The sequence below is a fragment of the Mirounga angustirostris genome, unplaced genomic scaffold (genome assembly GCF_029215605.1).
Source record: "Mirounga angustirostris isolate CCGP_5_RB_7025 unplaced genomic scaffold, mMirAng1.0.hap1 SCAF_10, whole genome shotgun sequence".
In the NCBI taxonomy this organism is placed as follows: Eukaryota; Metazoa; Chordata; class Mammalia; order Carnivora; family Phocidae; genus Mirounga; species Mirounga angustirostris.
In genome coordinates, this window is record NW_026991718.1 from 3,112,223 (window position 1) to 3,400,580 (window position 288,358).

The 288,358-nt window shown below is 49.3% G+C and overlaps 3 protein-coding genes across 9 annotated transcripts; 1 reads left to right on the forward strand and 2 right to left on the reverse strand.

The window, feature by feature from the left end:
• Positions 1–24,711: 24,711 nt before the first annotated feature.
• LPIN1 (lipin 1) lies at positions 24,712–156,051 on the reverse strand. 7 transcript variants are annotated; one of them, XM_045884109.3, is made up of 22 exons: positions 155,933–156,049; positions 120,517–120,573; positions 79,056–79,256; positions 77,912–78,007; positions 75,115–75,422; positions 73,190–73,312; positions 70,731–70,838; positions 67,370–67,499; positions 65,743–66,055; positions 64,574–64,667; positions 63,803–63,993; positions 61,612–61,705; positions 60,656–60,725; positions 57,327–57,419; positions 53,955–54,034; positions 47,416–47,542; positions 46,141–46,289; positions 45,567–45,653; positions 36,630–36,782; positions 31,172–31,286; positions 30,303–30,406; positions 24,712–27,458 (listed from the first exon to the last, which is right to left on the reverse strand). In XM_045884109.3, the coding sequence occupies exons 1-22, from the start codon at positions 156,008–156,010 to the stop codon at positions 27,299–27,301; spliced, it is 2,931 nt and encodes a 976-aa protein (XP_045740065.1). In that variant the 5' UTR covers positions 156,011–156,049; the 3' UTR covers positions 24,712–27,298. The 7 variants fall into 7 exon arrangements, with proteins under 7 accessions (XP_045740065.1, XP_064427866.1, XP_045740066.1 ...); XM_064571796.1 differs by lacking the exon at positions 30,303–30,406 and having other exon boundaries at positions 155,933–156,051; XM_045884110.3 differs by lacking the exon at positions 70,731–70,838.
• A 7,872-nt stretch (positions 156,052–163,923) lies between these two features.
• On the forward strand, positions 163,924–172,220 carry NTSR2 (neurotensin receptor 2). The gene is made up of 4 exons (XM_045883705.2): positions 163,924–164,551; positions 168,791–169,040; positions 170,630–170,720; positions 171,716–172,220. Exons 1-4 carry the CDS (start codon positions 163,928–163,930, stop codon positions 171,882–171,884), a joined length of 1,134 nt encoding a protein of 377 aa, XP_045739661.1. The 5' UTR covers positions 163,924–163,927; the 3' UTR covers positions 171,885–172,220.
• Positions 172,221–177,684: 5,464 nt separating this feature from the next.
• On the reverse strand, positions 177,685–249,109 carry GREB1 (growth regulating estrogen receptor binding 1). Its single transcript, XM_045884108.2, has 32 exons — positions 248,913–249,109; positions 244,075–244,194; positions 241,499–241,675; positions 234,803–234,985; positions 233,659–233,802; positions 232,666–232,794; positions 229,161–229,274; positions 228,534–228,677; positions 225,954–226,139; positions 222,124–222,474; positions 221,093–221,221; positions 220,279–220,407; positions 219,479–219,676; positions 218,559–218,739; positions 216,980–217,175; positions 215,466–215,602; positions 206,795–207,134; positions 205,648–205,763; positions 203,928–204,127; positions 202,457–202,546; positions 198,953–199,581; positions 196,308–196,410; positions 194,038–194,196; positions 192,958–193,100; positions 189,644–189,805; positions 187,730–187,934; positions 187,189–187,363; positions 184,720–184,938; positions 183,714–183,849; positions 181,247–181,447; positions 180,649–180,787; positions 177,685–179,492 (listed from the first exon to the last, which is right to left on the reverse strand). The coding sequence occupies exons 1-32, from the start codon at positions 249,067–249,069 to the stop codon at positions 179,329–179,331; spliced, it is 5,856 nt and encodes a 1,951-aa protein (XP_045740064.1). The 5' UTR covers positions 249,070–249,109; the 3' UTR covers positions 177,685–179,328.
• Between the last annotated feature and the right edge of the window lie 39,249 nt (positions 249,110–288,358).

Consider the following 288,358-nt stretch of genomic DNA (forward strand, 5'->3'; position numbering starts at 1 on the left):
AGCAAAGAGAGACCCTAAAAGCAACATAGACCAGAAAGGAACACAGACAATATATGGTAACAGTCACCTTACAGGCAATACAATGGCACTAAATTCCTATCTTTCAATAGTTACCTTGAATGTAAATGGGCTAAATGCCCCAATCAAAAGACACAGGCTAACAGACTGGATTAAAAAACAAGATCCATCGATATGCTGTCTGCAAGAGACTCATTTTAGACCCAAAGACACCCCCAGATTGAAAGTGAGGGGGTGGAAAACCATTTACCATGCTAATGGACACCAAAAGAAAGCTGGGGTGGCAATCCTTATATCAGACAAATTAGATTTTAAACCAAAGACTGTAATAAGAGATGAGGAAGGACACTATATCATACTTAAAGGATCTATCCAACAAGAAGATCTAACAATTGTAAATATCTATGCCCCTAACATGGGAGCAGCCAATTATATAAGGCAATTAATAACAAAAGCAAAGAAACACATCAACAACAATACAATAATAGTGGGGGACTTTAACATCCCCCTCACTGAAATGGACAGATCATCTAAGCAAAAGATCAACAAGGAAATAAAGACTTTAAATGACACACTGGACGAAATGGACTTCACAGACATATTCAGAACATTCCACCCCAAAGCAACGGAATACACATTCTTCTCTACTGCCCATGGAACATTCTCCAGAATCGACCACATCCTAGGTCATAAATCAGGTCTCAACCGGTACCAAAAGATTGGGATCATTCCCTGCCTATTTTCAGACCACAATGCTTTGAAACTAGAACTCAATCCCAAGAGGAAAGTCGGAAAGAACTCAAATACATGGAGGCTAAAGAGCATCCTACTGAAGAATGAATGGGTCAACCAGGAAATTAAAGAAGAATTAAAAAAATACATGGAAACTAATGAAAATGAAAACACAACTGTTCAAAATCTTTGGGATGCAGCAAAGGCAGTCCTAAGAGGAAAGTATATAGCAATACAAGCCTTTCTCAAGAAACAAGAAAGGTCTCAAGTACACAACCTAACCCTACACCTAAAGGAGCTGGAGAAAGAACAGCAAATAAAGCCTAAACCCAGCAGGAGAAGAGAAATCATAAAGATCAGAGCAGAAATCAATGAAATAGAAACTAAAAGAACAGTAGAACAGATCAACGAAACTAGGAGCTGGTTCTTTGAAAGAATTAACAAGATTGATAAACCCCTGGCCAGACTTATCAAAAAGAGAAGAGAAATGACCCAAATCAACAAAATCATGAATGAAAGAGGAGAGATCACAACCAACACCAAAGAAATACAAACAATTATAAGAACATATTATGAGCAACTCTATGCCAGCAAATTAGATAACCTGGAAGAGATGGATGCATTCCTAGAGATGTATCAACTACCAAAACTGAACCAGGATGAAATAGAAAACCTGAACAGACCTATAACCACTAAGGAAATTGAAGCAGTCATCAAAAATCTCCCAAAAAACAAAAGCCCAGGGCCAGATGGCTTCCCAGGGGAATTCTACCAAACATTTCAAGAAGAATTAATACCTATTCTTCTGAAACTGTTCCAAAAAATTGAAACGGAAGGAAAACTTCCAAACTCATTTTATGAGGCCAGCATTACCTTGATCCCCAAACCAGACAAAGACCCCATCAAAAAGGAGAATTACAGACCAATATCCCTGATGAACATGGATGCAAAAATTCTCACCAAAATACTAGCCAATAGGATCCAACAGTACATTAAAAGGATTATTCACCATGACCAAGTGGGATTTATCCCTGGGCTGCAAGGTTGGTTCAACATCCGCAAATCAATCAATGTGATACAGTACATTAACAAAGGAAAGAACAAGAATCATATGATCCTCTCGATAGATGCCGAAAAAGCTTTTGACAAAGTACAGCATCCTTTCTTGATCAAAACTCTTCAGAGTATAGGGATAGAGGGTACATACCTCAATATCATAAAAGCCATCTATGAAAAACCTACAGCAAATATTATTCTCAATGGGGAAAAACTGAGAGCTTTCCCCCTAAGGTCAGGAACGCGGCAGGGATGTCCACTATCACCACTGCTATTCAACATAGTATTGGAAGTCCTAGCCACAGCAATCAGACAACAAAAAGAAATCAAAGGCATCCAAATTGGCAAAGAAGAAGTGAAACTCTCACTCTTTGCAGATGATATGATACTTTATGTGGAAAACCCAAAAGACTCCACCCCAAAACTGCTAGAACTCATACAGGAATTCAGTAAAGTGGCAGGATATAAAATCAATGCACAGAAGTCAGTGGCATTCCTATACACCAACAACAAGACAGAAGAAAGAGAAATTAAGGAGTCGATCCCATTTACAATTGCACCCAAAACCATAAGATACCTAGGAATAAATCTAACCAAAGAGACAAAGGATCTGTACTCAGAAAACTATAAAATACTCATGAAAGAAATTGAGGAAGACACAAAGAAATGGAAAAACGTTCCATGCTCATGGATTGGAAGAACAAATATTGTGAAGATGTCAATGCTACCTAGAGCAATCTACACATTCAATGCAATCCCCATCAAAATACCATCCACTTTTTTCAAAGAAATGGAACAAATAATCCTAAAATTTGTATGGAACCAGAAAAGACCCCGCATAGCCAGAGGAATATTGAAAAAGAAAAGCAAAGCCGGTGGCATCACAATTCCGGACTTCAAGCTCTATTACAAAGCTGTCATCATCAAGACAGCATGGTACTGGCACAAAAACAGACACATCGATCAATGGAACAGAATAGAGAGCCCAGAAATGGACCCTCAACTCTATGGTCAACTAATCTTCGACAAAGCGGGAAAGAATGTCCAATGGAACAAAGACAGTCTCTTCAACAAATGGTGTTGGGAAAATTGGATAGACACATGCAGAAGAATGAAACTGGACCACTTCCTTACACCACACACAAAAATAGACTCCAAATGGTTGAAAGACCTCAATGTGAGACAGGAGTCCATCAAAATCCTAAAGGAGAACACAGGCAACAACCTCTTTGACCTCAGCCGAAGCAACTTCTTCCTAGAAACATCGCCAAAGGCAAGGGAAGCAAGGGCAAAAATGAACTATTGGGACTTCATCAAGATAAGAAGCTTTTGCAAAGCAAAGGAAACAGTTAACAAAACCAAAAGACAACCGACAGAATGGGAGAAGATATTTGCAAATGACATATCAGATAAAGGGCTAGTATCCAAAATCTATAAAGAACTCATCAAACTCAACACCCAAAGAACAAAGAATCCAATTAAGAAATGGGCAGAAGACATGAACAGACATTTTTCCAAAGAAGACATCCAAATGGCCAACAGACACATGAAAAAGTGCTCAATATCGCTCGGCATCAGGGAAATCCAAATCAAAACCTCAATGAGATATCACCTCACACCAGTCAGAATGGCTAAAATGAACAAGTCAGGAAACGACAGATGTTGGCGGGGATGCGGAGAAAGGGGAACCCTCCTACACTGTTGGTGGGAATGCAAGCTGGTGCAGCCACTCTGGAAAACTGTATGGAGGTTCCTCAAAAAGTTGAAAATAGAGCTACCATATGATCCAGCAATTGCACTACTGGGTATTTACCCCAAAGATACAAAAGTAGGGATCCGAAGGGCTACGTGCACCCCGATGTTTATAGCAGCAATGTCCACAATAGCCAAACTGTGGAAAGAGCCAAGATGTCCATCGACAGATGAATGGATAAAGAAGATGTGGTATATATATACAATGGAATATTATGCAGCCATCAAAAGGAATGAGATCTTGCCATTTGCAACGACGTGGATGGAACTGGAGGGTATTATGTTGAGTGAAATAAGTCAAACAGAGAAAGACATGTATCATATGATCTCACTGATATGAGGAATTCTTAATCGCAGGAAACAAACTGAGTGTTGTTGGAGTGGGGGGTGGGGTGGGAGGGATGGGGGGACTGGGTGATAGACACTGGGGAGTGTATGTGCTCTGGTAAGCGCTGTGAATTGTGCAAGACTGTTGAATCTCAGATCTGTACCTCTGAAACAAATAATGCAATATATGTTAAGAAAAAAAAAAAAGAAGAAGAAGAAGAAGGTAGCGGGAGGGGAAGAATGAAGCGGGGGAAATCGGAGGGGTAGACGAACCATGAGAGACGATGGACTCTGAAAAACAAACAGGGTTCTAGAGGGGAGCGGGGTGGGAGGATGGGTTAGCCTGGTGGTGGGTATTTAGGAGGGCACATTCTGCATGGAGCACTGGGTGTTGTGCACAAACAATGAATCATGGAACACTTCATCTAAAACTAATGTTGTAATGTAAGGGGATTAACATAAGAATAAAAAAATTAAAAAAAAAAAAAAAAAAAAAAGAGCCCAAAATGACCAGCAGCGGCTGTAGCTTTAAGTTTAGTGGGCTCTTACTGTACTCCCTGGTGGTAACATTTCCACTGTGGGACCCACGATCTCTAGATCCTCAGAGCCCAAAGTTGCAGAGCTGGCAGGAAGCACAAATTCCTTAAGTGGGTCCCCAGGGGTGACAGTGAGCAGAGCTACTCCTGCTTCCATCTCATAGCTCCTGGACCCGTGCGTCCTATGTATTCCACAGCTCGACTCGCTCCAGAAGCTACACTTCCCACACCTCCTTGCCCACCGGCTCCCTGAGGGCAACGTCTACGTTTATTGATCTCTGTACATATAACAACTCACATTCTACTCACGGTGAGTAGAAGAGAAAAAGTGCTTTCTCATACCCATATACATCATGCGTCTGGATGGTCTGACTCATGTTCCTCCATCAAACCATCAAGAGTATGGTCCTAGCTCCTAATACAGGGACAATGGGTCAGAATATTAAATTGGGACCATCCCAGGATACCCGAAAAACAATTGGCTACCCAATTTGGGGGCAGTTCTGTAAAGAGCTAGCAAAGTTAAAAATACAGTTAGCACTGTATGTGTGGTCTGGAAGAGGGAGGGAGGTGCCAAAGGCCAGGGTTTCCAAGGGCCCTGACCCTGGAGAAAATCTGACTTGGAAGATGAGCTCCGTTTCCCGGCCAGGCAAGGCTCCCTTATGTGGGAATCAGGGCCGAAAGGGGTCACAGCAATGTCAGGTCTCTGTCCCCGGGCCACATCTGTTCTGGCTCTGGGAGTGAGGGCAGGATGGGCGGACCAGTGACTATGGAAATCTCCCTGGCCACAGCCAACCCTGAATATCCTGCCTTGGCCAAAAGGGGCCTGGAGAGGAAGCAGACTCAGAACAATTGGGAAAGGTCTAAAAACCACAGGAGTCTGATGAATAAAGCCAAGAGGCTGCCCAGTGATGCAATTCAAGGGAGACAAAAAAAGAAAGAAAGGGGGGGAAAAAGGAAAATAAGAAAGAAGAACGCCCCAATCCTACCCAGGAGCATTCATCATTCAGCGTGACCTTCCAGGAATCTGCTGACAGACATAAAGTGTTCTGTGTGACTTTCTGCCTGGGACCTGGAATGACTGGGGCTCGCAGAGAAGGGGGGAAGACAGGAAAGGCGGCTGGAGCGCAGGGAAGGTTGGCGGGGGTGGCCTCCGTTACAGGCACGGCGTTTTCGGGCGCCATCTGCTGGTGATATGAGGAACTACACCCACCTCCCGGACCCAACGAAATAAAACCATGTTTCTGAAAGAAGGTATCTGAACCAGAGAGGAACAAAAAACATATATATATCCACCTGTGATGAGCCAGATGCTTCCACATACCTTTCATCTCCTTTGAATGTTATGTTCCTTTTAGGTGAGAATCCCTATGCTCGTTTTGCAGATGGCAAACTGAGATTCAGGGAGAGGATTGATTTCACCGAGGGCTAGAATTGACCAGTCTGTGGTGTTGCGAAATCATTCCTCCTTCTGAGTCTATGAGGGCTGAACAGTTCCTGGAGCGTAAATGCTTGCTGAGTGAATGACCAAGTAAGGCCTGAGTAACTCTTCTTTTTTTTTAATTTGTCTGTTATGAGACCAACAGAATAGGAAAAAGGAAATGCAAAGCTGAGGATGACGGCTGGGTCTGTAGATGGTGCTCGAGAAGGCGCCCAGGATATTTCCTGCCTCCCTCACCATCCCCCAAGATCACAAACTACTTCGAACCCTGGGAGGTGTTGTGTTGCTTCCTGACCTTTTCCTCGAACCGAGCTGTCCTGGAGAGGCCACAGAAGGGGGAGTTGGGGAGATAGGGCTGTCCAGGCAGGTGCCAGATTTCAGGGACCTGAACTGGTCCAAAGTGACAGGTGGCAGGCTACCACGGAGGGTTCTGAAAACCCATTTGCTATTGTGACGGCTTTGCTCCAGCCGGCCCCTTGTTTCCTGTCCAGACCCTCCTTCCTCTCAAATGTCTAGTGATATTCAGGTACATCAAGTCTCTTCATGCTACCTACCCCTACCTACCCCTGCCTTCCTCCATCCCCTTCTAATCACCCTTCCCCACACATACACAATTCCCCCAAATACAAAAACACACCTACGCGTCCATACTCCCACACACAGACAAAAACTACACCAGCCATGGACTCCAGCACAGCAAACTTCGGCATCCCCAAACACACTGGGATCTGTCACCTCTTTGAATCTTTGCAATACTTGTATTCCTCTTATTCTCTCTGGCTGGGATGACTGTCTTCCTCAGGCAAACTCCTATTCAACCTTCAAGGCCCATCTCCAATATTACTGCCTGGTGAAACCTCGCTCCAGCCCCCTTCACGATGTAGTGATTCTCTCCTCTGAATACCCAGAGGTCTTTTTTTCATATTTTACTACAACACACAAAGCACGGTCTTCATCTGTGCATGCCCTGGATATAAGCAGTGTTCGTTGAATGAATAAATGAGTGAATGAGCACAGGCTTCTTATAAACACTCTAAGAAAGAGAAGAGGAGTCGAAGCTGACTTGAAAAGGAAATGCCATCAGTACAATCCCCCAGATTTGGGCACAGGCACCTCTCAACCTTTTGGTCTGGTTCAGAGCCTCTCAACAGGTATGACTGCACTTACGGGGGGAAGGGAAGTGGGAGGCCCCTAGCTTTTGGAGGAACAATGCACAGCTAGTCAAAGAGAAAAATGATCCTCACATGCAGCAGCAGCTCAGGAGGACTGAGACTCGGGAGCCCCAGCCTCCAGCACAGCTACTGTACGCATCTGGTCTAGCACTGGACACTCCTTTCTTGCTCTCGGGCTCTGATCTCTGCTGGCATTTTCCTGGAAAAGGTGCCTTCCAGAGTGCCTAGGCTAGGGAAACAGCATCTTAACTGTTTACTCATGAATGGTTTAAAAATGAGAGGATAAAAATGACCAGAACCAACGGTAAATCCACTGATCCGAGATTTCCGTCCCTGTCCCAAGACCCTAAGTCCTCGATTGCAGTGGTCCCTCCAGGAAAGAAGGACATCAGCATTTAGGAGCATCTGCTGTGCACTGGCCACTCAACCTGCACAAAAGGGGCTTCAAGGTAGATGTTTCCATGATTTTCTGGGGGAAAGAGGCTCAGAGAAGCAAACTTCTCCGAAGGTGCCCCGCTTGTCGGTGGGGCAGCAGGTCTCAGTCCCGGGGGGGTGGGGGGGTGACTCCGGCACCCCTGCCCACCCCACTGCACCAGACAGCCTCCCGCTGCACACTGGGGGCTGGAGACCAGGTCACAGAGACTGCTGCTTTCTTTTGTGGCTTGTCCACTAAACGACCCCTTTGCAAGTCTTCGTCCCACTTGGGAATGATATCGACTCTACAGTGGGTTTAAGAGAAACCTCCATTTACCGGGATAGAAACCGCAGACAGGAAGGCAGCCCTTGAGCCCCTGATTTTCACTGGGCAAGCACGCATACCGCCTAGCCGCCACGGACCAGGGGTGGGCTGGCCGATGGACGCGAGGCTTGCAGAGCAGGGGCTCCGGCCGTTCCTCCCACGGCACACCGTGGGACACCTGAGCTGCCCATGCCTTGTCTGGGAAGGCAGTTCCTCAGGCTTTAGGAATATAACACTAATTCTGGGTTGCCAGTCGGCCTGCCACCACGTTTTACTAAAGCTTGGCAAAGGCAGAGAATCAAAATCATGTTCTGCAGGATGTGAAACGAAGTTTCAGCCAGCAAACTCTCGTTCGGCCTTCCTGCATTGTCACGGAGTGCGACAGAAACACTCATCATAGTGTTTGGGTGATCCGGCACCTGCCTCCTTGTCCCCCCTCCTGTCACATGGCTCCCCGTCACTGCTGTCACACTGGCTGCCCCTCACTCCCCTGGACACAGCTGGCCCATCTAGGCCCAGGTCTCTGCACTTGCCATTCCTTCTGTCTGGAAAGCCCTTTCCCCAGCTCAGCTCCTGGATGAATCGTTCTCATCCTCAGTGCTCACATTAAACAGAGCCCGTCCCTGATCACCTAGCTGAAGCAGCCCCTCTCCCCCCACTGGCCCCGAGATAATCCCGCCTCAGCGCCAGAGAGCTTCCTTCAGAGCCTCCTCATGCCCCTGGGGTGACCATCTCTACTTCCAATTGTGCCCGCAATGCCAAGTGGCAGGGAATTTCCTCCAGCATTGCCGCAGTGTGAAGAGATGAGGGGCCACAGCTGAGCAGAGGCATCGCGAGGAGACGTGAATGGAAGCATCAGGATCTACGTGCTCACATAGCACCATCCTGGACACATAGACCTGCTCAACCCTTGGAATGTTCCAGCCTCACAAGGCTCGGACCGCTCGGAGCAGGTGTCTCAGGGGGACTGCAGTCCTGGCTGAGCTCTCTGAGCTGCTCCAGAAGCACATCTCCAGCCAGCTCCTCTCAGCATTTAGGGGAGACCCACCCAACCGGGTGGCAACCTGTGCAGACTCCTGACCCCCAACAAACGGGACAAGAATGTTCTTCACTGTGCAGTTTCGCTTCTCTCCCTGAATCTCGCAGTTGCTCCTATGACCTACGGGCACATCATGCCCTGGCATCCAGCGCCAACTGCCCATTCGGGCCTCGCATCCTGCCACCAGCTCACAGCTCGCCAGCCTCAGGACGCCCTGCAAGCCCTTTGCTTACCCTTGTCCCCAGCCCAGATTGCTTGCTTCGCTTTTCCCTACCTTTAGAATTCAGCACTTCTCTCAAGCTGGCACTACAGCTTTAAATTTTTATTTCCCTTGTGAGTCTCTTACATCAAGCCTCTTAGATCAATAGATATCAGTTTACCCCACTAGATGGTTGTAAGATCCTAAAGCTAAAGCTAATGTGTGTTAATAGCATATGATTTGCTGGGTGTCAGCACATATAAAGGTCATGGCCGGGACAGGACAGTGGAGACAGATGCCACAGCAAGGAGCCCACAGAATGGGGTGGAAGGTGGCATGGCGGTGAGGGGAGACAGGAAGAGAATGGATTTGGTCAGGCAGACCAGAGTTCAAAACCCACCTCTGACACTTCACAAGGTGGGCTCAAGCCAGACTTCCCTTCACCCCTAAGCAAGATCCTGTTCCTGCGTCACGGGCTCACGTGACAATGAAGTGAGATCACGTATGTAAAATGCTTGGCACCCCATCAGTCATCGTTCACCCCTCTTCGCCTCCCCTTCCTGCCTCCCCAAGACTCCGCGGCGAGCTGACCCAGCTCCCTTCTCTCCCTGAAATAACTCTTCTCTTTGCCCTTCCTCTAAAGACTCCTCGAAAAGCCACACACTTGTTCCAGAAGAGAAGACGTGTGTGGTGTCTCTGCCTCGACCTCCTGCTCTGGGCTCCAGTCTGAAGCTCTCGGGCTCCTGAGGGATGCGTGCTGGAGAGATGCCTCCCTTAGCCCGTCTGCTTCACCTGTCCGTTATCCCGAGGAGATAGGGCGTCTCGCCATTCCAGCTCTGCCCCTCACCCACCCTGAGGCTGCAGCCGCATGAGACTTCAAATCTCACACCCCGGGTCCAGCCCCAGCCCTGCCACGCACAGGTTGTGCAAGCCTGCCCTCGTCGGCACGATGTGCCTTCACGGGGTGGTATCCTTCCACTTACTGGCCATGAACTGAGTGTTTGTGCCTCAGGTGTGAATGCGATTCGTAACCCACACACTCATCCTTGTCATCCTGAAGTCGGGAATGGTATTTCTCCACTATTCTTGCATCTGTGAAAATTGGGGTCCTTGGCCAAAATTACAGTCCTCGCCCTGTTGTATTATACCTTATTATAGCTTATCTATCTGCTGGGGTGTCTCTGCCACTTGACAGAGGGGTTCCTGCAGGTGGACGGAGTCTTATCTCTGTCTTCCACTCTGGAGACACAGTCCTGGGCACAGAGGAGATGCTCGGCATAAGTTTGTTGTTGATCAATGACTCACTGAATGAATGACTTCAGTTGAACTAAATCTCTCCCCCAAAACCTCTGGGCCCATTTCTTCATGCAAGATGGAGACCATATTGCCTCATGAGCCAAATGTAGTGAAGGTTCTCTCCATCAGCTTCTATCACATTTTCTGGAATTCTCCCTAGTGAGATGCCCACCTCCTGCCCAAGTGCCAGTGGATCTCATGCTCCTAGAGGTGCCTCTATCCAAAGGAAAGCCTACGTGATGAACTACAAGCTCATCGTGTGGGCTTGTAATGATATCAACACCTCACTGAGGGTCTCAGCCTGTGATCTACCTGATGGATCCCCTGTTCAGGAATATCCATGCTCTCAGAGAAAACTGATCACTTGAGATTGGAGACTGAGGTAAGTAAAATCCTAAAAATTGCTGATGGTGACAGTTCAGACCCCACAATCTGTAACAGGGAGCAGGGCTCTTCCACACCCCAGAGGAATATGGCTGAGAAGAGGCTGTGATGTTGTCCATCCACCCAAACACCCATGGGGATACCATTCAAGCCTAGCTACTTTCTAGCCCTGTGACTGAGGGTAAATTAATTTGCCCCCTTGGGCCTCAGTTTTTTCATCTACAAAATGGTGACAACAATACCTATTGGAAGCATTACTGTGAGAATGAGAATAATTAAACAGATAGATTAGCGCAGACAGAACAAGTAGGTAGAGGAAGTAGAGAAACAGAATAATCAGAAACAGAAACCCGTCTTATAACGAGCATATTATTGGCTTCACAGAGAGTACTCGCCAAGTGAAACTAAATTTAGTATCTTGAGGAAAAAATAAAATAAAATAATTTAGTATCTTGACTCCAGCACTTACTTCTTGTGTGACTTGGGTCAGGATATTTATTCCGTGGACCCTCGATTTTTCATCTAGAGATTGGAAACAGCTCCTACCCTGCAATCGTGCCGTGGGCGTAACGCAGGGTCACAGATGGGAAACCATCGAGCGGGCCATGTGCAAAATGTCACATTTCCTTCGACTGCTCTTCTATCAGACAGGAGCTCGGGAGGGCAGGCGTCTGATAAAAGGTGCCCCTTCCTACAGCTGCAGGGAGATAAGGAGCTGCCCAAAATGGATTCTGGGATTCCAGTTGAGCCTCGAAGCAATGTTTTAAAATGACCTGACAAACCTCCAGTTGCCCTCAGCTGCACCACATCTCCTGTCTGCTCGGCCCTGAGATACCCGCATCCTGGCTCCATCCCAGGCCAGCTCCAGAAAGCAGACCTTGCCTTGAGTGAACAACAAACCTGTCAGCGGGAGCTGGGAATGCCTCCCGAGGAAACAGATCGCCCCTTCTCGGGCTGCAGGCTCTCTTCCAGGGAGCGCTGGGCACACAGCCGCAGCTGGATGCCTGCCAGCCCAGGGCACACTCGCCCAATTGTGTCAGGACCAGTGCAGAAACAGTATCTGCTCTGAGATGCACAAAGCTGCTGTCAGCCTCTCTCTCCAGGTGCTGCCTGCAGGGAAACTTGTCAGGGGCCTTTCGGGGACAGCCATGCACTGTGCCTCACACATTCCCTGCGGGGCATCGGGACCTTCCCACGGCTCTCCTCTTGGCATCTGCTTCCAGAAAGTCGCAAATGGAATCCAAGTAACTGTGATCGTAGGTGATGTCTTGAAAGGAACGTGTATCACCATATCTTTGAGTTCCATTGTCAGTGTATGCCCCTCACTGTCCCACCCACCGTCGTCCTGGGTGCCACCGGTAACAGGTGCAATCTAGCCTCTCCAGGGAGCAGAGAACCATAGACCAGTAGAGCCAGAGGGCACTCGCCTAGCAGGTGCCGGGCCCTGCTCCAATGTTCGCAAGCATGAACTCACTTGACCTGCACTGCAACCAACAGGTACCATCCCCATTTTAAAGGTGAAGGAGCTGAGGCTTGACAAGGAGGTTCAGTAACTTGCCCAAGGACACAGCTAAAGAGCCAGGCAGTCTGGCTCCTGAGTGATTGCTCTCAACCACTGCTTACGTGCCCTGGGCCACACTCCCAGGATTCCAGTTATCCCCGCCCATGTCACATGAAATCATAATCACCAATTTATCTATTGGTCTGTCTCTTCAAGCACCCCTGCAACCAGTCTACAAGCCCCCTGAAGCCGAGGATCTGTTCATTGTGTGGTCATTAGTTATGTGTGAGCATGGCATGTGCCCAGGGTGGAAGGCCTTCGGCAAATGTTGAACGGACAGATAGGTAAAGAGATTTCTTAGGAATAAATCCACACATCAGTTTGGAAAAAAACGCAATGGAAGAAAATCTAATATGGATCCAATACATAGTCTGTGTCAGAAACACACGTGATCTATGTGATCATGTTTTAATATGCAAGACAGCGCAAGGAAGAAGCGTCAGCCTCATTCTACAGATGGGGAAGCTGGGACTCCGAGAGGTAAAGAACATGCCCAAAGCTATTATCCTAGTATTCCCCAGGGTCACAAGAAAATGTTGAAAGTCTATGAAATGGGAGAAAAAACGGATTACCGTGCGTTCTTTCTAGAGCATCTTGTCAAGATATCTGCACCTCCCGTACAGCTTTATGCTATCTTCCTACTCTGTAATCTGTAGAAAACTGACAGTAATGCAAATAATTCTTGTCCATGGAAATGCAAATGAATTTCGGTCCTTGGAGACACAATTGATTATTGCCCTGTGGACACTGAACTGCTTTGCATCTACTTGAACATTCATTTCAGTTTCCTGGCTGCCTATATGTGTGTGTTCTTCAAATTCCTCACTGAATCTGTTTTTACATTTTACTGGTTTCCTCATTAATTAATGAGCTAAATAAAATCCTTGGCATGTATTCATTATATATTTCCATGAGAGTCGTAATTTTACCTTATTTCAATTTTAGCACCAATTAGGATCCAAATCCAAGGCTGTTGGTTCTTTCCAATTAATTATAACAAGTACACACACACACACACACACTCTCTCTCTCACACTCTCTCTCTCTCTCACACACACTCTCTCTCTCCAGTATCCCTAATATAGACACTGTGGATTATCTCCCGTTTTTAAATTTCAACATGGGAATTAAAGGCCAAAGAAGTTAAAGTCTAAAATAATTCTTTCAAATTTTTCATTTTTATTGTACACCTGATTTTCAAAGTTTAAAAATTTTTTAAAACACGCATTTTTCATTCTGCTCAGTGTTCGAGAGAGAGGTTCCTGATGGGATTGATTTCAGATGGGCTTGTTCTGAAGCTTCCATTACCAACCCCCTTCCAGGGGAAGGCATGTGATTCTTTTAACACCTGCGAAGGGACAGAAATCCAATGCCCATCTCTCATATGTCCCATTTTCCCAAAGATCCATTAAGAGCCACCAGATTATCTTAGTACCACCCCCCCACACCCACAAAAGTTAGAAAACCCTAGCAAATTCCAAGCCCTGGAGAATTACGATGGCGGGAACAGTCCCTCATAGAGGTCAGAGATCAGCCAAACAGTGTAACGGAGACGTTGAAAATTTCTGGGAGAAGGAAAATAAGTGGAAACTATATGAAGAAGTTACATATTCTTGGTTCCAGCCTCATCAGAATACCAGAATGTCTGGCCAGTTGTTTGACATGTTTGTTTGTTTTTTTCTATAAACACAAACCCGGCAGGTCGACTTCACCTTTGAGAAGTTTCATGGTGATGGTTGCAAATTGACTGCTTTCTAGAAAATGACATTAAAAACACCTCTGTCTTCCTGAAAACTTGAGAAGTTTGAAGTTTCCGTATCTTATTAGAGGCTCTCTTCTGCTTCTTAAAGTCTCTTCGTTTCTGTTTCCCCAGATGTTTCTGCCATCCTGATGCTGAACCAGGTATCAGATCCATCTCCCCTCCCTTCTGCCAGCAGAGCACGTCATGTTTATTTTTAGCTTCTTGTTTCCCATTAATTCCATTTTGGTTTTTTTTTTTTTTTTCTCTGCAATACCCAAGAAGATGGAATATCCCTCGTGAAACAAGTCCGTCCCTGGGTTCACAGAGGTCTTTATCTTTTTATCGATAAAACCCACTGTCGTGCCACTGTGGTTGAGCCCACAGTCTGGGGCTTGCAGACCTACAACAATCCGAGTTGATGAGGCAAAGCACTTCCGAGCCAAGCTGACCCCACTGGAGGGCAAGGATTCAGAGGCTCAAACTCAGTGGGGCTGGGAGGGGACTCAGGCATCGGTGATTTTAACAAGTCCCCTCATGTTAATTTTAACGGACAACCATGGTTGAGAATCCCTGCTAGGGAGACCTAGAAGGTTCTCTACTCCTAATCCCCCTCACCGGCATCAGCCACAGCCCTATTCTGATGGAAGCCCACAGGGGCAAGGAGGACTTGGAGTCCCACAGGCCTCCCCTCGGGGCAAGGGAGACTCGAGGCCCGCAGACGGAGTCTGCTAACCTCTGTCTTCCCACCAAGAATCTCCTCTCTTCATGTAAAAGTCACAAGGCTTATTCTCAAAGATTCCCAGCCAAAATGCACCAAAATGTATCGGTTACTGCCCCATCCATCCCACAACTGTAGTATGGACAAACACGGTGAACTAACAGGCGTGTGGGAAGTAGACGCTGAGAACGAAACCACAGAAGAAGCTAGAATAGTAAAGAAGGAGAGCCGGGTTGGAGAACACACCTGGATGGGAGGCCACCTGAGACTCCCTACCTATTTCTCCTCAGGGATGAAGATGCCCATGCCCACCGATCAGACTTGGGCCGAGAAGTTGGGAGGGACGGGAGCAGAAGCCTGAGGGCCCCCCACAGGCCTTCAGAGCTGGGCCCCAGGGGGCTCCAGGAGGGTCCGACACTTGCTCAACCCAGAAGTGAGACGTGTCCTGGCTCAGCGGAGGCCTCACGAAGCAGGTCCACCCTTCCTCTTCCTTCCTGTAAAAGGCAGCCAGGCACCACTGCGGTGCCCGAGGAAGAGTGAGAAGCAGCTGTGAGACAGGAGCCGTTCCGGAACTCTCCAGAAAGGAGCTTCTCTGGCAGGACCTGGGTCTGAATCTCTCCTGTCCACCTCACTGGGGACAACGAAGTATAACCAAGCTGGACGCATCACCTGCTACTTCCTGCCACCGGGGAGGTGGGGGCTGGTCCTGGGGGGTCAACCACGCGCTATGTCTCGAGCTGACCCTGCATCTGCCTGCTCGGTGCCCTTGGGCCAGCTGTCAGCCTGGGTGCCTAGATTCTGTGATGGCTACTTGGGAGGGATGCTGGGTTCCCCCCGGGCTCCCCTCTGCGTCACTGCCATCGTCCATGTGAGCTGTCCCAACAGTCTCCATGAAGTCTCGCTGGAGGCCTGACACTCTGTCCACACTTCCTGAGTGAGCTTTCTAACACACTGCCCAACCAGGCGCCCCTCCTTGCCCTGGCCTGACCCCACCATGCTGCCACCACCTCCAGTCACACCTCGGGGACACTCCAAGCCCCTCCTCTGACCATGGTCTGCTCATGGCTGCTCCCAGCTCACCATACCACACCGCACCTCCCGGCTGGAAAAGGTCCAGTCATCCTTCCAGACTCTGTCCAGGCACCCCCTCCCCAGCCCAAAGGAGGCCTTCCTCCACCCTGATAACACCCACCGCTCCCCCAACCCCAGAAGAACTCGAACCTGCCTCCCCAGTACCCACCCCCCAGGACACATTTCTGTCACCGTACCTGCCCCACGTCAGCACACAATTACTTTAGATGTCCGTCTGCTCCTGGCCATGAGCTCCTCAGATCCTCTAACACCTGGCATTTTATTGGTCACACAGTAGGTCTTCAAGGTGTTTTATCCCTTAAACGTTTTTTCTCACTTTCAAATACTAGTCCTGAGGAACATACGAGACCCCACTTGGCCAACATAAAACAGCTTGTGAGCACAGGGATTGGTACTCTCAGAACTGGCCACTAGATGAAATAAACGGGATTGTCCTTGGAGACTTTGACTAGTGAAGAAGACTTGTCCCTTGGAAAACAAGAGGAGAACAGGAGAAGCAAGATCCTCCTCTCTTCCTCCCACTAGTCTGCTTCTCCTTCTTTTTCTCTCCTCCCTTCCTTTTTGGTTCCTTTTTCAATATGTTTAGTTGGCATCCTTTTATAATTTTCATTCCACCTTTTTTGAGACCAAAATAATATATTCACATAGTTCTAAAAGCCAAAGAGTATTTACCAGAAGACACAGAACAAAATCCAGCCCCGCCCACAGCCCTCTCCTGCTCCTCCAAGACTGGCCCTTTCTGCTCTTTCTTCTGGTATTTGCTTATATATTTCTAAATGATAGGAATGTGCTGTTGTATTTTGATTCATCAAATTTAGATACTACGACAAAGTCGTAGAAGACTTTGTCATCCATGTGTCCTCTTTTCCCATCCCCCAAACTCCTAGTCTGACCACATATTTTTAATTTCTATAACTTTTGACTTCTCCTGGGGTTGATAGTCACTCCATTTTTTTTTAATCGCTCATCATCTTTACCAAATATTGCTAACTCCTCCTTCTCCCCAAAATATGGTCCGGGAGAAGAAAGCTTCCCAGAAGCATCTCGCATGTCATCAAATATATATCTCCTGTTTTCCCTCCTTTTAAAATCAGGAAAAAAAATAGCCTATAAAAGTCAGGTTCGAGGGCCACTTCTCCCAAAGCACACTGACCCTCACCATCACAGGAGGTCTGGGTGGCCGCCTCCCTCCCTGAGGCTGCTCTGGCCCCCGTGTCCCTCTCCCATGTGAATCTCTTCCTTCATCTGTTCTCTCGTCCCGTGTATCAGTTAGATCTGCCAGCGGCTGTCACACAGAAACCTCTGAATCTCAGAGGTGATCACCAAGGAAACATACTTCTCACCCTACAACATCCATTTTAGTATTTGGCAGGCTGGCTGCCACACAGTGATTCAGGGACCCAGGTGCCTTTGATCTTGTGGGTCTGCCCTAGGGACCTTTGCTTCCAGCTGATGGATAGAGAGGGGAATGGGGAAAAAGGAACACCTATTTTTTTTTTAACTGCTTCGGCCCAGGGGCAATCCTAGCCCCATTGCTGATCAGATCCCCACTGCCAAGACACAGTGGCGTGGCCCCACCTAAACGTGGGGCTGAGAAGCTGGGAAACTTAGTCCCTGGGAGGCAGTCGCTTCTCAGCAATGACTCCACAGGAAAGCAGGACTCTGTGGAGGACAGCAGACCACCTCTGCCACACTCCTAGGGCTCAGGGTCTCCAAACTCCCCGGCTCTGCCCCCATTTTCACAGGAAGCCCCAAACCAATTAACATTCCCACCAGGATATTATACACCAAAAATCCAGCAAGCACACAAGTGTCATTCCTTTGTTCTGTTATGCGGTCATCATACATCAGTGGCAAACAAAGAACAGAATACTTGAGTCCTGTGGCCCACCAAACACACTCACCAGCTCACACGCTGGTGTGTCCAGTCAGTAGGTGCCAGGCACCCTGGCAAATCTTGCTGCTCAGCCAGGAGAGGGTGCACTTGGCAAGAGCTCCATTACATATGTCCCATTACATATGTCCCATTACATACACCCAAGCCTAATGGGTCCTTGAAGGTATTTTTGAATTGAAAGGTCAAGCTCTGCTTGGTGAGAGGAACAGGGTCTGGTTTGCATTTGTTTCTGCTCAAAACAGGAAGTGTTTACCCCATTTTATGAAATGTGTTTTCAAAAAGCAAATGCACTGTGGTGCACACAATGATTCAACCCTGAGTAATATGTGGAAGCTGCTTCCAGTCTCTGCACGGCCTGTTCCCTGTTCGTGTCCTCTTGTCACCATCGGCTCAGCCAGAGCGTATGTCGGAGCCTCTCTTTCGTGTAGGGTCCCATGTGACAGGCACACGGTGTGGTGACCGCCCTGATCTTTGCACGTCTCACCTCTTCGCTTCTCAACCTTTTGGCTAAGATCAAGTGCACGTCTCACCTCCATTTTCCCAGCGGCCACTACAGGACGGTCATTCTTGTGGGGGTGGTGGGACCAAGCCTGAGAGCACTTGAAATGATGCTAGATGTGGGGACCAGAGTTCCAGCTCTGCCTTTCACTAGTCAGAGGACGTTCGACAAATCAGTCTCTCTGAACTTCAATTTTCTCCATAAAATGGAGTGAGTCATGGTAAAAAATGATCTGAAATAGCAATGATCACAAAACTCAGAGTTGGGCCATATCTTACACTTTCCAAAGCACAGACACTCCAGTGTCGTGTGCCATGATTCGCTCCGTGGCAACCCCACAGAGCCAGCAGGGAAGGGGGCGATCTCCCACTTCACAGATGAGAGAAGCAACACCCAGGTAGGACCCCGATGGCCACAAGGAGAGATGGCAAACAGAATACGGGACAGTCCAGATTGCTTCAAATCAACCTTTGTGGGAAGGTACAAAGTGCCAGACACTGCACCAGTTGCTTTGAAAAGAAACAGAAGAGCAGGTCCTTACATGGGGCTCAGGGTTGAACCGGGATGACACGGGGCAAATGGGCGAACCCCATCCCCTGGCCCGGCCCAGTCTAGCTCAGCAAGTTTGGATGAATTGAATGATGTGACGTTCGGCCACCCCTGAGAGAGCTTCGTGTGGACCAGCTTTGAAGGAGAGTCTGGGGAGGGTGAGGCCAGGCCTGAGAGGAGCTCGAGACTTGCAGCGGGGACAGGAGGCCGGCCAGCAGCTGAAGAAGGTGCAGCACTCCGCAAGCCGGCATGACGACCTTCGAAGGTGCGTTCCTGCAGGGGTAGTCCACGGGCACGCCAGCTGAGAGACGTTCTTACGGGACTTGCTTCACTGAACATATGAACACGCATATCGACGATTCGTAAGTAGACTGCCTCCCAGAAGCCATGTCTTAGTCACATGCTTGGGCGAGATGCTCCCACGGACATGGACGACGTGCTTAGTTTCGACGCCTGCCCTTATCCTAGCTCGTGTTTTCAGACGCTGGACTGACAGCCCTAATCTATGCCTTGGGTCTGAGTTTCCGTTTTTATACATTCGCTGAGGACGTGACGCTGTTGTAAAAGGATGCCGATGGCCAGGCGCTTCTCCTGTGGGAGAGAAAGCCAGGTCTCCTCTGGAGCCCGAGTCAAAGCCACTGTCCTCGCCTTCTCCTCCATGGGGTCGGCAAGGGTACCTTGGGAGGCCCCCGGTCTGGAGCTTTCTCATCAGCCCGGTTTTGCTGGGCTGGGGCAGTATGAGCTCCGGTGGATCGGAGGCGACCCAAGGTCCCACTCGTCTCCAAGTATCAAGGTAAGGTCCCTCCCCCCACCTTTTCTCCAGGTGCCGAGTGGATCGGGACAGACCTCGGGGCATTGGAGGTGGCTCAGCTATCCTGCCACAGCTCCTGCAGGAGGAGGTACCTCTAGGAGAAGAGGTGCCAGGCCAGTTTCCCCAGCCCCCAGAGAAAGCCACCTCCCATCCCAGGGTCCCCCTAACACCATGCAAAGGCTCTCACCTGACCACCCTAACTCGCTCCCAAAGTAAACAAAACCATAATGCACTGTTTCAAAATAGCTTTGGCTCCCGAGAAGCAGAGCTGCCCACTGGGCTCCCGGAAGCATGCAGATAGAGGTACGTTCGGGCCACGTTATTAGACAGCAACCACACCCGTGCTGGTCTGCAAGCAACCGCCCCAGGATCTCTGCTCAGCGGCCCCTCTCCCCTCCCCACGAAGGGGCAGCTCTGGTTGGTGGGGGCCCGGAGCCTCTGCCCCCGTGACCAGAGTGCAGGCCGGCCAGGCTCGAAAGCAGGAAGCAGGCTCTCTCCCTTCCCAAGCTCAGGCACAGAGGCTGTTCTTACACCAGGGTAAAGACTGCTTGGGGAGCCCCCCACCGCCTCCATGGAGCCAGAGAGGGGAGGCATTCTCCAGCTTTGGACGTGAAAAGAGATATTTAAAAGCCCCAATCTGGCTTCAGGCAACGTCAGTAACTTCTGTCACTTTGGACAGTACAGCTGACCCCTGAGTGCCCATGTGACTCAGTTCATGTTCCATCAGCCAGAACCTTGGAGAGAAGGGTGATGAGCACCCCAAACCCCAATCCCCAAGGGTGCGGATGCTTTAAGCACACAAGATGATGGCAGATAATGTCCACACAGAAGTCTTATGGCACTTCAAAGAGAGAAAATCAGGACAATGGAGTCGGGGTAGTGCCTTCGCCAGCTAAATTCAAGAGTCTTCCTTTCCAAGTCAGTGCCACGTTTATCTTATGAGACGGCTTACTGAAGGCCTTCCACCCTGGGTGCAAGAATCTGCAACAGTTCATTCGCAGCCAGAGTCAATGGAAACATGTGATCAGAACTTTCCAGTTGCTGTATTTTGTGGAAGGCAGTATTAACAATGATTTGGAGGGTGACCGACCATGCTCAAGAGTTGGAAGAACCAAGTTGACAAATGCAATATAAAACACAAATACCTCTGTTATAAACCCCAGTCCAACATCATTTCACCAGCTCCCATTTCCCATCACATAATGTTCGTGTTCATTTGAGTCTTATAAGTGTTATAGGTTTAGCTGCAATTAATTTTAAACGCATTTTGGTTTATTATTGTATAAGGGCTATGGTTTTATGTTGGTACATATTCACACAAAATTATGTAAAAATAATTTAGTTTGCTGCAACGGTCTGAAGACGACTATATTATTTGGAGAAAAAAAAAATACTGCGTGGGGTTTGTCCACTTTGCACCCCCTCTCGTCCTAAGAAACGCATCGGTTCACAAACCATAAACCGAGTTCTGTGCAAAGTCATATGAGAACGATTTTACTGTAGAAGCTGTGATCTCTGTTATCATCATCCTTTGTGCACTGCATGAAAGCGAGAACACAAACTTTTGTCCAGAACCAAGTCTCTCTCAATAAATCAGAGGTTAACCACCTCACTCAATTAGCAAGCGCCGTTTATTTTTTAGCATATCCCTGAAATATGAATCAAGACGACAAGGAACAAAAACAAAACTATCAAGCCACTCTGGAAGGAAAAAGACGAAGTTCCCAAGTGAACGTGTTACTTGAAAACCATATAAACCATTTCTTCTTAGCTTGGCTCCGTCATCCATCTCGGGAAAGGATGTTTTTACAATCAGAGCAGAAATATGACTGGCGCTCGGACATTTATATTTCTTTGTTGCAAAATGAATGTAACTTGTTCAGATTCCAGCAGCGGAGAAAGCAGCAGAAGTAGTGGTTACTTTCCAAAGTGAAACTTAAAACCACAATCTCCAGAGCACAAAAGGCAGAATGAGTCACCGGAAGAGGCCACTTGCTTGCAAAACTCATTAAAGGCAATGCAGGGCTGAATGGACTTCCTGTGCCAGGGAAAAGCTAGCTGGCATCAGGACAGCCCCTCCAGGCTCCCACAATTTGGCGGAGGAAGGGAGCCACCAGGAATCTGGGCACAGCCCAGGTCTGCCATTCACACGCACCCAGCTGCCCGGCCCGGTCGGCGGGCGGAGTCCCCTCCCCGCCGCCAGCCCAAGGAGATGCTGGAAGGGGGCTAAGGCTGGCAGCTGTGCATCAGAGGGTTCCCACGGCACCCCGTGACTCAATCGAGCCCCCGCAGTGGGTTTCCAGGGGCCTCCTCCTGCAGCAGCTCCTTTCTGTCCCTCTGGCCCAGCCAGGTTAGTACAGTGCCCAGGCAGCCCCTGGGAACAGAGTGTGGGCCTCCACTGTGTCATCTGGAACCTGAGCATGCATCAGAATCCTGGGGAGGACATACCAGCTCGGGTCATGGGTCTGGGGTCGGGCCCAAGAACTTGCATTTCTAACAAGTTTCCGGTCGGTGCTGGAGCTGCAGGCTCTGAGACCCACAGATCTAAGTGGTTCTTCAACCTGAACAGCCATCACCCACAAACTGTTCCCTCCTCCGAGCTGGTTAGTGATGTCTGGCCGTGCGCTGTGCCCACTGGAGGCACTTTGGCGCCCAAACAGTCCCCGTAGGGCACTCCTCCCCCTCCCCACCAGCCCTCAACACACCTGGCTGGTCTCCAAGACAAGCACTATGGGGAGGGGCCTTTGTCAAGCCCGGATAATGTTTTTAAAAAAAGGCTATTGCCTCCACACCAAAACTGATTGTGCCCCCAGGTGGCCATTTGGGGCCCGCTGGCTCCCAGGGGCCACTTCGATCAGGTCATATTCAGGTTTCCTTTGGGCACCAAGCCTTCCTGCCACAGCAGGGATGCTCCCCCGCTTCGGGCTGGAACAGGAGTGGGGAAAGGCATCAGAAGCAGGAGGCAGGCACAATGGGCGTTTTGAGCACTTCTGTTTGGTGCAGAGACGGGATGCCCTCCCACCACCCCCAGGCCCGTGGAAGCAGGGCAGTCCCGCTCCACGCAGCTCCCCCACCCCCCATCTGAAGACAAAGTACAGACGCACAAAGGGAGGAAGAGGGATGAGTGATGGGTGATATGACACAGCTCTCCTGAACAGCTGCTTAGAACAACACTCCCGCTACAACCAGGAAATCCAGATTCCAAAGGAGTTCGGTTTTTCATTTTAATGAGGCCTGCTTAACTTTCCTCCACGACCATGACTATGTCCCAGGGCTGCACCAGGGCCGCACGCCATTCCCCTTTGTGGGAAAGGGCGCTCTGAGGCCCAGCGCTGACGGGCACTGGCCCCACCGTCCGTGTGCCCCAGGCTCCAATGAAAGGGCTGGTGAATCCGGCCGGCTGGGTCAATTTCGAAGACCAAGATAGAAAGTATTTTAAATATTCAGGTGATTACAGCTGAGACACTGGGGAAATTCAAGCTGCTGAACTAGCTATCCTGCGTGTGTGAGAGCCGCCTACAGCACCAAATGGAAACAGCATAGCCTAGGGGACCGCTGAGAGGAGAGTGGCCAAGGGCAGGAACCGGTGGCGATCACCGGGCCAGAGACTCCATCCAGCTCATGCTGATTTTTACTTTACAGATAAGAGTCTATAGTCTGCAATCAGAGGTGGGATAAATCTGTGATGTTCAGCTACGTGAAGGGGCTTGTTTTGTTTTCAAGATACAGAAGCATTAACTCTGAGTCGCCCAGATGGCCTGCTCGGTTCTGGCTTCGAGAGAAGCTCGGCCTGGGGCCCCGGATAGCCGTCTTTTATGCATTTAGGGACCGCTACACTTAAACATTTATCCCAAAACACTTAGGCTGATGCAGGTGAATCAACAGGATGTCTCGGCATGCCAAGGTTGCACAAAATCAGTAAGAATTAGGACCGTTTTCAAGTCATCTGTGCAAACTAGCCAAGGGTTTTGACTGATTCAATGAAAAGAGTGGGGCTCCTGGGTGGCTCAGTCGGTTAAGCATCCAATTCTTGATTTCCACTCAGGTCATGGTCTCCGGGTGGTGAGATCGAGCCCCGCATCGGGCTCTGTGCTTAGCGCGGAGTCTGCTTGTCCCTCGCTCCCTGCCCCTCCCCCACACCGCTCCTGCACGCGCACTCTCTCTGCCTCTCAAATAAATAAAATCTTAAAAAAAAAAAAAAAAAAAAAAGGCAAGAGAGCCGGTCAGGTGCCCCCGGATTAAGGAAGGCACTTGCTGACCAGGTGCCGCAGGTAAGTGCTAAATCCCTAAACTGCACCTTTGAAATTAACACTACACTGTATGCTAACCGGAATTTAAATAAAAATTTAAGGGAAATGAGTCAGGTATAGCACAGAGAAGAGTCCAAAAGTTGAGGACAGGGAATGTGAGGCGAGGGAACCTGCACAGTTTATACTTTTATTTTCTGTGTATTATTACAGTGTTTTGACATCTGAGAGCCCTTTTGGCTGGGGAGAGCCTGGCAGGCCACTTCCCAGAGGCAGCCAGGGGCCCAGCTGGGGCTCGCCAGTAACATGCCAACCGACCCATCCAGAGCCAACCCTCCTGTCTGCTCTGCACGCCCAGAAGCCAACATTCCTCTGCCTTAAACATCCCAGGGCTGGGCACCGGCCCACCAGGGACCACCCCTCCAGCTTGGAGGCTGCGGAAATAATTCAAGCTGGACACCCTGTCCTGCCCTGGCTCTCCTTTGGAAAGCCCAGAAAAGGCTCTGGCCTAGGCTCTCACCTCGTTCCAGCCACTTCTGCCTCCTGACCACCCTGGGGCTTCCCCACGGGGCACTGCAAGCATGAAGTGCCTCCCATGTCATTATACTCAGGTATAATGAACTTGGTTTCCTGAGCCTCTCCTGTGTCTCCTCTTGCGGCTGCACCTGACAGAGCAGCTCATTCAAGAACACAGACCAGAGCCTGCTTGTGTGACACATCGATCATGGGCCAAGCCCTGGAGGAACCTGCATGCATCACACTTAACTGAGCCCACTCTGCTCTCAAGCAATTCCCACCGGGAGGACGGGCCCCGGACACAGCCTCCCCCAGCCTCCCCCAACCTCCCCCAGCCTCCCCCCCTCCCCCCTCCCCCGTGCTTACGGAGGGTCAGTACTGCACCAAAGGAAAAGACTGGCTCTTTTATTCCAAATAATAAACAGTTCATAGCCTTAAGGATTTTTTGAGTAGAGAATAAAAATGTTTGATATCACACACCAGAAAGAAACTTAATAACTTACCAAAAAACTTTAAAATTCACACGCCTGATTTCCAGAGAAATGGCTCATCCATCTCCTTTATTACAATGTTTTCTAGCTCTGCAGCCAGCACGACACCGTAGGGCTTACAGTGATTGGGATCATCGTGCCAGCATACACAAATACAGACCAAGTGTCGTAAATTAAATATATTGAAAGCGGTGATCTCAACCTAGAAGTGAAAAGGGAGTTTCCCTGTGAAGGTGTAATCATTTGTCCATGTACCAGGTATGTGTGTTTCCCCTCGTCACACGGGATGATCATCTGATGATGCCATGTGGAGGGACTCATCTCCACAGGGCAACTGTGAAATGTTTGGTCCAGACGCAGCATGACCACAGGGTTACTGGGTAGTAAGTGTGTAAATACAGAAAAACCAGCTGATAGATGCATGAGTGCAGCCACGTACAAATCTCATTTTCGGAAACCACAAGGCAGGTGTGAATGTTACAGCCCCTCCAGGGGTCACACGCTGGAGGGGACACACATCTGAGCGTGTCACCTCCTGGAGGGCATGCTCTGTTTCGGAGTGCAGCGGTGCGGAGGTGTAAGGTATGTCAAAACTAGGAATGCAGGGCTGCAAGCTCTCCGACGTCCACGTGGAGAGTGACTGCCGCTGGTCGTCCTGATGAAGGGTAGGCAGGATGGCACGACGTGGGACACACCACCCCTCCTCAAAGCCGGATCCTCCCCAGTGCAGGGGACAAACTGTGTCAGCCTCTGCAGGCATGTGACCTTATGCTTAGTTCACAACACTTCAAGTTCACCCCGAAATACCCTCATGACAGAATTAATGCAGCCTCTAAAAGTCACTAATGAATAAGCCCAGAGTAGTTAAGGCAGAACTATTTTTAATTATTTTTAATGCCTCCAAAAGGGAATCTGTGCATGCACGTTCCGATTCTAGGCAAGTCTGTGACCGACAACACACGTATGTTTGCCTTTCTCCGTCGCGCCAGGCAGACAGTTCCGTGAAGGCACCCCTCACTAACGGAGCCCAGCAGCTGCAAGGAAGGCAACACCTCTGGATTTTCTTTCACAGAAAGAGTAAAATTTCATTCAACTGTTGCAGGTTCTGACTCTAACAAGGCGATTTAAATAGGAAAGGATTTGCAATCATTGGAGTAAAACACTCTTTAAAAAAATAATACTTCAAAAAGTAAAGCAAAATCTTTTACCAAAATAGTTCTTTCACTTTTCAAATTATTCTCTCCAGAAGCCAATTTTATAAACAAGGAAAGGAATCATCTTCTGCCAACGTAAAGAATGTCACTCGAATTATTACTTATCCACTTGCCCTTAACTCGAGCAGGAAAAGCGAAGGAAAATAAAAAGTATTACCCATAAGCTCCGAAAGAAGGTCAGTGTTATGAGATATACAGAATAAGGCTCTTTGGATAGTCTAACATCTCTATCGTTTTAATGTATTCATGACAGTTATAATAGAAAGACTATGGCTAAAATGCTCATAACAATAACCCAATCAGAGTAAAGTAATAAATAAGAGTATCTACAAAGAACATAACATCTTGAAGCGATTTTCGTAAAACCACCTAGTTTCTTTCGAGAGCTCCCAAGAGAAATCGACATCACCACCACATGGCGTGAGCTCTGTTCGAACCCACGTTTACAGCACCACGCGGCTGGAGAAGGGGGCTGGCAGAGTGTGGAGCTCATTCCAATGCTGCCCTAGGAATGCTTACTATAATCTGAATTTAAGGCATTGCAAAGTTACAGAGAGCTGGACAAAGCACATTCTAAATAAAAGGCCTGCCACAGATGCATTAAGGCATAGATATTCCAGCCTTGGGCCACAAAAATGGGGGGAAATATACCAACTATCTAGGTTATCTTTAATCAAAGGAATTAAAGAATTTATGGCCTCACCATCAGCCCTGTCGGCGAATACTACAGGGAGACACCCCGGGCCGAGCCAGCACAGTGAGGGTGGAGACCCCGCAGAGGCACGTCTCGGGCCCCTCAGCACACGCCGCCACGGATGGAAATGGGCCCCTCCTCTACCAAAGTCCCGTGCATCTGGCGTGCCTCAACCGAACGGTCATCGGCGGGGACCCCCTGGCGGCCACCTCTGCCCAGGAACCGGTAAAGGACCGCAAGAGTGGACGGGGCAGGGCAGCGTGGCAACTGGCTCGAAGCCACCACCAAGGGATGCCTTCCCGCTCTGAGTGCACCCAACGCCTCGTCTATAAAGTACACGCTTCGTATTTCACTAAGAAATGTCCACCCCTGGGGGCCACGGGGAAGTGAGAGAAAGTCCCCTCAGATTTCTCTGCTCTTAAGCAAATGACCGTTAGGGCACCTGGGTGGCTCAGTCGTTAAGCAAATGACCGCACATCAATCAGGCTCCCGAGCTCCTGCTCCGTGGCTCCCAAAACCTGGCCTTTAATCGGGGGTGCTGGTCTTCACATGATGTCAGGAGGTTGCTTGCAACATTTTATGCTGAGGAAGAATGAACATCCTGGTTTTCAAAAGGTGGCAGTGGCTCTCTCCAAAAGGTGAAATTACTGAAGGTATCTGAGCAGGGGAAGTCTGAAGAATGGCTTCTTTTCAGCAATGGGAAAACGTGGTCAACCACTTCGCAGAGTCTCACGTAGCTGGAGGGAGAATGGACAACGTCATTGCCTCCAAGGGACCCCCGGCCAGGTCCCCTGCGCTGTGCCTGGAAGCTAGGAGAGATCCACGGCCCCGGGAACAGACCACCCTGCTTAACACACTGGCAGTTGTTCTAGAATAATTCCTTGCTAATTAACAGGAAATCAACGAGTGTGCCAAGTAGGACTCACAGAAGGCCCCACGGGCAAGCGGGTGGAACCTGACTTTGCTTGAAAGACCGAAGAAGGGGGACAAGCGGGAGTTGGGGGATGGGAGGAAATCAGCGTGGCAGCGGATGTCCAAGCCTGGGGGGAAGAATCACAGATAAAGCCTCAGAGACTGCTCCACTGTGCAAGGAGATGACCCTGGGCCTTGGGCTAAGGAGACACAGACTTGACCTTCAGCTCTGCCATTTACCAGCTGAGTGACCTTGGGCAAATGGCTTCATCCCTTCTAAGCCACAATCTCCTCAACTGTAAAGGAAAGGAAAAGAAAACTGACCCTGTGTCCCCATGAGAGTTAAATAGAATAACATATGCGACAATAAAATAACTCATATTCGGTGCTCAGTGAATTTATTCAACATCCATTATTAACATTAGCCCTCGCTAATTATTAGCCTTAGGGAAGAAGCCTTAGTTAGCACGAGGGACAAGAAACCTGGAATCCAATCCCACCAAGCTTGCTATGTAACCTTGGGCAAGTGTCTTGCCCTCTCTTGGCCTCAGGCCCTTCATCTTTATGGAATATGGAGTTGGACTAGATGGGTGTTTCTCAACGTTCCCCGCAATATTCTCTCCCTCCATTTTCTGTGTATTCCCAAGATGTTGTGTCTTCGTCTCTTTGGCCTATACTACAAAAAGAAAGTTGCTGTACTGAACATGCATTTTCAGACCTTTGGGCGCCTCCAACGAGAAATTTTGACAAGCCCAGGCCTCTCCACATGTCCCCAGAGTCTTCCCTGACAGCCACGGGGTCCCTCTCCAGTTCCAATTTGCTAAAAACCAAAAAGGGCTTTCGAAACAAACTCCAGGAATTAGCATGTTCTGAGGCATCAAATACCTTATTAACTAAGGATGAGAGTGTGTATTTAATAAAAGACCCTCAAAGGGCTTATGAGGAACATCGTGCTTGCACAGAATGGGGAAAATCTCCCCTAACAAGCAAGAATTACGTCTTTCCTGGGGATTAAAACAAATTTTTAAAGTACCTCCTGGCCTGAAGACCTATTTGTTTGAGCTCTGTGGCTGTGGGACGCGGCCCCTCCCCATGGGGAACAGTTCATGGCGCGTCATCAGGGTGTGCGGCAGGCACCAGATCCAAACTGCTGAGTGCTCTGGGTGCTGGCCAGGCCCCATCTGCGCCCCTCTCGCACACAGGCCCTTGGGAGCAAACAGAGCTCCCATGCAGACAGTCACAAACCACGGTAGCAAGCGCTGACACTCCCCGTCCGCCCGGGCCCCCTATCCATCTGATTTCTCAGACACAGTGTCCCAGGATCCGAATTGACCATCCCAAGTTTGGTGCCAGAGAGAGCGTGTGCTCTCCGGGGGACGGAGGGGCACTCCCCCCCCAGGAAGGGCCTCGTGTCCTGGCCCAGCATGAGATGACGAGGCGCCAAGTTCCTCCCACACAGAGATCCACCCCGAGCCGAGGCACCTGAACCCCAGAGTCTCAGGAATGAGATAACCCCACAGGGCTCCGGGGTAAACCCTCACGGGGGCTGGGACCCCTCCTGCCACATCCCTTGTGACAGACCTGCCACCAGGTTGCTGCCATTTCTGGGCAGTGTCTCATCAGTTCAGGTGCTTTCTGACCCTGAAGAGAGTTCTCTTCGACCTTCCCCCGACCAGGAAACCCTTTCACATGGGAGGGTGCTGCGCTGGGGAATGCGGGAGAGCAGGCCCCCGATGCCATTGGGGCCGGGGTAAGGAAGGAATCCGTCCCTGCTGTTGTTCCGCCAGCCCGGAGGGGGCCCAGCACTGCCTCCTGTTCTGAAGGATGGAGGAGGCTCTTGGCTCCATCCTCCTCTCTCTCCCTGCATATCTTGAGAACTGCTTAGGAACAGGCATGACTGGGGGGAGGAGGCGTGTGGGGCGGGCCCCTGGGCCCCCTCCAGCCTACAACCGCCCTCATTTAGGTTAAAGTAAGCTTGAACGGGCATAAGGATCATCTTGGAAGTGAAAATGGGCTCTAGGAGGAACCTAAATCTCTCACCTACCTAAAACGCCCGGTGGGCAACACTCACCGACACAAGGCCTGAGAAAATGCTCTCCACTCTCACAAGTTCGGAACCCAGAGCGAAGCACACCCAAGTCAAGGGAGATTCTACAGCCGGCCAGGCTGCCTCATTTCAGACAGGAGCCCAATTCAGCCCACTGCCCAGGGAGCCTCGGCTCCAACCACAAGTATGAGAGGAATTCTGACGATTTCTGGTGAGAGCGGTGTGGCAGGTCAGTGTGTGAAGGCACAGAGTTTCTCGTCCATAAATACAGCTTCACATGATATTTCAATTCGATTACATTTCCAATTTGCACACTAGGCTTTCAGTCCTCACTTGGCAAATCGAAACCACTAGTTTTGAAATTCATTCAATTCCACTCAGTAGCAGAACCTAACCACTGGTTTAAATTGTTGACTCAGAGGGGGCCTGATTTAATGCAGATTGTCCAAAAATTAAGTTTTGGACAAACTACCAGGAGTTAAACTATATTCTCTTTGTAGGAATTAAAAATGAAAATATAGGCAACAAAAAGGCAGAGTGTAAACTGTAAAACATCTTTCCAAGATCGAGACTCTAACAACGTAAGGACACAGCAATCCCACAGAACGTGCACAGTACTCACGAGGAGATGTTGGTCTTTGCATGTTCCTGTACAAGCTCTCCTTTGGGATTGACAGTAAATATTCTGTTCAAAGACACTCCTACTTGCTTATATGAATACACATCCTATATTTGGGAAAGTATAAATTAGGGGAAAAAAGCGCATTATAAACACAAATACGGGATATTTCAGATTTGATGCAATATTATAAAATTTTCATTAACCAGAACTCTACTTCCAAGTAGTGCAGAGAAAAAAGTATGTCTGGATGTGAAATTATTAAATCAGTTCCCCCCTCAGGGCCTCCGTGCGTTCATCCGTTCAAGAGCTGAGCTAATGAGTAAACAACCTACCACATCCCCCTGCAATTCTTACACCCCTTAAGGCTATTCTCTGACCCACTTTTTCAGGCATGAGTTTCAAAAGGGGAATTTTCTTACTGGGAAGTTAGTACCCAACTATATTATCCAGAATGCTAAACTCTCCCACAAATTTGGGTAGTACACATAAAATCTCAAAGCACTTCTTTTACCATATGCAACAATGCTCTGAAAACTTGCGATGCCAAATTTCACCATGGTGCTAAGGCCTGGCTTTGCGGTTCCCTTCTGGTAGAAAGGGTCTAATCCTTTCGTTCTTGTTCTACTAAACTGGCAAGTGATTTGGAATTTGAAGTTTCTAGTCCCACATTTCAAGCTTTAGACTGAAACCCACCAGCCAATCTTCAAAGAAAACTAGAGGCCATGAGATAATGGAAAATCTCCTTACAGCTATTTCTAGCAAGATGGGAATCAGGCTCCCCATGGAGTCGAGACCCACCTTTCAGATGACTGCTGTCAGAAAAGGCGGTAATTTCAAGAGCTCTTTTATATACCCAATCTACTACTTACAGCCGGTCGGTTTCCAAAAGCAGCATAAAAGGGCTCTGTGTTTGGAAAAAACAGGTTTTTGATGTCTGTCAAACACTGGACTTTAAACTTCTCCGGCTTCTTCTCAATCACTTCTCTGTTAAAACAAATAAATAAATAATGGATCAGCTTGAGAGAAGAAGCTTCATTATCATCAAACTATTTCTAAATTCACAGAGGGTAAATCCATACTTTCAAGTCTTCCCACAAAGAAAATGCTAAAGACAAGTAATTTTACTAAAGACCTCCACCAGTCACCCAAGCAACAAAGAATTCCAGACGTAGGAGAAGAGAGAACATCTCCAAACTCGTTTTATGAGGCTAACGTAGCCTCAAAAACAAAACTGAAAGAAGAAAAGCATGAGCAAAGTGTGGGCCAGTCTCATTCATGAATGGCAGTGCAAACATCCTAAATAAATATACATATGCAAACTGACTGCAGCAGCAAAGCACAGAAGTATTATCCCAGGAATGCAAGAGTAATTCAATACTTTAAACCAATGAATGTAGTCTAACCCATTAACAGATTGAAGGAGGAGGAAACATACCATATTAATAGACACAGACAGGGTGTTTGGTACAATTCAACATCTCATCAAGATGAAAAATCTTAAACCCGGAATAGCAGGGCATACTCTAAACCCACAGCGAACACCCAGTTAACAGTGAAACAACAGGTAGCTGTTACCACCAATTCAACCCAACACTGTGTGGCGGGTCCTCCCTGGCACGGTGACGGAAGGAAGACATAGTTACGAGGATTGGAAAGGAAGGAAAGAGAACTGTCGCTATTCACACACAAAAAAAAAAAAATACATTAAAAAAAGAGAATCTACAGATGAATAATCACCATTAATAAGAGATCAATAAGATTGCTGGCTATAAAATCAGTGTACAAAAAAAAATTAATGAACAAAAATCAACTGCACTTTCATGCATCAGAAGAAACAAACAGGTAAAAATGTAATTCCGTAAATAGAAATTTAAAATTTAAAATGTCTAGGAATAAACCTAATAGAAGATATGCCAGGCTTTTATGGTTAAAATTATAAGCTTTATTGAAATACATTAGGGAAGACCTAAATGAAAAAATACACCATATAGGTGAATTGGAAGACTCAGTATTACAAGGAGATACTGACTGTCCCTAAACTGATGTACAGATTCATTGTAATTTCAATCAACCTCTCGACAGGATTTTGTCTGTATGTCTTTATAAAACTTGATCGTCATAATTACACAAGAAGAGCAAAGGCCAGAAACCAAATCACACATTTATGGACACTTGATTTATGAGCACAATGACAGCTCAAAGCAAGAGGAAATGGGCCATCATTTCAGCAAATGATGGTGGGACAACTGAACATCCCTAGAAGGGAAACCAAAAAAAGAGAGAAAATGGGCCTCTCCTGCACTTAATATGCAACAATCAATTCCTGGTGGATTACACGCTCAAACATGAAAGGCAACACCTTTGGATAAAATAATAGGAGCCTCTCTTCCTGCCCACAGCCAGCGAAGCCGTTTTTAATACACAAATAGCACAAACTACAGGGGAAATGATATGTTCAAGCACATGAAAAGAAGAATTTATGTTCATCACAAGCCATAAACTGGAGAAGGCTCTTTGCAACGCTCTTAAGAAAGGCTACGTATATAGAATCCATCACACACATATCAAAAAGAAAACTGGGAAAACACTTGAGCAGGCACTTCACAGAAGATGAAGCCCAAATGGCCCATAAAGGTACGAAGAGAGACATTTCACACCCACCGGACTAGCAAAAATGTAAATGGCTGACAACGTGTTGGCAAGAAAGCAGAACAAGGGGAGTGCTTACACCCCACTGTCAGTGAATAAATTGGTTCAACTACTTTGGAAAGCAGTTCGGAATGACCTAATGATGCCGAATATGTGCATCCTCTATGGCCAGCAATTCCAATCCTAAGTGTGTACCTTGGAGTACCTAGTGCCCCTGTCCCCCAGTGCAGACACACAAGAAACTGCTTTTAACGGTAAAATCCTGGAAATGACCCAAGCGTCCATCAGCAGTAGGATGGATAAACTGTGGTCGTCCTACAACAGGATACCACACAGAAGTAAAAGCAATGAGTCACAACTCTACTCAACAGTCATGGGAACATAATGTTGAGCGAGAAAAGCAAGCTCCAGAAGAACATATGATATGTTTACGTGAAGGCCACACATGCGCACAATTAAGCATATTGGTCAGGATCACAAATATACGCAAGAGAACTGTTCCAAAAAGCAGGGAGTGATTAACACAAGATTCAGGGAGAGTGGCCACTGTCACTGCTCGGTGGGGAGGGATGGGAGGGTCTAGGACTTCAAAGGGAACGGTCTGACCTTCTGCTTTAGCTGGATGGTGAATACACTGCTGTTCACTATTTGATTATCATTTATACCTTGCATGTATTTTAGAAATATTCTTCTGTACCTACTCAAAATGCAATTTAGATGATGATGATGGTGGTGGTGGTGGTGGAAGACTATCAACCTGAGTATCACAAGACCCCAGGGCTGGTCCTGGCTCTGCAGGGACTTCCGTGGACTCCGGGGCCTTCCCTAAATGTAACCCTGAAAGGGTTTTACACTCTGTATCTCAGGACCCTATGGCTGACTGTGATTGAGTCTCAAACTTCAATCCACTCAGGGGAAACCATCCAAATTCAGCTTCCTGCTCCAATCTCAATTTCTATCTCACACACACACACACACAAGCACACGCCCCAGGCACAAGTGTGAGTGCGTGGCAGGCGGGGAGGAGGATGTCTGCGTGAGTATAGAGCGCAGTGGCCAGTAAGAGACAACCCGTGGCCCCGTGGCCCCGTGCAAGGCTCCTTGTGGGCAGTAAGGTACTCCGGGAGGAAGCAGTGAGGACTGCTGACAAGTACTGAGGTGAGCATCCAGATTGCTCCTTGGCACAGCCTAGGTCTTCGGTGATCTGAATGTGCAAATAATCCCTGGTCCTAACTCACCCTTGAGGTAATTTTACTCCAGCGAACAACAAAATGTCATTTATCCAAGTCTCAGAGCACCTCAGAAAATGCCAAAGGGAAAAACGTGGTTACTTGTGAAACAGCTTCTTCCTTCTCAGAGCTGGAGGCTCTGTTGTTGCCAAACTCCGGAATTTCACATCTGCCCAGTAACCCAGTCTCGGGGCTTAGCAAAGGCGAGTTGCCTGTTGTCAGTGAGCCTCCCCACCCCCCGCCATGAGACTGAGCCACACGTATCAGCAAAGTGTGCCGTGCTCACAGAGGCTTTGTGAAAACGATCTGAATTGCCCTGCCGCTGAAACACAAGAGGGCAGGTAACGAAAACTCAAAGCCAATTTCCACTTTAAAAGGAGAAGCTCCTGGACCAAAAGATGAGGTGTGGGAAACAGATGCCCTCAACTTCTCTGACATGACATGTTTCTTAGAATCATAGCATTTCAGGGCTGAAAGGTGACACCTGAGATCGCATTCAGCAGCTGAGGACACAGACTCAGGACAGGGAGGCACCGGCTGGTCACACCACCAGCCAGTCGCCAAGCAGAGCCTGGGGCTCCCCGTCCCCACCTGCCGACTGGGTTCCGCCCACCATGTGGATCTGCCTTCATTCCAGTTGAGACCCAGGCAGTATCATCAGAAGTGAACCCAATGAAAGCATCTTGCTAGGGAAGGTCATTCTGGCTCATGGCAGACATGCCCATCAATTCTAGAAGCTCTGCAGGACGGCTGACACAGAGAACGGCTCGGGCTAGAATGTGGTGCTGGAAGGACCAGGCTGTTGGCCATATCTGTCAGGAGCCCCTCCAGCTCCGAGAGGGAACACACACTTGGAGGAGTCCTTGTTTGGTTTAGTGATTCCTCACTGTCTAAGATCAATCACTTTTGATCGATCTTGGACAGTGGTATTTAAATAAGAAAAAAGTGAAAAAGATCACCTTAAATGTGTATTTAGTGGTCGGGTATTAAAGTAATAATGTCAACGTTTGCCTCACCTTGCAAATCCGCAGTACTTAACACGTGACAGTGAGTCGCTTGCTACAAACGGTCGATATGTATCAGGGACCCCATTTCATTACCATCCGGATTCTGCGGAGGCCTACGCTGTCAGGACAGCTCTAGGGATTTAAAATACACTATGGCATCCAGAGGTTTGCCTGAATTTCCTCCCCAGAATGCGCAAGTTTCAGTGTGAGATCTTTTACCACAAGAAAAAAATTACAAATTACACAAAACAAAGCTGCAATGGAAAAGGTATCTGCAGAGCTGAGGAAAAACACCTAAGAGGAACCAACATGGTGCTTGGGGTCCATCTGGATTTTTCTGTTGTCTGCATGGTGAGCAGCAGGAAGCAGGTAAGCTGGTCCTCAAATTGAGGCAGAGCCTCTCGCTGGGTCTTGAAGACAGAACTATCTGATACTTAGAACCAGCCTTTGGCAGAACCAACATCCTGTTATGACCACAATAGATGATGCCTTGAGAGGAGCCTGGGAAGCTGCCCTGGGCCTCAGGGTACAGGGAAGCCCTGTCTTCTCCTCTCCCACCCAGGGGGGCCAGACTTAGTTTGGCTCAACTTCTCTGAATGAGGCTGTGATGGTGAAGAGAGGGGGGTAATCAGACATTGGCTAGTGATCATCAGAGGACCAGTAAACCAAACCACGGGGGGGCGCCGGGGGGCTCAGCCAGTTAAGCGTCTGCCTTCAGCTCAGGTCATGATCTCAGGGTCCTGGGATCGAGCCCCACATTGGGCTCCCTGCTCAGCGGGGAGCCTGCTTCTCCCTCTCCCTCTGCCCCTCCCCTCCACTCCTGCTCTCTCACTCTCTCTCAAATAAATAAATAAAATCTTTAAAAACAACAACAACAACAACAACAACAAAATGTGTGAGCACAACTCCCAGAAAGGACAACTCCTCTGGGAGCCAAGGGCCAGGTAGGTGGTGGTGGCAGGTAGAGGGGCCACTTAACCCAGCCCAGGTCCCCGATTAGACGGAATGCAAGTTGATTCTCAGAGTCGCTAGGACTCAGCCCGGCCACGCCGGCGGGGCAGCCGCCCTCTAAGGGAGGACAGCAGGTGCACAGGCTTGTAGTAGAAACACTGTTCTGGAAAAACGGGGGCAGTTCAGCGTGACTGAGTTTTAAGAACTGCAAAGGAGGGCAGGGGGAAGTCAGGAAGAGTCACGTGAGCCGAGCGAATGAATCTGGACTTGATCCCGAGAGCCGTGATGAGCTAATGAAGGGTGAGGCCAGGGGGACAGAGCCAGACCTGCATTTTAGGGTGACCTTCCTGATGCCCACTGTGGGGCAGGGATACGGGTTGCAGCAGAGCAGTTGAGAGGCTCTTCTCGCCAACACTTCCCGGGGAGGAGGCGAGGGGACCTGGACGGGCCCGCAGCTCTGGGGCGGGAGGTGGCTGAGCCGAGCGCCATACCTGTGCAAGGCCGAAAAGAGACTGCTTGGGCTCAGGAGCAGGGGCCCCTGAGGCAGCACCGTGCCCCTCTCGTTGACCCAGTGCAGGTAGCCCCTCGTCATGTCGGCCATCCCGATGGCCCGCGCAGAACAGTAGAGAAATTTATAGCCATTTCTGAAAAAGAGACAAAGCATTCGCGTGTCATAGCATCACACCACAGAACGGTTCTGCGTTCACAAACCCTAACCCGAATGTTTCACACGGAATGACACTGCTGCAAGCTTCCCTCCCCAGCTGAAGGCCACATTCTAGAAATATTCTTTTGCATTGAGAACAGAGCCTGAATGCATTTCACGGTCCCTTACTAAGCACTTTCGCTTCCCTCACTTGCTTTAATCCTTTCGAGAATTTTGTTCCGGTAGGTATTTTCCCTCCTCTTCACTGCTAGGGAAACTGAGGCTCTGTGCCAACTGGCCGACCTGCCTGTACCCACCGAAGGATTTCCCTCTCTCCGGACCAAATCCCATCCCCCCGTTCCCTTGGCAGCAAAACTCCTTCAAAGGGCTGTGTCTCTGCACTGACTGCACATCTCACCCCGTCAACCCACTCCAAGCAGACTCGTTCCCCTGCCTCGCTGGCCCTGTAGGTCCCTGCGATGCCACAGTTCTCATATGGACAGACTGCCTGGCAGCACCCCTTCCTCTGGAACACCTCCGTCCCTCGGCTTCCCACACAGGTCCCCTGGCTCTGTCTCCAACCAGGCTCCACGTGCACAATCCTGGGGTCCCGGGGGCACTGTCCTCCTCAGCACCTAGCTCCCTAGGGGATCACACCCACTCCCTGAAGGCTCTAAATGCCACATCCAAGCCAAAGCAGTATACAATATTGGTGATGTTGTGATATAATACAGATGTATGTGCTCTTCATCTCGGATCCCAGCATAGAGCTTCTAAGCCCTTGTAACAAGCCATATATTATTCGAAAAAAGCCCCTCCCTCCAACCTGAGTTTATGCTACTGAGGTGGGCCTTGGAGGGCAGGGCTGGTTGCCATAGGAACCAACCATGCAATCAGAGTGTTGGTACTTTCTGCCCCAGCACACACACACACACACACACACAAATCCTGGGAAAGGGAGAGGGGCTGGAAGTTGAACTCAATCACCAATGGCCAGTGATTTGATCAATCACGCCTACATAATGAACCTCCACAAAAACCCTAAATAACGGGGTTCAGGGTTCAGAGAGGTAGGGGAATGCATCCATGTGCTAAGACACACCCCAACCCCATGGAGGGGAGACCCTTCCAGACCTCACCTCATGTACCTCTTCATCTGGCTGTTCATTTGTAGCCTTTAGAATAAACCGTGTTTGCCTAAGTTCTGTGAGTCATTATAGCAAATTATTAAACCTGACGAGGGGTTGTGGGGACCCCTGATTTGAAGCCAAGGAGGGCAAAAGTGGGGGTAAGCCAGGGACCTCCTACTTACAGCTGGTGTCTAAAATGGGAGCTGTCTTGTGGGCCTGAGCCCCTAACCTGTAGGGTCTATCCTACCTCCGGGTAGTTGGGGTCAGACCTGGATTGAATTGTTGGGACACCCAGGTGGTCTCTACAGAGAATTTTGGAATTGCTCCGTGTGACAGCCCCATGCGTTGGGTGTCCTCAGTGTTGGGAGTGAAAAACAGATCACAGAATTATTCTTCTGTTAAACACAACTTTACTACTTTATTAGGACTTCACTTTTTTTAACCACTGAAAGCTTAGTGTCCAAAATGAGATGTCCTGTTAATATAAAATACATACCATGTTTCAGAGGCCTCCTATAAAAACAGAATAGAAGATCTATCCCATTAAGAATTTCTATATTGATTACATGTTTAGATGGTAATAGTCTCCCTATATTGGACTAAATAAAACACACTTAACATTTTTAAACACCATCTATACATGGCTGTCTCCTGAATTTATACTTCCAGTCCAGGCCCCTCTCTTAATCTCCAGGCCAACACATGCAGCTGCAAACCCCCCATTACTCACGGGGTACAGGACAGTACCCCCCATGTGACGTGCCCACAGCCAAACATGCGCAGGTGCTCCTGCCGCGACCTCCCCACTCAGCACGCGGCAGGCACTCTCTCGCTGGCCCAGGTGTGAGGCCAAACCTCAGGACCACCTGGGTTTCTACTTCTCCTCACAACCACCCCCCCCAGCCCCCCACACATCAGCAGGTCCCCTCATTCCACCCCAACAAGGACCCCAAACCACCCTCCAAGTCCCCTGTCGCCGCCACAGTCCTCGTCCACACCTCTGGGACAGGGCCTCCTGTCCTACTCTCCTCCCACAGCAGCCTAAATCAGCTCCCGGCCCCCCACAGCACGTGTGCACACAGAAGGAAAACTCAAAACCCACTCCCATCATGCTCAAAACCCTTCAGAATCTGGTTATGTCCCCCAGATATAATCCAAACTTTTTGCCATGACCTACAGGGCTGGCGAGACCTGGTCCCCACCCCTCTCTCCAATCCGATCTGCTCCGTCACTCCCGCTTACCAGAAGGTGCCCCTGCCAGTCCTGTGAGGCACCATGCTCATTCCTGCGCTGGGCACCTGCACGTGTTGTTCCTCCCGCCTGGAACACTGTTCCCCACACCTCAGGCTCGCTCCCTCCTTCCCCTCACATCACCTCCCCAGAGGACCCTTCCCTCGCCCCTCTATTTAATAAAACACACCCTTCGCTTACCCTCACTCCAGACACTGAATCTCTGCTCTGCTTTATTTTTCCTAATGGCACTCGTCACTAATATTAGAGGATAGTTCCTTGTTTGACAGTATCTCTCATGAATCCATAAGCCCCCCGAGGGCAGGGACTTTGTCTCATTCCTTGCGTAACCCCAGTGCCAAAAACAGTGCTCAGCAAGTCACAGACACTTAGTAAATATTTGCTACATGAGCGAATACAAACTACCCACTTCCAACCCGGCTTATTGTTCCACCAAGGTACTCGTCTCTACACTTGCTTAATAAATACATCCTTTAAAACCAGGAAACAGGAAAGTTTTAAGACGAAGAGAATCCAGAAATACCAGCTTGTTTGGAATACAGGGATGCATCTGAAAATCAAGCAACCTTTTTAATTAAACATCTTTGTATTTTAGCTGTCTAATTAATGCAATCTTCAAAAAAAAAAAAAAAAACCCCACTCTGTATATAGCTCTTCACATCAAAGTTCCTAAAAGCTGCCACCTGCAGGGGCTTGAGATGCTAATTTTATTCAAAACTTGATTTTCAAATACATTTCATGGTCTGATCAGGCCACTGCCTTGTTCTCACCATGCAAGTATTCTGCTTCAAAGGCCGTTACTAAACTTGGCTGGAAAATCAGCTTGAAGACGTCCGGTGGGGTGGGGGGTCGGGGGGGTGGATGTTAATGCTTGTAGGTGGCACAGTCTTCACCCCCACGAAAGCCGTCTGTGATGCCATCAAATGCTCAACGGCACCAAGTCACCAAAGCTCACTCTCAGGCGAGCCGCTTGGGGTAAGATGCCACACTCAGAAGGGCAGGATGCGCTCCTCCTGTCAATGCACCCCCAGCAGGCGCTCCCACCCTGGGCCCAGGCTGGCCTTGGGATACGCATGCGGCCCGCCCAGCCCTGCCCTTCGGGAACAGAAGAACACATGGGGAAACCTACCCTCGACAGCAAACGTGGACTACATCATATCTGATGTAGCACCTTCTCAGCACCTTCAACAGGGCTTGGGAAATACCAGAGCCAGAAAGAACATTCCACGTCCAGGCTTCGAACTAACGGTTTCTCCATCTGTCCCAGCCTCTGTCCCTCTCTCTTAAAACACTTGGCCCAGGCCGGTATTAAAGTAGCTTGGAAAGATTATCTTTGGGGCTATTTGCCAAGATAAGCTTCTAGGCTGAAGTCTCCCCACTCCTGACATCTTGGACTGGATAAATAATTGTTGGGGGGCAGGGCAGAAGCCCCGACCATGCCACACTGTGAGACATCTAGCAGCAGTCCTGGCCTCTACCTGCTAGGTGTCCATGACACGCCCCAGGAGGACAACCAGAAACGTCTCCGGACACTGCCATGGGTCTCTGGAGGCCAAAATCGCCCTCAGTCGGGAGCACTGTTGTAGAAGAAAGGACCTCTGTAGCCCCATTTTCAGGCCTGGAGGAAGGAAAATCACCCGCTCCCTTAAGGATGGAAGGCTCTATGCCAAACTCAGACCTGTGCTCAGACCGGCCTCCTAGGCCCCCTGCCCGGAGCCTCCCTTTCATGTTCACCAGGCACAGGCTCAGCTCTCAGCCCCACTTCCCGTGACAAGCGTGCTTCTCTCGAAACTCTGCTGCCCAACAAGGCTCAGCTCGAGCGCGAAACCATCACGGAGTCCTCGTCCCTCCGATCAGAATTAATTTCTCCCTCACATCCATACGAGAAGTCTGCATCTCACTGCGTGACCCCCTCACTGCCTCATTACAGGGGTGCCATCTGCTTCTACGGGACCCAGAGCTCCCTGGGAGAGGGGGGCCTGCAGCCCATACAGCACCCACAACAGCCCCTGGTGCGCAGGTTTGCAGTCAGAGTCTGCTCAGTCCTGGGGTTCCCCCGGAGGCCTGGCTTGGTTTGCAGTCAGAGTCTGCTCAGTCCTGGGGTTCCCCCGGAGGCCTGGCTTGGTTTGCAGTCAGAGTCTGCTCAGTCCTGGGGTTCCCCCGGAGGCCTGGCTTGGTTTGCAGTCAGAGTCTGCTCAGTCCTGGGGTTCCCCCGGAGGCCTGGCTTGGTTTGCAGTCAGAGTCTGCTCAGTCCTGGGGTTCCCCCGGAGGCCTGGCTTGGTTTGCAGTCAGAGTCTGCTCAGTCCTGGGGTTCCCCCGGAGGCCTGGCTTGGTTTGCAGTCAGAGTCTGCTCAGTCCTGGGGTTCCCCCGGAGGCCCAGCTTCGAAAAGTTCACCCTGAGACAGCACACACCCTGGGGACCACAAGCCTGCGACCCGCGGCACCAAGCTTCTGGCCTGGCAGGGACCTCGGGGATCACAAGGCCTAATTTTCCCATCTTAGAGATGAGGAAACCAAAACTGGGAGTGGGGACGAGGTCTGCACATCCAGGGTGAGCTAAGGGCTGTCACCTTGAGAACCCAGGGCCCCCGGCCCCCCAGTCACCTCAGAAGACCTCAAGTGGAGGGGAGCACAAGCGCTATGGGCAGGAGAGAAGAGATCCTACTGAGTCTGCTAATTAGGATTTCCGCTCTCAGCATCCTGGCTTCACACGGTGCCCTCTTCAGGCCACAGCATTCGTTGTCGCTACGTTGTCGCACCCACGTCGATATTTAGTTACACCAATATAAAAATATGCATCAAGTAAGGTGCAAAATCAGAGCAATTATTGTCCAGATTTAGCCCCCAAAAGACCCACTGGCTCAATGATCTAGATATTTTAGGAAATAGTCCTTAACTTTCCTTGTACTTATTGAACATATTTGAACGTGAGGGAGGGTTTCATGTCTTCCACAGGTATTTGTTACAGTTGGTTTTTTTTTTTTTTTTAAGAGAGTGCAGGTGAGGACGTGGGGAGGGGCGGGGGAGAGAGAGAATCTCAAGCAGGCTCCACGCTCAGCACGGAGCCCAACTCGGGGCTTGATCTCACAACCCTGAGATCATGACCTGAGCTGAAACCAAGAGTCTGACGCCTAACTGACTGAGCCACCCAGGTGCCCCTTCTTTTTAATCAATAACCAAGCAAGCTATTTTCTACCCTCTCGATGAACAAGGTGACAATCAGCCCTACAGAAAATTTCTCACAGCTGACTGTATTCAAATAAGTAATTACATTTGGCAAAAAAATAAATAAAATTGCCCTCATTCTCTGTTGTTTTCAGGCAAGAGGCTATCTGCAAGACTGGTTTTTCCATTAAATACTGCAGTGCCTAAAATTTAAGTGCAGCCTAAGTTCAGAAAAAGCAGGGCGAAGACAGAGTGATCAGTCCCCAAATCCTGAAGTTAACAGCATCACGTTAGTACACCAGCATGCTAAAGCTCTGTGGGCAATCACAGGAGGACATGAGAAGAATGACCTGGACTCATGAGAAGAGGGAGTCCGCACCGTGACCAGTCCTGAGTCCCTGCCCCTGTCGCGTGGCGGCCGCCCAGGGCCCTGGAGGAGGAAGCATGTGGGGCGCTGCCAGGATGGGGGTTCACGCGAACCGACAGTCAGCCATGGGAGCGTCACAGCGAGCCCACCGGCACTAGCACTCCCAACAAGCCAGGCCGAGTCCTGGGCGTCCACAAAGAGCTCAGTCAGAAGGTAAGTAAGAGCTGCCCGGGCTTGCCAACTCCGGCCTGGTAAGGCATGGTGAGGACTATGGCATCCATGCTGGGCATCACAAGGTGAAAAATGCTGAGGCAAAAATCAGAGGTACAGGCATGGCGGGCAGAAGCCATCGTTGGAGTGTAGGTAGGAAGATGGGAAAACGAATCGTGGACCTGGATTACAGCAAGAAGGTCTGGGGAGAAAGTTGGGAAATAAGGGCCTACCTAGCAGAAGGCAGAGAAAGGAGCCTGCACCTCGGCCCGGAGGCACTCAACGCAGGCCCCTGAAGGCCACGGCCAAACCGTGTTTGCACCGATTGCTCCGGAAACTCTGACCGTCACTGGCCTGTCTGGCTGCACTGAGGACACACACTAAACTCAGTGAATGAATAAATGTCAAGCTCCTTCCTCTCAACCAAACTGAAAATACAGGAAGTATTCTGCACTCATCACCGACCCTCATCGACAGACCTCACTCCCCGTATGCCCACTGATCAAAGTCAAGAATGCTCAGGTGCTCTCTGGTAAGCTCTCTGGTAAGCTACTTTCCAAAGAGATATCTTTTCTGGGGGAAAAAAAAAAAATGCAACTGTGCCCTTTTTCTTTTTTTAATGTACAGTAAGAAAAGGAGTAGATTTATGTTCCAAAGCCCAAAATGATTCAGGCTGTGAGCTTCTCGGTATCCTGACTCATGAGGGCTTCTTCCAACTAAAAATAGATGCAATTTTCAGTGTCGTGCAAGTCCAGGCAGCTCCTCAGTGGATTAATCCTTCTCAACGAGAGAGAGGTCAGCCACGGTGAGGCTGTGGGGAAAGGGACCGGCACACACACTGTCCACAAGACTGCAGACGGGGTGTACCTTTGCAGAGGGCAATCTGGCTCTATTGATCAGATCTTCAAATGCGCTCATCCTCTGACCGGCAATTCTACTTCTGGGAATCCACTTTACAGCAGTCCCTCCCTACGTGCGTGCGCCTTCTTTATTTATTTATAGGCTCATCATACATAACAAACATTCTATGTGAGTGCTTAGGACATCAGTCTTGGACCTAGTGAAGAAACTGGAAACTCCGTCCTCCGTGCACCAACAGAGGACTAGTTAGATACAGCACGGTTTATCCACATTATACAATGTGTGCCGCACTGGAGAATGAGGTAAATCTTACATGTAATGAAACAGAAAGACGTATTACTAAATCCTGGAGGCGTGCGTGTCGGGGGTGGGCGTGGGGAGAGCGGAAATGGATTTTAAGGACACCGAGACAGAACCAAACTGTTCACGGTGGCTCCACATCGGGGAGTGGGTTAACCTGGCGGTAGGGCCGAGAGGAAGAAGACACAACTTTCCCACTCTCAAATTTCTCTCATTTTTCTTATTTCTCTTCATTTTTTTTTAAAGAAGCATGTATTACTTTTGTAATTTTTTGAAGAGGAAATCTGGAAAAGTGAGGTCAAGCCAATGAGCGGGGCATCTAAGAGATCAGAGCTCTCAATCCCACCAGGGTACGAGGCCCCGTCCCAGCCACCCCGCCCCCACGGCAGCGTGAGGCCCAGGCGGCCAGACGCCGTGTCCACTTCGTGACATCCCAAGCACCTGTCACTGGGCTGATCACACAACAGGCACTCAATAAATGCTGGGTAAGTGAATGAACGAGGGGCAGGAAAGTGCGCTTCGTTCATCGGTGCTCACAGAGCATGGGTGCCCAGCCCCCACCCCCCTGTCACCTACGTGGGCCAGAGGTGAGGCACATCAGCTTGGGAAGCATGGGCCCGGTTTTCCGGCCTGACCTCCACTACGTAATTCCTCACCTTCCTCAGCCAGGGAAAGGAGGGGCTGGCCTGCACTGGCCTGAGGCCCCTTCCCGCCCAAGTGGCTGCAGAACAGAAAGCGTTGGGGGGAGAGTTTTCGCGGATGAGGAGGCTCTAGTCCACAGAAAGATGGAGAAAGTGACGAGCCAGTGTGGGGAGGGAGAGACCCCGATGGCCCCTGACCCCGGAGACAGAGCAGGGCTGAAGGTGCCCTGCCTCCTGTCAGCAGCTATGGGAATGCGGACCCACCACTTCTGAGGGAACTAATGATATTAATTCTTACAGTAATTTTGAAAAGCTAGTAAGCGAAGTAACACGTGCCCGACACAGGAAGCAGTTTAAGATCTACCCTCCCCCCTGGGCATACCGGTGGGAGGGTACAGAGCAGGCACAGTCCTGCACTGGGGCCACACAGCAGAGGACCCCCCAGGCCGGCGGACAAGACGAGCACCGCAGCTAAAACCTGCCTGGAATCTGCACCTCTTTGGCCTAAACTACGTGGCTGGGCAGCTATCAGAGGACCATGACCTCACCTCATCTCAGGAGACGGTCCTCAGTAGGAACTGAATCTCAAGCCCTCCCCCAACGCCGCCACCCTTGTTCGGCCAACAGTTTGGGGGCCTCCTATCACTTCCTTTCTTGTCTCTTGGCACTGAATTCACACTTGCGAGTTGGCGGGATGAGCACTCGCTGTGTCCTCAGAATCCTCCACACCCCCACTGACCCCGCTTGACTAAGGTGCACTCCTCTTGCAAGTCACGTTCAAGGTCAAGGTTCCGCGGGCAGAGTGTCATGCACGCACCAACAGCACACGGGAGAGGGGGCAGGCGCCCGGTACTTACTGGCTCACTTTATGGTACAGCTTAGCGATGCCCTGGTGGGTCCAATCCTTGCCCAGGGTGGGCAGAATGTGGCCAAGAGTATCTGATCTAAATAAAGATAGAAATGAGAAAAATACAATAAAAGGGGCATGACAACGGGGGAGAAAGCCCATTCCAATTCACTGTACCAGAAACACCCCATAAAATATGCCAACAAGACCCATGACTTACTTGCTGGAGAGAAAGCACAAACCTAGAGTAATCAGAGAACACTCACGGAGGGATACACTAACACACAAAAGGGCACCTTCTCACTGATCACGCATCAAGTCCGTGACTTGCTAAATCAAAGCGGAAAGGGCATGTGGAAAGACACTCCTGGGAAGCATCCACATGAGCAACATCTGGGAAACAAGCACCACGACCCAACTACGGCTTAGTTTAGGGCAAGGATCGAAGATTCCACGGCTGCACCAGAAACGGAACTGCACGAGCCCCACGGCACCACAGACAGAGAACGGCGATGCCGGATCCAGGCCCCGGGGCCCTACAGGAAGGTGAACTCGCCCACGGCCCCTGAGGCGGCCGCACCTACCTGGTGATGGTCCCATCGATGTCTGAGATGATGACTTTGTCGTCCCAGTTCCACAGATAGATGGTGCCTTCGCAGCGACATGTGCCTTGGTACTGTGTAGTCACGCTGAACACCACGTCGTTGGGGCCATTCTTCAACTTCAAGCTTTTCTGAAAAACATGAGCCATGTGTCCACTTGAGGGGAAGGCCCAGACTGAGGGCTATGTGGATTCCAATCCATGAGACGCTAGATTAGGACTATTTTGTAAACTCACTGCCCTGGGCTGCTGTATAATTCTGCCTACAGATGAGGATGGTTCTTTCCAGGATTTGGGCCACCTGAACCCAGCTCTCCCCATAGGCCCCCCTGTAAGGCAAGCTCACCCTCTTCCTGCAGGGTTGAATGACAGGCTGGGAGGCTTGCCACAGGAATCCCACCTTCAGAACAGGACGCACTTACTACTCCGTGAATAAATACGAAGGGCCACAACGGGGGAGACAAGGCCAAGTGTGGCAACGTGTTTTCCTGAATAACCGCAGACCCGAGGAATTCACAACAGATCCAGAAAGCAAAATTACCTTTTTGGCGGTTTTGCGTCTCATTGTGGGGACCCTCTCATGCGTGCCAGCTGGCTGCCTAACTCCAGGTCCCCCCAGCATCGCTGGCCTGAGCCACATGCCACACAACTGCACAGAGGCTGCCAGGCTGAGGGGCGTGCTGGTGGTGTTAACTGGGGGTCTGGCCTGACCCTTTCCCACGAACACCGTCACAGCTTAGCCTGGCCCCCCACTCATTCTTCGGATAAAAGCAGAAGAGGGAGGATACTTGCTCGCTGACTGTTCATGGGCAACAAGGTCCAGGAAAAGAAGGGTCCGACTAAAACTGGTGGTACACCCTCACAGAAGAGGACACTGTGACCATGATGGCCCCCCTGCCACCTGAAACTCTCTCAACCCCATCGCAAGTGCTTGATTTCCCCCAATTTAGGAGATGCCCTTGAGTCGACAAACATCTCTCTAAAAATGGAAAGAGCCTGCAAGATTCAGGTTTATCAGTCATTTACAACTAAGGATAAATTAGCTTCCTCAGGCTGCCCTCCTCCAACACTTGAAAGCTCCAAGGCTACATACATCAGGGAAGACAAAGGGGAAGCGAGACTGTGGGGTCAGCCTGGCCAGGGGCTGAGGCTGGGCTGGAGAGCAGGAGGGGCACCCAGACCACCAGGCCGCTGAGTCTGGGTGGCCACGCCTTGGCCAGTGCCTGTGAACACGGCGAGGGAAGAACGAGACACACACCAGTTGCTCTGAAGTGAGCCGGAGGGTCTTCCTGTAGCTGACATTGGACAACAGAGGGAGGTGGCTTGCACTTGATGGCTTGGCAGCTGCGTGCTCTTCATCACTGGAGGATGATTCATGCTTTATTCTGGAACACAGAGTGATGTAATCACCAATTAGGAAATGCATCTGGGTGGCCATTAAAAATGCATTAGGCCGGAATCAATGACAGAGTCAATCGGGTCTCTCCCGAGTACTGTCTCTCGGGTGGTCATTTACCATATGCCATTACATTTATCAATGAATGCTCACTAACTCCCATTCATATGCCTCCTGCATTATTCATCTGGGGCTGCCACTCCTTGTTCATGTCCCTATTTCCTAGCTATCATCACTCTATTTTAAACCAAGACGCTGCTTCTTCCTGATAAACAGAGTTAAGCTCCCTCCTCCCGAGGAGGATGCTCGTAAACATTCTCTTCTGTTCCGGGTCTAAGGCTGCAGGCCAAGAAGTCCAAATTTCTACACATCCTGAGTGATCAGTTCTGTTTATACCTCTCCAAACACCCATCTCCAAAAAACTAGATAACTGTAGGACTCCCCACCAGGTGAAGACACGGAAGGTATCAGTCTTCCTCCGGGAGCCCTGAGCAGGCTGTCCCACCGGCAAGGGTTACGCACATCATCTGCCCGTGCAGAACACACAGGGCCAATGCTCCCGACTCTTCCAGATTTCTCCGTTTGGTGAAGGGCTGGGGGTTGCAGGTGGGAAGCAGGCTCTTTTTCTTTAGCCAGCTCTTAAAAAGCCTATTGGTTGTTCCCTCAATCAAAATCCTGCTATAGCATAATCCCCAACCCAGCAGCATCAGCCCTGCTCCCTGAGGCCATTACTGTCAAAAATGTCTTGCCACTATACAAAGTTACAAAGTGTTTGTTAAGGCTGAATGGAAAGGGCTGAGTCGGCCCCAAGCAGGCACGTCCCATCCTCGGGTGCACACCTCCCTGCAAAGCTTCCTGCTCGGGACATCCCTTTATGCAAGATCGACACGCCTGGGAGCTCCATTTTATCCTTTTATCTCAATGTGCTCTGACCTCTCAATGCTCAAGTCCCCTTGTCCTCCGGCCTCCTCCAGCCTCCCCTTCTCCCCCACCTCCCTTCCCCATCCCGTGCAGCCTGTTGCTTTCTCATCCCATGTGTTCCTTCCAGAGCAGTCCCTACAATCCAGGACCATCCCAAACTAGGGAGACATGAGGGAGGGCACCATGACCCAGCACCCACTTCTCTGCTATTTCTAAGAGGAGACGGGCCTCTTTCCACATCTAGAATGAGGGGCCCTTCCCTAAGCACCTGCTGCCCCAGCCCCACGAGAGGGAGACTGTGGGCTGCAGGCTGGCGGACTGGGGCTCATCTGCCTGATGCTCGTTGTGCTGTGCCGGCCGTTGTCGATACGGCAGACAGACCGGCCCCTGCTCCCCCCGGTTGCTTCGTCTAAACCATCACAGCACAGCAGGATACATGCTCTGATGGGAAAGCAGACTTGGCCATCACCAGGATACAGTGACTGTGGGGAATGAGCCACGGGGACAGGTCGCTGTGTCCATGAAGAAGGACAGAGCGTGACGGCTGGCATCCTGCTTGGTACATGGTAGGGCCGGGCTACGTGCGCATGAGTCTAACCCGTGACACTGTGTCTCTAGGTACGGTGGAAACAGCCCGGGGGTTAGAACCTGAGAAGCCCAGGCTGGAACCCCACAGGAATCAGCTTGTTACCCTCATAGACTGTTCTCCTTTCCGCCCTGGTTTCCTTATCTCAAAATGTAGAGGAGCGAACCACATCACACCCACCAACACACTCAGGGTACAGGCAGGTGACAGAAAGAGCCGGACTGGGAGACAGGAGCCCCACTCACGGAAGGCCTCACGACCGGAGAATTCCTCTCGGGGCCTCTCGCTCGTCCGGACAATGACATGTTCCAAAGCAACAGAACTTTCCGGTCCCGCCCCCCGCCCCCCGACCCTAGCGAACAATGCCGGTTCTTCTGAACCTACGACCCACAGATTTCCCGTCGGGGAAGACACAGTCCTGGAGCCGACCCGCCAGACATGTGCCCAGGCGGGGACCCAAAGAGAGACCAGGCTGCAGGCCCCTCACTGAATCGGGAAACGGTTCTGCTCCAACCAACCAGTTTGGAATGAATGGAGATCCAAATGTGGACCAAAGCTCTCATGACACCACACGGATGTGTGCCTCTGCTCAGAGGGTGAGGAAGCAAGGCAGAAGCACTGTTCCTTTCCATTTGCTGCTTAAAAAAAAAAAGAAACCCACCAACCCCGTGCAGCATGCCGTGTTTCAGGGAAAACAGACCCAAACACTGCAACGGGAGTCGTACAGTTGGCTGCTAGGAAAACCAGCTTAGGGCAAGGATGCGGCATCTGAGGACTCCGCCACCCTGCACGGAACAGGCCCCCCGCCCGAGCCCGAGCCCCGGCCCCCACGCTTGCGAGGGCTCGGGAGCTGGTGCCCGCCTTACGCCGCCGCCAAGAAGCAACCAACAAACAAAAGGGCTCATCTCGCTTGAAAATCTGTGTTCAGAGAGTAGCTGTGAACAACATCTAACTTAGCACTTGTCACCGTGCACATTTTTCAAATAGTACTTTAATGATTTGTGTGGTGACAAGCATTTTGCTCAATTAGGAGACTTCAGGGACCACTCTGTCAATCAAGCCTGTCAATTAGGAGAGCACTCCAATGCCTTCTCTCCGTCGGCTGCACGGATCCAATTGGGAGGCTCAGCGTCTAAGATGCCAGTAAAAATTGAAAGATTTCCATTTCTCCAAAGAACTCTATGTTAATACCTTTCAAAATCTCAATTACTTCTCACAGGAGTCAACGCTTCGCTTTCCAGGTTTAATAAAGAAGTGTGGCGTGACTAACTCACAATGGTGAACAGTCCTGGATGATTTCTAGTTAGCTGGGAACAGCATCTGTGCCAACATTCGAAGAGGATCGTATCGGATGGTAAGAAAATCGGCGACACTTCAAATGAACCTCGCCGGCTGATGCCGCGGCTCAGGAGGAGCCGCCCTGGGGTCTTGCTGCTCGTCACCCCACCCCCTGACCCCCCAGGGTCCTCCCCGGTCCTCCACGTGGCTGCTGGCAAGGAGACAGGCCCGACCAGTAGCAGATGCATGCCCCACTGTCAGCTGTTGTCACCTCCTGTGCCTTTTTTTTTTAAGATTGATTTATTTATTCTAGAAAGAGAGAGAGAGCGTGCACACAGGGGGAGGGGCAGAAGGAGAGGGAGAGAGAATCTCTGAGCTCGGAGTCCTATGCGGGGCTTGATCCCAGGACCCTGAGCTGGTGACCTGAGCCGAAACCTAGAAGCAGCCGCTTAACCGACTGAGCCACCCAGGCACCCCACGTTCTGTGCCTTTTCAACCTTGGGCCAGGTCCCCCGAGAGCCGCCTCCTGACTGCTCCCATGCAGCCGCCAGAAGCACCCCTCCTGTGTGGCCCTGTGGGGTTTTGCATTCCCTTTGTCTCCTTTCTCGTGAAGATGCCGTGAGAATTAAATCAGCGGATATACGTGGGGTTGGTATCATTCTTAGCCCCATTTTACAGATGGAGGAGGAGACACCGTGGGGTGACGAATTCACCAAAGCTCACATGGAAGGCTCGCAAAGCCTCTGCTCTATGTCCTGCTCATGCTGCCTCTCGTGTTTGGAAATCGTAGCTAGGACAAAGAGCGTTCTTGAAAAGAATTCCCGGAGAGCAGAGTGTTTCCAGTGCAGCTAAACCGCTGGTTTAAACGCTCAGGACAGGCGAGCTGAGGCCTCTGCCTGTGTCCCCCCCACAGTGCTGCCTCTCTCCTGGGCTGCCTCCCCCGCTGCTCTGGACATGAACATCACACCTGTTCCTCTGCTCGGATACAGAAACCAGTTTCCCCAAAGCCAGGATTCCAAACCAGGTCCGCCCGACTCCCAAGCCTGCTGCTTACGGCCTGCTGCCCACTCGTGGGCGTGAACGACGACCCCACCGACAGTCCACTGGCTTCCAGCCCGCCTGCTGTGCACGTCCCCGCACAGGACAGCACATCCTCAGCCTGCGCTCCATCTAGAACACACCCACCTTCTCCCTACCGAGCTCCCTCAAAGTCACACTCAACATTCCAGGTTGGGAAGGTATCCAGAAAATCATGTCTGAAAGCCCTTTTCCAGAGAACCAGCCAGAAATGGAGGGCAAAAAACTGAAAGTCAACCCCGCTTCCCTCTCCAGCGTGGAGGAGCAGAGGGTCCCATGGGAACCAGCAGTGCCGGGCCCCCCCCCATGGGAACCAGCAAGGGTGCCCCCAGTAATACTCCAGCCGAGAGCTGGCGAGGCCTCTTTGAGTCATCTTCAAAAGGTCCTGCACGTTCTTCTACACACAGAACAATGAAGAAACCAGATTTCTTCCTACTTCTTCCTCTGTGGGTTTCTATTTCCGCAGGGGATTCTGGAAATAAAACAGCTGATGAGGCAGAGCTATGGCCAGGAGGCCAGGACGTGCGCTCTTAGCCTGCCTCTCCTATGAATCAACAACGTGCTGGGGAAAACTTACCAATTCAGTAATAGCCCAACAATACTTACGAAGTAATCCAAATCAAAACCACACTGAGATACCACCTTACACCAGTTAGAATGGCAAAAATGGACAGGGAAAGAAACAACAAATGTTGGAGAGGTTGTGGAGAAAGGGGAACCCTCTTACACTGTTGGTGGGAATGCAAGTTCATACAGCCACTTTGGAAAACAGTGTAGAGGTGCCTCAAAAAATTAAAAATAGAGCTACCCTATGACCCAGCAATTGTACTACTGAGTATTTACCCCAAAGACACAGATGTAGTGAAAAGAAGGGCCATATGCACCCCAATGTTCATAGCAGCAATGTCCACAATAGCCAAACTGTGGAAAGAGCTGAGATGCCCTTCAATAGGTGAATGGATAAAGAAGATGTGGTCCATATATACAATGGAATATTACTCAGCCATCAGAAAGGATGAATACCCAACTTTCACATCAACATGGATGGGACTGGAGGAGATTATGCTAAGTGAAATAAGTCAGCAGAGAAAGTCAATTATCATATGGTTTCACTTATTTATGGAACATAAGGAATAGCATGGAAGACATTAGGAGAAGGAAGGGAAAAATGAAGGGGGGGAAATTGGAGGGAGAGATGAACCATGAGAGACACGGACTCTGAGAAACAAACAGGGTTTCAGAGGGGAGGGGGGAGGGGGGATTGGTTAGCCCGGTGATGGGTATTAAGGAGGGCACGTACTGCATGGAGCACGGGGTGTTATACGAAAACAATGGATCGTGGATCACTACATCAAAAACTAATGACGTATTGTATGGTGACTAACATAACATAATAAAATTTAAAAAAAAAAAAGGAATATAGAAAAAGATGAGAAAATTAAATCCAAAGTAAGCAGAAGAAAAGAAATAATAAATACTGGAGTAGAAATTAATAAGATTGAAAACAGGAAATCAAAAGAGAAAACCAACAAAAACCAAATTAAAAAAAGAAAAAGGGTGCCTGGGTGGCTCAGTTGGTTAAGCGACTGCCTTCGGCTCAGGTCATGATCCTGGAGTCCCGGGATCGAGTCCCGCATCGGGCTCCCTGCTCGGCGGGGAGTCTGCTTCTCCCCCTGACCCTCCCCACTCTCATGCTCTATCTCATTCTCTCTCTCAAATAAATAAATAAAATCTTTAAAAAAAAAAAAAAAACAATACTTATGAAGCACCCGCTGTGTCAGGCATTGGCTTAGCCTCTACGATACAAAAATGATTAAGATACGCCTCTTGCCTTCCATCAGTTTGTTAGTATTTTCCACCTGCTAAATAAGGAAGGCAATCCTGGCTTGCTTAAGCGCAGGGATACTCTAAAGGTAAGGTGACAGGTAAAAGGTGCTACATCAGCTCATTCGGCATCGATATACATTATTAGCATCATAACTAGTGCGCGAAGGCTTTGCCCTCAGATCAGAGTTACCCTCAAATCCTGTACAAACAGATTAACCTGAAGACAAAACATAATAGTACTGATCAGCTGCCAAGTTCATGTGAGCCCATATCAATACTTAGAAAAGTATCAACATAAGCCCCAGGAAGTATTTAAGCCATAAAGGCAATTTCCTTCGGAAAGAAACTCATTTCCATGCTGCTGCTAATGCTCATTTTGTCATCGTCACGGTCAGCAGCACTGCTGTTGTATTCTGTATGTCCGGGGCCATCACACAACAAGACCCTGAGCAGCGCTCGAGTTCCGCGGCCTCCCTGAAGCCTCGCCTTTACTTTGCCCGGTAGACGTCCAAGGGGGCAACTGCCTCCATTCGATCGATCACGGGAAACCACGCGAGGTAAATGGCTCCAGGTCGTTGGGCAAGCACGGAGCCAGGCCTGCGAGCCAGGTCTGCCTGTATATCTGGTGAACCCCATCAGCAGCCGGCAGGCACGGGCCACGCCCTGGGACGCAGAAAGGGGCCGCAAGAGCCCACGTGGACTGGCGCCATACCTGGTGGCCGTGCTGAGCGCCGACGGCTGCTCCCCGGTGCTGTGGCTCTTTCCAGCCAAGCCCTGCTCCGGCTTACTTTCCTGGAGGAGGAGACAAGAAAGAGTCATGGGGTACCAAAGAGAAGGACCGGCACGACACTGCCGGGGTCCCACGACGGGCTCCCCCAAGCCCGGGGCAGGGCCCCCAGTGCCGTCCCCAGCGTTACACGCCCCAGGCATGGCAGGTCCCAGTCATTCCTCTGCTTGGAAGCGTTCAATGAAGCTGAGAAAATTCTTTTGACAGAAATGAGTCTGTTTTCCGTAAGTGTTCATGGCACCAAACCAAACTTCATAATCACGGGAGCTTATGCAAATGCTTTATCAAGGGCTGCCTGGATGCCCGAATATTTTCAAAATATTTTCTTATAATTGCTGATAGAAATGCTCAAAAATACTTTCACGCCATATTTTGCTTGGGAAAACGTGGACGCCTTCTCTCTTTCTCAACACCACACACTCTTAATAGGAAATGCTCCTTCAATGCACTGGAAAGAGCTCTGGAACTCTACGAGATCTGGGCAAGTCCTGGAACCTTCCAGAGCCTTGTCTCCTCACCTATAAAGGGGGGGCAGGATAACATCCATCTCCTAACGCTGCTGTGAGGACCAGAGAGAAGCTGCGTGCACGCACACACATGCACACACACACACACAGCCTGGCCCACAGCTGGCTAGGGAGGAGAAGACACCCACCGGCCCCACAGACTTCATGGGAAGTCATCAGGCAGAGTTACCCAAGGACAAAGGATGTACAATTAAATCCCATTACTTGGGACCATTTGGTCAGGAGGCAGGTTAATGTTTTCAATGTTAATAAAGAAAACGAGCGAGGGCGCCTGGGTGGCTCAGTTGGTTAAGCGACAGCCTTCGGCTCAGGTCATGATCCTGGAGTCCCGGGATCGAGTCCCGCATCGGGCTCCCTGCTCAGCAGGGAGTCTGCTTCTCCCTCTGACCCTCCCCCCTCTCATGCTCTCTCTATCTCATTCTCTCTCTCAAATAAATAAATAAAATCTTTAAAAAAAAAAAAAGAAAGAAAGAAAGAAAGAAAACGAGCGAAATAAATAATATATCAGGGTGACCATCTTAACACAGGATGAGCACAAACTATTTCCAAATATTCTTCAGCTTTTTATAAGCACACAAATAATTGATGTGACAATGTACTCAGTAATTTTTAATCTATGTATTGAGGTAACTTAGCCACCACTATCCACAATGCTTTATTAGACAAGTTCAAATATATATATCTATCTGAAATAAATGTATTTCCATTTTTTTAAGAAATATTTAATTTCATAACTGTTCCTTCATGCTGGCATTCCTCTTAATTCAAACTGGTGACAATGTGAATACCCTACAATAAATAGGCCTTTGAAATAGGAAATAGCCCTTTGCCTAAATTCTAGAACATTCTACTCTCTAGTAAGGGAACTAGAAAGGCCCTTTAGGTTTTAAGCCACCTCAAGTAAAGCATATGTTTGGTCTAACTTGTTTATACCCCTTGAAGATAATGGGGTAATCGGTAAAACTTGGATATGCTAAGAAAATGTGAAAGAACAATGTTATCTTGATAAAACCCTTCCACAAGACTTTTTCCCTTTGAACTCATGGAATAAATACATTGAGCTCACTGGGGTTTCTGTCAGTATTATAATAACCAACTTGACTGCTGTCCTTGGGGTTTCTTTACACTATATTCCAAAAGTAATCAGCACTCCCTCTAATATTCGCCAAACCCCTCTTATGTGTCCAATATGGGCACCAGGGATATCCAGGGATCAGAGCCAGACATGGTCTCTGCCTTCCTGGAGTTTAGGATGTGGAGGAGAAAGAGATGTTAATCAAATAGTCACACTAATACGTGTACGACTACAAACCTGGCAAAAATGTATGAAAGCATTTCCCCCAGTCCCGTGTGGGACTATAAGAACAGAGAACGGCAGCCCAGACTAATCTGCTGAGAAAGAGTCTTTTAAGACGCTAGTTAATTAAGTGAAGGGGGTGGTAAAGGGGTCCTAGGAACACCAGGCAGAGGAAACGGCATGTGCAAAAGTCCTGGGGGAGAGTGTACGTTCAGCCAGTGAAGCTAAAACAGGGAGGGCAGGGGGTAGAAGGGCAAAAAAGGGCTAAAGAGGGAGGCAGGGGCTATGACACACAAACACAGTGAACCACGTTAAGGATATTGGTCTTAATTATGAGAGCCCTGGGAACCCAAAAGCTTTTAAGGAAGGAATAACATAAATTGGACCAGTATCCTACATCGACTAATGCAACTACATTATAGAGGCTGAGAAAGAGAGGGCAAGAAGAGACCAGTGGACCACAGGAAGTAATCCTGGGACAGAGGGTGCTAGCCTACACTTGGGGGAGTGGAACTGGAGAGAGATGGGTACGTCTGAGAAATATTTAAGATGGTAAATTGATAGGGCGTGGTGATGAACTGAATGTGGGAAATGAGGAAAAAGGAAGGGTCTAGCCCGTGAAGGGACACTGGCACCATTTTCTGACTATGGTCCAACAAAGGAAGAATTCGCACGAAAACCGTGAGTTCAGTCTTGGAAACGACCCAGTTCGAAGTGTCTGGAAGCATTCACATGGAGATGTCCACAGTGCTGGCTACTTGATAAACGGACAGGAAATACAAAAGAATGGTTTGGAAATCAAACATGGGTGAGTGGGGTTGCCTAGGGAAAGGTAGGCGGTCTAAGCAGAAGATAAGACCCTAGGACAACCCCCAACGACCCCCCTGTGGGGGCAGAGCCAGAGTGGGGCCAGCCTTGGGAGGAAGAATGCCAGGCGGACACAGGGGCATGGAGGTCAAGCAAGGAAAGTGCTTTAAGAAATAGGTGAAGAGGCTGACAGAGACCTGGAAAAAAGTACAGGCATTTAGAGAAAGGGACACCAAAGTCATGCATATTTAGACACACCATTTAAGTGAAAGGACTGATGAGAATTAGTCTACCACTCTAAGTATTGCCTCATTACAGTTATACTCACAAACAGCAAGAAGATACTTAACTTAAAAAAGAAAATTAAACTATCGGATTGAATCCCTTCTTTTGACAGATGAAGAAATTCCAGAGGGGCGGTGACTTGGCCTTGGGCTCCCAGCCAGGAAACAGGGTTGGGAGGTGAACCCCCACCTCCCCTTCCTCTGTGCCTTCCCTACATTCTGGGATGCCTTTCCCTGCTTCAACGCAGAGCTAGCTCGTGAAAACTCAGTATTATGGCTTGTGCTTATTTCTCTGACATACAAGCATGAAAACACACTCCACTACACAAACCCCCAAACTGGCTGAGCTAAGTAGAAACACCCTTTTGTTTTCCATGCTTACCTCTTTGATTGTGGTATTTCTTCCCCTCCATGAAAACCACCATCTTCCTCCCTTTCTGGGCATCTTATCCCTCATGATAGATTCCACAGTAGCCTGTTTTAAATGGATGGTAACATAAATAATGGAACCAAAAAAAGATCAACTTAGCACATCAAACCAAAAGACACACACGCGCAAATTAAAGTAAGATTAAAAAAAAAAAAAAAATCAGAGAAAACACAACATACTATTTGTGGACCAAAAATTTTCGAGAAGCAAAACCTAATGGCATCCAAAACCACATGAAGATAACTTAAGCATGAAGACTTAAGAAGATGTTAAAGGAATAAACAAACAACAAATAAAATACAACACAACAACAACAGAAAAAGAAAGCATTGAAAATCATTAGTGATTAGTTAAGATCAGAGGTTTTCAAATTAAAGTGATTTACTGGTTAAACTACTGTTACTCTCAGTATGATGATTATAAAATTAAAAAATGAAATGATTAATATGGAATATAGGGTAAAACGGTTTTAAACAAAGAGTAAAATGCACAGGATCTCTTTAGTAAATGTAAATCGCCAAATTGGGACAAACTGAACCCTAGTAGATGCCTTTGGGTCAAAACCTCAAGTATTAAAAAGAAAACTCATACTCACGCCCTAAATAAATCAAAGTTTAATGGGGGAAGATTAAATATTAATTAATAATTTTCTAAAAGAAAATTTCCAAAGAAGAAAATATCTATCTTGAGGCGAATTCCAGCACCAGGTAAACAGTATTTCCTCTCCCTTCCTTGGTTCACAGAACTATCAGGGAACGGACACCCCCCACCAGTAACGAAAGAACAATTTACATCTTTTGACCAAACAGGCTTCAGGTTAAGTGAGAGATTAAAAAATTTACATATTTCGCCTATTGTGCTTCTTGTTATCATTTAAAAATCCCTACTTGATACAAAAGAAACTGAATACACGGGAAAGCAAACCATGAGTAACCTATTCATAAAGAGGATAATTCATACAGATGTCGATTACCCTATTCCTCCTAAATTCATCCATAAATGTAACAAAACCCCAATTAAAGAAAAAACTAATAGGATTATTTTCACACCTAAACAAAGCAATTCTAAAGTTCATTTATAAAACAAATAAAAATAGCCAAGAAAACTCACAGACAGAAGAGTATTATTAGGTAGGTACAAGCCTTACTAGATACTAAAATATACTGAAAATCTATCATAATTATAAGAATGCATGTTGGTACATGAGTAAACATATACATGGAACAGAAGACAAAGTCCAGAAATGAATCTAAATTCATGAAGAAATATCATACACACTGTAGCTATAACTGCCTATCAGTGGGGGGAAGAGTTATCTAACAAAAGGTACTGAGATAATTAGGTAGCTATGCCAGACCCGGTTACTTGCCTCCCTGGGCACATCATCCCCTTTCTTTCTTGCCAACACATCCAAAACTCTGTTTAGGAATCAGGCGCAATATGTTCTGACCTCGCTTCATCTACGCCATTCACGTTCATTCTACTGTTTTGCCAGCAACTGGTTTGGAGGTGATCATGTGACCAAGCTGTGGCCAATGAAATGTGAGAAGTCTGTCTCATCCTTCCTATTTGGGGTGTGGCTGTTGGAGAGGATGATGTGGGGGACAGCCACCTTGTGATCATAAAGGGAAAGCCAAGACAATCACAGAGACGCTCACCCTGAAACTACCAACCTTGAAGATTCTTGCTATGTCAGATCATAAACCCTTATTATTCAAGCTACTCGTGGTCATTGTTTCCTACAAAGCATCATGATTCAGTAACCAGCTGGGAAAGAACTGATTTGGTTCCTGATACCTCACTCACTCACAAAATAAAACCTAGACAGATCAGAGATTTAAGAAAGTACTAGGGGAGAGCGCCTGGGTGGCTCAGGGGGTTAAGCATCCAACTCTTGATCTCAGCTCAGGTTTTGATCTCAGGGTCGTGAGTTCAAGCCCCACATTGGCCTCCACGCTAGGCAGGGAACCTAAAGAAAAAAGAAAAAAGAAAAAAAAAGAAAGTACCCGGGGGAAAGCTAGCATATTTTCACAAGTTTCAGAAATGGGGAAGCAGGGCCATTCTAAGTGTGATACAAGACCCAACAGCCTTAAAGGATGGACAAATTCTACATACAAAACTAATTCTACATTAAGAAACACCATAAGCAGAGTCAAAGATTTACTGACAGCTTGTAAAGGATATCACAAAGCCTCAGCTTAGGAGCCATGCACACGTCTTTTGTGAGCTAAACCCCTTTAAGTTAAAGGATATTTCTATTGCATTGGTCTTTTTTCTTCCTGATTTGTTAAGAGCTGAGAAATGTAACATAAAAATTTATCCTGGGCCATGAATACCAAGAGGGGACAGGGAAGCCAGCAGGGACAAAACAAAACCAGGGAGGAAAACAAGACCTCAGATAAAGTACCACCACGGAGGAGGTCACAATCTCCAAACCCCAAAGCTACCCACACAGGTATGTGCACATCCAAGCACGCACCCCCCGCACACGCGCACACGCAGGAAGGAGTGAGCACGGGCCCAACGACGTCAGAGCAGACTTTCAAGAACCTCGGATATCACAACTATCTGATGGCTACAATATCCAAACCACACGAAGCTCTTGCTGAGCGGACGAGGGAGACAAGGTAAGACACGGTCTTTGCAGCAGAAAGAACGTATAATCTAGTAGGAAGATAGAAGGTGGAAAAACTGAACAGTTCCAGGCCAAGTGTCCGGGGAGACCTCGGGGGAGCACGACAGCATGGGGGGCTACAGCGGCCCGCCTGCCCTTCTAGCCCTGCCTCTTCCCGCGGCCACCGCCTGCCCTCTCGTGCGGCTAGGGGCTGCCGGCCCTGCACTCTCCCCTCCTCGGCCAGTGAGGCCCGGGGCTTGCTTCCCGGCTCACATCTGATGCTCTGTCTCCCTGCACCCACACTGCCATTGGCTCCAGCCCTTCTCTCTTGTCCCCTCGCCACCCCTGGGCTCTGACATCTGGGCATCTACCCCCTCTGCCCCCACCTCCGTCCCTAGCATGGCAGGTGTCGGGAAAGGAGCCCCGGAAGGGGCAGGACTCGGGACTGGGAGGTTTCGCCCCGATAAGCAGGAAGGGGAAGGACCTTCAGGGTGCAAGAGAGGCAGATTCCAGACCCCTGGAACTTCTATAACCTATAACCATGAACTTCAAAAGAACGCAACGTAATTAACGTTGTGGTTCTGAAGTAAAAGTTAAATTCCAACCACCCGGATTACTCTGCCTGTGGTATTTAGTGCCACCTCTTCCGCCTCGTGTTCAAGCTCACCTTTGGCAAGGGTTTCTGGAAGGCCTGCATTGCCAGGAGCAGAGGCGCGGCCGTCGTCCAGTTATAATACCTGACGTGGAAAAAAGAAATAGATGTCAAAGACCGAGGCTCGGACTGAAAAATCTCCTAATGTCACGAGGAACAGTCAAGGAAAGCTCTGGAACCCCGGCTGCCTCCTTAATGAGCCCAATGCTGTTGCCAACACCCCGGCCCTCCCCCATGTGCCCTTCACCCTGCTGACCCCACAGCAGCTGCTCTTGGGGGCCAAGCAGAGACTTGCCACACCTCATGGAAAAGGCAACTAGGTACCCCAAGTTAATACCTAAACACCCTGGACTTCCTCTCAGGGAGAAAAGTTTGCTAACAGTCTACAAGAACACCTGCACGTCCCCTGACTCCAGACACCGAAGCCTTCACGGGGTAGATAAGCAGTCTATGCTGTGATGCCCGCGGACAATGTGGGCCTGCGGCTCACAGGCCAAGGGCCGAGACTGGATGCATTCCACTATAAAATCTAGTATGGGGCCGCCTGGGTGGCGTAGTCGGCTAAGTGCCCCACTCTTGGTTTCGGCTCAGGTTGTGATCTCAGGGTTGTGAGATCGAGCCCCCACATCGGGCTCTGCGCTCAGCAGGGAGTCTGCTTGAGATCCTCTCTCTCCCCCTCCCTCTGTCCCTCCCGCTCATGCTCTCTTTCTGTCTCTAAAATAAATAAATACATCTTTTTAAGAAATATCTAGTACACATGAATATTAAAACCCACAAGACTGACAGTTATACCAACCTACCAACTATATAACAACACGGTAATTTGCCAAGAGTGAAGAGATAATAATAAATTTTAACAAAGACTTCATCTTACATATTTCTAAGGTTTACTGTCTGGGTCTCTGCTTTTGAAAAACTGAAATGCAAACAGTACCATGAGGCAGTCAAAATGACTTTCAAGAGGAACCTACTTATTCCCGATCTTCACCACAAGATTGGGGTCATCAATGAGAGCCGGGTTGTCCACAAACTGTTGATACGACACGGCTTGTTCCAGAAATGCATCTATGAAAGCAATCATAGGGAACAAGGAGAAAACAGAAGGAATATTTTGTTCAAAAAAACAGGCTTAGGTTTCCCTCACTCATTCACAAGTGTTTTCAGCTGTATAGACAATTCTTCAAACGTATTTGTAAAGAGGCTTGAGTTGGTTTGGGGACAGCGTCTGTGCAGAAATGAAGGGCGGCTGGGGGCAGTCCGAGGACGTGGGGCAAGCGTATGTCCAGGCAGGGCGCAGGTGTGTGGAAAATGCAGTCTCCCTACGCAGCTACAGAAGCAGGTGACTGGTAAGTAGATTTAGAAACCAGGCCATGCAGTTTCAGTCACATTCATTGGTGTGAGCTTGTGTTGAGCAAGTACTTAATCTCCCCAAGCCTCGGTTCCCTCATCTGTAACGTGGGGATTAAGAACCACGCCTGCTTCCTCGGTGGCTATGAGGCTGGGAAGCACAATGTCCTGCCTAAAGCGAGGGCTTGCTCCATGTCAGTGGGTGAGGTGCTGGTCACTGTCACGTGTAGGAAGTGCAGAAGACAGCGTGAGGCCTGGCCTCCTGACCCAGCCCCACCACATTCCGGGAGGCAGGAAGGCCGCAGGGGCCGGAGGCCCTGGACCTTAGCCCTGACTCTAGCTTCTGCAACGAGCTCTGGCCAAAGGCTCTGGCCTCCACTCGACATCCCCCATTCAGCTGGCCCTGGCTGGAGCCTTGATGAGGGTTCTGCCCACCTCTCTGGCTCTAATTTGTCCCCACTCCTTCCCTAAGGGGGTGCAATATACCCTGAATGGAACCGAGACCCAGCAGACCCTGACCACCGGGAGTCACCCACGTCCAGTAGAAAAAGACCCCTTGGTCAGGACGCCAACCCAGACTGTCCATGGCATGTACCTTTGGAATCCTAATTCATACCGCTAGGTACTCTCCTGGGGCTCCTGGTCATGGGAATCTGGCCTCATCTGTATGAACCCCCGTGAAAGGACACTCAGTGTGCAAGTGTACCAGAGAGGGGGAGCCATCGGACACCAGCCTTCTCACACCTCTTCCTGGCCCACAGAGTGTGCTCACCTCTTCAAGGCCCCAGAGTGGTTGGCGATCAAGATTTGGAAACAACATGGCTGGTTATTAGAGGGGTGGGGGGCTTAGAAAGACCTCCTGTGATGGACTAAACCAGCTGGATCACATTAAGGAACTTAATGTTCAGTTCAGCACCAGGTGATGGATTAGCTGGTTCAGGTTCCAGAATAAGGGGCCCCAGCTTTTGTGTGAGAAGAACTTCACAAAGCCCTGCAGGGACTTCGGGATAGACAGGAGTCTAGGGTGGCAGCTCAGGGCTGGAAGGGAAGAGGGTGGCTCCCGAGTGGCAAGGGGATGAAGTGCACAGCCTCACCCCTTCCCGGCTAGAAAAATAGACCATTGTTGGGGGCGGGGGGGCGTGATGAGAAAGAGAGAACAGTGGAGGTGGGAGAGGTGGGAGAGGTGGGAGAGGGACACTCAGGGCCACTAAGACCACTCGAGGAATTCATCAGTTGGTGATGGCTGATGCATCCATTGGGGGTCTTGGGGCTACCTCACCACGTAGCTGTCACGAGACACTGGGAAACCATCGTTCTGGATTTGACGGACACTACAAATTAACTCGCCACTGACGCCAAGCCTATGAGCACCCTTGAGATCCAGCTGGCAAGCGCGCCTGAACGTGCTCAGACTCAGACGTCCCTCCCTCCCCAAGACCCCACAGCCTTTCTGACACTTCCAGTGCCCTGTGTCCCCATAACCCTGACACTCCCACTGGGCTGCAGGCTCCGGAGGGCACCTCTGCAGGACAGGCACAGGGAAGGAGACACACATCATGCTCAGCAAACACGCCCGACGACAAGCGGCACCGAAGCCATGTGTGAACAGAGCCCTCAGGGCAGCCAACTGCAAGCCAGCAGCACTTGGGCCGCGAGCTGCAGTGAGTCGTCTGTGCTCTCGCGAACCCGGCCAAGTGAACAGCGACTTTGGACATGAACTAGAGGAGCCCAGGCTTCCGGACGTTCTGGCCATTGGCCACGCGAGGGCGCTCGTGGCCCGAAGACGGGCTCCAGGGCCAGGCTCCCAGGCGGTACCTTTGGTTATCTCCCGATTGTCGCTGAGGCCCCCGCACAGGGAGATGGCGATGGATGGCAGGTCCCTCAGGCTGTCCGACGTGCTCTCCACGCCGCTGTCGATGCCAGAGCTGCCCACGGACTGCGGGGACTGGTTGGCAGACCGGGCCCCGTTGTCGCTGGCGTGTTTGGAGAGTCCAGAAGGATCTCCGCTGGGAGAAGGAAGAGGGGAGATGTTTTGACATCACAGACAGCAAACGGCTCCCGAGTAGTGAAGGAGCTCATCTCAGGACCGTGACAAAGACAGACAAATGAAATCAACTACCTTGGGAGAGAAGCAATTATTTTAGCCTATTGTCCTCCCCGTGTCGCCTTCCAAGCCTACGTGAAATGAACGGCAGGGAAAGCACGCTGTCCTCAGAGGCCACGGATCTCGCTACCATCCTCGGGGGCCATGGGAGAATCTCTCCTGGGGAGGGAGAGGGCTGTGCAGCTGCCCCCTCTTGGCCACTGAGTGGGGTTGTGGGCCACCACCCCCCGCGACGCGACTGTGGTGTCTCCCCGGCAGCCAGCCTTGGGGCCTGCCTTCCTGTTCGGAAGGTGGGAAGCCAGCCACACAGAGATGGCCACACACGTGTCTCCAGAGAAAGTCCATTATTTACTGGCAGCTTTTCACAGTAAAATCCGAGCCTCCCTTTTCTTACTCACCTTCCCATCAAATATAAGGGGGGAGAAACCAGACTCACACAGATTAACACAGAAAATGATACGAGGAATAAAAAGAAATTTTACTTTTTGGGAAAATACAGGGCAGCCACTTCAGGATCCATATCTGTGAGGTCATCCAAGTAGACGCCATCAGCACCAAGATGCCTGCTTCGTTTGTCTGAAAGAGCAAACGGGTCGAGTCAGAGCCCGGTCTTCCATGGACTTGTGAGGAGCTCCGGAAAGCACTTAAACAGAATGTGCAAATTTGCTCCAAAGTGTCCCCACTGGCCCACGAATACACGAGCTGGAGGCCGGCAGCGTGGCAGGACTCCGGAGGCCGACTCACCAAGCCTGCGCGACCCCACCACTGCCAAGAGCGTGCCCCTGACCGAGTTACACGACCTTGCCAGGCTCCGTCCCCCATCTGTGAAGTGCCTGACGTGTACTGAGCACTCAATCTATTGAAGCGACTGCCACCATCATTATTCAATGATGAAAGCTTTCATTAAGCACATCCTGGGATCCATAGTCCCAGGCCCGGGGGCCTACACGGCGCATGGGCGGTCACTGCGCACCATGACCGCGGACTTCCTGTCTCCTTCTGCCAGAGAACTACGCCACTGGTTCACACAAATCTAGAAAACTGCACCACACCACGCGGTTAACTGAGCAGGCTTGACGTCACCCCTCCTGACGTCATCCCTCCTGACGTCACCCCTCCTGACGTGCCACCGTGTGTATTCTACCAGCCATTACGGAGCAGTGACTATTCTGAGCACAGAGGAAACAAAGGTAAACCAGACCAAAAGGTTCTTGATCTCATAGAGCACATATATTCTAGTAGGGGAGTTCCCGGCAAAAAAAAATATAAACAAGTGATCCCCCGAAATAGTGATACGCAGCATGCAGAAATCAAAACCAGGCAACGTGCTAGACAGAAACTGGGGGCAGGGCATGAGGAGACCAGGATTAGCTCAATAATCAACTTCCTCCAGAGCCCCAAGTGGGTGAAAAAGACTTCATGCCTCTGGATCTTAGCGCCCCAATCTAGAAAGTGAGGGGGCTCATGACACCCCCCCGCCCAAGGGTTCCTTCGGTCTGATTCTATAATTAAATTCTGCTAACATCTTCAGCAGAAAGCTGTCCTGGTCCGGCCTCCCCCTTGACGCACTAGGGACCTCCAAGGGAAGGATGGGGAACGTGCAGAGCACCAAGTCTACACAGAAGGAGCTGGGGCGCACCGGCCTTCCCACCTTTTTTCCTGGAAGGAGAATCTGTCTTGCTTGCCGTCGGGGCTACGCTGGCAGAGAGGGATTTGGGTTCTTCGATCGTAGGTAAAGGCGGGGCTGCCGCCCCCAAGGCCTCGACATCTTCTTCGTTCACCAACTGCATCTCCGTGGGAGGCCTGCCCGACTCTGGAACGGGCAGCACGGGAGGCCTGGCCAGGGTTGGCGACTGGTCACTAAATGCATCTGAAGACTCACTCTGGATGGTCTGAAAGTGCATCTTTTCACAGATTTTTCTACTGTTTAACGGGCTGCAGTCTTTCATCTTGTGTGGAGAGGACTATGTCGAAGGGGCAGAGACAGACAGACAGACAGACAGAATGGTCAGAGCATGGGCAAAGAGAAAAAAGGAGTTAACCGAAGAAAAAGTTAACCCATTAACAATCTGCACAACTGTCTGCCCATTTCGCAGAGAGACAGTTAAGCCTCAGGAGTCACCCGGTGATTTCCCTTCTGCCAAAAGAATCTAAACAGAAGGATACCAGTTCCAAAGCACATGAACTTTCATATAAAACATCGACTGCCAAAGAGAATGAAGTGGGATCGGTAAAGGCCAACAAACAGAAGTAGCTCAAGTACTCAATGTCCATCCATAGAACGGGAAGTTACTCACAGGATGGGTAGTTCGCAGCAATGACAAGCGAATTACAATGACACATAATAGCATGATGACGGCTGCCAAGCTCATCTCTCCTGTGATAGGCAGGAGGACATTTATCCTTCTGTGGGGGAGCAGTTTGAGCGGTACCTGCAAAGGGTGGGGCTTCCAAGTGGCTGATTAAGCCCTGCTTCTCTCTGGGTGCAAGTCCCGTGAACACATTCACAGTGCGAAAATGTACCGATCTGTGCACTTAAGATCCGGGCATTTCTCTGTACACATGCTACGTTTTAATAAAGTTTACCCCCAAAACTAAGTGAATAAGTGGTTGGTTCACATAAGTGGGAAATTAGCATTTCTGATTCTACTTCTCCAAGGAGTGTCCAGTTAGGGAAAAGATTTATCCGAACAAAAACCAGAATGCAATTTCTGGGGTTGGAGGGGAGAGGGAGGGTATTCATTCCTGTATTCGATCTCACGGCTCTAGCACAATGAAAACAACGCTATGGCCCGTCTGTGGTTGGGAGCGTTTTGCCAGAAGAAGTGATGGGTTAGCACTTCACTTTCATGCCACTTCTCCAGCAACAAATGACATGAGCTTGTAAAGACGGCTAGCTGGGTCAGCACTACAGCTTGTGGGCAGAGAAATCAGCATTGTCCACAAAAGCTAAATACAGCCCAGAAAAGGAGAGCATCCACAACTCTACCTCAACAGATCTTCCCTCCATAGAGTTGCCCATCGGGATTCTTAATAGAAATGCTTTCAATGTTCACTCATTCATTCATTCATATTACAAATATTTACTGGGGATACAGGAAGTTGGAGCATCTTCTAGGAGCTTTACAATGTTAGAAAAAATTTTATAGTAATATATTCAAGATTCTTTTAATAGACTGCAATATGAAACAAAATTTCGTCAAAGAAAAGATTGTGCCCGTTTCATGTTTTTAGAAACTATCTTCGATGTATGGCAGGACTGAGGGGGAAAAACGTACCTTTGCTGCCTGTGGCAATTCTCCCCAAAGCCAAAGCATTTCTAGGTTATTCTTCTGCATCGTCCTATCGGTGGCCTTACTGACCAATTCTGAATCGCTTTTAGGTGTTGAAGGTCGAGAACCTGAAGGACTTAAGAAAAACACAAATCCATGATTAAACTGGGAAGAGAAACTTTTTAAGATGTTTTTTGGTCCAGAATTCTATGGTTCAAACAGCCCAGAAAATGCACACAAGCTTCGTGACATTCCCCTCTGTGGCCACCAGGGGTCCACAGAACACACAGCCAGGTGGAAGGAGCTCCCAATTTGGGTAACCTATTCCAACCTGCCCCCCAGTTCCAGGTAAAGTTGAGAAGAGGCATGTAGAAAGGAAAATTAAGGAAAAGAGAGATAAAAGTAGAAAGGGGAAAAAAAGCTTGTTCTCATCTCCAAACCACCCATCCTTCCCCACCTCCCCCCAAGCTCCCCTCTCCTGCATTCTCAACTTCCAAACCGAGTCTGTCAGCTCTCAGTGCAAAGGGGGTCCTGCCTATCTCAGACATGCACCCATTATATTCCATTTTTAAAATATTTATGAATCTGCACTGCCTTCAAAAACAGGGAAACCATCACGTGCCAATTTTGCCGCAAATTCCAGATGCCAAGAATAAACTCAAACTCCCTCACGTGGCAGGAGCCTCTATGCTGAGATTTCATTAAATACTCTATCTTCCAGGAATACTTCAAAGATCCACCTGTTGGCTAAGGCTTGTTCTGTAACAACGTATCACGAGGCTTAATTCTCAGGCCAGCTTTTAAGTGGTTGTAACTTGTGTTCTCGTCTCTCCACCTTCCCTATTTCTATCTACTCTTTAGACCTGAACGAAGTTTTCCCTCTGTCCAGCCAGAGTGACCGGCCAAGAGTAATCAACTTGTCTACAAACTTCTCACAGTCTCCTAAACAACATCTGGATGAGAAAATATATCCATTTAATCTCTCCCTGCCTTTACTCTCTTGCGTCCTTTCCCCCAGAGTAAGACGACGGTGTTACATGACGCGGGGGACAGAGCTGCCATGTTTTCCTTTCGCACCCCCTTCCACAGACCTCACACTCTCCTGGGTCCCCACTCACCGTCGTGCTTGGCCTCACAGACCTGTCTGAGTTAGATTTCAACTCCAGCTGAACATAGCTTCCTGTCAGGACAAGGAGCAGGCAGAGATGAAACCAATAGGGACCCTGAATGGCTAAACTGGGCCCAGATCTCTTCAGTCCAGCCATTTGGACCAAAGAGATTGACTGCTCTCTCTCTGCCCTCCATTTCACACCAAGGTGCTCAGGGGCTGGTTCATCGCCCGTGGTGCCCACGGCCCACCAAACCATCCAGGTGGTACATGGCTACAGTGCGGCCCTCACGCTTTATTTTGCCATGTGTGGACAGGAGGACCCTGAGGCAGCATATCGTGGGGGTGTATACAGTGGGACAGCTCTCCCAACACACAAACACGCACACACACCCTGTTCCGCCCCGTGGGAAGTGGTCCCACAGGAGGAAGACTGAGCGCCCCACTCATCTAGGCGGTAAAGTGCTCATCGCCTCCCAACCTCCCTTGCTCCCTCTAGCCCTGCACAATTACAGGAGGGTCACTGCCTTCCCGGCACCGGTGTGTCCACAACCGTGACCTGAATCCATTTTTTCTCCAGAGTCATCGCAGAAAAAGTCCACTGTAATTGGCTTCCTATCCTCAACAGCATTGCACCCAAACCTCAAATCCCTGGTTTAAAAGGCTCCTGCTGTTACATTTTACCACAAAAAATATAATTTCTATTTTGTGGAACAATGAACTGTCTTACCCTCTGCACTCAAGTCAGTAAAGCCCGTTAGAGCTTTTCTGGAGCAGGGGGTCAGCACACTTCGTCTGTGAAAGGCCAGAGACTGAATACGCCAAGCTCTGTGGGTCATGCGATCTCTGTCAGAAGCGCACAATTCTGCCACAGTAGCACAAAGTGGCCGCAGACAATACGTGAACGAACCGGCTGTAGTCCCAGGAGACCACGGCTGGCCCACCGGCTGTGGCTAGCCAACCCCAGCTCTAGAAGAAGGCGAACGCTGAGCACAGGTCTCCTGCGGCACCAGCTCCAGAACACCAGCTGTCCCGATCCTTGCACAAACACCACAAGCCCCACGTTCCCACAGAGCTATTCAGGTTTGCAAACTCATTCATAGAGAAACGAGCCCCGTGTGGAAGTCACGAGCTCAGAGTCCCACCTCTCACGCCCGATACGCCACCGGGATAAATGGCAGTACGTGGGCAACACCAGCCTTTGTCAAAAGGATTCTGGACGCAAACAGACACGCCACGTTCTGCGGGATTCAGACTGACAGAAGGTGAGTCGGGGAAAGGTCCCCCAGTGCTGAGTGTGATTCAGGAGAAAGACGGTGGTCCCGAAGTTTCCCATTATCAAATATGAGACTTTTAAGGTCAAGGGTTGTTCAAAAAAGTAAGCTCACAAGGTCCATGATGGGTTTTTGTAAATAATGCATTTATTAACCACGTGATAGTTTTCAGGAGTTTGCCAGTCCCACGTAGGCAAGTTAGTTTTAACTGTTCACAGCTTAGTTTACCTCCTTTCAAAATGGCCTTTCCTCTGTACATGTAACCTCCAAATGAAGCACATCCTGAGAGGTGTCTCTTTAATCAAAAAGAAAAACAGTTTCCCATGCAGAAGTCAATCAGAGCTTCATTTGTTAAAGTTTATAAACCATGTACGTCCACCACGTAGCTTGGAGTGTGGACAACATGGAGGGAATGGAGGCAGGAACCTCAGAGGAAAATATAAACCTACGACCCTAAACCTAAAGATCCACCCTAGGCTACGCCCCAAAATTCCATTTTAGAAATGCTGGGGCAACAGGATTCCATTATTCAGACAGTCTAAGAAGCTAATTAAAGAGCTATAATAACTCCCCTTACACGAAAGATCTTATAAACTTATATGTTGAACAACCCTAGACACAAAGCAAAAGTCATATTACCAATTTTTATTTCATTATTCTGTTTTGCAAAGCACTCCACAAAATTAGGAAGAGCTATATGCTTAGCCATAATAATTTCCAGAGAATCAAATTTAGTCATAGGAAAAAAAAATCTAATAATCTACAAATGCTTAAAATCAAAGGCAAAAAATCATCTCTATGTATTTCCTTCATAAGTAATTTGGTTAGTCAAGTAGATTTGTAAGAGTTAGATCAAAGGTTTCACATATACAGGCTCTATGTGTTTTCCACGTAAGTAATTCGGTCAGTGATAAACAGACTTATAAGAGTTAGATCATAGTTTTCATTATCGAAGACATCCCAGTGGGGAAAAGAGCCCCTCTACCTTTCCGAAGCATGGAAGTGGGAAGACTGTGGAGGGCAAGAGCTAGAAAGGCCTCCCTCGGCCGCAACCACCAAGCGGGGGGCAGTCCTTTGGCAATCTATCGGGCTACTGGATACCACGTGATATACATTAAAAGAAAGAAAAATCATAGGTCAATTAAACTGAACTTCATATAAATTCTTTGACTACTCTCCACAATAACATTTGTAAGAAAATGAACATAGTTAGGCATCTGACAACAGCAGAACACGCTCTGTTGAAATCACTCAGAAATCAACATGAATTCTTTTGAACCACAAGAACAGGAAACTGCCAAAAGACTCATTTCACTTTCTATTTCATCCATATGGGCCATAAAAGATTGTTGTTCTCTGGTCAGAATTTAGTGCTTAATCAAACTACATTCTCCAAAGAATTGATCGTTTCTGCTGCCAGTTGTCTCTTTAAAGAAAATACATAATTCCGAGTATGGAAATGTATCTATTTATCCTAATTTGTCATTGCACTTGACAGCAGTCAGACCCACACGATGTGACAGAGTCGCTATTCTGGATTCATATAGCAAATCATGAAAGACAGGGGAACATATCCAGGGTTGTGTTTTAAACATTTATTTGAAGCTCTTAAAATTAATGTAGAGTGTTTGAACAGATTTTTCAACCTGATAGTGGTTTTTAACCATCCCACGTAATTTTCTTCCTAAAGTACTGTCTTTTTCCCTCCTTAGGGTGCAGTTCCACAGACCTAGGGAGACGATGTGGGAGGTTCCAGAAAGGCCTAGTAGCTGCACTGTCCATTATGACAGCCACCAGCGGCCCATGGCTATCGAGCACATGAAGTGTGACACGTCCAAACCGAGGTGGTCCTTACACGTGACATACACAATGATCTCAAAGACTTAGTATGAAAACAAGAACGTGAAATGTCGCATTAAGAACTTCGTGATAACGACTTGATGATATTTTGGATATGCTGGGTCAAAGGAACTCCATCATCAAAGTGAACTTTTTCAGTTTCTTTTTACCCTCTAAGGCTGGCTGCTACAAGACTGTAAATGTCCTAGGTAACCAGCACTCTGTTTCTGTTGCATGGGGCGGGTCTGCAGACAGACCTCCACGGGGACACCTCCCAGGCCCCCAGCCCCACCCTGGCGGACTAACACTCGCTGTCCTGGTCCTGGCTGGAACCAGGCATGGGACCTATCTAGTTCTCTCGGACTCGGGCTCCAGCGCACGCTGCTCACTGTGCTGTCCCACTGGCAAGATCACTCTGGTGAAACTGGAACAAGGAGTAGTGTTGGGAGGACTCTGGCTTTAGGCGGGGAGCCTTTGCAACAGGGTTCCTACACTTCCACTGCAAACCACAAGTACATCTAAAACATGAGGAACAAGAATGATCCAAGGTTGGGGCGCCTGGGGGGCTCAGTCGGTCAAGCGTCTGCCTTCAGCTCAGGTCATGATCTGGGGGTCCTGGGATCGAGCCTTGCATTGGGCTCCATGCTCCGCTGGGAGCCTGCTTCTCCCTCTCCCTCTGCCCCCCACCCACTGCTCATTCATTGTTCTCTCTCTCAAATAAATAAAATAAAATCTTAAACAAAAAAAAAAGAAGAATCCAAGGATGTCCCTGTCACTAAGATCGGTGTTTCTCAACCTCTTTCCTTTTTAGCGCACCTCCGGACAGCTGAGGCATCCCCCCACCCCACCCTGCTGTGGTCCTCCCTCCACCGTGAAACTTGAACACCACAGATGGACTCTGAATCTGCTTATGTGTGAGGCCCCGTGGAGGCCACAAGCCATTATAATATCTAAGAATTCTTTGTTGCCTAAGAACCAATTTTTGTCCCAATGGGGGTGATACGGTCCCTGCTGAGAACACTCGGTTTCAATCTGTCCCCGCCCCAGTCCTTCTGAGAAGGGCTCCGAAGGGGTCACATATTCTCAGAGGTCTCACTGACTACAAGTCTCTGGGATCTTCAGGATGGCAATCCGCAGCCTGAGCAGGTCTGGCTCTCCAAGTTTATACCCGATTCTAGGGCAACATCAGAGTTATACTAAATATTCCTGATTTCAGTAGAAGGGGTTAAGCATGGGGCGAAGGCATCATTCTAACAGCCCAGAACCACCTTGGTGGCTCCTGAATCATACTTGAGGGCTAAGTGTCAAGAAAGGCTCGGCCACCTGTTTTCTCCTGCTGACAATTAGCCCTGAGGAACCACAGTGGTTTTGCTTTCAAGGTCACCTGTGGGGAGTGAAGAGCCAGATATGCAGCTTGATTATGATATCAGAAGTTTATGGTCTGCACATGTCCTTTTTCAATCCTGATCTGTACCTCCTACTAGAAACTGCATTTTTTCGCTTTTTACTTATATTTCACTATTTTATTAGACACGTTTCTTGTCACTGACTTTAAATCCTCTGGACCGGGGTGAGTGAATGCACACACTTCCCGCAGCAACTTACCTGGCGCTGGGTGACCACTCTCTATCAGAATTAGGGTACGATGCTGACTGAGGGTAAGTCATGATGGGGGAAGGGCTTTCTTTAGAAACATCTTGGAATGCAGGTATATCGTTAGGAAGAGTTCTGGAGGGAAAACAAAACAAAACAAAAAGACTAACATCAAAGAACTATTAGTGATAGATTCACAGTAAAGGCAAGTTTCCCTTTTACCTTGATTATCTCTCTAAGTTCATTGTAGATAAACATGATCTCTTTCTGACCCACCCACACACATTGCAGGCAGAGGAAAAACATGAGACACAGATACACAAAAATGTGTTCGTGCTTTGGCTGGATTATAAACGTAAAATGACTGTATTCAAGCCTCTGGGCTGATAGAAGTGCACAGCGGTGATCCTGCGGCCCCGAAACTGGGCCCAGGAGGCTGGAAAGTCTTACTGTGCATGGGTAGGGCTGCCGAGTAACTGAATGACCACACACAGACCATGCTTCATCTGGCAGAATAAATAAATGATATAAACCAAATGAATCTTATAATTACAAAATGACTGCAAAGCTACCTCATTTCAGGTAGAAAGCATCCATTAAAAAAAATACGATTCGCTCTTTCAGTCACACAGAGGCCATCTATCCATACTTTTGATGTTCCCTGAAATATCCGTCACTAAGTTCTGGAATTAAAAGCCATGAAGGGATGGCAACTATAACAAGCCCAACCACCAGTTTCTGAGCCTATAGCTGATTAGAGGCTATAGTTAGAAAAAGTGACATTGCCAATTTGCCTGTATTTTTAGCCAAGTGGGGGAAAAATCCTATTTTGGATAATGAAGCAGAGGGATACTCCTGATGTTCGTTATCCCTTCTTTATGTTAACAAGATACAAAAATAATTATCAAAAATTATACTGAATTTTAGGGGTGCCTGGGTGGCTCGTGTGGTTAAGCGCCCAACTCTTGACTTCGGCTCAGGTCCTGTTCTCAGGGTCGTGAGACTGAGTCCTGCATCGGGCGCTGTGCTCAGCAGGACGTCTGCTTGAGATTCTCTCTCCCTCTGCCCCTCCACCCCCCCTCTAAAAAAAAAAAAGAAAAATTATACTGAATTACATAAAGATCTGAAATATCAAGTATACTTTACAAATGAGTTTTGACTTTTAAAACCGGCCATTTTCACTAAAATAGTAATACACAGAAACCAAATTTCAGCACCCTATTAAAAGCAAAGAAAAGTTGAGCAAGATGACCATGAAACCTCAGGCCTAGTCAACACTGAAAAGGAAAAGTCTGCTTGGAGACAAAACTGGTCACATTCCACATGTACTTGTAACCTGAAGGCTGTCACAGATCAGTCCCCAGCCACACATCAGCCCAACGGCCGGGTCCACAGTCGGGGCCCAAATAAGAGCAAGCAGGCTCTGAAACAACAGTTTAGTGCATGAAATATTAGTTTGCTCACTTCTCTGTCCCTTGGCTCTGTCCTGGATGCTGAAGCGACCAGACGAGGAGGTCGGGTACTACCAACTGCCTTGTAGTTGTAAGCTACCTCAGATCTTTATGCTCCTTGAGGTTGGGTCCACAGAGTTCTAAAACTCAGTCTAAAATGCATTCACATAAGAATAAGGAATAGTGGGGCACCTGGGGGGCTCAGTCGGTTAAGCGTCTGCCTTCAGCTCAGGTCGTGATCCCAGGGTCCTGGGATCAAGTCCCACGTCGGGCTCCCTGCTCAGCAGGGAATCTGCTTCTCCCTCTCCCTCTCCCTCTGCCCCTCCCACCTGCTCCTGCTCATGCTCGCTCTAATAAATAAGATTTAAAAAAAAAAAGAAGAAGGAATACTGGGGGTGGGGGGAGGGCAGTAGGAAAGAGTTTGTAAGAATCATCTCAAAGAATGAATGCACCCCGACACAGATCCCGCCTTTCATGCACATTTACCTACTGCCGTCCAGCGGGTCGGCCTGGTCGTCCGAGCTCATCTCTATGGGAAACATGTCCTCATCCTCAGAGGTGTTCATGTTGTCGTCTCTTTTCAGGGTGTCAAGCTGGGACTTTCTCCTCCTTTTCCTTCTCTTCTTCACTAAAGAGCCGCTCAAAGGGGCCTCACTGGGAGGTAAGGCCTGGGCTGATGCGCTGGGGTCCAGGTTTCTGATCCTGTCTACAGAGCTCCTTTTCAGCTGACACTCCATGCGCGACCCTCCCTCTGACAGGATAGGGGAGGTGGCCAGGTACATGGGGATCACTTCCTAAAGGACAGAAAATAGTTCTCGAAGAGTCTCGCTAGTTTGGGTTTAAGGAGCAGGGGGATGCCAAAGGCCGGCCGGTGGTCCTTTAGGAGCGCGAGCGCCCTTGGGGAGGGCCACGTGGGGCGGGGGGACTAACGGTCACAGCCACCACGGCTGGAGGCACAGGGCCAGATCGGACAGCCGACCACGAAGTCAACAACGCATTCAATGCCATTTTGTACTGAATCCTGCATTTTCATAATTGTAACAAAGCGAGGTAATGCGTGATTTTAGGCCACCCAGAGTCAACTTTGTTTGAACTATCCAAAGTAAAGAGGGAAATGAGCTTTGAGTCATCACATTACCTGGGAACTGGACTCAATTTGCATTTCAGTGTGTGAGGGTGGGTAGGTGCGAGGAGGGTGAGTGTGTGTGGTGGGGTGTGTGGGTGCATGCACGTGACTGCATGTAAAAGAGAGAATGTGTATGCGTTTTTTAATATGCACTGAATTAAGATGACAGTAATTAAAAACAAAAATACAGCTGACAGCTCTCCATCCCAAATGCCTGCCTACACCAGAGGGCATCCAGGTATACGGCCATTGAATAATTAGATCCTGACTCTCTTCTTAAAAAGGAAAAAATATATGGCCTGTCCATTTAAGTTATTTAATAATGATTTACCAGTTTTTTAAAAACTATAACAATCATTTTATTAATGACTTATTTATTATGAGCCACTTGGTAACAAGAAGTAAAGAATATATACAAAGGAGAAGAGAGAAACAGAAACCGGCTCCTGACCCTTTACAGTGGTTTCGAGAACACCCAAAGTGCTGCAGGTATACAATGAACATCTGAAAGACCAAGCCTTAGGCTGAGAGGTGAGAGGTCATCTTGCCCAGCTGCTCAACGGGCCAAACGAAGAAGAAATGCCGCCAGTGCTGACAGGGGGTTAAGAGCAGAGGAGAGTCCAGACTGGATAGGGAGGGGACAGACCTCCACAAACGGAGGGGGACTCCATCCTGGGGCAATCTGGTGATGAGGGACACAGGCTTCCCCAACTTCCAGCAGCCTTCCAGGGGCAGCCAGGGGCATCTGTAAGGGGCAGAACATACTCTGGACTCCGAAGCCCCGTCCCACCCACAGACACCCTGAAAGCGAGCGGAGCAGGCCCAAGACCCTAAAGCTTCCATGGAGGCCTCGCCCAAAACACTTCTTCAACTCCCACAGCGTACAATCTGTCCACAACTAAGGGACAGCAGAAATTTAAAAGGCAAGTATCCATTTGAGATGGAAAGAATTAATAATCGCAAATGAACGATTCTCAGAACCTTCCCTTTAAATAGGGAAGTAATTACAGAAGGGGTAATTACAGAAGATGGGGGCACAGGATGAGGATGCTGGTCCTCCTGTTATGTCACACCTTTGGGGACACCAAAAAGAACAACCTGGGACGGTTTTATTCTGAAACTGAAACTATGGGGTCCGTTTTCGAGCCTGGAGCTATTTAGAGCTGTTCCTTTTGAATCACGCTCTCTTCCCACACAGCAGCTAGTCTAAGTGGATTCTCATGAGGAATACAACACAGGATCCCTTCCACGTGGCTTTCTCAAAGAAGGAAAGAGTGAATGCTCACAGCGGCATTATTCCTAACAGCCAAAAGGCAGACACAACCCAAATGTCCACGAACCCACAAAAGGGTAAAAAATGTGGTGTGTGGATACCACGGGCAATGATTCAGCCCTACAAAGGGATGAAATCCTGAGCCCGGCTACGGTATGGGTGAGCCCTGATGACTTTGTGAGAAGTGGAGGAAGCCAGGCGTAAATGACAACATACTCAGGACTGCATTCGTGTGAAGGTTCAGAACAGGGAAATCTAGAGAAACAGAAAGTAAAAGAGTAGCTGCTGAGGGCGCAGGAAGGTGACGGGGTGGGGGCTTGGGGAGAGGTAAGTGATAAGCTACATACAGGGCACCGGGTTTCTTCCCGGGGGGATGAAAATGTCCTAAAATTGACTGTGGCGACATACCTTCGAAGACTGAAAACCACCGAACTGTATACTTGAAACAGAGACTCTACGGTACACAAGCTCTATCTTTAGAGAGCTGTTAAAAATTTTTAAGTAAAAAAAAATGACAGTGACTTGGTCACTCACTGCACAAAAACCAGAACACTCAGCCCTCTGAGATTCGACACACCAGTGTAACCCGTATGCTTTGGACAACAGCTCGGATGTGATTCGGTTCCTGTCTCCTCGGAAACAGTGAGCACGCGGAAGCAGGCCAGGACTGCGGAGTCTTGCTTGTGTGGACACGGCTCGCACCCACCCTGTCAGGCTCACAGATCCCCGGTCCAGATCAGCAGCCACGCTTCTCTGCTGCGATGGTCTCCACCACCCAGCACCAGTGTTACTTCTCTATACACATTTCCGCTGGGCCCTCTAGACAAGCATTGCTCAAAATTCAAAACTAGGAAGTCACAGTGACCGCCCACAGCCTTCCTTACCTGATCATTATCAGTCTCTTGAACAAAAAATGCTTCTCCATTATCTCCCAATTTCATGTGCAAATCCACGGATTCCCCGTTGATTTCTATGTCAACCTGAAGGAAAAAGACACTTCACTAAAACAGGAAACCTCACAGGGGATGCCATGTCTTTACATAGGCATCCTTTAAACACATATATCCCAAAATGACCTCACAATTCCACATCCCAATCAATCAACCCATTAGAAATGGAGTCTCCTTGCCCCCACCCCCGACCCCGCGCCCGGGGAGGCTGGTGATGGCCCCAGCCAGCAGAGCGCTGCAGGAGAGGCTCTATGAATTTCCGCGGCTCCTTTCCTCTGGAGAGGCTCACCCTGTATCCGGCTGCCATGTTGTGCAGCCACCCAGGCCACATGCTGAGGCCACGTGTAAGCATCCTGGCCAACAGCCTCAGCTGAGAGCCCAGCCAGCAGCCCCCGGCCGCATGAGTGAGCGCCTCTTTAGAGCCGGTCTTCCAGCCGAGGCTCCAGATGGCAGAGGGCAGAGAAAAACTAGCCCTGCTGCACTTGGTCTGAATTTCTGACTCACACAACCCGTGAGCTTAATAACTAGTTGAGTTTTGCCCCTATGTTTTGGAATAATTTAACTCAATCCGAGTTAGTACTTGTCAATTCAGTGACCAGACCCTTCCAGCATGAAGCCTCAGCTCCAGAGGCCGAAAGCTCTGTCTAAAGACAGAAACACGAGGGGTACCTGTGTGGCTCAGTCAGTTAAGCGCCTGCCTTCGGCTCAGGTCATGATCCCAGGATCCTGGGATCGAGCCCCACATCGGGCTCCCTGCTCAGCAGGAAGCCTGCTTCTCCCTCTCCCACTGCCCCTGCTTGTTTTCCCTCTCTTGGGGCACCTGGGTGGCTCAGTCGGTTAAGCGTCTGCCTTCCACTCAGGTCATGATCCCAGGGTCCTGGGATCGAGCCCCGCATCTGGCTCCCTGCTCCGCTGGAAGCCTGCTTCTCCCTCTCCCACTCTCCCTGCTTGTGTTCCCTCTCTCACTGTGTCTCTCTGTCAAATAAATAAATAAAATCTTCAAAGACACAAACATGATGATTTGCTCTAAAGACAGAACCTGCCCCCTGCCCCAGGTCACCAGGTCCTATGCTCTTACCACTTTCTCTCGGGAACGCAGGACCCCCATCTTCCCAAAGCGCACGTGGAAAGGGGAGCACTGCAGGCTCCCGTTGGGCTGGCGGACAACGATGATGTCGATACATCCAGACAGGGTGGCCGGGTTCAGCCCCTTGTAGAGTTCCTTCACGGTGACAAACACCTGGCCTGCCAACTGCCCCACGTAATTCATGGTTTGAGTCTAGAAAACAGAGACAGACCCACGATCAGTTAATTCAGAGACGGCATCTATCTGGAGCCGGTCCAGATGAGCTCGTCATCATAACCCTGGCTCGACTGCATTCTGCTCCACTGCAATGGGCTCCATGACACCCACCCCCACTGCCCATCTACCCCCACCCCAGTCCGCAAGCCTACCAACCTCCACCCTGCCGACCCCGGGAAGCCTCATCCCAGAGAGCGCGGGGCTCCTCCCTGCTGGGGCGCCAGCACCTGCTCACAGCACCCTGATGGCCCTTGACAGCCGTGCCCGGCTCTGTCGTTACCTGCAGGTTCTACGGCTACCTCTTAAGACTCTTGAGAAAAGAGACTGTACTTTATACCTCTTAGGATCTAGCCCCCACCGCGCCAAATCCAGTAGGTATTCAACAATATTAGTTGGGGAAAAAAATGACTCTTTCTACTTGAGAAGGAAAAAAGCTGACTTTTTATTTGGAATAACTTCCATCCTGGTGTCGGTCTGCCTAATCGGATTCTGCCCCACGGCGGCTGCAGGGTAAGCGCAGGCTCTGCTTCGGTGGGTCTGCCCGGCTAATCAACTGAAGGCCGGTCAGCAAACATCCAGCGTCTACTCTACACCCGGCCTGGTGCTGGCGACACGGAGATAAAAAAGACAAAGTCCCTATCCCCTGAAGGGACTCCCAGGCTCATGAAGGAGACAGAAGGAAACACAGGGAGCTAAAATATATGTCAGTGTTGTTCTGTTTTAAGTCGACAGGAGGGGCCAGAGCCGAGGGAGGTGGAGAAGGCCGGGAAGGAGGGCAGACACCAGCAGGGACAGGTAGGTGCTCAGGAGCCGGCCGGAGGGGCTGTGCCTGCCACAGAAAAGATGCAGGGAAGGATGGAGACTTGGAGACCCGCTGGGAGGTCCGGACGTTTCTAAGACGCCAGCCTGAAAGGAGGCAGTAAAGAAGAAATGGAGGTGGAGGGACAGTTGGAGAGAGGCTCAGGGCCGGAGACCCACAGTGAGCTGGCACCATGCTCTGGGCCTCTTCCCACAGCTCTGGCTGCCACAACCGCCTTGGTGCCCATCCTTACCTGCCTGACTGCCCACCTTGGCAGAGCCCACCCTCCGGTTCCATGGTCTGGCCCTGCCACATGCCCCGATGGGACTCGGACTCCTCAGACTGGCCCACAGCCCACAAGGGCCAACCCTGCAGCCTTCCTCCTTGGCACCCCCTGCCCTGGGACGTGCCTGTCCTCAGAGGTGTCTGCCCTCACTCGGGGTACCTGCCTCAGGGTGCAGCTCGCTTGGGGCTCCCTTCTTGCCAGCCCGCAGGTCCCTTCTGCCCCCAGCTTAGCTGCACTCACACGTTGGCCCAGTCACAGCTGCTCCCCTCTCCTCTCTGTGCACTTAACACTTTGGGGGCCTCCTCAGGTTCCACCACCTGAGCACGAAAGGTCCACACATTGTGACTTCCAATCGCTGGATCCCAAGACCTCTCTCCCAACCCTCATGCCCCAATTCTTCAAGGAGACTACCTACCCTACATGGGGGCGCAAGGGACCATGCTGACCCCACCCACTTCAGGTCCCTTACAATGATCCCAGCAACCACCAGCTTACATATATATACACCTGTCCCTGACCTGTCTGCACAGTTTGGTTCTGTGAACTTTCTCGCTCAGATGTGTCTCTATTTTTTCGTGTGGTTTTCCTGTCACTTGGCAAAGCCAGATTAGTCCTTGAGGCCGAGGATCAAGCCTTGTCTTTGCAAGTTGAAAAAACCAAAAACTACCTGTCTTTTTTTTTTTTAAGATTTTATTTATTTATTTGACAGAGAGACACACAGCGAGAGAGGGAACACAAGCAGGGGGAGTGGGGGAGGGAGAAGCGGGCTTCCTGCTGAGCAGGGAGCTCGATGCGGGGCTTGGTCCCAGGACCCTGGGATCATGCCCTGAGCTGAAGGCAGACGCTTAACGACTGAGCCACCCAGGCACCCCAAAAACTACCTTTCATAAGCCTCAGCTCAACCCCTGTGACATAGGCAGGAAATGATATTAGCACTCCCGCTTTAGAAATAAGGAAACTGAGGCTTACAGGTGGTTGGTTAAAAGCCCTGCACGCCATAAGCAAACACGAACCGCTGACTCGAGGCTAAGTTAGAAGAGGCGAGAGCCCTAAAAGCAGTGACAAAACCTACAAAGAACACAAGAAAGCCCTCAGTGGCTCATTTTACAATTGTAAATGACACCCTGTGGATTGATGTGCCCGCCTCCCTCAGACAAGCGACGAGCAGACCCTCCGTGAACACGAGCAGAGATGCACACAGGCCAGCCACCCTTAGATGGAGTCGGGCGACGGGTGGTCGAGCTCCTACCGCTGACGCAAGTCACATGGACGCAAGAACAGAAAATCGTGCAACTTCTAAGTCTGTGTGGCTGTGCAAGCTAACTAACTTCATGCAAAACGGGAGAAGAGACAGTTCCTGAAGAGATGAAAAATGCAAAAAAAGATTCTTTGGAACCCTGATACCTCTTTTTTTGTTTTTAGGGGTTTTTTTAGTGAGCTTTATGCCCAATGTGGGGCTTGAACTCATGACCCCAAGACCGAGCTTGGCAGGCTCTACTGTCTGAGCCAGCCAGGCGCCAGGAACCCTGATACTTCTTACAGGGAATCATTTTGCAAAAAATACAAATAAACCATCACATCAATGTTCGATGTAGATTTTAACATATGGTGCTTACCGAGAAGTAAGCAGCTAACCCTGCAGCTAAGCACAAGCAGTATGAACAACATTTCTGTACGACTGCTTCCGCATGACCTCGTGCCCCAGTGGTATTCACAACAACGCTGTGGGTACGAGGCCTTTCAGACCAACGAACTAAGGACAAGCAAAAGTGCAATGAAGCAAATGCCCAAGGGCACAGGCCTGGGCCTGAAACCACCTCTGTTTTGGTTCCAGAGCCCCCTTCCCGACTTCATGGCCCTCAGCTGTGGGCCACACCGGTCCCTGACGGGTGACCATCTCCTGCAGCGAGGCTGAACCCATGCCCTCGCCTCTGCGGCTGCTCACACGGCCCTGGAGGACCCGCCGGCCAACCTATTGTAGTCACAACCAAGAGAAAGCTGGTAACTGGATGGTGTGACCACATGTCTGCATCCCGGCCCCTCATCTGTAAGACGAGGACATCGGCCTGGATGACCCGCAAGATCCAATTCCAGCTCCGACTGCCCCAAGATGAAGCCTGAAAGGGCATCTTTAATAATTAAGCGAAATGGCACTCTGCTCTCTTGTTCTCACAATAAAGCATCCTTCCCCCCCGGCAGTGAACAAACTCAAGGTTATTGTGCAGAATCTGAAGATTTCGAAGGTGGCAGGACCCTGGGCTGTTATTCCGACAGCGTTGTTTGAAAGAAATAAGGCCAGAAATGGGAAGTGATGGGCAGCGCTCCCCACCTCACAGAGATGGAGCTGGACTCTGACTTCCCAATTCCCGGTCCTGGGATCGTCCCTCCGTGCATGCCACGGGATTGGCCTGGTGTAGTTTTCCCACCACAAATAATCGGAAATTGCTTTGATTATCTTTAGCTACCCGCTCTATTGAACAACTTATCTGCAAATCTGAAAATGCCTCCTCTTGGAAGCAGGGCATCTGTTCCATAATTCTTAATAAATGATGACAAGGTCATGGCCCCACCTGGCAATACGCTCCCGGGAACTCTCCTCAACACCGAAAGGGGCTGCTTTAACTGACCGCTGAATGTTTTTTACAAAGAAGACCACCTGGATGGCTACTCTCTCAAGCACAGGAAGAAGCAAGGGTTGGCAAGGCTGGGAAGAAATTGGAACCCATGTGCACTGTTGGTAGGAATGCAAAATGGTGCCACACTATGAATGGAACAGTACAGAACACAGTTCCTCGGAAAATTAAAAATAGAATTACCATATGACCCAGCCATTCCACTTCAAAATATATACCCAAGAAAACCAAAAGCAGGGTCAAAGAGACATTTGCACACCCATACTCACAGAAGCGTTCTCACAATGGCCAAAAGGTGGAAACCACCCAAGTGTCTATCGATGGATGAGTAGATAAATAAACTGTGGTACATACACACAATGGGCTATGAGTCAGCCTTAAAAAAGAAGAAAATTCAGATATACGTTATATATACAACATGGATAAACCCAGAGGACATCACGCTAAGTAAAATAAGCCAGTCACAAAAGGACAAATACCATACATAGGCTTCTCCTTCTACGTAAACCCCCAGAAACCGGAAGCAGAACCAAGATTACCAGGGGCTGCGGGGAGGAAGGAAGCACAGTTAGTGTTTAATGGGTTAGAGCTTCATTCAGGAGAAGAAACCAAAGCTGGAGCCGGATGGTGATGACGGTGACACGAGAGTGTGAATCTGCTTACACGACGTGTACTGAACTTTAAAAAACATTAAAATGATTAGGACAGTAACCATTTCTGTTATGTATGTTTTACCACCATTTTAAAGGGGTGAGGGGGAATGCTGTACTAACCGGAACTCATTTCAGGAAGGCGACTACTGTTTGCTTGGGCCCAGGAGGCCTGGGACAGGCTTTCCGGGGAGGGCAGTGCCCAGTTCAGCCCCGGCACCCGCTTGGCTGAGGGGCGCAGGCAAGTTGGGGGCAAGCATGGCTCTTCTTCATCTCTGCTCTTCCAGGATGTTTTCTAAAGAAGTGCTGGGCAAATACTGGAAGAATACAAGACTAGACCAGCTGGACGCCAGCTCCCAACTTCACTTGCTCAGTTCCATTGGAAGGAGACGGCTCAAGGAAGAAGCTAATTGGATTTACCTAAAGATAAGAAGCCAGACAAGCCAGCCGGAGAGGCACGCACCTCCCTGCACCTGCCCGTTACTCTCATGACTGCCCTGGCCTCCTGGTGCTCACCAAGACACAGGATCCGGCAGTAAAGGCAGTCTTGTGAAGAAGAAAGCATCTTAATTACCTGCAGAGTAACCAAAGTACGACCTGTAAAGAACAAAACAAAATGCTTCCGTATCCAGTTAAATAGCTCTGAGGTCCCAGCTCTGCATTCACGCCATGCCAAATTACTTTTAAATCTGTTGATTTCAATCTCAACATTGGGCAGAAAATGGCTGCTTCCCCTGACAGGGCTTCATTTATCACATGAAACAGGATTCCACAACCTATTTCAGAAGTTTTTCAAGGAGAGATAAGCCAAACCTATAAACACCCTCTGTCTGGCCAAACGAAGGCTCTTTAAACTATGCTGTGGATTTTCAGAGCAATTCTGAGGTTAAGAAATGTGTTAAAAAATATATATATATATATAGGGGCGCCTGGGTGGCTCAGTCGTTAAGCGTCTGCCTTCGGCTCAGGTCATGGTCCCAGGGTCCTGGGATCGAGCCCCACATTGGGCTCCCTGCTCCGCGGGAAGCCTGTTTCTCCCTCTCCCACTCCCCCTGCTTGTGTTCCCTCTCTCACTGTTTCTCTCTCTGTCAAATAAATAAATAAAATCTTTAAAAACATATATATAATTAATATGTTTTATTATAATCATTTATATATATTATTATAATAATTATAATTATATATTATATAATTAATCATGTTGTTATATATATTATAATTAGTATTAGTATTAATTATATATTGTATTATATATTATTATTATATATTATACATTTAATATTGAATATTATTACTACTTATTAAATATCCTTAAATATTATGTAATTATAATTATTGTATATGGTTACAATTATATATCATATATACATTTATTATATAATGTATTATGTAATATATAATGTAATGTAATATATAGTGTAATATATATTAACTAATATATAATATAAATATAATGTATTTCTATAATTAATAATATTATATTTTTACATTATATATTATATTATATATTATATATATTATATAATATATTAAAATAAATATATATAGTAATATATATAATTAATATATAATTATATGTGGCGTTTTTTAACGTGGTATCTTCTAGCCTTCCAGAAGATTTCTTAGGCTAATTTTCTGAGGCTATTACATCTCATGGGAGTACCATCTTTTCAGATAGTCTTCCCTGAATTGGAAACTACTACAGTGCTTACATTAGAGATAGACAGATAGAACATTGAGGAACATAAAAATCCAAAAGTATACGTCCACCTGGGATTCTGCTTACAACATTAATAATACAGTGTGTTCAACGTGAATTGCATCAACTATTAAATATGAGGACTCGAATTACTTTAGGCTAAGGCTCTTACCTGTCAATTCTGAAATTGCTTGTTCTACTCATTTGATATGCAAGTGGATAAAAGTGATTTTAATTCCCTTTCCAATTCTTTCAACTAGAACGCTATCAAAGGCACGTTATCTTGGAAATAACGGTCTCTCCACCTTAATTTTGTGGGTTTGCTCCTGGGAAATGAAATTGGGTAGGCAACCTCTAAACATGTGCTTCTCTTCTCCCCTTCTCGGAGAAGGCTGAAGGTCAGGACTCCCGCCTTAACCAAGGTCAAAATGAATGCAAAGCTGCCTCAGTGAATACAACCCTCAGAAGCACCATCTTACATCTCACCTGTCCCTCCCTTTCTATGCCCTTCTCTTTAAGAACAGAGTGTCCCGCAGGAGTTCCACAATCCCTCCTTAAACTGCACTTCACACTGCCTCCTCCAGGTCCTCGCCTGGCTGTCCTGGATACCTCGTCCATAAACACACCCAAAACAACTCATGGTTTTGAGAACTGAACCTCCTCCTCAGCCCTCCAGCTCAGTGAACGACCTGATTTCCCATCCAGGGCAGTGGATGAATGTGAGCCGCCATTTTGTCAGGTGGCTGGACAGACCCCACTGGCCAAGCTGGTCTGTTCCACCAAGGACCGGGAGGAGGCTGGCTCATCTCTGGGCACCCAGCCCCCCACGATGTGCCTGGCCCATCCCAGGGGCCCAGGAAATGTCTGAAGTCATACAAGGCCACATTTCTTGACTCCTCAGGCTGTACTGGACTACATTCTTCAATATCTGCCAGGAGCCGAATTTTATTTATTTTGTTTTTCCGTCTATGAAACTAGGTACCTCTGGGATGATTTGTTTGAATTAAATCTATATGGTGATGGTCTTCCAAAGGTGAAAGTGCTTTGTTGGCTTGGAACACCTCTCCACTGGTACCATGGGAACAGAGGATGCAGGGTCAAAGCTGCCTCCGTCATGCGTTCCAAATGTATGCCGCGGAGTCAGGGACTGGAGCTCAGAGACGGGACCTCTGGGGACCACTGCGGGAGCCAGGGTGGAGCAGTGGGCGGTGGGAGGACCGAGTGTGTGTTGTGGAGGCAGCTTCATTGGTCCTCAGGGCTGTCGGGGCCACACAGGTGCGCACAATCCTCTAACGTTTTAACGCGCAATGGCTTGGCAAGCCATCACGTAAAGAGAAATGAGGAACCGAGAGCGAGCTAGGAAAAACCACCTAGCAGAGGCTAACCTCTGATTCCTCTTCGAGAGGACATCCAAAATGAAACAGAATTCCAGGCACTCTGAGGACACAAACCTCCTGCGTATACGAGGTGAACTTTTTGTCCCTCATCACAGTCCCAAGGCCGAACCTTATTTTCATGAGGCTCTCGGTGGAGCTGCAGGTGCGGCTTGGCTTAGCAGGCCTCGTCCCTGACACCATGGCCAGGAACCCCAGGGTAATGGCTGGAGGCGAGGAGGACAAAATGATGGTGATGGGAAAGACTCCAGTGGGCTTGGGGCACCACAGCGGGTGTCCTCCACCAACTCTGGAGAGGAATACTCTGAAGTCATCAGACCAGCGCCCGCATTCATGCTCCAAACCCTTGACGTATCACTAAGTGAATCCCAGGAAAGGGGCCACGCGAACCTCCACGCTACATTTGTACAGCACTTCACAAGGCACAGAAAACCTTCACGTGAGTGAGCTCTGAGCTCATGTGCTAAAAATCTAAGCAACCCTGTGCAGCACTCGAAACCAACATTACTGCCCCTCTCTGATGAGGAGCCCAGGGTGCCAGGTTTGCGTGGTGTTCAGAGTGGCGCGACCAGTGGCAGAGTTGAGGGCAGGAGCCCAGGCTGAACCCCGAGACCCCCCTGTTCTCTGCATAGTGCTGCCTCCCCCCATCTTGGTGCATGAAACTGGTATAAATGGGTGACGCCCAGTCAAAGAAAGTCAGCCATGTGGCTTTAGCAAAACAGATGGCAATCGTTTAGATCCAAATGTCAAATAATCTTCAGCCCATGTGGACAGGATATCCAGTGCTGTAGAGATGATCACAGATTGTAATTAGAGTCAGAATTACAGAGAGGACCTTCCAGAGCCGGCAGGGAAAGCACAGTCTAGGAGACCAAGCTTCTACGGAGAGCTGACTCAGAGGGAGTGAGCTCACCATCAATGGTGGTCTCATCAAAGAGTCTAAACAACCCTCTGGCAAAAAGGTTGTGGAGGGACTTCAAGAACTCAGCGGTGCTGTAAGTTCACGATCCTGTGACCTGGCCTTAGCAACATCATGAAACCAAGCCTTCATCCCAAGCAAGAAACCAAGGGTTGCGAGGGGGAAGGGGTTTGTTTGGGGGTTTTTGTCCCATCACAAAAACAGTCCAGATGTGCAGACCACAAGGTGCAGACCCACCACCCCAGAAGCAGCGCAGCAACTCCGAGAACAAGGGGGCAAGCGCTACAATTTAAAAACTAGAAGAAATTAAGAACGGCAATCATTCTCTCCCAGGAACGTAAAGCTCATGAAGACAATGCCCCAAACGAAATTCGCTGCAGACACGGTTTAAGTAACAGGCTCGTAAGGCTTTTCTTGCCAAAAAAGCAGGCCGTGAAACACAAAGGATGAGAGGCTAAAAAACAGAAATCGTACAAAACCTGGGGTCAGATGGCCAGGATGTGATCGTCCCCCTCCAAAATTTGCAAGCTCTGTGCATGGGAGCAAGGTACGAACACCATGTCTCTGACGGGACCTAACCAGCTGTCATCGTGAGCGTGACACAAAATGATCCCCTAGAAAAGGTCTCTGCCCTTGGAAAGCCGGGGGCAAACGTTACCAGCGTCCCTACCTCCCTGAGTAAGTGACTAGACCCATCGGACTTGGTCGCTGGCTCTCAATGTGGTATTTTCACAAGTACTCACACCCTCTTTAGTACTCCACCTCAGGGTCCTCTGGGAGGTAAACCAGAACCTCAAGGACTGAAAAGTCAAAACGGCCTCCTTTAAGTTGCGAGACTTTTCTGGCGCGTTCATCCTCAGAATGAGTCATCATTTCCTGGGACCAGCCTGCCTCTCACCAGTGCCTGCTCACACATGCATTCTGCCCCCGCTACCCTCACGGCAGGTGCTTAGGGAACACCTGTGGAATCCAGGTTTATGGTACATCCGGGGAGCTCCTCGACTGGAAAACCAACCCCACATCAGCCTGGGGTGAGGCCTCCCACTTCATGTTCCTGTTATCAGCAACAGGGACACACCTGGATACACAACCAGCTGGTCTCAAGGGCCAACAGACACCGACCAATTTCACTGTCGGGTCCCAGCCCGCCACCTGCTTTGGTTAAAGGAGCACATCTGAGAGGCTTCTAAACATCCAGAGTTTTCCAGCAACACCAGGCAAAGATAATGCAGCAGCGAACCAGTGTGACACAAACCACTGCCCATTCTCACCCGCCACGCAAGTTGGGACGCTGCCCGGGGGGTGACAATAATAGAGTTTAAACTACTTGTTTACCATAATGATGCAAAGGATAGAATTTTCCCCATCTTGCAGAGAAGGAAACGGAGCTTTAGAGTTGATGTAACTTGCTCAGGGTCCCAGTGCAAGGAAGGGACAGAACAGCACTGGAATCCAGGTTAAGTCTGTATCCAGCATTGTGACAATCCTACAACCCTCCCGTATGACTTGACAGTCCAATCTATGTATAGGGAAGCACACACAGACTTCATATTCCATATGCAGGGAAGTGTAATGCACAGCAAGCGCAAATATCTTCACTTCTCCAATGATGAGGCCAAGATGATCCAAGAGGTACATGTGAATCGATTTCTTTCTTTTCCCTAAGCGAGTGTCTGGCTTGGAAATGGGTCTGCTTGCTCCGGAGATAGGCCTGTGCGTGCTGGTAGGTCCCAGAGCAGCAGGTCAGCCCCTCCCCCTGCCATCTCCAGGTGGCCCGCAGGTAAAGCCAGGAGCCCTGAAAAGGGCTCATTCCTTCGCAGTTAAAGAAGAAAAAGGGCAGAGATTTTGCTAGTAAAGTCTGAATACTCGGGGATAAAATCTCCTCCTCCTCTTTTTATCCTGATCTACAGTAAATATCTGAAAGTTGTCTCTGAGGACAGGTGAGTGAGAGACCAATACCACCCCCCCACTTCCTGCCCAGATCATTCCTCCTTTCAGGCAGCAAAGATTTCACAGATGCTCACCCTGCACCTGGCTGTGGGTATGGCCCCAGGGAAAGTTCGTTCCTGTCCTTGAGAAGCAGGAAGTCTTCTATCTTAATTGGCTCAGTTATCAACGACTGAATATTGAGGTCCCTTTATAACTTTCCCAAAAACTGAAGAATTTGCCTTGGGGAGTGAGCACCCTGTCACTAGGAGTATTTAAACCATTCGGCTTTTAGTCAGGACTGTTCTTCCTCAGGAATGCAATAAAGATTGCCTCCCTGGGGTTCTCCCCACAGGTCCTTGAAGGCCCAGGAGGTCTCATTCTGCATTCTCCCCGTTGTCCTGAGGCCATCAGAGGACAGCAAAGTGACTGCCCCTTGCACCCTAACATGCTAGGAACGCGCTGTCAGCACCCCAGCCGGGCCTCAGAGAGACGAGGGTGGGGCCTCCACTCACCAGCCCCCTGCGTTCTCCTCTGAGCACATTCTGTGTCTCCATGTCTGGGATGCGCATCTGACCAACTCTGAGCGAGAACACAAACATCACGCTGCTCCTGGGGCTGGCCAAGATCACATTCACCTGGGAGGTTATGAGGTAAGTGCTGGTATTCAGCCAAAGCATTGAAAAACAAAAACAAACAAAAAAAGACAATTTCAAAGAAATCCCCAAAATGGCCTAATGACTAAGAAGACTTGCAAGGAAATGAAATTGGTTTATACGTAGTGTATCTTCCTCTTGTGATTTATATTAACAGCGAAGAAGTCTTCAGAGCATTGCGAGTTGACTTATCAATTGGTAGGAGTGATCAATTACACATAAATGACAAGAAAAGGAAATATGATGGGGTTGCAGCAGGAGGCAGAGGAAAGAATACGGGTCTCGGAGTCAAGATACCTAAGTTTCCTCCCCACCCTGCCACACGGGGGGCACACTTCCTTCCCTCCCTGAGGGTTCTGGACTGAGGAAACCCACCGGCTTCCCTGAGTAGCTCCACAGTCCTCACCATAGTGCTAAGACAAGCTTCTTAAACAAAAGAGTAAAGTTCTGTGCTCCTCAACACCCTTGGGGAATCGGGGACTTCGCTGGCAGGCCAGCATGCTCCAGGAAACACTCCCCTCCAAAATAAGAAAATACACTAGAAAAGCTCGAGATGCTTCTAGAAAGCTTGCAAGTCAGACTAATACTTCCTGCAGAAAAACCAGCTGGCCCGAGCCTTCCCCCACCAAAGCCCTTCCCGAGTTAAGCAGGCAGAAAATACAGAGTTCTTGCTCATCACAGCTCAGCTTCAGGACCAGGGGAAGGAGCGAGCCAGCTCCAGGAGGATCCTGCAGGGAGGAGCGTGTGCAGGAAGTATGGAGAGTGTGTGTCCCGGGGGAGGGGGCTGTTGCCTACTGTGCAGGACAAAGAGAAAGAGCAAAGGCCTGGGGACTCTTCTCCTCCTTCGACACCCCCCCACCCCCCGCCAACCACGGGCAGGAGCGCCCCACGCTGGAGCTAATCTGTACAATTCCCCGCACAGGGAAGATGCACGAGAGCAATCTTGTGTGGTTCCAGAAGCGTAGCACAGTAAACGCATTGTCAAGATGAGGGAATGGAGGTCTCATAACTTCTTGCCTAGTGATTACATCAGAAGAATCGTCTTTTCACCCAAAATCAACAGACTCTTTCTCTGGACTTCACAACTTGCCAAGAACCTCTGCTTTCTTGGAAGTTCTGCCAAAATTCAAAACCCTGGCCAGAGCGTTCATGACCCTGCAGTTTTTGCTACCACCACCCGTCTCTACAAGATTAAAGTCCGTTTAAGATGGCCTCACACTAACCCAATAGGAGAAATGGGCAAAATACAGGGAGAGGTCACAGAGAGAAAAGTCCATTCGGTTAGTGATACATGAGAAGATACTCAACCCCATTCATAGTTGAAGATAGGCAAAGGCGGCCTCTCAGATGGTCTAGACTCAGAGCATCTCGTAAAAACCGCAGAGTTGGTGACAGCTGGGGAAACCAAGTCATCACCCACTGCTGGTGGGTAATAAACAAGGTGAGCACTGGGGCACGTTCATTTCTGGCATGTAATTCCCCAGCAATCCTACTGCTGTAAGATCCATGTACAGAACCATAATTGCGCATTGACTGTAATAGGAAAATTAGAAACAATTTAAATATCTGTAGGACTCTGGTTAAATAAACGATGTAACAGAATATCATAAGCCTGCTTAAAAAAAAGAAACATGGAGAGGTAGTCCCACAAATACTAAATCCACAAAGGTATACTGAGTGAAAGGGTACAAAAATATTGATAAAATGAATCCATTTTAAGAATTACATTTACACATACTGAGCTGCACACACACACAAAAAAAGTTCGGGACTGATTTACATACCAAACAAGGTCCCCAGGCTGAGCCCTGGAGACCAGGTCTGGGAAACAAGACCTTTGCTTTCACCATTAATATGTCCATAGTGTTGGTTCTGGCTTTTGATTTTTATGTGCATATGTATTACTTGAACAGTAACTTTTAGAGACCTCAGAGAACTGGGTGAGGGATGGAAAACTCTGGCCCCTCAGTGTTGGGGTCTCCGGTCAATGGACTGCTGGGACAAGAAGGGGTGACAGGGGGGTTCCTGCTTTGGTCAGAAAGGTCAGAGGGTGACCACTCAGCTCCTCCAGCATTGGGATTTTGCAACACTTGGATCTTATAATCCCATGTGATGAGTGTTCTCGGGTCCCTGCCAAGGAGCACAAAAGGCCTGGACAGTAGGGGACGGAGATATCTACACCACAGGGCGGCCAATGCACCGGGCCAAACCACTGCAGGTTTAGACCCCGATCCTCTAGCTCTTAACTATTTAACTCACTAAACGAGCACAAGGTTTGCATCCTCTCTCTACACACCTGCAGGGTCCATGTTTGTGTCTTGGTCAAAAAGAACGTCCTGTTTCTGTGACTTCCACTTCTGTAGGACCCCCCACCCACTCCACTCCAGCAATTCATGAAGGGTTAACTATCACCTGATGTTCAAGAGTGTTGCCTACAGCTCAGGGGATAAGAATGAAGACTCTCCTGGAGGCAGGTGGTTGACATTCAGATCCCCGCTCTGCCACCCACTAACCTGTGACCACGAGCTAATTACTAACCTCAGCCTCAGTTTCGTATCTGTAAAACAGGATGAACACTGTCCGCCTCAGAGGATTAGTGGCGTATGTAAAGTACTTCCCAGAGTACAGGCACCAAATGCAAGCCACGTGCTAATCCTGAGGTCACAAATGGCTCCTGGATTCCGAATGAAGGCTCTTGCCTTAACTATTTAAATTGCATCCTCCCAAAAAGAGAGGGGCAAGGAATCTCATAGGTTAAAACTAATACAGAAATATTAGAAGGGTATGTTTCTATTACCATAGGGTAATAATACATTTGTTCAAAAATCTGAGCCCAAAGGCCACCCCAAGATTGGGCAGCATTCTGCGATTATGCAGAATTCACCGGCAGGGAATTCTTTTGCAGAAGCAGTTGCCAAGGAGAACATCTTGTTGAGCAGCTGCGCCCTGTTATCCCCTGACCTGTTGCTTATTTCTTGTCTCTTGTAAACCAAAGGGTACGCCTAGTGAGACCTGTGAATGCAGAGAAAGATTTTGCCAAAAAGAGAAAGGACACATATCTAAGGAGACACAGGGACCTCTGGGAACAAGGCACACAGGGTCAGTGTGCTCACAGTGTCCCAGAAGCGGCCAGCAGACAGGTGTGTCTCGATCACAGGGTCTGTAGTCAGCTTCGTGAGCAATGCAGAGGACATTGCACGGAGGAGCAACCAGACCGCTGATACAGAGCCATGAATGTCCTAAAGCCGGTAGCTTTGTTCTGGAAAGCCCCAGCATTCGGTACAGGCAAAAAATTCTAAGTTGTTGGAGGAATCACACAACTTGGTCAAGGGGTTAAAAGATGTGGCCATGATCACCAGCCTGAAAAGCTCCCTGCTCCTCTCCAGCCTGAGCCCCGTCCATTCACTTCCTCCCGACCTCTCAGCTGGGCAGTGGACGTGGCCCAGCCACCCTGAGCCAGTCCCCAGCAGGCAGTGGCTGCCGTGGGCCAGGAGGAAGCCAGAGCCTGTGGTTGCGCGGCCCCCCTCCCCACACACCCATGCACTCTTCCTCACTCACCAACCCTCCCTCCCTCCCTCCACTGGAGCACGTGATCACAAACACACACTTATACACACACACGCACGCACGCACGCAGGTGCACACACATATCACAGGCTAAAACAAGTTTGACAATATCAGATATCTCCCCTTCTATTTCACTTTTTTCAAATGTCTTTGGGCCAACTAAACTGATTTTATGACCAGGAGGTCACAAACTACACTGGGACAAACACTGACCTGTGCCTAGAGCCAGAGCTCTGCAGAGCTGTACTCTTCCTCACGATACTCACACTCCAGCCAATACTCCAGCCTGCCCACAGCCCAGCGCAGCCCAGCCCAGCCTCTGCCCCTGCTCACTTCTTATGTCTTAGTTTGTTGAATAAAAGGTGGGGAGCGGGGAGGGGGAGGATGTGGGAAGAGGATGAGGTGCACAGGTAAGTGGGGAGGACACAGGAAGGAAGGGGGCAGGCAGATGCAGGACATCAGGACACCAAGGGTGCCTTCAGGGCCCTGGGGTCCCCCTGAGCTGGACCTGCTGCCAGGTGCTGCTAAAGCAGGTATTAGGCCCCTCACTCACCGCTTAGAAAGTTCCCATTTCAGAAATGGCCAGCCGACAGGCACTTGGAGTCTTCCATAAATGAAGAATTAAGTTGGGCCTCGCCTGCCTTTTTTTCACAAATGCCACTCCAATTTTAAGTGAGTGGGCTTAGCCCATAATAAACTGAGCCAGAACTCAATGAAATGTAAAGTGTGACGTCCCCCTTCCCAGGGAGCTCGCCCCAGCGCTGACAGTGGGCCACTGATCCATCCTGACCTGCTATACACCTCAACAGCTCCAGAGTTCGTCCCCCGGTCACGCTGCGGGAGTTGCTGTGCAAACAGGTCAAGGCACTAGCCTCAGTGTCCCAACTGGATTGCGGCCTTCTCGGTGTTTCTCAAAAATGCCCCAAAAGCTTCCCCAATTGGTGTGACCCCCCCCCCCGCCCCGGTCCACCAGCCCTCCCCTGCAAGAAGCTGCCGGCAACCCTCACCCATACCCATCCGAATGCTTGCCCAAATCAGTTTGTCTTGTGTACCCTGAACCCAGGAGAGAGAGGATCCAGGAGAGGCCAATTCACAATAGGAGAGGGGGGGTGGGGAGGGGCCAGTGTTGGTCAGAACTGTCTCAACCCTACAAACAGCCCTCCTCACTGGTACCCTGTGTTCCTCCCTAAAATAATAGGCTCCACAGTGAGTCACTGACCCTGTATATCTCTTGTATATCTCAGTTAATTTTTACAATAATCTCCTGAATAGGTATGGTTATCTCCACAATTCATAGATGAAGAAACCAAGGCTCAGAGAATTTAAGTCTTTGGCCCAGTGTAACTACGAAGCACTAGACTCAGCACCCCGCAGGCCCAGGGTGGCCTCTTTGAACTATCTTTCCATCTCCTGCCCTCCCCTTCTCTCTGGTCCAGGGCTCTGAGGGCAGCTCACCAGACATGGGCTGGGCCCACAGACCTCCCTCTGGCCAGGCCAGGCCAGCCGGCCATCCTCACCCCACCCAGGGAAAACTCTCCCCAGCCATTCCTGAGGTCCCCCTAGGACGCAGAGGTCCTTCAGGCCCTCCCATGAACCCTCAAGCTCTGTCCTGTGCAACTAGACTCAGCAGGTAGGTTTGTGCCTTGCAGCATGTTCTTTTCTAGAGTGGTAAGATTTTGATAAATGAGACCTGAGATGGGGAGCACACTTGCGCAGGGGCCTCCAGCAAGCTCAGGCAGAGCTAAGTTCGGTTCAAGGTTCGGGCACGACCCACGAAGTTCAGGTTCAAGGCTCTGGCCAGGCCCAGCTCCACAACACTACACAGCCCTACATACAAACAGGAAGAAAAGCTCCAAAACACACATCCATAAACAAAAAGGCTGGATAATAAGACAAATGTTGACAAATATGAAGAATTATCAAAATACAGAACCATAAAACAAACTCTTAGTTCTTCCAACATTCGGGGGGGGGTGGTGGAGTGTGTGTTTATTTCTCAATTACTACCCATTCCTCAATTGCTTACTTTAATTCATAGGACCCAAATTATAGAAAAGCAGATAAATAGTAAATTTCACAATCATCATGCCATTCCTCAGATTAAAAAAAAAACTGTTACAAGTTCTCATCTTTTCCAAAATACTCCTACTATCCTGGGGATACTATTGGGTGCTAAAAAACTCTCTTGAGTTAATCTGCCGGGTTTTTTAGCTCAAGTTTCCTGTTTGGTGGTCAAACATGGGGTTGACATCTGCTTTCTCCTGCGACTACTCTCCATATAAATTAGCTGCCAGTTACCTACACTGCAGCGCTAAGGCACTTAGACTTATTTCCAAACCACTGCTTTGCATCCTACATTTTCCTGGCCTTCCCCAAAATAAAATTCTTTGCAGGGGCATGTGATGGAACTAACCAGGCCTAGCACCCACTGGGCCGCAGGAAAGAGGCACGGAGGCCTGACAGAGGAGGAACCACACAGTAATCTGAGAACCGGATTCCAACCCTGGTCAATCTGCCACCCAGCAGCTGTGTGACCTTGGTCACGTTGGTCAGCCTCCCTGGGCCTCAGTTTCCTCCACTGCAGAGCAAGAATCCTATGCCCCGGGAACATTTTCATAAAAGTTCCGGGCGCACCGCAGGGACTACCCGCTGCCCAGCCCGAACCCACCCGTCCCCGCTGGATGGAGCCGATCCCGCCGTCCCGGGGTCCCTCGGCAGACCCCCTCCCCGGGGACCGACAGGCGGGTCAAGGTCAGCCCTGCGTGCGCCCTGAAAGGGAAGGCCCGAGGGATGCTGGCGACGCCGCCCGGGCCCCGGGCCTGGTCTCCGCCTCCCTCTCCGATGCACTTCCCCCGAAAGGACCGCGGAGACCGAGCTCGGTCCCCCCGCGTCGGGTCGACCCCGTCCCCCCGCCCGGCTCCGGCCCCGCCGCGCGCCCCCCGCTCTCGGGGCCCCGCCCCGCCCGGCCCTGCCGAGGCTGCGGCCCCTCCCTGATAGCGGCCGGGGCTCCGCCGCGGCTCGGCCTGGGGCTCGGCGAGCGGCGGACGGCGCGGAGGCGTTTACTCACCGTGCGGCGCGGCGCGCGTGGCCGCCTTTGTATGCAAACACTCTCTGCCCGCCGCGCGCTCGCTGTCACTGCCGACTGCCCCCGCCGGCGGGGGCGGGGCGGGGGCGGGGCGGAGGCGGGGCGGAGGCGGGGCGAAGGCGGAGCGAAGGCGGGGCGAGCGGGGCCGCGCGAGGGCCCCCGCGAGGCGCGAGCCGCTCTGCAGCTTTCAGGGCCATCCTGGCCCCAGGCAGCCCAGCCTCCTTCGAAGGAAGGCTCCAGTCCGCTAGCCCTTTCTTCACCGCCCACCGCCTGTTGGGCACGACATCTTAGGCCACGTTTCTGATTATCCTATCCAAAGCCAAAGTCATTTATTTAATTCACCAGGCTAGACTGACATGTTCCGGGAAGCCTCTGAATTCAGGGGGCTTTCAACATCAGCTGTAGAGCAGCCAGGTAAAGCGATCCAAAACCGCCCAGGGCCTGGGGGGCTGCCATCTCGGCCCTGCTCTTTAAGAGCGGTGGGACCCAGGCAAGTCCCATAACCTTTCTGACCCAGGATCTTAGTTTCTGCAACCGTGTCGTGGCAGCCAACCTTGTTGGCCAAATTGCAACTTACACTTATCTTTTCAACATCGGTTCACCTTCATCCTTTATTCAAATGCCCAAGGACTCCTGCTTCATCCATTCATTAAGCAAATACTTGTCAGGCTCTGTTCCAGACACTAAGAACAAGAGACAGGACCCTGCTCCTTTGGAGCTTCCATTCTCCAGCAAGGAGACAGGCAATGGCTGAATAACGAAGAAAACAATCTGCAGCTACCTGATGTAGATCAGATGATCACAGGCGGCCACGTTTGAACAGAAATCCTAAATGACAAGAAACACCAGAGTCCTACAAAAATTTGGTGGGTAGAACTTTCTAGAGAGCAGAAACAGCACGTGTAAAGGTCCTAAAGCAGCCCTCTGTGAATGGCTGGAGCCACGGGTAGCTGGAAGGGTAGCAGGGACCAAATCTTGGGGATCTTGTAGGCCAACTAAGAAGTTTAGATATTCCAAGAAGGGTTTTAAGCCTGAGAATGATACGATCTAATTTACATTTTTTAAAACCACTTCTCTGTTATGTGGAAAATGGAGTGTAGGGGGGCAGAGTGGAAGTGCACACACATTACTACAGGAAACCAGAGGAGAGGATATGGCTCAGACTGATGGGAGGGTGAGGGGGTTGTGAGAAGTGGAAAGGTTTCGAAAATATTTTGGAGGTAAGTAAACACATGGATTGGCGGATGTATGGGTGGAGTGGGTATGGCGAATCCAGGGTTAAATCCCCATGTGGAGCTTGAACAACTGAGGGATAATGGTGCTGTTCACTGAGATCCAGAAGGAAGAAGCAGCAGGCCTGGAAGGAAATGCAGGAGTGCAGTTTGGGCCACGCTAAGTTTGAGATGCTTTTCAGCCATCCCAGAGGAGATGTTGGGAAAGCATCTTTAGAGATGTCGGGCTGGCTCTAGATAGAAGATGGGGGTCATCTGCCCTGGGCGCTTTGCCCAGGTGAAGTGTCTTCTTCCAGCTGGCCATCGGTGGATGCGTTCAAGCTGGTCTTGGGGTGACTCCCATCCAGGCAGCCTGTCCCCAGGAAAGCAGGTGACCCCTCCCCATTGGCATTTGGGAGGAGGGGGCTACAAAGTGGATCGTTGTTAACAGGTGAGATTCCTCCACAGGGATGTGTCTCGGAGACCAAAGAGGAGAGGTTACCACTGCTGCCGGCAAATTGCAGGGCCCCAGAAGGAAGCATTCTTAGGCTCCCCACTCTCCTAGGGAGTATTTGGCCTCGGAGTCAGGAAGCAACGCTACCCCAATGGAAAAGCTTTCTGGAGGGAAAGTCCAACTTCAGGCCACTTAAGTGAAGACTCTGCTTAAAATAGATCTTGAATTATTAAAATTTGGAGACTAGAGGTCTAAACACATAAGAAAATCCAGTCCAAAACACTCGTTCTACAAATGATGAACATGGGGCAGAGTGGGGTTGAGGTTCACCCCAGGTCACCCCAAGTGAAGTCTGATGGCTGCCAAGCTTAGCCTGCCACCTCAGGAGAGGCACTTCCCCTGCTATCCCCATTACTGCCACAATATCTAAACAGAGCCAGATGCTGAAGGGGGGAATTTTTTCAGACAAGCCTCCAGGGGAGAACATGCACTAGATTACATTTCACTTTCTGATCCTGCCCTGTCTGGAGTCCCCCTGGGAGGGCCCTTTCTGTGTTGTCAGCTACTAGGCTGGTGACCTGGCTGTGACTCAGCCTGGAAGAGCTGAGGTGATCCCCTTGGCCAATCCCTGCACCTGCCGCCTTCAGCCCAACTCGGAAGATAAGAAGGAACCACAGAGATGAGTAAACTTACTCCAGTCTCCAGCAGGAGGAAGAAGGAAGGGCTGAGTGAAGCCAGGGCAAAGCAGCACACACATCCTTGATTCTAAAGACTCAGTTTCACAATCTGGAAAATGGGAGGCAGATCCACTTTGAGGATGGAAAAGTCCATCGTGTAAAATTCATGGCACAGTGGCTGACTTGAAAGATTCTTAAATTCTAAAAACCCCATATATTAGGGAGTGGCGACTCCCAGAGGAGGTGGGTGTTCGGTGCTTAGCCCCACTGTGATCCAGAGAGACCACCAAGCTCACTCAGCATCAGGACCCAGCAGGCTGCTGAGCCCCGCTCCAGGAGGGACACCCAGAGAGTACCAATGACAACTCCCCAGCTGCAGCAGCTTTTCTGTGCATAAAAAGTGAGGAGAGTGGTAAAAGCAGCCCTATTCTAGCTGGAAAAACTCCCCCTGTTTAGCCAGGGATAATAACTGATTTATCCTGGGAACTCTGAACTTTTCCAGATGTATTACTCACACAATGGAAAGGGCTCTGCACAGGCGAGGGGGGACAGGAGGGGTGAACGCCCCTCTTCATGGGACCTCAGCACGCATTGTCAGTAGGTGTACAGATGACTGGTCTCCTGATGGCTCTGAGGAGTGGCATCCACCGTTAGCTCTGTAAATGCCCCAGGGCAGGAAGGACATTAAAGAAAGAACAGTGAATTTTCCCCCAGAGGGCTGCACTTGATCTCCTGATCTCTGGCAGGGATGACTCGGGCTCTCAGGAAGGGAAGGGATCTCCTCGGGATCCAAGGCCAGTCCTTGCCCTGGTGGGGGGGCGGGGGGGGAGGCCTGATGAGATAGGTGACTTCAGCACCAGCACCCCCTTGCTCAGGGCCTCAAGAATTAGCTGGGAACCATTAACCACCTGGTGTCACCTCACGCCCCTCAAAGGGTAGGGGACAGAGCAGCCTGGAAGCCGCCAGAGACAGAGTGGGTCCCCTGGGTGCAGGTGGGTGGGCTGACCAAAGCAAGTTTCAAGGGGGGAACAAGCAGGCGTGGGGGGCCCTGAGTCCCACAAGGAGAGGAAGAGGAGGATGGTGGGCCTGGGAAACAAACGTGCTCAAAGCACAAAGGCTCACCCCAAAACTGGAACGAGGATGCTGATTAGGACTGCGGCATCCAAGAGAGCAAAAGAAGTCCCAGGGAGATAAAGGGGAGGGGCTGACGGTGGGCTACAGCTGGATCGTGGAGGCCACACCACCCAATTCAGCCTAACAGAGACCTGGATTAGACAGCATCATGTACCCTCCCTGAGCACGTGCCGAGCAGCTGAGGATGCGGGCTTGGGGCACAGGGAGATGCGGCTCACCCAGGGGGCCTGCTCTGGGACAGGGCCCGCTGGGCCCACACCAACTCTCTCTAGAGCAGGCCCTGCGTGAAGTGCTGGGAGCTCGACCAGGGAGCAGACCAGATACGGCATCTGACCTCAGTGAGTGGATGGTTTGGGGTCAGAATCATGGCCAATTGCACAAATACACACACAGAACTATCCCTCCAGCCAGAGCTGCCATGGCCTGAAGGGCCGTACACGGCCGGCCGCAGGTTCAACCCGCTCCAGCCCCGAGGAGGCCGGTTCAGCTGACCTTGGTGCCCTGAGCAGGCCCTCATCGGGGCTAATCTGAGCCAGGTGTGGAGGAGCAGAACCGTGGGCATAAGAACCACCTGTGCAGAACAGTCTGGTGTGTGCAGAGGTGAAGGAAGGTCCTGGCTGGCCTCCGATGCAGTGAGGGTGAGCACAGCAAGTCCCATGACTGCCCCGGCAGGGCTCCCAGCCTGTGTCCCCTGCGATCAGGAGACGCTGGGACACCCTTTCTCCTCTGGACAAATGGGGAAGATTATAAGGAGCCAGGCAAGGTCCAAAAGAGATTTTTGCTGGGACTAGTACCTTGGTCCCTCTTCCCGGTTGCACTCCGGGCCTGCAGGTCCCAGGTCTCTGTTGCTAAAATGGAAGCCACCCGCCCCAGGTGGAGGAATCCCTTGCCCCCAGAACAGCAAACCAAGAGGAAAACTCCTACAATTTCAGGAGTGGAATTTTAAGCCGATAAATCTGACATTTTCTGGTCAGCACCGAAGAGGTGATCTATCACACAGACCCTCTCCATCCAGTAAAGCAAGATGAGGTAATCCACCTAGTAAGAACTCCTGTCCTTCTCCTTAGGGGAAGGTGACCTGGCCTGAAACAATCCTTTCTTCTCTTTTGCTAATTTCTTGCCCCACTCTCCTTCCCATAAGAACCTTGTATTTTGTACAACTCCTCCGAGCTCCCTTGTTGACTTGCTGATGGGACGCTGCCTGATTCATGAATGGCTTCATAAAGCTAATTTGATTTTCAAATTTACTCAGTTAAATTTTGTTTTGTTTTGTTTTGTTTTTAACTCTGCAAAACAGCCCACACACCTTGGAAGTTGTGTCCTGGAATGTGAGCTCCAGATCAGTGTGTCTCAGTTTACTCTATAGATTTGACCCTTCCCAGGTTGTCCCCAAGCTTACAGTAAACAGTTGTCTTTGCCAGTCCCAAACTGATCATCACCCCATCTGGAAAGGCCTGAGCATTTGTCAATCAGAACGGACACCAGGCAGAGTGGAGCAAGGGCCAGCCGGATTATGGAGGTTAAGACGGGCTAGGGGAGGACAGATGAGGTGGCAGGAATGAGGCCACTTAGGGAACTTGGGACAACCACCAATAATTAGTGTCTCTAAATTTCCAATATTTTAACCATTGGCAAGGCCATATTAGTGTATCCTAGCTGAATCTACCCAAGAAGAAAACATATTTGGAGTTAACTGGGAAATGCATTTGCTATGGACTGCATGGTAATGTTCTCCCCCTCCCCGCCACCCCCCAATTTATATGTTGAAGCCCCGATTCCCCATATGAGGGCATTTGGAGATGAGGAGGTAGTTAGGCTTAGGTGAGGTTGTGAAGGCAGAGCCCTTTCAGAAACCTGGACCCACAAAGCGAAGCATAGTGATTCAACCTCCGACCTAGGTGAGGGAAGCTGGCTCCAGAATAAAGTCAGGTTCCTGCAAAGAGACTAGTAGCCCATTACATTGCTGTGAGCTCTGAGCCAGCCTCAAGCTTACTGCTCAGCTAGCTACTAGGCTTTTCGGCCGATGGAACTTCGCTACCAGTTAAGATAAAATCTATGATGCTGAGTAATACAATCCTTTGTCAGCCCTAAAAAAGACAATTAGGGAAGCAGAAAAGGACTGGATCTGCCAACAAATTACAACATCTGTTAACGTGCAGAATTTAAATGCTGCTTGCCTGTAGTCATCCACATCGGCAGCTCCTTGTTGCCTGCAGCCTAAATACAACCTCTTTAATTATTATTGACTGAGAACCTGGGGCTGGTTGAGGAAAGTAACTCCACATTCTGAGGATTTCAACTCATCTATCTCATCATCTCTTGTTCTTAGAATAAACAAAATCATTCTAGAACTGGACATTCTCACCCACCCCTAATATTCTAGTGCTTCCCACAAAAATGTGTCACGTATTAGAATCACCTGGGAAACTGTTACAACTCTCAATGCCCAGGGGAACTCTTGATTTTGGCTCAGGTCATGATCTCAGGATCCTGGGATGGAGCCCTGAGTTGGGCTCTGCACTCAGCCGCTTGAGGATTCGAGGATTCTTTCCCTCCTTTTCCCTCTGCCCCTCCCCCCTGCTCATGCTAGCTCTCTCTTGCTCTCACTTAAAAAAAAAAAAAAAACTCTCAATGCCCAGACTACAGTGCACATCCATTAACCACAGTTTCTGGGGGTAGGACCCAGCACCGGTATATTGCAAAACTCCCCATGAGATTTCAGGGGACAATCACTTCCAAGAACCAATGTTCTAAGAGCCCACTTCCCTTCAGCCTGTATCCTGGCCATTGTGGCCTCTCTCAAAGCTCACCTTCCCCTCTCCCAGCCCCCTATGCCAAGGGCCACCATATAACTTATATTTCTTCTAAGTGTCCATACAATGGAACCCATACAAGCCAGCTCAAGCAAAGTGAGTGAGTGTGTGTGTGTGTGTGTGTGTGTGTGTGTGTGAATGGAGCATGATACATTCAAAGGAGCAGAGGATTCTGGACGTGGGTCTTGATCTCTAGTACTCAGTTCCTTCCCACTGGGTTACCTCTGCTTCCTCTCTCCCCTGCGGGGGGGGGGGGGGGCAGGTTCTCCTCCCTCATCAGTCTGGCGGCCCATAGCCTGCCATGCGCCTCTCGCCTTCACACGCCGTCCCCTTCAGATCCTCCATCTCCCACATTCTGAGAGAAAAATCCCAGCAACCCAGGTCACCCTCTCACCCTGGTATACATAGTCTTAGGTCGCTGACATCCTAGGGATGGCCACCTTAAGGTCATGTGCCCCTCCCTGGCCCAGAGCTCCCTGTTCTGCTCGCATCCCCTTTTCCTTCACCCAGTGCACCCGAGACACAGTGCTAGAGGCTGGAGGAGATGGGGGCTGTGAGCCAGGCGCTGCGCCTTCCTTCCAGGCCTTCTTAAATCGGCCAGGTATCACAGCCTTGGTGTGAGTGAGTACCTTTCTGGAAGAGGAAGGAGGTGCTGTGGAAAAGCCCAGAAGGCAGGGTCCACACGGAGGCCTAGGAGCCACCCAGGGGAGGGGTTCCCAGCTGGGCTTTTGATCCGCTTCACCTCTTGCTAGTTACGTAATCTAGGGGAAGTCACATTTGACCTCTCTGGCCCTCAGTTTCCTTTTCTACTAGATTGGGGTACAAATGCCTGTTTCGTGGGGCTGTGTGGAGGAATACACGATCGAAAGCATTTGCTGCAAGGTCCAGTACAATATACACGGCCCACTCTGTGAACCTGATACTAATAATGATAATTCCTATTTTTTGTATTTACTATGAACACTTGGGAGCCTGCTAACAAACGCGGTATCAGGTTTGGGCCTTCAGGATGGGGAAGACTTCTGACAGATGAACTGTATGCAGGTGGAGGCATTTGAGGCCGAAAGAACAGCACCCAGGAAGGCACGATAAAGGCGCATGGGGGACGGTGAGCTCTCGGGGTCATGTGTTCCAATTATGTGGGCGCCTCCCCAGTTAGTGTGCGAGAATAAACTTCTATTCTCCTCCTCTTTTCTCTAGTGTCTGGTGTGGGCTGGGCCCACAGGGAGGTCTCAGAAGACATGCTGAGTCACTGATGAATTGATTGGCTGGGTTCAATTAGCACAGGAAGGAATCACTCACTTAGGAGAATGAAAGTCAATTTCCTGGATTAAAACACATGTTGCTTGGACTTAGGAGAGCTAAATTGATTTTCCTTTCACCCAAGGCAGAACATTAATATCACACATAAGGAAAACGACAGGCACCTACAAGGAACATCAAAGATGGTAGAGCAGCAGGATCTCCCTCCTTCGCGTCCTCGGTGTCCCTGGGAGCACTCCCTCAGTATCTTCCCAGCCCGCCCCTCCCTCCAGGCTTCATCCCTCCAGGCCTCATCCCCTCCCCAGTCTTGTGAGAGGCACTGTCCAGCTGCAGCTGGAATGCTCCTTGCTGGTGTAAGGGTCAAGCCGAATGGAGAAAAAAACGCAATCCTCCCTGGTGCATTAAGGGAGACAGATTGCCTTCCCTCCCTTTTCTTAGAGCATTTACGATACCACACTTACTATAAATTCCTTCTCTGAGCATTTACGATAGCACACTTATTATAAATTCTTACATCTTTTGAGATGTAAGTAAATTTTTTTTTTAAAGATTTTATTTATTTATTTGACAGAGAGAGAGACACAGCGAGAGAGGGAACACAAGCAGGGAGAGTGGGAGAGGAGAAGCAGGCTCCCCATGGAGCAGGGAGCCCGATGCGGGGCTCGATCCCAGGACCCCGGGATCATGACCTGAGCTGAAGGCAGGCGCTTAACGACTGAGCCACCCAGGCGCCCCTGTAAGTAAATCTTCTTAAAGGCTAAATAAGCCTTTACTCTGAGCACCTGGACAACTCAGACTTGTTTCAGGGACCTGGAAGCCATCTCTTTGAAACGTAAACATCTCACGTCTCTCTCCCAGTATTCCTGGGAGGGTAGGTACCTAACTTCAGCAGGTGCCATGCCTCGCTCCAAGGTGCGGAACTAGGTCCTATCATAAAGGATACTAGAAGTTTCATTTTCCCTTTGGATAGAGGCAATAAGCTATTAACACAGAGGGCCGCCGCATTAGCAGGTAAGCTAGGACGAAGTGTGCGTGACAAATGGTGCTGTCTAGTCTCTCCTGCTTGAGAACTAGTTGTCTTTGAACTTGAGAACATTATGCAATGTGTTGTATCAGCCTGACTATAGGAAGGGATGAAATTTCTTTCTGTCACTGTAATCTCTTAGCCAATTGCCTGTGATACACATCATGTTCAATAAACGTTTTCTTTCTCTTCTCCTTTTGTGGAGAGGTTTTCTGGGGTAGGAGGAATTTTTTTGTTTTTCTTTTTTTAATGATACATCCTCAACACTGGCCCAGCTATCCTCAGGACATAGGCTTTTCCTGACTCTCAGTTCAGTGAGCCAAGACAGGAAGCTTACAGTGGGGGGGGGGGGGGGGGGGGTGCGGCTGAAGTTAATTCAAGAGAGAAGCACTACAAACCTGATTCTGGCCACAGGGCAAGTTATTATTACTACCTTCCATCCCTCATCCTGTGAATTCTCTCTCAAAGTTAGGTTAGTTAGGACTCCAAAGCATCCATGGATAGAAAGCCCCAATCTATGAACTTAATGTGGAAAAAATTAAATCTTCATTTCACTGATTTCTAACTCAAATTTAGCAGTATCTCCTTCCATTATGAATGCTGGTCACAAAACACAGCAGTCGGAACAGGACCTGTGACCAACACCAGCAAAAAAAGTCACAGATATTTCCATGCCACCTCGAAGTTGTTGCAGATACTGCCAAATATTATATACAGTCATTACTACTTCAAAATTATGGTTGCTATTAGATCTGCCGCACAGGGACAGGAGAACCGAGGAAGTCAGCCTTCTAAGAGCCAGGGACAGGCAGCCAGCCTCCACGGAGGCTTCATCACAACAGAGATTTCTACCTCCGCCCCCTCACACGGTCAGGCTCACGAGAACGAGAACCACGGGGTAACAAGAACAGCACGGAGAGGAAAAAGAACATACAAAGGAACCCTCTCTGAGGTTCAGTGCAAGGGAAAGGTCTAAAGACGAGAGTCAGGCAGACATTTCTCTGATAACCCCCACCGTAAAATACAAAGTGTTCCAACAGGAAATTGACGGGTTTCGTGAACTAGCGATAGCTCCCGCCTCCACACTGCAGGCCTACCAGGAGGAAAAGCAGGTCCTCTTCTGGAGAGAAAAACAAGTTGTCTGAGTTTCTACAGTTCTACCAAGATGTACGCTTTCAAGAAAGAATTATGATGCAAATGGAAAGGCAAGGAGAAAAACCAGCACACTCCCAAGAGACAGACAGCAATGGTAAGAGCCAGACTCAGGTACGACACCGATGTTGGAACTATCTGATACGGATTTTTTTAAAAACTAACAGGTTAAAAGTCTCTAACGCATAAGGTATACGTTATGCAAGATCAGATGTGTAATTTCACTGGAGAGATGAGAACTGTAAGAATCCAATGAAGATGCTAGAAATGAAAAATACTGTCATGAAGATGAAGAACATCTTCAGTGAGCTCATCAGTAGGCTCAACAGAGTGAGGAAAGAATCAGTGAAGCTGAAGTAAGTTAATTAGGGATTATCCAAACTGAAATGCAAAGAAAAAGAAAGAAAGAGAAGAGAAAAAAAAAAGAGAGAGAGAGAACAGGGCATCTAAGAGCTTGGGTCAATATCAAACAGCCTAATATTCATCTAATGGAATTCCAGAAGGAGAAGAGAGGGAGAGAACAGGGCAGAAGAAATATTTAAAAAAAATAATGGCCTAGAATTTTCCAAATTAGTGACAGACAGCAAACCACAGATCCAAGATTCTCAAAGAACACCAAGCAAGCAGGATAAATATTAGCACTAACACACATATATATACACACGCGTGCACACACAAGCATGTCACGCTTGAACTACTGAGAATAAAAGCAAAGAGAAAATCTCAAAGACGGCCAGAGAAAAGACACATTACACAGAGGAACAAGGTAAGCGTTACAGCAGACTTCTCATCAAAAACCATGCAAGAGAGCCAAAGTAAATACTGTAGACTTTGCCGAGTCCCATCGTCTCTGCTGCAACTAAATTCTGCCCCTCATAGCACAAAAGCAGTCATGGACAATATGTAAACAAAAGGGCATGACTTTGTCCAATAAAAACTTCATTTATAAAACAGGTGGTGGACCAGATATGGCCCACGTGACATAGCGTCTCAGCCCCTGGTCTAGCACGAGCATGGTAGCGATGCTGTGTGCTAATGTGAACGTGAAAGCCCCGAGGATGGGAGGGAACACTTGGGGACGTGTTGTTGCAAGGCCCTTGCCCTACACACGACATGCTATCATGTTATTTTAAGGGAAAGTCCAGTTAAAGATGTAAATTATAAGCATTTCAGAAATTAGTAAAAAAAAATTGGTCAGAGATACAAATAATAAGTCAATAAGGAGATAAAATGGAGTCACAAAAAAATGTTCAATGAACATAAGTGAAGGCAGAAGAAGAGGGAAAAAAGCAAAGGACAGAGGACACACACAGAAAAGAGCTGGTAAGATGGTGGATTTAAATCCAGCCATATCAAAATCACATTAAATACACCAGTTAAAGGATGATTGGCAGATTGAATACAACAGCATGACCTAGCTAAATACCGTCTACAAGAAATCCACCAGGCAGGGAACTTTGATGGTGGATCCAGGGTTGTATACATTGGTCAATACTCAGAGAACTGTACAGTGCAAAGAATACCACTCTCGGTAAATTTCAAAAGTCAAACAGGATGTAGGAGTGAAGACAGAATGCAGGTGGTGACTCAAATGAGTCTAACTGTATTATAAATGAATCACAGAATCACACTGAGGATGGAGAAGAAAAGAACTGACCTAACTCTGGCAGCAAGTGTTTTGACTGGATAGCATGAGGCTAACAACTACACGAACTGCATATAAACACTGTCCTCCAGCTGATAAATGAGTTTTTCACAGGGGCATGGATTAACAATTCTGAAACTGCTTCATCTGGGTACCGGGGTTGAAAATATAAGTAAATAAATTGTAGATAATAGGAGTGAGGTTTCTTGCTGTTGGAGAAAGATTCTACACAAAAGTGAAGGGGGGAAATCCTAGATTGTATCTTGTGGTCTGAACTGGAGTCAGATATGAACTCATGTTTGAGATTCATGGATGGGTGAGTAGGTAGATAGGTAGATAGATAGATAGATAGATAGATAGATAGATAGATAGATAGATAAGATGGATGGATAAATAGATAAGATAGATCGATCAACATACATGTCTGTCTATGCATAGGTAGGTTACTATACACACATATATGTTTATCTCTTTCCACTGAGAGGGACTAGAAGCAGTGACACTCCAGTAGTAGTGAATACACACACACACACACACACACACACACACATCTTGGTTTCTAAATATCATTTTCCAATAAGGGAAACTAGGGTTCACTGAAGAACTGATTCCAGGGACTGAACAGGGGAAGTACCAGATGAACCCAGAAGATCTTGTGGTACCACAAAGTAAAGAAGTGCCAAAGAAGAAGAAGGAGGAGGAGGAGGAAGGAAGGGAGAGAGAGAGGAGGGAGGGAGGGAGGAAGGAAGGAACGAACGAATGAACGAAGGGAGTGAGAGAGGGAGAGAGGGAGGGAGGGATGGAGGAAGGAAGGAGATGGGCAAGCATGTTGAAAGAGTACAGAAGCTGACCTGAAACACCTCCCAATGACCAAATTCGGAACTTGTCCAACAAAATAGCATTATTAGATTACAACCCAAATAACTCAAAAAAATTCATGAATCCATATGGAAATAAAAAATAACCGAATAAAGAAGTGAATAATGAAAACGCAGCTCTTCCTTGAAAAATTCTAATTAAAAAGAAAGAATGAGGGAAGCAGAAAAATCACCATTATATAACCAGTAATAATTGTCATGGGCAGGATCCACTGATGGAAGCTAAGGTTAGTGCACAAAGGTAAAAGCAGAAACAGAATATTTCCAAGGTTTCAAAACATTTAGTAATTACAAAGGGAAGTCAGAGTGAAAAGTCCAGGCAGACATGGCCTTAACTGGGCCATTGAGGTTAACATCTTGGGGATGCACACTGAAACCACCCCCTCACCCCCCCGTAGAAAGTACTGGGGCGGCACATTGGCTCTGTTGCCTTTCCTCAATACCATAACAACTTCAATGTGATCATGAGAAGACATTAGACAAACCCAAATCAAGGGACCCTCTAACCACTCTTCAGCAGTGTCAAGATCATGAAACAAAGGGGACTGAGGAACAGTCACAGACTGGAGGAGAATGGACAATTCAATGCCGTCGAGGATCCTGGATTTGATCCTGGAATAGGAAAATGAATTGGTAGAAAAAGTGGTAGAATCTGGATAAATTTTGCAGCTTAGTTTAAAAAAAATGGATCACTGGTTCAATATTGTCACCTTCTCTTAGTATCAAATGATTAGTAAAGACCCAAAGGCCCAAGGAGTCTGGGAGAAAGAGCACGGTGAGTTCTCGATGGGAAAAGAGGACACAGTCTTGACTTATGAAGAGGGGGTGGTTCTGATCCAGACCTTGAAGGATCATCGTATGACAACCAGTAGAAATGAGTAGAGAAGAGATTTGGGTCAGGTCCGGGGGTAGAGACGGAGCAGCAAGTTTATCAAAGGTTTGGCAGTGGTAAAATCCAAAATGTGTTCGGTATTCACTGTGCAGGTTACCAAAGAGAAAATGCCCTTATGGGTTTGTTGAGTGATTAGTATGGAAAGGCAGGCTGAGACCAACACATCATGGCCTCAAATGGCAGCCAAAGAAGTTAGTGCTTTATCCTAAAGGCCCTGGAGAGCCACTAAAAGCTTTTATAAGTAGGGAGTAAAACATTATGAAACCTCCATTTTATGAAAATGAACTTGGCCATGGTGGGCAGACCACATGGGGTGGGCAGCAGAAGACAATTTAGGTAGACGACTTCTATGATGGTCTACATATCCAGTCACAGGGTCAAGATGTCATCAGGAGCTAATTGCAAACATGGAGAATTGATAAAGGGGCAGCGCATTTCCAAATTTACCCATTTCTAAGTCTGTGTAAATGGAGAGCTCCAGGAAAATAATACTGCCAGTCACCACCCAGGTTCAGGGTGAGATGCAGGAGCATCTCTGCAGTGCTGACTCCATGCTATGAAATGAGAGTCCTTATACACCACCCCCCAGTGAAGTCCTTTTTGGTTGTGGGAAAACTGACTCTTCATTTGTTTCCCCAACTATCCATTAAAGAAGGGCCAAAGATCCAGAAAGAAAAAAAGTGTTTTGGGAACCATGGTCACATTTATCCCTGCCAGGGGCCCTTGTGTAAGCATCCGTCTATAGAGACTGCCTGCTTTGAGAAGTCTCTGACTCCCACACCATCCCAATTCAGAAACAAAACAAAGAAAAAAATGACGGTCTTAAAATCCCAATGAAATTGAACTTCCTTTAAGTATTTGTTTGCTTATTACTATTGCATGAGTAATTACTCTCAGTACAACAAATACCTCTGCTCTATGGAATAGAAGAAGGAAAGAGGAGGGAGCTGGTGGGGAGGGAGTGCAGGAAACCAGAGAGAGGAGCCAAAGGCAAATTTCACCTACTTCACAAGGGTGCTGTGGGCTCCTTGGATCCTGGTCTGGGGATGGAAATTCCCGTCCCTACTGCCTCTTGTCCTTCTAATGGGAAACAGACTCTGGAGATTCCAGTTAGGCACCAACCTGGAGAATTCCCTGAAAATATGCTCAATGTCAATGCAAAAAAAAATATATATATATATATATATATATATGCTCAATGTCAGTTGCTGGTAGATACATCTAAATGGTATTTTCCATGTTAATGAGATAAAATATTGGAAAAAATCATTTGTATAAATTAGAATTTTATAATATGGCCATTTATGGCCAGGGTTAGCATTCTTAAAAGGACTCCACTAGAAGGCAATCAATTATACTTAATAGATAAAGAGACTTTTATAAAAGCCCAGAGCAAACCAACTAACAGAAGGTAGAATCAAAACTCCAAGAGCCTTGTAACAGGCTTTAGTGTTCCCAAATGTCAGTCATTGATTCCATTCTCCAGTGAGTTCTGTGCCTGAGAAGCCAGCATGGGGAGATTTTGACATACAACACAGGGAAGAATTTAAAACCTCATTGTGCTCCACCCTCCCTGCCTGCCATTTACCTTAGATGCTGGAGGAAAGCCTAGTCTCCCTCATTTGGAGGGCATATTGGCAGGACCCCATTCACCTTCCATTAACTTCGCATGGGAGTCCCTGTTCACGGGAGCTTTGGCCTGCTGGTCGACCTTCCTCATTCTCCTGGTTGTCTAGTTCTCAGCTGGCTTGGCCACCACTTACTGGCCATCATTAGAATAGGCATGGCTGGCTCCTTCCTGGTCTTGCCCTTCTCTCTTTCTCTTGATCTTGCCCCTCAGCACCCCCTTCCCATTTTCTCTCCTTCCTCATCATCCTTTCCTCTGCAGGGGGTCCAGGAAAAGCTCCTCGTTGGGTGGCAGTATTGTGACCACCCCCCCTTGGGCTTGTGATGTCAGTACTTGGTGGTGCCCTGAGAGAGAAGAAAGATGAATGAGGACTAAGTAAGGCTGCTGCATGGGGCTAGTTTGAGCCCAGCACTGGATTCAGAGCAGAACCTGGTCCACAGTGGGGCTAATAGGAAGCTTGGAGTACAGCATGACCAAATCCCTTCACAAAGTCGGATTTTGCATTGCTGATTTTTGAATTCACAACAGGCTAAGTAGAGGGGATTTTTAATCCAGAAAGCTGTCCCCCAACAAATTGAAGAAATGTTGAGGGAGGAACCTGACTTATCTCTTTTTTACCAAGCATGGAAATCTGGTGTTATGTATTGTGTCTTTGATTAAGAGATTTCTGTAATGGATGTTATTGCCAAAAAAAGCATCAATTCCAAGAAATTTAAGGCTACATATGAACTCTTAAGTCATATGAAGCCTAAGTCACAGGGGGAAATGAGTAGCTACAAGATACAATTGCTGAATTGTTGTCCAATCAACTAAAAATAGTTTTAAACTGGTGATAAAAATGGAAGCTTATTCTATGATCAGAATGGAACCCTTTAAAATAAGGCAGTTACTTCTGCACAAGCATCTAAAGTCTTTGCTCAGGGGGCACCTAGGTGGCTCAGTCTGTTGAGCGTCCTACTCTTGGTTCCGGCTCAGGTCATGATCTCAGGGTCATGAGATCAAACCCCGCATTGGGTTCCATGCTCAGTGGGGAGTCTTCTTGAGATTCTCTCCCTCTCCCTCTCTTTCCCTCCCGCCCTTGCCCCCACTCATGTTCGCTTGCACACACGTGGACACAATCTCTCTCTCTCAAATAATAAATAAATAAAATCTTTTTAAAAAATTAGCCTGCTCAGATGTGACCCTGGGTGCCCAAGATTGGAATGGGCTTATCTTCTCACAAGCAGTTTTGGGGCATGGTGAGAATGCTTACTACCAAATGCTATGCATCAGAGTCGAAGGTGAAATTTGAAAATACCCATTCATGAACCATGGGCCACCTCATTCTTTGGGAAAATCCAGAATTGGAGCCAGCCTCAGTCTTCCAGACACATGAAACATGCTAACCCCTTCCCACATCTTTGGATGGGGATTTTGAATCCCCATGGAAAAGGTACATTTGAAAAACCAGTTCTTACAAGGAAGAGAATTTTTTTTTCTTTCGTCTCTAGCTCATGGTGCCTTAGATAGATTCGTGGTCACTGCAGAGTCCTAAAAAGAATGCTCAAACGTCAGAAGGCTGGGTGGTAGGTTCTAGTAACTGCCCGGGATTTGTACATTGCTTTGTTGACTTGTCATTATGCAACGCAGCACCGTTCAGTAATTCGTGCAAATGTAGCACGTTCAGCTGTCCTGGATAAGAGAATGCAACTGGAAACAGCAGTTCCTAAAATATCTACAAGTCCTTTCCACTAAATACTAGTCTTTTCCTTTTTTTTTTTTATCATTTTATTTTATTTTACTAGTCTTTTCTCTAGTTTCTTCAGATCTTGCCAACCCTTCCTTATGAAAATCTGGGGGCTAAACAATATTCACTTGCTTCTTAAATTGTGATCCTCCTCTTCAAATGTGTACACCAGTGTGCGATATTCTACGGAGACCAGAAGGGATGTTCAACGGGCCCCGAGACCTCAGCTCATGTAACAACCTGCCAGCCTCCGTAGAATAAGATCATGTAGCTTTGCATATTTCCAACCTTGTGATATCAGGCTGCACGGATATATGCCTGTTAGCCTCAAACAAAGGAAGTAATTTTTGCTAGTCTTCTCTGCAGGTCAGACCACACCTGCAAAACCACATCCAGTGCTGACCATCAGACCTGAGAGCCATAAGGACGGCAGCGGGCCAATTGGAAGAGGACGATCCAGCATGAAAGGGAAAGCCGAACCACTCTCCAAGTGTTTAATAATAACCAAAGCTGTGTAACCTGCAGAAAAGCCCCGTGTAGGGAGTGGGACATGGAGAAATGGGGACCTAATATCAAGGGCTGACATGCAAGAATGCAATTATGTTTGTCTGTAGATCCTAGACAATCTGTGATAGTAATGAAAAGGACCTAAGAGGACAGGTCAGACCCGTGCAGACAACCTGTACTGTGTCTGGAGCCCAGGAGTTCCTAGCCGGACCCCCAGTCGGAAAGGGGCTGTGCAAGTTTTCCCAAACATGAGGCAACAAGTTGAACTAGAATCCCCACTGCTTCTCCCAGCCCTGACTCCATGAATCAGCTCTCTCCTTCTCCCTGTCTTCCAGAGGGAACTGCTGTGTCTTGAAAAACTAATGGGAGAATTCTAGGTTAGCAAAGAAACATGAAAACACTAATTCCAGAGGATACATGCGCCCCGATGTTTCTAGAAGCATTATCTGCAATCACCAAATTATGGAAGCAGCCAAGTGTCCATGGATAGACGAATGGATAAGGAAGATGTGGTATATATACAACGGAATATTACTCATCCATAAAAAAGAAGGAAATCTTACCACTTGCAACAACGTGGATGGAGCTAGAGAGTATATAGTGCTAAGCAAAGTCAGTCAGAGAAAGACAAATACCATATGACTTCATTCATATGGGGAATTTGAGAAACAAATGAGCAAAGGAAGAAAAGAGAAAGGGACACATCAAGAAACAGACTCTTAACTATAGAGAACAAACTGATGGTTGCCAGAGGTGGGAGGAGAGATGGGGGAAGCAGGTGATGGGGATGAAGGAGGACACTTGTCGTGATGAGCGCTAAGTAATGTATAGAATTGCTGAATCACTATATTGTACACCTGAAACCAATATAACACTTTACGTTAACTACACTGGGATTAAAATTAAAAATTTAATAAAAAATAAAGTAAAAAATAAAAACACATATCTTAATGAAAAACATAAAAGAATTCTGGCTTAGGCTTCACTGTACCGCACCAGAGCAATGCACAGAGGAATGGTGGTCTGTGTGGAAACAGGCAAGTCGAGGTGGGAACACTGCCCTCGGATTCTGCTGGATTGAGCTTAGCTGCTCTCCCCTCACACACATACACTCCCCTCAGAAGATGACCTGGGTGTTTGGAAGCACAGAAGCCCACCGAGGCTTCTGCCCCAAGAGGAGAGAAGAGACAAGAGAACTCTGTCTAAAGGGATCCTAAGAGGGGAGCCTGGGTGTCTCAGTTAAGTGTCTGTAGATTTTGGTTCAAGTCGTGATCTCAGGGTCATGAGATCAAGCCCCACGTCAGGCTCCACGCTGGGCGTGGAGCCTGTTTAAGATTCTCTCTCTCCCTCTCTTTCTGCCCCTCTCCCTTACCCTCTCTCAAACAATAAATAAAGTGATCCTGAAAATAAGCTGGTCTCAAAAGAGTTCCAGATCTCCCCCTGAACCAGATCCCAGGTTCTAGCTGTAAGTAACCCAAGTCCCCAGAGGGAAACTCTATCTTTTCCTCCCAGAACAGTGAGGATATTTAAAAAAAAAAAAAAAAAAAAAATCCCATAGGTCCTTCTGGAAGCTGGAGTGTCCTAGGTAGGGCATGGCTCTGGGGAAGTGAAGACCTGGATATTCCAGTCTGTGCTCTCTGTCACTTATGAGACCCTGCATGTGTCACCTCAAGACCTCAGTCTCTACATTGGAAAGCGAGGAAGTGGAGAAGGAAGATCATCAGCTCTGACCTGTCTGCAATGTGACTTCATGGGGGTACAGATAATCTTGCATCACCAGCCCTGCCCGCCCATCCCCCCAAACACACACAGGCGTCACTGTCAATCCAGGGTCCGTGGCACCCCTCATCTCTAATCATTTCAAAGGATACGGAGATAGTTTCAAACAAAGAAATAGATGGGAATTCACTTTAATTTTAAAAATAGATAATATCCGGGCGCCTGGGTGGCTCAGTTGGTTGAGCAACTGCCTTCGGCTCAGGTCATGATCCTGGAGTCCCTGGATCGAGTCCCGCATCGGGCTCCCTGCTCGGCAGGGAGTCTGCTTCTCCCTCTGACCCTCTTCCCTCTCATGCTCTCTCTATCTTATTCTCTCTCAAATAAATAAATAAAATCTTTAAAAAAAAATAGATAACATCCTACCCGATACTTTCTCCTCCCCTTGCTCCCTCCCCTGGGAATGTGAGCTTCTGAAGTTTCCTTGAAATTTAATGCGACATCTGGAAGTAAAGGGAAAATAAATGCATGTTTGTCTGGGTAGCAGTGGACCTCGGGAGGGCCCCCCAACATCACAGCTCTGACGCAGGATATAAGAGCAAGAGGGAGGAAGGAAGTCTCCCGGAGAGAGGGGCGAAAAGCGCATCTACGCGCAGCTAAGAGTGTGGGAAGCCAGAGTACAGACTGAAGGTACTAAATGCAAAGAACAAATGACAAAAATTCAAAACTGCTCAACAGAGAAACTTCTTATGGAGCAGCATCTTATAGTGCTTAGGAACAAAGACTCTGGAGCCAAAGGTATGGGTTCAAATCCTAACCTTGGCCCTTACAGGCTATGTGACCTTGGGCAAGTGGCTCAACCTCTCAGGCTCAACATCTCTCAAACAGAGCCAGTAATAGGACCAACTTATAGCGCTGCCGAGAGGAGTTAAATGAGTGAATGTGTATAACACTTGTAGACAAGAACCTGTCACATAAGGACCATATAAAGGTTTGTTAAATACATAGGAAAACCAACGACCTATATGAAAATCATGGTCATCCAATTAGAAAAGACAGATCCCAATTAAAGCAAGTTCCTCTTTTAAAATATGTTTAAAACTGTTTAAGATATGTTTAAAATGGTTTGAAATATTTAAAATAAAATTATATAAATTTAAAATTTAAATACATTTTAAGTACATATTAAATGTACTTTTTAAAGCTTACATTAAATATATTTTTAAGCAAGTAAGGGCTTAAAAATAATGAATGTGAAGGTTTCCAAGTGGCAGACTAAGGGAAAAGCTTAAGGACAGTGGCGGGGGGGGGGGCGGGAAGCAGGGGGCAGAGAATGGGAAGCTTATGTTTTTCCCCCTAATGAGGAAAAGACCCCCAGGAAAAACACATCTCCCCCAGGAAGAACACAGTGGGGGGGAAAACTCCATATATAAGAAAGGCAGAATCTGAATACAGAACAAACTAAAAGAGGGTGAGATTATACATAAATGGCGGAGTATAAGAAAGGAGGATGCATTTGTCCCTGGTGTTCTGTAAGAATCAGCTACGTTCTCCTCCAGCAGAGCAGAAGTCCCAGGATGATGTGCAGAGAGGACAGGGAAATAGACCAGAGGTAGGACCACGAGACTGTGGCTGTGTACCATGGCTGGTATTTCCTAGCTGATTTTCTAGAAACCAGGCACATGGAGCGCTTTGATGAAATGTTTCAAAAATAAATTTAAGTCTAGACAGAATCACTTCCCACCCCCCATGCCAAAATATGCTCCCTCCAAGAAGACTACATTTTAAATCCAGTCCTTTTTCAACTTACAGGCAGCAAGGAAGACAAACTTTTCAAACCTAAAGCAACAAGTTTCAAGCAACTGGAGCAGGATAACCCAGAATTCTGAGAATTGCTGCTCTTACAAGAAATGTTGCAATCCAACCACAGGCTGGCTAAGAAGGAGGTGTTTTCAAGTACATGCTGCTCATAATGAACACAACAGGAAAGATGAGCGAGGCTTCATGTAACAAACTGCTCCACACATTCCTTCCCCTTCGCTGAGCAAGATGGGTTAAGCCGTTTGGGCGAACATTTCATTGCTTGAATGTCCCGCCAGAGTTCAAGGCTGTCTGTCTTGAATGAATCTGTGTGTGGGTGTGTGCACGTGGGGATGGAGGTGGGAGGCATGGCGGTGCATGTGTATTTCTTTGGGTTTCTGCTTCCCAGAGCTACTTCATCCAAACAGAGAGCTAGACCTCGTGGGGACATCCTGAGGTCCATGAACAATCAGTCACTGACTTCTCTGTACTAATGAGCCACATGTAACCCCAAGATGGCACATGTCACAGAGCGTTGTCACTGTGCCATTTTGTATTCTGCCACCTCTTCTAATGGCTGGTGAGCCCTTGAACCAAAAGCCTAACCGTGACACGCTCATCACTGACTCCCGGGTACCCAGCCCATCTGCACAGCAAGTAGGACAGAGCCAGAGCCAAGAGACAGGACAGACGCGGAGAGGCTCCCCTTGGAGACGGCAGCCACACACAGTTCAGCATTTCCAGTCCACACCTTGCCCCCAGCTCCAGACCTTACATCCAACTACCTGCTGGACACCTCCAGACGGTCCACAAACACTTCACACTCAACGAGGCCAACAATGAACTCCTAACTGCCTCTAGGCCCACCCCATGACTGGCCTCTAACGGGGCTGCCAATCTGAGGGGGCATCACCTGCTTTAGGACCTTCCATGCCACCCGCCCCCATTACCATTACCTCTAGGGTAAAGTCCAAGGTCATCGGGAAGGCAGACACTGCCCCCCATCCCCCGCCATTGACACCCCTGCTTCTTGCTCTCCTCCACTTGCATTTCCCGCTGCTCACCTGGTCCTACCACAGGCCCCAGGTGCCCAGACTCAGCGTGCTGTATGTCACCTCCATGCCTGGCTAACTTACAGCTCTTTCAAGACTCTGCATAAGACTCGCTTTGTCCTAGAAGCCTTTCTTCTGAATTGCTTCTAAACTCTCCACCCACCCTAACTGAGTTCCAAACCCCTCTTCTCTTCTGCACGGTGCCTTGGGCTAAACGGCAAACACATTATGTTTATGATTGAATGAACTCCCCACGTGCACACGTTGAACCTCAGAGAAGCAAGCAAACGTGCTCGATGACACGCATACTCTTAAGTGGCTGGGCTTAGGGTCCAAGGGCAGGACGTATCCTCCTAATCCAGTTCCCCTGCCTTAGACGGTCAAGGCTTTCTGTCACTCCACCCTCGAGACAGAAACTTCCTACTCCGCATCTCCTGTCCACTGCTTCTGATCTTGTTTCTAGATGAGCCGTGTGGAGGGCAGTGCAGGGCCTGTGGGAGAGGCCCAGTGGCTTGCCTCTCCTTGCCTCCCGCTCTTGTATACCATTGTTGCTGCACTGTGCATGGCCAGAGGCTGGGGCGGGAAACCTGGTGGCCATGGGTTCCTGCCCCCGGGCTACGGAATGGGAATTGACCCCGGGAAGCAGCCTCAGACTGCCTCGTGACCACCAGCCTGCAAGGCCCCCAACAAGAGGAGAGGCTCACTTACCGGGACTTCCTGCCTCCACTCTCCTCCGTGGAGGATGGCTCCCCTCACTCGGGGCTCAACTGCCACTAACTGCCCATTGGTCAGGATTCCGGGCCTCTGACTGGGCCTTGTCCGTGCCAGTCCCCTCGGAAACAGACCTGCTCCTCACCGAATCCCTGGGGCAAGGCCTCCCTCAGCTGCCTTCTTCATTCATTCAACCAGAGCCTGTGCATTCAACTCCCAGGAGAACCTCTCCTTCTGGCCAGCACCACACCGGGCCTTCTGAGTCCCCATGCTGGTCCACATTTTGTGCCTGGGTCCCTCTCCAGACTGGAAGCTTCTTGGGAGCAGAGACTACAGGCTACCCCTGTTCTGCATCCCCAAGGCTTAGGACAGGCCACCCAGGGACAAATGAGTGTTCAGGCTTTATCTCTTCTTCCCTGGATCATTCCAAAAGCCTTTTCTTGAGCCTCGCCACCCCCTAACTTATTCCCTCAAGTCTATCCTCCACAGGAAAAGAGTTCAGGTTTAAGACCCACAGGGGTATACAGCAGGTCGTATGATGTTGCTGAAGCTTACGGTACAGTTCTGGGGCAAGGTGAGGGCACTATGAGACAGGAACTAGAGATGAAGGTTGGGCCCACCACCTGGGTGCTACAGCAGAAATCCCCTCCCCAGGCACAGAGGCTCCGCGAGCCAGATCCAGGATGAGTCCCGAAGCCAGAATGGGCAAGGGGGCGGAGGATGGGGCTGGCCCTCAGACTGCGGGACATGCAGTCTCGGGAGATCCCAAAGGAAGCGTTCCTGGACCGCAAAGTACAAAATACAGTCACAGGGACAATCTGCAGGGCCTGGCCTAAGGTTTGGGGACCACACGGGGCAGTAGGACTGACGCGGGAGGGCAAAGGAACCAAAGGCTGCAGGAGGAGGAAGCCGAATCTGCAGAGGGCCTTGAGGGGCCTGGGGGCTTTTGTTAGATCCATGTGACCACACACACTAAGGACCGTCCGCCAGGGGCAACCAACAAATGGCTCGGGTACCAATGTGAACCTATTCCCATGGGCACTAGGCAGCCATGGAAGGCTTTTTAAATCAGGGAGGCAACAAAATCATTTCTGTGCTCCGCAGGAGGATGGATCCAGGGAGAAGAGGTTAGAAATTAGCCACATGTTCTTAGCTCCATGCCGGGCTTCTCGAGCCCTCAGAAAGAGCTGCGGGCCAACTCCGCCAGCATCGGGGGGGAGGGCGGAGACCTGGTTTGGAGGCTGCGTAGATCCATAGCAGAACGTGACAGTTCGTCAGAGCATTTGCTCTCACCTCGGAATATAAAGGTAAAATGGCACATTCACAGCAACATCACTCACATTAATGTTCGAAGGCCACACATTTCTAATCCAGCCAGGGTCTCTCATCATTGGAATCTGAAAAAGAAAACCACGAGAAATTAACGAATAGAAATGTTCTGGAAATAGACAGTGGTCATGATTGCACAACCTTGTGAAGATGCTAAGCCCCACTGCACCGTACCCTCGAACACAGCGAATTTTATGGTACGTATTTATATCTCAAAGAGAAGAAATTAAATAAGAGGAGGACGTGCTGAGTTTTCTCCGAGCGTGTTTACGGAGAGCGTGAGGTCCGGGTTACCTGGGGCACATTATGAGGTCGTAAATCTCCCCCCACCCCTGCCCTGTCTCCACTTCTCTCCTTCCCGAAGCGCATGCGGGGCAACGTGGAGAAACCATGGGGTTTGGAGTCAGAAGTCATGCCTTCCAGTGCTGCCTCTCTAGTGTCTTAGCTGTGACTGCACAAGGCTTGTTTTCCTAGCTGTAAAATGGGTATAATAGTAACCCCAGAGCTGGCAGGTGCATTGTGAGCATTGATGGAGTCCATTCGGGAGGAAGGGTAAAGCCTAGCACATGGACAAGCTGGTCAGACTGCTGGTGTGGCCCCACCCAAGCCAGGGGGGCCTGCACCATCCACTTTTCCTACAGGTACCCCAGGTAGAGCCCCCAAATGCCGCTCCCACGCTGGTGTAGCCTGGCCTAAGGGATTTGCTGAGGGGTTTTTTGTATGATTTTTTTTAAGGATTTTATTTATTCATTTGAGACACAGAGATACAGAGAGAGAGAGAGCATGATCAGGGAGAGAGGGAGAAGCAGGCCTCCCGCTGACCCAGGAGCCCAATGTGGGGCTCAATCCCAGGACCCTGGGATCATGACCTGAGCAGAAGGCAGACACTTAACCGACTGAGCCACCCAGGTGCCCCAACATGCTGAGTTTTTGTAAGCCTCAAATTCCACCTAAGTCATACTCAAAAATATATATGCTCTGAGTTCAACTACGGCAGCCCAGAATCAACAACCTTAGAAGCCCCTTATGCCTGTTTCCCTTGTCCTGTCACCCCCTCACCTGTCACCGTACCTGCTACGCATTGGTTGCATGTAGCTTTTCCAGCCCATGTTGTTGACTGGCTGATGTGTTACTTAAATCGTCATTTTTTGAGTTTCTCTCAGGGGTCAGGTACTTAGGTGGGTAGACGGAATGCACAGATGGGTGAAATGTAAATCCTGCGTCGAGTCACTCACAATCGAGCCAGGGTTGGGCAGGAAGACAGGTAGACAAGTGTGTCATTTCCAGGGCGACCATTGAGACATGACCAGGGCCCCCTGGGAGCACAGGAGGGAGCCAACTGTTTTCCGGCAGGGAATACAAGGAATTCTGTGCCATCCACAGAAGGTGATGTGTGAGCTGCTTCTGAAGGATAAGTGGGGCTCTCAGAGGAGAGAGGAGGGAGAAAGGCCTTTCCAAACAGAGCAGAGATCATGCTCAAAGAAACCAAGGCATCACATGTGTATTTGGAGAATAGCACAGAGGGCCCCATGCCCGGGGAACAGTGGGAGGGAGCTTTGGTGGGGCCATGGTCAGGAGATGTGGGTAAAGTAGGGCCATTCTCTTTTTCAGAACAATGCCCTCCTCAAACAAGATCTTTTAGGAGGCCCTATGTAAACAGACAGAAGGGAACTGCCACAGTGTTGGCCGTTCCTGGTGTTGGTTGCAGAACCCTGAGGTTCCAGAGAACCCAGTTTGAGAACTGTCGCTGGGCACAGTGGGAGGTGCAGCAAAGTGGGATGAGCAGACCTGTGTTTTACAGGATCATTCCGACGTCTCGTATTAGAAGCAGAGGAGTGAATTCAAAGGCTATTCTAGCAAAGGATGGCCAGGAGGCAAGCCAAGGTGGGAAAGGGGGAGGGAACAGGGGAGGGAACGAGGAAGGGGAGGCTGGGGGCATGTCCTCATGGTGGAATCACATGGGCGTGGTGAGTGATGTGGGTTGGCTGGGTGGGTGAAGAGAGAGAGGCTGAGGATGACTGAAGTCTGTGGCCTGGGTGACTAGGTAGATGATGGTATCATTAACTAAATGAGGAAAACCGGAAGGATAAATTCCAGGAGGACCATTCTAGTATCCTGGAAACTACATCTGGAATAAGATGATTAGAGTCTCCTACAACAGGCCCTGGAAAGGCAGCAGCTGGGAGTCAAGGAATCCCACCCAAGTCTGAATCTTTGTTGGGAAAGTGGGACAAGGAGAGCGGGTTCTGCATCTACGAACTGCTTCATATGGCCATTAATTCAGTCCTGGTCTCAACAGAATGATGCATTTGGAACACTTCTTGGAATCCAGTTACTGCCCCCATTTCAGCTCCTGTGGAACATTAGAGCATGCTATAAAAAATCATGCGGCTTGGATACAGATGTTCTAGACCATCCAACTCAAATTCCTCCTGGGGCACAAGCATGCGCTGGGTACAATGGTTGTACTCATTTCACACTCACAAGGCCGGCTAGGAAGGCCGGTAGCAGTTTAAATCCACAATGCTTGCATTTGATCCCGATTAAAAATCAAGCTTTGAATCAAATACCAAATATATGTTTTGCTGCCAGGGGAACTCTGAACCCTCCGAGGGTTTGGTTTGATTTCAGAGATTAAATATAAACACAAGAACACCCAAAATGGTGAACTTGTGTATTGCAACAAGAATTTCTCTCAAAGTCAAGAAGAAAATGATCTCATTCCACCCCACAACGATTTGTCCGTTGTCATTCAAAATTCTTTTTTTTTAAAGATTTTATTTATTTATTTGCGAGAGAGAGAATGAGAGAGAGCACATGAGAGGGGGGAGGGTCAGAGGGAGAAGCAGGCTCCTCGCCATCAGGGAGCCCGATGCGGGACTCGATCCAGGGACTCCAGGATCATGACCTGAGCCGAAGGCAGTCGCTTAACCCACTGAGCCGCCCAGGCGCCCGACATTCAAAATTCTTAACACAGAATTTGAAGCTCAGCCTTCGGAACCCACACGCCAAACAGGGAGCAGTCAGGGTGGATACCAAAAATGAACTTGGGTTTGAACCCCAGTTCTCCCCCTAAGAGCTATGTAGCCTTCAGCATGGAAGTCTACCTTTGTAAGCCTCAGTATTATCATCTGTAAAGAGAGAACAGTAAAATGGTTACCCCGGAGCTGATGTAAGAATCAAGAGATAATGCCATGTAATAAGGTCATTAGGGTAGAGCCCTTGTGAAAGGGGTTAGCGCCTTCTAAGAAGAGACAGCAGAGATATCTCTCTGCCGTGTGAGCACACATTAGGAAGGTGGCTGTCTATAAGCCAAGAAATTCCAACAAAATCCAACCACGTTGGCAACCCGATCTTGGACATCCAGCCTCCAGAGCTTCGAGAAATAAATGTCTGTCATGTAAGGCACCCAGCCTATTTTTGGAATAGCAGCCTGAGCCGATGGACAAAGGTCCTGTTATGTTTCGAATCATCTCTTGTCCATGGTTATATACAGTAAAGCATATGTAGATGACTGACAGAGAAATAGGTAGACAGATATAGAAAAATGGGAAAATGCTTGGGGAATGAACATAGTAAACGGGGATCGACGAACAGAAGATGGGAAGACACTTTCCTACTGTATTTTCATTTTATGCTGGGTTGTTTTGCTTGCTCACTTGACCATGCTGATGGGCACGGAGTAAAGAGCACTTGAGAGAGAACCACAGAGACTGGTCATGGTCTGGTCAGTGCCTCTGCCACTTAGAGGTGGGATCATATGGGAAGTTTCCTCTTCTAAAGAGCCAACATGGTGGCACCTGGGTGGCTCAGTCCATTGAGCATCCAACTCTTGGCTTCAACTCAGGTTGTGATCTCAGGTCAGAAGATCGAGTCCCACATCCGGCTCTGTGCTCAGCGTGGAGTCTGCTTCAGATTCTCTCTCCCTCTCCCTCCAGCTGACACTCTCTTTCTCTCTCAAATAAATAAATAAAATCTTTAAAATAAATAAATAAAGCACCGACACCGTGCTACCTCCCCCGGGGCTGCTAGGAGAGTCTACTGAGAGGTGTACTTGGAGGTGACCAGCACGTACTATGTACTTAGTGAAAGCTGAATTTGAATCTCAGTTGCGTCTTTATGAAGACTGAAATCCAAGTCCCTGGCTCAGTGCTCCAACCCTGGCCCACCATTTGCTGGAGTTCCCACTTATGGGACCCGGGTCCAAGTTCAACTTCAGCTCTGTGTGTCTCCAGAGGTCTTGCTGCACTTGCACTGAGGCACAAACATTTGGACAGTAGGTTCCCACAAGCGCAGAGGGGAAAAGGGCGGGGCGGGGGCGGGTAGTCTTCAGACAGAAATGCTTCCAGATTACCAGGCGGAGAGTCCACAGCGATGGTCCAGACTGTTTCCAGTTTACAAATGGGGCATATTGAAGTTCATTTGTGAACTTATTTTGAAGTAGAGAATAACATTCTCACCCTGAAACGGTCCTATCAAAGTGAGTTCACTTTTCCGGGGAAGGGAAGGCAGAGGAATGCACAGCACCCCTTACAGCTGGAGTCTTAGGGGCACCAAGTTCCATGTAGAAAGCCTACTTTTATGGGAAAAGTCATTCAAACTCCCACCGAAGTTTCCAGGAACACAAGGGACCCGTCCGGGAAACAGTGGAAGGACAATCGCTCTGGGGATCGGGCAATTCCGGCTTTAGTTCTGTTTCTCACTTGCAGCGAAGAGGTCGGAGAGGCTTGGGCAAGACACTTCCTTCTCTGGGTCTCAATTTTTCCAGCAGTCACAAGATGGAGTTGTACTAGGCGACTCCTCGCTCTTTTTTATCTCCAAAACTCTGTAAGTCCAAATGCGCCTGCCCTCCTACATCATGATTCCAAGGACACATTCCCCTTTCTTTTCTCGGTCAATACAACCTGAAGTAAAAGAAGACGGTTTGTTCTGGTGGGGGGGGGAGGGTGTGCTACAGGCAGTGCTGAAATTAGACCGAGTCAGGCCCCAGCCTGGGCCCCCCAGCAATGGTAAGAGGGTCTGTAGTCAAGGGGATTGGATCTAAGCCCTGGATACAACATTTAATAATGCTGGGTGTTGACTGGATCACTTTGTGTCTTCGAAATTCCTTTCCCCCTCAATTATAAAATGAGGGAAAGACTACTTCCTCCACCTTCAAAGTAGCAAGGGCATGTCAAGTGTTTCCAAAGTCCCGGCTCTCTGACCCACTCTCTGAACTCATGGGATTACACTGGGCCCACTCGGATAATCCAGGATAATCTCCCTATTTTAAGGTCAGTGATGAGTAACTTTAATTCCATCTGCAACCTTAGTTCTTTTTCTCCATGTAATTAATATGTTCACAGTTCCAAGGCTTAGGACATGGATATCTTTGAGGGACCACTATTATTCTATCTGGCACAGCCTCCTAATGGGATCACCCTCATCCCTGTTTGCCATCCTGCTGTTCAATCTCCATGCGGCAGCCATGGTCATCTTTTTGACAATCTGATTCTGTCACTTAAAACCATTCAAGTAAATATATAAAATGTATACAACGTTTTAAACCCTTCCTTAACTTGGTGAACAAAGTTCCCACCCGCCTGTCCGGTGTCATCTCCCACTTGCTCCTTGTGATCTCTCTGACCCAGTCACAATGGCCTTTTAACCCCTCCTATTCAACCTACTCCCTCCAGCCACAGGGCCTTTGCATGTGCCATTTCCTCTGCCTGAGACACATTTCAGCTGGTTAGCTACTACTCACTGCCAGAGCAGACCACAGCCAAGTGTCACCTCCTCAGAGAGGCTGTCCCTGGCCGCCTCAACTTGATCACATCATAACTGCACCCCCTCACAGCACCCTTATCACTTCTCCATAGCATTTAACGCAGTTTGTAAAGCTACATTTGTTTGCCTAACTGTTCAGCTAATGACAGCTTCCTCCATAAGGGGCAGTGCCTGTTGTCCTTATCATCGTATCCCCAGCAGTGTCTGGCACATAGTAGCTATTCAATAAATACTTGCTGAATGGAAGAATAAAAGCATGATTTTCTCCATAGACACATGAGGACACTGGAGCTCAGAAGGTCAAGGGACTTAGCCAAGGTCACAGAGCTAGCAATCGAGGGTATGTGAGCCGGGATGTGACCCAGGTTTGACTGACTTCAAAGCCAGGGCATCACTCCATCCGCATTTCAGGCTACTGGTGTGGATGGGGGCTAGGCGCGGCCTGATTTTTGTACTTTTCCTAAGGGAAAGAGGAAGGCAGTGTTGGTCCCTGAAGCTCTCCAGTGGCTTCATGTCTTAGATCACTAAGGGGAAGTTTTCACCTGTTCCTGGCACGTCCTCCTGGCCATGTGTGTGAGAGCTGAGCTCCCCCAGGCCTCACCATTGACCAGCAGTGGCTGCCCTGTCCCAGGGCCCAGTGTTCACCCAGACATTTAACACAGAGGTGCACCTGTCTCTGGAGGGTGCTCAGCCCCTGGGGCCCGGGCAGAGGAAACCGCATGGATTACAGGCCTGCAATGGGGAGCCAGGACTCAGAGGACCCAGGACTGTGGGATCCCAGGTGCACGACCATGACCAGTTTGGCCCCTTCCATTGGCCTCAGTATCCCTGTGTGTACAATGAGGTGGCTGGAGTGGACAGGATATGTCCCCTTCCTGCTCTGACATTCTGTGTTCTCCTGGGCATCCATGGTATGGTCTGTGACTCCAGACTCTGAGCACACCCCATACAGGGACCTGAAAAAGGAACCCAATTTAACTTCCCAGATAGAAATCCCTCCCCAGAAAGACGTGAACTTCCCAGATAGAAATCCCTCCCCAGAAAGACGTGAACTTCCCAGATAGAAATCCCTCCCCAGAAAGACGTGACCCCATCACAGGCTCTTCCCCAAGCCTCACCCTCCATCACACGCACTGGAAAGACAAGTAAAGGAGGCGGCGCACTGCCCAGCTCTGTCAAGGTCACGGCCCTCACCACTGCCACCACCTCGGGCCCAGATGCCACGCCCAGGAGGGTGCTCAGTAAGGAAGGCTCCAGCCTCACCTGGGATGTGTAGGCTGCATCCGTGCACGCTCGTGTGTGCATCAGATTGCAGACGGCCTCAGATTCTCGCTGCCCCACCCGCCGCAGGCCCAGTCCAACAGCCCGGCCCTCCCATCTGGGCTAGCCTGAGGGCCCTGCGTGCTCAACAAGACCCAGGACAGGTGAAGCTTTACAACTCCAGAGGCTGGGTCGTACGAAGACTTTCCGTGTCCCCCTCAACCCTCCGCAGGCTCTTTCTGGGGGACGAGGCTGCCACGTAAAAGGTTAGCCTGCCCAGCCTGCAGTCCCGCTGAGCCGGGCCTTCCAGCCACGCGAGGGAAGCCTCCATCACCACCTGACCAGGCCACACAGCAGTCAGGCTCCAGCGGATCGGCTCAGGAACACACGGGAGCCCAAGGATCATCCAGCCAAGTCCTGCCCTAATCTGGCCCCATGAACTCATTCGATCTGAGAAAGTAGTTGTTTTAAGCTGTTAGGCTTTGAGGCATTGTGGTCTGGAGGAATAATTGACCAGAACAGGGCATGTGCCTTGGGGGACAGGGGGTCTGTCTTGCACTTCTCTATGTGTTTATGTATAAAATGGCATCTGCGTATCTGCGGCCAGTGAGGGATTGGGCCCGTTTCTGCCAGTGTGTCTGTGTTTGCTTGTGTCTACACAGTTTGCGTTTCTGTATGTTCGATGTGTGGGTGTGCGTGCGCATGGGTGTGTGGGTGTGCGTTTATGAGGTGGGCTCCTCTGCGTGAAATCTAATCCCATATTTGAGTGTGTCCTTGCCTGTTTATGGAAAGAACCCACATAGACCATAAACGTATGCACATGTGTATGTGTCTCTACTAGGACAGGATTGATTGGAAAACAAGAAAGGAGCCTCTCATTAGAGGACTCTAATGGGAAATTTAATTTAAATTCAATGAATATAAGCTTTCACTGAGTACCTGCTGTTTGCCAGGCACTATGCCAGGAGCTAGGCATCCAGAAGCAAGGAAGAGCCAGTACAATGCTCTGGGCAGGGCCAGGGGCGCAGGGAAGACGCCAGGGAGGGTCAGGCCAAGGTTAGACCGCAGGGTTCTCAGGGCAATCACGCAAGGCTTCTTGAGCCCCCGAAGCCCTGGCCTCCCGAGTCTGGGAGATCGCTCACCCTGAGTCTGCGAGCGGGCAGCTTGGGGCCACGCCATCGCCCAGCCGGGCCGCAGTCCCCAACGGCTTCTCAGGGGACGGTAGTGAGCGTTGTACAAAATCAGCTCCATGGTGGAGAGACAGACTTGGAAACATTAGAGAAAATCGAGATAAAGACGATCTTCCTTCAGAGCTTCTCAGTGCCCTTACAACATCCCTGTACATCACCAGTCTCCACGAGGGAATTAGAATGTAGCATTTCCCCAAACCACATAATCTTGAAATCCCCTTTTCACTGAACAAATGGTGGTTTTCGTAAGTCAGGTAACTTACTTTGGAGAAATGATGCTGCAGAAACAACAGGTGTTGGGTCCAACCCTGGGGGTCATTCACCCACCCTTCCCAACTCCATCGACCACCCCCCCCACCAGTGGAGGTTAACGTAGCAGTTTCCAGAAATCCAAGTCTGAATGGGGAGACTCATGGGAGAAACGAGGAGAGGGTGGGGGGGTGAGGGAAGGGGTAAAATAAACAGCAAAACAGGTGTGAATGTTTCTGAACTGAGGCCAGAGGGAAGGAGGCTGACCCAGCCCCCCACCCCCCGATAACCCCCCAGCACACTCCTCACACAGTTCTTCCTGCAGAGATGCTGAGCACACACCAGGGTCCCCCTCTGAGCTAGGCCAGGCCAAGTAAGCCAAGGCCTATCTTTCTCAAGCATCCGCATTCCTTGGTGTATTAACCATGTCTTTTATTTTCCGTATTTCGTTGCTTGAATATTTAGGGCCTTGCTGATCATGGGGAGACTGCCCCTCCAGGCTAGCCGAGGAGAGAAACCAGCACCATCTCCATACCACAGAACACTTACTCTTAGGATTAAAAAGAAATATCAGCCATTTTTATTTATTTTCTTAAGAATAAAAAACTTTGGGGGGCACCTAGTGGGGGTACAGTCAGTTAAGTGTCTGACACTTGGTTTTGGCTCAGGTCATGATCTCAGGGTGGTGAGATCGAGCCCTGAGAGTGGCTCCATGCTCAGCAGGGCGTCTGCTTGAGATGGTCTCCCTCTGCCCCTTCCCCCACTCACGTGGCGTGCGAGTGCTCTCTCTCAAATAAATAAATAAATCTTAAAAAAATAAAAAAATAAAAAACTCTTTACTAGTGACTCAGATGAAATCCTGCTTTCCGTGGCTGGCTTCTCTGGGTCCCAGAGATGCTTGATGACATTTATGAGCAAGCCTTTCCTATACAAACCAACCAATCCAGAGCCCATAACTCAACCACCTCCTTGATGAGACACTCACCCACTCGGTGGCCAGCCACCTGCCCTGTTCATGGCAGGGCCAGCTTCCAGACCACCAGGAACAGCCCTAAGGCCCAGAGCCTGCAGAAATCATTCACACTAGCCAGTCCTGCCTGTCGATTCCTTCCCTTGGAAACCACAGTAAAGGCTCCTGCCCACATGTTTCTCCTTGTTCTCTGCGCTTCTTCACCCGCCTGGTGCTTCCACGGGCAGCCCTGTGTGGGGGGTGTCATGCTTCCTGTTTCTAGGGCTCTGTGAGTATTCTCAAATTCTTCCTTCATGCCAGTCATTTCCGTGTCCATGTGTCTTACATACCTGAGTAAAATAGCTCTTGGGTACACTTAAAATATTTGTCATCCCGATGCCGCAAGACCAGAAGGTGAAACTCAGCAGAAACAGCCCTGATAACCTCGAGGCAGTGACATCTCGGTTGGGGGGGGGAGGGGAGGTTACACAAAATAGTTAAGGAACAGCTTTAGCATAGCCACTGATGAAAGCAGGCCGGCACATCAGCCCTGGATGCACCGATGAGGGATACAGGTAACTTTCCATCGGGGGACCACAATATAGACTCTACACTCTGACAGGCTTGAGCTCAAATCCTAGACCCCTCACGAACTAAATGTGTAGCCTTGATCTAGTCTTTTTTTTAATCTAGTCATTTAACTTTTATGTCCTTCAAGCTTTTCAGCTATAAAATGGGCATCAGAATATATTGTAATTATGAGGATGAAATATGGATGAAGTTAAACCACTTAACACAGAAACCTTTATGTATTATGCATTCAATAAATGCCGTATTTTATTATTATTATCATTATTATTACTACTACTACTACCTATAAGCAAATGGTGTAACTAAAGGTATGATGCAGTTACTCATTTTTTTTTTAAGATTTTGTTTATTTTTTTGTCAGAGAGAGAGAGAGCGAGCACACAAGCAGGGGGAGTGGGAGAGGGAGAAGCAGGCTCCCTGCTGAGCAGGGAGCCCGATGTGGGGCTCAATCCCAGGACCCCGGGATCATGACCTGAGCGGAAGGCAGACGTTTAACCAACTGAGCCACCGAGGCGTCCCGCAGTTACTCATTCTTATTGAGAGTCCACTGTGTGCCACCTGGGCCAGGTGCTGTGGACAAACTTGAATGTAGAGAAACCAGTGAGGACTGGATTAGGCAAGTCCACTCCTACATTAATCAAGCACATGCTACATGCCATGCCCTGTGCTAAGTACTGAGCTCATCACTGGAGCAATTACAAGATGACTAAGACCTGATCACCTGAGTTATTCATAGTCTGGCAGAAAAACTGGTGCAGAAATGCATCTGAGTAACCCAACCTAATGGGTGCTATCGTGGAGGCCGAAACCAAGCGCTGGGGTAGCCCCAAGGGAGGAAAATCTCCTAAGGAAAGATGAGGAAGGGTCGGGAGTCATCGCAGAAGAGCTGGGCATTGATGATCAATCAGGAGTTCGCAAGGCGAACGAGGGAGGATATGGCAAGCAGAAACGAAGGTGCAGTCACACAGACACACAAATACTAGCATTGTTGCAAGCCAGTGGGGGGCCAAGAACACAGAGTGAGCGTGGAAAGCGGAGCTAAGCAACAGCACGGACTCTGGAATTCAGGAAGAGGAGCTGAGGACTGACACGGAAGGAAACAGGGTGTCACTGAGGCGTTTGGCCCCAAGTGACCATGTGAGACCAGCCGAGGCTACAGAGGGTCGGCCTGGACGCCCAGGAATGCGCAACGGCTCTGGGAGCAGGGAGTCGGCCCCTACGGACAGCCACCCCCCCGGTGCGTGCCCACCTGGCGCTGAGAGCCGGGCTGGGTCTCTGGAAGCCTCACCAGCTCCCTGTGAGAGAGTTTCATCAGCATCAACCTAGAAATGAAGAAGCTGAGGCTCCAACCAGCTTTCTATGACCTGCCCAAGGTCACACGTGATGGCAATGGCCAAGGGGTGAATGAACCCAAGTCTGTCCAACCCCAAAGCCTCTGCTCTTCCCTCTCCACCGAGTGCATCCAGAGGGGCCAGGGGGGCCGCTGCAGTGGCCCATGGGGAGGGCGCGAAGGGGCGGCAGTGGGCCAGGCCAGAGAGAGCACACGGTGGGACAGAGGTCAGGAGGAGAGCCTGGAAAGGCCACACAAGCAGGGAGAGACCCCCATGCACTATGCCACCTGACGGAGGTTGGTCAAGCCTACGGGGACCCCCTGATGCAGCACTGTGTTTCTGCCCTTGAGCAGATGCCGGGGGCCACACTTGGGGGAGAATGAACTGAACTGCAGGTGACCTCTAGGCAACAAGCCCCCAGCACCCAAGTCACACCTGACGCATGGTGACCCTTAGAAGCTACACTTAGAGGGACTTCATCCTGTGCGTCAAGGTGACGGCCAGCAGCCACACCTTCAGCCTCCTCAGTGTGAAATAAGAACACACACCCACCGTGTGCCCAGAGCTCCCATATTCAATCCCTATCATTCCCCATCGTTCCTCTCTCCTCGCTGTGGGTACTACCGTCCTGGTTTGTACTGGAGACGCTGAGTTTCGGAAAGGTTGCGTAATTTTCCCCAAGACCACACAGCTGACGTGTCCTTTCCACCCTAAACCCTCATTCGGCTGGCCGGCTCCTACTCACCCTGCGTCTCCTTCGGGACGCCCGGCCACCTCCCGCAGGTGGGACCAGTCAGGTCCTCATCAGCGTCTCACATCACCTTGCTCACACCTCAGTGCTGGCGCTTGTCACACCGCTTGGCCGGCCTGTCCCCCACCACACTAGGGGATCCCCCAAGAGCGGCCACCAGCCTTAGCCTTCCTGTTCTTTAGAGCCTGGCACACCGTGGCCGCTCGGTGACCAGTAGCTGAATGACAGGTGCATGAACGGCAGGACGGGTGAGTAATGTGACTGCGGCATGGTCAGCCAGCAGGCAGACTACACTTAGAGCTTACAGACCATAAGCCTACAGGTTCTCAACGCGCCTGAGAGGGCCCACCTGAGGGCTCTGCATTTCACACGAGTCGGAGCTTCAGGAGAAGGTAAGAAGCAGCCCCAGGAAGTGGCGTGAAGGTCTGGATTGTTTCCTCCCTATGCTGCCATCTTTCTCCTAAACACCCTCCAGGGACTCCAGACCCCCTTACGTCAGGAAGGTGGCTGAGTCTGTGGTGTGGCCCCACCCTGACAGGACTTCCCCAAAGGCTTGGAAGCCACGTGGGCCATTGAGTCAAATCTTAATTCACACCAAGTTGAACTTGGTAGAATAACGCACTTCATTCTTTTCAGCTACGTATAATAACTTGGTCTCAGGAAGGAAGTTCTCCCTAAAAAGGTCTTTATGGATGCATTTTTAGAAAGAGATACAGACGACCCAGTGTTTTGCATGTACACAAGGCTTCAAAGGTGTCTGAGGACCAGCTATGCATGAATGTGACTTAAAGGAGGCTCAGAGTGTGTGGGGAAAGTATGAACTTGGGCACGTAGCTGATACCCCAAATTAGCGGCTCACATCCAGCATCTACAGTCGTGACAAAGCTCTGTGCACAAAATGCGCAAAGCCCTTGCGCTGTCCAGAATATCCCAGGTTTCACGTGCGAAGGATCCTCATAAACGAGGTTTATTCCCTTTAAAAAGAGCCAGCAGCCATCCCGCTGAAGAGCACAGGGCATTTCCGAACAAGAGGAGAGAGGAATTCTGCCCATGTCCCCGGCTTTGGATGTAGAGCATCAGGCACATGAAGAGCTGAGCTTCGAGCATGAATATCAGCCCCAAAGTGGGTGGGTTTCCCTACGGAAACAATAAACTTGAACATGAGGAAATTGCTGCGTCTGGAGATAGATATCCGATCCACTCGATAGTGTTCTCGAATTTCTCAGAAGAGGAGGGTGTCCGGGAGCCAGTCACAGCAGCCGGATTCTGGGAGGGACTTTTATAAAGAACTGAGGAAGCCCCCGACCTGGAGTACATCCAGTCCCTTCTACGAAAGCATCTGGTCTCCTGGGAGCTGCCGTGAAGCTGGATGCTGGCCAAGTTGGAGATGAGGCCGCAAACAAGAGGCCGTGACCTCAGAGGAATGAGGACTCGGCAGGACACAGCGTGCCCCCACTCCTCCAGGCTCGCCCCAACACCCCGGAGCTCAGCGGACCAGCCCACGGCCAGCCACGTCCCCACCGACTCAGCGCCGTGGGGAGCGGCATGTGAGAGGGACAGGCTGTCTGTCACTGTGGTCAGTGCTGAACACAGTGACACCCTCTGACCACCACCGGCCTGCCTTCAGCCAGCCAGGACGGCAAGCAAAGCCAGGAGCTCCTGGTTGGCGAATCACTCAAAGCTGAGGGAAGCACGACAAGCCGGGCCTGCCCTCCCGTCTCACTGCCTCGTGGCGTGAGGTGGGGCTTGCTCCTGGCCCGGTGAGAGGGGCCTTGGTACCCAGTTCCTCCGGGGCCCACGGTCAGCAAGGCCGACCTAATTAGGTGGGAGTCAGGTTTTCAGCCAGCACGGCAACCAACCAAACCCTTCTCTACTCACCCCACCCCCGGACAGTGGCCTTTCCTTGTCCCCAGGCCTCAGGAGGCAAGGAAGGAAACACAAGTCCCCAGGGTTCAGCAAACACAGCTTGCCAGGACGGGGGAGCAGGAGGACTTCCTGAGTCCTGATGCACCCTCTCAGGCCGGCTGCGGGCTTTCCGGCCGAAGCCCATACCAGCCCAGAAGGGTCAGGGGTGCTCCTGCCTGGCCCCTGCATCGGCCACAGGCCTCCAGGGGCTACTGCTGCCCTAGCCGGGCTTGGAGCAGGGCTCAGGGCTCAGGGCTGCCTCAAACACGTGAGCTGGGCGAGCTTTCTGGAAGAGGCAGGAGGCTGGCCTGCGGTCTCAGCGCTGCCTATGTGAATGACAGCACTGCTTAAAAAGCAAAGGAGGAATAAGCCAGAGCTCCACAGAAACGGGCATCATCCTTCTTGGGCCCCTAGGGGCCTCTGCGGCTGTTCCCACGAGATGCAGCTCCAGTCTCGGGAGCAAACACCTTGTCGGGGCCAGAGGCTGGAGATGCTGACCTGGAGAACTTCGGGAAAGGGAGCACGGTGTAGCAGGAGCCCGGGGAGGGTGGCCCAGGGGAGCACAACTGAGCTCAGTTGGGAAGGCGAATCAGGATTCAGGAGGCTGCCCAGGGAAGGCAGCTGAATCGCTGGAGAGGGCCCCAGGGTGCCGAAGCTCAGAGTAGCAGCTCCTGGAGGCCTGGGACCCGAGGCAGGGCCAAGAAGAGGTGCCCTGGGGCCACTCTGGGCTAATAGTGGTGTGGATAAAGCTAGAAGTCGGGCTCGGTCCTCCTTCTCCCTCCTTTGGCCTGCGGGAATCTGCGTTTCACGACTTAGAAATTCAGCCTGCCTTCCCTGCACGAGGCGTGGGGCGAAGCACTCTGTTCATCACAGCCGGCCTCTCGATACAGCACCGATTCGCCCCTCTCTACCGGACTAATCCAGTCAACCACAAAATCCTCTTGCTTTGTTTTGTTTGTTGCATATCCCAGACCGTCTCGTGACCTGATCCTCTGTCCGCCTGTTTGCCTTTCCAGCAATCTCCTCTAAAGGGTCGTCTGCTCGATTTCGTTTCTTCAATTCCACTCTTCTTGTTCCCTCTTGATCCCCCTCAGTCAGGGGTCTGCCCCCACCCCTGCCACCCCACCAGAACGGTCCCCAGCAACATCACCAACAGCATCCATGTTGCTCGATCCAGTAGGAAACCCTCGGCCCACAACCTTGCTTTTGATCCATTTGACACAATTTCTTACTCCCTCTTTCTTGAAGTATTTTCTTCACCTGGCTTCCAGGATATCAGACTCTCTGGGTCTCTGTTCTTCTCCACCTACAGTGAGTCCTTGGCGATCTATCCAGTCTCATGGTTTTAAATACCTTCCAAAGGCTCATGACTCCCAAACATATACTCCTGTGTGTATGATTTCTCTCCAAACTCCAGATTCATGTACCCACGGCCTACTTGACATCTCCATTTATGGTATCTGGCAGGTGTCTCAAACTCAGTAAGTCCAAACTTCAGCTGACCCCCACACTGTTCTACCTGCAGGGTCTAGATGCTCAGGCCAAAAACCTTGGAGCAAACTCACTCCTTCTTTCACGCCAACACCTAATTCCTCAGGAAATCTTGATGGCTCTGTCTTCAAGACATGTCCAGAATCTGGCCATGTATCACCACCTCCCCAGCTCTCACCTTAGGCTGACCCCCTTCTCTCTCTTCTGGTTTACTGCAATGGTTAACTCTCTTTGGGTTTACTGCAATGGTAACCATTCTGGTTAACTGCAATTTACTTCTTGGTTTATTCCCAACTGGACTTCCTGCTTCTCGTCCTATAAACTACTCTCCACACTGTAGCCAAAGAGGTCAGAAAACATCACTGCTTGGCCCACACCCTGCAAGGGCTCAGAGTATAAGCCGAAGTCTTCACAATGGCCTGCAGAGCCCTATATGCTCCCTCCACCTCCGACCTTCATCATCTGCTACCCTCCCCTGATGCTCCTCTCAGCCATGCTCCACCTCAGGGTCCTTGCACTGGTTTGTTATTCACTTTACCTGGAACACCTTTCCCTCAAAATCAAATGACCAGCTCCTCAACGCCTTCAAATCTTTGCTCAGCTAATACCTTCTTACCAAGGCCATTCCTGACCATAGTCTGCCCTCCCACTTCAGAATCCCTGAGCCTTGTATCCAGTTTCATTGCACCTTTAACCTCTAACACATTATGTAACTGACATATTTATTATACTTCTTGCTGACGGACTGTCCAGAATGTGAACCCCATGAGGCCAGGGCTTTATTTTTTATTTGCTTTGTTTTGGCCAGATTTGTTCACTGATGCATCCCAAGTTTCTAGCCAGTACTTGCCATATGATAGGCTCTCAATAAATACTGAGCAACTGAATTGAATGAATTACAGCCTCATGATTGCCTTGCACCTTGGTTTTAGGATCCTTATTTTATGGGCAGGAACACGAAACAATGAAACTCCATGGTGTCACAGATGATGAGCTGTCATGGAAATTCACAGAGGCTGAGAAAATGACTGGAAAGTGGTACCTAGAACATTTCAACTATAATAATCTTTTTTTATCAGTGAAGGAAGTAGTAGGGATGCAGGTCTTCATTACAGTAATCTCCATAACTTTTGTATTTATAAAAGGTTTCCTATTTTTAAAAACTTAATCGATATTCAAAAACTTAGCCATTCCTATTATGTGCTCATCCCGTGTTAGGTGCTGGGCTGGGAAGCAGATGGGGAGCACAGAGAGCTGTGGTTCTGTCCTCCAAGAGCCTGATACGCACAGTGTGAGAACACCGTAACCTCTAGAACAATACACAGCAAGGATGGAACATGGGAGGAAGCCAGTTCAGGATTCATGGCAGACGAGTGATACACACACTCGCTGGTATGGAAGTTCAGAGGACCCGGAGATGGCAGTGGTCAGAGAGGCTGGAGGACCTTCACAAAGACTGAGAGCTGAGCTCAGTTCCAAGGGTAGAAGGACCTCACAGAGAGTGGGAGCTGTCGTGGGGCGCTGTCTCTGAATCCTCACGTGAACCCCTCATGTAGGCTTATGCGAGGATAACAGCATCTTTTGAAAGGTCACTTGACCGTAATTTCTTCACCCATTCACTGAGTGGTTCGTTCTAGACACTCTACAAAGTCTTTTCTGCTTCAAGGATTCTATAATTCTCTGTGCCAAAATGGCGAATTCATTCAATGCTCGGCATTGGGCATGCAGAAATTTTAAAACTATATGGCCCTTGCCTCAAAGAATTCACAATGTACTATGGGAGTTTGGCATGAGTTCCTCTGACAACCTTGAGAAGGCAATACAGCAAAGAGGAGGAAACAGGCTCAGAGGGGTGTCAAGGATCAAACACAACCCCTGCCTCGGGGCGCTCCCATTCCAGGGATGGAGCCAACGTGAACAAGAGGCACGGATCTCACGACCTCTCACACACCGAATCGCCTGAGTCAGCTGGGGGGCGCTTGTTAAGAATGCAGATTCTGGGGTGCCTGGGTGGCTCAGTCAGTTAAGTGTCCCACTTTTGGTTTCAGCTGGGGTCATGATTTCAGGGTCATGGGATTGAGCCCCATGTTGGACTCTCCACTTAGTGCAGAGTCTGCTTGAGATTCTCTCTCTCCCTCTGCCCCTCCCCCTGCTCTCTCTCCCCTCTCTCTCTAATAGATAAATAAATAAAATCTTTAAAAAGAAAGATTGCAGATTCTGATTTGATAGTCTTGGGTGGGGTCTGAAAGTTTGCATTTCTGATTAGCTCCCAGGTGATGCTGATGCAGATGCTGGTCTGAGGACCACACTTTGAAAAGCACAGGACTATAGATTCAAACTAGCTCAGACCGCTGACCAGATCATTCAGCAGAGAGCCTGGCTCACATTTAGATTATTCTAGAATCTCTAGATCAGTGCTTCCCAAACCTGACTGCACATCAGTCAGATGGGCAACGTGTTAAACGTGACTAAGGCTCAATGCCAGAAATTTTATTTCATAGGGATGGGACCTGGAATTTTGTAGTCTTATTTGTTTGTTTGTTTGTTTTTAAACAAATTGCTCAGGGATTCTGGTGCACAGCCGTTTTGGAAGATGACTGCCTACCTGGCCTTCCTGAGACCCCCCCAGGACAGGCTCTCTACATTCTCTATTTCTCTGACTCTCTAGCTCCACCTACTGTACCCATCTTGACTTTATCCTCAACTGGACACTAGACCTGAGAAAGCCTCTAGGGTTTGATTTAAGCGTATAAGGAAGGCAGGCCCCTGACCCAAAATAAGACTTCTCAAAACATTAAAATCAAATCAAATAAGAGAAGATAAATTAAATAAAATAAAGTAAAACAAAACAAAATAAAATATAAATAAGACTTGTCTCCCACGTTAGCCGGACTCAATGCCTTAAATTTCTCAGGCGGCAATATAATCCCAAGATCTCAAGGGCGGAGCCAGAGTCCTACTTGTCTATGTACCACGGGGTTTCATAAAGGGTACGGAGTATAGACCAAATCAGTGGTGGTGGAATTTAAATGAAAACTGAGTTAAGCATTGCCCTTTCCCCTGACTATTTTTATCAAAGGAAAACATCTGGAGGAGAGCAATTTAAACCAGTTGTCCTGTGGTTTTCCTCTGGGACACCAAGTGGGCAACACCTGAGCGCTGTGGGCCTGGGGGAGGAGAGGTGGAAATGTGGGAGAAGGGAAGCGACAGGGAGACCCCTGCAGAGCATTGGCTGTGTCCAAGAGCTGTCCACTGAGCACTTTACAAACATTACGACTCAGGATCTAAGCCTGCTTGCTGATCAGAATCGACTGGGGAGCTCACTAACATGACTTGGTCCCAGGCCCCACCCGACCCTGATGAGTCAGAATCTCTAGAGGCAGAACTCAGGAACTCTTCAGAGCTCCCCAGGGACTGGGGCATTTGGGAAGCCCTGCATTGCCCTCCCAGCAGGCCATTCAGGTACAAAGGGACTTATTGAGTCACGTCACGCAGCCTGCAGGCGCCAGAGCAGAGGCAAAGAGAAGGAACTGGGACCCAACTTTCCAGTGGCATTTTCATAGGAAGTAAAAATATTCAAAATCCCCGGGGAGAGTAAGAGCTGGTGACTTTTTACTTTGAATATGCCAGTGTTTCCTTGGGATACATAGTGAGGCAATGTTCCCATTTAGGGCATGTTCACCGTGTGGACTTGACCTTGCATGCTCCAAGTGAGTCACTCTCAGTGTCGGGAAGCCAGGGATATTGACAACCTGTAAGTCAGTAGCATCCACCACCAGAATTCCCAGGGAGCAGCGCTGGTAAAGAAAATACATTTTGGTTTCCCTAGGATAGTTATGGTGGCAAATCAGGGGAGTATCTCACACACACACACACATACACACACACACGGACATGTAATGGTTTCAATGAGGCATTTGATAACATCTTTCATGATACATGAAAGGATAGATTGGATAACTTGGGTTGGGTAATATTTTAATACTTACAGCTACTTACACTGACATTCCTAGGGAGCGTGAAAATCAGCTTGGATGGAGACCGCAAATGTCATACCACCGGCTCTAGCCTTGCCCTTTCCTGTTTAAACATTTTATCAGTGTTGGGTTGAGACAGAAAGCATGTCTATAATTTATAGTCAAGATAGTACGGTGAATTTGTACTCTGAATGATCCCACCCTCCGATCCAAACCCAAGTATATCAAAGGATAAAGCAAAATCACACAGAGAGGCTCAAAAACAAAGAAAGTGTTTTCATGAATCACAGACAGATTAAAAATGGAAAGCCGCAGGTCCACGAGGCACTGGTCCTGAAGCAGAGGGTGTGGCCAGCACCTGCAAAGGGTCATGTGGGATGGGACACAGGAGCCATACTGAAGCCTGTCCTGGGACTCAGTCCCCGCTGTTGGCAAAAGAGACGTGAACATTTCTGTAGCCTAACTGCTTTGGGCCAAGGCTATGGAGGGCAGTGGGAGAACGATGACATAACTTTTCAAACAGGAATCAAACTGAGTGGCTGTCTGGCTCAGCGTCTGTCTAAAATGTCCCCAGTAGCACCATGAGAAAGGAGATCTGCAATGTTGTTATGAGGCCTGGCTCTGGGTTGTGCCCCTGGGGCCTGGGAGAAAACTAGTCAAGGGTGTGTCCAGGGTGCCAGACTGAGGGTGTGCCTCTCAAGTCACCCAGCCCTGATGCTGGAGAACAAACTGGGGAGGGCGGCGGGTATGAGAGGAAAGGAAACAATAACAAATTTAAAAATGAAACAGAGAGTTCATGGGGGGACAGGTTAGTCTGGTGATGGGTATTAAAGAGGGTACGTACTGCATGGAGCACGGGGTGTTATACGCAAACAATGAATCATGGAACACTCCATCAAAAACTAATGATGTAATGTATGGTGATTAACATAACATAATAATTTTTAAAAAAGCAAAAAAATAAAAATTAAAAATTAAAAAATATAAAAATATAAAAAATAAAAATGAAGTCATTCAAATTGAGCCCCAAAACAAAACTTCTGATACTTATGAAGAAATATAATGCTAAGAAAGATAGCCAAAAGTACAAAAACAAACCAAAAACCATTAAGAATATGGATTCACACCAAATTCATTTCACTGAACAGCCTCACAATGACTTTAAATAAGCATAAGGCTTAAAGATACCAGTTGAGGAATAACTTACATTAAAAAGAGAAATTGTGAAACAGGAAGATATGAAAATTCAACCAAAACCAGTAGCTAGGGGCGCCTGGGTGGCTCAGTCGTTAAGCGTCTGCCTTCGGCTCAGGTCATGGTCCCAGGGTCCTGGGATCGAGTCCCACATCGGGCTCCCTGCTCCATGGGAAGCCTGCTTCTCCCTCTCCCACTCCCCCTGCTTCTGTTCCTGCTCTCGCTATCTCTCTCTCTGTCAAATAAATAAATAAAATCTTAAAAAAAAAAAAAACAGTAGCTAGGACCAATTAGAAGTTTTGGAAATGAAAAATATAGTCACTGAAATTAACATTAAAAGGTACACCTGGATGGTGCAGTCTGTTAAGCATCTGACTCTTGGTTTCCACTCAGGTCATGATCTCAGGTCCTGGGATAGAGCCCAGAGTTGGGCTCCGCTCTCAGCAAGGGGTCAGCTTGAGGTTCTCTCTCTCCCTCTCCCTCTGCTCCTCCCCCCAACTCGCACACTCTCATAAATCAATCAAATAAATCTTAAAAAGAAAAAGCCAGTAAAAGAGGGAAATAAGGGATTAGAATATAGTAAGGAAGAACTCAACCAGCACTGCACATCAAAGAGAAAAAGAAAGAAAGAAAAGAGCAGGAAGGGGATGGAGGATACAGTGAGAGGCTACCGTTTGTGTCTAAGAAGTGTTCCAGAAAACAGAATAAGGAAATCACAGAGGAGAGGCTTTTGAAGAGATGTCTGATATTCTTCCAAAATTGATGAAAGACCTGAGTGATGAGTGACACTAGACTCTGAGCACTGAGACGGACAGATAAAAATAATTCTACACATGTTGTAGTGACACAGCAGAACATAAAAGGCAAAGGATAAACTTTAAAAGTCTCACGGAAGACTAGTATTTTTTAAATACCATACCAAAGGAAAACAACTGTCAACCTATCAACCTAGAATTTTATATTCAGCTAAACTACTATTCAAGCAAGACACCTTCAGTATACAAAAACTAAAGGAATTTATCTCCTATAAACCTGCACTAAAAGAACAGTCAAGTGATGTACACCAGCAAAAGAAAAAGTGAATCCAGATGGCGGGTGTGAGATACAAGAAATAGCAGGAAGCACACATATGGACCCAAGAGGTTGGAAATTTTCATTATTAAATTTTATACTAAAAAATAATTAAAATTTTTAGAATTTCTTTTAGGCAAAAACCAAAGCTCTGAACAAAAGTAGCAAGAGGAGAGTGCATTCAGTAGTGGTTAAAGTAAGGTAAGGTCTAGGTGATATTTGGCAGAATAGAAAGAACAAATAATTTTAGGGGCGCCTGGGTGCAGTCGGTTAAGTGACTGCCTTTGGCTCGGGTCATGATCCCAGGGTCCTGAGATTGAGCCCTGCATCGGGCTCCCTATTCAGCTGGGAGCCTGCTTCTCCCTCTCTTTGTGCCCCTCCCCCCACCTCATGCGTGTGCACGTGCTCTCTCTCTCTTTCTCTCTCTCTCTCTCTCAAATAAATAAAATCTTTTAAAAAAGAAATAACAAATAATTTTAAACTACATTCAACAATAAGTTAAGTGGGTGTATCCAAAAATTAAGGAGAATCACTAAAAGAATGGGAATTCAATGTATAGTCATGAAATCTTCTGAGGAAAAATGGAAAACAGAACGGAAAAAGTATATTTTTTCAATTATCAATTCAATAGAAGTCAGGAAAGGAAAGCAGATTTTCAGATGTAATAAAATCAGTATGTTGGAGAACAAAATTAAAGCACAAAAGGACTTTCACAGGTCTAAAATCGGTGAAATGATATTTAAGGCAGATATAGTAAGTCTCAAAAAGTCAACTGTATAACTACTAGATAAGAAAGCCCTACCCACCAGCAGTTAACTACGAATGCTTTGATCTTAGAAAACAGAAAGAGATGTATGAGATCCAGAACAAAGAAGACCAGAGGCCATTCATTAGCCACTGCACTGGTCAGATAAAGCTTTAAGAAGAACACTGAGCAGCTAGAGTCCTCCCAAAGAGTGCAAATGGATATCAATAGAACCAGAAATCTATCTCATGACAATTAGCCAGTGGAAGGAACTGGGCATATGTAGTCTGGAGAAGAAAAGACAAAGTAGGGTCATGAATATTGTCTGCATATCTTAGAAGGACATAGTCACCTAAAAAAATTATGCATATATATATATATTTCCATTTACTATATAATAATATAATGTATAAATTATATATTAAGTATATATTACATGTGTTTATGTATTTATTATATTTACATATATTTTACTACATTACATTAGATGTATTTATTTTATTAATATACATTTTATGTATTAGAAAGAGAGAGAGAGAGCTGATTCTGGGGAGCATCAGAGGGTCCAGCTAAGATCATGAGTTGACAATGCTCAACCTCCCACTTCCATTTACTGAGCCTCTTCTCACACCCAGAACCTGTTAGGTGCTAGGAGACTAGAGATCTGCACGGCACCGTTTCTGTTCTTAAGAAGTTCATACTCTAGTAGAGGAAAAAAAAAACGAAGTAAGTAAGCCCGTAGACTGACAGACACAAATGACAACAGGCAGCAGAGGAACGTCAGATTCATTTGGTCTCCAAATGCAGAAGAGGAAATTGGACCTTGAAGGACAAGTAAGAACTCTCTGGACAAAGAGCTGGGGAGGGAATATCATGAACAAGGGGGCAGAAGATGAAAGCCTGAGAGCCCAATGTGATGGGATTATGTCTCAGCCCCCAGCACAATTACCAGCAGAACTTCTAAGAAAAACAGAGATGCCTGGACCCAACTCCGCAGGTTCGGATTCTGTATTATTTGGGAAGCCCATGACTCTGATGTCCGGGACTGAGAGCAACTTCAAGACTCGTGTGAGGCCAGCTTTGCATGTGAGGCTAGATCAGATGACCAGCCAGTAAGGCCTCTTCCAATCCAACATTCGAGGCTCTTCCTTCATCAAAAAGTTTCCAAGGATGGGGCCCATGGAGAGCAGTGACTCTCTGCTAGTCCCCACCCCATTCACCATCACATTGAAGAGGCACCGGGCACTAGGCTTCATTGGAAAGTGACCAGCCTTCAAGTGAGATGGCCCCTGCTGGAGAATCACGCTCCAGCCCGGGGCATCAGGGCTAAGCAGAGACATGTGGGCCAGGAGAACTGGCTCCCAAGACGGTCAGAGTTCATTCCTACAAATGTTCTCCCCAGAAAACCAGGGAGGCAGCCTTCCTGGTGGAGAGACCAGGGTCTTTTTAGCAGGACGCCCGTGCTGGAATTTCGGTTTCGCTGCTGGTTATAATCTCTCTAAGCTCCCCTGTGTGTAAACTGAGGCTAATAATCCACTGATTATTATTATTATTAGGAGGAGGATTGATAAGACAAAAGGGAAGACGCCTCACAGGCGCCTAGCATATAAAAAGCACTCAGTTAACAACAATGATACACCTGGACACTTATCACCGCGAAAGCACTTTCATTTACCTATAAACTGGGAATAACTCATATGTTTGCAAAATGCTATTACACCAGGCAGCTATTCAGTGTTCACCATGCAAGACTTACTGTTCTCTCTCTTTCCATCTGGTGACCTCTAACCCATTGGGCATTTCTAATCGGATAAAAACCAGAAACATGATCCCATCTTGCTTCACCATTAATTGTGAAGTGTCTATCAAACGGCTATTAATAAACTCAATTTCTGCTTAGGTCAAATCAGGGGAAGACACCAACTCGCCAAGTCCCCATTGCCTTTATTTTGAATGACTTTGAAATTCAAATCACCGTGTCCTTAGATAAAGAGAATTCACTCAAGAATTTCAACAAAACTCTCCCATTGTTGGCAGAAAATGTTTTATGTAGTAACTCATTTCTCATTTGCCCCCCACTTGAATGGGGCAGAGGGGACCTGATCCTTGCCCAAGTGCCCATCCCGGGACCCCAGTGTGACAGCGCCCTCTGGGGGTGGGGGGGGTCTTTCTGGGCCACCAGCTGACAGCAATTCAATGTTCCCTACGAAGGGCTGCTCTTTTAGGGGGTAAATGAGGAAAAACAGGGCCTGAAGGATGTAACAGGGCATGGAAACAGGGTCCTCCCAGGCACGCCCATGCGGCAAGGCTCGGTCCACCAATCTGAAGACTGCACACTGTTAGTCCAGCCTGTGATGGGGCGCCTGGCTGGCTCAGTCGGTTAAGCAACCTACTCTTGAATCTCAGGTCAGGTCTCGATCTCACGGTCATTGTGAGTTCAAGCCCTGTGCTGGGCTCTGTGGAGCTTACTTAAAAACAAAAACAACAACAACAACAACAACAAAAAAAACCAAAAAAACAATTCCAGCCTGCGATTTCAGAGTGGTCAAGCTGGTCTCCAGCGTTTTCATGGAGCCCTGGGGTGGCTGTGGAGGGAGGGAAGGCGGGGCTGAGCAGGAGGCGGTTGGTGTGGGGAGAGGCCAGGGAACTTGAGATGGGAGGGCCCCAAGCTCACCATCTTTGCAGCCTCACCAGGTGCCCCATGTTTATTCCAAGTTCAGGGAGCCGTCTGCAGATATTCTCATTGCCCACAAGCGTTCCAGGGCGGGGAGTGCCAGTGCTGGAAATCATGGTCAGGCCGCGTCCCGGGCCACAGTGCACCCGAGCCCCTCGGCAGAGTGAACGAGAAGGACCCCTCTGGATGAACAGATTTCGCAAAGGTGTCCTTCCTCCCGACGGTGCCAGCCAGCCTCAGTCCCAGAGCCCCGCAGGCTTGGGGAGCGAAGCGGAGGGCGGCTTTCAGCCCCCACGTGCCCCTCAACCCGTGCTCCGGACAGCCCACGGACCTCAGGATACTCTGCGGCAGCCCTGCCTCGCCCTCGTTTTCCAAAAGTGCCTGATGAATGCAGCCTCCCCCGCCAGCGACAGTCAGCAAGCCTACTGCCTTAGAGAGGGCACCCCACGCCTGCGACTGCGCATGCAGTGTCTCCTGTAAGCTGCAGACAGCCCCCGGCACTGGGGGGGGGGGGTCATTGCCCTAGAATGAGAGCAGCCCTGCCCAGAGCCATACGGCGAGCCTAGAACCCGGACCCCCGGACTGTTCAAACTCTCAATGCTCCTCTCCTGCTGAATGTGATTCCCCTCTGTCTTCATTCCAGTAACAATAAAGTCTTGAGAAGTTCACGGGCAACCCCCTCCTGTCCCACCTGGCAGGGGTGCTACAGGAGACATCACATCCTTCTGCCCCTCCTGAGCCCCGGCTCCAGACCCCCGACCCGGGACCTCAGCAGTCACGTCCCCGTAACGTCCAGTAACACCCTGCTTTCATGTCAGTCCTGTCTAAATAAAAATTTTTAAAATAGGTAATTTTATTCCAAACTTTTGGTTATGAATGGCTTACATCTGTTATCAAATCCAAAAAGGATCTCGAGCAGCTTAGAAAGAAAAAAACATCAAGTAATAGAACTGTTTGAAAACAGATCAAAAGCGGTGAGATGGAGCAGGATTTAGAAGAAGGGGAGGGAACAGAGGGAATTATTCCTGAAATCTAGACTCTACATAATCGTGCAGTTGAGCACTGAACACAACTCGGCCCCCGGCTGCCAGGGCCAAAGGGGAAAGATGAGTAACAAGGTTCTCTGTTGCAAGAGCCATACCAGTTCGTCCGCACAGATACAACTTCCAACCACACACCCCGTGAGGCATGTATTTGTGGGGCTTCACACAGGGCAGACAATAACAGGAGGATGGCATCTGAGCCCATGGAGCCTCGGGCACAGGCATCTTCTCGTTCACCTACATGGGATGGGTATGCTCTTCCTGGCGGGCATGCGCTCTGCTCAGGGCGCCCGGGCAGTGATCATCCACCCCAATCCTGTGCCTTTAAATCAGACCATCTCACCCATAAAACACACCACACAACACTTGTCCTCCGGCCAATATCCACCAGCCTCAGGCATTAGGGAGTAACTCATCTGGGCCAGACAATCTGGCACCAGCCTGTCTCTTTCCCAGAGTCTATCTGTCCTAATATTCTGGTCTTCAGCTCCCATTTGGGACTAACTCCAGAGCCATCTCTGGGCTCCTCCTGGGGCCTACGTGAACTGTGTCTCCTCCCTTTCCAAGCGCAGCCCACCCACAATGGGCAGTGAGTCCCCAAAGGGCAGGCTGATGGCTGTGGATGATTTCAGAGCTAAAATGGGATAGGCGGGGGGGTCTGGGCACATAAATGAAGACCAGACCAAGCAAAAGCTTACCATCAAATGATAAGGACTCGGATGTGCTCACCTTGTCATTTCGTTCATTCACCTTCCTTCCACAAATGCCAAGCACTTGCTGTATGCGGGGGGGGGGGGGGGGGGGGGGCTGCCGCACGTGGCGGGGAGGGGAACCAGTCTTGGATAACTCCAGTGAAAGTTAATGCATGCCAAGTTCCAAAAGGAAGCTGATGGTTGAGAATGGAAGCACCACTCCCAGCTGGGGTTTCAAGGCAAAGCTGCATTTGGACAAGACCTTGAAGGGTCAGGAGGCCACCAGTGGTGGTGATCCCTCCTCCAGGTTCTCTACTAGCTGAGCATAAACCATGAATGAAGAAATGGGGTTAGATAAGCAGAGGCATGGGGAGAAAACTCAAGGAACGAAAGGAGTAAGAGGAGGGAAACATGTGGAAAGAGCAACAAGACCAAGTGTCTTCCAAACACAAGGGCAAAGAGAAGTTCAAAGTGAATTTATGTACTTTTCCTGCATGGAAGGTCAAGAAACTAGGATTTTAGTCTTAGAAAACATGCCAAGAGCTCTCTGGAGGTTTGTTTCCCCATCTGCAAAATGAGGGACTGCACCAGGTCTGGGGTTCTTAAACTCTCTACTTCAAAGACTGAAATTACATTTCTAGCCTAGACCTTCCCTGGCTTCCACTCCAAACCCTTCTCACCCCTCCCCTGCAACCACTGTGATTATTACAACAGCCTCGGAAATGGTCCCACCAGCCAAGGGCCAGGAGCCTGGTCCCCATCATGTGCACAGTCCAAGGCAGCCCCAAGTCCCCCGTGACATCCTGTCTCATTGGATCAAGCCCAACACCCTATGATGCTCAGCTCAGATGGGGGGAGGACCTCTGACATGGGCTCCTCCTTTCTGCTCCAACCACACTGGCTTCCTTGCAGTTCCTCAAATGGGCCTAGAAGCTTCCGCCCCAGGGCCTGGACACCTACTGTGCACTCCCCTCACTCCCTCACCTGCTTCCAGTCTGTGCTCGAGTGTCACCTTCCCAGGGGGGTCTACCCTGACCTCTCCCTTAAAGCCACATCCTTCTCCCATCTTGTCCCCCTCCCCTTGCTCAAGTCCCCCCCATCACCCCCTCTCCATCTGCTACATGTTTTACTTATTCATTTGCTCATTCTTTTCTCCTACCTGGAATGTCAGCCCCAGGAGGGCAGGGATATTTGTTGGTTCATCTACTGCTCCACGTCTAATGCCTAGAAACATAGCAGAAACCTAATGAATATTCATTACCAGAATGAACAACGGAACAAAAAGACAATAATCTTTTACTATTTTTGTCCAGGGGACCACAACTGACAGAGTTGTCAACTTCTTATCTTAAGAAGGAAGGAAGGAGGGGCACCTGGGTGGCTCAGTTGGTTGAGCGTCCGACTCTTGGTTTCAGCTCAGGTTGTGATCACAGGGTTGTGAGATCGAGCCCCACATCAGGCTCTGCACTGGGCATGGAACCTGCATGGGATTCTCTCTCTCTCTGCCCCTACCCCCCCCCACTCCCCACTGTCTCTCTTTAAAAAAAAAAGGAAGGAAAATGCATATACTATTATAATCTTTTTCATAAAAGAAAGATACCTTAACATCCCCCAAATGGGATACACATTCTCTCACAATAAATAATAACCTTTCCCAAGAAAAAGTCACATCCACATTGTCCTGCTCTTTTTTCACCGAGCACCACTGAAGACTTTGGCATCAGCCCCGCCTCACCCGCCCCAGCTCTGCCTCACAGTGGCTCTTCCCTGAGCAAAAAGACAAGACGGTCATGTGCCCCGACCCAGCCCTTGCTCCCGCAGACGGGCCTGCTGACGTCAGAGGCATTCTTGGCTTTGGAAAAAGGCAGGAGTTCCAGCTCAGGACAGCGGCTCAGATCCAGGGCCACCACTCAGGTCACTGAGGGCCAGCGTGACCCCAGCCTGTGGCTCACAGGCTGTTCCGTCCCCACTGAGTTGTCAGGGCATCTATACTTTCTGCACAGCTCCTTCCAGTATCTTTGTCATGTAGCTGCTGAGAGATCACTAAGAAGATGGTCCAAACCCCACCCCCTCTACCCGCACAATAAGCTAGCAAAGCAGGGTTGTTAGCCCAAGGGTAAAGACGAAGAACCTTTTCTTCCCAGAGGTCCTTGCCCACGGCCACTTAAGGGGTGCCAGTGGTCTCCCCTACCCCTCTGGTCAGGGCTGGAGCTGGGTGGGGGCTCAGGGATGAGCAGGGAGGCTGAGAGCAGCTTCGTCAAGGCAGGAAGGGGCGGTGGGGGGCAGGTGATAGGTACACTTGGAGAGGCGGCCCTGCCTGGGTCTTCCCTCCTCCGCAGAGCCGGACGTGTGCACCTGTGCTCCTTCTTTGTTCCCAGCCCCCATTCCCACCCCTGCGGCTCAGCTCCAGGCCCACCTGCCACCACAAGCCGGCCTCCTGAGCTCCCTCGCTGCGGCGGCTCCCGGCTCTGCATGCACCAGCCCTGTGTGTCCCGACCTCACCGTGTGGGGCGTGCCTGCTCAGCCCCTTCTCTCGGGCTTTCAGTCCCATTGTTTCACGTTTTAACGGATCAGAACACAAAAACAGACGTGATTCCCGTAACATGATGCACATTAGTTCATGTAGTTCTCAGCTCGCTGCCTCGCCTTTAAATTCGACCCCATCTGCTCTTCTTCTATAGCGTGCACAGGGCTGAGAGCACGCGTGGCCGACCCCCGACGGTTAAACTGTATCTGTAGAGGCTCCACAGTTTGCAACGTTCTGTGACTCACATAACTCATTTGAGCCTCACAGGACCAGGCAGGGCGGGGAAACTGAGTCTCTAATGAAGTGACCTTATCCAAGGTCACATCTCTAGTCATTTGGAATGCTAGGGTTGCACCCCGGTTTTCCAAACTCTATGGCTCTTGAGCATCTCGGCATATTGCTTCTCAATAGTGCATATACATGGGCAAAAACAAATACATTTCTTGTTGGCAAAGAGTGGAGCCCTCATCATATACATACTTTCAATTTAAATGCATTTAGTTATTTATACCGTTGGCAAAATAGAGCAGGAGGGAAAGAAAAATAGTAATAATTTCAAGAGTGCATGGCGATTCTTCTTGCGGTTTTCACTCCTGGGGGTAATTCCCCAGAAAGGTCTGGAATAGAAAGTATAGAGCTGCTGTTTCCCCAACTGTCTCACTTCCTCGGTGGGTCTCATAGAGTAAATAGCTCACCCTCCTGATGTGAGTAGAACGCTCAAGGAGAGAGATCATGTTATGCCAAAAAGCCCCCGTGCCAGGCTTCGCAGAAGGAACAGAAATCTGTTCCAAGCCTCCAGAAAACAGGCCCGTGTTGCATCTGATAAGAGACAACACCAGTTACGTACATACTGAGTGCTTCACAGATTTTAACCCACTTAGTCTCAGGAAATCCATTTTGCAGATGAAGAAATGAGGCTACGGAAGGTCAGTCACCAGCCAGCAGGCTCGAGAGCTAGGCTGTGAACCCGAACAGGGAGTCCGTTTAATCTCCTCCCCCAAACATCATTGCTGACGTGCCCAGGGATGGCGGCTGCAGGGGACCCGCATCCTAACAGACTTGGACCACGCACAGTTTCTGCCTGTCACACTGACTTGAGATCCTAATCTTTGCATGAAACACGTCGCCCACCATACAAAGCCCCCACTCAGCTCCAGCCCTGACCAGAGGGGTGGGGGAGGCGACTGGCACCCCTGAGTGACAGTGAGCAAGGACTTTTCGGAATGAGCTGTGGGTTAAGGGACTGCAGCAAAGCCAGGCACAGGTGTGGTCTTACAGGTACGTGCCAGGCAGGGTGATCATTCCATTCCAGACACTTCTGAGAGCAAAAGGGGGTACAATACATAATTACATCAGAACAACAGATTCGAACCCGATTGACCCAGGCTGACACCAGCTCTGCACTCGGTGCTGTGGGGACACCAAGACAGAGACACCCTCGCTGCCCTGGGGAGCTCCCAGCTCAGCGGGAAGGAGTGGGTAAGAGTGGGTAAATAAGTACTGAACATAACCGGCAGAGAGGGGAAGGTGCTGGCTGCAGGCAGATTTTAAAAGCAATGTCTGGGGCCTGTCACCCTGCGAATCCGATTTCATAAAAGGAAACACATCAGTCTCCATCAGAAACATGCAGAACATGGGTAAATAAAATGCAGTTGCTACCTAACGCAAGGGGGTGCAGCCCCAACGGCTACAGGAAATTTTTCAGAGATCGTGGCGTCAGCACTGGGGCCCAAAGGATGAGTAGGACGGCAGGGGGCTGAGAAAGAGAAGGGACGGTCCCTGTCTCTGTGCGAGATGCAGAGCATATGCTGACAGCAGTCTGCAGCAAGGAGGTAAATCACAAAAAAAATATGATGGTGCGGAATTCAGATTGGACCCAGTGATTGCTGGCTTTGTGCACCACTGAGTTACCATGTTCATCCTAACTTCTGAATCTTCACAAGTAAGTCACATGGGCCTCACGCTGGGCTGTATTACAGGAGGGTTGGCGGTTTGGCTGTTTGTAATGGCAGAGTACTGCCTCCAGGGGGCGCTCCGAACCCCCCCTACCGCTCCACCTGAAGGAGGGATGGAGGGGTGCCCCGGACCCTGAGAGGAGGGGCAAGGCGGCCAGAACTCTGCTTCCCAGGAGGGAGGGCTATGAGGATCGCTTCCTACAGTTTTTCCTCTCTGCCCCTCTCCCCCATCCACACACACCAGGCTGGGAGGGTTCAGGCCCACCCAAGGCTCTTGAGTGGGTTAACAAGTGTTTCAGGTCATCTGGGGCTTTGGGGAGAGGTGGACCCTTTCCCTGAGTCCGTCTTCCTATGTCCCCACCACGGTCAGGGGCTTGGGCCCCAGAAGTCCCGGAAAAAAGGAGCCCTTGGGGGTACTGTCTGGCCTCTGCCTAGGCCTCCAGTCAGCATTGTCAAAGAAGTCCAGGCAGCAAACATACTGTGGCAGTTGAGACCCAGATCCCAGCCCCAGGTCTACAGGGGCTGGAGGTGGCAGGATGGGTCTGGGTTCCTGATGGTCACCTCCCTGAAGACCCAGCTAACTCCACTGGCTCAGCACCTCTGAAGAAAGGCACTTGGTGGGCAGCACTTGAGAACAGAGAACATGGCCAAGAGAAGGAAGGGGGGGCCAGCTTTGGGGAAGCCTTGAATGCCGAGCTAAAACACCTGGAATGAAGACTGCACTCCAGATTCTCCATATTAGGAGACAAAGTGTCTGGATTTGTGTGCTTCCTCCTTACATTGCTTACTAAGACCAACGATCCAAGTGTAACTGATCTGATTTCTCTTCAACATGATACTTGCAGCCCAACCTATAACTACAGGCTCTCTTTTTTCAGGTTTAGTGTCATTACTAGCAATAGTTCCATTTACCAAGTACCTGTGAGTATTATATTATTAGGTCGCATACACCCCATTATACAGATGAGAAAACTAAGTCTCCAGGAAATCAAAGCTTGTAAGTGACAAAACTGGGGCTTGAGCCCAGGCCCTATGGCTCCTGTACAACCCCCCCCCCCCCACTGGTTGCACATTGGGTCCCACATATTTGGCCACTGCTTGCTTACTTTCACAGCCTGGGCGCCTGACCAAGATGAAAAGCACCATGCACGCCCCTGCTAAGGAGTAATAAACTCCCCAATGGCCTGAGGAACAAAACCTGCAGCCTTAGCTTGAGGAGAACACCCTGTCCTCTCAAAACCCAGCCTTCTTTTCACGCTCAGTTTAGAAGGCTCCATCCCCCCAGCCCCCCCACCCCACCCCCTGTGCTCTGTTTATTGAAACCCTACTCTCCTCCAAGGCCTGGCTCCAATGTCAGCTTCTGAGTCGCCTTCCCTGGCCCTGCCAGTTGGAATTGCTCCTGATCTGTGCTCCTGTGAACTTGGCAGCTGGTGGAGAGCAGGCCCACCCACTCACATTCTGCCTTGACCTCCTGCCGGCAGAGACCAGGTCTCACCCATCCCTCTGCACCCCATAGGGCTCTGCATACGCTCAGGGCCTGGAGATGAAGCCCACAGTCCCTGGGAATGCTAACGGCCAATGCCACAGGTAGATGGTGCCAAGTTAACAGGTGTCCCCGAGGGCTCAGAACTCTATCAGCTGCCCTTCTCCAGCCCCAGGAATGAAAGCACTCCACTATGGCTGGGCCACTTTTACCCTTTCCAAAAGCAACCAGCCCAGCCTGGGCTCCCGGCCCTGGCAGCGACAGCTCCAGCCTCGCCCGCCCTGCTTGGCCGGCTCTCCAGACTGCAGCCTCCTCCTCAGCCTTCCCGCACTGCAGTCAGTCCACCTGAGTGTCTGCCTCAACTTCCTGCTTTGCGTTCCAGTTCTGCTTCGCTGCAGCCTGACTTTGGACTTGGCCCTCCCCTGCCCTCCACGGGCTAGTCCGGGACCACTGCCCCCAGCAGCAGCAGGAGGCCAGCGCTCTCACTGGAGCTGCCGTCCTCCGCACCGCAGGTCAGATTCTCCCAGACCCCTGCACAGCCTGCGCCTGGGGCCCCTGCAGACCCTGCGTCTGGGGGCGGAGACCCTGCAGGAGCCAGGGCAGCGGCTCCAGCGTCCACCGGCCCGCCCGTCACTCTCTCCAGCCAGAGAGGCCTCCCCAGCTCCCCCCGCCCCACCCCAGGCAGAAAGTCACACAGCAGGTGCCATGCGGCTTGGGGCTTTTGCATCAAGCGCTCAGGGCAGGGTGGGGGCTAAGAGAGTTATAGAATAAAAAAGGGCAAGAGGTGGACTTGAAATCCTTTCTGTGGCTTAACTAGAATGAGCCTTTAGGGAGCTGAAGCGTGACCTCTGTTTACAAAGTTCCTAGGCTCCCCGAGCAGTGGATGATCGGCATTTCGCTATCTTATTTACTCTCCCATAATGAGCATGCTTTTATAATCAGGAAATATAACTAATAACCAAAACATACAAACAAAGAACAGATACTCTCAGAGCGTCCCCAGATCACAGCGTCTATAGAGTGCCCAGGATTCGATAACAGGGCCTGTGCTGGCCCCAGGGGACCCGCTTCCTGTCCCCACCTCCCAGCAGCCCCCGAGCTCCTGTGGGCAAGTCCCAAATTCACAGCTGGTTTCCTCGACTGTCAAATGGGAATGACAGTGTCTGCATGGGCCGTACAAGAGCGATGCCCACAAAAATAAGACCTGTGACCCAGGGCGGCAGAGACTAGGTGTCCCCATCATGGATGTGGGCGAGCACTATGGGGGAGCAGCGCTGCCCTCGTGCCTCGCAGAAGACGGGGCTGCTCTGGGTGAGAGAGCCATTCCAGGAATGGAAACAAGACCCGGCCATCTTGCTCCCCAACTACCCACAGAACCAGTCTAGCTAATCAGAGTGTGGGTGCTGTTGGTCCACACCGCACTCCTTGGGGGTGGTCCCATTCCTGTCCTCAGCATGCCTCTTGAGAGAGGGTCAGTGATCAGCCTCGGGGAACTCTTCTGCCAGCATCTGTCCACTCTTGGATAGAAAATATTCGCCCAAGGGGCCAGCGGCAAATGGTGGCCAAGGTGGGAGCAGAACCCCGGGCCCCCCTTCTCGGTCCAGCAACCACTGCATTTCAGGCTGATCACCCACAGCAACTTCCCAACAGGGCCTGTTGCCCCTGGAGGGGAAGGAACCACCCTGAGGATGCACATGACTGAAGCGACAGGTGCTTTGGGGAACCCACAGCCTTGTGCATGCCACACCCCTCACTCTATTTCCCTCAGAGGCAGAAAGCCCCAGTTCTCTCTGCTTCCAAGTCACGCAGAAACTTCCAGCACAACCCCAGCCTTGTGCAGCTAAAGACAAGAAGCAAAGAGTCATGGGCGTCCCAGATACCATTCGGGGTGGGGGTGGTGTTCACACATTATCTTCACGGCAACCAAACCCCCCGGCCTCTGGAAGAAACAGCAAGTCATGAATTCTCACCAAAGCCACAGCCCAGTGCCCACTTCTACTTGGGGTTATCTGATCACCCTCTACTGCTTTGGGGCTTAAACTGAAAATAACTACTTCTGAACCGAAGCCCTGGCATCTAGGGCGAGCTCCAAAAGGGCAGGACAGTACTACCTCTGGCTTTGGAGGTTGGTGGGGGCCTACAGCACACACATCACAGCCTCTGGGACACCATGGCTACGTGACGGCACGAGGGCAGGTCACTTCAACACTCGGGGCCTCTCCTCCTCACCCGCACGCACACGGAAGGCAGCATGAGTGCCCAGCTCTCTGCTTGGCGGGCAGGAAGCCCGCAAAACACCCTGCGCCCCTGTCTTGATGATCAAAACAATCACTGTTCATTTTCCATCCAAGGCACAGAAAAAAAGCCTTTAAATTCTTGAGTAAATTCTAAAACCTCCTCTATAAATGCCGTCTCCACGTCATAGGAGCCCCTGGGGAGCAGCTGGTCCCACCTCTTATTTGGAGAAATGTGACTGCCTCAATCCTAAGTGAGTGCCTCTGGGCACAGCCCGTCCCCCGCGGCCCCACCAGCGCTCCCAGTGGGGGGGGCGCAGTGCAAAACCGGCCAAGCCCTGGCCCTTACCCACGACCAAGGTGAATCCGGGGAGCTCTTGCCCTGCGGGGGCTCCCAGGTAGACCCGCCATGGTCCTGCTCCTCCATGGCCCGGCCCGCAGGATGCTGGCTGTCTCCTTGCCCAGCTCCAGAGATCAGTGACCCAACGCGGCTGATTTCACCCCCTCCAGAGCTGGGAGGCTGGGGGGGGGGCGGGGGGGAGCGGAGGGAGCCCAGAGCAGACGGCTTCCCTTTACAGCCAGGAGCCTGGCCAAGTCACAAGGCTCAGGAAAAGAGCAGAGTGTTGAATTGCAAATCCTCTCCCACCTGGGGACTGGCTAGCAAACAACCCGAGACACCTCCTGTTTCCTGAAGGATGCAGAGATTCCCCACACACGCCAGTCTGTGTGAGCTCGGTGGAATAGGGGCGGGAGCCCTGACCCCAGCTCCGGTCAGTGAGATGGACTAAGTCCCCCCAGGGCACACAGCTCTAAGGGGCCGAGGTGGGGGGCTGAGGGCAGCAGGTGCTGGAGAGACCGCCTCCCCTGCTACCCGCAGTGCAGGGAGCAGAGTGTTCACGTTCCCCTCCACCACCGGATCCCACCCCCGCCCTGGGGATCCTTTCTCTCTGTTCCTCCAATCCCGTTCCTGTGAGTTGCCTGGGCACACCTCGGGGAGTCAGGAAGCCTGGGTTTCTGGAACCCTCCCCCAGAGGCCACCACTGTCCCCTCCATCACACGCAGCAGCATCAGTCACGGCGACAGTTCACCTGTTTCGAATACCTTCCCCCGCCCCCCCCCCCAAGCTAAGTACTCCAACCGCATTCTGGTATATATTGTACACAGCCACGCTATAGGGCTACAGACGCAACATGGGAGCTTGAAGAACGGCCTTGGGTCACAAAGTGGGCAGTGGCAGAGCAGAGCCAGCCTGACTTCAAACACGGTGCTGGAAGTGTAGCTCTAATCCTACCAGGAGCCCTGCATCCGTGCTGATGGGCTGGGCTCACGGGAGCCCCGGGCTTGGAGGGACCTGCAGCAGGGTGCGAGGGCGGGCGTAAAATGGGGGCAGCTCCTGGGCAAGGCCGGGGGCGGAGGGCATGCTGCACGGGCAGGTGCAGGGGCTTTGACCTGGTTTGACAAGCACCTCGAGATCCCACCCAGAGGGAGAGGGTGGCCCCCTGAGAGCACAGCAGGGCAAAGGAAGGGGCTTTAGAATAGTGACACGTCAGGCTCCCTGACTCAACTCTTACGAGAGAGGACCTCGCCCTCCATGCTCTGCTCCTCCTCATGTCCCTGCAACGGGGGACAGGGGACCCTGACACTAAGGCCAGCCACCTCCTGATGTCTTTCAACCCCACTTCTGCAACTGCTCCCAGGCCAAGCTTTCTCTGGCTTCACTCTTCACAGCTCTTTCCCCTTCCCTCCAGAGAGGACCTGACCCAGAGCCCGAGCCCCCCTGGGCTGGTAGGGCGAGTGAAGTTTAGAACAACGGAAAGGTGTGTCCTATCTAATGCGAGGGGTGAAAGTGCCCCTCCCTTTACAGGTTCTGGGGGCAGTGGCTTCCCCAGGTGCTGCATCCGGGGAGGAGCAGGGAGGGACTCAATCCCAGGCCTCCAGGTCACCACAGTCCTGGCCACCCTGGTGCCCCTGGCCCTGCTCACCCAGAGAAGCCAAGGGACCAATGTGCACAGCCTCAGAGCCGGGTGCCCACCCCCGCCCCCACCCCTGCCACCGCCCATAGTCTGAACACCCTGAGTGTCATTTACTATAAGGGAGAGAATCACACTTTAAAACACTTTTACTGAGCTGGGTCACCACCACTCTTACTATTTTTAATTCTTCCTGTCAAGATATTTTAAGAACCTCATGACCAACGAGTGATAAGATTGGGAGTCATTATACCTGGTCGTGTTCAGCGTTTAGCCAGAAACCTGGCGGAGGTACGGGCCTGCACAGGCTAGAAGTTACTCTGAACACGGCAGGCCGATGTCACGGCATCGATTCGGAGGACGCAGCCCTGTGGACGCTCCCGGAGGGACAAGCCAGAGCGGGGTCCTCAGAGCTCCGAGCCCAGGCAGGCTCACGCCCTGGCTGCTGGCCAGCCCTGGTTTGGCCGGTCTGCCTGGAAGTGGGGACGTGAGCACTGATGGGACGCCCAGGAGCCACAGGTGACACGCAGACCTCACAACCTGAGTCACACAGACCTGGGCTCTGGCTCTGACCCTCCCCTTAGCAGCAGTTCTGACTCAAGGCAATTCCCTCAGCCTCTAAGAGCCTTTGTCTCCTTATCTGGGAAACACAGGGATAAAAATAAAGTCTCTCCTTCCTCGGGTGCTTGTGGGGACACTTGAGGCCATGTGCGGAGAGTCCTTGACACAATGCCTACCTAGCGTGGGTTAGACTCTCAAAAAAAAGTAGCAACTATTAATCCTCAAATAACGTTGAGGTAGGCATTAATAGCTCCATTTTACAGAAGAAGAAACTGAGCCTGTGTTTATTAGGGGCTTCCGTCAGCTGTTGACTCTCCATCATTTCCTGCCCTACAGCTCCTGAGACTCCATCAGTGCCCCAAGTGGCCGTGGCCAGGACCACGCTGAATTTCCCCTGAGACACCTCCCCGGCCGTGTGCCCCGCAGCTATGAAGAATCCCCCGGCTGCCAGGCCAGAGTCTGCAAGGCACCCGCTAACTCCCCAAGAACACTGGATTTTTCCATTCCCATTTTCCCTTAGCTCATGCTCTGACCTCTTCTTGGAATGCCCTTCCCCTCCTCTCTTTCTTTTCAAATTTGTCCACTTTCTGGGCTCATGTCAGACCTCCTTCCTCCATGGAGCCTTCCCGGATCTGTCCACCCCATAATGAGTCTTCCATCCTTTGATGTTTGAGGGAAAGCATGAGGTCAAAACGGACATTTCTGAGCCCTTTCCAGGTGCCTAGTGTTTGCTCACACATGCCATCTCTAATCATCAAGGTTTGCTTTTTCCCAGAAGAGGAGACAGGCTCAGGGAGGCTCCCCTGGCCAGGAAGAAGTGGAGAGAGTCCTCCTCATCCAACACATAGAGCGTGCCAGGGAGGTGACTTACCTGTGAGTCTGTGTCGCATCATCCCGACTACTGTGGGGACCCCTCGACGGGTCTTACTCCTCTTTGGCTTCAACAGTCCTTCACACAGTGGCAAGGACACAGAACAGGAAAAAAGGTCACGTCAGGTAGGGTTTTTTTCTTTAATAAACTTAATTTTTCTAGAGTAGTTTAGGTTGATCTGCAAATTTGATCTAAAAGTATAGAGAGTTCTCATATACTGTGTTCCCATATATGCACACTTTCCCCACTACCATCATCCTGGCACCTGAGTAGTACAGTTCTTACCACTGATGAACTGTTGCACTGACATCAACATCACTCAAAGTCCACGGTTGACATTAGGGTTCATTACTGGTGTGGTATGGTCTATGGTTTCGACAAACATGTACTACCTTTTTAGTATCAGACAAGTGTTTCACTGCTCTAAAAATCCTCTGCGCCCCACCTATTCACCCCTCCTGCCCTCCGTGTCCTTTCTTGGTCTGATAGCTCATGTCTTTTTAGAGCTGTTACTCCATCATCTGGATGGACCACAGCTGGTTCATCCATTTACCTACGGAAGAATATCTGGGTTGCTTCCAGGTTTTGGCAATTATGAATGCAGCTTCTTCAAACATCTGTCCGCACATACGGTTTGTGTGTGGGCATAAGTTTCCAGCTCCTTCGGGTAAAGGCCAAGGAGCACAATTTCTGGATTGTCTGGGAAGGGCATGTTTAGTTTTGTAAGAAACCTCCAAACTGTCTTCCAAAGTGGCTGCACCGTTCTGCGCTCCCACCAGCGGTGAGTGAGCGTTCCTGCCGCTCCGCATCCTCGCCAGCATTGGGCATTGTCAGTGGTCCAGATTTTCTCCATTCTGATAGGTGCAGAATGGTACCTCGTGGTTGTTTTAATTTGCATCTCCCTGGTGCCTTATGATGTGGAGCATCTTTTTATATGTTTACTTGTCACCTGTGTGTCTTCTTTGTTGAGGTGTCTGCGAAGGTCTTTGGCTCATTTTTTAATCGAGTTCTTGGTTTTCTTATAGTTGAGCTTGAAGAGTTCTGTGTGTATTTTGGAGAAAAGTCCTTTGTCATGTACACACTAGATCCGTCAAGGTCCCAGGAGAAAACAGATGGGACACCTGAGCTGAGTCCTTACGGAAACCTATTAAAGAAACCTTTGACAGGATATGGGCAGAGTTGAGGAAGACTGCCAGGGGGCTGTGACAAGACCAGCATCAGCCAGAGGAGGGGCCGAGGCCAGCCTGGGCTGGGGGAAAGAAGAGGGGGCAGTGGCCTGAGCCCAGGTGTAGGGGGCAGGGCATCAGCCCCCAAAGGTGTCCACATCCTAATCCCCAGAACCTGTGTCCATGTCACAACCTGGAGGTCACATTACACGGCAAAGGGAAATTAAGACTGCAGTGGAATTAAGGTTGCTGGTTGGCTGGTCTTAAAATGGGGAGACTGTTCTGATTATCTCCAAACAATCACCTGACTAGTCGCCCCAAACCCTCCTCCTGCTTTGCCGCTGCAAAGCTTGGAACACGCCCATCACCACTGCCTGTCACCGCAGTCTCTATCCTTGCTGTGTGTATCAGGTGGGCCCAATAAAATCACAGGGTCGTTAAAAGAAGGAGGAGGAGGCAGGAGAGAAGCAGAAATGGCAGCAAGGGAGCGATCTGACTTGGAGAAGGAGGAGACCACAAGGCAGTGACACTGGCAGCCTGCAGCAACCGGAAGGCAAGGACACAGGTTCTCTGCTAGGGCTCCCAGAAGGAACACACCCTACCCTGCCAACACCTTGGTGGTAGCCCTGCCAGACCTGTACCTCTGACCTACTGAACTGTAAGGTACTTACTTGGCATTGTCTGCAGCCACCCAGTTTACTGTCATTTATCACAGCAGACATCGAAGGCTAGTTCACCAAGTAGCTGGAGGAGACCCCTGCAGGGGCTTTGGTGGAGGGTGCCAAGGATTGGGGCCAATCCATGGTAATCCAGCAGGGAGGAAGTGAAAGGAACAAAACCTTCAACTCTCTCCTCCCACTTTCTCATTGTCCACCACGAGCTGAACCCACGTGGAAGCCAGAGAACCCTGGGCAGAGCGGAGAAGAATAAAGAACAGATATGGCAATGCATAATGAAGGGAAGATGTGTGTGTGTGCGTGCACATGCCTGCCTATCTCTCTCTCTCTCTCTCTCTCTCTCTCTCTCTCACACACACACACACACACGTGCGTGCACGCACACATACACCCTGTGGTTGCCGTGAAGGTAAACTCTGTTTATCTGAGTCAGAAATTCCTACCATAACTCAATCCTGGAGTGAGGGAAACAGGCATTAACTCTTTTTTTCAAGGTTCAAGTAGCAAATAATCTCTCCAGGTCATCGGTTGGCACCAGGGATTGGAAGCTGTGTTAGTGCAACAAAGTACCACGAACTGGGAGGCTCCAACAATAGAAATTCAGTTGCTCACAGTTTTGGAGGCTGGAAGTCCAAGATTAGGGCGCCAGCTGATTTGGCCCCTGCTGAGAACTCTCTTCCTGACAGGCAGTTTCCTTCGCGCCATGTCCTCAGACAGCAGAGAGAAAGGGAGCTCTCTGGTACCTCCACTTGTAAGGACACTAATCCTATGGGATCAGGGCCCCACCCTTCTGACCTCATTTAATCCTAATTACTTCCTTACTCCTAATACAGCCACACTAGGGCGTAGGCTTCAGCATACGAGTTGGGGAAGGGAGACACAAAGCAGTCCATAGCAGCCGCCCTTTTGATTATATCTTGCACATAACAGGCAAGAAGGTCAGGAATCCGGGCACACAAAGCAAGCAAAGGGTCCTGGCCTCAGAGACCCCCTGGCCCTGGCCAGGATGCCTCATTAATACTTTACATGATTGACCCAACAGCCCAAAACAGCATCTCTCCATCTCCGGCATCCCTGGACTCCGAACTGCTGTGCTTCTACAGCTGCCCACACCTGGGGATCCCTCTAGCACTGAGTGGTTCTGAGTTATATGCGGCATAATCAGAGGTGGACTCATTTAGCCTGGCATGTGGTTCAACGGGAGAGCCAAGATTTTGATGCTAACATTGACCGGGAAGGATATCAGAGCTCAGTCTTCCAATATAGAGTGAAACCAGTCTTAACGCAAGTGATGTTCTGTTTTTATTCTAAGGCAAAATTAGGTTCATATGGGGATGGAAGAAGCAAGCTATAGGCCCAGAGCATCCAGAGAGTGGATACACTCTCTGAGTAGACTTTCAGCTTAGAAGGACCGCAAATGAGATTTACAAACAGAAGGCACGTTGGTCACTCTGCTGTGGTCCCCTAGGTGAAGAGAGAACTTGTGAGCCCTCTGACATGGTCACGGGGGGAACCCATGGGGTGAGTCAATGGGGCTGATTCTTCCTCACTTCCACAGTAACTGCATTTTGCAGGCTGCCTCTGACCAGGCTGGAGAGGCTCATCCATCGAAGCCACGGAGGAAACTTTCCTCTTACATGACAGAGGATGCTTACCGAGAGCTGTCCTAAAAAGACAACAATACCTCCTTCTCCTCTTGGACACTGCCACAAGGGCCACAAGTGAAAAACCAGGAAATACTCCCTTTGTCTTTGAACTTTCCTACCATGTAGGAGTTAAGGTTGAACTCCCATAGTGACAGCCCAGGGACTCGAGTCCTGAAGACTCCTATCTGCTCAGTGCTCTAACACACTAAAGTAAGAGGCTGATGGCTCACCAGAGACATACAGTTGGTGAATGGCAGAGCCGAGGCTCCTATCCACCTCTCCTGATCCCAAGCCCCCTGTCCTCTCCAACGTTCCAGTCTAGACCTTGGGAGACTGAGTACTTGGAGAAGTCTTCCAAAGGGAAGCAGCAACTTGTTTTTCCAGATCCGACAGGCCTTACTGAGCTACACGAAACCCAGTAAAGAGTTAAAAATTTATTAATATAGGATTTTTGCTTCAAAGAAAATTTGTCTAAAACTCATGTATGGAATCCTTGTTGTGGACTGAATCGTGTCCCCCAAAAATCCACTTGTTGCATCCTTAGCCCACAATGTGACTGTAAGGTTATATATCTGGATGGAAGATTAAACTACCAGTGGGGCATAGCAACTTTGCCAAAGACAAAAAATCAGGAGACCTGTGTTTGGCTCTAGTAAGGATCAGGGGTTCTAAGTGCAAGATAATCAAGGGCCTTTTAACTCTAAAGTTCTGGCATTTACAAGGGTTAAGGAAAGAGACCAATGAAAGGTTTTAAAGCATGTTAACACACTCTTTTCACTTCCTCACCCTGCTCCATGGGAATGACATCCTAAAAGCCTGGAAAGCCTGATACCCTGAGGATGCATCTACCAGTGACAAAGGAATCCCTGGAGGATGTTAGTGTGGTGTTCAAACAGCCCTTTAGCAAGCAGAGTAACAGCAAAGTGCCAACGTTCTGGCAAGTCCTTGACCAGCTGTTTCTGGGACCACATGCACACAGCAGCACCGTGCAAGCGGGCCAGGTGCCTGGTACCCACGGGTTGCCTATTTATGCTGAAGGCTTGGAGCTTTCTCACAGCTTGGCTCATTTAATCTTCACGGAGATTCTGCAACGTAGACAATAGTTTTTAAATGCAGAAGTGGGTTGAGAGGTTAAAAAACTTGCCCAAGTTCACACAGCTGGTAAGTCAGGCCCAACGCCCCTGTATCACCTTCCATCCAGCACCCAGCGCTTCTGTGGGTTGAACTGAACGGAGAAATGTAAACGCAGCCAACAGGCTCACAGTCGCTGTCCCATCCCGCCCGGCGTTTGCTCAGGGGCACCGCTGGGGGGGTAGGCTGGGGGGGGCGGGGGGGCGGGTCCTCCCACCCTGGAGGTTCCCGGCGAGGAGGAGGAGGCGCTCGCTCTCCTCTCTGGGCAGCTCGCCCGGTCTCCGCGCAGTGAGAGGGAGGGAGCGCCGGCCGCGGGAGCGGGATGGAGAGCAGCAACCCGCAGCCCCCGAGGCCCAGCCCGAGCCCCGCGCTGAGCCTGGACGCCCGGCTGGGCGTGGACACGCGCCTCTGGGCCAAGGTGCTGTTCACCGCTCTCTACGCGCTCATCTTCGCGCTGGGCACGGCGGGCAATGCGCTGTCCGCGCACGTGGTGCTGAAGGGGCGCGCCGGGCCCCCGGGGCGCCTGCGCTACCACGTGCTCAGCCTGGCTCTCTCCGGGCTGCTGCTGCTGCTGGTCAGCGTCCCCGTGGAGCTCTACAACTTCGTGTGGTTCCACTACCCCTGGGCGTTCGGCGACCTGGGCTGCCGCGCTTACTACTTCGTGCGCGAGCTGTGCGCCTACACCACGGTGCTCAGCGTGGCCAGCCTGAGCGCCGAGCGCTGCCTGGCCGTGTGCCAGCCCCTGCGCGCCCGCCGCCTGCTGTCGCCGCGCCGGACCCGCCGCCTGCTGTCGCTCGTCTGGGCCGCCTCGCTCGGCCTCGCCCTGCCCATGGCAATCATCATGGGGCAGAAGTACGAGCTGGAGACGGCTGACGGGGAGCCGGAGCCCGCCTCGCGAGTGTGCACCGTGCTGGTGAGCCGCGCCACGCTCCGGGTCTTCATTCAGGTAAGGGGGCGGGGGGGGGGGTTGCTAAAGGGCCGGTGTTTTCACTTCTAATACTCGCGACCGCCCCCGACTCCGAAAAGTTGGGTCTCACTGCCCCATTTTACAGAGGACTTGCGGAGAGGCCTGGCAAAGATGAGGCATTAAGAGAAGTCCAGATTTGAATTCAAAACTAATTCTGAAAGTCTGCGCTCTTCCCAGTGGTGCAAGAGTGATGACCAAACGTCACTGGGCATAAGAATTGTGGGGGAGGGGTGCTGTAAAAATATAGATTTCATAATCCACTGCAGCCTTTTACTTCTTTATCATCAAAACTAACCATCTTCATTCAGCCTCACTGCAGAGATATCCAGTTTAATGGGATTTTGTGGAGATATAAAAGCAAAGCCTGAATATTCAATATTAATGATTTCAGAAGAAATACATATATTAATTGTAGCCTTAACAAGAATTTGGAAAAATATAAAGTTAAACCTGATTAGGAAACATTCCACTTGGCTTCAGAAGTTGCTTACTATGGTCACTATGGAGAATTACTCAGAAGCAACAAGGTAGGATCGCTAATTTTTAAAAATCCACTTCCTATATCAGACATGTTTGTGGGTTGTCACATTCCTTACCCAAATTTGGACCTGATGATAAAGAAGACAAAAACAAAAGCAGAAACACACCAGCAAGCAGAACAGCAATGACACTAATGAAACTGGGCATGCAGGGACTCTAGACCGCAGTCAGAAGGAGGGGCCCCATTGACAATAGTGGGCGCTCCTACCACGTCAGGTGGACTAATCATGCCCCCGAGACCCCATCGGTCCAGTCCGCACGTTGCTTTCCGCCATGCTGGCCCCAGCACATCACAGCCACAGAGCCACGTATCTAGAGCACCCATCGAGTCCCAGCAGCCTCCATGCAAATTCTGAGTTGCAGCAGAATGATCTAGCTGAATAGTCAGAGCACTGGAGCTCCTGCCTTAGGTCTGACTGTGTAGCTCCCTTCTGTGCCCTGGTATGGCCGTGGCAATGAACCAGGAACCACATGCTCAAAAGGCGTGGTGGCCAAGGTCCACCAGTTTTCACAGACTAGGGTGGTAGCTTCCAGGCTGCACCTATTTTGGAGTTGGGCTTAGGGCAGGGAGAGAGCCAAGCAAGGTCTGTGCTGTGAACACACTGCTTGCATAGTTTACATTATGTGGTGCAAACTGACCAATGCAATAGAAACCGTGAAATGTGCCAGGGGCAAGCTTTTGACATTATGCGTAGTGAATTCCTTCACAGTAACAGCATTATTCGACAAATGGTATATTAAAAAATATTTAACTTGAGACATACAGTCTATGTTAACACAACAAAATAACCAAACTCAAATTAGGATTATTTCGGTCCACCTTCCTTTTTAGTGTCTTATCACTCGCTGTCCATATTTATCAGTGCTTTTTGACCACAAAAAAATTGCTCATAGTTTTTGAAAGTACAAAAAATTGTCTAGTATTTCAAAGCTCCCAAAGATTAATTACTAACTGATGAATATATTTTTACCTTAGATGTCTGTCTTGATGGGTATCAAAGTTACAATTTGTTAATAAGTATGTTGTTGCTGATAAAACCCTGCTTGGCTCTGCAACAAACTAAAATGACTGTCGCTTAGTGTTCTATTTTTCTCTTGATGCTGCTGATTTGTGAGCATGCGTTAAGAAAAAAGCATTGAGTGATAACTCCTTAAAAAGGTACAGCACCCAACCCAGATATTTTGTACTGATTTTAAAATGTTATTAAAATGTTCAGTTTAGGGGTGTCTGGGTGGTTCAGATAAGCATCTGCCTTCAGCTCAGGTCATGATCCCAGAGTCCTGGGATTGAGCCCTGCATCAGGCTCCCTGCTCAGTGGGGAGTCTGCTTCTCCCTCCCTCTCCCCTGCTCCTTCTCTCTGGCTCGCTCACTCTCTCTCTCTCTCAAATAAATAAATAAAATCTTAAAAAAAAAAAAAAAAAAAAACAGAAAGGGGCACCTGGGTAGCTCAGATGGTTAAGTGTCTGCCTTTGGCTCAGGTCATGATCCCAGAGTCCTGGGATCAAGCCCCGCACTGGGCTCCTTGCTCAGTGGGGAGCCTGCTTCTCCCTCTCCCTCTGCCTCTCCCCCTGCTCATGATCTCTCTCTCTCTCTCTCTCTCTGTATCTCTGTGTCTCAAATGAATAAATAAATAATCTTTTAAAAAAAAACAGAAAAAAAGTAAAAGAATAAAATGTTCAGTTTAGGGGCACCTGGGTGGCTCAGTCGATTAAGGGTTGGACTCTCGATTTCGGCTCAGGTTGTGATCCTGGGGTCCTGGGATCAAGCCTCGTGTGGGGTCCTATACTCAGCACAAAATCTGCTTGAGGATTCTCTCTCTCTCTCTCTCTCCCTCTGCCCCTACTCCTGCTCCCCCCACAAATAAATAATCCTTTAAAAAAACAAAAACTTAAAATGTTCAGTTTAAAACAAAATGTTCACACAGAACCAATAAGGAAAAACCTTATAACACATAGATTTTGAATATTTTTTAAGATTTTATTTATTTGTTTATTTGAGAGAGAGAGCATGAGCACAGGGAGGAGCAGAGGGGGAAGAATCTCAAGCAGACTCTGCACTCAGTGCAGAGCCTGACATGGGACCCAATCCCACGACCCCAAGATCATGACCTAAGCTGAAACCAAGAATCGGACGTTCAACCGACTGAGCCACCCAGGCGCCCCATATACCTAGAATTTTAAAAATTAAACATTTAAAAAATAAGGTATTATATAATAAGGTTGTTTTTCAAAAGTCAAAAAGTATCGACCAATAATTACGTCACAAGGCTTGTAACATAAAACGCTGTTCCCTTACCGCCCTTTCCCACTTTGATTTATATTCTCTTGTTGAGGGGCACCTACCATCCACCCTTAGCTTTTGCTGCTCTTTGCCTACATATTTCTAAAGAACCTACCTGCTTGATTTTGCAGTTTTTACACTTCATGCAGTGTCTTCTAACTGGAGAGAAAGAGCATTCTGCTCTCTTGCACTGCATCCCTACCCTCCTCGTCCCGCATCCACACACACTTCTCACGGCTCCTCCAGTGCAATAATAATAAGGTTCATCTTAAAAAAAAAAAAAAAAAAAGAATCCTAAAAAAAAAAAAAAATAAGGTTCGTCTTACGCTTAGTACTTACGTACTGCAACTATGCTAAACGTTCTTCACAGATGAACCATATCATATATTTTATTATATTTCCTTTCCAATGTTACCTTTGCTTCCTTGCCATCAATAATGGTCTTTTTTTTCAATTGGCTTAGTTTCCTGTGATCTATTTCTCAGGCATGTTTTACTCCTCTACTAGAAGCATAAATACTATTTCAGTATGTCCAGACCCATCCAGTCAACAGTCAGTTGCATCCTCCAGTCGCCCCTGGAGCCCCCTCTCCTGCTCCAATCTAACTGGATGTGCAGCAGCATCTCCCATCACTCTGCTCGTCTGCCACATACGCTATTTTTGGATCCTGGGTCTCCCTCTTCATTGCTTTACAACCTTATCTTGATGGAATATATTCTCCTGTAACCTCCTGTGACCTGAGAAAAGTTCCACAGAAGGTTAAAAAAAAAAAAGTGCAATTTTGCATGTCTGCAAATGTTCCAGATTATGGAACATAAGATGGCCGGGCACAGAATTCCTCACAAGTTGTAAAGCATCACTCCACGGCTTTCCAGCTCCCACCGTTGCCTTACAGAAGTCCAGTGCCATTCTGGTTCCCATCCTTTGTATGTGCCCTGTCTTATCCCTCTGGAAGTTTTCAAGGTTTTCTTTACTCACAGCATGCTAAAAGTCCTAAGAACGGGCCTCGATGTGGGCTTATTTTCATCCATCGCTCTGGGCCCCCAAGCAGCCGTTCAATCTGGAAGCTTATATCTCTCTCTCTTAGAAAAACTTTCTTCAATGTGGTTTATTTTGAAAAACTATTTCCTCCCCTCTGTTTTCTCTCTTTGCTTTCTAGAACCCACTATTACGTAGACGATGAGTGCCCTCAACTAATCCCGAATGTTCTTGTTGTCTCTCCTATTTTTATTGCTCTTTTCCATCTTTCTGGAAGCTTCCCAACCTTATCTTGTAGCCCTGCTGTCGCCCTCCCCCCTCCTGCTGCTGCAGATGCCTGGGCCCTGGGCACAGCCTGACGACCAGAGCATCACAGAGCCTTGGTGCCACCACCATAAGCCATGGAATTACCTTTACAGGTGAATGTGCTGGTATCCTTCGTGCTCCCCTTGGCATTAACTGCCTTCCTGAACGGGGTCACTGTGAGCCACCTGGTGGCCCTCTGCTCCCAGGTGCCATCCACTTCTGCCCCGGGCAGCCCCACCCCCAGCCACGTGGAGCTAACGAGTGAGGAGAGGAGGACACCCCCCCTGGGGGGCCAGGCCAGCCTGGTGAGACACAAGGACTCCTGCCGGCTCCGCCGTCTCCAGCACAGCGTCCAGGTTCTCAGTTAAGTACTCAGTAACACTGCCCTGAGTGGAAGAGTTGGGGCTCCGAGGATGCCTCCCCTAGCCCCTGGCCAAGTGACCCTGAGCGCGTTACTACCTCTCTCCAGGCCTCATTTTTTTCTCTATGCCCCAGGGGAATTGTATGACCACAGGGTTTGGTGGTATGATTAAAGGCTAGAATGGGAATTCTGTACATGAAACCCCCACCTGCTCCAGGGAGTAATGCATAAAGACAAGCAGATACCCGGTTACTTTTCAGGGAGTCCAGCCTATGGATGGATACAAGGAGCAGCTATGGTTAGGGAACTGCTGCCCAGGACTGGAAGACTCAGACCCGCTGGGTCCCCAGCCCAGTTCCCCACCAACTCCCTGCTCTCCCTGATACAACATTGATTGTTGGTTGGTTTTTCTAAGTATCTAGGTCAACTTGGCCTCGTAGGGGAAACATTAAGAGGCACAGGAAAACAGGTCTCTCCAAACACCTACTGTAATGCAGGCACTCACTAAGGTCTAGGAAGATTGAGTAAGAGATCAGGGTCTGCTCTCATCAATGCCCCCAGTGTCGTCCATAGGACGGCAATGCAAGAGCTAAATGTCATGTGATGTGACAAGAACAGAGGCAGCCCATGACGTGCGTGGACTTTCCTCTACAGAAAACGGGCAGCATAGAGAGTCAACGCCCAAGAATGCAGGGAGATTTGCTTTGGAGATAGGTTTTACTCTCATCAGTCTCTGGAGTGTAGGCTATGCTTCTCCGCTTCTGTGTGCGTGAGAACAGTGTGGAGAGTTGTAAAACACAGGCTACAGGGCCCCAATCCAGAGATTCTGATTCAGTAGCTCTGGGTGGGCCCGAGACTCTGCATTTCTACCAAGTTCCCAGTCGATGTTGATGCCCTGGTCCAGAGGCCACACAGGATTACAGAATGGATTTGCCAGGCAGGGCAGGTGTGGGGGAGGGGATGGGAGGGGTATAAGGGTAGGGACAAAGGGGCCAATTCGGAAAGTGCTGTCACAGTCCAGTGGACGGGAGATATGAGCCCCTAGGGTGGGGCAGTAGAGGTGAGGAGGGAGGAATCAAGGGATGCTAAGGAAGAGCTTTTTAATAGATTGGATCTGGGAGTGATGGAAAAATCAACAGACTATCTGGCTTATGACTTGAGAGCCAGATGGATTGTGGACCATCAGTCAATCAGGAAAAGGAACAGAAGAGGCTTCATGAGGCAGAAGGACATTTAAGTTCAGCCGTCTCTGCCATTAGACACCAATCAGGTGGGAACATCTAGCCCTGGTTTTTAGAGTATATTCTGGTGGTCAGAAGGAGGTTAGAGAGGTTTTAGAAGTTTCTAGAAGCATGTTGGTGTACAGGTGGGGGTTAAAGTGGGCATTCACCCAGACATCAGGGTAACATCAGGTTTGGCTTCAGATTCAGAGCAGAATGTCAGATAGGCTCGAAGTTCCCTCCCAACCCCTGGATTCTGGGAACAAATTCCAGGGAAATGCTGTGGTCACCTTGGCATCTTCCTCCCTGGAGATGGCATAAGTGGGAACGTTTGCTCTCTGTCGCTCTGTCCCTCCCGACCTGTTCTGCAGGAGCCATTGTGGCTGTGTATGTCTTCTGCTGGATGCCGTATCACGTCCGCAGGCTCATGTACTGCTACGTTTCCGATGACGGGTGGACTGGGTAGGTGCAGCGGAGGGACCCAAGAATGTAGGCAAAGGGCCACTGGGTTGGGCCTGGGACTTTCTATGCTCTCCACAGGGATTCCCAGTCTTTGGGTCTTTGGGAACTCTGGCCTCCATTCTAGCTGTTCCTGCCCAGTCTGTGCCCTCAAACGCTCTGAGCTGGGGGTGGGGAACAGGGCGTTTTCTAGCAACTTCACCGAACTGATAAGGTCATGTGAGTGAGAAGTCTCAGTGGTGACCAGGGCTATGGGCATCCTGACCACAAGATGGAGAGGCCCTCGGGTGGGGGAGCAGGGGGAGGGCCTTGCCGTTGCAAGGAGAGGGAAGGAAGCCTCAGAGCCTCCCTGAGTCCATGAGCTAACAAGGGCCCCTTAGACAGAGACCAGACCATGTGTGCCTTTTGGGACACAACTGGAAAAGAGAATCTGCTGTCTTCCTCTGGGAAATCACTATGCCTCTGATCCTAAGTGGAAAGCAAACATCCAAGAGAAGAGAGATCCATGTAGTCTCCAAGGAAATGGCTGCGTCAACAGATGCCTCATCCTCGAGGGCCACTAGCGCCCCTTACATTCAAACGCAAATGCAAAGCCCGCCCCACAGCTGAGAATCCTTGTGGCGAGGAACATGGCTTCTCAGAAAGACGTTCACTTCTTAGGGAAGCCACGTCTCCTGGACCACCCCCAGCAGCACAAGGCTCCCGGCGTCCCAGCGGGCTAGGAAACAGCCCCTGTCAATCAGCAGGTGCACCCTTCACTGCACAGGGCACCGAGAACCGCACGGGGAATGGGGACTCAGAGGCTGGGTGGAGCGCACCTGCCAAGGGCAGCTGGTGTTGATGGACCATTTATCGAATTCACACCATGCTTCCCAGTAGCAGAAAACAGACCTTCCTCACCTGGCCCTTTGGAGGAGAGATGCTTTCTCTAGAAGAAAGGGGTGGACCCTGTGAGGAGGTGCAGGTCCTCTAACACACCTCCCGGGTTTCTCTTCCAGGACGCTCTACAGTTTCTATCACTACTTCTACCTGGTGACAAACACGCTTTTCTATGTCAGTTCAGCGGTGACCCCTGTCCTGTACAACGTCGTGTCATCCTCCTTCAGAAAACTCTTTCTGAAAGCCCTAGGCTCCCTGTGTCGAGAGCACCACCGCATGGAGCCATGACCCCAGGGAGCCCCGGAGCCCCCCTGAATGGACCCAGCTTCGGGCTCTGGGGATCCCCCAGGCACGCCGACCTGGATGAAACAGAAGAATGAACGAAGCAAACAGTGACTGACCACCCAGTCATCTAGCATTCAGACAAGCAATGTTACCATAAGTAACTCAAGCTCTGCAGTCAGATGCACTCACCTGGACCCCCGGCCCCGCCACTTATCAGCTGTGCATCTGCAGGCCAGTCGCTTACACGCTGAGCCTCGGTCTTCCCCTCTGTGTGATGGAGATGAACAGTACCCAGCTCTTAGAGTTGTTTGAAGATTAAAGTGCTTAGCACAGTGCCTAGTGCATAATAAATAATAAATGTTAACTGGCATATTTTTGTCATCATTGTTACTGTTCTTATTATTGCTGTTTTTCACTCTCCTGGATGTCCACCACATTCTCCTGTAGCTTTATGCTCATCAGTGGTGGGCTCAGATGTCCTAAGAATTTCCGCAAATGACAAAGGACAGTGCTCCAGAAGCTTACTGCAATTGTCACGTCACATGAGCTGTAGTAACCTTCTCCAGTCTTGCCCAGTAGGACTCCATGAGCCATGGGAGGGCCCGGGGGCACCCACTCCCCTCCCCTGGCCTCAGGCCAGCGTGACTGCCTGACGCCAGGCATTGGGACCACCCGGGGTGGGGGGACAGATGTGTGACTGACCCGGAAGCAGGAGGGTGCCAAACTACTATTTATTTGGGGGATCCTGGGAATACACTCATGACCACTGCCACCTTCTATGTGGGGAAAACAAGAGCAAAGAGAAGTTAAGGAAGGTTCTTCTGCCACTACTTAGTAACTCAGGGACCAAAGGCCAGGCTTGGGAGAGAGCGATAAGGCTCACCAGTGCATCCTGCTGCTTCCCAAGAGTCTGATGGCCAAAGAGCAACAGAAACAAAAGGCTCAACATGAAGGAACTGAGTGAATCATGATACTCCACTCCACAAATTCTATTTGTCAGGCCACCATTAAATAGTAAGTATAAATCTTATTCAGCAACATAAACATTATGGTTGTACTATTAAAAAAGAACATGATACAAAAATACGTGATGGTATTATGTAGAAATCATTCAGATGCAGAGAAAAGGTCTAGAATGAAGAAGCCCTTAGTGAAAATGGTGGGTTTGCTAAGGAGGCACGAGTGACCCAAGGACAGGGGTGGTTTCTGTTCTCTTCATGCCAGGATCTGAACCTAATGATACCTGCCATGCAGTAGACACTCAGATGTCTGGTGAAGGGCGGGGAAACCTGGATTGTTTTCCTCTAATTTGTTGGTATAATATTGTTTGTATGATATCTAAATAACAAATTTCAAGTAGAAATTAAGTTCCCCCTATCATCCAGAGAGCCCAGAGCGTGGGATGGATCCTCCCTCTGTCACTTATTAGTTGTGTGACTTAAGTTCCTTCACCTGCTTGGGCCTCATGTCAAGTCTGTGAAATAGACATCGTAACAATTATCCCCTGGGTTTCAAGAATTAAATGGTATCATAAATATGAAAAAATGCTTGAAAGTGTAGTACCTAGCACCAGAAAGAGCTCGGTTAGTAGTGGCTGTCATTAATATAAAGGAAGCTCTTGGTCACCAAATGCAAATTATCTTTCTAATTCTGTATTTAAACAACTTAAGCTGTTTGTGTGGTTGGCTGGACCGTTGGCTTGCTTGGCTAAGATCAAGAGACCCCAAAGGTGTTCCTTTGATCAGCCTTAGTCTTACAGCCATGACTTCCCATCAGTGCCAGAATTTTAGGACAATTCCACCAAACTTTGAAAGATGAAGGATGCACTGCCCACCTGTATGAGCTTCCTAGCACTGCAAAGTATGTGGCTTAGAATAACAGAAATCTATTCTCTCACAGTTCTCAAAGCTACAAGTTCGAAATCAAGGTGTCAGCAGGGCCATGCTCCCCAAAGGCTTGAGAACAGAATCCTTCCTTGCTTCTTCCAGCTTCTGGTGGTTTCCAGCAATCCTTGGCTTGCCGGTTCATCATTCCGACCTCTGTCTTGATTGTTACATGGCAGCCTTCCTCTGCCACTCACTCTCTTCTTAAGACACCAGCCATACTGGATTAGGAGCCCACTTTATTCCAGTATGACTTCATCTCAACTAATTACATGAGCAACAACCTTATTTCCAAATAAGATCACATTCTTAAGTATCCGGGGTTAGGACCTGGATATATTTTTGGGGATGTGATTCAACCCAAAACAGCAACCAAACCCACCCTTCTTAGTAGGGTGGACTGCCACCCTTGGGAAAGATCCTTTTATAGAGCAAGAACCAGAGTTAGAGTGGCCAGAGATCCCAAGAGAGAGAAATTTAAAGAAAGAAAGGCAAAGGGAAACTGGGACAGTATATTCAGTGAATGACAAATGTAGTCATGGATTCTTGTTTCTTCTCTAGACATGAAGGGCTTGAAAACTCTGCACTGGCTTTCCGACTGTTTTGTTAATTAAAATGCTAATTCCTTCTGAGCTGGGAAGTCTGCCTAAGCAAGTAGACTAAAAAAGAAATGAAAGCCATTGACATTGGACGTGCCCTTGGTTCATGTCTTCCTTAAAGAGCTGTTGCAGACTCTAAAGCCAGATCTGGAAGGTTTAATGCAAATCTTGTTATTAAAACGTTTCTAAACATTAATCCTGAGATTGCCCAGACTCAGAATGATACATAATGTAATGTATTGGCTATATGCTGGCATCCAGCACTACCTCCCACAGGCAACCCAACACCTCTCCCAATGAAAGAATTTTGGATCCATACTTTTATCGTACAGAGAGCCTTTGAAGCCAACAGTGCCTTTCTAATATGTGACATTTGGTGGAAGTAAATTACTCAAGATGGAAAGCAGCTGTGATGTTAGTGGAACAATGCTTACACCTGTAGGCATGAATCTAGATTTGTTCTGTCACTTGATAGCTGTGTGATCTTAGACAAGTCATTCAAACTCGCTGAGCCATAGCTTTTTCATCTGAAGATGTTCCCATTGGTATCTACTTCAGAGTATTGTTGATTAAATAATAAGCAGTCAGTCACCTAGTTAAATGCCTGGCACATAGTAGGTGTTCAAAAATGTTTGCTACCGACTGTTACTCATTTCAGAGCTAACACATTCTCCAGGGGGCCAGGTGACCTGGCAAAGGAATCAAGGCATGAAACCAAGCCTCTGGGTTTCAAATTCCATGCCCTCTCTCTGCCACATCTGCCGGGAGAACTCTGACATCCATGTGAACGTTGTTCTTACAGCCCAATTTCTCTTCCTTTACTGCAAGAGTTCTCAAATTGCTGGAAGTATTCAGGAAAAAAGAGCCACCGTCTGTGTATTTATTATTCTTATCTGGTTTGAGGGTGATTATTATTTCTGGTCTTGCAGAAGTACAGATTTCAGTATCTTCCAATGCTCTGGAATAGTTTTAATTTTATTATGGCAAAATACAGGTAAAATTTACCATTAGTGTCATTTAGCACATTCACAATGTAATGCAACCATCACCTCTGTCTGGTTCCAGAACGTTTCCTGGAATTTCTATTCCACAGGAATTCTCTCCTCTTTGGAGGTTAATGACTTTAAATCACACATGTTGCTGTGTCAGTCGACTCTCATTTCTATTGGTCTTCTGTCTGTATTTCTGGAGAGATGCACTAGTCTCCAATCATGGTTATGCAACTATTCCATTATTACCCTATTCTTTTCCTGTTCTGGCTTTCTAGATTTCACAGCAGTGCTGGCATAACTACAAAGTTTTGTGACCATTGTCATCTCTTTGGGTTTAACTTTGAACTTTAAAGTATCTCTTCACCCATTTAATTTTCTAAAAAAATTTTTATCTTTCAAAAGGGATTTTTTTAAATTTTATGTTAATTACCATACATTACATCATTAGTTTTTGATGTAGTGTTCCATGATTCATTGTTTGCGTATAGCACAATTTTGAAGCCCATTCTGTTAGCTTTCCTAACCCAGTCTCAGAGCTTCCAGCTGCTATTAGGTGAATTTAATCCATTTATGTTTATTGTGATGAGGGATACATTTGGATTTTTTTTTTTTTAAGATTTTATTTATTTATTTGAGACAGAGAGAATGAGAGACAGAGAGCATGAGAGGGAGGAAGGTCAGAGGGAGAAGCAGACTCCCCGCCGAGCAGGGAGCCCAATGCGGGACTCGATCCCGGGACTCCAGGATCATGACCTGAGCCGAAGGCAGTCGCTTAACCAACTGAGCCACCCAGGCGTCCTGGATGTGTTTCTGTCAACTACTTTATTTACCAAGTTTCTTCTCTCTCCCCTCCCCAGCCTGTTCTTCCCTTGTACCACATACACTGGGTTTTTTTGGTGTCACTCTCCCTTTACTTTTTAGATGTTGGACATCCAGAGATTACTGGTTTTTTTTTTTTTTAACATATATTTAAATGTTTCTTTTCTGCTAACATGTTAATCAATCCCATCCCATTAAATCAAGAATTTTAGCTCAATTTCACTCATCAGTTCCTCCATCACCAGCCACTCCCACTCCCAGCTCCCATGTTGGAAGCACCTAAGACAGAAAAGAGTCCATTGATGGGCACAAGCACTACCATTTGCTGGGCATATTCAAGTTTTCAAGGACACACAGTGAATTTGTCTTACAAAGTTCCTACTTCCATGGGGATAGACAAATAAAACACTAAACAAAATGTATTCTAATGTATTCTACCTCATTAAGGAGGGGACCTATGAGGGATCTGAGTGATGTGAAGGGAAGAAGCGTTCTGGGCAGAGGAAGCAACAGACCTGAGGTGGGTACTTGCCTGGGAGTGGCCAAGTGGGCCAGGAGAGCCAGATGGCTGATGTGCTGTGAGCAAGGGGAACAGTCAAGTGTTAGCACAGACCACCAACATTCCTGTTTGCTGCCTTCTCAGAGACACCATCCCCACGCCTCAGCTGCACCTTCCGGCTACTTTACTCTTGAGCTTGTCTGGTTATTTCATCTGCCTACTGAGGTTTTAGTTTTGATTTCCAAGATCTATAATCCATCTTTTTTGTTCTGGATACCATATAATTTCACTGTGTTCTGATCTTAATCACACTTGTTTTATAGGATTCTGTTTGCTTTATTGACTCTTTATTGAGGTTATCACCCTTCACTGTATAACATTTACTTTTTCAGGAGTCTTAGTTTTTTTGTTGATTTCCAGACTAGAGTTCCTGTTTGCTTATTTCGTTTACTGTAAACTGCCCCCACATGACTGTGGGGGACAGGACAATGCCCTGGAGAGGGGTGTGCCAAAAGCTTGTCTTCACAAAAGTCTGGACCCCCATGCCCTCCTCCTCGAGGCTCCACACTCTGCCTTAGCAACGGCCACCTGCTCAGCGCACACTGGTGGCATCTGTAAGTGTTGCAGAAGAGCTGGAAGGAATCGAATAGCCCAGCTGCCCTAAACTATAATCACCCTGACAAATGCCCCAGGCCCCCTTCCAGCTTCCTTAGCCACTCTGAAGCACACAGCACCCCTGACCCCATCTTCCCATGCAGGTTTCTCTGCATGGTCTGAGCTGTGCTTTCCTTCATTTCTGCTCTTCTGTACACCTAATTTTGTCTGCTTTTCTCTTTCAGGGATTCCTCCACATGTGGATGTATGTTTATTTTTATGGATTTATCATTTCCTTTCCAAAACTGTCTTTTCTGAGATTTTAACAGGGAGCCCCTGGAGATCACTGGCCACACTATTTCCTCTCAAAATAATGCAATACTTACCAAAGAAACCGTAAGTGCACTCTATGTTTTATTTATAAGGCTGGAACAAACAAGAATATTTTGGGGGTTTTTTTCAAGTTTAAATTAAAAAAATGGGAAGAGTAGCACAGAAGCTGCTATTCACAAAAGACAAATATAACTAAAGAAGGTAAGTTTTTATTCCAAGATAGGAATAATGGCATATACAAAGTGATCGTTTTATAAACATTGAACTAATCTTTTATACTCGTGGGCTTTTTTTTTTTCCTTAGGGGAAAAAAAAAGATTAACTCTTTGGCATCATCTTTTAAAATAATTTCTTCTTGGACGGTTATCCATTAGAGTGCTTATAAATGTCTGAGATGGGTGTGTCGGAATGCCTTCTGATGGTTCATTTCTAAATATCTTTAAATTCTTTCTTCAGTTAGGGACACTCCAAAAGCACTGTGGTGCAGGGCAAGACAGACTCTGGTCCAGGATGCAGGAGTCTACTCGTCCATCCTTCTGCTCCTCTCCTGCACTGTGATCTTATAGAGGTATATGCTCTCTGCATCTGAACCCTGTCGTCTTCCAAGTGGAGAATAACTGCACCCACGCGGGCTGTTGGAAGGACTAAGCAGGATCCTAACTGTAAAAGCACATGGTCCAACGTGTGGCCTGTGGTTGGAGACTCTAACGCGCTGGCTTGATACACATTCTGGCAGACAAATGGACCGGTGAGCATCATGGAACATTCCTGCTGTCTTCTCTGCTCTGCCCCCTTCCACTCTGATTGGGGCCAAGAACTCATAAGAGAAAACAAGCTATTTAAGGAACGAAATACTGAGCTTCAGTAAATTACAGTCAAAAGTTTAGCTCTTACCAACTATTTTCTATGTCACTTTGGTTGTGTTTGTTGTTTCAAAGCAAGCGATTTGGTCCTCTTCCCTTTGTAAGGCAAAGTCTGTCTCTTCAGGTCAACCTCAGCAACCCTAATTTCCTTTCTGAAACCCTTTTTGTTTTAAAGAAAGTTTCTTTTCACTTTTGCCCTTTCTAAGAGGTAGGGTATTGACCCTATACTATTTTATTTTAATAGAATCATAGGTGCTCTGACGTAAAACCATTTGCTTTACTTTATTAGAGTTGATGCCTTTGGGCTAGAATCTAGAAGAGCAAACTTGTAGGCAATTACATAATTCTTAGGAAATGACCTTAGTTTCTTCCCATCTCCAACCTTTGTACTTAAAATGTTCTTCTGGAATATTGCTTTGTAGTAGGTGATAAGGAAACCCACATAGCCAAAATCCTATCCTTCACCCAAAATACTGGCACCTCTGTGAGAAAATCCAAGAGCGATCCTTTAGCACTAAGAGAAAAGTCAGGTTTGTCCATGGAAGCACATGGATGACATGACAGCAGGCAACAGTTTGTTCTTCATGAAACAAGCTTCAACAGAGCCCAGGGCCACGTGGTCTGGCCCGGTAACCGGCAGGCATGGGTTTGCGCTCCTGCTCACCACCAACTCCTCCTCGTTGCTCTCGCTAAGACTCCGTGCACGTCCCGGCCCAGGGTTCCCAGCACACAGCACGAGGGGGCAGCACACGGCAGTGCCGGGGCCGTTCCAGTTCGAGCACCCAGGGATCTCAGATCTCCTGTAGCCTCAAGCACATGAGGTTCTGAAGGCTCCACTCTTGCAGAGAACCTGCTGCTGTCGCCCTCAGATGTGCCGCCCCGTCAGAAAGAAGAGCGGCCGGTCTTCCTTGGCGTTGGCGGTCTGGAATTCGTCCCTCAGCCGGAACTGCCACTCGTCTTCCAGCTCGAGGCGGACCACCGTCTGCCGCAGGGAGTTCCGGTCCTGGCAGATGACGCACAGGGTGGCACCTACAAGCATGAGCAATGGCAGAGGCGTTGAAGAAAACAGGTGAGTTTATCCAAATGCAAGCGACTGCCTGCACTCTACTTGCAATAAGGAAACACGATGTTGCTTGGGAGGAAAGGACCAGACCACCAGGTGGCCTCCTGTGACTTTTGGAACGCTTCATAATCTTAACAGGACACACAGTGCGATTGTTAGTTGGGGAGGCCAGAAGAAAGGTCCAGAAAGAAGTAGGGGGAAGGAAGGGGAGAGAACCAGAAGCAGACACATGGGTCTGATCGCAAACCAAGTGGTCCCAGCTCCAGCCCTGTGTGAACTGCACTGTGCTACCCGCCTCCCAGCAGGACCCCAACTTCTCATCCCACGCAAGCTGCCTGCATCCAGGCCCGACGCAGCAACCCCCGCTCCCTGCCCAGCCTTGGGAATTCTCCCTCCGCTCCACTTCTCGAATCATCGATCCATCACTCTGGCTTGTTCATCAGTTCATTCTGTTGGTCTGTCTCCCTCCTACCCACACATCCTGTCCTCCTGTTACACAAAATGTTTCCCGAAGGCAAAGACTGTGTTAGAAACCTCTTATTACTTCCCAAGCCTTATAGAGCATTGGTGCTCAGGAAACACCTGCTCGAGAAAGTCAGAGTGAAGACGCCCAGGGTTAAGTGCAAATCGGTGAGGGATCCCAGCTGCCTGGAAACCATTTTTTTATGTCCTATAGAATCAATGTCTGTCACTCTCAACACCTCTAGCATGACAACAGCTACAGAAGGAGGGAGGTCAGAGTAAAAGGCAAAGAGTAGGCAACACCGCCGAGACGAGGAGGAAGAACTCGGGTACCAGGAGGAAGGAACTGAGGGAACTGGGTGCTGATGCTAAGAATCTGGGCTGAAGAGGAACACAGAAGGTGAAACTATCTCTTTGCCTAAAAGAAAGGGGATGTGTCTTGTCTCTACCCAGGCAGGTACAAGGGAATGAGAGTCACCCTGGGACTGCATCCCAGCCTTCTTGTACTTTCCTGGATAATTGGGGCAGTCATATTTCCTCTCTGAGCCTCTGTTTACCCACAGGCAAATAAGGATGAGGACCAGAAGTCATCTCCTCAGATGCACTGGGTAATGAAAGGCATTCAAATCAAGGTCCAGAGTAAAAGGTATGAGCAGTTACCTTTCAGAAAATGAAACTTTTTCAAAAAGCTAGCTCCCACAAAAGAATCACAGAGGTACAGCAGGAGTCCACTAAATATGAAGTCAGAGCAGCTGATGTTTCGAGAGTGGGGCCTGGAGCTCACATAGCACACAGAAATCTGAAAAAGAAGAAATCCAAGAGAAACCATTGTTTTCCCTGAAATTCTCAACCACATGACGCTAGGGCTTTGCATCCAACAAAGACTAACTGCTTGGTCAAGCTCAAGGCTGCTGGCGGCGGGGGGAGGGGGGCAGGTGCAGAGACGATATTTAGTGTTATTTTCAAATCTAAATCCTAAAAATCAATTCCAGGAAATTTCTCCCGATTATCTACTCACTAATTCATCCGAGCATCAGAAGTGTTTTGGCATCAGAGTCGGCTTTCATTCCTAATTTATAATATCGGGGGCAAAGCATTTAAACTCTCTCAGCTATAAAGCGAGGTAAACACCAGAGGCAAAGGAGCTCAGTAGCAGTTACAAGTCCGAGTCCTGGACGGTGGCGCATCTGTTTTAGGAACATGGTGGACTCGTGGGCTCAGCCGGGGGCGGGGGGGGGGGGGTGGTTCTGAAAGTCACCTGAGATCCCAGGTTAAGGTAGCAGTCGACCGAGAGCACAGGGTGGCTGTGGTTCTTCAGGGAGAGCGGGAAGAAGCGGTGGCTGTGGTGCTGCAGAAACTTCTCCAGCAGCAGCTGTGCGGGGGCCGCGAGGAACGTGTGCTTGCTGTCCGGGGCGCAGATGTACTGGGCCGGCACGATGGGCACGGGGTTGTCAGACACCTGCGCGGGGAGGCGTGGGGTCAGCCGCTCCCAGCCACTCCCCCCAGCCAGGATTCTGGGGGCGGGGGGGTGGCCCTGGCCCGGAAGACTCAGTCGCAGGGTAGGGCTGGCAGGGGAGAACCCAACCTTCAACCATAAAATTATCTGTTAAGAAAAATTGGGCTTTTCCCCAAGTGGGAAACTAATGAATGTGATCAGGAAGAACTGCCACAGTGATCACTCCATGCAGAAAACCGGCCGTCTGGTCTAGAAAAATCGAGAGAACCCATGGAGCTTGGGAACTCTCCCCCAAATCCAAGGATGCAAACTTCTGGGCAGGTTCGGCCTCCTCCTGGCCCCCAGATCGTATCTGCCTCCCACCTACCCCCACTGCACTTCCTGCTGACCCCTGCCAATCCTCTCCCACCACCTCCTACTCCAGAGCCAACACGCTTTCCAGGCTGCAGCCAGACGGACTGTCAACATAAATCAAACTCATCAAATCCTCCACTGGACACCCATCAGTGGTTTCTCATTACTCCTACAGAAAGTCCAGAACGTTCTCATGGCTGTTAAGGCCCTGCCTACTCTCTTCAGCCCATCTCTGCCACTCTCCCTGCCCGTTATGTTTCTTCCACACTCACCTCCTTGCCCCAGCCACTCAGCTCCTTCGCCCAGATTCTTCCCTGAACCTGGATATGAAGCCGCTTCTCACCAGCCCCCCACCCCCAGGTCTCTGCTTTAATGTCACTTTCTCAGGGACACTCACACAGACTCCCACCCCCACCCTTCGCACAGGGAGGTCTCCCTGTGACAAACATCACCCCAGCAGTGCTTACCACAAGGACACCTCGCTACCTACTTAACATCTGCCTCAGCTGCAAGGCTCTACACTCCTGATTGAAGGGACGGTGTGTTCAGTAAATACTTAATGAGTAAATGAAAATAAGTTATTTCATTCAGATGAATGATTACCAAATGTTCCCAGCTCTCCTATATATATCAACATGCAACTAAACCCAATGGAAAAGAAGATGATGCTCAAAATAGGAATGAAGATAAAATATATAAGCTAAAAAATGATACTGAGGAATATAAAGAAAAATTGGTTTTAAAAGCATAACAGGCTCCAGGTGCCCGGGTGGCTCAGTCAGTTAAGCATCTGCCTTCAGCTCAGGTCATGATCTCAGGGTCCTTGGATCAAGCCCCTCATTAGGCTCCTTGCTCAGCGGGGAGTCTGATTTTCCCTCTGCCCCTCCCCACTGTTCGTGATCTCTCTTTCTGTCGATCTCTCAAATAAAATCTTCAAAAAAAAGCACATCAGGCTCTTTGATAGACTTAATGTGACAAAGATCAGAATTTTAAAAATTAAACTTATAAATCTAACACAATTTCAGTAAGAAATCTTAGTGGTGGGGGTGGGTAGGACTTCATGATTCTCAAGTTCTTCTGGAGGTACGGACCTTTTATTTAAATGTCTTGCTACTTTTTAAGAGAAATGAGCATGGACTTTCCCTTTCAAAGAAGGCTTCACTCCCTGCTGATCGGAAGGGGCAGATGGGTAGGGGTTGGGGACTGGTATCCGAATTCAGACCTGGCCCAGCTCAGGATAAGTAAGCCACCACATAAGGATTTAGTGGAGACAAGGAAGGACAGAGGCTGGGAGGGGGCAGGTGGCACTGGGACTGGCTGATGTCCAGCATCAGGGCAACATTCAAGTTAGATGGAAGGAAAAAGCAGGGAATGGGGCTCTGGCCCAGGGATCGGAGAGACATGCCAGCCCCATATGGCTTCCTGGAAGACACAGACCTCTGAGGGTTTGCTGCGACTTTGCACCTCAAATTCTGCAGCTAGCACGGCCATAATCAGACCACGTTTCTCCCCACCAGGAGGCTGGCTCATGCACAGACAGCACAGCTACTGAGCCAGCCTGTTGGTGCGCTCGGTTATTTGGCCAGGCCCTGTCCGGGGGCCCGGAGATGAGCATGGCGCCCCGCGCCCCCAGGAGCTCTGTCCAACAGGGAAGCCAGACCAGGGAGCACAGAGCACAGCGACAGGACAGCTAGGTCGGCGGTGGGAGTGCGGGCGGGATGTGTACCAGGTGCTGATGAGAACCTGAGTTCAAGAGAAACCCGACAGCATGTTTCCCTTCCCGAGGCTCCCAATTAAAACCCTTTACTCACACCAGCCAGCGATCAAGCCCACGCCCCGGACCGGCCTCCCCCCAGCTCCCAGCCTGTTTGCACACCACGGCAGCCCTGGCAGCAGACTCGGTGGGCGCACTCACCTTGGACGTGATGTGGAAGGACCTCTGCCCACCCACTGCAATCTGCTTCTTCATCACACTAAAGCGGTTGAATCGGCAGAGCAGGAGGCCAGCGCTGTGCACGCGCAGGTTGAAGTCCACATCGTCACACATGAACCTGCTCAGAAGCAAAGGAGGGAGCGGATAGGACTGGATGCAGCCGCCCACCCCCCCCCCACACCCCACCAGCCACGTGGAGGGTGTGCCCCTGTGGAGGGGGGGCGTCCAGTGGTGGGGTAGGCTCCTTCCTCCCGTACAGAGGCATGTGAATAAGGCAAAACCAACAAAGAGAGCAGGCCCAGCTGCAGCTTGTCTGCACCAGGGCAGGCAGCATATACCGAAGGCTAACAGGACAGAAGCACGCCCATGGGCTGACCCGATGCTCCAGGCCCTGCGCGAGGGACTCCACAGACACTGGTTTTCATCTACCGCTTAAAGAGAAAACAACAAACTGCCCGGAATAAAAACAGGAGCCACTTTTTACAGCCAAGGAAAACAAAGCTCAGAGATGGAAGGCCTGTGCCTAAAATGCAAAGCTGGTAAGTGGCAGCACCCAGATTCCCAGCAGGGCGGCCTGGCTTCCAGATCGACGCTCCTACAAGGGCCACCTTGGCTGTGTGCCCACCGCCTGGCCTACGGAGACGCCTGATAAGTGTTAGCAAGTGGGTTATTCTTCAGATGTGAGCGCTTCTGTGACTAGACCTGGAGAGGGTATCACACGGAAGTTACTTTCCAGTTTTAAAGCAATGTGTTCCAAGAAGGAGACAAAAAAGCCAGAGAAACAATGTAGCACATATGTGGTCACTAAAGTATCACGTGGACTGAGGGAGGAAATTGCATGATCTTATGCAAATCTCCCCTCCACAAAATTCTCCGATGCAAAGGTTTTTTTCAGCCTGAGGGCTGAAAGCAGGGCCAGACCAACGCTATGGGCTGGAGGGCCTGGGCCCGCGGGCTGTGCCGACGGCCGCAGCCGGGCAGGACTCACCGATTCTGGTTGTACTGCACATTCTGGGTCAGGTCCACGTTCAGGATGATGAAGTCGTGCACGTGGCAGCGGGAGAAGGGCTCACGCACCTCACCGCTCCCCGTCTTGCTGGACCACTTCCGCATGCCAATCAGGGCGTAGTGGGTGATGTTGGGGGACGCCTCGATATGCTGCACGATGTGTTTCAAAGACACGTTTCTTTCTGACCAGGAAAATTCCCTGCTCGAAAGAGGAAGATTGACGTCCCTGGGTTGAGGCGCCAAGAGCAGCAGGGCCCTCTGGCTCCGGCCCGGGGGCTGCCTTCCAACGGGAGCTCATGTGCCGGTAGGTAGGGCTGGTTGGCTGGAGTCCGTCACGACCACCCCCGAGTGCCAGGCGCCATCCCGGGCACGTCACATCTACCATCATTTATCCTCATGGCAATCTCATGCCATGGACATATCACCCCCCTTTTACCAATGAGGAGAAAGAGGCTCTGAGTCACTTGCCCCGTGTGACTCAGCAGGACTTGGATTCAAACAATGCTGTCTCCGAAGCCCTTCTTCCCATCCCGTGCTAAAACGCTTTGCATTTCCGGTTTGCAGACCTGAAGGCCAAGCGGTGGGGAGAGCGCCAAGCTTTCCAGCACGCGTTCCAGGGAGGGGATGGGAAGGAAGAAGGTAGTGCACCAACGCCCACCCCAGCTGGACTGCCAGTGTCTGTGGCCCGTGAAGACAACAGGGACACCTGATGGCCAGGGAGGGGGCTGACGGCAGGGGCTCCAGGGCGAGGCGTTGGGCCCAGGCGCGCGGCTCAACTCTTCGGGACCCCAGCTTGCTTTTCCCCCACCAAGGGGCTTCAATAAACTCCCCCGGGCCCGGGCCAGCCCCAACCCCAGGACGCTAACTGCTGCTTCAGAATGGAATTCAGGAAGGCAGAATGAAAGCCAGTTCTCTCCCCGTCTCAGCCCTTGGCCAAGCTCTTGCCTGTGGAAGAATGTCTGGGACAATATTGGCAGCAAAGCGGAATTGCTCCTCCCATAAGCCACACGTAGCTCTATCATTCAGAAAACACCTTTTTCTAGAAAAACAGCCATCAGTGGTCATTGTTTCATTAGGATATCAGTAACATAAAAGAAGTAAACGAACCTAATGTCTTTTTTTTTTTTTAAACATTTTATTTTTAAGATTTTATTTATTTGACAGAGAGAGAGATAGCGAGAGCGGGAACACAAGCAGGGGGAGTGGGAGAGGGAGAAGCAGGCTTCCCGCTGAGCAGGAAGCCCGATGTGGGGCTCGATCCTAGGACCCTGGGATCATGACCTGAGCCGAAGGCAGATGATTAACAACTGAGCCACCCAGGCACCCCGAACCTAATGTCTCTTAAAACAACAACAACAACAAAGGGCACCTGGGTGACTCAGTCGGTTAAATGTCTGCCTTCGGCTCAGGTCATGATCCAGGGTCCTGGGATCAAGCCCCTCATCGGGCTCCCTGCTCAGGGGGGAATTTGCTTCTCCTTCTCCCTCTGCTCCTTCCCCTGTTCCTTTTTCTCTTTCTCTCTCAAATAAATAAATAAAATCTTTAAAAACATTTAAAAAAAAAAGCCAAAAATAATCAGGCAACACTGAACTGAAATATTCATGTGGCAAAATCACAAAAGGAACTATTTTACCAGTGATGTTGGGAGTCTATGTACCGAGCCTTTTCCACCCGTGCTGCCCTCCTGCCCACCTCCAGGCACGCCATTCAGAGTCTAAGTTACCCTCACGACAAACCTCCAGCACAGGTCTTACTGCCCTTCAAAAGATGAGGAAACTAAAACCCAGAAAGAGTTCAGTTGTGACCCTAATGTCACACAGCAAATGAAAATACACCTGGGCCTTAGGAGTTAGGCTAGGGGCAGGGGGCAGGGTCTGGAAGGCTACAGGAGGGAATTTCTAGGGCACTCGTGATGTTCCATTTCTTCACACAGGAATTGGTTAAATGGGTGTTCAGTGTGTGAAAATTTCTGGATATGTATCACACTTTCATTTTTTGTGGATACTTTATTTTTTTTAAGATTGATTGATTTATTTGAGAGAGAGAGTGCTCGTGTGCCTGAAGAGAAGGAGGGGAGGGGAGGAGCAGAGGGAGAGGGAGAGAAGCAGACTCCCCACTGAACGGGGAGCCCGTCATGAGGCTCGATCTCACGACCCTGAGATTGTGACCTGAGCCGAAATCAAGAGTCAGATGCTTAATGGACTGAGCCACCCAGACAACCCCGTAGGTACATATGGTGACTATAGATTGTGTGATTTTCTGTATTGATGATACATCAACACAATTAAAAACTCAAAATAAAGCTGGGCTTGGAACAGGAGCCTGCCCCATGCAGGGCCCTGTCCACCACACACCATGCCTTCTAAGATGAGGTGTCCCCCCTGTGGTCCTCAGATGGTGGCTGAGATTCCCCCGCTGAAAAGGAACAGGGTCGGGGGAGGCGTCTCACCTGCTTCTCTCCCCACCACAGTCGACGTCCACCACGTTCCACATCACGCAGGAGTCGTCGGAGATCACGATGAAAGGCCAGATGTCCTGTGGCTTGATCCCGAGCTCCTCCTGCCGGTTCCGCTCCAGCTCCAGGTTGTGGTAAGACAGCTCCTTGATCAGGAAATGGGCAGCACCTGAAATGGGCAAAACCACTCCCACTCTCCGGTCTGTCCTCCGGGGACACCCACACAGGACCAGAGCCCCGGTGAGAATTAGAGCGGCTCATCAAGGCCCACCCTGAGACCAGCCAGCTCCCGATGGTTCTCATCTCCGTCACCAACCTGCACACACACCTGTCTGCTTCTCCTTGCCGATCACAGAGAATGTGAATTAAGCTAATAACCAAACATCAAAGAAGAAAGAATATTCCAGCAGATCAAAGCAGCGTTAAAAATCAAAAAGCTTGATGAAAAATGTTAAGCACGTTCATCTCCAGAATATTCTCCCGAGCCTCCCTTCACAGAAATTTTACCGAGTAGGGCAAGTTAAACAATGCCTACCAACTCCAGCACTGTTGAAGATACTGGGGAGCACCAGCATGATGTGGTTGGGCCAGTATTTCTTGTAAATAGCCATTTCATACTCCTTGACAACCAGCACATGCAAATGGCTGGCACCATCCATAGCGTGGTACAGATTAAAGAGTCCATGTTCGTGACGGCCAGTGGTTGGAGTGAATGTCGGACTTTTTATACATTCGTGACTCTGGAAAACACAGGAATAACGAGGGGAAGTGCTTGTAAATATGGCCACAATCACTCCCCTCCCTTTGAAAAGTGACTCTGCAGCCTCTTCCATCAAATGATGGAGGCTAGAATCCAGCTTAGCCTTGGGACTTGCTTTTACCAAAAAAAACAGTGAAAATGATGGTATGCCAGTTCCAAGCCTGGCCTCCAGAGGACGGACACATTCTGCCCTCTCTTAGAACCCTCTCACGGATGAGCTGGGCTGGCGGGTGGAGGAGGAGGGACCACAGGGAGCAGAGACGGGACGGGCACCCCACGGTAACCACCCTCCCCGGCCATCCCCCAGGCGACCTGGCAGCTAAGCACAGACATGAGTGAGCGCATCCAAGCCAGGGTCACCACACGGCGGGACCAAGCCCAAGCTGCTAGCCCAGAGAATCAGAAGCTAAGTAAGTACTCGTTTGGGAATGGTTTTCTTATGCAACCCAAACTAACTAGCATCTATCAATTACCCAAATGCATTACCCTGCCAAATGAGCATCGACTGTGTGCTGAGTATATGTTATTCTGGATGATTTAAATCCCTCAATCCCTTATCCATACAGTCTAGCTCCTTATACACTCGGGTTGTGAATCTTTTATATAAATAACTAGGTTTTCTTCCAGTCTGGCCGAGCTAGGTCTTCTACTCCTTCTGAGTTCCTCAGAGCACCCACTACAAGGCTGTGATGTAGCTGGTGCCCAGAAGTTCTGGTGGGCACTAGCTGGAAAAGTGAGGGGGGTAACAGAGAAATCCTCCACCAGGGCAACAGCCCACCCCAGCCCACGGAGTAGGAGACACCCTATAATAAAGGCCCCATTGGTTGTTTACAAATGTTTTCAACGCTCGGTAGAAGCCTGCTGGGTCTGAAAGGCAATTCAAACCCCATCATACTGGCCCTCTCACCCAGAGAAGGAAAAGCAGCGTTCCACACAAGGCTGACACTGGCTGGGGCTGGTGGGAGGGCAGCAAGCTGACCCTGAGAGTGTTGGGCTGATCTGCCAAAGCAGGCATCCCTAGGAGGAGCATCCCTAAGGATGCCGGTCACAGAGACAATGAGTTATGAAGAGCACCCTCTTCAAAAGAGAGAAAATTTATCTTTTATGGATGACGTGATGCACCACCTGGGATTCGCTTCCAAATAACAGAGGAAGGCAGAAGAGAAGGACAGACGGATCGAGGTTGGCTGTGAGACTCTAGGCTAGGTAGTATCGGCTAGGTAACAGGCCTGCAGGGGCCACTACACTATTCTACTACCTTGGCCTGTTTCAAATGTTCTGTGACAGCAGTAAAGACAAGGTGGGGAAGGGATGAACATCGACAGAGCACCTGTCATCATCCAGGCACCGTGCAGGTGCCCTATGTCGGTCATTCCAAATCATGCTCACCGGAAGCTCCTGCAAGAATTACTACTGCCCAAGTTCACAGATAAGGGAGCTGAGGCTCAGCAGTATTCAGGGACAGGTTCAAATAACACAACTCAAAAATGGTAGAGCGAGGTTCAAACTGGAGTCGGAGTGACCCCAAAGCCCAAGCGCTCCCCAGCCTCCTCCAAGTCCAATCACCATCTCCAGCCCCACCTGCCCCACCTGCCCCACCTGCCCCTGACTCATCAGGCAGCTCCGGTCTCCTGCTCAACGGTCACTCGCAGCCACTGTGATGTCACCCCCTGGACTCAGAGCCAGTACCTTGTCTGTGACAAGGGGCAGCCGCATGCTCTCCAGCTGGCCTCCGGGTTGGCTGAAGACAAAGTGGTGCTCCTTGGACTTGGGGATGATGAAGTGGAGTTGGATTTCCTCTCCTAGCATGGAGTAAGAGAAGGCAAAGGCGTGCAGGGTGGACTCATAGAGCTGAGGTGTGAGGGGAAAGGACAGAGCTTGTCATCAGAGTCCGGTGTTACTTCCCAGAAGAACCCAGGCCCATCGTGGGCATGACAACACAAAGCTCATTGCCACCGCCCCACAGCACGAGAAACCCACCACAGGTTGACTCCGGTACAAAGTGTGGACACCCAGGTCTCGTTACTGGGCAGACACAGTGGAGCCCACACCCACTCAGACAGAGACCTTCCCATCTTTAATTCTGATCGTGCTTCACCCAGTGACGCCCCTTTAGACGCCAACCCCTTCTGGACTCTGGATTTGACCCAGAGGCATGCTAGGTTACCAACAAAAGCTTTCACACCATAGATCTCATTTTTTAATTCTAATAAATGTATTTTTCCATCACAGGCATTATGCATAGCAACATATTAATAAAACCGTGTCAGGGAGTGCATACACTTGTACACTCCTGTCACCCTCACTCTGTCTGGGCCCCCTTCCATCCCTGTGGTGCCGTAACGAACAATCCTATGAAGCAGGTACCGTCCCCATTCCCACTGTATGGATGTGGAAACTGACACTCAGAGATCTTGGGTTCACTCCTATCCCCAGGCCTACCCTCCCATCCCCTCATCCCTTGTCTGCCCGCACTGCCCCCTGGTGTGACACCCCCCCACCCCCGTGCCACATGGCTCTGCCCAAGCCTCCTTCCCTGACCCCCCTCCGCCTCCAGTGGACAGCCCCTCCCCAGACTGGCAACTAGCATGTGCGTTGCACTCCTGAGAATCCCCAAGGCCTGGAGAAGGCAGGCCACACACGACACCCCAACTATAAACTCCTACTGTGGCTCCACTAGAACCACAGAGCCCTTTGGGAGCAGAGAGGAGACAGAAATAGATTTTGACTTGGGGAGGGAGCAAAGGGGGACGTAACTGAGGAAGCTTCATTAAAAAGATCAGGGAGGCTTGAGAGAGGGGGAAAGACAGCAGGGGGAACTGAGGCTGGAAAGGCCAGCAGGGAGCGGGCGTGTGCCCTTCAGCACTCCTCACGTGGCCTGGTTCTGAGCCCCCTGCGACCGTGGCCCCCAGATCTGAGCGCCCCTGGACACGGGGGCGCAGTCCAGCCGGAGCCCAGGGTCTCCAGAGCTCGGTTCTGTTAATTCACTCTGGACAACGACCGAAGTGACCGTGACTAAAACCCATGAGCCTCCTCCGGTTCTTTAAACTTATATTTTCTCTGCTTTGAAAGAAAAATTTCATCTCCAAGGAGGAAATGTTAGGACAGCTTATCTGGAACAAACAGAATTACTATTTTTAATTCTTTAAAAAACTGCTCATATGCATTTTCTAATTTTGTCTCCAGTACAACTGAATAGTTTAAAAAAAATCAGTCTAGATGCTACTTCAGTGAGAGCTGAGCTCCAGGCCGGGCAAACTTGGGAAAATTAAAGCCACTATCTGCTGTTCCCCTCTGCAAAAGGGACAGAGCTGGCAAGCCCGTGCTCAGGCTGCCGCAGAGCCTTCTGGAAGCAGCCAAGGGCGTGAGCTATCCTGCACACCCCTGGGGGCTTCGTAGGTGTCTGACTGGCTCCCACCACCTCCAGCTGCCCCAGCTGCTCCTTCCTCCCCTTTCCCTTACTTAGGTCCGAAACGAAACACTAACTGTAAAATCCTGCCTGCTATCTGTTTCTTCATGACCGGCCTCACAGGCCCTCTGTGAACTTGCAAAATGCAGCTTTGCCCACATTAGGCCACTCCTCGGAGTTCTCCCTGAAAATGTCCCCATTCCACCTTCCCCACAGCACCTGATGCCTTTTCTTAAAATGTTTTATTTAAATTCAGTTTAGTTAACATACAGAATGTATTATTAGTTTGGGGGGTAGAATTTAGTGATTTGCCCATTGCGTACAATACCCAGTGCTCATTCCATCATGTGCCCCCCTTAATGCCCATCCCCCATTACCCCCTCCCCCCACCCACCTCCCCTCCAGCAACCCTCAGTTTGTTTCCTAGAGTTAAGAGTCTCTTATGGTTTGCCTCCCTCTGTGTTTTTATTTTTTTTTTCCTTCCCTTCCCCCACTACGTTCATCTGTTTTGTTTCTTCAATTCCACATAGGAGTGAGATCATATGTATTTGTCCTTCTCTGACTGAACCTGATGCCTTTTGTGATGTACTCTCTTGGCCCACCTTCCCAGTGTCCTCTCCTGGGACCACCCACCCCTTGCACTTTAGGGTCCAGCGACTAAAATCACTTCTAATTCCCCCAGAGACCCCATGTCTCCCCTCTACTGGTGACAGGGGTTCCCTCTCTTATCTGCCTCGGTCCCTTGGCAAATCCTTATTGATTCTTCAAAACCCTCTCCTCTGCTCCCCACCCAAGACGGTATCTTCATTTATAAAATGGGGATAATGTTATTGGCTTGCAGGGTTTTAGTGAGAATTAAGTAAGAACCAGACAGGAGAGTTTCCTCTCCGGTGGGTGTTGAATGGGTGAAGGTGTAGCTTAAACACCGACACCTCCAGGTGACCAGCCAGAGCCCGGGGTCAGTAGCCTTATCCATTTACCCGAGTGTCTAAAGTATCATTTTCTAGCACGTAAAAAGGTTAGAGGAAGTACTGACATATCAAAAGTGCCTAGCACGTTGCCTGGCATGCAGTAGGTGCTCAGTAAGTGCACACTGCTCGCCTTCTCCACCTAATTTCTATGCTTCATCAGTACTGCCTTTCCTGCCAGCCCCTCATTGTTCTGAGGTTTTGTGCCCGTGCATCTCTCCATCCCCAGACTGTGAGTCTTGACTACGGGGACAGAGTTTATTCATCTCTCTGACTGGTACATCAGCACTCAGTCTGCTGCACTGAACTCACTTCAGAAACTGCTAGAACGTCAAGAAAATGAAGACATGCACAGTCAGTTAACTCTGCCACTAGTAAACGTGTAATCCCAGGAGAATCACTGTTTCTGTGCTGTCAGCAATAACTCTGGAGATTACTGAAGGGACCTGGAGATACACGTAGACCGGGAAGCAAAGGCTTCCAGAACGTTCCACACCCTGCTCTGGAATGAAACCTGGAAACATCAGGAGGAGAGAGAACCAAGGGTGTCGGCCAAAACGCAGCGTGCGGGAGAGCTGCCCGCTCCAGGGCTCCTGGAGACTCGGGCCCCGGGCCCCGCGGCCTACCTGGTAGCGGGGGTGAAAGCCCATGTACTGCTGGCATTGTTCACAGTGGTGGTATGTGTTGTACGCCGCGTACTTGGACAGCCTCATCCGCGCCGTCTGACGCCGCACGTAGAGCTCCTCGGGCTTCCGGGCCGGGCCCCCGTCTGCAGGAAACGCCAGCGTCACAGGGCAGCTGCAAGCGGGACAAGCCTGCCCTCCGCGCTGCTCTTCCGATCGCAAGGAATGGAGGTGCTGTAACAGGGCTTCCCGAGACTGCACCCGGTCCGAGACAGCCGAGACCCCGCGGGAGAAGCCGACAGACTCTGTTCACACAGGGTCCTCCTGACGGACCTACAAATGTCTTAGACACAGATCCAAGGATGCGCTCCAGGACAACGCACATGGACTGCTGACCGCGGATGCAGATACCGTTTTGCAGATGAATCGCCTCCGGTTTGCCAAAATGACTTAGCCAGGTGAAGCTTTTAACCCTAAACCTGGATTAGAGACTGGTCTATGTGAAGGATTGGTCAGTGAAAGTGCTTCAGATAGAGAGAAGGTAGAATTCTTGGTGTGACATGGAGACTGGTGAGTATCCTCCTTCCCTTTCCACTCACCCAACTTTCCTAGCCTGCACTTAAAATCATACTAGCCCACTCATAGCCGGTGTTTGCTGACGGTGACCCTGAAGCCCTGCGGGGTGCTAATACCCTGAAAGTCAGTGGTCCCTGAAGGAGGAGGGGGAAAACAAGACACTGAGGCTAGAGAGGGAAATATGTGTGCTTCATTAGGACAACCCCAATTCATACATTAACATCCACGTCTCGTATCCCCTATTAACCAGGACCTTGAGGATATTCTGACCATGACACACCCCCAGGAGCGCGCTCATCACTGTCCGCATGTGCGGAGCCGCCAGCCTGCCTTCTCGGGAAGAGCCCGTCCTTGTCCACTGAGGCAGTGACCTCAGTTCTCTGCCAGGCACCGCTGGTTATTTCCCACCACCAGACAACTGAGCTCATTGCCAACACAGTTCAGCACAGCCCTTTAAGAGGCTCTTCCTACGTACTCTGGAAGAAGGTGGAGGTTTATGGGGCTGACCTTCGCTCTTTACGCTCCGAAGGTGGGAGCAAATCAGACTGGCATCTTCATACTTCGGGTCATGAATAATGTAGTCAAAAGGCAACTTCTTGAACAGATCCAGGTCTGGCCAGGGGTCACTGAGCTGGAGGTAATGCCAATCTGATTCCTCTCTGAGATCTGTAAGATTGGTAGAAACACAGGTGACAAACTAGGAAGTGAGAATGATTGATTTTTAAATGTGTACACGGGTGATGCTTGCGGGAGAGCTGTTGCTGAGTCTGTGCGTTACCAGGGGATGCTACTGTCTCTTGAAGGCTCCTGGAACATACCGCATTCTCAGGATTGTTCCAAGGAAGCAAGAGGTGCCTTTGGGTCTACCTCTCATCCATGGCCTGTGCTGTGTTTCCTGTGGGATGGGTTTGCATTTCTGGCTCCCATGTTGACTTCAGCTCCTCCCAATATACCTACTGCTTGCTCTGCACATCCCCCCAGCAAGCCCCACCCCATATGCAGCATACTGGTTCCCACTGCCAATGGAACCTAACACAGTTCTCGTTATCTTACATCTAAATGCTACACAGCCGTATGGCCAACTCCTCATGCACCTCTAGAAAGCCTAAGTGTTCAAGCCCACTGGTTTCTCCCTTCTGAATGCTAACACTACTCATGGCCCAAATTCTATCTTACATCTTACCTCATAACTGGTATAATCTATGGATGCTCATTCAGTGCTGGTTGGCTAAAAAAGTAAAAATATCTAGACGGTCCAACTAAAATTACATAATGTATTGATCTTTATAGCCATGGTATGTACACATGGGCAGAGTGCGTGTCCATCAGAGAAGACACAAACAAAGAAGAGGGAGAGGCATGTTTATTGCGTGTGTAATAAGTGCTCAGTGCTTCATATGTATCTTAATCTTCACAACACCCCTTAAAACAGCAATTATCCATGCTTTCGCAAAGAGAAAACCAAGGCAGGAGGAGAGTTTCTGAGAAAATGGGCTTTGAAGTTGAACAAACTGGGCTCAAATCCTGTCTTTGTCATTGGGATATCCAAGAAAGTGAGGACACAGAGACTCAACAGGTCTGATTTTCATCTGAAATTCAGTTCCAAACTGTTAGGGGGGAGGTGTGAAAGCTCAGAGCTTGGATGAAGAGCCTCCCTCCTCTTTCCTTCAAAGGAAAGACTAAGGGATGGATGAGCCTCCTTGGTTCCAAATTTTCTCCAAGTCAAAACTCAAACACAGTCAAGAACATCTAAGGAAATGTCTTTGCAGATGGCAGGACTTTCATCTCTTTTAAGGCTGAATGATATTCCATTGGGTGTATATACCACACTTTTCTTTATCCATCCATCTGCTGATGGACATTTATCCATCAACGGACAACACATGGTTGTTTGTGTATCTTGCCTACAGTGAATAACACTGCAGTGAACATGGTAACTATGAACATGTCAATTAGTTTGATCGTCGTGGTGATTTCACAATGTTATACACATATCAAATCATCAAGTTGTACACTTCAAATGTATACAATAAAAATAAAGACAAGTGCTATTTAGATGTCAGTGCAATCTACTCATTCCCTTTCTTTGCAACACAGACAGGCCTCCTCACGCAAATTTTAATTCCCAAAGCAACAGATTCATTTACCAGACCAAGTGGATGAGCCACTGGAGGCCACACAAGGAGGTAGTGGAGCATCAAACACCTGTTCAAAGGGAGTCTTACCTTAATCAGGGCAAATTCTGTTCCCTGAATAAGGAGAAATGGCTTTTTGCCACATACCATATACTTCCATTTTGCCCTAAGATGTGGACCTATGCGCTCAGCTGCCTGAGTGGGAAATTCCCCTGATGGATAACCCTGCTTTCTAGAAGCAGCCATCAAATCCAGTTCAGCTCCAGCTCTGCCATCTCCCAGCTGGGCGCCTGAGCATGTTACTTATCAGGAAATAAGCAATTACTCTCACTGGGATTTGCAGAAAGTTAAATGCAACAATTTATGTAAAGTATCCAGCACAGTGCCGCGACACTTGGAAGATACGCAGTAAACAGCGGTTATTTTCAGTGTAGCAATGTTATCTCCACGAAGGCCTCCCAGCGCTATTCTGATATTGAGCACAACGGCAAACAAGGGAGAGATAAAAGCACCCCTCAAGGCCCCCGGGATGAGTGGGATCACTGATCTGAAAATGCCACCTAGATGGGAAAAGACATCAAGTCACCCGAGAAACTGATTAAAGAGGATTCTAAGCCCACGTGTCACCAACGCATAACTCACTGATATTGATCTCCTCTTCATCATAAACATCCACTTCCGTCAGCCGGATGAGCATTCTTGACAAAATACTGAGGAACTGCAGGTAGGCACCTGTCTTCCCAATCTGTGAAGACATTGGAGTTGGAGCCAACGCTCAGTACAGCCTGTCTACGTGCAGGCACCAGCTGGAGCACCGGACAGGCTCTGTGTCACCTATCTCTTTCCAAGACCTCACCTCATTAAAGCAAGAGCCAGGGGGATGCAAAGCCACTTGAGGGGAAATGTGACCTAAAGAAGGACGGCAGGCCACAGAGGGACTCCCGTGAGCAGCAGACCTGCCTGCTTATAAATCATGGCAACGCATCTCTACTTTTAATTGGCCACATTTTCTAAGCTGTTAGAAATAGGACTTTAATAGCAAACTGAAGAAAGGTTGCTTCAGAAGATGAATTGACAATATAAAGCGTAATAATGTCTTAGAAGAATCTTGTATGGGGGCGCCTGGGTGGCTCAGTCGGTGAAGAGTCCAACTCTTGATTTCGGTTCAGGTCAGGATCTCAGGGTCGTGAGATCAAGCCCCGCATCTGGCTCTGTGCGGGGCACAGAGCCTGCTTGAGATTTGCTCTCTCCCTCTCCTGCTGCCCCTCTCCCCCATGCACCTGCACTCTTTCTCTCAAAAAAAAAAAAAAAGAGAATCTTGCATAATTAGATTGCTATTCTTGCGTTAATCGATAGGTCAAAATCTGTTGTGCAAGACTTAAAAGTCTGGCATCTCATTTCTCTCCTCCTAAGGCCAGGAAAATAATTTTTCTTCTCTTCCTGCTTTTTCTTCTTGTATCTTAGAGTCCCTTGCTCCCTCAGCCACACACCGGGCTAGGACACTACTGAGTCTTAGTTCACTTTGGTCACAGGTGGTTAAACGGGCACCTGTGGGCTAACCTCCCACCCTGTTACTCTGGGAATGTGATTTCTAAGTTCTCAGCTCAATGCCTGGCTCATACTCTGTACTCAACAAATGTGGATGAACAGAAATAACTAACTTTAGAAAAGAAAATATGAAATACGACCAGGTGAACGTTCAGAGAAAATACTTGCCATACATGTAATAATAGACAAAGAATTAACATCTATAATCTCTAAAGGGCTCCTGCAAAGCAACAGGAAAAGGTCAAATGCCTAAAGGAAAAGTAAATAAGAGAAACACACCAGAAAAATCACTATGAAAGTCGTAGCAGTGACCCATAAGTATATATATTCAACCTTAATAAAACTATAATATACTATTTTTCACCTATCAAATGGGTGAAATTTTTAAGATAACATTCAATAACATATGACAGTATGGAGAAACCTGGATCCCCTTTTTCAAATTTATAAAAAGTTAATATATGCTCATTCATTTAAACATTCAAGAAATACCGAGTGATGGTGAAGAAGAATGTTTACAAAGCCCACACCCTCTTCAGTGGCAATTCCGCCAGGGATTTCTTTTTGGTATTTCCGCACACAGACACATATACGTACACACCAATACTTATTTTCCTAATTGATATTACACTGTGTATATATTACTCTGCAACTTGATTTTTTTCAATTTCAATTTCAAATTTTTCAATTTAAAACCTTAGAGCAATTTCAGTGTCAGCATCTAGAGATCTACCTCCAACTTTCTATGGCTGAACTGTGTGATACAGTCGTACCCAAATTTATTCAACCGACCTTGACCAATGGAACTTCAGTTGTTTCCAGTTTGGTTTTTGACTATTGTAAACAATCCTAAAGTGAGAATTCTTGTACATGTTTTTGCGGGTTTGCATTTCTTGGAGCAGACTGTAAGGAAATTAACAGGCTGAGTCCGAAGGCAGCCATCATGAAACGGGACAGGACGGTATTGATGGGGGTGAAAACAGCAGTAACTGACCCCACAGCTACCTGCTCTCTACGGTCAGGCTGTACTCCAGGCGCCCTGTGGTTATTCTCTCGTTTACTGCTCACATCTCTGACTCAGGTGCTACTCTTTTCCTCATTCTCGGAGAGGACAATGAGGCACGGAGAAGGCTGGATCCTGCCCAGGGTGCCAGGTGTTGTCTGAGGCAGAATTCGAGCCCACTCCGGAGCCCACCTCCCACCTCTGCACTGTTCTGACAAAGCCCCTTCCAAGACCTGACACGGTCATCTTCACACGCTCCCAGCACTTGGCAGATGTCTCCCATTTTGACAACTGCAATGTCTTTTGTTGTTAGGAAAATACAGTGAGGTGAGAGGTTGGGATAGGGACAGGCCTCCTGCCTCCCCAGTACGTTTCACCAAAACCTTCCGGTGCAGAACCCCGGGTGGGGGTGGGACGGGGGTTCTAATTGGCACAGACTGGCCGTGGGGACCAAATGAACTAATGTGGGAAGAGCAGAGTCAGGGTCTGAAGGAGCACTCACAGAGAAGCTCTCCGCCCCCACATCCCGTGAGGCAAGCACCTGCGGTCCGAGGCTGGATGTGAGCCAGCCATGGGTGGCAGGCAGGTCCCAACCCCCAAGCCCCCGCCCACTGTGGGGTCAGCCGTCAGAATGGCAAGATGTGACTAACGGGGTGCTGTCAGCCCCAAACCAGCCCCCGTGGGCGTGAACACAAGAACCCCCACGCAGCCCAGGCCCCGGCCGGGCAGCACCCACCTGGGGGGGCCCGCTGAGCAGGAGCCTGCGCGGGTGGAAGCCGTCCACGCGGCCCTCAGCGCGGTTGCCGTAGTCCATGTGGTTGGGCCGGGGCACCGTCCACTGCCGGTAGTAGAGGGACTGCTCTGTGGACGTCATCGTCTTGCTGAGCAGGGGGCGGAAGGAGCTGGCCCACATGACCGAGTGGGAGGGCAGGAGTGAGGCGGCCTTGGGCAGGCCGCTGCTGTCGGTGGCCGTGACCATGTCGTACACCAGCTTGGGCAGGAAGACGATGGGGGGCTGCCGGCAGGCCTTGGTCATGGAGCACTGGGAGGCCGGCAGGACAAGCGTGCCGGCCGCGGGGGTCACGGACGAGGAGGAGGAGCCCGAAGAGGAGAGCTGGGAGGACGACGGGGTGACCGACACCTGGACGCTCCTCTGGCTGGCTCTCAGGCCGGAGTCCGGCTGGGGGGCCAGCCCAGGGCTGTGCCTGCTGATGACCGACGGTGGCCCCCGGCTCGCTTGGGGCCTCTGTCTCTCCCCGGGGACCCTGCCCTCCTCCGAGGGGCCGCAGGGCTGTGGCGACCTGGCCCGCTCCCCCTGCGACGGTGGCCCGGGCTGAGCCGAGGACTCGCCGCACAGCGCCGAGCCTGGGGAGGGATGCACCTGTCAGTCACGCCCCAGAGAGGACCCTCGCCAAACCGCCCACCACTCCTGTTCCTGTGACACAAAGTACCCCTACTTGACAATCACTGGGAACTTCCACAAACGAAAATGAAATCCCCCCTCTGGGTACACAGAAACTTTTGTCTTAGGACAGAGACAGGACTTGCTGAAGAGAGCGAGCCGGTGTCACGGGGCGAGACTTCACCCCACACTCACCCCGGCACCCTGCACACGGCCTCAAAGCCTCTCCATTGCAAGCCCCGACCCAATCTGTTCCACAGCACCCGGCTCAAGCTCCGCACACGCCCCGTGCAGGTGTTCCCGGGACGCCACTCCCCGCTGTCCCCCCGGGGAGCTCACATCTAGCCTCTGCACCAGCACAGTGGCAGCTTCTCGTGCAAACTGCCAGGGAGCCGCGTGGGACTCAGGACTCAGGAGGCTTTAACCAAACGCTGGAATTACCTTGCTTTTCGAAGGATCGGGGGAGGAAATGCAGAGCAGCCAGCCGAACCAGGACTTCCTTTCGCCCCTCCCCGACGTGCACCACGTTGAGGCCTCGGGGAGTGTGGCCACATACCGGGCAGCACCCTGCTCTCTCATATCATCCCAGCCATACGCACCAGGGCTCGCGTGGCGGCTCGCGTGGCAGCTCACGGCAGCCCTGCAGAGCTCAGGCCCGCAGAAAGCAGGGCAGACGGGACACTGCATTGTTGTCTTAACTCTGTCCTTTCCCAGGAGATGGTGTGGACAGAAGACAGACCCAGGGAGGCCTGCCTCAGAAAGGCCTTCCGGCCACCCTGCAGCACTTGGCTCAGCCTGCACCCCACGCACCACGCTGCTCAGGCAACCTCCCCTCTGGATCTGAGCTCCCCCCAAGGGCCCTACCACTCGGCTCCACGGCCTGCATCTAGCGCCCTTCCAGACGGCTCACGGAAGGAGGAAATGCAGCACTGGATTTCTCAAAAGGAACATCCAGATGTGCACTCTTTCCCACCTGGAAAGGCAAGGGCAAGGCACTTGAAGCGACTGGCTCAGTGTCAATGGACTGGCCCGAAGAGCACATATGGGGAGGCTGTGAGGGACCCGGGCACTGGCCTGGGACAAGGGGGACAGATGGGCCTGAAGGATATCAAAGAGGCACAAGATTCCAAAAGTAGACCAAGGGAACCCCAATGCCTTCATCCGCTTCCCTAGGTTGTGAGGGCCAGCCCAGTAGGACCCTGAGGATGGACACCCACACGGACGTTTCTCTCCGTCCACCCCCAAACCTCAGTTGGTCTGTCCCCAGTTGAATCCAGGGAAACTGTCAGTCTATAAAGATGAGACCCACCCTCACCCAGGTCTCCACCCTGACTCGGTGGCTGCGGCCAAGTCTCACCTCCCTGGGCCTCCATTCCCTCATCTCTGAAATGTATGGCAGCCAAGGCCATGAGAAGCGTCTCGTCAGAGACCCCTAAGACCTCAGGACCTTCTTCCGAGGAGTCCTGGCTAAGAAAGTCACCTCACCTAAATGAAGAACTCCAGAAGGAGAGAGCCTGGCTCATAGCCTGGACATTCTACTCCTGAAGACGCTGCACAGACCAGTGTGTCCCCAGAACCTTCTAGAAAGCTGTACCACCAGGACTGGGGAAGAACAAAGCACGATTCCTCTCTATTCTGAATAGCACAGATTCATTCACTCACCCATTCGCCAGCTCCCTATATTGTTTGGGGCAGACGACACCAGAGGCTACAGCATTTGGCTTTTCTGACTACCCCGAGCCGAGGACTAGGTCTCCCTTCTGCCGCAGAAGGATGTGAAGGAGTCCTCGTTCTGACTCCCTCTGGGCACAACTGTGAGGGAGACCCCCCCTCAGCCTGGCTCACTGTCACCCGTGGGCTGCGTGAGGAGGGGGCAGAAGACAGGAAACCAAATCCCCTGGTGTTCTCTGACCTCCACAGCCAGGTGACCACCACGCCCTGTGCCCAAGTACCACATGCCCCTCCACAGCCCAAGCCTCCTCCATCCTGAGTATCTTCTCCTCTGAGACCCAAAGGCCCTCCTCTAAGGGGCCGCAGGGCTGTGGCGACCCGGCCTGCTCCCCTGCAGGGACCGCACCCTATCCCTAAACTGCCCCCACCTGAGGCAAAATTACCTCTCCATCCACGGAACTGTCCCACGTTGCGTGTGTGTGTGTGTGTGTGTGTGTGTGTGTGTGTGTGTGTAAACAGCAACGCAGCCCTTGTACGCTATCACATGGCTGATGAGGAACCATGAACACCCTGAGAGCGGGTCTGTAGCTCATCTATCTTTCTGCCCTGACTCAGATACCAAGTCGGTTCTCGGTAATGGCTGCACAGAAAGACCGCAATGCTGTTTCACGTGGGCCAGTCCTGACTGCTCCCAGACACCAAGCATCCCTTAGGCAGAAACTGGGCATTTTACGCACATTTCCCTGTGGTCTGGGTCCCAGGCTCAGGGACCACCTGTTGCCTTTTGTTGCTTTTCCCCTAGGGAATCTGTGTCCACTTCTCTCTGCCTTTAGACTTGACAAGAACACCTGACCCCAGCCCCTCTCCTCCCCCAGGGCACACTGATTCCCTAAACCAACAGCTGCTGGGGGAGCAGCAAGGGGACACTGCCCAGCACAGGCCACCGAGGGAGACAAGAGTCCATGATCTTCTCCCAGCAACTCTGACATCCTGCCCAAACTCCTCACGTCCCAGACCCCAACCCAGAAACACAATCTCTAAGAAGCTCCAGTTCTTCAAAGATTCCCTTATCTTTCCAGTTCTAGGTGAAAATAAAGATCTCTTTTCATTCTCTGAAATCTCAAAAGAAACATCCAGATGTGCACTCTTTCCCACCTGGAGACTTACTGGATGCTTTAGAGGAGAGGGACGAAGACACCGAATCGTGGGAGCAGGACCTCTCCCTCTTCACCGGGCTCCTCTTCTCTGAAGTGGAGCCTGTTTCAAGACACACATGCTGAAAACGCCTCATAATCATCATCTCGTATGTTCGCCCAGCACTTCAGAGTTTGCAAAGTGTGTTCACACCTAGCATCCATCCATCCATGCATCCACCCATCCATGTATCCATCCATGCATCCATCCATGCATCCATGCATACATCCATCCATCCATGCATCCATCCATCCATGCACCCACCCATCCATGTATCCATCCATGCATCCATCCATCCATGCCTCCATGCATACATCCATCCATCCAGCCACCCAGCTACCATCTTGCAGGCACCCGCCTCTGACAGAGCCCCGAGGAGACAGAAGGGGGGCGACGCAGGCCAGTCAGGCGTTCACGGCTCATGGAGGCCCCTTCTCACGAGCCACAGCTACAGATGTAAGGAGCGCAGAGAGGCAAGAGCAGGTGACTTTCTGGAAGGAGTGACCCGACCTGAGCCCTGAAGGGCCAGCAGGGGTAGCTCGAAGCCATGGGAGAGCCTCTGTGTGGCCCAGAGGGGACAAGAGCAGAGCACAGCCAGGGAACCCTGATGAGCTGAGTGTGACTAACAGCATGGGGTACTGTGTGAGAAGCAGTGAGACTAGAGAGGTAGGCTGTAAAATGCCAAGAATGCGGATTCATCCCACGGGCAACGGGGAGATTGAGGCATCTTAAGGTCAGGGTCACAATCACGTTTGTGCAAGGTTGCTACAGCTCCAGCAGAGTCTGTCCCGGGGGCCTTTTAGTCTCTGTCTTACAGGTGAGCAATCTGAGGCCAGTAACGGAAGCACGACGTGTCCCAAGTCACACAGCCAGCAGATGCAGCGGGAAGAGAAAGCGGGTCTTCCGACCCTGCATCACACCCCACAAACGCGTCCCATGCTTTTATAAACAGCTTTATCTTTTTTCTTGCTGCACTGTTGACAAGTCAGATGCCTTGCATTGCTCTGATTTACGTGTCCTATTAAAATACAGTGTTGGATTTTCATGTCTTGGAATGAAACCAGCCTTTTCTCATCAAACTTCATAATAAACCCAACCTGTTGGTTCACACAGGAAATACGCAAGCAAAGCTTATACGGGGCAGTAAAGTCACTGACTAGTCAAACCGAGTAGGAAACGGAGTCCTAAGAAACTGCAATTTTCCTTCCTATTCTCTAAGAATTCTAGAGCTAGGAAGAACCAATCGGGGTTTCCATTTTCTCATACCACCAAAAGTGGGGGGGGGGGGGGCAAAATCTGAATGCAATCAGGGATGTGCCATCTCCTTCAAAGACATATCCAGATAGTGCTCATCGGAGCTGCTGACTGTGAGACGGGCCCCAGGGCCACACAAGGGCAGGCTGCCCCCAAGATGAGCAGGCAAGGTGGACCTGCCACCCCTCACCTTCCGTCACCAGCTCCTCATCCTCGTTGTCTGTGCTGCTCAGCTTTTCCGCGTCGCTCTCTAAGGGCTCGTGCCGAGCCCCCTTCTCCAACGGAACCTCATTGCTCACGAAGTAAGCAGCCAGGCCCAGCTCCTGTTCCAGGGCTGTTCTCACCAAGCAGGAGGAGTTTATCAGACGCAGGTCGCAGTACCTCAGAGACCTGGAGGGAACAAGAAGGTATCTATTGAGTGTCTTCTACAATGAGGCACCACTCCCAGCGCTGGGGGGAATGGGGATCGGGACCAGCCCCCGGCCGCCTCTTTAGGGCCCTAGGACTTGTGCAAACAGAAAAGCAGATCACAGTACAGTGAGCCCTTGACAACCAAGTCAGTTTAACAGTAAGTCTCCTGGGGCTCCTGCTATGGATTCAGCCCTGTCCTGCATGTCATCAAGAGAGCATTTTCAGGCCAAAGAAAAGCAGACTTGAACCCCAGCTCTGCTACTTCTAGGGCCAGAAACTTCCACAAGCTGGGCAACCTCTTGCAGGCTCAGATTTTCATCTGAAAGATGAGAATTAATATTAATAGCCATCTAAGTGCACTGTTTGAAGACTATATGCAGTCAGTGGACATTTAATTATTCAATCAGCACTTAAAATGTGCCAGGACTGTGCTAGATGCTAGGGATAGGATGACAATCAAGTCACCTTTACCCAGCCTGTGAGGACACCATGTGCAGTAGCCCTCGTCTAAGTGTGGGGTGGCCCAGGGGAAGGATCCCCGGCTTTGGAGTCGGGCAGCCAGAGTCCATGGTCCACCAGGCTTAATCTCTGTAAGTCCCATTTCTTCACTGCTCAAAGGGGACACAAATGTCACCTTCACTCAGGGTGATAGCAGTGAGAGTAAAATGAAATACAGCACATGAGAAGAATCCAGTACAGTGCCAGCACATGACAGGAACCCAATAAATGTCAGTTCTTACTCTTTGGTTATACCCAGAAAGATGTGCGTGGCCACCTGCTCTTCTCCATGGTATTAAGTAAATCTTCAGGAGCCAACCTGTTGCCACCCATTCAAGGAACTGCCTTACTGGAGGCCCAGTGACCTTCTGTCCTGAGTGTCTACCTGTCCGTGTGACGGCCTAGAGACCCCAGGAGACACTGAGGGGGCTTGCAGCTGACTTCTCCGTGGCCGTGGTCTCCAAAGGAACACAGCCTTTGAGACAGTCAGCTGTGTATGTGGAAACCAACTCTTCCTAAGGGGCATCAGTGGCCTCCCCACTTCCCAGAACACCTCCTACACCGGGAGGGCCCCACTATCCCAGCAGCGAGATACCAGAAGTGGAGCCTTGACCCCCAAGATGATCAGATACTTTCCTAAACAGAACAGTCATCCCCAATGCACATGGTGATCCTCACGGGAGAAACTGAGGGAGGCATCAAACCCTAACCCCAGCTGGAAGACCTCCACCCACCAGGCCCAGCCACAGCCATCCCACCCCCCGTGAGCCCAAATGGTGCCTGTCTGAGAATTAGGAAATGCTGCCCAGACCTCAGACACATTTCAGTGCCACAGGATGGGAAACTGTCATGATGAATGCACAACTCAATGATGACTCTGAATGTAAAGACTCCACCTGCCATTGGGCACTGGAAGCCTGGCCTGACCACCCCCCAGAGCTGTGGGTACAGGCAGCTGGCTCTTCAAAGACCCCCAGGGCCACACAGCCCCCTCCCCTGACCTCGGTAAGGACTCCCCGTGAGGGTCCATCCCACTGAAGATCAGGATGCACGGCAGGCCCTCCAACTCCAGGTAGGTCTGAGGCCTCCACTCCGCGTCCTCAATTTTCTGCCACATCTGCGGATAATTAAAAAGCAATAAGGCGGGGAGACTCCTTACTTTCGGACTAGCCCAACTCTGACAGATCTATGGTGTCCTCCTCCTGACTGAAAGCATTTCATGAGAAGGACAGATAAGCACATCGTCTGCTTCACGGCTGCATTCCCAGCCACACTGCCTGGCACGTGTTAGCAATCCACGGAATATGTGCTGCCTGATCCTCGGGAAGAAAAGTGCATATCCTCAATTGGTCTAACCTTTTTACTGTGCTTTCTCAGCCATGCCTCTCCCTCGGTTCCTGCTTATCTCTTGTCTCAGGATTCTTTGTAACCCTCCTGCTTTTTCCCTCACCTCTCTGTGGGTTCAGTGAGAAGCTGGAGGCCAGGCACTGTGCTAGTCTGGGGGGGACTTGAGGACTATGGGGGTGGTCCCTGCCCTCCAATGCCTGGAGAAAGAGCCAGAGGATAGGCAGGGAGCACCACGCCAGCCCCACTGCAGAGGAGAACCCGGAGGCAGGGAGGGGCGGCTTCCCGAAAGAGGAAAAGACAGGAGCTGAGTTCTACAGGCCGATAAGTGTTGGCTAAACCAAGGAGGAGGAGAAGCACTCCCAGGAAGAATGAAAGGCACGCGGCAGCCCAGAAGTTTAAAAGAGCAAGACAAGGGGCGCCTGGATGGCTCAGTCGGTTAAGCGTCTGCCTTCGGCTCGGGTCATGGTCTCAGGGTCCTGGGAGCAAGCCCCGCATCGGGCTCCCTGCTCAGTGGGGAGCCTGCTTCTCCCTCCACCCCTCCCCCTACTCGTGCTCACTCACTCTTTCTCTCTCTCAAATAAATAAAATCATTAAAAAAAAAAAGAGCAAGACAATGCATTGGGGGTGGGGGGCAACATTTATAAGTAATTTAGTACTGCAGGTAGGGACAGGGCAAGAGAGGCGGCCAGAGGGTTGGCCAAGCATGGAGGGGGGCCAAGGTGCTTATCACCACACCATCACCCCTTCCCCCTACTCTCCCAGGCACCTTCCACCCCTCCTGTCCCTGCCCCCAGCGCCCACCTTGAGCTGCTTCACGAAGTGCTTCCCGACAGTGATGCCAGAGCTGGGATTGCCCAGGATGATCTCGAAGTTCTCCTCCAGGGCCAGGCGAGCCCGCACGTGGGCTAGCCGCTCATAGGCCACGGCCGCCAGCGGCGAGCAGGGCACCCGCAGCAGGACCATGAGCCCGTGGCCGCAGGGGCACTGTTTGGGGGAGTTGATGAGGTTCTGGGTGATCTCCAGCGTCTCCACCGATGTGTAGTCCTTCATCTGCGAGAGGCCGCTCACAGCCATCATGGCGGCCGCATAGTGCTGCACGAGAACAAAGGTCCTGATCACCGCGCTGTGCAGGCGGGGGAACCTGCAACAAACAGAGACACGGAGCCGTGACCGGGCTGCTGGCCACCTCCAGGACGCCCGGAGTACTCCGGGAGGAGGAGCAGGGCCTGCGCCCAGCAAACGAGGGACCCAACACAGCCAGCGATGCAGGCACGGTGACCCCCAGGTGGCATCCTGGTTGTGTTTCCTTTCGAAGCTGGTTGTTTCAAACCTGAAAGGGAAGCCTTCCTTAGAAGTCAAATCAAAAATTGCTCTGTCACTTCCAGCTAGGAAAGAAGCGCACAGGTTTGCTGTTTCTCTGTGCTTTCCAGCACCTGGTGCACCATAGCGGCTCAATAAATATTTGTGCAACGAACAAAGAGAGGAGTGAATGAAACAAACGATGGTTTCATCTCTCATCAGCTTAATTTGTACAGTAATTTGCCCCCAGTTCCCACTGAAAATAGAACCACTAGCGATCAGCATGTAAGCGCAGCCATCACATTCCCCAGATTGAGGGCGACCATCCCGAAGGCACATTTCTGCGTCTGTTTCAAGGACAATGAGTAATCAGAAATGTAACTAGATGTGATTTGACAGATGAATTACAAATCAGAACATACTCAGTCAAATCAAGAACCCCAGTTTGGGCTTCAGAAACTGTTACCATCTGTGTTTCCACAAAAAAGTGGTGACCCCGCCAAGACCACATGCCCTGCAGGCACTCTTCTGACCCACACATCAGAAACAGATCTGGAGGCCATCCCTGGAGGCCACCGTGTTTCTCTGTAGGAACAAACTGACATCTGCTTTACACATGATGCTCTTGTGGGTTTATTTCGCTGGAATGTATCCCCTGACACAGTGGCTTTTGGGGGCGAAGATAAAAAAAGTTTCTCGATCTACAAAGATCGGCCCCTTACCATGGCCATGCCACCCTGAGAGTTCTATCAGGGCAATCAGTCACCTTCCACAGAGTTTCTGAGGTCTTCTCTTGTCTACTATTCTCCTCCTTTTCTTCATTCTTTGTCCTTAGCATTTCAACTACATCATGGATTCTATAAGTTGGAGAGCTGGCTTGCTGTCTCAGGAAGGCATGACTGATCTGTAGATTCTGGCACAAAGGGGACTCAGCAGTCCAAGGACTGCTTTGCCCTGCCCTTGGTGCACTGGCCAAATAGTGCCCAAGAAGAAAGGAAGAGAGCAGGGTGGAAAAGGCATGGTCTCCCCTGCCCTACAGTACTGCCCGCACTGGTGGCCTCTTGTCACCCTGAGCAAGGTGGGATGAAGGGGGATGAAGAAGGGCAGGATGTCATTTGGGAGGAAGCATACTTTCTCCCCATCTCTGATATAGTGGGAAGTACCAGCATTCAACTCTGTTCAAAGGACAAGGAGGGTCAGAACAGGAACCATATTTACCCATCTGAAATGACAAAAAAAACTGGACAAATATATGAAACAAGAGTGTTTCAAGACATGGGGCATCAGGAAGTGAAAGACGGTTATCCTTAGAAATGGAAAAATTGGAGGAACCCCCAGCTTCTTCCTTGAAAAAGTTTCTGGAATGTGCTCAGGAAAGGGAAACCGAGGCAAAGCATCAGTGGTCTCCCTGACTTGAGGAAAGGCACTAGAGTCCAGGGAAATCGAGTAGGAAGAGTTCACAGGGGAGAGTACCAGAGAGGAATAAGCACAAATAGAGAACTCAGGAGAGCTACAGAGTGTCCCCCAAGTCATCAGTTGAGTAGTGATCAGTGCACATAGGTGAGGAAACTACTCAAGGCCAAGAAAGAAATCATCCAAGAGAATTAAAAGGAACAATGCCTCAAGCTCATACAGGGTTTAGAATAATTCCTGTTCCCATTGCCAGCATGGAAGACCTCAGAATTTGTGGAACATTATAGAATATTTAGAGAGTTTTGCCTTGGTAGTGGGACCAAGCCCTGTACTAAATACTGCTCTGGTCCTGTCTAACAAAGCTCAAAGCTTAAAGCAAGACCTGAAAGGATTAAACCATCACCAAGTAACTTAACTATATCCCAGAACAAAGCTAAAGATTTATAGGAATACAAATACATCCAGCCCCAACAAGGTGAAATTTACAATGTCTGGAATCCTCTCAAAAATTACCAGATATTTAAAGAAGAAAATACAACCCATAATAAGGAGGGAGAAAAATCAATCAGTAGAAACTGACTCAGAAATAACACAAATGATAGAATTAGTAGATAAGAACATTAAAGCAATTATTGTAACTATATTCCATACATTTAAGAAACTACAGGAGAGATTAAGAATGGTAAGTGGAGATATAAAAAAGACTCAAATTCTAGAGATCAAAACTAAAAAGCCTGAGAGAGAAGATGAACTGGACCTTGAATTCTCATGGGAGCTACCATCTTGGTACTTGGACTTGCCCTGCCCTGCCAGCATTAATAGATGCATTCAGGGATGGGTACCTGACCCAGGACAGGTCATCAGTCTTTTCTTGGAATTTTTCAAACAATGTTTAAAACAATCAGTCCCCCTCTAGAAGCTGAAGACTGTGTAATTCAGCAGCAATGAGGGGTGATGTTTTCATGGAAGAAGCCAGTGCAATGAGATACAATACAGCCAACACGAAGAGAGGTACCAAAGACAAGACAACACAGTCACAGCAGTGTTTAATACCTAACTTAAGTTGCTCCTGAAACCAGCTGCATCTCTGACATTCTGTGGTTTATTTATTCAACCTCTCCTTTTATTTCATGACTCACTACATTTCTCTCCTTTTCTTAAGGTAGTTCAAGTTGAGTTTCTGTCACTTGCAAGGTAGAACCCTGATTAATAAACAAACACAAGTAAATGTTTATCATCAATTCATCAATGTGCATATACATTCATGCATGTGCTACCTGAAATTGTCTTTCTTCTTTTCTTAGAAGACAACTTCTTCTCTTAGGAGAAGAATTTCTTCCTGTCATATAAAACTCCTTTGCTTTTATAAAAAATATATATATATAAACAAACAAACCGGATATGACTCACAGCAGGAAAAAAAGATTAGTAAATGTGAAAACATAGCAATAGAAACTATCTAAAATGAAACAAAGGGAAACAAAAACAATAACATCAGAGAGTTATGGAACAACTTCAAGCAGCTTAATGTATGTGCTATTGGATTACTCTAACAGAGAGAAGGAGAACGTAGAAAAATATATTTGAAGAAATAATGACTGAATTTTTCCTCAGACGTAATGAAAATTCAATTAACTTAAGTACAAGAAACATGAAGAAAATTATACCAAATCATATCTTAAATTGCTTAAAACCAGTAACAAATTAAAATATTTTTTAAAGTAGCCTGGTCAGCGGATGGGAGGAGCTGGGAGGGAAGGGCACATTACAGAGAGAAACAAAGGTGTGATGGTGGCAGATTTTGTTTGAAACAGTGCAAGTCAGAAGACGGTAGAACAACATCTTTAATGTACTGAAAGAAAAAACTACCTAAATTTTATACCTAGGGAAAATATCTTTCAAAAATGAGTAAAAATAAAGACACACAAAAGCTTAAGGAATGCATCACCAGCAGACCTTCCCTACAGATGTTGAAAAAAAGTCCTTCAGAAAGGATAACAAAACTAGATAAATCCACACAAAGAAATGAAAAGCACTGGAAGTAGTAACTATGTGCATAAATATAAAAGATGTTTTTAAAAATTATTATTATTTAAATATCTCTGAAAGATAATTGACTATCTAAAGCAAAAGTAATTTATTGTGGAGTTTATAACATATTTAAGTAAAATGTATGAGCATAGACGCACAAAGCCTGTGGGATGAGAAATAGATATACTACTGTAAGATCCTTATCCATGAAATGGTATAATATCACTTGAAAGTAGAAAGTAGGTTAAAAATATATACTGTAAAGTCTAAAGCAACACCTAAAAGAACATATGAGTTACAGCTAATGGTGGAGAAAATGAAATCACAAAGCCTGTGAGATGAGAAATAGATATACTACTGTAAGATCCTTATCCATGAAATGGTATAATATCACTTGAAAGTAGAAAGTAGGTTAAAAATATATACTGTAAAGTCTAAAGCAACACCTAAAAGAACATATGAGTTACAGCAAGTGGTGGAGAAAATGAAATCACAAATGCTCAGTTCATCTAAAAGAAGACAGAAAAAGGGAGTCCATAGAACAGATGAAACAAATAGAAAAATTGTAAGATGGTAGATTTAAACACAACCACATCAATAATTACATTAAATGTAAATGGTCTAAACACCTCAATTAAAAGTCACAGACTGTCAGATGCAATAAATAAATAAGACCCCACTATACACTGTCTATACGAAAACAACTTTAAATATAGACACAAGTGGGTTAAAAGTAAAAATACGGAAAATTATAAACTACGCTAACACTAATCAAATGAAAGCTGGAGTAGCTATATTAATTTCAGAGAAAGTAGATTTTAGAACAAAGAATAATATTCTTTGGGTCATTTCATAATGATAAAGGAGTCAATTCATCAAGAGACATTTCACCAAAGATGACATACAAATGACAACACATGAAAAGATGCTCAACATCATCGGTCACTGGAGAAATGAGTGAACGACTGACATATACTGCATAATTTCATTTATATAAAACACCAGAAAAATGCAAATAGTCTACAGTGAGAAACGGAAAGAAGGAATAATTACCAAGGGGTAGGAGGAAACTCTTGTTCATTATCTTAATTGTGGTGAAGGTTTTGCCAGTGTTTACATATGTCAAAACTCACCAAATTGAACACTTTCAATATCTGCAGTTTACTGAATGTCAGTTATTCCTCACTAAAGCTATTGTTTAAAAAAAAAAAAGAAAAAAAGAACTACTGTGTGGGAGGCAGGGATTAGCCCAGCTCTAAATAGCAGGTATAGGTAGAATGTGCCTACCCCTAAGCCTTTGTGGTTGGCCCTATAGGAAGCTCCACAGAAAACATATTGGAATAAAAATGGGAGTTGTTAAATATCTAAATCTCTTAAATACCAGTAAGTTCATGGTCTTGCAAGCAGACTTCCCAGTCACATGCTAGGGTCTGTGTGCAACACAAGGCAAATCAAAAGGCTGGCCATGCACATCGTGACAAGAGGCAGTAACCAATGTGTTCTTACCTTTAGTGCCTTCTGTCCAAGTTGCCTGTTTCAGGAGATTTCCAGATAGAGGATTCCTGGGAAAGGCAGCATGGCACAGTGGAGAGAACATCAAACCTGGCTATAATCCAGGTTGCCACAAACAGGATGTGTGCCCTTGGCCAAATCACTTCCCCTCTCTGGACCTCAATTCCCACAATTATAAGACGGGGTGGGGTGGCTGGGTTAAATGATTCCTAGGCGGTCCTAAGAGTCTCCAGGACTCAACATTCCAGAGTTTTCTATCCTATTCTCACTTAGTGAAATGGAAATCTTAATCTCTGCGCAACACTTCCTGTTCAGCAGAGGGGGAGAGAGACAAGAAAGGAAGAGGACAGTGGTGAGGACGATGGTGACAGTGGTGATGGTGGGGACAAAGCCATGTCGGTGCTGGCTGCAGCTGCCGTGAGCATGTAGTAATGTGTGCCAGGCATGCTCTTAATGTTTGTATGTATTAGGGGCGCCTGGGTGGCTCGGATGGTTAAGTATCTGCCTTCGGCTCAGGTCATGATCTCCAGGGTCCTGGGATCGAGCCCCATGTCAGGCTACCAGTTCATCAGGGAGCCTGCTTCTCCCTCTGCCTCTGCCTCTCCCCCTGCTTGTGCTCTCTCTGCCTCTCTCTCTCTCAAATGAATAAAAAAAATCTTTAAAAAAAAAGTTTTGTATGTATTAATTCATTTAATCTTCATAACATCCCCATCTGGTAGACATTATTCTCCCCGCAGAGGAATGAGAAACATTCCTAAAGTCTCCCAGCTGGTAAGTGACAGACCCAGGACTCAAACCCAGGAAGCGTGATTCTGGAGCCTGACCTCCCAGCACACAACTATTCCTGAGTCAGCACGTGTTCCCGTTTCATCAAACTCTCATGAGAAGCCACTAGAAAAGTAGATTTGTTCATAGGTGAAGGTACGGAAGTTCATATGGGTTCAGTGATTTGCCAAAGGTTAAAACTCACATTTTCCTAAGTGTAAAGCCAGAATGTATGGTCCCGCGGCCAGTCTGGCCTTCTGGCCATGAGACCTCGCTCCATATGGCTTGGTGGTTCCACTATTTTGGAGTCAAGTGACAAGGATTAGGTCTGGCTTCACTACCAACCCCCCATGTGACCTAGGACAGGGGACCCAACTTAAGTCCATTCCTTCCTCTGCCACACAGGGATAATAGTACCTATTCCACTGTGCTGCCATGAGGATATTTTAGGCAATAAATGTCGAGTACTGGGCCCAAAGTGACAGCTCACCAAGCACCCAACAGAAGCTGCTGCATGAGGAGAGCAGGGCAGAGAGGCAGAGGCAGGGCTCCTTCCCTGAGCAAGCGTATGAGCGCCCAGCTGCCCACGTGTGAGGTGGAGAGCGGATTAAGTCCACCAGCATCCCCAAACTGAAAGGGATTCAGCATCTCAAAGGGCATTCTGGGGAATACTGATCCCAGGGCACACACCAGAGATGCCACCCATTCGAGCCTCCTCCTCAGGATTGACAGCACGTGTGGCAGCAGAAGGCTCGGAGAACTCTCATGGAAAAGAACACCTGAAATGTAAGGTTTCTCAAACACATTTGACCATGGAACCCCTTTTGGCCTAAGAGCTATTTGCATGCAGCCCAAGCAGGACAGTTGGAACACAGCTTGAGAAGCCCACATCTAATTTAATCCCTTTGTTGGCACAAGAGAACAGGGCACCATGAGGGAAGGTGGCAGAGCCCATGGCAGAACCCCTCGTTCTGTTTTGCAGTAGCCAGTCTGCAAACCTTTGCCTGGGTGGTGACGGCAATCACTTAACCTCCCAGGCCTCGGTTGCCTCATCTGAGAAATGGCCAGTCTGCAAACCTTTGCCTGGGTGGTGACGGCAATCACTTAACCTCCCAGGCCTCGGTTGCCTCATCTGAGAAATGGCCAGTCTGCAAACCTTTGCCTGGGTGGTGACGGCAATCACTTAACCTCCCAGGCCTCGGTTGCCTCATCTGAGAAATGGCCAGTCTGCAAACCTTTGCCTGGGTGGTGACGGCAATCACTTAACCTCCCAGGCCTCGGTTGCCTCATCTGAGAAATGGCCAGTCTGCAAACCTTTGCCTGGGTGGTGACGGCAATCACTTAACCTCCCAGGCCTCGGTTGCCTCATCTGAGAAATGGCCAGTCTGCAAACCTTTGCCTGGGTGGTGACGGCAATCACTTAACCTCCCAGGCCTCGGTTGCCTCATCTGAGAAATGGCCAGTCTGCAAACCTTTGCCTGGGTGGTGACGGCAATCACTTAACCTCCCAGGCCTCGGTTGCCTCATCTGAGAAATGGCCAGTCTGCAAACCTTTGCCTGGGTGGTGACGGCAATCGCTTAACCTCCCAGGCCTCGGTTGCCTCATCTGAGAAATGGCCAGTCTGCAAACCTTTGCCTGGGTGGTGACGGCAATCGCTTAACCTCCCAGGCCTCGGTTGCCTCATCTGAGAAATGGCCAGTCTGCAAACCTTTGCCTGGGTGGTGACGGCAATCGCTTAACCTCCCAGGCCTCGGTTGCCTCATCTGAGAAATGGCCAGTCTGCAAACCTTTGCCTGGGTGATGACGGCAATCGCTTAACCTCCCAGGCCTCGGTTGCCTCATCTGAGAAATGGCAGCATTAAAACCTGCCTCAGCGGTCTGCCATGACATGGGTTGGAGGGCGAGCTGTAGAGTCAGGCTGATGCTGGGTTCGTGGCCAGTTCTGTCACTGGCCAGATGTGGGGCCCGGGAAGTCATGCGGGCCTCTCGGAGCCTCAGTTTACTTGCAAAATGGAAATAATAGCAGCAACTGGCTAAGAGAGATGGCAAGGCTCTTGGAACAGCAAACAGTATAAAATAAGCACTCGGCAGATGATACACATGGGACATGAAAGGACGAAGCCAACTATGATTGTCACCATCATTTCCTTTAAATCCTTTGGTGTCTACCTCTGCCCATTTTCTTGGCTTCCCCGTGTCTCAAACACACCCTCCCACATTCCAACATATTACTGCCCAATCCCATCTCTAAAACATTCTGGAACAACGACATGACAGATATCACTGGCCCCACAGGCAGGGCAAGAAATAAACCAGGATCCCTTTAGTGGAGGGACAGAGTCACCCAAGAAAGGAGGAAGGTGGCCCCCTTCCTGGAATTCTCTGGCTGCACACTCTTCAGCTTACACTCGACTCCTGAGCATTTTAGTAACTTCCAACAGAGACGTGTACCTTTTTCCTAATGCCGTGACCATGGCCTCAAAGGAACTGTCGTATCTGAGCAAAGGGAGGCTGTGTCCCGAAAGGGTGGACTCAATGAACTCTGACAACCCGAAGTACTTCTTATTCTCAGGATATAAGTCCACTCCCTAAAACAGAGAAGAACATCAGTCACACAAACACTGCATTTGCGGGGATGGAGAGATTCACATGCTGGGCACGTAGATGGCTGGCCCAGGCGTCTTGATCTAAATTGTGCTGACATGGGGAGCCTCGATGGCTCAAGTCAGTTAAGCATCCTACTCTTGATCTGGGCTCAGGTCATGATCTCAGGGTCGAGAAATTGAGCCCATGTCAGGCTCCATGCTCATCATGGAGTCTGCTTGAGATTTTCTCTCTCCCTCTTCTCCTCACCCAACTCATGTGCATACACACGCATACACGCGCACATGCTCTCTAATAAATAGAATCTTGTAAATAAAAATAAATTGTGCCGACTCTGCAGTCCTGCAGCTGACGTTTTATATATTACTTCCCTCTGCAGACCCAGAGCACGGAGCACTCTATACTTAAAGGATGGTGCATCCATATCAGTCAAGACTTTTCCATTCATCTGACCCTAGTGTCTCTGCCAAGAAAAACATCAGCCTTGTTTTTTAAATCCACAACTTTCTTGGTTAAAATGGCTTCTTTCCAACAATTTTAAGCTAGTTTTAGGAATAGGCCAATCAACCATCTTGCGTTCAGCTTGCTATTAAAATCAGCAGGAAGAAATGCATTTATCTAATCAATTTCACTCCCATTGACCTAACATTCCTAGCTCAACCCTCCTCTGCCTCATTTTCTCCATTTGTAAATCAGAAATCATCCTAGCCTCTGCCCCCGATAGGAGTTCATACAATAAAGCACTCAGAACAGTGCCTCTCTAGCTCACGAAAGTGCTACAGAAACACTTGGTATTACCACCAATGATTCCAAGTCTGCTGGACTGAAGCCAAGCATCCGTATCTTTGTAGGTCCCTCAGATGAGTCTGGGACACCCCCCAAAAGTCTAGAATTTGAGGTTTGCTTGTTACTTGTATAATTAAGTAGAATCCAACCACCCAGAATTCTCCAATTATTCTCAGAAGCCTCAAATTATCAGCTGTAGCCTTCTATTTTGATGAGAAAAGGCAGGGGATAAACCAAAACCTCACCAGGTTTTATGGAGGTTTGTTCCATTTGAGGAAGGGGATTTTGAGCTTTGCAGCTTAAGGATGTGGGGAGAGGAAAAGCAGGAACCTTTCCAAGGCTTCTAGACTAAACATTACATGTCCTCAGATGGGGAAGATAACTAATGTCCTTTGGGAAAGTGTCTAAAGACCAGAAAGGGTTTAAATCTAACTCTGGGTCACATCAAAGATCCAAGAAACAGGAGACCCTCTTGACCCCCAACTACACCAGTTAATCAAGGTTTTTACTAAACAGAATTTCTCCCGACTCAAGGGTCACGGGGACACCAGGCCTAGCAGCCCCGTGGCACTCACATTACTGTATGATGCAGGCCAGTGGATCTCGTTGTAAGGGCTGATGAGGGTATGCTGCGTCTGCAGCGCATAAGGGAAGGAAGTCACGTGGAGCGTCACGATGTTGGGGGCCTCCTTCACCTCCCTGCAATTGAGCAATCTGTCCACCAATCCCACGGCCGGGTCACTTTGGGAATAGAGATTATGAACGGCGCTACTGAGGGAGGAAAGGGGGCGGGGGAGACACAGTGAGTGGAATGACGCATACTGCTCTGTAATTTTACAAAGATCAAGCAGTTGAATACGTTTCTAACTAGCCCCACCCCTAAATGTGCAAGTAATCAAGGCTTCTGGCTCTGACCAGGAAAATTTAAGAAAAAAAAAAGACCACACTGCAGGCACTTGTCTGGGACTCCCCTGACCCTCGTTGCTCATTAAAAACTTAGCCAGGAACAGTATTTACGGAGGACTGCTTGCGGGGTCCACAATCCACCCACTCCTGTAGAGCAGGGCTTCTCACCCAGGAATGCTCCTTTGGCCCCATCTGAGTGTGTACTTGTCTCCTTAAATTCTTTCCCCTAAATTCCTTCTGACCTGAAACGATCCACAGAGAATATAAAATGGTACATTCCATATTAAATTGAAAAGTACAGGACCAGGAAGGGGAAGCATTTTGGACCAGGGGCCCTGGATACAAGCGCAGCTCAGCCGTTCCCTGCAGGCCATGGCCTCAGCCTTCTGTCCTAGCCACCCAGCAGAATAGAAAACTCTTCGGCTTTTGGGCGGCAGGCGGCTACTCTGAGAAACCTACCTCCCAAATGAGTATTCACAAGATAGCTCTTTATACAACTCAGGACGTTCAAATACCTCCGAGCCCATGCAGGGACCTTATATCGCATGCCCTGCATATAGGTGATCTCTGAGGTTCTAGCCAGCCCTATGCTTCTGCATCCGTGAGAAATCAAAGCCTTCCTCTGCGATCTGACCCAGGATCTCCCTTCCCTCCTCACCCCTCCCCACCCAGTCAGTGGTAATGTCTAAATGCACAACCCTCGGGCCAGTCTAGGGAGATGACAGATCCTGGTAAATCAGGAATCCTGCCAGACTCCGAGACTGACAGCATCTAAAATGCATCTAGATTTACATTCATTTGAACTGAGTCCATAAAATCGCCCCTAAAGAAGGGTGACACCAGCTGCGACCCTCGGTACTGAAGCCAGTGGGGTCTCCATCAGCAGGGGAGTTATTCCAGTCAGGATCCCCTCCCCGCACCAGGGGGCACCTTGTCGCCAGGTGGGGTACAGAAAAGGAGGCCCTAGTTCTAGGCCGGCTCAGTACTAACACCCTCCTGCCCCCACCCCAGCCCTGTGACCCTGAGCCTTAGATCATGATAGCACCTTTTAGAGGCTCCACTAGATGTCCCCCAAGATAATCTACAGCTCTAAGATTCTGGAATACATCCATGGCATCTGCTTACAAATGCCAAAACCCCAACATCATTCATCTTGTCAAGGCTTGTACCCACAGGCCTGAGTGTCATCCACATATTAATTCAGAGAAGGAACCCGTCAACCCTGCCATATGCCAAAGCCGCTCTCACCTCACGAGATCCCAGTGGGCATGGTCATGGATTAGGACAAAGAGCGTATGTGGGTTCTGAAAGGAGTTTTGCAGAAAGGACTTAAATTTCGTCTGCGCTTCGGCATCAAGTTTCAAAACATACTGTTCGACCCTCTGCTTAGTCATGCGCTCCTTTTCCAAGCCAAGCTCCAGTAAAACCCCTGTAACGTGGTAAAAATACATCACAAGTAATCCATGACAAGTAAAACCCTTGTTACTAGTTTCTCATTCACTCAACAGACACCTGGTGAGCACCTGCTATCTGGCTAGCATTCTGGCCGGCCCCAAAGCTACGGGGATATGTGAGACGTGGGGGAGTCGGGGCACCTGACCCCATGCAAACCGTGGTCACACGTATGTCTGTGCAGGAGTTGGGCGAAGAGGCGGGCCTGTTTCCTATCGAGGTGTATGCACAGTGGCCCACCCAGGGGGTATAGCAAAGCTGGCTTCATGAGGCTGGTGATCCTAGGCTCGGTGTGACCTCCCCGCCATCCCCAGCAAAATCATCTCCCAGCCTGAAGGCCGTGGAGCTGTAGGTTACAGAACCCTAAAACAAATCCTCTGAGTGAAGACATTGACTCTTTGTGTTTTTAATATTTCATCCCCTTGAAAGCACAGGGAAAGTACATGAAGTTGAAGCAGGATATCAACACATGGGTTGTTGACCCGAGTGGGGGAGAGTGGAAATTCAAGTCATGGTTCTTGCTTTAATGGATTATAAAATCTTGGGCAATTTGCTATCTCTGAGCATCTGTTTCATGATCTATAAAATGGGGGTATTAATCCTTGCCCTACCTACTTTAGAGGCAAAGACTGGTATTTCAATTCCAAATCTGAAATTAAGGGAATCAAAGCTTCTCCCACACAGACACCACAACCTGCCCCCCAAATGCCCCTTACCTGAATGCCAGACACGGAACAGGGTCTGCTGATAGGTCACTTCAGAGGGGGGAATACAAATCAGAAAGTCCACCTTCTCAAAGGATCCTAAGTCCAAATTTTGAGTGCTGGAATCCGCAATTGAACACACATGGGAGAGGAGCTTCTGAGCCACGGCCAGCTGGAAGGGCCGGATGTGGTGGGGCTCCAGACTGTAACCTGGAACCAGAGCCCCCATAAAGGTGAGATGCAGAGGGCCAACACCCTGGACGTCTGCTAGGGAATCCAGCAGCAGGGCCCTGCCTAGTGCACAGAGTGACCAAAGGGGGATCACACCAACATTTATCAAGTGCCTACTCTGGGCTATGTACATTTCATACTTTTCAGAATTTAATAATAAAAGGATCAACAGTGCTCAGGGAGCACAGAGGCGGTGACCTTCTCTACCTGAAGGGGACAAAGACAGCATCCCAGGGAAGCAGACCCTGAGACAGGACTTTGGAAGAGGCTGCGAGTTCTCTGGAAGAGAGGGAGACCATCGCAGCTCTTCGGGAACTCGGGATACATAACGTATTTCAATGATGCACTGATAAGGTGGAAATCTACACAGAGAAATATGCCATCTCTGGAAAAGTGTACAAGCATCCATTTCAGGGTAGGATGAGACTACTAGTGTTTTAAAGACTAAAATAAAAATTATTTATCAGTCCACTTTGATGCTCAGAAAATGCCCTGCCTTGCTTCCTCATAGCCCCCCTGGCGCCCCCGGGGTGCTGTCTCGTCAGCCCAGATCCTGGCCGTGGAGTCCCCACATCACTCACTCGTGCATGCCGGAGCTCCGCCAACATCCAGGGATGCTGATTTGGTGACAGGGGAGGCAGTAAGTGAGGACGGAATATGGCCTTGATTTTCCTGATGAAATTTGTCCAGCAAAATGTCAATGTCACCCTCTGCCCAAAACAGAGAGAACAACAGAAATGGGTTTTCCATCCCAGTAAAACTCAGCAAACCTCCATGCAACACCTGCGTATGAGGCACTGTCCCGGGACTGGGGTAATGGAAATAGAGAAGACGTGGCCCATCCAGTCGAGGAGCCCATAGCCTAGTATCGAAGGCGATTATGTCAGAGAAAATTGCACTGTGAGGTGGTAGGTGCCAGGACAGAAGGAAGAGCCAGGTGCTGAAGGACAGGAGGAAGGGGTCCGAGCCCATCCTAGAGAAGGAGGGATCAGCAGAAGTTTCTGGGAGGAAATGGGGTGAGGAGCCAGGCAAAGAAGGGAGGAAGGCACAGAATTCACAGCATAGAACACATAGACTCAAGAAATTCAGAGGGGGAGGTAGGGAGCCACAGTGCACAGGGCTGGAGAGGTACAGGAGAACAGGCACAGGACCCTCGTGTGCCCCAAAAACCAGGAACCCCAAGCCCCCCCCCCCACACCTAGAAGAACCCAGTCAGTGCAGGAAGATGGCCAGCCAGAGACCACCACAGAAGGGGTCGTAAATGCTAACACGGAGAATGAAGGGGTCACCCTGCACATCCAAACCAAGGCCGGCCTCAGCAGGTCCTAGGGAACGGGCTCCGAGAGGACCACCCCTCCCACTTGTGAACTTACACCTGTCTCACTACAAGCCTACCTGGACAGAGGGTGCTAAAAAAGGCCCCCAAGGAGTCCACTTTCCCCGTAACCAGCTCATAATTGACTTCTTTCTGGTACTCCGCTGGGGTGAGAAGGCTCTCGGAAAGAATTCGGGCTTGGTATTTTCCTGGAAGACAAACAACTTTCACTGGGCCCCTCCACTTAGAATTAGCACGTGAGCCCCTTGATGGCAGAGTCTGTGCTCACCGCTCTCTTTCTCTTTCTCTCCCTATCCCCAGACAATAGCCTAGTCCCATCCTCTGCCCTGGTCTCCTGATTCCCTACAACGTGGGAGGCACAGAGTGCAGCCACGTGGTCTTGCGGAGCCCCACAGCTGTCCCCAGTGGCAACATCGCCTGCCTCCTCATTTCTCTCAGGCCCCTGCTCCAACGTCACCTCTGTCGATAGGTTCTCCTGACTCCTCTTAATAGCCAGCTTCCCAAATGGGATCCTCCATCCCCTGGCCCTTCCACCCGAGATGTTCTGCGCTGTGTCTGGCGTCTGCCTCCCCCGCCAGAATGTCTGCTCCAGGGAAGCAGGGACCTCGTTGTCTTCGTGCCTGTGTCCCCAGCGCTTAGAACAGCGGCTGCACATAGTAGGGCTTCAATAAGTACTCGTATAATTTATTAGTTAATTGAGTTAATTGACTCATTAATCTACATCATACAAGATCGCTGTTGTTGCTGTTGTGCATTAGCTAGTTCAAGCAACGGAGGGCCACAGTCAGGGAGGGACCAGTCACATCACCAGGTGCATGGAGCCGGGCTTTCCACCCCGTCTGTCCGGGCTCCAGAGCTGCCCAGGCTCTCTAGGGGGAAACGGGGATGCTCACCCTCCACTCGGAGGAGGAACGAATCCTAACTCGGCACGCTAGCCGGCGCGCGCCCCTCGCACCAGGAGGGCACTAACCGCAGTCCCTAACCGACTGCTGCTACAAACCCCAGCACAAGAGGCAAAGTGCGCGGATCTGCAAGGGAAGAGGACACAGCTGCTCTTCCCGCAGCCGCCACGCTCGGGCGCGGGGCTCACCGGTGACCGCGACGCAGGAGTCGATGGCGGGGCTGCGGCAGGCGCGGACGATCACCACGTAGTGGGTCTTGGCGAGCTTGCCCTCGATGAGCAGCCGGAACATCTCCGAGAGGCCCTCGGCCAGGGAGTAGGTGCACTCGATGATGTGCACGCTGTTGTTGCCGGAGCTAGCGGCCAGGCCGGCCAGCCAGGGCAGCTGCGCCGAGCTGACCGGGGCCGCGGCACCGGCCGTGGGCGGGCAGCGCTGCGGCTGCACCTGCTGGGACTGCCGGATCTCGGTCAGGTGCGACTCGCGCCACGAGCGCAGGAAGATCTGCTCCAGGTCCTCCATCAGGGGCACCTGGTCGGCTGCTGGCAACGACAAGACGGCCCGAGAGGCTTCAGCGCCCGCCCACGAACCCGGAGCGCGGGCCTGGGGAGATGCGTGCGGGCGGGCTCGGCTGTAACCCAACACGCGTCACTCGGGCTCCACCGTCTTACAGAGGCCGGGAGGCTGGGACGCGAGCACCGGGAGGGCACGCGAGCAGCCACGCGCTCCCCAGCCTAACCACGCCACAGCTCGTCCTGCCCGTCTCTCAGTCTGGTTTTCAGCGACAGGTTCTAAATCGCTCTAAGGACTGAAGCCTCCGACTTCAGGGCTTGTCTCGTTCCCCGCCCCTGTGCGCAGAGCCGGGTGTCACGCTGTCTGCGGTCTCCGGAACCAGCACTGTCGCTGGGCACACCGGGTCCCTTCGAGCGATTCACCGCCACTTACTCAGCAGTGTCTCCACTGTTGATCCTTCTATTGCTTCCAAATAACCACTCTGCTATAAAATACCTCCACAACACACATCTTCAGGGATGGACCCTACTAACTTCCTAAATTCTCAAAACCGGGCTTCTAGAGCCAGCTAGTACACATGATCGGGCTCTTTCCAGGTGGTCCAAGTGTGCCAACCCACCGTGATGTTAAGGGCGGTGAGGACACTGGGTTTACTGCACCCTTAGATCCACTCGATACCATCGCTGGTGTTAATTTCACTGAAAAACATTACTTGATTTGTTCCTTTGTGCCTCTCAGATGCCTAGTGAGACTGAATACTTTAGCATTTCTTTCCTATAGACATTTTCTGGTGCATTTGTCCAAATTTTGTACCTGGGTGAGCTGGAGGAAAGAGCACCCCACTTCAATTCAGAAGACGTGCTCCCTCCCAGCTCTACCCAGCACCAGCTCAGACCGAGAGCTAGCTATCCTAGGATACTGGTTCCTGACCTGAACGACGGGGATCACACCACCCCCTCATCTGGCTAAGCCATGATTTTATTAGATTAGCTGTTAGACCTCCCATCTCTAAAATCTTGCCCCTGAGCCCACACCCCCTTGTGGAATCACTGTCACCAAGCAAAGCTCTTGGGAGAGTTGTCTACCCTCACCACGCCTGTTTCCTCACCTCCTGTCTCCAACCCCCCACAGCACACGCACAGCTTCTGTCCCCATACTCCTCGTACACACTCATCATCAGGGGGGCCAATCGCTTCCAGACACCCAAACCCAATGGCCAATAATGAGCCCTCACTCCGCTCCTGGCCTCACTGACTCAGGGGGCTGGTCCCTCTCCTGAAATGCTTTCACGGGATTCTGCGTCCGTGTCTACTGTTCCTTCAACACGTGCTGAGAGCCAACTTTGCATGGCTGGTACTGCTGGACACACAGACGAGAACGAAATCAACCATCCTGATCTCACAGCACTTACATCCTAAGTGGGGGACATGCACCTACAGTAAACAAATACACATGGCATGTAATTTCTGGGGGTGCTAGTGCTCTAAACACAAGATAAACAGTAGACAGAGCCATGGGGGCCTGGGGAGGGGGCGCTGTCTTAGATACGGTGACGAGAAGGCCTCTCTAGATGACATACGAACCAAAACTCGGAGGCCATGAAGCAGTAGTCGTGCAAATGTCCTGGGCAGGCGCGTTTCTCGGCAAAGGAACAGCCAGAGCAGGGGAAACTGGTATGCCTGGGGGGACAGCAGGGCTGGAGGGACTGCGGGAGGCAGGCCGGTCACGTGGCCCCTGGAACCAGCGTGGGTTGAGTGTGTGATAGGAAAGCTCGGCAGGCTCCAGCAGAGAACAGATACGATCAGACTCACAATTGTAACAGACGTGATAAGAGCAGCTCCCTGGCAAGGAAGGCCTGATGGGGACGGTGGACAAGGGTGGGTCTGGGACGAAGCAGGGCTTACTGATGCATGAACTGTGGATCATGAGGAAGAGCAAGACACACGCCATGTTCTCCCAGAATCCTGACCATTCCAGGCAACATTCTCAAGGTTCTGCCCAACCGCGTGCCTCCCCAGCTCTTCAGCCACCTCCTCCTCCAGATCTCTGACTGCTGGGGTGCCCCGAAGCTCAAACATCGGCACCTTTCTCCCAGGGGCTCTTTTCCAGTCTCCCAGCTTCAGTGCAGATCATCACTGGGCCAGTGTTCCCCAAACTGACACCTGTAGCTGTACCTTCTCCCTGGGGCTCAAGTCCTGTCCAGCCAAATCCTGCAACTCGCCCCTCGGCAGCCTCACAGGCATCTCAAACTCGAAATGCCTGTTCACCCTCTGGCTCCACCATCCACCTGGGGACTCAGGGCAGAACCCAGGCTGCACCGTTCCTTCCCTTCCCTCAGACAGACGGCCTACCGCCCTTACAGCTTCAGAAAAGAATCCAGCACCACCCTCCCGTGACCCTTAGTGGTCAAAGCCACCTCCCACTTCCACTGGGACAACACAGCCCCTGCACCACCCAGCCCCACGCAGCAGCCGCTGTGGTCTTCTGGAAGTGAAGGTCAGATCATATGCATTCCAGAGGTGCTGCAGATTGAACTGTGTTCCCCCTCCCCAATTCCTATGTGGATGCCATAACCCTCATTGTGACTGTCTTTGGAGATAAGGCCTTTAAAGAAGGACTGACGTTAAGTGAGGTCATAGGGTGAGGCCCTGGTCCAGTGGGACCGGTGGTGGTATGAATAGAGACACCGGAACCCTCTGAACCTCTCCCCACGCTCATGTGCCCAGGAAGGGCCCAGGGGCACACAGAGGAGGTGCCGTCTGCAAGCCAGGAAGGGAAGCCTCCCCAGAACCCGACCGTCTGGCACCCTGAATGTTGGGCATCCAGCCTCCAGACCCTGAAGCATAAATGTCTGCCGTTTAAGCCCCCAGGCTGAGGCACTCTGCTAGGGCAGCCAGAGCTGACGGACGCGGAGCTGTCTGTCAGTGTGTCTAAAGTGCAAACTCTTGGCCGTACCCCGAGGCCCTGCCCCTCCGCCGGCACCCCCTCCCCCACTGTGCTACAGCCACCAGGCCTGGCCCGCAGCCCTCACGGGCCTCTCCCTCGCCTCCCCCACCTCCTCACGGGTCCCTCTGGGCCCCCTTCCCCCTCGGGCCCCTTGAACACCATCTCGTCACAGAGGCCTTTCTCCGTGACGCTGAGCCAATCCCCCCACACACACAGCTCCCTCTCCCTGCTCACACACTCTGCCTGTTTACGGCTCCTCTCCCACTAGAATATACTCTCTTGAGGGCAGAGCCTTTGTTTTATTCCCTGATCCCTCTGCGCATCTGAATTGGCAGGTGCATGGTTTTTGGATTATCTCCAGAGGTTCTGACCCACTTTAAGCCCTGCCCAGGCCCTCCGGGCGCTGACCTGACTGCAGCATCAGCACGTTCCCCGGGCTTCCATCCCCACGGGCCCCGTGGCTTCACAAGGGCTCCGGGTGACAGGCCACGATCAGCTTCTGCATTTCCCACTCCGCTGATTAGCGTACCAGCGACTCCCGCGCAATGGGAGGGAGACTCACCCAGCTGCACGAGATAGTAGACGGTGAGCAGGAGTTGTGTCTCCTCTGAGATGGGCTGTATGGTGGAGGCCCCATACTGCTCATATGCCCGAGAGATGGACTGCGAGTTCTGGTAGCATGCGTACAGGAGGGGGCTCACGACCACATCGTTCAGGTTCCCGCAGAGGTAAGGGAAGTTCCCGTGGCCTGCAGAAGGAGAAGCCGCGTCCGCTCGACAGCTGGCAGTGGGCACAGCATGTGGCATCTCCAAACACAAGGGGGCCAAAGCGTGTAGGCCAGATGCCGCTGGGGTAACTCTCGTGCCCCGTTTTGGGGAGACCTCGGACTTCCGGCCCTTGCTGAGCTGGCGCAGCGGCTCGGATAACGGACCAGGGCTGTGGCATATGTTCACTGCCTTATCTCACACGTGAGCGGCCCAGAGGGACAGGCCTGTGGCGGAAGCGTCACCCCGGGCCGCTCCTCAGCACGGACAACAGAACGCTTCATGGAAGCAGCACCTTCTGGCTCTCTGCTGACTGCCTGCCAACCAGCCACCCCCCACCGCCCCGACTCCCCGACGTGGGATGCTGATTCCCATCCTCCCGGGGCTCTTGAGCAAGCTGGGTTAGGAAAATAAATCACTGTACAGGCCAGAGGCTCCAGGCCCTGACAGAACTTGACCAACACTTTAGCGCACGTTATAGATTCATTCTGATGACAACCCCCAGAGGCGGAAGAGCCCGGCTGGGTTGGACTCTCCTCCGCACTGTGCACCAGCTGGGGGGGGGGGGGGGCCCTGGGCAGGAAGTCTGACATCGCTAAGCCTCAGTCTCCACATCTGTACAATGGGGTGAACACACGCAGTCCCCGTGGGGCTGCTGAGATGATCAGATGTGCTAAATGCGTGTGTGCTGTCCTGAACTCAGGCGGTCTACACTTACGCACCAAACACACACTTATTGAACGCCCGCTGTATGCTACGTGCGGGCATCGTGCTTGGCTCCAGGGAGAATCTGATGACTGAGACAGTTCACACCCTCAAGGAATTGCTTCTCAAACCTGCGGGTGCATGAGGATCCCCTGAAAGGCAGCCTAAGACACAGAGTGCTGGACCCTACCATACAGCTTAGGATTCAGGAATGGGGCCTGACTGTGATTCTGGGATGCTCCTGGGAGTTCACGCCTCTAATAGGTCCTGGCGGGGGGGGGGGGGGGGGGGCTGGTTCTCTGGACCAGGGACCACAAAGGGGGTGCCACTGCTCACCAACATTATGATTCAAGCTGTATGGGGGCCCAGGTGAAAAAGAAACTAAGGCAGTCTCACAGAGAAGGCACGGGGGTGGATCTTAAAGCACAGGTGGGGTTTGGGCATGTGGTGGGTGGGGGCGGGAGGGGAGAGCCAGGGAGGCAAGGATGTTACAAAGAGCTCATGGCTCAAACAGAGCAGTTGCGCCAGGAAGTGCAGTGAACTTGAGGAACAAGGAGGATGGTCTCCATCTGAGGTCGTTAGCCATTAGACACAGGTCTGCTGGAGCCTCACCCCGACTTTCCTGGGGCTTCTGGCTCGGGGGAGGTGCAGGTGCAGGTCCTGCCCATATCACCGTGCTCTGTTTTCCCATCACTGTGTTCTCAGGGCCTACCACGTACAGGAGATGGCCATGCGAAGAACATAGGTAATGCTGCTGCATGCTGACCTCCACCTTAATCAGCTAATAGGGCCCAATGGGATATTGGCCCTGTCTCATGCCCAGTCCAAAACCCAGATTTGCACCCTTATTCCTAAATACCCTGTCCACTTTTGGTTTTTTAGGAAAAAGGAGTGCCTCTGTTAGTTCTTAACTGCCTGTAAGATCTCTCTCCCACTCTCCCACCACCCTCTCTCCTCTCTTCCTACAAATACGATACCAAATACAGTATTAACTTAATTAAGGATCGGAATGCACGCGTGTGTGTTATCATAGGCCAGCATGAGGGACCAGCGAAACCATCATCAAACAAGTCCCACCCAAGCTTCACATTTCAAGATCTCCTGCTTCACTGGAGAGGGACTTCCTTAGCTGAGCAAAACATCTACCTCCACGCAGCATACGATGGACGCCAACTGTCACAAAACAGATCGAATCTAGTTTTCTTTTATGCTTCCACAGGGTGAACATAGACATTCCTTTCCCAAAGTCAGATTTCATAGTCAAAATATACCAGTGGCCCAGGGTGACAACAGGACCATCCGCCCGACCAGGGGTCCTTGAAGCAGGGGGCTGATGGATCCATCTCCGATCCCTGGTGCTTCGTACTGGGCCTGTTCATGGGGCAGCAGCTCATGAGGTTGAATGAATGAACGCGTGAATGAACGAACAGATGGACATCGTGGAACCGAATCATTTCTCCCGGGCTCGTTGTGGAAAACCGTGACCAGCTCTAGAACTCTCGGCATCTGATCAGGGGCTACGCTAGTGACTGGTCTGCTTTGTTCTTTCATTGCCCTGGGCGGGGTCTTAGAGCTTTCTCAGGAGGACACCCCTGGCCTCAGCCTGTTGCCTATTCCTTGCGGACTCCTCCAGGCTCCCCGACCTCCACCACTTGTCCCACTGCTATACTTGCCTTTAAATATCACCGGCTTGGCCTTGCATATTTTCAGCAAGTTGTCAGGAACGGACACCGGCTCTCCGGAGGCCATGACAGGAAACGTGACCGAAGCTGGTCCCACCAAGCCAACCTGGGGCACGCAGGACATGCTTGCACTCTCTAGAAACACGCCAAGAATGTTAGGAAGATGCGTGGGACGGGCCTCCCTCTCTGGCAGACCCGACGTCAGGCCGGCCTGCACATCTGCTGCAGCCTGATGTTTACTCCTACTTAGGGGAACACCTGAGTCCTGGAATCACAGATTCCTGAGGTCAAAGCATCTTTAAGGTCGCTTGATCCAACCTTCCCCACCAAACATCAGTCTCCTCTTCAATCTCTCTGCCACGTGACAGGCAAGCCCCTTTTAAATTTCTTCAGGGTCAAGGAGCTAGCTTACTGCTGTACAAGGACCCTGGGCTCTGCTGTGCAGCTCCAACATATGAGAGACCCTTCGGTCATACCCAAGTCTGCCCCCTAGAACATCCTCGCCAATTCACACAAATTCACACGGTGTGCACGTGCACACGCCCACCCCGGGCCTCAGCACCAGCACCACCACCAGCCCCCGAGTCTTGGATTTTTGGCAAGGTCGCTGTCACTTACCATACTTAGCTCTGTTCCCACCACCCTGGGAGTAGCCACCATCTGCAGCTGATGGAGATTCTGGAGACCACCCTTTGTGGCGTTTTTTGGGGGGCCCGGAGTTTGATAAGATACCTAGACAACATTCAGAGTACAGATTAGGCTGTCACTAAGGACGAGTTTCAAAACATTCCCCTGATTTGGAGAACACCTGCAATTTTTAAACATCAGAGCTTTACAATGGTTCTTAGCTGTTTTAGTGAAGCATCTGGGCGTGAGGAAACATCCTGTCCCTTTCAGTAAACATTTCATTCCAAACCACCCAAGTGCTGAGCATTATCTCTGAGCCTCGGCACCCTATTCTTTAAAATGGGATCATAAACCTGACCGTGAAAGGTGGTTTGATAAAGACTAAAGAGCATGCACATAAAGCACAGAGTCTGGGCCCACTGACTGGCAGCCCCCAAGATCACATCCTCCTCCTGGTCCTCCTCTGAACATTCCAGTAAGAGGATGCGTTTCTGCAAACCAACCACTGAATCCACCATCACAGCTTCACCACTGGGGGGCAGTACTGCTCCATCTGTGCTCGACTCCCACCCTAGCCTTGACCGCTAGCCTCAGACCAAAAAAATCAAGGGGAACAGAAGCTGGTGCTCGGTGCTCGCTGCTGCTGTCGAGTCATTTCTGCCCACTCTAGATAACAGCATGTGCGTGACTCGTGCTTGATGTTCAAAACATCAAGGATCGGTTACCATATTTTTTTTATCAATCCGACAAAATTTCCCCGACGTTTAGAGCTATACGTTCAACTATGACTGCATGATAAACTCACCTGGGAAAGCTTTAAATCTCTCCGTGCATGGACGCAAGCCTATCTATCCCAAGTAGACCAAAACCCAGCACCTGGGGGAGCCCGGGCATCGTGAGGGCCCCGAGCTCCCTGGTGACTCTAACTCACAACCGGGGTTGAAAACCATAGTTTAGAGCAACGTTTCTGTAAATGTGGTCTGAGAAGGAGCTGGACGGAAGCAGCAGAGGCTCATTAAAACTGCCCGCTCCTGGGCCCTGCCTTGACCTATAGAACCGGATCTCTGGAAACAAGAGGGAGAAAACTGCCACTACTCCTGGGCGCCCTGGCTATGCCTGAGTGCTCTGCGGTTTGAGGGTTATTGCTCTAGAGTCTCTTCAAGGTAATAAAGTTATTCTCACCTCTTCCTTAGACTGATCAGAAAAGAATAAAGTGAATAAAAAGTTAAAATACAAGGTATTTTGTTTACACAGAGCTTTCAAGCAGGTGGGCTCCGTCGACCACCCCCCATCGGCAATGCGGGAGGCAGCTACGATCACGGCCGTTCTGTTCAGACCACAGCTTCTACTGCCCGAACATCCATCCTCCAGTGCCAACAGAAGCCCTCCCACAGGCATGAAGATGCCAGCGCCCCGAAAACCACATTAAACTACCAAGGAGGCGCTGGGCCTCGACACTAAGGACGGAAGGTCTACACATATTTTCCCCTTTGGGACACAAGTTCTAGCCGCCCCTAGTGTGGACTCAGCTCATCAACTCTGCCAAAGTGACAGCCCCAGGAGCTGTCCCTGCGCTCCCAATGTGGACCATTTCTCGCGGTGGCTCCCGGTACTGGGGAGGGGGTCACTACTTGGCACTCTGGGTGAGCAGTTCTTCATTATGCAGACCACTCACTGCAGGACACGGAGCACCCGGACCCCCAGTGTTGGGACCACCAAGGAAGGATCCTGGGCACCTGCTAACAGCCCCCACCAGGGGGCAGTACCTCTCCGCTGAGAACCACTGAGCCACAGCCCTCAAGCCCATATTCAAGACCTCTTGTAGTTTCAGAAACAGTTTCTTAAACCTGATTTCCTCTCTCCCCAGAGCGGGCGGGAAGGCCCAGGACCTGTGACATTTTGGCTATGCTGTTAAAACAACTCCATTCAGTCAGCATCCACGGCAGCCGGGCGCCAAGGGCCCCGAGATGGGGAGGACACCGACGCTGCTCTCGGGAACTTCACTACCTGCAGGATACACATGGCCGGGCAAGGGAGACAGACACCTGGGGCATCCCAGAGAGGGAGGGAGCCCTCCTGCAGGAGGGGACACCTGAGCTACGTCCTGAAAGGCACGGTTAGCTGCGGTTAGTCGCGGGGTGGGGAGAATGCTTAGAGATCATGATGTATGGCCAGGGGGTAGAGACAGGACGGGGAGGGCACTGAACCCTCCCACACAGCCCGAGTGTGGAGGTCTTGAGCAGAAACAGCAGGGAATGAATGAGGGTCTACAGGTTGGTTGGGGCCAGATTCCAGCAGGGCTGGAGTGCTGCTAGGGACCTGGGGGCTTTCTCCTTCCCACACCGCTCCTCATTCACCAGAGCAAGGCCCTCGTCCCCTGCTGCTTGGGTGAAGGTTGGGCAGGGCAGGTGTCACAGGTCAGGTCTGCCGTCACAGTCCCAGAGGCTTGGTCCTTGGCCACCCTAAATTCAGCACCTCACAGTCACAGGAAGAAAAGTGGGGGCCTGCCTGGGGCTCCTTCTGCAGGAGGAGGGACAAAGGCTTGACCTTGGATTCCATGCTGGTTAGGACTGGGGAGTCTCAGGTCCAATTCAGAAAAGACACTGGTCCTTCAACTAAGAGGGAGACTCCCACCAGGCCACGTAACGGAAGCAGGGCGAGCCTGGGCTGCCTCTCTGGGCCTCACGTTCCTCTCCTACCAGAGTGTGGGGCTGGACAGTTGCTACGGGCACTGCCAGTGGATAGTCTTGGATCCCCAAATCCACTTAGCTGTGTGCATGGAGGAGGAGAGAGGGAAGCCTGGCTCACTAAACGGCTCCCGCGAGCATGGAGGGGCAAGCACAGAGCCCAGAGTCAGACTCCATGGCCCCAGCTCTAGCAGAAGGTCTGCTTAACCCCTTCGTTCACCTCCTCATCCTCTCCCACGCTCCCTCCCTTACCATCTCGCTTGCTTCCCCAACTGTAAGTAGTAGCTCAGCTGTCCTCCTCCAGGAAGCCCTCCAGAGGTGCCCTGAATTTCCATACAGCCCCTCATCTGACCCTCTCAGCTGCCCTAAGAGCACAATTCTTATCTCCAGATGAGGCAACGATTTGTCAGAATGCTTGTCCAAGATCCCCCAACTAATAAGAGACATGGTTGAGTTTCGATTTCACATGTATCTGATTTGGGAGCCCACATTCTTCCCTTGACACCACGCTGCCCCCTATTTCTCCAGAACTCTACAGCCCTCCTGATGCGTAGCCCACAGGCGACCGGCCGCCCATGCTTCCTGGCGTACACCCATCACCCAAGTCGGTGGCCGAAGCTGCGGTCCCACCCAGCACTGGGGCCTGGATGGCCTCCAAGACTCGGGAGGCACCTGCTGGCTGGTCCTGACTCGCCCTCTGTGCCACACCAACTCCAGGAGGCGCCATGGCCCCAGCACGGTGGCTCCCGCAACCCCCACAACAGCCTGGCCCGGAGGAAAACGCGACCCCCCTGGACAGGCAATGGCACCTAGCGCCGAGGGCCGCGGCATGGCCGACAGGTCGTTCTTCACCAGCTGTTGGTGCTTCGGGGAATCTCTGCCGTTGAGAACAGCTGGACCCACGGCTGCCGTTAGCGAGGGGTGCTCAGAGGCTGGTCCTGGCAGCAGAGAGAGAGAAGGGGGGGCGCAAAGTCAGTTCACAGGACGCTCCGTGAGCCCAGCTAGCAGGAAATTACTTTTCTTCCATTTTTATAAACGTGCTTTACGCCAAGAAGTGATTCTGCCTGCTGAGAACACACAAACACACGCACACACACTCCTGTTCCAATGAGCACGGCCTGGGTGAAAGCAGGACCAGGGAGACCTGAGGAGCCAGGGGGGCCCCTGAATCCCAGGGGTGCACGCAAGGCTCTTCCGCCTTCCTCCCCCTCACCCTCCCAGCTCAGGCTTGTACCGAACATGCTCAGGAAACCTGTCAGGCTTGTAGTCACCCAGCTCCAGGCTGCTCACGGGGCCTGGGGCTCCCCGGGCCTGAGGATAATGCTGGGGGAAGCTGGGGGTACTGCTCTTCTGAGCAGTAAGACTCTCACTGCACTGCTTAAATGCCCACGTCAGCCAGAATGGTCTAGAAGGCACTCCAGAGTCGGGGGTAGCACAAAACGTTTCCTGTGGGTGAGGTGGCAGTGATGAGGGGGTTCAGAGCATGGTTCTGAAGCCAGCTGCCCTGTGAATCATGCTGATCAGACCACACCACCACCAAGGGGATCACTGTCCGTAGCCAACAGGACCGAAGGACATCTTTCCAAATGAAAAACAAAGCACGCTGTGCCGGAAACTACTACAAATTCAAGATGAAACACAAAGGCACTTTGGGAAAGAAGACAAAGCACGCCTCTTATTTATCTTGAAGAATGTGTGGCTGCCTCATCGAGCCGCCATGCCGGGGACACACCGGGGACATGCGGGGGACACGCCAGGCCCACGGATCCAGCACCTCTGGCACTTCGCCGCCCACCACTCACCTGCAGGCTGGGCTCCCATTGGGATGCTCGGCGTCGGTCCAGGAACGGGCTCACTGGAGAAGGCAGCCAGAGGCCCAGAGCTCTCCGCGGGCGGGAAGAGGGAACTCGAGCAAGTACTGGCCAAGGTCTGCCGGCTTCTGAACTCTAAGGGGGCAAGATGCACGGGTGAAAACCAATTCCCCACCGGTTCTGAAATGCTTTCTAGACTGGAGTTTGTCCCACAAGAGAGCTAGATACCTAGATAACTCAAGTGGTGCCAACACCTTCCTAGCTTTGCTTCAGGGGGAGGCAGGGGTGCTCCATGCCAAGGCCAGGGGAATCTGTCTGGGGGACAGCTCTGATTATCAGGAGTGGGAGGCATCGTGAGCATTTGAGATGACACAAATGAGTCACCCCATCGCTGCCCTTCAAGTCCAAGGAAAGAACAGACTATTACTCAGAAGGAGAGGAAAAGCCAACACCCGGCTCCCCCCCACTCCATCCTGAAAGTCACCCTCTGCCGGAAAGATGGACCCCAGCAGTGTGGTGCATCTAGCTGATGAGGAACTTGGTCACAGCAAGCGATCACAGATCACAGACTCTTATCTGGTCCCACAGTGGAAGAACCACTGCCTCCCAGGACCTAGAAAATGACTGACACACAGCAGGAGCTCAAGAAATACTTATCAAGTGATGTTAAGAAGACGAGAGGGGTGGGGAGGAACGCCCAGAGCCAGCTCCTCCTGAAGCCCTTCCTTCTCTTCACAGCAGTTGGCTGGGGGAGGCCAGGCGACCAGAAGTAAGCCAACGCAGACAAGTGAGGGACAAAAGGTTCTCGCAGAGACCCCTCCTGGGACATGTCCCTCCACAACTGGGTGAGGGGGGGTATCTCAGGGACCAGGGACCACCTATGGTTGGGCCTCTGAAAATCCATCCCCCCCACCACCGCCCTCTTCCCTCCATAGATGACTTAGCCATGGGTGATACGGGGAGACAGGAGGGAGGAGAGAAGCCCAAGAACTGGGCTGACCTTTGGCCTGCAATCATGCCTGCAGAGCAGTCTCTCCTCAAAGTCCTACTGCCTGGCACCTGGGCCCGCTTGGAAGACCCCCACCCCTACCCCCTGGTTCACCCACCCAACCTTGCTCAAAGCCCAAGCGCTCACCTGAGCCTTTCCAACAAATGAGAGGTCCTTTGGTGAGAGTCCCTTGTGCATTGCGGACCAGGTAATACTTCAGGTGTTTCTGCTTCTTGGGCTGAGTGGTCAACTTAAGATTTATGTGATTAGAAAATTCTGTGAAGTAACAGAAGCCTTTCTTTCCACAGCCAACACAATTCCCAGAGAAACCTGGGGGAGGAAACAAACCATGAATGTCTCCAACTTACCTTCAATATCCTCTTCAAATAATACAGACCTCATGGAGGGGCGCCTGGGTGGCTCAGACGGTTAAGCGTCTGCCTTCGGCTCAGGTCATGATCCCAGGGTCCTGGGATCGAGCCACACATCGGGCTCCCTGCTGAGCAGGGAGTCTGCTTCTCCCTCTCCCCCTGCTTGTACACTCTGTCCCTCTGTCGAAAATAAATAAAATCTTAAAAAAAAAAAAAAAAAAGGAAACTCTTATCCTCATTCTGTGCCACCAACCAGAAAATTCCACAAGGCAAATGTCCCTGGCACCTTATGCTGGGCCAGGGGTCAGTATGACCTCGACTCAAACAGAAGAAGGACCAAGAAGACTTAGTCATGGACAACTCCCGCCCCCGCCCCGCCCCACCCCAGCAAGCATGGAAGACTGAACTTGCTCCAGGGGCAGATTTTAAAGCCTGTTACACAGAGCAAACTTTACAAGACAAGAACTGTCGTGTTCAACTGTCCACACTGATCAAGTACCTGTAACAAGGTGGTACGTCCCTATCTCCAGTCACAGAATCTCGACCCTAGGATACACTGAGAGACCTCCTGGGAGCCCCAGATCACACCCCGATCCCATGAGTTGCTGAAAAGAAATGAGGAGCTCCACGGTGCAGCCAGAATGGCGGCAAGGGAATGCTGGGGGCCCGGCAGCCAAGGGAGCAGAGACCATCTGCAAGAGCTTGGCCGTCACCGTGCCGGAGTCCCGCTGCTGAGGCCCGAATGGGCCTTCCTGGGGAGGGACTGAGGTTCCCACCAGCTGTGAGGCTCCAGAAAGGCTGCCCCATGACAAAACTACCTCCTATGAACAGTTAAAATCCAGAGAGTACGCATGAAAAGAGCTTTATGAACTATCAAGTCCAATCAAACCATCCTCAGAACCGCTGGCTCACAGAGGAGAAACGGGCTGATTTGCCTTCCCCCCCTACAGCTGCTGGTGTTCACACCCACCATCTCAAGAAAGCCTTCCTTAAGACCTCGCTTCGCCCACTGGTGCGTCTGGTTTCTATGGTACAAAGTCCTTTGGTAGGGGAGCCCCTGAAGCTGAGACTAATCTATTTTGTCATATTCAGGGACTGCAAGTTTACAAAGGTCACTCTGACTTTGCCCAGGAGGGCCATATGGCCATGTGCACAAACTCTGCTTTTTTAAACAGGGTATTCCTGAGGCCTCTGGCTAACGTTCAAAATAACATGTTAGTGAAGGTTCACCACATCTCCACGGGGAAACGAGACATCTACGTTACAGAAACTTACTGGATTTTCTGATCCCTTTTACTCTAAGCAAATTTAATATTCCTTCAAAGGCCTTAGAAAGAAGGACAAGTCTCTTGGTCGAGCCACGGGATGGGTACAGGTTGGTTGAAACCTTCCAGAATCCATTCTCTGTGCACCAGAGCAAAGAGACAAGGCACCAAGAAATGTCAAACACCGTGCTCTCCATTTACTTGTTTTTAAGGGGACAGGAAGGGAATGAACGTGCACAGAGAACCAGGGACGTTCTGGTCATCTGCTGTCCTCTAGACAGGTCACTCAGCTTTACTGGCATAACAACTAGTCAGTCGGGACAGCACAACCTTCTTTGGGGAAGCCTGAGAACCAGAGAGGTTATGTAAGAGTCCAAAGTGGATGCAGACAGTGTGTCGCTCCATTCTAGCACGAGAACGGAGTGTAGACCCACAGACATGACGTCCAAGGCCACCCCGAATCCTACCCAACCCCCACCTCCAGCTTCCACTCCTGTTCCCCACTCTGCTCTGCCAAATCACCAACTGGACCCCCTGCCCACTCCCACCACCCTCCTGCCTCCAGGCTCATGCTCCTTCCTACAGAAGCCCCACCTGTGTGTGTTCCACTGTCACCCAATGCCCAACTCAAATGTCGACTTCTTCAGAGCTTTCCTTGACCCAAAGGGCTGAAGCTTGCTGTTCTCAACCTCCTAATGCTCTTTATACTGCTCAGAAGACCATGGTAACTTCTTCTTTTGTGTTTATCGAAATTCACGTCTTTTTCCCCCATAACTATCCCTGTGCCCCAAAGCACCGGCATCATGGTGTGAGTGGACGTAGCTGCAGGCTGTGTGTGTACATGTACATTTATGTGCACAGACTAGCATCCAGCACACAGTAGACAGTCAGTAAATATCGGGAGGGAAGGCAGGAGAAACAACGTAACGATCCATGTGAACACTTTAGGATTTCTGCATATTCTTTGAAATAATAACCTACTGTTTTTTATTTATGCCTTTGTCTCCAACCTGGATGCCTTATGATATGCACAGCTCAACTGCCATCAAAGAATGAGGCCCCAAGAAATCTTCCAACACCAAGTGTTGAAAAGATGGGTGGACAAGAATGACTGCAAGGCTGTGGGATGCCAGGAGCGCCGTGCCAAGGCCAGCATGGGCATCCAGAAGCAGCTACACGGATGTCAGGCCCTGGTTCCATGAGTAACGTGGGCTGTGGAACCTCAGCTCCCTTTCAGACGCAGGGCTGGGAAACACAGACCATCAGGAACCCCTCCTTGTGGTTCAGAAGGGGCAACTGGGTCCAGCAAATATTTAGGGAGGCAGCAAGCAAAGTGTTCTCCTGCTTTGGCAACAATTTCTGGCCAGGAGAATAGACTGCTCTTCGGAGAGGTGATCTGGGACCACGGAAGGGGCTGATCAAGAAAACCGCAGGACGGCTTCCCAACCAGTCCCAGGAGACCGGGGAAATGGCTGAAATCACCCCAGCTGAACACATGAGGTAATTCTAATTTTTCACGACATTGTCTGCAAGGCAATAAAAGTTTTCACAAGGATGCATAAAATGAGCCATTCTCTTTGGAAATCTGCCTCAGGACTGGGGAGTTGATAATCTCTTGAGAAGACAGCATGGGATGCAGCCCGAATCCTCAGACTCCCAGGCACAAACATCCAGAGTCAAGAGACACGGTTCCTTCGATGTCCTACAGCACAAGAGACTGTCCATAACATCGAGTCTCTCATGACCACACACGGTGGCACCATCGCTGCCCCCACAGGTCCCCGTCTAGCCGGGCTTGTCTGCCCAGATGGCACCTGCTGTGTGTGCACACGGAGCCAGGCTCTCCCTTCTGTGGGAAGACCTCCTGGCAAGGCAGGGCTCATCGGGGCCTGGCAGGCGAGGTTGGACCTCAAGAGGGGCTCCGAGCTCTATTTAAGGATGGAGCCTTCATAGGTGGGCACATGCCACACCCGAGCAGCAGGCAAAGCCTTAAGGGCCGAGTCGGGGTTCAGATGAGACAGGAACAGAATGGGGACGATGGGCACGGAAAGATGGCCTAATGCTGACGGTACATTAGCAGGCTTGGAACATAACCAAGACCCCGGGATTCTCTAGAATCCTACAATAAAGCTCAGAACTACTTCCCCAGCCTCTAGTTCTCCCTTGGGAAGGGGGGTGGGGAAAGAAATCAGTTGCTCATGAGCTCCAAGAGATCATTCTAAAATGCAAGTTAAAACTTGCAAAAATGCAAGTTAGAAACTGTTAAGGGAAAACTAGGAAGGAGGGGCTTATACAAGAAGAGAAAATTATCGACAGGTCAACCAAATGCTTTGGGAGAGTCTTGTTTGGATTTTGATTCAAACAAACCAACTGTAAAAACAAACAAAAACTATAAGACAAAATTTGAACACACTGGATATCTGATGTTATAGAATGATTGTTACATGTTTTAGATATGATAATGGTACAGGATTTCTAACAAAAAGCCCTTACTTTTTAGAGATACACACTGAAATGCTTACAGATGAAATGACAGGTCCGGGATTTGCTTCCAAATAATTCAGAACGTAGAGAAGGGAGAGTTAGGAGTGAAATGCAACTGTGTTAGTAACTGCTGAAGAGACAAAACAGATACATTATACTATCATAGTCTTCTCTCTACCTCGACAGTTTAAAAATGACTTCCTGAGGCGCCTGGGTGGCTCAGTTGGTTAAGCATCCAACTCTTGGTTTCGGCTCAAGTCATAATCTCAGGGTTGTGGGATCGAGCCCTGTGTAGGGCTCCCTGCTCAGCATGGAGTCTGCTTGTCCCTTTCCCTCTGCTCCTCCCCCCTCTCCCCTCTCAAATAAATAAATAAAATCTTAAAAAAAAAAAGACTTCCCGGGCACCGTAGCCTTTCACAAGCGGGGCCCAAGCAGCCCCCATACCCAGTCTCCACCCTGTTTTCCAGCACACCATCCTCCTTCATGCACATGGCCCCCCTCCTGCCCGAGAGCACCCCGTCCTCTGGAGTATGAGACCAGGGCCAGAGCACCTGGATTCAAATTCAGGACCTGCCATTTACTAGCTGGGTGACCCTGAGCAAGTCGCTTAACCTCTCTGTGCCTTTATTTCTTCATATACAAATGCCAGATAATAAGGTACCCACCGCGCCGGCTTATGTGATCCTACTGAGCAGTTTCTGACACACGGTCAGTGCTCAGTAAGGTGGCTGCTATTAATGTTTAGCTGCTATCGTTCTCTGACTGGCAAAACGCCACTGGTTTTTCAGGGCCGAGCTTAAACACCACACCCTCGGAGACACCCTCCCGTCACCGGGGCTCAGTGCGCCCTTCCGTAGCCCCCCAGCTACAGCATGCGGCACAGAGATGTAGTTTAAGCTTTATTTCTGCAGCTCTCTGAGCTGAGTCCCTGTCTGCCTGAGCTTTCGTACCAGGTGACAAACCCCCAGGGAAGGAGCCGGTTGGACTTGACTTTGGGGCCCCGGGGCTGAACTGAAAGCCCACCTGCCATCCGGGGTCTACATTCCATGAACGCTCAATGCTTTGCCTGCTGAATAAACACAGGACTCATTTACACTAAAAGGAAAAAAATGAACATTCTAGCTCAGTGTTTTCTTCCGTCTTAGCTGTCAGCCAATTTCAATGAATTACCGTCAATAACTGGAAACATACACCTAGATTTTCATCTTCTCAGACAAAAATCCCTCGGTTGATTCAAAGTCACTAAAACACGATTCCCTTCATTATAGATTGGGGGGGATTATAAATTAGGAGCTAAAGCCATTCCTTCCCCCAAGATGCTTCACAGCTTCCATTTTATAGATCACTAAAAAGCACTGAGCCCAGGCCCCGGAGAGGGCTGCAGGGCCACCCTGCCCTGTGCAGCCATCAGGGTTAATTGCAGGAAACCTAAACAGTGTTAAGTGTACAAGCTGAGAGCATAAAGTTATTTTAAAAGAAGAAAGCATCGGTTATTACCAACCAGCCCTCGTTACCCACCTCCGATGGCTTTTTGGCGAGCAATTAACAAAGACCCCACTTCCTCTGCACTGGCCCCCTGAGGAGCTAGAGCTGTTTGGGGGCTGGCGGCCAATGCACTGAAAGATTCTTGTCTCCACCTTTCAAGACCCAGAACCTCCTTGATTTACTGCCCTCACAATTCCTTTACAGTCACAAAGTGGTGGAATTCAGCTGGAGCCCCGGCTGCCACCAGATCAAACGCTGACCAAGTCACCAGCACTGTCCTACCAGCAGGCTGCATCCTGAGTGGGCTCGATGAGCAAATTAAACCTAAGACGGAAGGACTCCATGAGCTTCTCGGGCGGAGTGAATTTTCTGGGATTATTCTTGTTTTCAAGAACTAGTGACGATAAGCCCACACCGGCCTGAACCTCTTCTCTCTCGGGTCACTGTCCCAGAGCTGTGTGTGTCCCTGCAACCCACATTCACCTGCCTTGCTTCCCAGCATTAACCCACCGCCGCATCTCCTCGAGGCTGGAACCATTTCTTTGTTTTCTGTGGCTCCATTCTTGTCCTCCCCTCCGTCTCTCCTCCCCTCGGGTCCTTTACGTGATGCCTCAGACATAAACTGTGCTTAATAAATACCACTGACGTGCATGTACCTACTCAGCTTTGGGGGCTGGATCAAGCGCGAAATTTAAATGTTCCACAGTGAAGACTGTTCCTGATGCTACATCTGGACCAGATCATTATGGCCCTTCCACCTGCCTGGTCCTCCTCCAAAGGAGACACCAGGCCTGGTGAAGGGGCCAGACTGCCGAACAGCCAAGAGCATGTGTGGGAATCACTCCCTACTTTATGGAGAAGGTATGACTGTTCTGCAAGCAGGAACACATACTCGGCCCTGTTCTCCCTCCACCTCATGTCTGATGGCTTCTGAAACCACCCAGGACAGGTCTGTATCCTATTCTTGACACAGGTAGGCACTTAGAAAAGGTGTGACGAACAAACATCCAAAAAAGTTAATTCTAAAGGACAGGTTCTCTATAGGAAGTTCGTCACATTTTAAAATAAATCTCATTCACATTCCAATTCCACACAGAAATAGCCAACTGAAAAACACAAACAGGGCCATCCAGGACCTGCTGATGAAGAGGCCCCCAAAGGTGGCCTGCTCCTCCGCCCCCAAAGGCCTCCCTTGTCCCTGCCCCAAATGCGGATGGAACCGCAAAGAAGGGACTTACCAAGAAGAGCGTTGTGCCCATTATCATCGGGCAAGAACCTTTTGTCAACGGCACACACCAGGAGATGGTCCGGCAGGCTGGGGGACTTGGCCCCCACGAGGAGAAAGCCTGCAGGGACGTCGATGGGCTCACTGGAAATGGAGACAAGACGCAGGTCCTTCCCCGCCTGGCAGAACCCTAGGAGGAATGGACAGGGCTCACATGCGCGCCAAGGGGCTTCCCCAGAACCAGGCTCTGCAAGGGCAAAGGGAGGACATTCCAGATCTTGTCAGGAACAAACCTCACCTCTGCGTGCGGCTGTCTTTAAAATTAGTTCCAAGAGATAAAATTATAACCATATTTACTCAGGACACTTGCTGCATGTTAATTTCTCTGAAGACTATCGTGTCACCATATAATATTCATGTACAAGGGAAACTCAGCAGGAAAAACGGTAGACAAGTGGTGGTCAATTAAAATGTATACAAGATAAATCCATAAGAAATTGTGAGTAACGTGGTATATCTTACACCCTGCATTTCTCACATGTATGAGGAATATGCAAATGTCACAAAGGAAGAGCCAGAGCCTGGTAATGCTGGCTGTCTCTGGGGATGGGACTGGGACCAGGACACAAGGAGAGTGATCATCAAGGAGGCTTGCACTCTATACCCTTTTGAACATTTTGTATTTTAGAGCTTTTAAATATATTTAAATATATTTCCCATTCGGATAATAAGTGCCCTAAAATATCTGGAAATAAAAGGAAAGAAACAGCTAAGATTTATTTGGAGGGGTCCTCTCCCAGGTCTTCCTGGATGAGGGCACATTCGGCCCCATCTCCTGGGTCGGTTCCATCCTTAGTTACCGACTGAGACAATGAGAGTTAACATGACCCTGACGGTCCCAAGGCTTTCCTGCCAACACTCTACAGTGTGAACAGACCCCGCCAGCATGCACCTGCTTCACCATCTACAGCACCTGTGTCCAGAGTCTCCCACCTGCCCCCAGGGGAGGGCCACGAAGGGACCCTAAGGGCGGGGAGGTGGGCAGGCCCGGAGACAGTATCCACTGTGCACCAGGCACTGGACCAGGTTAAGCTCTGCAAAAGCTCTCATTGCATCACCTCTGGGGAAGTGATTCAGCCCCCAGTTTGCAGAGATGGAAATCGAGGCTCAGAGAGGTTCCATGATTTGCTCAGAGCTGCTAAGAGGTGGGCCGGGATGGAGCCAGGTCCACCCCTCAGCTTGGGGTGGTTCCCCTTCATTGTCTTAGGGAAGCTAAGCAAAGTCCTGAGGCTGAGGTCAAGCACCCTACAGGCCTTCTACCTACATGGCCCGGGCCCTTCCTTCTGAAGAGCTGGAGGAAAACAGGCCATGGACAGTGTTTACTACACTGACTTGGAGAATTCTTTGAAAATCACTATCATGACCACTGGACAGTTCACGGTTTCCTTCTTTAATTAGGTGACCTTTTAACATGTGGACACTAGAAGTCCTACCTCATGAAGAGCCATTGTGCCAGTTTCTCTCTCCCTGGAACAGTAGCCCCGGTGAGGGCTGACTGCCTCCCCTGCCGCCATCCTGCACAAGGTCAAGTCCAGGCCCACACACAGGGCACCTGGGACCTCTACACCCCATCTGACCACTGCACCAAGCCCTGCCCAGCCACACCTCAGACCCCTACCTAAATAAGCTGTTAGCAGCTCCCCAGATGGCCTATATTCTCACCCTCCTGAGCCTCTGCACATGCTGTTTCTCTGTCTGGAATGTCCCAGTTTCCCCCAACCCTCTCCCAGACTCCTGCTAATCCTCCAAAACCCAGATAACGGGCCACCTCCTCCAGGAAGCCTTCCCTAAACTCTCCACCCACGTAAGGAACCTTTCCTGTGCTCCCAGGCACCCCTACTTGCCCAGCCCACCCTGTCGGCACTTTCCACGTCATGTGCAAAGTGTCTGCTTACCTACATAGCTCCATTAAACTGGGAGTTCTTGTACCTTTTATCTCCATATTTCCAGAGTGGGGGCCCCAATCATTAGTGAATTAACTGACTAACTAGTGACATCACTCAGCTGGTATGGGGACAGGGCAGATGAACGTACACCATTCAGAGAGTCTGTCCTGCTAGTAAGTAACAGAGCCAGGGGTTTACTCCAAGTTTCTCTGAGTGCAGAGCACGAGCTCTTATCATCAGACCAAGGTGCCCCCCCACCTGGCATTTCTGTGCCTTGGTTCCTCAACACTGCAACAGGAGTAACATACTGATTCTACAGGGTTCCTGAGAGAACACATATCTGCCTTCTTCAACAGTAAATTACGATCGCGGACAAAGATTATTCTTACTAATCAGTCTGAGTGAAACGTCAGCACAAGCAGACCCAAACTGGGAAATATATTCTAGTTTCCAAACAACCAATGTAGAAAAATGAACCATTGGACCCAAATCCATTTGTAAAGTTGAGCTATCCAAAGAGCGCCGAGGGTTGGTGAGCCTGACAGTCCCCGGGGTGGTGTAGCCAGGGGCCAGGGGCACAGGGGACCCACCGGTGCACAGCTGCAGACTCTGGGCTTCAGGGGAGCCCAGGTGCCAGCCTTACCGTCCATGGTACAGCAGCCTTCAGGTGGAGGGTGCATCTGGTAGGGATTTGGGGGACAGTTGGGCTCCAGTCCCCCTTCTCCCTCTTCCTCCTCGTCCTCATTGTCCACTCGGCTACCACCTACAAGTGGCAAAGGGGAGGGAGGAGACAGGCAGAAGCAAGGGGTCAGCAAGTCTCAGCCATTTAATAATTAACCCATCCCTACAGACACGCTGGGAGTCAGGCATCATGCCTCTCTCTGCTCAGAGGGGACAGCTGAGGTCAGAGGACTTTCCCAAGGTCACGGACTCAGGCTCCAAGCCTGGCCTCGTGACTTCAAATTCAGGTTCCTTCTCTTTCCATCCAGCAGAGCTGCCCGAGTCTGCTCACGCACGAGGCTTAAATACAGACATAACTGGTTGATAAGAATGGCACATGAAGCACTCCAAAAATCTTTCTGCGGGAGGTGCCAAAGATTAAGATATAGACCATTTTACAGAGAGGGACCCGATCACTGGCCCACAGCTCTTCGGTGACCTGCTAAGAAGCACAGCCAGGAGGCTCCCAGGTGCATGTGAGGCCCATGTCCTGCGGCTGATGTTCTGCCATTGACTATCCGGCTTCACTTAGAATACAAAATATAGTGTAAACTGCCTCTCCGTCATATAAACTCTATGTGTCTATTTATCCCCAAGGGAAGAGTGGATGCATAGACAGGACTAGAAATACAAACACACCCAAATCTGGCACATACACACAAAGTGCCATTCCAGAACAAGGCCAAGCATGTTATGACTTTAGGAAACTTTTTTTTTTTTTTTTTTTTTTTAAGTGCAGTCGCATTTTAGGAGTCCTGGCAAACATGGAACTGGCCAGAAGAGCCAGGGATTGGCCGTGGAAATCTCACTGCTCCCTACTCCATCGCGGCGGTAAAAGAGCTTCTTGTCGTTCCCCGCAACTCTCGGCTCCCAGGGAGTGGGGTCCCTGCCCTCGCTCATCTCTGTGACCCAGGCACCCCTCAAAATGCTCGTGCAGAGACAGTGCCCGGGAGACCCATGCCCAGCTGATATGGGCATACACCCTCGGGCCCTGTTTACCCAGCACTGCTCGACAAGGGGGTTCATCTAAATGAATTTCCCAGGCTATGGAAGTATCATCCTAACTCCTTTTAATAGACATTTTTGGCCAAAATCCTTCTCAACTTGTCCAGGTTTAAATGTCATTTAGTAACTAGCATGCAACCTTCTTCATGGAATAGGGTCATTACAAGCATCCTTAAATGGGCTGGGCTGGAAGACAGTTTTTCTTCTTTTTTGTTTCTCTGCCTCCTGTTTTAGTGCTCGTTTCTGTGTTCCCATTTCTCCTACCTCCTCTTCCTCGGCTCTCGCACCCTCCGTCCATCCAGTGGGTTAAGTGGTTCTAGGTTAGTGATGGAATCGTGTGCGGTGGAAAGAGAGGGGCTGGGAATCAGGGAACTCAAGCTTCAGTTCTCAAGCCTGCCATTGTCTGTGTGGCCACAGGAAAGTTACTTAACCTCTCTGTGCATCAGATCCCACATCTTTAAAATGAGGTGGTTATATAGGGCCACTCTGAGCTGCTATAGTCTATGTGGGGGAATACGGCCCTCAGCGTTGCACAGTCTTCCTGATGTGATTTAATCAGTACAGTGGCCACCATTTTAAAGGTGCCCATGAGACAAGAGGCAGAAGAAACTGAACATTCTAAGCCAGCTCATGCCCATGACCTTGGGTAGGTCAGAGCGGGAAGTGAAGAACCCTGGTGTCTCGTCTTTCTGAGCCTAGAGTGCACCAAGGTGGCAGGAAGACCATAAAAAGATTACCCAGGAAGCACACAAGGAGGTGGTGGGGCTAAACTCCGGAGCTTCCTTCAGATGCTTCCTTCCTGCCATTAAATGCAGGCGTAGAGTGGCTTTAGCCTAAGTGACAGAGTCCCGCCCAGACCCCAGGCGCCAGCTACGCAGCACAGGGCCCCATGGGGGCTGGGACTATCCTGCGGCCACCTACGGAGTGGGCGGCACAGAGTGCTCGGCTGCACCACCCACTCTCCTCCCGGAGCCGAGACTCCAGAGGCTGGGAGGGAAGGGCAAAGACCCCAACAGTCTGAGTAAGAAGAAGCAAGAACTCAGAGACCCTGGAGCTCTGAGGGCACACAGGAATGCCTGTCTGCAGTTATTCTGCTAAAGCCAAATGGAAGAGGAATTCAGAGTCTCTGAAAGAATGAAAGAGGAGGTCCTTCAGCCTCAGAAAGTCAAAGAAAGAGCTCAGAATCCAGTGGATGAGAAAGCAGACCTCAAAGATCAAAGGTCTACACCAGACATCCCAGGGCCTTTGATGGGATCAGTCAGGCAGTGGCGAGGGTGAGGAGACTTATTACAGCCAGGAGCAGACCAGACCAGACTGCTGGCCAAGGTCGGGGGGGCGGGGGGGGGGGGGGCGCATTACCACGGCGTCAGACAAGACCAACCGGATTTGAAGCTGAGAACCTTAACACGAAAACACAGACGCCCAGAGATGCTGTCCCACTTCTTCACTCTGCAGAGCTAAATTTTCTTTCCTTTCCACAAGAAGAAACCACATGACATTTTGAGGAGGGTGAGGCTGCAAGAATTAACCGCATCTTGTTTAATTAATTAATACTTATCTCAAAACGCTGGAGTGGGGTTTGTTTTGTTTGGTCTTTCTCTAAAAACTAAAAAAAAAAAGTAAATAGCCCATAAAAGCCTTTTCCCCTGGAAGGAGGTGTGGTAAGACCTCTAATCCAGGGAAAAAAGTCATAAGGCCCCTGCTCGGGAACACGGAAGATGTTAACAGACCCAGGGGTGTTTAGGATACCAGCAGCCTGGCCATAAAAACCATCTTTAATGTAATTGTCTGAGGAAGGACAGCAGTAAGAGACCCTGGCAGACAGACAGACAAAACAAGGTGTGGCCAGGACAAGCCATCGGCGCCAAGTTTTATAACACAGAATCCAGGGGGAGAGCTGTGTGTTCAGTTCACGGTGACATCCAGCAAACTAAAAAAGACAGTGTTCCCCTTCCCACCAGACCCCTCCTTTGTCCTTCCTGCCCCTCGGGATTTCTCTATTCTGTTTGCGGACGCACAGGAAAAGCTGGAGGGTCTGCTCTGGTTTTCATACAGGGGGGCTGCACCAATAGCTGGCGGGGCGCCTGCAGCACTCAACACGGGAGGCATGAGAAGGGGATGCCTCAAAGCTGTCCCCGGAAAGTGCCACCTGCCCAATGCCCTATTGGCAGGGGAAGGCATCCTAACAAGACAGGATGTTCGAGATGCAGCCTCCCAGGTAGTCCGCAGAGATCTTAGGCAGAAGGAAAAGCTGGCAGGGAACCTCCCAGGGCTTTCTCCACTCCCCCTCTCTCCCCACAGGTGAGCCCCCTTTCTATCACAGAGCTGCCAAAGCTAAGGGTGCAACTCCCTGACTCGGGCACTCCTTCGACACTGCAATCTGCAAGCAAACCCATCTCCCAGCGTCCCAAATCATGGGGTGTAATCACTTTAGTAGGTGCAGGTGGAAAGAACTTTGTAGATTTTAAAGTGCCATTCACATGAACTAAGTCATCATTGTCACCATCATTAATTTATCATTAGCAACAAAGACTTTCAGTACTGAAAGTAGCTAAGGCTGACTGTTTAATGCATACATTTTACATAAGTCTGTCAGCTAGCCAAAAACACAGGCTGTATGTCCCACTCATTTCTCATCTCCTCCCTGTGTTGCAGTGACGCTTCCCCTGCTGGAAAACGTGCTTTCGCTATGTAGAGAGAATTCTTGGTTTTCCTAATTCATGCTTTTGAGCATGGTCCAGTTTCTCCCAGACCCTCATCCAGCTCTTTTAGGTCTTTATTGTGGCTGTTTGTAAAGTTAACATTGTAAGGACGTTTCAAAGATGGACACAAGGAACTGTGTGTCCCTGCTAGAATAAGGAACTATCAGATTCCACACAAGCAGCTCTGTGCCTCATTTTCCCTTATGTGCAACCCTCCCAGCCAGCCATCCCCACACCCTGCCAACACACACACACACACACACACACACACAGACCCACACACATGCTGACTACCCCAATACAGGATCTGCCATACTGCATGCATGCCTTAATTGATTTATTTCTGTTTCAAACAACGGGACTTTTTGCCTTCAATATCGAAGTGAAGTCTGCAGGGAACTTCCAGTGGAAGGTATAAACTGACCAAAAGTTCCATGGACTGCTGTGGGGTTACTTCTGACATAAAAAACACATGGCTATTAAAGAGACACACTAAAGATTGAAAACACAACCATTTTACTCTCTGGATAGCTAAGTAAATCCTAAAGTTGTCCTCATGCCTGAATATAATTGATTCATTCATTCCTGGCACACGTTCAATTCATAAGGGTTTGTTCTTGGTTTTTTTCAAAGTTTCTAGAGGGCTCTTATATCTGCGACCACAAAGAGAAACCACCTAGAGACTATTTTGCAAAGATATGGCCATGAATCCTGGGACAGAGAGAAAAAAATATCACCAAGGGCCAAAGCATGTTAAAATTTCTGACTTACCCAAGTGAGAAAGTCAAACCTTCTAATGAGCATAAGTAACAACCAGTTCACGACAATCCAATGCAGCCCTCTTCCTTCCCCGTTATCCAATGAATAACTGCATTCCTTGTAACTTTATGGCCGAAACTTAGTCTTAGCCAAGGAAAAAGGTAGGTGCACCTTTCTTTTTCTAATAATTCTTTTCTCCTAGACTCTTCCACACAGAAGGGAGAGGAGCGAGTTCCCTGTTCTGTTACAACAGGAGTTGCACCAGACGTAGGACCTACCCCAGCGTATCTCCTACCTTCCAGGGCGGAGAGCTGCGGCTCTGTTTCCAGATAGAGCTGGGAGAAGACCGGCCGGGGCACCAGGCTGCTGGACCGCAGGGATGCCTCGATGGAGTTGTGCAGGACCTCTTCAAAGCGCGTCGTCTTCAGCTGTCCAGCATAAGAGTTTCCCATCTTCAGAAAGGACGACAGAGGATGCTATTTAAAATGACATCTCAGCGTCAGTTGAAAAGACTGACGCTGTGCCCGAAGCCCAAAGGCAGATGTGAACCAGTCACAAGGAGGGAAGGGCCAGGGAAGGGCCGTGGATCGCCCCGCTCGGCTGAGAGGACAGGGCGGCTCTCAGCACCAGCTAGTGCTGGGCAATGACAGGAAGTTACCGAAGTAACAGCTTTCTCTAATTCAGCACTCAGATAGCCGAGGCTGACACCTCTTCGCATATTGCGCTGGAAACCAGCTCTTTCGTCATCCCTGGTTCCACAGACCGCGCCCCCCCACCCCGCCCCGCCTTTTCCCTGAGATGGGATCCCGCCCCAAGAGAGCTCAGACAAATGATGGTTTATTCTCCTTGACTTTACAGAAGAGTAGCCCCGCGCCACTTTATGTCTGGGACGGCGGCTCACAATTCCACCATCTCCAGATTGTAGGATTTCAAGACCTCCCCGCACCTTCTCAGAAGGTAGGCTAGCAGATTTCCCATCACTGTCTTTTCTGCTAAAAGGCCAAAAGCTAACATTCTTCCTTTAAAGTGTTTTTGTAGCTTATTACCATTTCCTTTATACAAGTAATGTAGAATTACACCTGGAAAACGTGGCAATCTAGAAATTACAGAAGAGGGTGGACAAACAAGAGGAAAAATCACTGATAGTCCCATCCCCCAAGATAACCACTGTGATTTTTTTTTTTTTTTGGTAGCAGTTTCAGATACAGTTCACATGCCATACCATTCACCCACTTAAAGTGCACAACTCAATGGTTTTTAGTATATTCAATGCCATGCAACCATCACACGTTCAATTTTAGAACATTTTCATCACCCCAAAAAGAAACCTCATACCCTTAAGCTGTCACTCCTTAATCCCCCAACCACCCCCCCCCTGCCCCAGCCCCTGGCAACCACTAATTTACTTTCTGCCTTCGTAGATTTGCCGCCTCTCGAAATTTCCTATTAATGGAGTCCTATGATCTATGGTCTTTTGGTGACTGGCTTCTTCCAGATAAGCACAATGTTTTCAAGGTCCTTTTGTGTTGTCATGAGCATCAACACCTCATTCGCACCATGCTAGGATGATGTATTCTTTCCAGACTTAATTTTCTTCACAACTTGGGGACAGGAGGGAGGTGGGAGATTATATTCACGTAGTTATAATCATTCTATAAATGAAATTTTTGATTCTGCACTTTTCACTGGACATGAACATTTCACTCAAATCCTCTTACAAATGCTTTTAAAATAACTGTCATGACCGCATCCTATTCCATTGAGTGAAGGTGCAGATCCTTGCTCAGACATTTCTTTCTGATGATACATGGTAAACCTCTATGTTTAGCACTTTCCAAGGAGCAGCACTTAAATTTATATTCCTAGTGTTTTCCATTTATTTTCTATTTCATTAAAGTTAGCTTTCTGTTTCCTCTTGGCTTAATCTGTTGTACTTTTTCCAAACTTCTTAAAATCATCTTTATTTTCCACCTCCTTTAATAATGAAGCTATTTCAGGCTACATACTTTCCTCTGGATGTCTCTTTCGCTATGGCACATAGGTTTGGTATAAAGTGTTCTCCTTTTCATTTCTTTTGAGACAGAAATCCCCCTTTTGATTCTCTCCTTAATAGGGTTAATTATCCAGGAATGCATTTTTAATTTCAAAATAGTCAAGATTGAAGGGCAGGAAGTTGGCCTTCTTTTTTTTTTTTTTTAAAGTAGGCTCCACACCCAACATGGAGCCCAAAGCAGGGCTCAAACTCATGACCCTGAGATCAAGACCTGAGCTGAAATCAAGAGTGAGACACTTAACCAACTGAGCCCATCCAGATGCCCTTAGTCTTACTTATTTCTAGTTTTTATTGGGTTATAATCATGACTGTGGCCTTTAGAAACTCAACTTTTAAAATGTGAGGGTTTCTTTTTGATGGATACCAGATGGATTTTCACAAAGAGCCTACCGATGTTAGAAAAGAGACGTATAAACTCTCTTCAAGGGAGGAAAGGAGATAGATCCTTCAGTACTTCCATATCCTTATATATTTCTCATCTACCACACTGCTGATTTTCAAAGTAGCATTTGACTAAAGAATCCCAGCAGATGCCAGTGCTAACGTGACCACAGAGCGGTAAGTAGCTGGTGCTACATTACAGTGATGCCCGCGGTCACACCAGCTGTGAGCCCAGCTTCACAAGCCAGCCACCACCTCACAGGGCACTCTGACTTAAGACGCAAGACGCACTTAGGAAAGCCTCCCTTGTTTGGGCGCAGAGCCATTTCAAGATGGGCGTGCCCTGAGAGAGCTCTGGTTTCCCTCTTGACCGTAAAATGGGCCAAGTAGTCACGTTGTTTCTCTGTCTCTATTGTAAGGAAGTCTCAGCCTTTCCTCTTCCAAATACAAGTAAATGAAAACCATTAAACACTTGCTGCTGGGAGCAATAATCCCTGACCACAGGGCCCCTTGGCCAGCCCCTGCTTCCAGCCTGGGGAAATGAGCCTCCAGAATTAGCCTCGCACAGAGAAGGTGCTGGAGAAAGAGGTCAGCTGCCAGATAGCCCGAGCCCCCCCAAACAGCCCGGGTCAGAAGGGGCTCCAGGGTCCTCGTGTCTGCCTTTTTCCTTGACCTGATGCAAGGAAGCCTTGACCCCTCAATACACAAATGAGGGGTTACTAGCCACATTTGGAGACCCTTGCATTACTTCAGGTTCAGGGTAGTCTATAAAGTTGCTGCAAATTAGAAACATCACAAATGTCTATTTCTATAGATGTCTGTCTAAAGAGCTTAAGGCACACAGAAAGGAGCTTTAAGTCCATCCCATTTTACATGGTGTCTCTACAGAATCATGCTCAATGATCAAAAGAAATGATGGAGGCATCCATACCCTACCTTCCCAAGGTCCTGTCCCGCTCACCTGACGGCTGATTGGCACCCTGAGCCCAGAGGGTTCCACCAGTTAGAGTAGACAGTGCCTAATGTGGACGGAACAATGAAGAGGAAGAAAGAACTCGAACATTCACTGTCCAGCTACTGTGTGCAAGGCTCCGTGCATGCTCCCTTGCCTAACTCGTTTGGTGGTCAGGTGAGCGATATTATGAAGCCCATTCTAAAGACGACAAATTCAAATCTTGGAGATGGTAAGTAACCTGAAGGAACTCCTGTTCAAAGAAAAGAAATAGAATTGGGGTGGGGTGCAGGGGAGAGGAGCAGGGAGGGAAGGGGGGGAAGGGTAACGGAAGGCGGGAAGGAGCCTGGGGCAGGGAGAGGAGAAATGCAAAAGGAACCAAGGCACAGAAGAGTCTTCGCACTCAAAAAATGGAAAATTGTGCAACCCTAAGCAAACATTGAAGCTTTAATATCTATAAGCAAATACAAAGAAAAGGTACCCCCCACACATTACCTAATGATGCATCTGAAATAGTAACAAGGAAACACGGGTAAATAAGGAGGGAGAAGGAGCACTGAGAATCCTATGCAAATTCTGTGGCCCTTCTGTTAGTAGGGGGGGGCGGTGGCGGCAAAACTGACCTATGTGGCAACTTCCTACCTGCAGAGCTCTAGCCTACAGACAAAACCACCTGTCAGGTGAGAGGCTTTGGAGGGGGAGGGCAGAGCAGACTGAGGTGGAGGCACAGTTGGAGCTCTTGGATGTGTGAGAATCCCACCCTCACCCTCGTCAGAAGGGGAACAGGAGAGCCTAGCTCAGGGTCAAATCCAGAAGCTTCATTATCTTCCCCAAGGCCTCGTGGAAGGAAGAGAACACCTGTGAAGGCCTGGGGCTGCAGTCTCCCCCTGCTCAGCTCTGACTGCGCCCTCCCCGTGCAGGTCTCTGCCAGCTTCCTGCTACAGCTGTTCAGGCCCATGAGCTGCAGGGATTTCTTCCACACCCTGACCCATCATCCCCCACTGCCTGTCTTCCAAGGCTAGTCCACTTCCTCCCGACGCTGGTGCACGATTATCTTCAACCCCAGAACCTGAACCACAACCTTCGCCGTAACGCACGGCTGCAGGAGACTGGAAAGAGCATGTGTGACCCCGAGCAAAGTGTCTGACTCACTGGACCTCCGTGTTCTCATCTGTAAAATGGGCACTCCGAAGGGCTGATACGGAGAGTAAAAGAGACAGAGTATGTGGAAAGTGCCCAGCATAGCACCTGGCAGGGCATGATCATTAATTTCTGGCGAAATCTGAATATTCACCTGAGAATTTCAGATCATAAATGACAAGCGACACAAAGTGCTACAATGTAGGGGGCGCTGGGGATAGCCAGGGAGAACTTGGGCCAAGGGGCCGGTACTCAAAGTGGGCCAGAAAGGAAAAGGAGGGTATTTTGGTAGGATAGGTTTTGGAAGAATATTTAAGAAAGGGACAGGAGAGTACAAAGGAATGAAAGCCCCATAAGGACAAACATACAGACATGCCCTAGAAAAAGGAGAAGTTTGTCTTTAGGAGTAGTAAATGGCTTATAAGATGGCACTGTGCTAGAGTAAAATCAAAACTGAGGGTGAACTACACTGTTGGTGGGAATGCAAGCTGGTGCAGCCACTCCGGAGAACAGTATGGAGGTTCCTCAAAAAGTTGAAAATAGAGCTACCATATGATCCAGCAACTGCACTACTGGGTATTTACCCCAAAGATACAAAAGTAGGGATCTGAAGGGGTACGTGCACCCCGATGTTTATAGCAGCAATGTCCACAATAGCCAAACTGTGGAAAGAGCCAAGATGTCCATCAACAGATGAATGGATAAAGAAGAAGTGGTATATATATATACAATGGAATATTATGCAGCCATCAAAAGGAATGAGATCTTGCCATTTGCAACGACGTGGATGGAACTGGAGGGTGTTATGCTGAGCGAAATAAGTCAATCAGAGAAAGACATGTATCATATGACCTCACTGATATGAGGAATTCTTAATCTCAGGAAACAAACTGAGGGTTGCTGGAGTGGTGGGTGGTGGGAGGGATGGGGCGGCTGGGTGATAGACATTGGGGAGAGTATGTGCTATGGTGAGCGCTGTGAATTGTGCAAGACTGTTGAAGCCCAGACCCATACCTCTGAAACAAATTATATATGTTAAAAAAAAAAAAAAAGAAGAAGAAGATAGCAGGAGGGGAAGAATGAAGTGGGGGAAATTGGAGGGGGAGATGGACCATGAGAGACTATGGACTCTGAGAAACAAACTGAGGGTTCTAGAGGGGAGGGGGGTGGGAGGATGGGTTGGCCTGGTGATGGGTATTAAAGAGGGTAGGTATTGAATGGAGCACGGGGTGTTATACGCAAACAACGAATCATGGAACACTACATCAAAAACTAATGATGTAACGTATGGTGATTAACATAACATAATAAAATAAAAAAAAAAAAACTGAGGGTGAAAATCAGACACTGTTTTAGTAGGTAACAGTCCCTGAAGCTTCGAAGCTAGGGATTTACGGAGATAAAGGTGGTATTTTAGGCAGGTCAATCAGACAGAGGTGTTTGGGATTAAAACTGAGGGCATGGTGGATGCAGTTTCAATGGGACCCTTGTATATCTGCTTGTTTTTAAGACTGAAGCACAGGGGTGCCTGGGTGGCTCAGGCGTTAAGCGTCTGCCTTCGGCTCAGGTCATGATCCCAGGGTCTTGGGATCGAGCCCCACATCGGGCTCCCTGCTCAATGGGAAGCCTGCTTCTCCCTCTCCCACTCCCCCTGCTTGCGTTCCCTCTCTCGCTGTGTCTCTCTCTGTCAAATAAATAAATAAAATCTTAAAAAAAAAAAAAAAAGACTGAAGCACAAAAGGTTGCTTGAAAACTCTATACCTAGAAATGCAGGGGATGACTGGTGGGCCCCACAGGAGATCATCAGATGTGGGCCTATTTCAGCAAATCAACCTCAAATATAGGTCTATGTCAGTACTACACCTCCGCTGGCTTGTCTGACCCCAGAAGCACCTACAAACTTGACCAAACAAAGCAGACTGATCCCAGGGGAGTTTGGAGTCACCAAGGCCGGCTATCTCATCAGGCTCTCTCGATGGCTGGGACATCCAGTGCAAGCCATTCTCCTCCCGTGGCACCAGTAAATCAAGCTCTGTCCTTTAGAGCATTCCGTTACAAAGAGCAGCAAGCTCTAGGTTGGGTTGAAGTTCAATTAGAGTAAGTGTGGGGCATGCACTTCAAGGAAGATCAAGGATGGTCACAAACGGAGACAAAGGAGAGAGAGGAGACTCCAGCGAGAGGGGACAGATGGAATACGCGCATTAGCTCTATTCCCTCCCAAAGGGCACTAGGAGGAGAGGGAGGAATTCATGGATATATACACACATGCACAGAGTGAGCAGGCAACATCAGACAAGATGGGCCCAAGCAATCTGGAAGATGCAAAACAGAGAAGTGGTGATAGATTTTGAAAGAGTAAGAACTAAGGCATCCTCTGGAAGCAAACCAATTCAAACCACAACTGAAGCCAGAAAAGGCTTAATTAAGAACTGCAGGCAACACAGTGAAAAGTGGGGCTGAAGACCTGGGGGTCCAGTCCCTCCCCACTCTTCCCCCACCCCCAGCAGCCTCTTCCCTGTCTCCACCGAAGCCTGGAGGCTTACTTAAGATAAAAATCACAGAGAACCTGGACTCAGGGGTATAGCTGACAAGCAGGGTGCAGGACTGAAAACAGAGGACCGGGTTAGTCTATGTAATGATTGATGAAGTGTCTTCCCCTCTCATTCCTTTTCCCTGTTTGGTTCCCTGAGAATGCTGACACCCAGGCTTAAGGATGGGCAGACACTGAAAACTGGGGGTACCCACAGTGCCACAGATCCACATCTAATCGCATCCCATGGGGGAGCCCCCTACCAGCCACATCGTATGTATGGCACCTTTCACAAAACCTTCCTTAACAACAAGCAGACATCCAAAGATCATCAGCATCACAAAGGCTTTTAACATAAAAGGTGGAGATAAAAAAAAAAAAAAACAGATAAAAGAGAGTGAACAAAAACTGCAAGGGTAACACCCACCATAATTCACATCCTCGGAGGAATACTGTATCCACAAAACAAGAACAGAATGCTATAAAGGTCAACAAGGAACGTGTCAGGGCACAGCATGTATGGGAACTCTCAGTACCTTCCTCCCAATTTTGCTGCGAACCTAAAACTGCTTTAAAAAAAAATACAGTCTTTAAAAAAGAAAATGTAAACATGCAGAAAACAAAAATGAACTCTTATAAACTGTTCAAATGATAATAGAAACTTAAACTTTACTGGAAGGACTAGAAGACAGAGTTGAAGATAAAGACACAAAAGAGAGGAAAGGTAAGAAAATTAGATCAATCCATGGCCCAATAGCAGTTCCAGGAAAAGAGAACAAGGAAAAAGGAGGGAATAATATTCCCAAAGAAATAACCCCCAAAAATTTCCAGGACCAAATGACTTAAGTTTCTGGATTTAAATAACCCAAGGGCCCAGCAAAATAAATGAAAAAGGAAATTTTAGAACACCAAGGATAAAGAGAGGATCCCAAAGATCCAGAAAGAAAAAAATGGCACATTCTCAAGTTGAAAATAATCAGAATGACTCTGGATTTCTCAACAGTGATCCTGGGAAACAATGAAATAATGCCCTCAAAAATTCTGAGGGAAAGTGATGTGCTACCTAGAATTCTATACCCAACTAAAATAACAATCCAAAGTACGAGTAGAATAAAACCATTTTCAGAAATTCAAGATCTAAAAAACAAAACAACAAAACCATATCTCCCAACTATTCTTTCTGCAGAGAATATTGACAAATCTGAAAACATGAGACCCCAGGACAGGGGATCCAGCATAAGGAGAGAAAGGGGTTCCAAAGGTGATAAGGACAACAGCTCAGGAAAGGATGTCTCCAAGAAGAAAACAATGTAACAGATCGGACTATCCGACGTGTTGAACTATGTTAAAAGGAGTTTTGTAAGTTCTATCAGAATATTGAGATGAATTATTAATACGCCCATAAAAATTCAAGTAAACAAAAAAATAGAGACAATTAGTAGCTGCAGGAAAAATAAGATATACAGGAACTGAAAATTTAAGTTAATTATAGCTGTAAGTCTATGCTGAATATGGATTCAAGCAAAGTTTGTGATAGAACTATTTCGCAAGGATGGGGAAAGGAAAGTGGAGTGTGCATGTGTGTGTCCGGGTATGTGCACTGGAGAGTGTGTTTTGGAGACAGGGGGAAGGAAACGTGAGAAAGCTAAATTCTCATATGCCACAGACAAGTGAAAAGATGATCTAGAAATTAACAACTGCAGCACACGTTATTTGTAAGTTAAGTAGAAAATTCCAGAAAAGAATTAAAAAACTAAAAAATTAAAAGGCAGTTGCCTTTCTAGGTAGCAGGACCTGCAGTAGAAATAGGTATGTTTCATTTTAAAGGTTCTAATTATGTCTTTTTAGACTGTGTTCATAGTCACGCTTATTAAAAACTGAAAGTTATGTTTAAAAAATAAATAAAATGCAGGCATAAAAAGACATGCAGAACCTCAGTAGAAAGGCACCTGAAGATGGTGGCGGGCGACAGACCAAGAGCGAAGGCAGGCCAGCCTGCCAAGCACTTCCTCAAGATTCTCTCATTTAATCCTAGCAACAATCCTATCTGGCCATTATTTCTATCCCTACTTTTATTGCTGTTTTACAGACGAAGAAACTGAAGCTCAGAAAGTTTGGGAGTCGGGTCTAATGACACACAGCTACTGCCCCTTCTGGAACTGGAAGCCCATCTGCAAAGAACGTCTCCCATGCAAAGCAGCGGGGAGAAGTTTCAATTCGAAGAATAGGACATCTCAGACACCCTGTTTAAGGGTTACAAACCTGTACCACCATTCCCTTCCAGTGCTTTTTCCAGTAGGGACAAGACATTTCCCAGTTTCACAGAAAGCTATGGCATTCCCCTAAACTTCTAAAGGACAAAGCCAGGAAGTTGGCCTCACGGGACGAAGCACGCACACACATCGGAATCTCTGGGAGCCCATAACCTCCTGCAGTTAACTCAGAGAAGGTTCTACCTGAACTCACAGAACCACGTGACCGAGCTTGGAAGGTCCCCGTTATAGTTCCTACAGATCTCAGCATTAGATCCACAAGGAGCACAGAAAAAGAAAATAGCAACACTTCTGTTTATATCTATTTTATCTAATAATTTTAATTAGTTTTTGGTATCTGTTTTAGAATGTAAATAATACATACTATATACTGCGATCCACATGTACAATTTGTAAATCAACAAACAAACATACATGGAGAGAGACCCAAGTTTGAATGGAAGAGCAAGAAAACCAGTGTTTGTCTAGCAGCTACTATGTGTTAGCACCTCTGTGACAAAAGGATTATCTTCATTTTGCAGAGGAAGACACGGAGTCTGGGATCGAAAGCATATGTTGTTATCCTATCTTTATTATTTCCTTTAGCAATGCAAAGCCCAAGAACATATTAAAGTCAAAATACAGCTATCATTTATTCGGGCCACTTTGTGCAGCCCCTCTACTCCGCTTATATTTGTCATTTTAGATCCTCTTCATCAAGGCTCTAAAATGCACGGAGCACAGTTCTCATTTCACTTTAGGAAACTGAGGCAGGGGGAGATTAAGTGATTTGTCCGAGGTTCTACATTTTGGATAATTTTAGAATGTCCAGTAACAGCCCAAAGCAGGAGAGTCTTTGCTTTCAAGGGCGTTTTTTAAATTGCTGGGTTTTTCTCATAATGTTCATTTGTCCAGCCACCTAAAACTTTTGCTTAGGAAAAAAAAAAAAATTGCCTTAGGCTTTTCCTGAAAGGTGCTTTGCCAAAAAGGGGGCTGCCAGGGATAAGAAAATAAAGCCTCTGTAAAAGAAAAGCCCCATTTGAAAAGACACATTTCTAGCCAGACAACGGAAACCGAGAGCATTCTAAGAATGTTGCCTGAAGACAGGTCTGTAGGAGGGAGGAGGGGGGCAGGCCGACCACCACTCCGAGAGGAAGCAGGCAAAGCAGGGGCCTGGACAGTGTCCGCCTCTCTGTCAGCCCGACTGGCCATTCCCTGGAGATTAAAGCAGGAAACTCAGACTCCAGCCCATTCAAAGAAAAATATTCCAGCTCAGCCTCTCCTTGAAAAGTGACTTTGTCTTCTTTCTTTCTTTCTGAATAGAAGATCAAAAGTTTTGCCCAAGAGGCAGAAGAATCCGTTTATCTTAAAAGGCTCACTGACACTTGCTGGGGAATCTGAAGACTTATGTGTCCAGCTGACCTCTGAGCCCACAATTATTCTCCAGTTCCTTTCTGAGCACTTTTCGCTTTGCTTTTATCAGTTAAGTAATGGGGCACCTCTGCCTAAACCCAGGGCTCAAATCTGTCAACAGTTAACAGAGTTTGCGGAAGATGCTGTAACACCCTTCCTAAGGCGACACCCAGCTCTGCGTACCCCTGGGTGCTGCACACGCATCGTTCTGCTCCTTATAGAAAGCAAACACCTCTCCTGCTGCACACTCGTCCAAGCCAGCTCTTCTCCCAAACGCCCAGGACACACATTATTGGCTCAGTCCCTCTGCACAGAGACGGAGGCCCACGATGTGCCGAGAACAAGCTCTTCAGTCTTTCGTCATGGTGTCCAGTTAGATCAAAACCAGCGGGACTCTCAGAGAAGGCCTCGCAGCTCCCTTCCAGTTATAATAAGCCTCTCGGTCAAGTTGAACTTTACCAACTTCAAACGAATTTCAAAGTTGGGCCTTGCAAAACATTCATAATCTGCCTGCTAGGTGGTTTTTACCACCTATTTAGCATGTACTTTGGAGGAAGACTACCGGGGGCTTAATTCATAGGTAGGCTATTTTCAAGCTGTGTGGCCTTGGACAAGTTACCTGACCTCTCTGAACCACCCCTCCCTCATTTGTAACAGGAGCCTAAGAATTACCTTTTGGAGTTGTAGGGAGAGCCAAATCAACTAACATATGGAGGGCAGTTGGCACACAGATATTAATAAACTCTAGTTTCTTCTCTAAATTTGGAATTAACTGCTCATAATTCCAATTTCTAGATGCTAACCAGAGACTCTGACTTAATTTCTACTCCAGCAGAAATCATTCAACTTCTGGCACCGACTGAAATGTGCCAACCCAAGCAGAGAAATGATTTCTAAGTCTCAAAGCCTGAAGCTCCTGGACAGCAGGAACAATTCTAGTCACCTCCTTCATTTCCCCGGGACGCCGCAGGGCCCCAGAAAATACTTCCTAGAAGGAGGGAGCGGGGAAGGACCCGTGGAAGGTTACAGCGAGGACGCTATGAAAATGGAGCGCAGTCCTGTCTGGAAGCAGTCAGGTGCTGGATTAAAACCCCAGCTCTTCCAAGTAAACAAGCCTGAGGTTTTACTTTGGGCCCCCGGGGATGCCGTAGCTGCTACAGTTCCAGAAAGCCTATTCGCTCCTGTCCCCCTACCGCGGGGTACATCACCTGAACTGACCTCATTGTATCCTATTCCAAGCGGGGTCAGAAGGAAACTCTCTCTGCTGAACATCAAAGTACAAGACGTGCACTTTTGTTCTTTCCTCATGAACACACTGCTGCTTCACCCGCCCTGTTTGTGCCTCTTCTTCCTGCAGCTTCCACTTAAGCCAAATGCGTGACTCCCTCTTCTGTCCCCCACCCCCACCACTTTCCTGCCGCCCCCACTAGGCTCCGGGGGTTTTTCCCCCTAAGAACACAGAGTGCGCGTCTCCCACCTCCTAGGGGGTTTGAACTGCTGGAGACAGCAACCGAGTCCAGAGCCGTTTCTTAACAGAGAGCAAATCTGGCAGAGAAATGGCTGTTGACTCTGCTAATCATCCCAGGCTGTTGGAGAGCCTCCGACCTCCACCCAGGCCACCACGCCAAGCTCCAAGAGAAGACACAGCTGAAGGCCTCCTGGGGCTCAGCCCCAACTTGAGACAGCTGGGTCTGCCCTAAGCCACAGATCGACAACTTCTGGCCCGTCCTATGCCTCCCCGGTGAAAAAGTGAACTTTCCCCTTCCAGGATCATGGTTTAGCCTCAAAATTAAAGGTTTAAATAGTCTAATTTGGATATATAGCAGAAATACTTCCTTCCCACTTGGAGCTAAGGGTGAAGGTGAACCAGACAGGGTCTGTGACCTAAAGACACTCACAGTTGTATAGGAAAAGCAGGTAAACACTACGGCACAAAGTACAGGGTGGTGGTTGCCTTGGCGAGGATACAGGCAAGGAGGGGGCTCGAAGGAGACAGAAGAGCGTAGAAGTTTCTATCTCAGGTCAATCTCAGAGGGCCTCCTCGAAAAGCTGGATCAGGAAGGATGAGCATCGGTTTGCTGCAAAGAAGAAATGGCATTCTGGGTGGAAGGCGGACAATGCACCCAGGCTTGACCCAGTGGGACCCAGTCGCTGACTGGGGAAGGCAGGTCCTTCCAGATGCTGGCGCAGATCTGGATGGATGTGGTGGATCAGGGGAGGAGGGTGGCGAGGGGCCAGTTCAGACTATGCCCTGCCAACATGTTTAGAATCAGTCCTGGAGAACCAGGAAAAGGACTCTCCACAGACCTGCATAGGCTGCACTTCAGAGATCACAGAGCCTTCCTCAGGAAGGTCTATAGGACAATACTGCAATATACTGCAACTCAGACTGGCCCCCCGTGGAAGATGCAGGATGAGGGAGGCGCGCCGACTTCAATGCAGAAAACAGGAGCTTGGTGAGCCAAGTGCTCAGGATCCTCCAGCCATGCTCTGACCGGCCGCCTGTTCCCTCACGAACACCTGCGGGGCCCCTCCCATGAGCAGAGGCTCTTTGGTCTGGTACCCACTTGTCTGTGTCCTCCGTCTCTCATCCTCGACTAGAGAAGTGACCGTGGCAGAGAAGAACGAGGCCGTGCTCTGGAGTTCAAGGCCTCAAGAGAGAAAACCCTTCCACAGCTGCCTGCCAGGCCCCTCTCTCCTTCCCTTTCGCCACCTGCCTCCAACTCCGAATCACACCCACAACACACCTGCAGACCTCGGACGCTCTGGCCTGGGGCTCCCCGTCCTTGCAGGTGACGGCCTTCCCCTTGAATCCTGCGGCCCTTTCGGGGCCTCACGGGAAGGGATGAGACATGCCCCAGCCAGCCACAGCGACACAGCCCCACCCCAAAGTTGCACCAGAACACCCCCAAACGCCAGCTCCAATCTGAGCTGCCACGACCTCCCACAGCAAAACTTAAGAATCCTTCAGCCACCACCCAACCATGGGGACATTTCCGATGAGTCCAAAGTTTCACAAAAACAAAACAAAACAAAACAAAACAACAACTAAGCGCAGCCCTCTCGAGCCGGTGTTTTCAGCCTCATTCTGTAATTTCCATAGGTGTGCTGGGGCCCTCCCCCGTGAAGAATGGGGGTGTAGGAACAGTCCGCCCTGAATATATGATATGGCCATAAACGCATTCAGACGGCAGAATGGTCTCCTATAAACTCTTTGACAGTCCTCCGGGCAGGAAACGGCATTCTAATGTAGATTTCTCCGATTTTCCCTGGAGGAACTCATAAACTCCACAGGTGCTGTTTAAGGAAGAAAAGCCGGGCGAGGGGCTGACTTCTGTCTAATCCTCCCGCTCTCCATCTGCGGCTGTCCTCCCCACAGCTGCCTGACCACCAAGACGCCACGAAGACATCTGTTCACGACGTGGGAGCGCTTCATCCGTCCCTAAGCTCTCTCCCCTGGAATTCCAAAGCAGTGGGGGTGGCCCCTCCAGCTGGGGGAGAAGCACCTTCAGAAGAAAGCCAGGGAAGAATTTCAGGAAAGAAGAGACTACTGAAAAACTCTTCTCCAGAAACAACCAAGGCAGGATCCAAAAAGGGTTGTAGATCTCTTTAGCATATCATTCATAATTATACTCACTGCTGCTTTTGTGTCCACCCTGTGCGGAACTAATTATTCACAACCCCTCTAGATACCATTGCAAACAATAAAAATAAGGAGACTAATTCATCCGGTGGACTTCAGCAGTGCACTGCTCCCCGGCACTTTCCTGAAAGCTAATGCTTTGCCACTGTTCTCCTTGACACAGACCAATGCTGTCTTTACAATAAGCAAAAGGCCAACACAAATCTTTCCAACCCCCATAGTGGGTGCTCCACTTCCAAAGTCAAATGCACTGTACCTTACAAAAAGCTGGTCATTTCAGGCAGCCCATGAACACACCAGCCAAGAGCAGGCTCGACTCGGCAAAGTGGGAGCGCCTGCAGAGGGTGCTGCCTCCCCAGGCTGTGCCTTTGATCGCGTGGGGAGCCCTTAATGCCCCTGAGAGCAGGGCTCGGTCAGCCTGACACCCTGGCTCCCCTGCCCCGGCCCAGAAAAGCAGAGGCTGTCAAACCAGCCAAGGGAAGGGTTTCAAAGCCAGTATCTGCTCCCAGGGCTACAACAACAACTAGGAAAAAAAAAAAAAAACAACTTCAGCTGCAGACCTTCCAAGTTGAGCTCCATCTGCCCCAGGCTCCCGCTGGGTCAGATGGCAAATGCCAGGGTTCTCTGTCTTCTTAGCGCTGACATGTTTTGCTGGGTCAGAGTGCTCTCCACGCAGGTACATACCAATCTGTCAGTCTAACCGCCAGCAGTCAAACCGACTCTTTTTAAACAACATGAAAGTTTTGTACTTGGAGTGGAACCGCGTACTCTTGCGCAGAGAACAAAGGGTCAGGAGAGGAGGAGCACGGGCTTTGCCACGGGGAGCTGGCCCTCCAGTTTGCTGCAGGTGCTGCGCTGACCCCAGGAAGCACGTGCCCCTGGACATAATCTCCGCGAATACCAGGAACATACCCCACCAGGGAAACCTCCCCAGAGAGTTACAGGTGCACATCCTTAAGCTTCTTTTATTTAAATCATTTCCACTATGGAAATCAAGAAAAACCAGCTCTTGCCAGAGCTTCCTACACAATCCTGTTGTCACTGACTCCAAAGTCCAGGAATCCCGATCAAATCCTAATTGAAAAAGAAAAGGAGGGGCGCCTGGGTGGCTCAGTCGGTTAAGTCTGCCTTCGACTCAGGTCATGATCCCAGGGTTCTGGGATCGAGCCCCGCCCCGCATCGGGCTCCCTGCTCGGCGGGGAGCCTGCTTCTCCCTCTGCCTGCTGCTCCCCCTGTTTGTGCTCTCTAGCTCTGTCAAATAAATAAATGAAATCTTCAAAAAAGAAAAAGGAAAGAAGGAATGGGAGCTCACTTTATTTGTGCTAAATACCTTTAATGCTTATTTCTAGCTTCTTGTCAGTATCTTTTATTGGCCCCGCAAAGATGACTTGGATATGACCAGGGGTTTTCATGTCATCTACCTTTTGTGACAAAGGCCAAAGTGCTAGATTATTCTTGTTAGTGCTCCAGTCAGCAAAAAGAGTTCTCAGCTGTTTCTAAGCCCAGTTCCCAAAAGTACCAGGAGCTCCAGGGTGGAAGGAAGAACCCCATATCGCAGCTGAGCAGCGTCTCCCTAGAAAGGGCTGGAGGAGACCCCACTCATCCTAGACCTTCCAAGCAAGGGTAGGGGCAGCGCCCCCTGGTGGTTCTGCTTGAGCGAGGCTCCGGGAGTCCAAGCAAACTCCTGGCACCCAGGGCTTTGTCCATCTGGGGAGGCCGTGGGGTCTGAGAAGGACCCACGGGGCCGGCGACCACACACAGAGTGCCTGCTGCAGTGTCCGCCACGCAGAGCACGGTCTGGAATGGCGGGAAATTGGATGCTTCAGGAATGGCCAACAAGAAAGGGATGCTTAATGCACTCTCCAATATCCACATGCACAAAAGCTATGTGCATGAAGAGTTTTTAAATGACGCAGATATACTTAGGATGTAACATGCAGCAACAAAAAGATTTTAAATTGTTATAGAAATATATATGTACACATTTTTATGTAATATATATTACATGTTATATGTTATAATACATATTTGTATTTATATATTAGTAATATTGTATTATTATATTAACATATTAAACAATGTTATATAACATATACCACGTGTTACTATATATTACATATAACATGATACACTACACATTATATACAATTTATATATTACATTTATGCTTATATATTGAAAAATGTCTACTGTGATTGCCTCTAAATGAAAGAATTCAAGATTTTTGTGATGCTTCTTTAAGCTTTCCTATAATGTGTAACTTTATAAACTGTATTAAGTTGTCATCATCCTGAGGAGAAAAGTAGCAAAGAAAAATGTGTCTTCGTTAGGTCTGATTTCCAATGCTTTGAACTGACTATGCTTTTCCATTACTGTCAAAATAGGCTTTTGACATGAGAAGGCACTGAGATATGTAAGGAGGAAAGAACTCAAAACATCGGCTCCGTAAGGATGTTTCTGGTATGAGTCTCCCTTCTGAACAGAGCTCCGCAAATCCCATAGATCTCAATGCCAACATTATCTCCCTGCCATAAACCCCTTCCTTCTGTTCCACCTCAAATGCTATTCTCCCCCAGCCAAATCCCCTGCACATGAACTAGGACGAGCATAGATGTATTCACCACACTGACATCTGAGACTGTGAAGTGTTGGCTATATTTTTCTTTCTGACCACAAAGGCTAGATGCGATGACTTTCAAAAGGCAGAAGAGCCTCCACCTGTCCAACAAAGTGCCCTGGAGGTCATGATAACACCGTTAACAAATAAATAGGCCTTGGCTCTTATAAAAGGTTTCCCTGAGAGTTTTTTGTGTCACTTTAGATCCGCTTTACAAACTGTGAAGTGTTGGTAGGGCCGCCGCTGCCAAACGCTGATTGCTCAGTTCCTGCGGTCTCCCTGCCTCGTCATGCCTCCCCGTCCTTTGTGCATACTGTATGTTCCGTCTGCCTGGAAAGCCCTGGCCCCTCATTTGTGATATGAACTCCTACTCATCCTTCAAAACCCAGTTCTGGCATCTCTTCTATTGTGTGTTGGCCCTGACCTCCCTGAACAGACCTGAGCACTACACTTCTTTGTTTAGGTTTAACAAACTTCCAGAAGCCAGACTAGAGAGACAGAACTTGTGGGCTGATGCCGAAGAAAGGTACCGCGGTATGATGCATACGCGGGGGGAAGCCGAGTGGTCCTACAAAAAATCAGAGACTCGGTACTCTGGCATGTGTTAAGTGGAGAAGCAATGCCGAAAATAGGAAGCTTCTTTGAAATACTGTCTACAGAGCACTTGGTCCCCCCACTCCCACCCTATGGCCACCTGCAGAATGCCAGCCCACAGGCATTCACCCCCCACCCGGCAAAACACCCCAGGGTTCCTCTTGACATAAACTGAATCAACTGAGGAGACCTAGGCCCGCTAGTATGGACAGTCTTGCATTTAGAAACCTCCAGAATACCAGCTGATCCTGTCCTGGGCACCCAAAAAGCAACACCTGCCAGGCTACCAGCTCCCCCGGAGGACACAAGGCTCCCAGTCGACCTTCTCTCTCATTCTTACACACACATTTTGAAAATCCAAGGGTCACAGCATCTGAAGAAGGACTGAAGCATGAAAAGAATATCCAGGAGAAGAAAAGACACTAAAGCAATCAGAGAAAAAAACAGGGATACAAAGAGAATTAAAAAAAAAAAAAAAAAGATTTTATTATCCTCTGAGAGACTGGAGGGCCATGCTTTGTCACCAGCCCATTCAACAAGAGACCCAAAAATTACAGAGAAGGAGCCCTTCGAGGCGACCCAGGCTGTCCCCTGGTTTTGGAGCTGAGGGATGGTCTTGGGTCATTCGGGCCGCTATTAAAAATATCATACACAGAGGGGCTTCAACAAAAAGCATTTCTTTTTTTTTTTTTTAAGATTTTATTTATTTATTTGAGAGAGAGCACATGAGAGGGGGGAGGGTCAGAGGGAGGAGCAGACTCCCTGCTGAGCAGAGAGCCCGATGCGGGACTCGATCCCGGGACTCCAGGACCATGACCTGAGCCGAAGGCAGTCGCTTAACCAACTGAGCCACCCAGGCGCCCAAAAAGCATTTCTTTCTCATAGCTCTGGAGGCTGGAAGTCCAAGATCAAGGTGCCCACAGATTCGGTGACCATGAGGAAGGGCTCCCTGGTTCCGTCTTCTTGTTGTGTCCTCACGTGGAGGAAGGAGCAAGGGAGCTCTCTGGGGGTCTCTTGTAAGGGCACTAATCCTATTCATGAGCCCCCTGCCAGGACCTAATCACCTCCCAAAGGCCCCACCTCCTAACACCATCACACTGGGGCTTAGCCTTCAATATATGAATTAGGAGAGGACACGAACATTCAGTCTGTAGCAGGGACCTATGGCTACTGAGTGGACAGGCTGGGGATGTGAAAGCCACACATTTCCACGTGAACAAGTTTTAGACATTCTGTTATGCTGTTCCTGTATACAGACAGTTCTGCTATAACACTTGTTTCTAAACTGCAAATTCGTACCAAAAGATTAATAGATTACAGAACAACGTGAACACTGAATTTTCTGTGTGCCTAGGAGTGATTTCTTGTGCAAGAAACACTATGGTGAATGCAGAAGAATGGTGCCCAGCTAAACTGAGCTGCTTAACAATTCACAGAACGCACATCCCTCAATTATCTACCAGCTACCTCCATCACCACGTGCGTGCTGAGGCATGCCCATCCACATCTGATGCTAGAACTTTCCATACGATTCCACACCTCCCTCCTTCCCCTACTTCACAATAACTCACAAGCTGCAACCCTTCCAACGCCCACTTCCAAATGCAAAGCTTCATTTCGTTTATCTTGCACTTCACAGTAAAGTTCCATATTTATGGCAGTATTTATGTACTTCTTAACCATTTTGCATGTGTAAAACCATGCTTTCCTTTTCTAAGAAGATTGTATCTTTTTTTCCCCAGTGTGTCACTGATGAAGTTTTTGAGGGCGTGCCTGTAACCCCGATTTTCCCATAAGCCCTGTGGTTCTTACTGTGCAATTTTGCACGATTCCGTGATTTTTAGGAACACATATGTCTCATTATAGCAGAAGCGACTATAATGTATTACACTATATTTCTGCACACAAACTACTTTCTGGAGTTTCTCTGATCCTTGAACAAAGACACAAAGAGCATGGAGTGCTGATTCTGGTTTGGAAAATGTGGTCGCCACCATGAATCACATGCCAGTCACTCCTAGTGGGTTATTTCTGGTGACCCCAAAACTTTCATCTCCTGCTTGGCCTTCTCCCTGCACTGACTGAGCTAGAATCTCTTCCTGGGATAAGGCCATTTGTTGGGTTTTGTTAGCATAAAAGAAACCTGCATAACATCCGTTTTTTCCTTCCAGCAAATAACAAAATAAAATCCAAGCATAAATAATGAAATCTCCATCCCTTGCTTTTGTTTACAAGAAAGTAGCCACGCCTCAGGGAAGTTCTAAGCTCGCACCTGGATTCTCAGGCAGCTGCTCACCCATCTGTTAGCTGTGTGACCTTGGGCAGACTCCTTGACTCTCTGAGTTCTGGTTTCCTCTGTCATGAGCCCGAGATAACAAGGCTTACTTCAAAGGAGTTTTGTGAGGATCAAATAAGATAATGGAGTAAAAGTATTTAGCACAGTGGCTGGCACTTAAGTGTTTTTCCATTTATCTTTTATTTTTAATTTTTTTTAGGACTAGTCAAGCTGATGTCCTCACTGGTCACAAAGCTCTTCCCTCATCTGCGTCTTATGTGATTTGCCTACATTGAAATCCCCTTCCCTCCCCGACCTCACCTCTAATTTGGAGCTTGAAAATTGCAAAGAGGAATAACCAAAAGGTACAAAGCCTCTGAACTTTTGGGACCAGCTCTTCCGGCTCATGGTGGCCAAGTTCTCTCCTTTTGCCTCTCCCTTCCATCAGTTAGCTTGGAGCTATCAGTTACTCATTTACCCGACATCCACTAAGTGCCTCGTATACACTGGGTAGTTGAGGGACTACACTTCAGAGAGACTCCGTTTTCCCAGCAAAATGAGGATAATGATACCTATTATCATAAGGTTGTTGGAAGGCTTAAATGACCCAGGACTGGAAAGCACCTTTTCACTGCCTGGCACATAGTAGGTGCTCAACAAAGAGCTGAGCTCTTATCGGGCATCAAGGTGATGAAAATGACGGAGGACAGCCCTGCTGTCAGGGAGCTTCGACTCCGAGAAAGATAAAGACCCCCTTTGGTTGCATTAGCACAGACCAGCAGCTCCTATGCAGGCCCAGAAGGTCTGCAGATCTCTCTCCTACAGACCCAAACTTGCTCGAGCAAACGTTTCATTGGCTATGGAACAATGACTCTGATTATGCACGCACAGGACTGAAAAGGCAGCAAGCTTGCTCAACCATGATTCATCACTGTCTGTTGCAGTAATTAGAAGTATTTTGGTTGGTTCTAGGTCAGAATGACCCAGTTATTGTACTTTTTCTTCACTGCAAAAGTCTGTGGTGAACCTTAAAACAACAACAACCAAGGCTTAGGAAAAGATAACTGCTCTGTGGCTTTTGCTCCGAGGAAGGACGATCCTGGCCCCGCTCCTCAGAAGCAAGCCCTAATCATGGAAGCCGCTCGTGCTCAGTCTTGGATTTTATCAGAACTAAGTATAATTTTCGGGGCGCCTGGGTGGCTCAGTTGATTGGGCGACTGCCTTCGGCTCAGGTCATGATCCTGGAGTCCCAGGATCGAGTCCCACATCGGGCTCCCTGCTCGGCAGGGAGTCTGCTTCTCCCTCTGACCCTCCTCCCTCTCATGCTCTCTGTCTCATTCTCTCTCAAATAAATAAAAATAAAAAAATCTTTAAAAAAAAAAAAAGTATAATTTTCATGGACCGCCCCCCCCCCCCCACAACTGGAACTCCTAGAACCTGTTTCTCCAGAACCAAGTACGAAATAAATACCAAGAAGCGTTTATTGAAGAAGTGCTCCTATGGGTAGGTTAACTTTCCAAAAGTAAGGAAAAAGAGAAGTTATGACCCAAAATATGTGAGACTTGCTAAACTCTCCAGGAATAAATGAACATTTTCTACTTGCTTCTTGCTAATGCGGACTCATTGGCAAGGAGAGTTTCTGCATATGTAATACAACATTCTTAAGGGCCCCAAAAGAGCACGAATAATAGAAGACAGAGAAAACATACATAAGGATAGAAAGCTATATCACTCACATCCTTAGCACCTAATACTATTGTAATTTGTTTAAATGCACAGAAAAAAAGACTGGAAGGAAATTCCATGAAAATTTTAACAGTGGATGTTTGGGGAAATGGAATTATGGACAAATGTTTTCTTAAAAAAATACAGAAAATTAGGAAGATTTTATTCATTTATTTGAAGAGAGAGAGAGAATCATGAGCAGTGGGAAGGGGCAGAATGACAGGGAGAAGCTTCTGTGAATATTAATATCTCGCTTTTACCTTATAGTTTTAGCATCTGCCTTACAATATATTCTAGATTCTCCATTTACTGTTTTTTTCCCTGACAGGAGTGAGGGGAACTCCTCCATCTTCACAGGTTTTACTATAGATTTGGCAATTTCATTATTTTAAATACTCTATTTTTAGAATTTCTTCCCATCGTTTTCAAAAGAGAAAGATCCTCTGAATTCTGGTAAATAGGAATTTTCAAAGTCATTATGGAAACCAAACATACAAACCAGGAAAAAATAAAAATAATAAGTCTTCTGGTTATTTTTTGAAGTTAATAACTACACTGCATTACAATTCTCTACTTTTGTTGACCCAAGTCACATTTGAACAATGTTGAAAATTGGGGCACCTGGGTGGCTCAGTCGTTAAGCGTCTGCATTCAGCTCAGGTCATGATCCCAGGGTGCTGGGATCGAGCCCCGCATCGGGCTCCCTGCTCAGCGAGGAGTCTGCTTCTCCCTCTCCCTCTCCCCCTGCTTGTGTTCCCTCTCTCGGGGTGTCTCTCTCTGTCAAATAAATAAAATCTTTAAAAAAAAGAAAAAAGAAAAAAAAAGAAAAAGAAAATTGCCCAAGCCAGTTGAAAAAATTGTCAAGGGTGAATTCTTCATCCAATCAGATTACTGAATGACTTCCAACCTAAAAAAGTTATCTGGTCATTCTTTTAGAAAAACTATCTATAGCTGGCAAAAAAAAAAAAAAAAAGTAAAATTTGACAAACGTATATCATTTCATAAGAGTATTGGTATTAAGGATTTGTCCCAGAAAAAAACAGAATTTGTACCACTTAATGCTTATACGTAGAGTATAGCTTGGCAAAGAGCTTTATAAAATATTCTATAACCATAGATTTTACAGCTGAAAGGGAACCCAAAACTATCACCTGGTCCAACCCTCTACCTTACAATAAACTGTTATATCATTCTAAAGACAAAGAATAGGACATTTAATCCAAGTAAATAGTCCTGCTACTTTCAATGAGGGTGTTCACACTTTATAAACTTTTGCTATTTATGAACAGATCTGAAAGCGATTTCTGCCACTAACTCACTTTGACATAAATGTGAATTTGGAATGACTGTAAAGTGACAGAAAGGTCTCCATCCTTGACAAGTCATCATTCTTCTGTTCTACCAGAACACTGACCCCAGGATTTTTCGGATCTGTTCCTCAGACACAGCAGTGAACACAGGAATTCAAGGCCCCTTCCCAGTGTGGACAGAAGAAACAGCAGCGTCCCACCTAATCTCTGTGCACTCTTTCCCTGAGCAAGTTTCATAATTAACAGAATGTGATCTTACAACCTCAGAAAGACTGATTCTGCAGTGTCATGGGTTTACTCTACTCAACAGCTGTTTGACTGTCAATGCGGGAGAGAAGCCTACCAAAAAAAAAGTTAAAGGAAAGGGAAATTAAGGAATTCAGTGAGTCTGTATCAGAACAATAGATGTACAGACCTTGTTAAACTATTGGTAGAATTAGGACCGGGCGAAAAGCAATGATAAGACGAAAGAGCCTCCCAGGCCACCCTGCCTCTTTCTTTACAACACTCACTCATCACTCCAACAATTCACACTTCAATGTTTGTCTTCCCACAAGACCATGAACTCTATGAGGGCAAAGACCACATCTGTTTTGTTGATTACAGACTCCCTAGAGTCCAGCCCATGCTGGGTATATCTATTTACTTCCTAATTGAATGAATCAGTGCAGTCCTGCTATTTAGGAGATACACAGTCCATCTAATCCACCAGGCGCCCAGATTTACTCTTGGATCAAATCTCACCACAGGACATTTTTAACCCCATTAGCTTGGTCCCTCTTGGATTAATAGCAGCTTTACTATAATAGTATAACCTTGATTTTTTCCAACACCGTCATGGAAAACGGCCATATGGAACTGTCTTTGGCATTTGCTAACATTAAGTCCATTGTGTTGTAATATCATATATATGCAATCCCATAACAGAAATTATTTTGAGAATTTAATGCCAGGGGGAGAAGATTCTTTCCCCTGAAGAACTGGTATGTCTCTCCCTTTCTGGTAATATGCCTACTAGCACTTACCACTTCGCCATTTTGTGCTGACCACCAGATAAATAGTGATAAATGCATACAAAAATATAGGCAATTACTAATTTCAGGAAAAAAAGAAAGCTATGAGGGAAAAACAAAAACTAATACTAGCACATACATGGCTCAGCTGCCAAAATGTTTACATTGCCATAATGATGTATAGGTTGAGTTGAGCTATCAAAAACTATGAATAACCATATTGGGAGGATGGAGGCCAGGATGGATGTATCTGTATGGGGAGAACAGGGCCAGTGTGAAAGAGAGAAAAATCCTTATCTTCCTTATCAAGAAGTTAATAAATATTACCCAAAATTCAAAAATCAAGAAGTAGCAAAATATGCTCTTTAGCAATGTCAAGATAATTACCAAAAGAAGCAGTTAAAAGGATTGAAAGGTTCTGCCTCCCCAAAACAAAAGGGATAAGAGAGTGGGTAACTGCAGAGACTAAGACTGCAATTAGTATTTGACACATAATATCTTTATTTCTTCTTCACTAAAATTCTTATCTTACCAATGAGAAAATTAAGGCTCACAGACCAAGATCACACAGCTCGTATTTAACACAGATTTATTGAAATCCAAAGTTCCTAATCTTGCCACTACCTTATGCTCCCTCTCTACTCTTCTATACTAAAGGAACTAATGACATAAAGGAAGAAAGCTTAGAGCCACGTGGTTTCATAAAATGCCATAGTATGTAAAGAGAGAAAAAAGTGGCAAAGATAAAGAGTAAAGAACAATGTTTAACACCATTCATAAAGCTAAAGTTATCTTAATCCACATAAACTCAAGCCCCCAATGGAATTCTTTTTTTCTTTTTGCTAGAACAAACTATGTTGGCATTTATAAAAGTAAGCCTTCCATAAAACCCTGCCAAGTGTCTGATCCCTTTATGCAATGCTGGGATAAGCCTTCAGAAGCACCACACACCACATAGGAGCAGTCACTGGGTCCCAGGGCAAGCTAAACTCAGAAGAGCATTTAAGCCCAATGCACTGTGAAGTTCACAACAAAGAATCGGCCAGGAGGACCTCAGAGCACAGTGTGGAAAGGATGCTGTCAGTCAAGGAAGAGGGAAGATACACCACAGATGGAGTCAGGGGTGGGGACATCTGGGCTAGGGGTTCAGAACCAAGGGTATGAATTGTGACTGGGTTTGGGGTCCATCACATGACACACCATACAGAGGATGAACAGAGCTGTCTGCCACGAACTGCAAAGTCTGATGCCCATTCACCCAGTGACAAGATGAGTGACTTGTTTTGGAAAGCACAGTATGAAAAGCAATGATAAGATGAAAGCAGACCAAGGCCAAATCTGTCCCAGACAATGAGGTCATGCTGACCTTCTGGGGAGAAGAGGATGTTCAGACAGGACATGGTACTGCAAGGCAAATGCCAAAATATCAAAGTGCTATTTACAATCCTGCAAAGGCAGCTATTTTAAGGATTTACTATCCCCCTGATAGGAATGGCACATGACCTACCCCTAGAGGATGCTTCTGCCAGGCATTCACACATCACTTCATTTCATCCTATGCAGTCCTAGGAGTTCAACAGGAGAGGAAACGTGAGGGCCAGAAAGATGGGGTGTTTCGCCCAAGGACATACAAGGCAGAGATGGGACTTGGATGCAAATCTATCACACTTGCAAGCCAGTGACCCCTCCACCTTTCCTCTTATCCAGTTCCATCTTCTGGATACTGGACACCAGCCTGAAGAGATGAGCAAGACTCCACCTCTGTTCTGCTCAACCCAAACCTCAGGCTACTGAGCCAGACCAGAGTTTCAGATCACACCCACCTCCCACAGAGAGTTCTGACTGTCTCCCACCCTGACCTGGGCTTTGTCCTCAAGAACCTTCCCTTCTGCCTGTCCTGCCACCCAGCCTCCAGCTGATGCTGCTCAGGCTGTCAGGCTGTGCAACCTGCCCTAGGCCTGGCCTGGGCTGGTCTGGCCTTGAGCAGCCCACCCCCTACAGACCTCGCAAAAGCTCTCGCCTTTTGCGGCTCTTCACCGAGCCTTATCAGTAACGTCCAAATTGTCTTCCGTAACTAACACTTTCTCCTGAGAGGAAGGAGAAAAAAAGGGTGCATTTCACATTTGAGCATTTATTTACTAGGAGTCTAAACTGCCACTGGCACATTTAAAAGCAATGTCATTGGTCTGTGTGAGAGTGTTTCCTCAGATGCACTGAATTATTATCCCTTTTCTGGGAATAAAGAGTTCTTCAACTGAGCCTGTATGAAACCCCAAGAAAAGACTTGCTCGAGTATGTACGTAGACAGCCTCCATTCTGTGCCAGGAACTTTGAACCAATCGGTCGAAAAGACAGTGACAGTTCACAGATTCTAAGTGTCCTGAGGAAGCGCCAGAGAGTGAGCTGGAAGGTGTCTGTTCACCAGACCGACAAGGACAGCAGGAAGGTGAGGCCACAGGAGCCAAGTAGGCTGGGAAGAGAACATACCAGGCACAGGAAGGCTGTTCCCAGAGCCACCTACTGTCCACTGAGGGCAGGGGCGGGCTGGGACTCACCGGGTCTATCCACACCCACAGCATGTGAAGAGCTGAGCTGACCTCCTTACTATCCATATGGGCAAATTCTCTCAATTATGCTGACATCACTCCTAAAAAATCTGCTCCTAGGAAAATGGGCATTGGACCACATCCTTTTGGTTTGGTTAAGAGAGATAGGACTCTCTCTATTCAGAACTGAGAAGCCAACACAAAATCCAAGCTGAAGCCAAGCATCTCCTATCAGTGAATGGGTCACCCAGTTACCACATTTTCAACCCCCTTTGGGCTGCCCAGATATGAAAAGTAGAGGAAATCATTTGAGCAGGTCCTTAAGTCCAGCTGGAGAGGCAGGGTGATGTCCCACAGATCTGAAGTAATATACGTAACTACAGTGCCCAAGTTTGTCCCAAGAACCAACTTCTCAGTAGGGTGAGGTGAACCACAGATCAGACACAAGGTGTGTACCACCTTGGGAGAAATAGAAGCAGCCCCCCACCTCCGTGCTTTTGCCCCTGCGTCCCCCCACCTCCCATGTCAGGGCCTGTCGAAGTCTTAAGCACCTTTTAAGTCAAGAAGGTAACTGTTATGGGTTAAATGTGTGCCCCCAAAATTCGTATGTTAAAGTCCTAACTCCTAGCAGCTCAGAATGCCCCCTTATTTGGAAATACAGTCATTGCTAATTAAGATGAGATCATACTGGAGTAGATTGGGCTCTGAATCTAATATGACCGGTGTGCTTATAAAAGCTGGGGGGTGGAAGGGATTTAAACACAGACACGCCCACAGGGAGAACACCATGTAAAGACTGGAGCAACGATGTCGTGAGCCAAGGAACCGCTGGAAGCCGAGAGAAGGGCCTGGAACAGATCCTTCCCTAGTCCTTCAGAGGGAACACAGCCCTGCTGCCAACTTGACCTTGGACTCTGAGGCTCCAGAAGTGGGAAAGAATGCATTTCTGTGGTGTAAGCTACTCAGTTTATGGTACCCTTTTAGGGTAGCCCAAGGAAACTAATTCAATGACCATCTTAGTCCATTCAGGCTTCTTTAACAAAATACCATAGACGGTGTGGCTTGTAAACAAATTTATTTCTCTCAGTTCTGGAGGCTGCAAGTCCAAGATCAGGTGCCAGCATGGTTGGGCTCTGGTGAGGACCCTCTTGCAAAGAACCTTCCAGACACATCGGCAGAGAAGGAAGTCGGATAAATAAGCAGGGCCAGATGGCTAAGCAGCTTGGTCTTGACTCAACAGGCTATGTCAGGAAAAACCCTGTGCTCTATTCCTAGAGTTCCTGCATGGACAGACTTCCCGGGGCAGGGCTCCCAGCCTCCGAGCCCTCACCACGCTACCCAGGTGATGGCAGCCATGGTTCTTCCCTCCAACAGGCAGAGCTAATCCAGAAAAAGCCCATTAGCACTGGCAACTCTGTCCCTTTTCCCTCCTTGTGCGAGGCAGCTTCCTAGGTAACATCAGTGTGAAACTTTCCCTTGGATGGACCCCCCCCTCAAGATCTAGCCTGGGGGGCGCCTGGGGGGCTCAGATGGTTAAGCGTCTGCCTTCGGCTCAGGTCATGATCCCAGGGTCCTAGGATCGAGTCCCGCATCGGGCTTCCCGCTCCTTGGGAGCCTACTTCTCCCTCTGTTTCTCTCTGTCTCTTATGAATAAATAAATAAAATCTTTAAAAAAAAAAAAAAAAGATCTAGCCTGGGGTTGGGGGGCCAGGGAGTATCAACTAGGCCATTTGGCTCTCACACCTTAACCACACATCCTCAGCACATCTGAGGTGAGGCTCTGGTCTCCACCCGACTCCTCCGTCTACTGCAGCTGGAACGAGAGTAAAAAGAGGACGAGCCCCACAGGAAAGGAGAGCAGGGCTTGGAGCCCCTCATGGCACCACTGGAGTCATGTTCTGGAAGGCACAGGAGGCTGCCGTGGTAGGAACGTGACGGACCGTGGAGACCTGCCGGGAGCCGGTTCCAGCAGCCCGGGGAGGACCAGCCAAGAGCCCATGCCAGAGCAGTCATGGAGAGTGACAGAAGGGACCACACATCTGCCCCTCCCCAAACACACCCACAGAGGATGACAAGGAAAGCTACGGCACCTGGCGATCAATCACCTGGCTGTGGACTGATGGAATCCCAGCCTCCAGGAGAAGCTGCGGGAGAGAGAAGATGGGAGTGCGTCCTGGATGAGATGCGTCGGGGAGACCCCCAGCAGGTAGTGGGACGTCCCAGTCTGAAAATCAGGTGTGAGGGACACACAGCACTTGTTCCTGTCACTCTCGTGAGATCCATTATGCCGGCAAGATGGGCCACCTCCACTTTTCCACTTTAAATGCCCAGATGACAGATTTACCAAGACAGTTTGAAAATACTGGAATGCTGAGCTCTAATGAGGTTTCTTTGGGATGGTGTTCCAAAGCTTGCCCGATGGGCTGTCCTGCGGGGCTAAATCAGCCTCCCTGAGCACCTCCAAGCAGGCCTCTCAATCACAAAGGCCAGAGAAGGTGAATGAATGTCCGTTCCCCCGGGAGTCTGGAGTGTTCCACAAAAACGCTAGTAGGCTGAATCAAGAATAATGTCAGCGGATTTGGGCTCTGCTCTCAGATAAATGTGCTGTCACCTCCTGCTCCCAGAGGAGGGGCTGATGAATGATCACTCTGCCCAGAAAACATCTGCTCTGTCCTCTTAGGCAGCATTCCTCTTGGGGAGACACAGGAGGGGTTGGTGAAGTGACCACCTTGCAGCCACGAGGTCAGTGCCCCCGGCCCTCCCTCCACATGCAGCCGCCTACAGAGAGCTGCAAGTCTCAAAGGGCTTCCCGCAGAGAGAAGAGCCAGATGGGGCCTGCAAAAACCTCCCAGAGGCCAAGACACAAGGGAAACGGGACAGACAGCAGTTGCCTCGTTCATATCTACATCATTTAAGATAAAGGGTATCTTGTTGGAGAGTCCCAGGCATGGGAATAACGACGTTTGCATTCAATCATCCTTTTTCTACCTACCACACTTCCTCTTATCACGTCCAGAGGCTGAGCTCTTTGAGAGCATGGTCCGCATCTGACTCAATCTCTGTTCCTCAACACTAGCCATAATGCCGAGCACACGGTATATTATTCAGAGAACACTGAACACAGGATGGAGTAATGAGCAGATGGGCAAATGGATGGGATGTATGGGCAGGTGGATGGATGTGTGGGTGGGTGGGTGGGTGGGTGGATGGATGAATGGAAGGTTGGGCAGATGTATGGACAGATGGATGGGTGGATGGATGGGTGGATGGGTGGATGGATGGATGGATGGATAAGTAGATGAAAGGTTGGGTAGTTGTATAGGCAGATGGATGGATGGATGGATGAATGGATGAAAGGTTGGGTAGATGTAGAGCTGATGGTTGGATATGTGGGTGGGTGGGTAGATGTCCTTGCTTTTTGAGAGCAAGACCGAGAATTCTCAATTAATCAGACTGATCAGGAAATGGGACGTTCATATTAATTTAAGTTTCTGATGAGTCAGAATAAAATTCCAACCCAAGGCTACAGAATTTCAGAAAAGAGAGAAAATCCTATTGGCTAAGAAGATTAGGGAAGACTTCCTGAAGGAAGTAGGCCTTGACGGGTAACTAAGAGGTGCCCTAGGAGCCCAGGACTGTGCTAGAGATTCAGGAAGTCCAATTATGACAGAGATCTTGAATGTCGTTCCTGGACAAATTACTTACAATGGCCAAGATGCTTAAAACTTCCTTCCCTGAGAAACCCATCTTTCAGTTCTCAGATTGGAATCCCTCAGGGATGACTTAGAGCCTCACTTCCCATAATGGGACTAAGATAAAGACCCCACCTTTCTCTGTCAGGGAGATGAGCTGCAGATCCCCCAGAACAGATGAAAAAATGCCCTTCCTTGGAAAAGATGCCCTTCCTTGGAAACAAACCTTGCAGATTAATCTGCAAAGGTTTCTGGAACCATGCCTGTCTACTTATGGTCCCATTTATGAATAATAAACAGGAAAACCACCAGATCCAATTAAGCCCACTGTTTTTAAACTTTTCTTTTCAGCTCAAGAACAGAGAAGCTCTGACTTTATCAAACTCTCCCCTCCCAGGCAGATGGTGCGATGAAAGAATCTATAACCAACTTCCCACATAACCCTTCCCTGGGTTCCTTCACCCAAGCTGCTCCAGCCACAGAAGGAGGGTCACTTTGACCTGTATCTTTATCTATAAATCTTAAATCATATTCACTTAAGTAAAACATAAAACTAGCGAGGCTATGTAAAACGTCTCTTGAGTTGCTGGGAAGAATCATTTCTTTCATTCTTTTCTCGAGAGGACCCTTCATATCCAGCACTAGGTCATCACGCACCTATGTGGTTTTTTTGTTTTTGTTTTTGTCTTTGAGCCTTCGGATGGCCTCTTGAGGTAAGAGGTCTGAGCCCCTCTGTCAGGTGGGGAAAGAGGCTCAGGGGACTGATCACCTTGCTCCATCCCAGTCCAGGCAAGCTCACTGTGCCTTCCACCAAAAATGGAGTGCTCCTCAACCCTCAGCCCTACAAGCTCAAGATTCATTTTCTTCTCAAGCCTTAGGAAACATGCAAATCTCCCCTTGCCCAAATGTTTTCAAGAAAATCCTACAGGAGTCACATCCTTTTAGTGCATTACTAAATACTCAGGGCATAGCACATGGTAAGTACTCAATAAATATCTGTTGAGGGAATTAATTTTTATTTATAGGAAAAGAGCTGCCTCTCTGAAATTCTACTTCAGCCCCATAAAAATTATAATTTCTTTCTTCGAGTTCTACTAAATTAAATGATGATGGTTCTAAGAAGTGAGTTCTTCCCCAGAAGCCAGGGGTTGACAGAGCACCTAGAAAAAAGGGAGTGTGGCCTCGAGGCCTCTTAACGCGGCCAGAATGTTATTTGTCATGGTGACTGCAAAGCAGGGGTGTGGTCAACCACTTGAGGAAGAAAAAAATGTGGGAAGAACAAATATAAAAAATACAAAAATTTAATTCTGATTCATAGAAATTTAGTATCGGTGCCCTTCCCAAAACTTTTAAAAGTTTGAAGAATTTAAAGGCAGCATTGCTAGAGCTGACAGTGGTCCAGAACTGTGGATGTCCTAAATGCCACTACCTTTTTCACTTTAAAATGGGTTGATTTTATGTTACATACATTTCACCTCAATTAAAAAAAAAAAAAAAAAAAAGACCGTTGCGTTTCTGGCACTGGTTCCGAGTATATCTCCGCTGCCTTGTGCCCTGGAAGTACCACCAGCTGCTGGCTGGAAGCCACCTGGTAGCAGAGAGCAAGTAAGCCTGAGCCAGGATGTTCTGCTAGGGACACGGAGGGCAAAGTCTCACCGATGGTACTAACAGCCACATCCCGGAGGCCCTCCCAGCGGACCGGGCGCTGTGCACACATGTGGGGTATATATTCTCATTTATCCCCCACGACATCCCTAAGAGGACGATTGTTATTACCCCAGCTCACGGTTGAGGATACTCATCTAAGAAACTCAGTGCATCTGTGTTCTGGACCAGATGGGGGCCCCACTGTTTAATTACGCATGGTCCCTGTTCCCAAGAAGCTGTCCTGGGGTAGAAGGGCGCAGACGAGTCAGAGGACAAAGAGGAGGAAGCACAGCGGTGGAGAGTCCTGGGGGCAAAGGGAGCATAAGGAGCAGGTGCTGCTCCCTGGCCCACGCTTCAGCCGCCCCTCCCCCACCCAGGTTCTCCAGGATCTAATTGTTCTGGCCCTCTCCACTCCACACCCCTAATTTGCCCCAGTGCGAGCCAACCTTGCCCTGAATTCCCATTCCTCCGCCTGGAATGCCATCCCCTGCCCTGCTCCCACTCCCTCACTGATTTTCAGGGAATTAGAGCCACTGTGCCAGGGTTGGATGCCCAGTTCTGCCCTTGCTGGTGATGTCGCCTCGGGGAAAACTTGACTTCTCTGAGCCTCAGCTGAGATAGCGATGATGGTGTTAACACCAAAAAGGCTACGACCTCTGGAAAAAATGTTTGATGGAAAGTGGACAGAGTGTGACCTTCTGCTGCCGCTTCATCAAAGTCTGGTTCCCCAAGGCCATTCACAGGGAAAAGTTTTGTTCTCAAAGAGCCTATGGGAGGAGGTAAGCCCCACACCCTGAGCCTGGGCCTCACCAAGCCCGGCCTACAGGAGTGGACTCGAAGGGCTCCCCCTGGCCAGAGGTGGGCAATATGAGCGCCAAACACAATGACTTCACTGAATTGAGCATTCTGAATATGTTAACCATCCATACATTCATAAATATACAAAAACACTCATTGGTCAGCTTTGGAGGATGCTAGGGAACCAACCCATTATTCTGAAACCCGATGAATAAAGAGCCAAGCACTTCTCCTGCTTTTCCCATGTAAACCAGATTTTGGAGTAGCCAAAGAGTGATGAGGGGAAGTCCTCCATAAGATTCCAGCAAATACATGGAGAAGGAATTATAAATTAAGGTATCATCATCATTTTGCAGCCCCTAATGAAATCTGGATCTTGGCAGTGACAGCCAGTTGTGGCTACATCCAATGCTGAAAGACTGATGGAGAATTTTGAAATGGATAGATCAGGCTCACGATCCCCGAACCCACTGGCCAATCCCAACATCATGGAGGGGGACATGATGTGTCTCCCACTGTGATGCAATATAAAGTACAAATCATCACTTGGACATGTCTGGCCAAATACTGAACCTGAATCTGATCTTAAGCCTCTACATCAAGCTACCAATTTCCTGAATATACAGGGGCAATCAGTAAAATCCAGAAAGTAGGAAACTGCAAGAGACCGATGACCTGGTTCTCGACAAATAAATGGCAAGGGGGGCGGGAAACAAAAAAGGAATAACTGCTACAAATCAAAAGACCCCTAAGAGATTTATCAATAAAATGCAACATACGGACCTTGTTTGGATCCTGATTCCAACAAGCAAACCAACTGCAAAAACATATTAATGATACATCAGGGGAACCTAACTGGATAGTTCGGATTATAAGGAATTACTGTTAATTTTTTGGTTAGGTGTAATAATGGCTTCTTTAAAAAGAGAATACCTTGTTGTGCACACATCTGGGGTGTATTATCTCAAAAGTACTTTCAGGTATTTTTTTTTATTAAAGTATAGTTAACACACGATGTGACATTAATTTCAGGTGTACAAGGTGACTCAACAGTTTATATGTCACGCAGTGCTCACAAGTGTGGCTGCCATCTGTCCCCATACAACACTATTGCAATGCCATTGACTATCCTCCCTAGGCTGTGCAACTGCACAAGTAGTTTGGGATGAAACCATGTATCTGGGATTTGCTGTAAAATAATCCAGCAGTGGGGCACCCTGGGGGGCTCAGTCTGTGGAGCAGGCAACTCTTGATCTTGGGATTGTGAGTTCGAGCCCCATGCTGGGGCAGTGATTACTTAAAGAAAATAAAATCTAGGGGCATCAGGGTGGCTCAGTCGGTTAAGCGTCCAACTCTTGATTTCCACTCAGGTCATGATCTCAGGGTCCTGGGATCAAGCCCTGTGTCAGGCTCCCTGCTCAGCGGGGAGTCTGCTTGGGATTCTCTCTCTCCCTCTCCCTCTGCCCCTTCCCCACTCATGCACACTTGTGCTCTCTCAAATAGACAAATCTCTTTAAAAAAAAAAAAAAAAAAGATTATGGGGCGCCTGGGTGGCTCAGTCGTTAAGCGTCTGCCTTCGGCTCAGGTCATGATCCAGGGTCCTGGGATCAAGCCCCGCATTGGGCTCCCTGCTCAGCGGGGAGTCTGCTTCTCCCTCTCCCTCTGCCTGCCTCTCTGCCTACTTGTTCTCTCTATCTCTCTGTCAAATAAATAAATAAAAAATATTAAAAAAATAAAAAATAAAAATAAAAATTTTTAAAAAGATTATAAAAAGAGAAAATCTTTCCAAAAAAATAAAGAAAAGAATCCAGCAGAGAAAAGAAAACTGTTCGTGGGGAGGTGGGGTAGATAAAACAAGATTTCCATGTGTTGCTAATTTCTCAAGATGGGAAATGGCCTGCCTGGGGGCTCATTATAATCTACTTTCTTTTGTGTATGTTTAAAATTTTCCACAATAAAAGACTGAAAAAAGGGAAAAAGCAGATTTGGCCCTGGAACTTTGGGACTCAGGGGAGAAATGGTAATTCCTGGCAAATCAGTGGTAAGGGAAAAGAGTCTGGACTCAGCTTTCAGGTGGTCTGTGCTCCAGAAGACACCTGAAAGGATGCTCTGGGCAGGCAGGGGTCAGCGGGCCTCTGCTCTGGCAATGGCAGGATATGGCATGGATCTAGAAAAAAGAGCATCTTCACCTCTTCGACCTCAGCCGAAGCAACTTCTTCCTAGAAACATCACCAAAGGCAAGGGAAGCAAGGGCAAAAATGAACTACTGGGACTTCATCAAGATAAAAAGCTTTTGCAAAGCAAAGGAAACAGTCAACAAAACCAAAAGACAACCGACAGAATGGGAGAAGATATTTGCAAATGACATATCAGATAAAGGGCTAGTATCCAAAATCTATAAAGAACTCATCAAACTCAACACCCAAAGAACAAAGAATCCAATCAAGAAATGGGCAGAAGACATGAACAGACATTTTTCCAAAGAAGACATCCAAATGGCCAACAGACACATGAAAAAGTGCTCAATATCGCTCGGCATCAGGGAAATCCAAATGAAAACCTCAATGAGATACCACCTCACACCAGTCAGAATGGCTAAAATGAACAAGTCAGGAAACGACAGATGTTGGCGGGGATGCGGAGAAAGGGGAACCCTCCTACACTGTTGGTGGGAATGCAAGCTGGTGCAGCCACTCTGGAAAACAGTATGGAGGTTCCTCAAAAAGTTGAAAATAGAGCTACCATATGATCCAGCAATTGCACTACTGGGTATTTACCCCAAAGATACAAAAGTAGGGATCCGAAAGGGTACATGCACCCCAATGTTTATAGCAGCAATGTCCACAATAGCCAAACTGTGGAAAGAGCCAAGATGTCCCTCGACAGATGAATGGATAAAGAAGATGTGGTATATATACACAATGGAATATTATGCAGCCATCAAAAGGAATGAGATCTTGCCATTTGCAACGACGTGGATGGAACTGGAGGGTATTATGTTGAGCGAGATAAGTCAAACAGAGAAAGACATGTATTATATGACCTCACGGATATGAGGAATTCTTAATCGCAGGAAACAAACTGAGGGTTGCTGGAGTGGGGGGTGGGGTGGGAGGGATGGGGTGACTGCGTGATGGACACTGGGGAGGGTATGTGCTCTGGTAAGCGCTGTGAATTGTGCAAGACTGTTGAATCTCAGATCTGCACCTCTGAAACAAATAATGCAATATATGTTAAGAAGAAAAAAAGAAGAAGAAGAAGAAGAAGAAGGTAGCAGGAGGGGAAGAATGAAGCGGGGGAAATTGGAGGGGTAGACGAACCATGAGAGACGATGGACTCTGAGAAACAAACTGAGGGTTCTAGATGGGAGGGGGGTGGGAGGATGGGTTAGCCTGGTGGTGGGTATTGAGGAGGGCACATTCTGCATGGAGCACTGGGTGTTATGCACAAACAATGAATCATGGAACACTTCATCTAAAACTAATGATGTAATGTATGGGGATTAACATAAGAATAAAAAAATTTAAAAAAAAGAGCATCTTCAACATGGTTGAAGCCAAATCCCTATGGTTTTTACTGGCTTCAAAAGAATGTTATGTTTTATTTTGTTTCATTCTAAATACAGGTTTAGACTACACTGTCCTGGAAAACGATTGTTCCTGGAAGGATTGTGTGTGCTCTTATTCCTAAAAGCCAGAGCAGCGATCCAGAGATGTCAGGAAGGATGGGAAACACACCTTCCCCGGGCTATACGAAGGACAGAGGGGAGGCCACACTCGGAAAGCCCATTCTGCTATTCACTGGAAAATGAACTCTGGGAAATATTCCAGTGTCCTACTCCTGAGTCCCAGATGCATGGGGCTGGAGGGCAAAGCCAACCTGGGTTTTAAGGACTAGGGTGTTTTCTTGAAAGAATTAGAAATTCCAACTGCTAAGGATCTCTGGAGAAGAGCTAGGGATGGAAAGTGGACAAGGAGAACAGCCTGGCACATGGGATCGGGGCCACGGTGGGGACAGACCTGAAGGAGCCGCTCATTCTCTCTCTCTCTCTCTCTCTCTCTCTCTCAAAGGTAAGAGCAGACCTCCACCACTGGAGAAGTGAGCTAGAGGCTGTCTAGGAGCCTCTGAATACAATCCTATCTACTATGTGGTTTTGTGCTTTCCAGGCTATCATTCCCTCCCGGGATCATTTCTTTAATACATTATTGCAAAGCAACACCACCCAGGTTTAGACGCCTTAAAGGAAAGAATTAGGGAAAGACCAGAATCCTCACTTAGAATAATTCAGGAAAGCACGAAATAGCCTTTTTTTTACCCACTCCAAGGCCAGCAAGGTGACAGCTGGTCTCGGGACCCCAGCCTAGAGCAGGGGCAGACGGACAGGCTTGGTGTGGACCACTGGACCCGCAAAGGGGAGGAGGGGCTCAGAGAAGCAGGAGTCTGTGGCTGTCTAGGTGGGAGCTCCATGCCTCTGGGACTCCTGTATCAGTAATAACCATGCCCATTTCATAGAACACAAGTTCTGGACAACTTCTTTGAAATAGTAACAAAATAAAAAGTAAAACAACGCAGGCTCACTTTTACTGTTTCTTGAGATCACACATAATGCACCTGACCTAGTGGCCAGACCACAGGAGAGAGTCACCAGAGGGCCACTTTTGTTGCTATTCATATTCTCATTATTTTGTTGTTGCTCGTACTGTCGGCTCATCGTGAGGAAATGTCAAAGCTTGTCTTATTACCTGCTCAGCAAAACTAGTATATGTTGTTTTAACGTCTTGGCTAAACGAGTTACTCATTATTTTGCAATTCTGTATCAAAATCAGCATATTTAATTCATACAAAACACATAAGGTGACATAAATACTTTGTATTTAAGAGGATGGCTACTGCGGGTGAAGCTCTGATCCTGAAAGTTCGGAAAGCCAAGGTGTTATAAGCCTGCATGTTCCGCCGCAGCATGCTGCCGTGGGTCTGGAGCGTCGGGGATGACTCCCCACCTGTGGGACGGCTGGAGGCAGGAGCCCTGGCTACACACACGGTATTATTCACACGGTAACGCTAAACTGGAGATACTCAGTTAAAATGCAATTTTAGAGAAAACATTTTGAGCTCCAAATTTGTGCTCTGACAGCTCCTTCCAATGTCCTTTCCTCTTCACAGGTCCTAATATCACATCCCTCTAAAGTGCTAACTCAGATGACCTTCCTCCGTGAAGCTCTCCCTGACATTTCCAGGCAAAAGGGCTCCTTCGCACTCCTGCGTTTCCATAATACCTTTAGAGCACTTCTCTACTTCCTTCCTTCCTTCTACTACCTTCTACTACCAACCAAACTGCAAACCCAGGCCTTAGTCTCTTCTTTCCTGCCCGGCCTATATCCGAACACTTAAGCATAACAAACTTTTAATAAATGAAGGAAGGAGAGGGGGAGGGCTATATCTCCCTCGAAGAATGCCACCCCCAATTCCTAACCACTTGCAAAGACATCTGGTCTCAAAAAAAATAATAAATACACCAGCTGGACCCCTAACGTTCTCCATTTGCCTCAATGGGCTTCCCATCATCCAGTTAACAAAACACCACTGATCAGGTGAGGGTGCGCAGAAAGGACTGTCAGGGAGGTCGATCAATCATGAGAAGAGAAGCTTTGACTCATGGGCCTGAGGGGTTACCTTCCCTGGCCTTACTGAGCGTGGTGGCCTTAGGCCACTACCACAGGCTTGGTTCCCAGAGAAAGTTTCTGCGCACAGCCTGGTCACTTCCCCCTCTGCTCTGCTCGGCTGTGTGTTAGCTACCTGCTTACCTCTCCCGCCCCCATCCCAAAACATGCTTCTCAACAATGGCAAGTCCCACTCTACACTCAAGCATTAGCTGATGCACTATGGCAGGAAACACTACTGTGAGGACACAGAGAATGGCTGGGGCTCAGATGTGCAAATGGAGACATGGGACCCCAATCTCCTAGTTTCATCCCTCATCTTCCAGGTGATGAAACTCCCCCCCCAAAGAGGCCCAGAAGTGGGTTACTGAATCCTGCCTAACCCCAGATTCCCACCCCTACCAAACTAAGGAATCAAACTGGCAAGAAAATCCACAGCACACATGTTCATGCTCCATTTTCAGAAAATATTTTCTTATGCGTATATGATATATATCGTACATGTTCGCATCTTCAAGGGAAAAATTCTATTTACTTTTAAACACCCATGGCCGGGGCACCTGGGTGGCTCAGATGGTTGAGCGTCTGCCTTCGGCTCGGGTCATGGTCCCAGGGTCCTGGGATCGAGCCCCGCGTCGGGCTCCTGGCTCAATGGGGAGCCTGCATCTCCTTCTCCCTCTGCCTCTCCCGCTGCTCATGCTCTCTCTCTCTGTCTCAAATGAATTAAAAAAAAAAAAAAAAAATCTTAAACACCCATGGCCAACCCAGGCTCGTGGAGGTCACAGGGCCATTACGTGTGAGCACACACCCCTCTCCTACTTGACCTTATCAGGATTAAATGAATTTAATCTAGCAAATGACCCCAAAGGTGAGGACAAGGCATATATCTTCTAATTATGCATCCATTTGACAGTCTTGAGAAGACATCTATGCCCAAAGATCAAGCCCCTGTAACTCATCTGGGAGCAGGATTCAGGATGTGAATAATGTGGAGCCTCTACTTCATTTGCCTCTGCTCATGGAAGGGAATCCAGTCTGCTCTTTCTCAGTTACTACACAGATGCCCCCCCACCTCCCCCTGACCCCCATCCCTCACACAACAGAGGGACGGAAGAGGGGAGGAGAGGGGTGCTCTCTCTTGCCCAAGAGGCTGGCAAACTGGATGGAAAGTCAGAAAGTCTGAATTTAGGGGGCATTTGGATGGCTCAGTGGTTTAAGCCTCCAACTCTTTGTTTTGGCTCAGGTCGTGATCTTGGGGTTGTGGGACTGAACCCCACATTGGGCTCCATGCTCATCCGGGAGACTGCTTGAGGAGTCTCTCTCTCCCTCTCCCTCTGCCCTGCCCTCTGCTCATGCTCTCGCTCTAAGATAAATAAAATCTTTTTTAAAAAAGTCTGAATTTAATTTCAGCATCTATGAATGTCAGACCCTCTGATTTGGTTCCTTGACTCATCAAAGAAGCTGGAGTCAGGAGCCCTTGAGTTCAGGGAAGCAAAGGAA

Coding starts and splice junctions, on each gene's coding strand:
- LPIN1 (XM_045884109.3), bottom strand. CDS start 156,010: ATGGAGGAGCAGGACCATGGCGGGTCTACCTGGGAGCCCCCGCAGGGC. Junction 78,008..79,055: donor TGCGTTCCCGAGAGAAAGTG/GTAAGAGCATAG, acceptor TTTTTCCTTCAG/GTTGACATAGAAATCAACGG. Junction 73,313..75,114: donor GACCCGCTGGACGGCAGTAG/GTAAATGTGCAT, acceptor TTTTCCCTCCAG/AACTCTTCCTAACGATATAC.
- GREB1 (XM_045884108.2), bottom strand. CDS start 249,069: ATGGGAAACTCTTATGCTGGACAGCTGAAGACGACGCGCTTTGAAGAG. Junction 234,986..241,498: donor TGGGCACAACGCTCTTCTTG/GTAAGTCCCTTC, acceptor TTCCTCCCCCAG/GTTTCTCTGGGAATTGTGTT. Junction 233,803..234,802: donor CATTTGTTGGAAAGGCTCAG/GTGAGCGCTTGG, acceptor TTGCCCCCTTAG/AGTTCAGAAGCCGGCAGACC.
- NTSR2 (XM_045883705.2), top strand. CDS start 163,928: ATGGAGAGCAGCAACCCGCAGCCCCCGAGGCCCAGCCCGAGCCCCGCG. Junction 169,041..170,629: donor GCACAGCGTCCAGGTTCTCA/GTTAAGTACTCA, acceptor CCTGTTCTGCAG/GAGCCATTGTGGCTGTGTAT. Junction 170,721..171,715: donor TCCGATGACGGGTGGACTGG/GTAGGTGCAGCG, acceptor TTTCTCTTCCAG/GACGCTCTACAGTTTCTATC.